Source organism: Callospermophilus lateralis, chromosome 14 (genome assembly GCF_048772815.1).
Source record: "Callospermophilus lateralis isolate mCalLat2 chromosome 14, mCalLat2.hap1, whole genome shotgun sequence".
Lineage (NCBI taxonomy): Eukaryota > Metazoa > Chordata > Mammalia > Rodentia > Sciuridae > Callospermophilus > Callospermophilus lateralis.
Window position 1 is genome coordinate 34,364,155 of NC_135318.1, and position 263,003 is coordinate 34,627,157.

At 38.0% G+C, this 263,003-nt stretch overlaps 1 protein-coding gene and 1 pseudogene across 1 annotated transcript; one reads left to right on the plus strand and one right to left on the minus strand.

The window, feature by feature from the left end:
* Window positions 1–5,091: 5,091 nt before the first annotated feature.
* Lrpprc (leucine rich pentatricopeptide repeat containing) lies at window positions 5,092–112,314 on the minus strand. The gene is made up of 38 exons (XM_076834038.2): window positions 112,125–112,314; window positions 99,141–99,340; window positions 98,032–98,154; window positions 94,253–94,374; window positions 94,097–94,155; window positions 93,330–93,416; window positions 92,605–92,731; window positions 92,185–92,329; window positions 91,590–91,735; window positions 91,241–91,346; window positions 91,051–91,158; window positions 84,224–84,342; window positions 81,554–81,647; window positions 78,532–78,598; window positions 61,300–61,327; window positions 59,638–59,695; window positions 58,455–58,561; window positions 58,167–58,244; window positions 57,794–57,838; window positions 57,328–57,441; window positions 55,973–56,103; window positions 55,214–55,299; window positions 53,583–53,790; window positions 44,705–44,829; window positions 43,972–44,078; window positions 34,836–34,904; window positions 33,981–34,071; window positions 28,085–28,227; window positions 27,851–27,962; window positions 24,776–24,902; window positions 19,185–19,273; window positions 14,980–15,181; window positions 12,950–13,089; window positions 12,714–12,829; window positions 10,208–10,282; window positions 7,751–7,835; window positions 5,979–6,121; window positions 5,092–5,251 (listed from the first exon to the last, which is right to left on the minus strand). Exons 1-38 carry the CDS (start codon window positions 112,265–112,267, stop codon window positions 5,195–5,197), a joined length of 4,182 nt encoding a protein of 1,393 aa, XP_076690153.2. The 5' UTR covers window positions 112,268–112,314; the 3' UTR covers window positions 5,092–5,194.
* LOC143380569 (golgin subfamily A member 7 pseudogene) lies at window positions 112,291–121,905 on the plus strand (annotated as a pseudogene).
* The last annotated feature ends 141,098 nt before the right edge of the window (window positions 121,906–263,003 follow it).

The window sequence follows — 263,003 nt, forward strand, 5'->3', positions numbered from 1 at the left end:
TTCCTCCCATTTCCTGTTTGTAACACTCTCTTCCAGTTGTGAGGAGGCTGGCTTCCTTCTCATGACTCCATCACTTACTAATCCCCTGTATGTCACCAATCTCCCGTCAATACCTTCCCTTGTGTGGATGTCCTCCTTACCCTGCTGAGGGTGACAGGCTGTCCCTGAATCTGCACAGCTGTCCTCTTCCGCCTGCTCTGGCCCACCGAGGCTCTCCTGCCTCTCATTGTGGTCACCTCAGGAGGAAGAGGACATCAGTAGCTTTTTAATTCCCTGGTGATTCTAGCATGGCAGCTGCTGAGGTATACCATGTTGAATTGCCACTCAGCTTGCAAATGGCTTTAACCACTTGGTGGGCTTTGCTCTGCTGGGATACAGGGGATAACAGTAAAGGTGCAAAGGCAGGAGAAATGCCCCAAACAGTGCCATTTCTTTGGGTTTTTTCTAGAGTTTCTTCCACCATGGCTGCCCAGGCTGAGGCTTTAACAAAGTCCAGCATCGACTACATCCACCTTGTTCTGATTCTTCGGGTCTGTTTCCTTTGAAACTCACAAGGGCATGTGAGGCCCAGGAAAAGGAAAACCAGGGTTCAGTGAACCCCTTCCTGCTTTGCAAGGGGTAGTATTGACTTATCCGTTATTCTCAAAAGCCTGGGTCCCAGGCTTCCCTGACAAGAGTCAGATGATAAATATTTTAGGCTTTGAGGGTCAGATAGTCATGATTGTATTATTCTGCTGTTACGGTTAGAAAGCAACCCCAGACAATAGTAAATATGGCTGGTGTGGCTGTGTTCCAATAAAATACTGCTTATAAAGACAGGCAGCTTGCTGGATTTGGCCTGAGGCTGTGGTTGGCAGACCCTTGATCAAAAGGTAAAGGTTTTGAAATTTGCATTTTAAGCTCTCCAATTTCAAGTTATGCTATTGGCAGGGGAATTTTAATTAAACCAAAAATAATTACCTGTATTGACTCAAATATTTCTTGATGTGATTTTTAAAGAACTGCTCTTGTTCCTGTAAAGATTATTTAAGGCATAATCTTGCCCAGGGTTAAGCCAGTGATAAATCTTGCATTTGCTTTTTTTTTTCCCCCTCTCCTATTTTTCAACTTTTTTTGATCTCAGATTAAACAGCTCACGGCAATGTCGTCGAAATCTATGTCAAATCCAAGTGTACCAAGACTCAAATTGGTCACTTAGCAGAGGAGCCTGGCACAGCCTCAGGTGCCATTTTCCTCTGGGCAGACTTGCCTTGAGGCCCAGAGCATCCAAGGGACTCTGAAGAAGTGAGGGAGGTGCCGGGAAAGAGATGGAGCTTTTCCCCGCTGACCTGTGCTTATTTGGAAAGTACATCCAGTGCTTAATGCCCTCATATTGCAAGTAGGCTCAACTAGATAATTCAAATCTTAAGTCACCAGTCATTTATATTTGATTGGCTCTTCAATTAAAGTGGCCTGGATAGAGGCTGAGGGCAGCTTAGAACGTGTAGGCCTATCCCTGGCACCTCGGGGTCAGCCTGGGTGTGGAGCCGTAGCCTGTGTCTGTGTCACCTGGTCCCCTGCCTGAGGCAGTTCGAACAGGGGAGGCAGGCAGGTAGATGGAGCCGTTTTCTGCTGGGAGCTGGAAACAGCAGCAGTGTGGTATTAGCAGCTAATAATTAAAACAATAATGTTAGCAGCAGGTTGAGATTTTTAAACACTAACTCAATAACACTTCTCTGCTTGCTAGGTAACGGTGCTCACATTTACTTTTATGTAAAAAAGTATTCTTGCTTTCCCAAGCTGCTAAAAAGCTTTACTGATCCTTGCTAACAGGAAGGCTCTATTTCTGTTAATTCCACCATTGCACAGAATCCTTGCACTGTGCTTGGGCTCAGAATGAGGTGCTTTGACTTTGGTCACACAGTTGAGAGGCCCCCCTCTCAAAAGGAGGGGGGCCAAGATGATTTATCAATTTATAAAAGGTTTATTTTGGTTGTTTCACATCACGATTATTTGGCCCTGTTGAAAATGTCAACATGTAGTCGACGAAAGGCGATATCTGAGTCCTTTGCGGAGACAGGCACGAGGGAGGAAGCCCTGTGATACACATAAACCACGTCTTCAGAAGCACATGACTTGGCAAAGAGAAACACGTGGCTTTGGGCACACTGATGTATTCATCAGCGCCAGGCTCTGTGGAAACTGGTAGGTCTGCAGAGCTCATGTTCTGGGAAAGAAAAATAGAACGAAGAGAATTTCAGCAAGTGCATGCCCAGAGGCCAGGTCAGGGAAGAAACTCCTGCAGAGAACTAAGGATGGATCCATCCCAGCAGTCAGCCATTGTCCAAACAAACGTGTGGGGGTAGTAGGAAGTCTGGAGTTTGTTAAACGCTTTCACTTTATGTGGATCTTTATTTCTTTTCTTTATGCAAAAAAGGAAAAGATAAGTGCCTATTTTGGATTTGCTAATGCAGCCATTTCCTTTATTTGTACTAAGGCTGCATAATGTGGGCTTTGTAAAGTCTTTGGGACTGAAAGCAGGATACATTTCTAATGGAAACACTCCTGTGCGTGATTGTACAACAGCAAAGCAATAAATTACCGTGATTTTGTACCCCCTGCTGCTATTAGGTCCACCAGACTTCAGGAATGTGGCTTTCCCTCACAGAAATTCTGCAAATATTGTTTTTTTCAGAAAGACAAATATTAAAACTGTGCTCAAAAACATGAGAAAAAGTGTGCAGCGTACACTCATTCAGACAAGAAATAAATGGAACCAGAAATAATAATTTGCAATATAAAAAAGCATAATAATTGACTGGAATCGTAAAGTTGACAATTATGCCAGGCACCGAGTATTGGGTTAAATGGAAGAAAACATCCTTACAATGCAAGATATCCAGAAACTAGGCACACTTGTATTTATGCAATAGACGTTTTGTTTTTTAATGGAATATACTTACACTTTAGATTCTAATTTGACTGTTAACTGGATTTTTAACTGAATTTAAATGGCAAGCCTTCAGTTTCTTTCCACCTCTGCCTCTGGAGTAGCAGAGACCATAGGCTTGTGTCACCATGCCTGGCTAGTAAATGTAAAAAGTACCTAGTCATGAAATTTACTGCTGAGAGTCTGCAAATTCACTTCTTTAAGCCCATTTTCTCACCATGAAAATCAGGCAAGAGGGGGCTAGGTGCTCAGTGTCATCCACATAGAGGCCACAAGTCAGTCTGTGCAAAGTCTGAGCATACAGAGCATGGGATGAAGAACCAGTTTTCAGAGAGTTCACAATCTAGAAGGGGACCTGTGTGATAACATGTTCTGCTCAAATGGCCATCAGAGCCCCAGAGAGGGAACAGTTAAAATGCTAGCTAAGGACAAGGGGCTGGAGAAGGCAGCAGAGGTGATCTTGCTAGAGACCCCAGTGGGCATTCCTGAAAAGGCTGAAGGTGCTGAAGACCCTCGGTGTGGAGTGGATCCACCATCTATGAAAATGTGAGATGCTCTACACTTCGCACAAGACTATCTCCTAAGTCTTGCCATTTTTGTTTCTCAGAGATCTCAAATGTCTGCATGCCCTTAAAAGAGACAGGCAGTGACTTTGCTGATTCTGCACAGAGCAACTACAAGCCATTCATCTAGGAAATTCTGGCCATAACAAGTCACCATACAACTTTTAATTTCAAATTTTAAGGCTGAAGTCCTCTGAAATGGTTAAACAGTTATGCAGCTATTGATAACATAAAAATAAAGCGGTTCACAGATAGTTGGAGTACCCTTTATTCAAAGCAATTCACATTTAAATTATATTAGTTTCCAATAGTTGAGCATATAATTATATACAAAATACTATACTTCCTAAAAGTTTACAATGACATGTTTACTTTTCAGAATTAGCTGTTTTCTTATAATTTGAGAGAAAATTGTGCTGCTATAATTGGCCTATTTATTTCAATGTAGCTATTAGATATTTAGAAAGCACTCATAAAACCACGAGGACATATAATTACTACACTTACATCATATCTGAATTTTACTCACTTCATACAAATGAGATTATAGTTCACATCCCCAAAGATAACTCTGAAGTCCCAAGGTTATGTCTTACTTGGAGACACAGTTTAATGCATATCAGTAACACTTAGCTCAAATACTTTGGGGGGTAGCATGACTGCAAAAAGTAACGCCTGTTTTAGTGGAGTCATCCTAGGGACAAGTGCTCAGAGTGAGGCTCTGGCCAAATCAAACAACTCTATGTGCAGAGGAAGCCCCAGGCTGGGACAGGGCACTGACCAAGACTTCTGCTTAGGTCTCACTTATGTTAGTACTGCTAAACTTTCTTGACTGCCTATCTTAAGTGTGTGTGTGTGTGTGTTTTTAAAGTAACTACTCACAATGTAGTTCTCATGTCCTCACAAGGAAGACCTGACATGGGGATAAATTTGATTACACCAAGATTTTACTTTTTCACATTATTTACAGCATATGAGCTAAATAATGAGCCTGGTGAAGGGTTCAGCTTGTACTGACAAAGTCCTGAAACCAATACAAAAACAAATGCATAGTTCTACTTCATGAAAAGTCATGTGCAAGACCCCAAATTAGGTGCTTCTATGAATAGAAGCTCATAGAAATCACTATGGGAGATGGCAAGAAAGTATGACAAGTAGCCACCAGGCACTGGCAGACAGAATCCTGATCAAGAACAATCGAGGGTCTCCGCTTCTCACTGAGCAATGGCAAATTCAAGATTTGATGACTCAACTTGACATATATATAAGCTATTGTTATATACTAGAATTTTAAGCATTAAGAGGCTCACTGAGCATCATTTTATTCAAATCTTTCAGATAAATACTAATAAACAAGACTTCAATAAAAGAATAATATTTTTATGAAAGTAATAAATTTAATAGAGCGTAGTAACTGGAGTCAAATGAGAAAAGATCCCTGAAAAAATAATTATGACTTCATACCCAAGAAGCCTTAAAAGAAAATACAGATTTATATTGTACACCGAAAATTAAAAAGGACTAGCAACAAAGTGTACTCAGTTATTGTTAATAAGGTGCTGACCATCATACACTACAATAAAAGATACATAAACAAAGTAATTTTTCATTTATTTATTTTTTTCCTGTCAAGTACATCTTAAAAATAATATTTAGACACAGGATCACAAATACACACAAAACAAAGCAGTGACTGTTCATTTCATGAAGGGGTTTCCTTTGATTCCTTTAGCTGCTTTATATAAAATTCAAAGCTTTCCTGTTATGGAGAAAAAAAGGGAAAAGAATTACTGACAAAGTCAACAGCAAGAACTGATGGTACTGAACTTGAGAGTCACAAGCACTGCCTTTGTGGTGGCCAAGACTGCCCAGCCCATGGCCATCAGGCCTATGGCCAACTGGTCTCTGAAGCTTTGGTGCATCTTCCTGTTTATAAAATGACAAGTTCAGAGTTAAAGTCAGCACCAGGAGCCTCTGCATGCACACGCCTATGTCTGCAGGTATTTATTTATACCTGGGCAGGGAGGGTTAAAGAGTTTAAAATAAATATAGTGTGGTGACTTTCAGTTCAATGATCTCACAAAATGGAATTGTGTATATGTAGAAATAGAGAAAACCAAATTTACTAAATAAAAACTTAAAAGAAACTTATAACAATGGCAATAACAGGCCTGGCTAATGAAATACTAGCCATTAAATTCTACTTTAAATACAAATGATGAGAGAACTGCCCAGGCCACATGATAAGCCCAGGCCACAGGGAAGGTCTGGGCAGATCTCTACCTAAACCTCAGAGCCAAGAGGGCTTTGCACCAACCCCCACCCCAGCCAAAGCCATTGCTCATTCCCTGGAGCCCTCCCTCAGGGGTTCTTCACAGAGAACTAATCCTCATATAATTAAGTATTCAACTTTTTTTTAACACATTCTTATGAGGCATACATAAATCTGTAGAGGTATTTTCTCCCCTTAATTAAGAAATACTCACAGGGGGCTCAGTGAAAGGGACAGGTTCTCCAGCATGCTTCAGCAAAACTGCATAACGTTTTAGAAACAGATCATTCAACTTTGTGTTCTTTGCAGTCAAACGTTCATAGAGTGCTTTAGCTGATGCAACATCTTTGTCCAAGACTAACCAAGTTCAAGGAAAAAAAAGTTATTAGTCATAGGTAAAAAGTGTTCCCTTTGCACCAGAACACTCTGCCACTGGGGATTCTGGGATCCCTCTATCAAATGAACACCTTCAGCAGGTTGCCACCTGCTATTCCCACCAACTCCAAGCTTCCTCACTGCTCTTCCCTACTCTGCCAGCAATGCTCACTGTGAAGAAGGAAAAGGACAAACATGGACCTATTTAAAGGCCTTTAGAATAACATTAATGGTATCAGGTGCTTTGGTGTTACACTATTCTGAAGACCCGAGATAATTAAAATGGCCACAGATTGTAAGTTCTCAATTATAAACAGGATGTGAAAAGTGTTTTGATCAATCCATGGCTCTCCCAAAAGAGAATGCGGATAAATGGCTTCCCAGCACTCAATTGGACCAGATCCTCTAAGTTTGGATGAAGTCAAATCCCTCCTGTGTAAATCCCCTGTTTCCTCTCCAAAGGCCTGTGTCCTTTCCCTACTGCTGACAGAGCTCCAGCTCCTCTCTAGGAAGCTGCTTAAAGAAAACTAGTGTTTTCCTTTCCTTTGCGTGTTTAGATGCGTCCATCTACAACTAAAAAAAATATATATTAATTTAGTAGTAACAAATAAAAGTGTTTCATACATTTGACACTATTTCATGTTAATTTCTGGAAATTCAAGGTTTGTGATTATAGCTCTATTTTGAAACATACCATGTTCCCTCATAAGGATGGAAAAACAAGAGAACCCAGTTTACTAATTCAGCTTGTTGGGTCGGTTGCCCTGACAAAAAGAAAGTCAACAAAGCAATTCTTTCTTTATTCCAAGTCTCCAATGAGCAAACCAGTAGGTGGCAGATGGAAAGGTAATCATGATTTAGAAATGCTAACATTTATCTTCATTAGCGAGGGAACCTTAGACTGGTTCCCGTTCACATGATTATCTGGCAACAAGGGAACAATCTGGTTAAAAGACTGAAATTTCAACCAGGACTTCAGGTAAACCTTGGGCTGCTGTTTAGCTAAGGGGTCTGTTACTTCAAAAGAACAGGTAGGCAGGTGGAGGGGTACTGAAGGAGCAAGACGACAATGCAAGAGACGGTCTCAAATTTAGACCTCCTTCATGCTCCCTTTCCAGGTATAGGGATCAGGGGAGACTGACCTATTTCTAATATGTAAGTACAAGTGAATTTCCAGGTCTCTCCAGGAACCTGGGATCTAACTCAATATATGTGGGCTGCTCTGAACTGAACATGCTGATACTCTGTTAAAATTATATGAATAGTTTCATATTCTTACAGTTTAAAAACATAGGGGCTGGGTTGTGGCTCAGTGGTAGAGCATATGCCTATCATGTGCGAGGCGCTGGATTCAATCCTCAGCACCACATAAAAATAAATAAAAATGAAGATAAAGTGTCCATCTACAACTAAAAATATATATATATCATTATTCAATAAATACATTGGTACTTTAAAAAATAATAATAATAATATATATTAAAAAAATTCCAGAGCTAGCAAATGACTTATATCATCAGTAATTACCTGATTTCTAGGAGTACTGCCTTTGAGCTGAAGACTTATTTACTATGCTACAAACATTAAAATTATATGATTAGATTTTATTACCATAGCTTTTCATGGTAGAAGAGTATGCTTCCTCCTTTTCACTTAATTCAGGAATCAATTCTAATAAAGACGTCAGAACTGGTGCCTATGAAATTAAATACAGGTAACATTATCACAAATTCAAGAGAACAGTGTAATCAGTAGGACCACTGATATATCAATACTGTATCAGAAAATCTATACAATAATTACAACAAAACTTCTGACTCAATAATGGACTATTTCCCCTTCTATCTCAACATTTGATGTTGATTTGATAATTTACAGCCAAAACAAACCATCATTTTTCAAAAGTTAATGGAATTCCATTTACACTTTTATATTTTCTAAAATATCTAAATATAATATTATCTATCTCAATGTAATATTTTTAACATCTGAAGATTGTTTATTAACCATATCAAAAAGTTATAAGTTCTCAAGTGTGGAAGAGATAACAGCTGTATTTTTAGGTACAAATATCTTTGATGAAATGTGAAGAATTTAGTCAAATCTTCTGAAGTTTTCTCCACTTCTACGTGAAGAGAACACTACTGGGGTCTCACTGGAATTTTTATTTGATCCGATAGAGGAGGATGTAGCCTCAACTAGATATTATTTATTTCCTGTAGAAAATCCAGACCTGCCCCACCCCAAAGAAAAGCCAACTACTAGCACTTCTAGATGCACTCCAATGCTGCTGACTGTCCCAATAAGGAACTGTAAGTTTATGCCCTGTTTCCACCTTACCAGAGGTTAAATTGGCTTAACGATTCTACTTCAAACACACGGACAGTGTAACTGGTTGGCATTTAGATTTTCTGATACAGTATTCCTTTTGGCATGTTTTTTTAGTTAATCCACACCTAGACCTGCATTTCTTCTGGGCTTCTTAATTTGGCCCAGTCCCACATGTGGACTAACAAGTGCTTTTTAGATTCTCACACTTTCTCTTATTGCTGTTTTGTGGTGCTGGGGATTAAACCCAGGCCCTTATGTGCGCCAAGTATGTGCTCTACTACTGAGCCACACCCTCAGCCCAAATTTTTACACTTTTTTAATAACAAAAATTAAAAGTTTGAAAGGAATTTCTTTAAAAGGAAAAGAGGGGCATAACTAAATATTTTCTATAATTTGTTTATGGTATATAAATACATGAGCCAGAGTTAAAAAGTGAAATTAAATGAACTTTTTAAAAAGTGTGTGTACTTGGGGAAAGTATGTACAAAAGAAGGAAAACTAGGGGGCTGGGGCTGTAGCTCAGGGGCAGAGCACTTGCCTAGAATGTGAGAGGCACTGGGTTCGATCCTCAGCACCACATAAGAATGAAACAAATAAAATAAAGGCATGCTGTCCATCTACTAAATAAATAAATAAATAAATAAATAAGAAGGAAAACTAGACCTCCTCGTCTAGATTTGAAACGCCAACAGATACCAAAATAAACTAAGAATGGGGCTCGTGGTACTCAACACATTAAATTAGATGCAAATTTTTAAAACTATAGACTTTTTAAAACTAGATTTTTATTTTATTTTATTTTCCCTTTAACATTAAAAATATAATTGAGGGGCTGGGGTTATGGCTCAGTAGTAGAGCATTTGCCTAGCACATGTGAGGCACTAGGTTCTATCCTCAGCATCACATAAAAATAAATTAAAATAAAGGTATTGTGTCCATTTTTTTTTTAAATAAATTTTGAGGACTGAAGTTGTGGCTCAGTGGTAGAGCGTCTGCCTAGCATGTGTGAGGCCCCGGGTTTAATCCTCAGCACCACATAAAAATAAATAAAAATAAAGGCATTGTGGCCAACTACATACATACATACATACATATATACGTACATACATAAACAAACAAATAAATAAATAAATTTTGAGCCAGGTGTGGTGGTGATCACCTCTAATCCCAGGGGCTCAGAGGCTGGGATTAGAGCCAGATATCAATCCCTGGTATCCTCCCTGCCCCCACAAAAAAGTATTTTGATTCTGTAACACTCACACACACCCCTTTCACAGTGTAAATAAGGTAACTACCAAAGGGAACATTAATTTGGGAGACCACATCAATTTTAAAGCCAATGGCGCATGGAGCTGGTAGTTTAAACCTGGAAAATGGTCAGGAGAGCCACCTGATACAGGCACTGCTGATGTCAGCCTCACTTGGCAGTGCTTCTGCATTATTAAATGTACCAAGGAGACCTAAGCAATATAATTTTTATCTTCCATTCCTAACAGTCCTTTCTTGAGCTGTCCATGCACACCTACAAGAACAAAGAATTCACTGCATGAACTTGTTTTTCATTTCCACCACAACTAGGAGTCAGGACCAACTCTGTATCGACATCCTAAAGAATTAGCAAATACAGGCAGGGAAGATATTTTTAGGTAAGATCCTGAACCAACAAACTTTTATGTTAAACCATGAGGAAGACTGTCTTACAGCATCACTGATTTGTTAACAAGTAAATCACAGTACCGTTCCTGGTTTCTGAGAACTCCTGATACAGAACAGTGACAAAATTGAGGTTTGTTCAGCAATTGCTCCACATCTCTGAAAATTAAAACATTATTCAGTAAGTGCAGGTTTTTGATAAACAAGCAGATCAAGGTGAATATTTCCAATTAAGAAAGTTCACAATAATACAGTAGTATATCATTACCACCAGGAAGGCCTCATAGTCGACCATTTTTTTTTTAAAGGTGAGAAAAAAGAAAACAAGTGCAAGTTATGCCAAGCTTTGGCAAAAGCTGTCCTTGGCATTGGAAGTATAAAGTTTGTTTAAAAAGAAAAGGGAAAAATTAAACTAATGCTTCAACAACCACAGAACAAGGTTTAGGACTGCAAAGAAAGAGGAAAAAAAGAAACACTATTCCTCTCCAATTATACTGCCAAGCATTCACAAGTGAGCTAGGGATCATAAGGTTAATTATACATTTAATAAGGTGTCAGGGAGATAACTGCTCGTTTCTTTATAAAAATTAAAATGTACAAAGCAAGTTCTCTTTAAAGTATAATTACCTACACTTACGCATACAAAAGGACTGATTTCAATCTCTCTATTTTATAAAAGGCTTTCATTGCAATAGACAGCCAGTGCTTGAGAAAGAGACAAAAGTTAAACTCAAAAAAAAAGTTTATATGACAGACCAGATAAATCAAGTGTCTATCCAATCTTAGATGCTATAGTCAAATCAAATATGGCAAGACAATATTTTAGTTTACACTCATCATAGATGTCATTCTTTTAAGTTTCTCAAAGCACATTGCTCTTCCAAAGCTTTAAAACACTGTCAATATTAAAACGAATAGTATAAAAAGAACTTTTGGGGACACATGGAACATTTACATTATAAACCGATGTTTTCGACATCTGTGAATAAAGTGTTCTTCGCTAAAGCAAGAATACTCTTTTACTGTTTGACAAGCAGGTAAAGGATGGGTAAGGGCTTATCATCTGGAACCTCAGTCTACTGAGGGGATGCCAATGAAGACGCTGCTGCCACACCAACACTCAGCCATTTCAGGAGCCCCTGCCAGGTGAGGCTGCCGAGGGTAAAGGGAACTCTGAGGGCAGCAGCCCACAGCCTGGCTGTCTCCAGCCCTGTCGACTGTGGCCTCTGTAAAGGGACATGAAGGTTATAGCTCAGAACAAGATGGCAGAGGAGGTACCAAGTGCCATTTTCTAACACAATCACAAGAATGTGTTAAGTTGAAGGAATACCATCACTTTGATTAGATATTTAAGAAGTAGGTGTTTAGATACATAAACATGAAGACAAAGCATAGAGTATATTCCTTTCAAGATAGACCTTTAAACACTAATTGCAGCACGCTAAAATAATGAGAAGATTCTTTATAAAATCCCTACCTATCATAAATTGCCTTTTCAAAAAAAAGCGGGGCGAGGGGTGGGGGGGAGAGTAAAAGAGCCAAACCAAGCTAATCAGAATTCCTCTCTGTTCAGAAACAAAAGCAAAAGCCCTAGAAGCAGCACCAATTTCATTTTTTTATTCAACTGTTAAACTGGAGAAAAAATTTTGCAGGCATTTCTTTTCAAAATGGCTTGGCTATACTGTCAGGCTAGATGAACTTTAAAGATCAAAACTGGAGCTTCAAGCAAATGGGTACAGTTTTTACCTTCTCTATCTCCAACTTAAGATATCTTGCAGCTGGTAACAATGTAAGTGAATATAATACTATTTACTATCAGAAATTGGTTCCAGGCCTCAATCTGACACAGGGAGTCTACACAAACACAGCCGCTGGCGGGATCACGGTGGCTGTTTGACTGCCACCTGCTGGGAAGGGCTCCCCAGTGGTGCCTGTTTGTGTACACTGCCAGTGGCAGCTCTGATCACCCACAGTTCTGTCGCACTTGGCGCAGCTTTATATTTAGTGCAGTTAAAGTGGCATGAATGCAGTTGTCTCCTTCCCTGAAGATTGCTAATTTAACTGAGAGTGCGAGCCACAGAGACCTGCATTTGTCATTTAATGTGTCTGTGACACACAAGTGAATAGAAAGCAAATTCAACTCTTAATAAACCTCGAATAAGGCACCGAGAATGTTTGAGTATTCAAGTGAGAAGCTGTACTTGAAAAGCAAACATTTCCTACTTTTTGTTTGCAAACTGTGTTGCCATGGTGATACACAGTATTTAGAGCATTAGAGAAATTAAAATGAGAGATCAAAGGAATGGAAGTTTTGCATCACCTATCTGCACAGAAACATTTGTCTTTAAATAATTTCAGCAAAACCCATCTTTCCCATCCCAAACCTTCTTTTATATGAATATTCCTAGTTTTCAAAACCAGCAACCTACAACCTACGATCCACCTCCTTGTCATGCAACCTTGATTCACAATGAATTCAAATGTTCTAGCAGCACCACAGTTTGTTTCCAGTATTCCTCCATACACACATCTAGTGACTTCAGTTCACTTCTCACAAGCTGCAAGCCTCACCGGCTCCATGAGTCATTACCTGTAGAAGAGCTCTGGCGTCATCCATCTTGCCCGAACCCACGAGCTGAAGGAAAAGATCGGTGACAGGTTTATAAACTGCAAACTGATTGGCCAATCTCTCTGCCATGATGCTTACTGGAAAACAGGTAAGAAAAATCTTGTTAAAACAGGGGTATGACTCATCCAAAGATATTTGGTCCAGTTTTACTGGAGAAAAAGTGCTTCTGTATTCGTTCACAAAAACAACCAACTTACACTTTTCAACTGCTGGTTCTATCTGCTCCTCAATTACCTTTCTGAATAAATATGCCAAGCCAAAGTACTGAGGTTCTATGGTTTGATTCCCTGAAGTAAGCATATTTTCAATGTTTTCTATGGCAACATCTATGTTATTGCTGTAAAAGGAAGCAAAACAAATTGAAAAGAAATATTTGTTTTTGTATTAATACTGCAGTCAGTATCAGCACAAGAACTTACTTTTAGACCAGCTCATTCAAACACTTTAGGAAACAAAAGGAAATACATTACAATTAAACAGATTTCATAAACCACATGCAAGTTTAATCCAATCATGATTTGATACCAAAGGCAATCACCGAGAGGTTCATGCTATAGTAGTTACATATTTTACTTCACAGTAGTTAAAAAATAGTTGCTTATTTTAAAATTCTGCTCTAGAGACAAGATCAAACAACTAGAGAAGAATTAATTAGGATAACTTTCTTAAATATTTGATTTTATAGCTCTTTGGCTGTATAATGAAAATTTAAGTTTAACTGCTCTAATTTTCACTTTATAACCCACAACTGATCACTACTATATGAGGTAAAGACAATATATGGCATCTCAAGATTTTTAAAGATGCTGACCATGTCTTCAAAAGGTATATTTTCATATCTATAAATTTCCTTTTCTTGGGCACTATACATAAGAAAAAAAAATTAACTATATGGTCTTATTAAGCAAATTATGAGAAAATATATGCTATTTTTGTGGTTAAGGTGGTCTACATTTGATAATGTTATGATAAGGCACTTCAAATAATCTTATGTTGAAATTAATACTTTAAAAAATAGAACTTGGGGGCTGGGGTTGTAGCTCAGTGGCAGAGCATTTGCCTCGCATGTGTGAGGCACTGGGTTTGATCCTAAGCACCATATAAAAATAAACAAATAAAGACATTCTGTTCACCTACAACTACAAAAATTTAAAAATATATATATAACTTGGGTTGGGGTATAGCTCAGTTGGTAGGGTGCTTGCCTTTCGTGCACAAGGACCCAGCACCACAAACAAACAAAAAAACACCTCACTGACTAAAAACAAATATCCTGTTACAATATATTTGTCTCATAGGTTCCAGTTAATAGTGTCTAAAAATATAATCTCTGTATTTTATAAAACTGTTTATATGGTAACTTTAAAAAATTCATCCAACTGTTCCTTGAATAATTTCCTTGATCTTCTAACTTAATAAAATACAACTGTTTTTGCTCAAAGAAATGGGGAAGGAAAAACTCCAGCAAAAACATATATTTTAACATCACACGTTATGAAATGTACATAAGGTTAACTACTAAAGAACATTTCCCCCAAAAGGCAGTAAGAATGTCAATTCCATAATTATCCCTATGAATCTTTAATTTGAACAAAGTACTTTGCTAGTTAGGTCAATTTAAAAAAAGTCCTTACATAACTCTATAGTAGTGATTCTCATCAAGGACTCTCGAGATGGTGGTAAGAGAATCATATCTAAGTACTTCCCCTTCTTGTGGGTGTGTCTTGAAGGGGTGGATGGGTGAAGAGTATGGAAATGATTTTTTTTTTCTTTTTAGTGTTGGAGATGGAACCCAAGGCCTTGTGCACACTAAGCGCCTAGTCCACCCCTGAGGTGCACCTCCAGCTCTAGAAATATATATTTCTAACAAGCTTGCTGGGTCTTGTTTCACAATATGCTAGCAGAGTATCACTCTCAAGCATTGTTGACAAATGAATGAAGTCATTTTCACTTGTGTAAAGAAGTGTTTTGACAACAAGAGGCCTGGCATGCACATCTATATAAAATTAGAAAAGTTAGCAGCTGTAGAGTAAATTTTATGAAACTGATAACTGTTGTTTATTCTTTGTTTTAATTTAAAGATAAAATACTTTTTTCAACATATTATTTATAATAGGAAATAATCAGCAACAATAATCAGCACTGAAATTTCCAACATGGTTTCCAAAGGTCTAAAAAAGTTCTTAAAGGCAGTAGAGATAATTCAAGAAAGTTTGAAAGTACTTACTTCTTTATTTGTGCCAGAGCAATGTTATTGATGAAAACCATGTTGGAGAGTCCAATTGAGTCAAGTCCATTTACCATCTTCTGAATTGCTTCTATGCTTTGTATGTCACCCTTCAAGGCAAATGCCTGGATAAGGCGGGTCACTGACAATCTAGAAGGAATCTGCTTCAAATCCAAGGCTGTTTTCAGAGTTGTTAGAGCAGCTAAAATATAAGGGTAGAGGATGCAATTTTCTTATATGATCCACATTGACTTTGTACTTTGTACTATGTACTTTGAAAATATGAGCACCAAATGGCTATATACAAAAAGCTATGAATAATTTATTCTAGATTACAGAAAGTATTAATACTTCATGAGAAATCTTAAATAATAAAAAAAAAAACTAATTTGACTACATGTAAAGTATTAGAGACCAGAGAAATTTCTTCTTTATGTCACACAACACAATTGTTACTGACAATGTGAATTTTATCCATTCAGGGATAAAATTTTGCATCTCATTCCAAGGAAATTGACAAGTTCAGAAAAGTACAAATGAGGAAAAATTTTAAAAATTAAAGAGTTTCCAAAAATATGTAACTTCTACCTAAATTCATATATTTTCAGATTTTATTAACTCAAAGATTACATTATTATCAGAAACATTTAATATCCCAAAGATGCTTCTTTGAAAATGAGTTTTTCTGTTTCAAACAAGATCAACCTCATAGGAACAGTTAAACTTTCACATTAACAGATTTCTTTTATATGATTAGACACCTGTGGATATTTTCTTACATTCAGTTTTCAAATAAAACAAAGCTCATTCAAGTCTTATGGCTACAACCAATGGTCTTTTTTTTTTTTAAATGCAGAGAATCACAATTACAAGTACTTGATGATGAATAAATATTAAATATCCTTCTAATTTACTGTGCAAGTGTTGTGAAGTTCAAGTATTAAATAAAGTGATAACTGAAAGGAGATGCAATAGCAGCATAACAACCACCCTACCAAAGAAAACTTCATGGCTTTATAGCAATTACAGCAATGCAACCTAGACAAAACCAAGCTCTCAAAGCAGCTCTCTGAATAAGAACAGCTTATCTTTCACAGAGGAATGGGAAAGGGTAATAATTAAACAGTCTATAAAAAAATACAGTAAAAGACATGATGAGTTTAGTATTTATTACTGAATATACTACTATACCAAATCTATAAATAATTTTAATCAGTGACTCTGAAATAGGGAAAGGGGAAAATAGGTAATTTAAAAATCATATGCAATATAGGAAACAAAAATGTTTTTATATTATTAAAAATATAAATTACAGAAAATAAACTTAATGTTACCTTGTTAACTGGTGGTCTACAGATAATCAAGTTCAAGTATTCTTTTTAAAAAAAAAAAAATTTATTTATTTCTTGTAGTTGTATACAATCACTTTATTTATTTATTTTTACGTGATGGCTGAGGATCAAACCAGGGACTGAACCCGGGACCTTGCATGTGCAAAGCAAGCGCTCTACCACTGAGCCACATCCCCAGCCCCTCTTTTTTTTCCTTCAGTACTGGAGATTGAACCCAGGACCTCATGCATTCTAGGCAAGCACTCTTACCACTGAGCGACATTTCCAGCCCAAGTATTCTTAGTACCTAAGTATATTGTAAGTTAGGGAGGTTCTTAACACCAGTGATCAAAATAAAAACAAAAATAAGATTAATGATAGTGACTATGGTAACTCAAAATTATTGAGCATTTATTATGATAGCTGAGCATTTACTGCATACTAGGCACAATACTAAGAAACTACACTCACAACTACCCTTATGAGGCAAGTACCAACTTTACATATGAGCTGCTGAAGCAGAAAATTGAAACATTTTCCCAAGGTCAAAGTGATATCACTTGATACCAACTTGAGTCTAACCACCCCAGATGCTGCACCTATGGATACATGAGTAGAGAGGTGAGCAGAATAGATCATTTTGTGTTTATTCAAAGGGAGCATGAGACCTCATGACCTAAACCTCATTCTCACATAGAACTGTAGAGCAAATGACTTAAAAAAGACACCAAAAATGATATCCACCCACATTCCTACCCCCAAGACTTTTCTATTAGTCAATTCCATCATTTACTCACTCACTAGTAATACTCAATATATTGTAAAGATGCCATGATATAAGTTTTTAATATTCTACAAGCATTATTAGCTTATAAAATTATAGTAGGATTTGTCTTTATTATTATTTTTTTTTTATTACTGCCTTAGATTGGGTTTATTTAAAAAAAACCTGAAAGAGAGAAAGGCAGAAGAACAGAAGGGGTCTTTAAAACTTGGGTGCTTTCACTGATAATGGAGCAAAATGTAGAGAAAGAAACAAGGCCAACATGATTCCCCATCCTTGCCAATGATCACTTTACTCCAACAAGTGGTTAGTGTATAGTCAGACTGGGAGTCAGGGCTGGGGGTGGGGGTTGCATTGGGTGAAGGATGTTCTCTTCTCAGATATCCTCCATTTGAGTTGAATAGCTGGGAAGAATAGATGAGAAATTATTCCATGCACTTTCTATAGTATTCATGGGGCACCTAACATATTAATAAAGGATAGCAGTCAAGTTAGGGGCTGTGGTGGTGGCTCAGTGGTAGAGCACTTGCCTTGCATGTGCGAGACCCTGGGTTCGATCCTCAGCACCACATAACAATAAATAAGTGAAATAAAGGTATTGTTTCCAACTACAACTAAAAAATAAATATTTCAAACAACAACAACAACAACAAAAGGATAGCAGTCAAGTTAAACTTGGGTCAGATTCAACCCCCAAATGAATCTCTGAAATTAAAATTAATAGGTGGTTTGTTTAAGGTTTGGGATGCAGCTCAGTTATAGAGCACTTGGCTTACAATATTACGTGTGAGGCCCTGTGTTTAATCCTTAGTACTGTAATACAAACACACAAAAAAAGTTTTATCCTTCATTCCTATAGAAAAGTAGCTATTTACAACAATGAGCTTATTTATATGGGGAACAATTTTCATTTTTCGATGTATTTAAGTTGTTAATCCAAAATTTTAACAATAAGCCCTACTCTACTCAATTACAATTTAAGGCTGTCCAAAAAGATTATGTTGATGGGGGCCCTGCCTGTGGAATGCTAGGGTGGAAATTTTGCAAAAGGAGAAATCACCACTTACATATTCAGTGCTAATCAACTAGGGAAATGGCTAAAGATTAGCATGTTTGTGTATTACAAGCAATGCCAACTTTCAGAGATGCAAAATATTTTATAAACATGCAAGCCATGAAGAACACTGCTATTACAGACTAGGGAAGAAACCTGTAACATTTAATAAGAACTTTTTAACCCCAATCTTAAAAGATCTCCTATGTGAGTTTTGTTCTATTAGTAAAATTGTAATATTACTGTATTGACTAAAATTCAAATGTGAAATTTAATGTGAAAAGCTACTTACCTAAATTTAAGAGAGTCATCACTGTCCCAACTTGGAAGCTCATTCATAAGCCCTCCACATCCAAATCCAGCTCAATGCAAACCATCTACCAAACCACAAGGCCCCAAGCCAACCCTCCCCAAAATCATCTCCACGTCTCTCGTGTTACCCTTTTAATATTCATTTATAAATTCTAAACTTCAAACAAATACCATATTTTATTGCTGTTGATATTATGAACTATTAAAAAAGTGTTAGATTAAGTTTTAAAAATCAATATTATAATCATTTAGTGCACAATCCCACAAATTTAACACTCAATTTAACTCATTTGCTATCTCACACACAACCAACACAATACGCAAGAAACAACTGCTGGGAATTGTTTCAGACACCCGAAAGTATGTTAATTTCCAAAGCAAAATGACTTGTGCTGTGAATTTTAACGCACTTGAAAGCCTGTACTTTCTCTCGTTCTGGAACACAAATTTTGCATGTCTGAAGAGCTGTGATTCATCTTAAGAAAACCCATCTTGTGTTAAATGGAATGGAAACTGGACTAAGTGGTCAAATGACAAGTACATTCATATTCAAGCTGTATTATAAATGCATGTACAGTAATTTACGTCTCTCAGCTACCACAAAAGGCTCTTGATAAGCAGGTAATTTGCTAAATGGACTCCTTTATCCAAGTATTCGAAGGGCGTTACAAGAAAAATCTGCAGAGGCATTAATGTGACGTAAAGGTCAAGCATTGTGACATACCTTTCAAATAATCCCGCCTAACTTGCGTTATGATGAGGAGGCTGTTGGCAGCATCGTTCAGTGCGAAGCCCTTGATGTGGGTCTCAGCGCTAAAAGAAGCAGACATTTAGAAAGGAATTACTGACATGCTTCTGATACGATAATAAATGGTTGAGCACCAAGGTGAAATTATAAAAACTACTGTTCGTATGTTAAAAATATTGCTGCAAAATATCGACCTGGAGACAGCTTTTGTGTTATCCTGTCAATGGTTATAGAAGGATAATTTTTTTTTGCATTCTGACAGATGACAAAGTTGGAAATGAGCAACAAAAGAAACAAAGTACAAGATTTTTTTTAAACAATCGGTTCAGATTCTTGAATGCTGACATATTAGATGACTAAAATAACTGCATGCCCTGCATTGTTCCGCTGTATTCTAAGCTGGATACTTTTTCCTACATTCACCATAATTATAAAATGTAAAACTATTCTTCCTGCAACAAAAATGAACATTTATTTTCAGCACTGTATATTTTAAACATAAACTACAGCATATTACTAACCAACACCATATCATTTGGTTGATTAATTTTCAAATTTCTGTCATCTAGATACATAGAGTTCTTAAAGAGCTTTTAAACATATTGCAGAACCAAAACCGTTTAAATTTAAATTAAAATTTTCACACAACAACCCTATCCCAGTTTTAGACTTCAAGCAGAACCCTAACTTTTTAAAACTCAAGAGTTAAAAACTCAATGAAACATACAGGATTAAAAAAACAAAAAGACAAACCCCCCAAAAAACAGAAATGACATCTATCTCTGGGTGTCTTTAATGCCTGGGGTTCATCACAGAATTAGGAAATCACCACAGGTCAAGGGGGCAAAAGCAATTGCTGCCATTTGCCTTACCAAGCTCAGGGGTTACCTCGCTCCCAGCCCTGCACAGAAGCCTCGAGCTGAGCAGATTGTGAGGAAAGCGGGGTCACTGCTAAATTATTCTCACCAATCTTAATAAAATCCTCCCCAAATACCAAAATACACCCATCCCCTCAGTCCCCTGAAGCCTCTGAGGTTCACCCCTATGGTCCCTGAATGCAGGATTTTCTTATCCCCCAACCAATCCTCTTAAATCCTGCCAAAGCACCCATTGCTCAGTTTGACTTTTTCCCTTTGTCCCATCTGTCAAAGCTCCTAAATCAACAACTCATGCATGAGACTATAAATTATGTGAAATAAAGGATTTACTTCCTCAATCTGTGGCATGATTAAATAAAAATTAGCTCACTCCTTATGCCAATATTATTACATATATTTTATACCATATTTCCTTAAGAATATTCCCTAAGGTTCTAAAACCATGAGGTAACAAAACTTCTTTTAAGTGATGGATGTGAAATACACTTTGAGGGTGTGAAAACCTCAAAACATGTAACATTCTTTTTTAATAATCTCTTCCTATCTTGGGAAGCTGCCTTTTCATTATAAATATGAAAGTAGAGCTAAGGATTAGAAAGAAAAATTCCCATGAGAGGAACTGACCAATTTCAACCAAAATATGTTCCAAACTGGTAAAAGGAGAAAAACTACAAAAAGTTACTGATAGAGATCTCTGCACTGCACTCATCCATACAATAAAAGAAATTTGATCATTATTCTGATTTTTCCCCCTAGAAACCAAATTTTCTGTGATGATGGGAAATATTCCTTATCTGTGCTACACAATACAGTTCGCCACTCACATGTGGCTGTACAGGACACTATGACAGAGGAACAGAAATAATAAAACCTAATTAACTTTAAATAACTTAAATTTAAACACAACTCTATATGGCTAGTGGCTACTGAACTGGACTGCACAGAATCCCGGACTTTATTTATTTTTTTTTTTAAGAACTACCACAATAAAGAGGGAGAAATTGTAGAGGGAAGAGTATCAATCTTTAAAGTTATAATCAACTGCAAAAATTAATCTATCACAGAAAGTATTTCACATTAGATATTTCAAAGCAATGAAAATGGATTGTGCTTATATATAGGACATTACTCAGTGATTGTAATTTATATTACTCTGGATAACGAAAACTGGCTAATCCAGTAAAAATCATCAGTGATAGAATAGCATTATTTCCAGAAAGAATGAAATAGGAAGCTAGCAGAGACAAGAGAAAATTAAGAGCAATTCTCAAAAGATAAAGCAGGGCTGTTGTTACATGATTCTCAAATTCCCTAAGATTACCATTTAGTGTTATCAGAGATTTAAAATAATTTATATCCCGTACTGCTCTCTGAATAAGCAGTTTTCCTTCCTTCCTTGAAACAATTCACTCTCATGAAATTTTTGAAACATGAGAAACTAAATAGAAGAAAGCTGGTTTTTAAAAAAAAATTTTCAAGGCAGCTATTACTGTTACTTTTGAGATGTTCCATTACTTGTTGGGAAGGTTAAATGACCTTGCCAATAAAACTGAAGAAATCTCATTAGAAGTCAAGTGCATCTGTAACACATTAAGAGTCAGCGAAGGAATTATCAAAACAAAGATGGCAGGAAAACTATTGCTCTTGAGATTGAACAAGTAGCATTATGTAGATAATTATCATGGATTGCTGTTCAGGAATTGAGAGCAAGACTGGCAGAATAATACTAGAGGGCACTGCCCCTTGCTACAGTAGCTCATATTGTTGCCAATATTACAATATAGTTGCCTATGAAAAAACAATTCCTTTTTACTCTGACCATTGATACTGAGCTGGAAGGGAAAGAGATGGTCCTAGTCTAGCATTGGCAATGAACTAGGACATGACTCCAGAGATGTTATATGACAGACTCTAGTAACATAATTAGCTAGAACTTGAACTTTTGCTTCTGAATCCCCAGTTCAAGGTTATTTTCAAAAGTTCTAAATGTATTTAAGTGAAGTTATAATTCAACATCAATATAACACTTTATTGGTTTAAGGTCCAAGTTGATCTGAAGCTTTAGATCTTGGACTCAGAGCTACATGGAGAAGGAAGTTATAAATAATGGTGGTGTGAAGACAGCTAAAATAAAAGTGTTTTCAATTGTACAGAAAGTCTCACTTTTATGTGGAATCTAAATAGTCAAACTCAAGAGCAAAGAATAGAATGGCAGTTGGTAGGGGCTAGAAGGAGGGGAAATGGAGAGAGGATGGCTAAAGGGTGCAAAGCTTGTAACGTGAGGTAAGTTCTGGAACTCTACACACATTGCCTACAGCTAACAATACTGTATGATAAACTTTAAATTGTTAACAGGGTAGATCATCAGTATTCTTATATACAAAAAAACCCCAATAACAATAACAACAAAGGAGGGAGGAGATGAATATACTTATGGCCTTGATGGTGATGAAGGTTTAATGAGAATATACTTATTCCCAAACACACTCAGGTATATACATTAAACATATACATCTTTTTATATGTCAATTATATTCTAATGTCTTTATGAAAACCTAGAAAGAAAGGAAGGAAAGAAGATAAGCCTGTATTTTACAGATTGTGAATATAAGGGTTATACTTATAACTATCTTATAAAAGTCAGTGTCTTTCAAACTTATTATGTCAAGATTCATAGTAGGACTAAAGAAAGAAATGATGTTTTATACTACATCGCAGTACACTGCTATACAGCATGCTATATACATGCTATATAGCTATATACATGCCCATAAAACTGAAATCAACATTTCACAAAATGCTATCTTCACTAAATGAAGTGCTTTGATATTTTCCAGTCTATTTCATTTAAAAAAGAAAAATGCTGATTCTGTCCCACTAAATTTCATGAGCCACTGATTGCAACTGCAGTCTGGAAAATATTCTAGGATCCTGAATGAGCACCCACCCTAAGAGGCAAGAATACGGGGCTAGGGATGTGGCTCAAGCGGTAGGGCGCTCGCCTGCCATGCGTGCGGCCCGGGTTCGATCCTCGGCACCACATACAAACAGAGATGTTGTGTCCGCCGAATACTCAAAAATAAATATTAAAATTCTCTCTCTCTCCCTCTCTCTTTAAAAAAAAAAAAAAAGAGGCAAGAATACGTTTAAATCTCTGTTTTCCAATCTCATGAATATGTTTTAAGTATATTCTATAATATACTTACATGTGTTATATTACTACAACTATTAAGGGTGTGTAACCAAAATGTTAGAGACACATGATTCCTGAATCACCCAGGGAGCTTAGTAAAATGCACATTCCTGTGCCTTGACACCCTAGCAGTTGCCCACCTTTGTGGTGGGATGTGGCGAATCTTTTTATGCTGCCAGAGTAAGGGCCACTGTTCCAGAACAAACCCAAAAAGAAAAAAAAAAAAAAAAATGTTTAGTTGTATTTTTAGGACCATTCTCAGCACTAAACGGTTTTGTTTTATCTCCTCACTTTAATACCTAATTCTCAACATAAAAAGCTCCTTTCTTTTTTCTATATTTCCAAATCACCACTGTTTCAGAATACCTTTGATTATGGGATAGTTTTATAGTAATTTTTTGAGAAAAGTAACTTTAAAAGATAGTCCTCCCAACCCCTTGCCTTCAGTGGTTATAGATGACAGGATACATTTTTCGAAATGTACCAAAACACAAACCCTAGGAATAGACCTACCAAGCATAACTTTAACAACAATGAAATTAACACTAGGTTTCCTAGTGACTTGAAAGAATGGCAAGCATCAATTTTCTATTCAGAATTGTATATTCCAAAAGTGCTATGACTTAAAAAATTTTGTAGGTAAAAATTGGTTGAGAGTTTACTTCAGAATCTCTAAATGGTATATTAGGGAAAAGTTCTCTTTTCCATTGAAAATAAACTACTGACCCATCAACATGCTTATGTTTCAAGGCAGGTGATTTTCAATTCCTCCCTTCTAGACTGTTTTTTTTAATTTATTAATCAAAGTTCTCAAGATAGTAACTTGGGGATAAGATAACATCAGTTAGTTACCAGATACACTAATAAGAAACCTTTCTTCTTATTTTGATTAGCAAAGTATTTTCATCTAGGGGATTAGCCCAAGAGACAAAACCACTGCTAGCACCAAAGAGATTTTTCTTTCAAAAATCCAAAACTAAACCAAAAAACCCATTACTGGTAATGGTATAGAAAATGTTTTGAGAACCTATATTTTCCCACCTCCTTCAGTTTCTCTAAGTTATTTAATGTAAAACTTATTGTCTAGAAGAAAAACCAAGGCTCAGAGACGGCTCAAGGTTTCCCCCAAATCAAGGTGCTTTCAAGTAACATTCAAACCCTCATCTTTCAAGCCCCTTGTATCTTCATTACAACAGGCTGTTCTTATTACAAAAAAAATCTATGGAATTAGTTGCTGAACAAGAAAAAAAATTACTTTCATGTACATGGATGTCTAAAATGAGCTGTGGGCATACAAAGAAAATAAAATGTACTATGTGTGGATAATAATGGTTACATTTTTTATGGGATAAAAAAACATACAATGGAGTTAGCATTTCTTACGATCTTTATGGGTAACTAAGGCTAAATAAGCAATTGCTACTAAACCATGTAAAAACAATCTTAATTGTAGTCAATATTTTTTAAAGAAAAAGGTTTAACAGAGTGATACTTACAAATCTTTAACTTGCATTGCCTGTGGAAAACTATCCTTTGACAACAGTAATTGTATTAGTTTGTTGTAAGTTTCAGTGCTAAATACAATGTTTTGCCTTTGTGCTTTCAGGAAGATATTATATGCATCTATGAGAGAAAAAAAAAATAAGATGACATTATTCTGAATTGGCAAAAAGGAAGGGGAAAAGCAAAGTCGTAAGTCCATATATTTCTTTTTAAATACTTATCTACCATTATAATTCTATAGAGATACATGCTGATGGCACAAGCAGATATCATCATTCTTCAAATCTTTTAAAGCCAAATTTCAGTTTTGGAAACACATATTGGTTTTCTTTTAAAACTATTTTTTCATACTAGCTTTCTTCAGTCAATAAATTATGTTCTTGCCAATAAAAATGAGAAATAGCTCTCCTGAATTTGCCAAAAGATGATACGAGTTTCAAAATAAACTACAAAATGTGTGTTAAAGTCCAAATAAACCAGAGATATAATTTAGATTGAGGGGAGCAAAAGATTCATTTTAAAGCAATCTTTAATCTATAAGTGGGTGGTTACAATGGTTAACATTTCAGCACAATAGCATTAAAGTGAATATAGCCTATAATTCTAAAATTAGGAGATCAAATTATTTGGCTACGACAGGACTTATACAAAAACATACAATTTTCAAATATACAGATATCTAACAAGTAAACTAGGCAACATTTGTTTGACTGATTAACAGTTTTATTTCACTTGTTCACAATAACTGTCAGTGAATGAAAAGATGTTACCAAAAGAGAAGTAACTACACTTTTCAGTCACTTACTTTTCTGAAATAAAATTGCCTGGCTATAAACAGCCAACTGAAACTACAATCCATTCCCATGTGTATATAAACACATCACAATAGAGGGAGAGCATAACTCAACTATCAGGTACAGCCTTCTATGCACATAAGGCTCAACATAAAGACACAGAGAACATGGAATCGAGGAATGGATAAGATGCTAATGCTCAGAAGAACATTCTATGCTATCTGAGGTTTCTAAACAGGCAAAAACTATACTGCTTTTATGTACAAGCCGGGAGTGTGTGCATTATTTCCTTAACTAAACTGAAGTGGCAGTGTCAAAAACTTACTTCTCTCTTCATGTTAAACTGGAAGGAAAAAAAGGGAAACCAGGGATGACAATATTTCTATGTGCATCTTAACTAAGGAGAACAATTTGGGTGAGTGAAAGTAACTGTGGTACAAGTTAATAAAATTTTAAGCAAGCCTTCCAAAGAATAACCCTTGTTGCCATTCAATTACCAACTGCTTATACTTGTATGTGCTAGGGCACTGGCAAAAGTAGAAAGCAAAAACGCACAGATAATCAAGAAGGAATTCTACTATTACCACAACTTTGCTTCTGGTATGACAATCACAATATACCCTTAAGAACTTTCAGAAAAATACTAATATGAACATTCCACTTTCAAAGCATTTATATCTTTCTAAGCATTCAAACCCTGATACTTAAAAAAAAGTATTTAGAACCTCTGAATTAATAGAATAAAATTAGTTGATGAATAACTGCATTATGTTAACTAGTTTTATATATTCACTTAAAAACATTTTTTTAAAGGCTATATATGAATGTTTCAGACTCTCATTTTAGTCAGATCAAAATTTCACCAGAATATTTACATAGTATTGACTGACAATTTTATATTTAGCTTTAATAGACACATGGTAAAAGAGTCAAGGATGCATAGACTGAGTAAGAAGCAAAGGAAAAAAATTCAAGGAATAAAAATGTTTTACTTTGGATAACAGATATTCTCTAGATGATTAGTTTATTCTTACTTCACAAAGTTTATGCCACTGTCACCAAATTTCTAGTTAAGGAAACTAAGTAGGGCTATGAATTTCTAAATTGAGTGTTTTCTACTGAATAGAGTCCCAAGCTGTCAATACTAAAATGAAACAAACAAACCCCAAATCTGCTATATTTATTTTCTTAATAGAGTATCACAAAACATACTTAAAATCCACCCCAAAATTGAAGAAATTAAAACATTCCATGGGAAGAACTTAACAAAAATAAGAGTAATATATAATTTGGAAAGGATATAAAGAAGTCTAAATGAATAGAGATGTCTTCAGGAAAGTTTACTAATAGAAAAAGGGGGGAAATAACAAGTAAAAGGACTTTAACCTTTAGAGATTGCTTGATGACTTCAACACATGCTAATATGGTAGTTAAGGCTCTAGTTATGTTTTCGTTTTCACATAAAAATCATATTTGTCCTCCCAAATTGTGACCATGTTATTTTCAAAGTGTAGTCAGGTACCACATGACAACATTTCTGTCGACAGCACTGCACAGCCTAGGAACACTGACGACATCTTTAGTTTGATTGAGTACACTCATGATGTCTGCACAAGGATGAAACCAACCAAGACCACATTTCTCAGAACATGTCCATGTTAGGGACACGTGATCATAATCATTGATAAAAATGTACATTGACAACAGTTTTTATTAAGAAAAAGTCAAACCTATAGAAAAGTATAAAGAACGGAATCATGAACTACATTACCTACATTTAATAATTATTAATGTTTGGCCAGATTTGCTTTCTTTGTTCTTTAAGGCTTAAAAACGATTACAGAAATCTTTGTGTTTTTTTTTTTTTTAAATCCCTCAATACTTCATGTGAATCTCAAGAACACTGCCTAAAAAGTATAATAAAATTATCATATCTAATAAAAATAAGAGCAATTCCTGAGTATTACCCACTACTCAATCAATACTTAAATTCTCCTAGGGCTGGGGTGTGGCTCAGTGACAGAGCTCCTGCTTACCTCGAGCAAGACCCTGGATTTGACCTTCAGCAATGCAAAAAAAAAAAAAAAAAAAAAAAGCAAAAAAATACTCCATAAAAAAACAAAAACAAAAAACAATAACAACAACAAACCTTAAGTTCTCCCAATTGTGTCCAAATGAGAAAAATAATATATAAAAGTTCTATCCCTACCTCTAGCTCACTGGGCTTAGACATCATGCTGTTAGTAGAAACAAGATTGCAGTGGTTATGTTTACCTCTGTTCCTCTTCAATCGGCAGGAGTTCAACACATCTTTCTCTATATTAGTTTCCACAGGTGAGGGTGATGAAGAATTAGTCAGGGAATGTTCATCATCTTCATACCACATCTTTAAAACAAAATGTTCATCATCTTCATACCACATCATCTTCATACCACATATTTGGTAAAACAAAAACTGTAACTACAGTGATCTTTTTGGTATAAAACCTGATGCTAAAAGCAAATTACCTCAGGAACATCAAATGGAACTTCCTGGTTACTGTTTTTAAGGATTTCTGCTAATAATCTTAATGTCTTCTCACGAGGAATAACGTTTTCTTCTTGCATTTTATTCCAGGCAGCATCAGCTCTTTGCCAGTCACCATTTGCTTCTGTAGAATTTGATTAAACAGAAAATAATAAAGATCTTAAACAGAATTCATGAAAATCTTCAGAACTTGTTCTGAATTTATTCCAAATACTGCCTTTGCGGAGACGAACCAAAAGTGATTGTGGACCAAAAGCAAGGACTTTTTTCTGTATACATTTCTGAACCTTTTGACTTACAAATCACTAAAACAATCTTACCTGTTAAAAAATAAAATATGGTAAACACATGTTCAATATCTAGTTCACAATTGTGGATCTGAAATGACTGAAAGCATTCAAATGAATGACTTTGCTTTACAAGTGACAAATCTATAAACCCTTTTTACTTAGCTGAGACAAACTGACTCCTCTTCTGTTGCCATGAAGAATCTCTGATAGTGTGTGATATGTTTTCTTAGATATCTTATTTCAATAGGTAAAGCAATCAAGACTAGATTTTTTTAAAATTTTATAATTTTATTTCATTTATTTATTTTAATGTGGTGCTGAGGATCGAACCCAGGGCCTCACACGTGCTAGGCGAGAGCTCTACCACTGAGCCACAACCCCAGCCCCAAGACTAGACAAGAAGTCTGTTGGAAAGGACATACACAAATTCTTTCACACTGAAAAACATGGTTCCTCTTAGATGATGACCCAGTTTTCACAAACAGCAAAATCAAAAGAAATACACTGTTTTAGATGTCTTTTTAAAAAGCTTTTCTGACAGGGACCAGCTCTATGAAGGGGTTTGCTCTGGAATACAAACACTTCAGAAAACATGAATATATGTGATCCGTAGTCTATTAGAGGAATTATTAAAAAACACCAAAACAAATAAAAATTTCCTAGGACCCCCCCTACCCTCGGGATAAAAAACAGAAAAACCCTAAGCTTTTTGATAACTAATGACTCCTAGAAATAAAAAATTCTGAGAAAAAGCAAAATATACTTAGATTTCATTAGAAATCAGAAATCAGCAATAAAGAAAAAGGTAAAAATGTGAGAAGGAAAATTTCCCTGGGTCATACGTAAACTGCAAACTACATTTTCCTAAATATCATTCCCCATAAAATAAAGATTCCAGGTCTGGAGATGGAAATTATGAAATAAAAGCCTGGACAGTGAAAGAACTATCAAAGACTAATGCGGTATGCATCAGACAACATAGGAACCAGTGGAAGGGGTTCCCACTGTCCCAAAATGACATAATTTGAAGACTAAAAAGAATAATGACTATACTGGGTGTGATGGAGCATACTTTAATTCTAGTAACCCTGGAGGTTAAGATAGGAAGATCACAAGTTTAAGGCTAGTCTGGGCAACTTAGAGTTGAGTGCCCCTAGGATCATTCCCCAGTACATGGGAGGCTTGAGGGAGGTAATAACGAAAACACAGATGTATATATTTTAAAAATCCATGAATTCATTAAAAAAAAATCACTTGTCAACTCTGGTTGTTTTAAGGACATCTGTACGTAAGTTAGTAATTAATAGAAGAATAAGCAAGTATTTGTCCATTCTTATGAATTTATTTCATATCATTAAGTAAAAGAAGTCTATGTTGGATATAAAAAATGTAAAGTGCAAAACAATCTCAATGTAAAATGATTAACAGATGCATATGTAAGTAAATATATGAATATAAATTAAATGTAGAGAGAGAACTGGAAGGATGGACAATTGACAAAAGTTACCTCTGAGGCAGGGAGTTTGGAGCTGCAAGTGAACACAATGGCATTTTCACTGTTAGTTAATATTATTATTATATTGTTTCAATCTTTAATACTTTCAAACATATTCATTTTACTAGTGTAATAATAGAGGGGGGAAAAGACTGCCCAGTGTGAAAATAAATGTCAATGGCTATACATATTTAAAGAAATAATATAAAAATAACTCTGAGGTAGAATAAATGCTGAGGTCATACATTTTCAAAAAACAGATTTAAAGACATTTTGGGGGGTGGTGGGGGAGTGTGTTACCAGGGATTGAACTCAGGACACTCAACCCAGCCCCATTTTGTATTTTATTTAGAGATAGGGTCTCACTGAGTTGCTTAGCACCTCATAATTGCTGAGGCTGGCTTTGAACTTGCAATCTTCTTGCCTCAGCCTCCAGAAACAGTGGAATTACAGGTATGCACCACTGCACCCAGCAGATTTAAAGAATTCTTAAAGCAAAGTGTTAAGGCAGCTGTATTTTTGAATGGAGTACTTTATGTATACAAAGAATAACTCATCTTTATTTTGTATATGCAAAGAATAAATTAAAGTACTTAGATCATAAGAAAATGTTAAAGACTGACATAGTTTCTCCAGTTGTTAGCAGTGTAAATGACTGAGCTCTATCTTTGTTTTGTGCATGTTTCTGTAATAGGTAGTAGTGCACAACAAAATCGAGTGTGTATACAAAAATAGTACAAAAGGCACTATTTAAAATAGTACATGGCTGGGGATATAGCTTAGTTGGTAGAGTGCTTGCCTCACATGCACAAGGCCCTGTTCAATCCCCAGCACCCCCTGCCAAAAAAAAAAAAAAGGTACAAAAGGCACATTTTAAAATAAAGGAAAGTTGCTTTTCAACAAATACTCCCAAGTCCCAAGGACAGGGGAAGAAGCTCAGTGGACAGTGCTTGCCTAGCATGCATGAGGCCCTAGATTTGATCTTCAATATCAGAAAAGAAAAACAAATACTTCAAGTACTTGACACAACCCCTTTCAGAGGCTAAAATCATAACATGAAAAAGAACAGCTCATAAAAAAATTTTCATAGGTCAAACAAATTATTTTTTCAGGAAAATATTAATTTTTCAAGTATAATAATACATTTTATATATTATTCCATACCATGTGTAGCTTTTCTAATATACTGTGTCCATGTAACAATATTTAGGTTGTAATCCAAGTCAGAGGGCAAAACAAATAAGGGGCTACAAAAGAGGAGTTTGCTTTTTCTTCAGAAAGAAAAGGATAAGGGCTATTACAACCAGATAATCTACTTATGGCAATACAGAAGGCGGGAAGCATAAAAACAGGGTTGAAAAGTATACTTCCCAGTAAGGTTTCCTAAAACAGATTCCCAATGAGCTCCTTTGACCACCGGCTCATATTCAGAGCAAGAAAAAACTGGAGGCATGTATCTAACAGAACAGATAGGCGGAATCAAGAAGAAAATGATTTGATAACTCAGAGACTGCCTATTCCTCGAGGGAATTTTCTTTTTTCTTTGTTTTGTTTGTTTTAGCAACAATAAAAGCTCAACTGAGTAAAAATTTGTATGTGTGGTCTGCTGCCTCTGGGCCTGCCCAGGACTCCTGCCTCACCTCACATTCTCACACCCCACTTTCCCAGGGGAGCACTAACTTTATATCTTCAGGGTTGTTACATCTGAATATAAAAATCAGTATATTGGATTTTTTTAAAAAGTTTGCATAAATTACAAATTTAAGCATAAGATAATTCTTTAAAATGAAACAGAAATGGGTGGAAAAGTGAATTAGCATCCTAAGAGTCTAAAACAAGCTTTTTATTTTACACATTCACCTATGTTACATCATATCATCATTGAAGCCAAAGTTTTAAGAATTACAATGTAAAGTGTGTGCTTCGAATTAACCAAAAATTGTAATGTTCATTTTAAAGAAAGTCATATTTTATTTAAATCATCAAGAAGTAAGATAAAGCTTCCAATGATAAAAAGGGACGGTAAAACTCCCAAATGTGTATAGTGGTATAAATATATGAGGGCAATATTTGGTAAAAGAAGTCAAAATTTTCAGAAATCACATTCACTTCTTACCCTTAAGTATATATACTAAGAATTTAGCCATACAGAAACAATTAAGGGTATAAACAACGATATAAACACATAGAGGAATAATGTGCTATTGTTTTATAACATGGAAAACTGAAATTTATTCACATGCCAAGCAAAAGGGGACTGATTAACTAAGTCCTAGCATATCTATTCAGTATATTAGTCGTTTGTAGATGATTAATAAAAATGCTTATAAAATATAACTGAGTAAAAAATATCATTTTAGGGGCTGGAGATATGGCTCAAGTAGTAGCACGCTTGCCTGGCATGCGTGAGGCACTAGGTTCGATCCTCAGCACCACATAAGAATAAAATATTGTGTCCACCTAAAAAGCTAAAAAATAAATATTTTTAAAAATATCATTTTAAAGAAACCATTGTGGCAGCTGGGCATGGTGGTGCATGCTTGTAATCTCAGTGGCTCAGAAGGCTGAGACAGGAAGATCGTGAGTTCAAAGCCAGCCTCAGCAAAAGCAGGGCGCTATGCAACTCAGATTCTGCAAAATACGCCTGGGGATGTGGCTCAGGGGCCAAGTGCCCCTGAATTCAATCCCTGGTATCCTCCCTGTCGCAAAAAAAAAAAAATTTTTTTAAATTTTTAAAAAAATTACACATTAAGTATGTAAATAGATATGCATCTTTCTGCAAAAGGATCTATACACATGAATATGTTGATGAGTACTAAAGTGAGTGACTGATACATCTACTTCAGGATTTAAATGAAAAAGAAGGATTAGTTTCATCTCAAAATGTCCCATTAAGCCAGGTATGGTGGTATACACTTGTAACCCCAGGGATTCAGAAGGCCGAGACCAGAGAATTGCAAGTTTGAGACCAGCCTCAGCAACATGGCAGATCCTGTCTCAAAATAAAAAAATTAATATAAAAAGGGCTAGGGATAGCTTAGTAGTAAAGCACCCTGGGTTTAATTCCTGGTACCAAAAAACAAAATTCTATGGTTCTAATGAAGATTTTATTTTCTCTTCTATTTCAATTTAAAGATCTTACTTGGCTTTTTTCTCTCCTGATAAAACCGGGCAAACCCTCATCGTATAAAATAGAATAAGTATTCCAATAGGCTGAGCAGAGGAGTTTAACTTTATAGACAAAAGAGGGCTGAAGGAAAAAATAAAAAGTAGAATGGGTGTTTCAAAAGTTCTTTTCTTGTAAATCTGAAGTAGAGGGGACCTTCTTATCATATGTCAGCTAAAACTGGTCTGTTTGGGGATTTGGCTATCATCTTTTTCTCAGGTCTCCTGAGTTCTGGAAAGGTTGGATTTGGTTTGTAGACCTTCAGCACGAGTAACTACATTTTGATTTGGTCTGCTGGGCCTGGTGCAAAAGGAGCTCAGTCCAAACCAATGGTCTTCTATAAATTCTATTTAAAAGGTGAAAAACACTAAAAAAGAAGTAGTATCAGTTTAAAAATCAACATTGAAGGTACCATTTAACCCTGATCACACATTCCTAGTGGTATCTTGGCTACATCATGTTTCTTGGTTCCTTTTTGTGAGGACACTCTCATTTTAAAGAATGAAAAAATACCAAAAGAAGCCCTCTTCCTTTATATACCTTAACTTCAGTCTCCCATTACATAAAGAGAGAAGGTTGGGTGGGAAGGGAATTAGGCCAGTTGGGCATGGGTGAGTTTGTAAGTCCTTAACAGCATGGAACATGAGTCACCCACAGTTCTGGGCTCTAGGAACACAAGAAGAGAACAACTGAGGATGAAGATTTTACCTTTTCATTAGTCCAGTATCAACGTCAGAAATTATAGAGATTACACAATATCCAATAATACAATGTAACATACTGTGAAAAAGCTCAACCTAGCCTCTGTTGAAAACTCCACATTTGTCAATCCCTGGAGTTTCCTCAAAGTTTGATACTCCCGCTTCCTGCCAATGCCTTCAACATACCAAATAACTGAAAACACGAGAAACAGTGAAATCACTTACTATATAGTTTTAGTAGACTGAAGTACATCTGGTCTCTATCGCACTCAAATAGCTTTTGTGTCAGCTCCACTAATTTTTCCAGAGCTTCAACCTTAAAAATAAGATTAACAGGTAGATTTATATTGGGTAAAAGATGTATTTTACAATAGACAGAGAGCAGTTGAATAATCCAAATTATCTTTACGCACGGGGCAGATTAACTTCACTTAAAAAACTTAAGGGTTTAGTACAACCACGTGAATGTACTTAATGTCACTGAATTGTACAGTTAAAAATGGTTAAAACAATGTTGTTATATTTATATTTTACCACAATTAAATTTTTTTTTTCTTTAAAGTTAAAGGGCTATTGGACCCTCTGGAGTCAAGAACACAAAATAAGAGAATTTTCATCAAGGTACATTTTGGAGAATTAAAGATGTCTGGGGCAGAGAACAGGGTATAGAGAATTCAAGCATATTGTGAGTTAATGAAAATATTCCTCTATCCACACATTACACTCCTGTGGCTTTTACTTGGTACAATGTGAACAGATACTTGCACTGCGGGGGTAAGGAAAGCAGAAATTCCATTGGGTTCTATTAGGTAACTTCTCCAATCACTAAGGACTAAAGCAGGTTAAATTGCCAGGTAAAGTCAGCCTGCTCAAAGCAACTGAGACAAAGCAAGTTAAAATCTTCAGGGCCCAGGTTAACTACAGAAACAAATGAGCTATCACTTATTTGAAGAATAACCAAGTTAATATCACTTCCACAATGCTCTATTGCTGGAAATCCCCAAACGGTCATATGACATGTAATACATATGCTTTCTTCTCAGTTTTAAGTAGTTCAGATATCAGAAATTAAAGACAAACCTGATTACTAGTAATACATCTATCACAAAACCACTGAAGTCTTGTAGGTCGAGCTCTAATGCCTGGTGTCTGAAAAATAAAATAATCATATCACACAGGTAAGCTTTAGTTAAATATTATATTTTTCCTCAAAGAGAGTATACTAAAATAAACCTATAAATGTAATTCCACAGTTATTAAAGACCTACAATAAGGATTAAAACAGAGCATAAAATGTGACCTATATTTAACTTGTATCTAAAAGATTCAGGTTATTTGAAAATGCTGGTTTGCTGGTCAATATTCATTCCATAAATCTTTAATAAAGAAAATGGTTATACTTTTCTTTAGTTCAAAAAGAATTGATGGCCAGGTGCAGTGGTGCACGCTTGTAATCCCAGTGGCTCAGGAGGCTGAGACAGGAGAATCCCAAGTTCAAAGCCAGCCTCAGCAAAAGTGAGGTGCTAAGCAACTCAGTGAGACCCTGTCTCTAAATAAAATACAAAACAGGACTGGGGATGTGGCTCAGTAGTTGAATGCCCCAGGATCTCCACCCAAAAAAAGAAGTGATGAAATAATTTACCCCGATATATATCAAATTAAACATAAATGTGCATCATGTTCTTGGTTGTCCCCCCCCCCCCCCGACTCTCCCTCTCTCCCCTCAGCACACACTTCAAAAGAGATCCCAACAAATTCAGGAGACAAAAATTATTAACCCATTGCATGGACTATTAACAATTGTCACAATAACAAACCAATAGCTTTCAGTTTTAAAAGAAACATTCTTATAAAGTTTACAGTGGTAAAAAAGTACTCTAACAATTAAAAAAAATGCTACCTAACATGTAAAACTAAATGTTTAAGGAGCAAAGTACTTAAAATTAGTTTGCAGTCTTCAAAAATTAGTTTGCAGTCTTCATTTGCTTCAAAAATTTAAACATGTGTTTACAAATTATTTAGTCAATAACTCTTGGCTTCAGGAATATATTTCACAATGTTGTATTATGATAAAAAGAAAAACTATGTCAACATAATTCCCAGGATTTGTCCTTCTGCCTCTAGTATTTTCAGCATCTCTTAGAAGGTTTCACCATTAAACACTGCATTTCCATCATAACGCTATGATAAGACAACCACAAACTCATCATCATTGGCTGCTCTACTATAGAGGAGGGACCTTTCTTGCTTTCTCTACTTGGCTTTGTTGCTGTAACCAGGTATCCCTGATCTCTTACTCGTAAGTCTCCATAATTATATTATTATTTTAAAGACAGAGATCTCGCCATGTTACCTAGGCTGCCCTTGAACTCCTAAGCTCAAGTGATTCTCCTATCTCAACCTCCTGAGTAGCTGGGACTTCACACATTTGCCAACATGACTGGCTTCCCATTATTTTTTGAAATTTTTTAGTTGTAGATGAACACTATTTATTTATTTACTTACTTGCTTATTTATTTACTTATGTATTTATATGTGGTGCTTATTTATTTATTTATATGTGGTGCTGAGGATTGAACCCAGGGCCTCACATATGCTAGGCAAGCACTCTACCACTGAGCCACAACCCCAACCTGCTTCCCATTATTTTTAATTTTACAAAATAACATTATACAATGTTAAATTAAAAACTGAGGCAGAACTAACATCTTACAGCTTTGGCAGAAAGATGGGAAAATGAATACAGTATAAGTTGGGTTAAGTGTTCTCATTCTATTGGTGCAAATATCCACATTCTGGGATATAAAAAAAAATAAATGATAAATTAACCATTGAAATATATTCTTAAATATCATTAATATCATATTCAGACACAATTTCTATTCAAGACTTTCCTCACATCTGTTTTGCTTCACATGCATTACAAAATGAAAATGAAACCAACATCAATGTATACAAAAAGCCCTTGAAAAACTAGCAAATAATCCTCTTTAGAACATGGCAAAATGCAAGGGCTACATTCACTTACAACTTTCAATATCAGTTCTGATCCAAATGCCAAAGATCTAAATAGCACAACTTGTCAAGGTAAACTTTTCCTGTTTGTGGCTGATTAATCTGCCTGTCATCAGCAGGACACTGACTTATACAGCAGATCTTCCTATGTTTCATTTTGAAATTGAGAACTGTTTTCACATATTAATCTCAATCCTCAAAAGAACATCTAGGTCAGATTAACTAAATCTCCTAGGCTGCTGTAATAGTCAACATTTCTGGCTTATCTCTTAACATCTTATTGAATTTTAAACACTCCAAGTTGAAAGCAGAAATAGAAAATGTAATAAAAACATGGAGAAGAGAAGAACAGAATTCTAATTGGGATGTGAAATATAACATCAAAAGCCAGTTAATGTTAATTAAAACAATGAACTCACTTATATAATTCTTTCTGTATTTTGCTACATAAAATTTATTTAATACATAGAGAAGATAAATAATTATTATATTAGAAAAACTGGCATGTTTGTTTGTACCTGAGTTACTGTGCTTCAAAACACATCTCTGCGTTTACTGATCAGCACAAAAAAGTAACCTATTATACTAGTTTCATTACATTATTCTGATTTAAATCTGCTGGTATCATAACAAGCTTCTACGTAGATCAGTAAAAACAGATCATCAAACAATTATTACTTTTAAAGTAAAAAGAAATGAAGAATTTTTTTCCCACTGTACTTTAATCTAAAGAAAGATCATCTTAAATGTGACTGAAAATTTTCACATACTTTGAGTTTTCTTGATCATATAATTTAAGTGAAAAATGGAAAACAATAACGTCAACAAAATTCCCACTCTAGCCTCATGTCCTGCAGAGTAAGAAGAAAAAAATCATGCACAGGTTTTCCAAGAACAAACACAAGAATCCAGCTCAACTATTTGCCATCATAGGTAAGAAAGAGCAAGGAAAGAGAGAGGTATCATAGCACTTACTATGCATTTTAGCAATTATACCTCTGTCTAAAATCTTCAGTACAGATATGAATATCATGTCTAATAAGCAGGAAAATATGGCTGATGGAGTCAAGGAAACAGTGCATCATAAACTAAACATGATTTGTTTCCCTGGGTATTACAGAGGAGATAGTAAACTAACTCATGGGATAGGGATTTGAATTTGCATGAGAACTGACACAACTTGACATTCTGAAAGTCAGGGTAGGAAAAACTAGCTCTAATCTCTACTCTGTACTCTGTACATATGGGATCCATCCTGGCCTATTAAGGAAGGCAAATTGGGATAAAAGCCCTGAATTTGGTAGAGTGAAGAACAAAGAGGAGAGTAACAAAAATTGGGAAACCACTAGAATACCAACTTTTGGTCTTCTTTTTTTTAATTTTTATTTTTTGTTGTTGATTGACCTTTATTTATTAACTTATATGTGGTACTGAGAATCGAACCCACTGCCTCACACATGCTAGGCAAGCACTCTACCAACTGAGCCACAACCTCAGCCCCCAACTTTTGGTCTTAACCCAAAAGCCATGAACAGAGAGTATTTCCTCCACTGAGAAGACTGCAAATTTACTCTGGCTACAGGGTGGAAGCGGGGAGAAATTAGATGAGACAGAAAGTTTAACTTGAAAAAGAGAAAGGTAAGTTGTTTTGATAGTTCAGATACTGAGGTATTGGGAGGTCACGGAGGTAGGGATGAAACAGGAGAAATGACAGAAAATGGGAAATCAGGGCCTGATTTCAAACTCCATGGTACTACTAATAAAGAAGCTCCACAGCCCATATTTGGTCCTTAAAGCTTTGCCCTAGTTACTTCTAAAAGTAGTTCTGTGAGGCTAATATAAAGATGTACATTAAAACTATCTGTGCAGCATAAAAGAATTACTATTAGTTATACTGTTCACCTGATAATTTAGGTTTGAGCCCCAGGGGAAGAGTTTGCATTAAGAAATGCTGGTTTCATTTAAAGCAGGATCTTTCTCATCTCTGGACTGCACTGATAACTAGCAGTGCCTGGCATATGACAGGCATTCAGTCAGAGATAAATTAAGTGACATATTTCCTTAAAGATGCCTTTGATACAGTTATTTAACATTTCATACTATTATTTAACTTTGTATCTTATGTACATCATGTATCCCTGGATTTAATGTCCAGTCTTTAAATACAAACTGAAATATTCAATAAGTGTTACTTTATCTTAAATAGCAACATTCCCTTCCTGGGAGGTGACTAAAGTACTTTAAAATACAATTAAAGTACTGAAGTTATTTTTGTTTATTTACAGAGAAATGTCATTTTATTTTACCAGAGTTTCTAGCAAAAGGAACGTTTGACTAACAACTCAAAAATTTTTTCTCCCATGAACCACAAAGGAGTCCTCACCTCCAAAGACATTAGCATTTCTGTCTTTATCTATCAGGCACTTTGAAAATGGTAGGGGCAGCTGACCCAGTCCTGAGAAATGATCTAAAGTAAATAATCTGAAAACCAAGTATAACTGTAGTTAATAAAGATATGAATCATGATTATTTCTAATTACAATAAAAATTTTCCTCAAAGAAGAAAGGGACAAATAAACATTAATTCATTTATAGTGGATGATGTGACCATTAAAAATAATGATTAGTCAGGTGCGGTGGCGCATGCCTATTAATACCAGCTGCTTGGGAGACTTAGGAAGGAGGATCACGAGTTCAAAGCCAGCCTCAGCAAAAGCGAGGCGCTAAGCAACTCAGTGAGATTCTGTGTCTAAATAAAATACAAAATAGGACTAGGATGTGGCTCAGTGGTTGAGGGTCTGGAGTTCAATCCCCATACCGTCCTCCCACCCCCCAAAAATGAGAGGAGTTATGATATTAGAGGAGTTCACTGGAGGGGAATTGAGAAGCAGTGTTGACAGGTGAAGAAAGTATTAGGTAAGATACATGATTCAACTCATTTCAACTGTATAAAAACTGTGGTGCTGGGGATTGAAACTAGGGCCTCAATCATACTAGCCAAGTGAATTATGCATTGAATAAAAGAACAGAAAAACCACAAAAAAGACTAAATGAGCAATGGCATTAACAATCAGTTTTTATACTTGACATATTTTAAATAATAAGATGTATAATTCTACTTGTTTCCATGGGGGTGTGTGTGTAAAAAATGATCATAATTGGAGAGCTATAGAATATATTTAATAAACTGTATCTGACATACTCATGTAAGTTTTAAAACTCATTTGTAAACATTTCCTCAATGGCATACATAATGAATTCCAGAATGTGCCATAAGAATGCTGGAAAGAACTAGACAGTTCCCAGAAGATGAGTCTGCAGAAGAGACAAAAGGGTTGACTTCGGGGCTGGGGCCATAGTTCAGTGGCAAAGCACTTGCCTAGCATGTGTGAGGCACTGGGTTCGATCCTTAGCATCACACAAAAATAAACCAACAAAATAAAGGTATTCTGTCCATCTACAACTACAGGAAAAAAAAAAAAAAAAAGGAAACAATGTTATATATGCCATATAGAGCTGGGTGTGGTTGTGCATGCCTGTAATCCAGGCAACTCAGGAGATTGAGGCAGGAAGATCATGTTTGAGGTCAGACTCAGCAACCTAAGCAGAACTGTAAAAGTAATAATAATAAAATTTAAAAAGAAAAATGAAGGGAATCAAACTTACATTTGTTAAGTGTTTAATAATGTACTAGACAATTCCACTAAGTGACATCCCCATCCCTTTTTATTTTTATTCTCAGACAGGATCTAATTAAGTTGCTTAGACTCTTACTAATTTGATGAGGCTGGCCTTGAATCTGAGATCCTCCTGCCTTAGCCTCCCACATTACTTGGATTTAAGGAATGTGCCACTGTACCCAGCCCGATTAATCTTGCAGTTCTCCTTCCAAAGAGCATTACCTTGGAAAAACAATAGACTGAAACAGATCTTTTCTACAACACTTTATTTTATAGCAACTATTGCTTTGTGTGTATGGTACTGGGGATTGAACCTAGGGCCTCAATCATCCTAGCCAAGGGCTCTGCCACTGAGCTCTATTCCTAGCATAAAACTACTGCCTTTTGATCAAAAGGGAGGAGGGTTTACTGGGGATTGAACCCAGGGGTACTTAATCACTGATTAAGTACCAACCCTTTATTAAATAAATATTTGAGTCAGGGTCTCCCTAGTTGGCTTGAGGCCTTGCTAAATTGCTAAGGCTGGCTTTGAACCCGGTGATCCTCCTGCCTTAGCCTCGAGACCCACTGAGATTACAGATGTGTGCCACCACACCTGGCACACACTGAATTTTATATTTTTTAAGGATGGTCTTTTAAGTAGCCAATATGACATGATCAATAATTATTTGTTAAAGTAAGGGAGGGCGAAAGAGAGGAATGAACAGAAAGAGGGAAGGAAAAAAAGAGGGAGAGAGGAAATGGTCAAACTGGGAAGCAGCTCAAATGCTAAACTGCCTTATTGTTAAAGAACTGCATTCAGGAAATTTCAAGTGAAATCTGCCAATGCCTCATCTCAATCTTCATGATAGAAGAGACTATACTGGATCTGAATCAGAGCCTAGTTTGTCTTATGCCTCTATTAATTCACCCCACCTTCTGTTCACTAAGGTGACTGTACTTCAATTACTACATATCATTTGGGATGACTAAGTAAAGAATCTTAATGAGAAGTTGTACTCCATTTGTGTAAAATATATCAAAATGCATTCCACTGTAAAAAACAAACACACAAGAATCTTAAAACCTTCTACAACCACTGTCCTAACTCAGATCTTTATTAATCTCACTGCCAAAAGCCCCTATTAATCTAGATGATAACGTTCTGATATTTGCTTTCTTCTCTTACTCTTTCCTTTTGGAAGAAAATAATAATTTTTCTAAATGTATAAGTAAATATGCTTATTGTGGAAAACTCAGAAAATACAGAATATTTTAAAATTAGCTATTTCCACTCTTCTATAATAATCTATGTGTAGAAACAAAATGTTAAATGTATTATCTATAATACATGATATGTAAATATATATATGTGTATATATGTATAGACATACACACACACACAAAAACTCATTCTGAAAACAAAACAGGTCCTATCTATCTAAACACAGAAATCATTTAATGTATGCATTTTTAGGTCTGGCTTATCTCATCACCCATAGTGTTTCAAATACAAAAAAGCTTTCGAAAATTCAACTGCACAGAAATCTACCCATTGGTAAGACCCTATTACTTTTGGAGGAATGATAAGAATGTTACTCAATACTTACAGAATTCTTTTGTATTGCTTCTACAGTCTGAGGTCATTAATTTTCATTACATTTTATATTTTCAATAATCCTTAGACAACTTTATATCTTGAATTTTAATGGCAAAAAAGCAAATTCCCACCTTAATTCATCCTCAATGAACCATTATTTAAAATCCCAGAAAAAAACCCTTCAGGATATTCTAATATATTACACATCTTGCTATCTTTTCTTTGGTTATTACAGTGGGTCTGTACAGTTATTCTTCATCCTTTAAACAATTTTGTACAATCCACTCTGAAAATTCTGTTGTCAGAAGACAGTTATTCCTAAATGATGCATACTAGCAAAGCTCTAAAGTAATTAAGAGACAGTCTTCTGACAATTTGTGTGAAAGCATGTACTTTAGGCTAAGGAAAATTATGTGGGGAAAAGAAGACAACACAATCCCCACCTTCAAGAGGCAAAGAGAATTAATATTATTGATCACTTACCATAATCCAGGAAACATGCATGCTGCTTTACATACATTATGTGATTGAATCTTAAAGACATATATTCCCTTTTACAGATGAGGAAGCTTAAAAAGGTTTAGTAACTTGTCCATTATCATGCAAGCAAATAGATGGTAAAAGGAGGACTACTCCAATGCCTGTGGCTTTTTCTATTATATCTTGCTTATTACACAGAGAAAGGAACATACTTTCCTCCTGCAGAAATCTTTCATTGCTATTGTCTGAAAACCCAAGCTCCATTTCTACTCTGATCAGTGACCTGCTAATACTAAGACCACGCATACAGTGCAGTAAATCAAGAAGCAACACAACTACTCTCATTTTTAGATTCACTGCATACTTGCAATGGAAGAATTTATGCCATTTTCTAGAAAATACAAATGAACTACTAAAGAAGTACTAAGATACTGACAGGTGGGCAGATCTGAATCATAAGACAGAGAAAGAGAAGTTCTGAATTAATTTTACAGTCTTCTTTTTCCACATTAGACTTTTCTCTTCTTCGAAAAACATTAAGAGAAACATTAAGAGAAAACTGGATTGTAAGCCTATACTCCAAGTTTCAGGATAAGGAGTCATTCATATATACAAGGAGGCCAAATACCAACTTTGTGTCCTGCCTACCATTGACATTTCTGGAAAAGGACATGGAGTAAAAGCAAAGTATGATTTCAAAGAAATGTGATTACTTTTGTAGTTGTAAGTGAACAGTTTTAATATCATGAAGTTAATTTTTCTTAAAGCAATGGGTCTACCTTCTGTAGAATGCTTTATTTTCTTACTGGACAAAGACTTGTTTAATGGTGAAATTAATCACAATTTGGATGGACTTTATAGTTGCCCTTTGCCTTATCAATTCCAGTAACAAAAATTTCAGTAAAGCCTAGATAAAATATACTAATCCTAAATAGGCCAGGTTTGTCACCTACCATTTCCCATAAGCTGCTTACCATAGCGAGGAAAGAAAAAGAAAATTTAAATTAAATGCCAAACAGTGGCAGACAGCACTTGTTTGGCTGATTAACTTGTAGACAAGCATTACAAATAAATCTGAGCATGGTCTGCAGCAAATTAAATTCTACTGCTTTTAAGAACAAAGAATTCTTTGGCAAAGAGGATTAGCAACTTTACACCCAGGAATGCCAGTTTAATTTAATTGTTCCACAATCCAAGATTTAATATGCAAATATCATTTTGATATATAATAGTGAATTTAACAAAGTGAGGAAACAAATTCAATATACAACCAGACTGCCTTTTCTGAACTGTAATTATATACAATAAGGAAGCTGGCCGATTCCCCCCCCACCCCATTATTGGCACTGAATTCTATTAACATGAATCAGAACAAGTGTAATTAAAGGTTAAAAATTTTAAATGTATTCTAATTAAGAGTCTAAATAGCTGTACAATTAGAATACTGTAGTTAAAATCACACCTCAATGATCTTCTTGGCCTCTTTGTAATTTCCTGTTTGTAGGAAAGCAAAGAAGAGATCATAGAGCATCGTCATTTCACCTTGTTCTTGGCTCACAAAGTCCATTGCTAGATAGGAGGAAAGAAAAAAATATGTATTAGAAGAAAAAAATTAAAAGACAATATCATATGAAGATCTGGATAAATTTTTAAAAACCTTTATCTTAAAAATGAGTATAAAGGGCTGGGCTATAGCTCAGTGGAAGACTGCTTGCCTCTCATGTGGAAGGCACTGGGTTCGATCCTCAGTACTACATAAAAATAAAATAAAGGTACTGTGTCCATCTACAACTTAGGGGGAAAAAAAAGAATATCAAGAATAACTTCAAGAACATAGCTTTACCAACCAATTTTCTGTCATATTCCTTATCTAAAAGTATTCATATATAACATCAAATACCTAAGACTAACTTCAAAGAGAAATGGTGAGGATAAGGTTAAAGAAAATCTTCATAAAGGCAGAGTGCCAAGAAGTCGAGCACAATAAATAATAGGGGATAATTTTTGTAAAAGAAACATTTATCGAAAATCAAGGGACATTTACAATATTTAAAATCTACCTGATACATTTCTTTTCAATTCTGAAATGCCACAAAGCATCTCTGAATGTGCTTGTCTTCTGTTAAATTTTCTCTTCACGTTCAAATTAAGCAAGCAAGCAAGAAAAAAAATCCAACTACATTTAGGAAACTTACCTTTCTGGATTAGATCTGTCTCCCCTTTCTCTATAAGTTTACATAAGACATCATGAATCCTTGGTAATATTTTATACTTTTCATAGCAGTCAATGGTAGCTTGAAGAGCAGCATACAAGTCATCCCTTGGGGGGGAAAAATTAAGATAAATAAATAAGGTATATTGAAATTCAGTGTAGCTCTCAATAAGTTTAGAGATGCACAGAGATCAATCAAAATGTAAACTAAACTTCACTATTTTCCTTTTATTATTTTTATTATTTATTTCCTTGCTTTACCTTTTATTATTATGCTTAAAGGTACTTAGGAAGAAAGAAAGGTCAAAATAGATGGAAGGCATTCTCTGATTTTATTATAAATAAAATTTGACTATATGTAAGAAGTTGTCATAAGAATATATTATTTCTCAAAACAAGGACTACTGTCAAATATTTTTCTCAACTGCTACTTAAAGGCTTTTATGGCCTTTGATAAACTGCAGATTTAGAAAACTTTATTAAGTCCCCATAGCTACCAAGGAATTTTTAAGCACTTTTCAACTTTACCATAATATTTTTCAGACTGCCATATTACCAGATGAGTAGGAAATAGCCTCAGATTCATGTATACAGGAACTTATTGCTAAAACTAGGATACACTTGTGAATCAGTGAATTCTAGAAGAACTCTAAATATTTTTTCCTTAGAGATTAAACTTTTAAAAATTATTTCCAGGGCTGGGGATGTGGCTCAAGCAGTAGCACGCTTGTCTAGCATGCGTGCAGCCCGGGTTCAATCCTTAGCACCACATACAAACAAAGATGTTGTGTCCGCCAAAAACTAAAAAATAAATATTAAAAAATCTCTCTCAAAAAAAAAAATTATTTCCAGTTATAAAGTCAAAGTATTTGTTTTACATGACAATAAATTAAAATAAAGTTATTTTCATTTCAGTCAGTTTCTTAGACAAGAATGTAGAAATATATTTTGTGGGTGCTTAAAAAGTATCGTTTTTCCTTTCAAAGAAAAATGGCAGCTTGAGAAATATGTGAGACCTTAGACGAGCTATAGATATTATAGAATCCAATTCTACTTGCCACCTTCTTTATTTTTAAAGAGATGAAGAAACTAAGGCATTTAGAGATTGACTTATTTGCCTAAAGCAACTAAGTAGACAGAGGAAAGTATTGGTGACAGGTCTTTGGATTTCTACTTTCAGTTCAAAGCATCTCATTGCACATGAAAAGCACTGCTGTCTGCATAATCTACTAAGGTGTTACAATCTGGTATAAGAAATTAAAGATTTTTTTAAAAATAGAGTATGTAATAGATTTAAAAAGAAGCATGGTCAGAAAGAGAGAGACAAAGTATAACTAGTGAAATTAACAGTATCTTTGTAAAGAATATAAATTTCTCTTACATTCACATCAGTTTTCACAAAAAAAGTCTTTTCAAATTTCCTATTATAGCCTGTCCATTATGCAAATGTTACGTTGCCCTAGATCAGATTACTATTTTATCTAGATTAAGATTTTAAGCTGTACTAAAAAAGTAAAATAGAATGAAGAAGTGTTAATTTCAGTACAATAATACTGACACAGGGAAAATGAGCCAATCCTGATGGAACTCTACCTTATCCCCTTCCTAAGCCCTGTTTACAGTGCATCTTCTGGCACCCCACAGAGTCATTTGAATTTTTGTCATTTGGGGTGAAGACTAAATTACAGGTTAATTTCAAAACTGAAAGTAGATGCTGCAGGCTAGATTACTGTCATACAAGAGAAATGCTATAGTAGCTACCACATATGATATAAAGCTTTATATAATCAGTATTTTTCCTTGTTCAGACACAGGTTCAGTTATTGCCTTTCTACAATTCCACTGAGTGGAAAACTACTAAAGCATTTTTAAGAGTACAACTAATACATATTGATGTTTGTTTTGTTTTAAACTGGCAAGATTTGCTTTTTCAGATCAATCCCCAAACTAGAATGGTATTGTCTCACTTTTATTTGCCCTAAATTAGGTCAAACCTATCAATAAATGAATGCATAATTGTTCTGTCAATCAAAGCGACATGTTAATGTCTCTGGTCTCCAAATATATCCTTCAGAAGATTACACATGCTCAGAACAATAACAGACAAAAATAGCAAAATGGAAATAATCCATACATTTGTTAGTAATTTTAAGTACCAATGTTACTGCTCTTAGGATTGCCAATAAAATCAATTAGACATCTATAGTGGACACTTCATACAAAGTGTACTGAAGACAGAAATGAAATAAATGACTAACTGGTTCTTTTCTGTCTCCATTAAACTGCATGCTGACTTGTGGGTGGATCATGCCACTTTAAAAAGATAAAAACGTACATTTCTCCCATACTTTGTCATCATTTGCCTTGCCTATAAAAGCTTGAAAACTTGGTGCTGGAAATAAAAAATGTGAAAAAAGCGGGGCTGGGGCTGCAGTTCAGTGGTAAAGCGCTTGCCTCACATGTGTGAGGCACTGGGTTTGATCCTCAGCACTACGTAAAAATAAATAAATACAGATATTGTGTCCATTTACAACTTAAAAAAAATATTTTAAAAAAATGTGAAAAGCATCTAAAATTAGCATCGCCATGAACAGAGTTGTATATTCATAGGACTTTGGATGTGGATCTCAACCCATAAGTACTACATATGGCTCAGACTCCTAGAAGTGGTGATAAAAAACAGGTTATCACAAAAATGGCTGGGTTCCCCTCCCAAGGGTCTGTGGATCTGTGTTGATTAGGATCATCTATTCACATGTTTCACACCAGCAGATAAAATCATGTGAAAATACCATTTTTATAAGACAGAATAAAATCATAAAGAGTTGCAACATAGCAAAAGGAAAAACGTAGAAACTGCTTCTCGGCCAAAATGTGGGACAACACATTTCCAATCGATATACTTCTAACTTCTGCGACTCAATGTGATTTATGATTTTCTTTGTATAACAGAAATGATTTTAAATTCTTCTCAAAAATAACAATTATCCTTGAAAACATCCTGTCGATATATTAATTCTACATTCAAAATTTGATTCTGTGCTTATTTCAATATAAACACATAATTTCTAAGTTTTATATCCATGTTTTTAAAAGTCCATTCCTGAAAAAAATTTTAGTCACTGGTTTTCACAAACCTCAAAGAATACAAAAAGAAAATTAATTCTATAACATACTGCTATCTCTAAAATAAAAATCTATATCATTTTTAAATACCACCCCCCCCCCAAATTTCAATGAACTACACAATTTTCATGAATAAAATTATATATGCAAATAAAAAACAATTATTTAGGGGCTGGGGTTGTGGCTCAGCGGTAGAGCACTCGCCTAGCACACTCGATCCTCAGCACCACATAAAAATAAAGATATTGTGTTCAACTACAACTAAAAAATAAATATTAAAAACAACAACAAAAAACCCAATCATTTAAAAAGTTATTAATGTGTATATATATATGTATGCATTTGTATTACTAGAGATTAAACCCAGAGCCTTGCACATGTTAGGCAAGCATTCTACCACTAAGCTATGTCTACAGCCCCTTTATCAATTTTATTTTGCGATACGATCTCGCCAAGTTATCCAGGCTTGCATCAAATTCATGATCCTCCTGCCACAGCCTTTGTCCACAGGCCTACACCACCACACCTGGCTTTAAAAAAAGCAGTATTTTTATTGATGCAAATTAAAAATGTAAGCTTTGTCAAAATTCTGTGAGTCTATAAAATAAAGGCAAACTTGGGGGAAAAGATAATTCTGTAATTCTAAATTTTTTAAAAATACACACATTTATGGGAAAGCGGCAGACCACTAAGTAATTGGAAAACTTAAGAGAGTTACATTATGGGGCTGAGGTTGTGGCTCAGTGGTAGAGCATTTGCCTAGCATGAGTGATGCCCTGGATTCAAACTTCAGCACCACATATAAATAAATAAATAAATAAATAAATAAATAAATAAATAAATAAATAAATAAATAAATAGAAATTTTAAAAATATTCTGTTTCTATTAAAAAAAAGAGAGTTACATTTATTATCTTGAATGGGTTTACTTGGACCATACCAAAATTCATTCTAGAACCAATTGTTCCTTTAAAAAAAATATGATTGTATATGAAACTACATTTTTACATTATTACATAAAAGAAAATACAAAAGGCAAGTTCAAAATTTATATGTCAAATCTAATATTACTTCTTATTTTAGTCTTTAAAATGAAATTAAAATATGCTATAATTATCAACAACAGAAAAGCAAATACAAGGCAGGATGCAGGCATCTAATGATTATAAAAATAGTTTCTTCAAGATAGTAGAATGAATTTGACATTATTACTGTTTGTGTATATATAACAACATGACGAGTGAAATTCTACATCATGTATAACCCCCCCACAAAAAAATGAGAAGTTATACTCCATTTATGTATGATGTATCCAAATGCATTCTACGATCATGCTTAACTAATTAGAACAAATAAAAAATAATATTTCCTTCAAGGTACCAAAAAAAAAAAGCCCTCCTAACTCAAATAAATTCTTTAATAGATACAACTGTAAAATCATCTATGTGTTCTACATGATCTTGAATTGTTAAAAGCAGAATGACCTGTGACAACTGTTTATATTCACCTATCGATAGTTCTCAACTTAGTTTCTTTACTTATACATGGGAAGTAACTTTTCAATTCAGAGCACATATTTAATTTAAACAACAAAAAAAGATGACAAATATTATTTTTAATTGGAACAAAGTGCTTCAATATTACACATAAAGTGTTATTGAAGTGGCAATTTACCTAAAGGCCTTACTGATTGAAAAGCTCTCAAATCTGAAATCAATAGAGAAAAGTGGAGCCGAGGGTGGGAAAGTTTTTAAGAAATGAAAAACAAACTCAACATCCTAAAAACAAACTATTCTATAAATCTTCAGCAGATTTTAATATGGGGAGAAACCAATTCAAGAGAAACCATCATCTTCATAAAAATTATTCTGTTAAGAGAATCTGTCCTTAAAGAGCTAAATGTTTTTTCTGTTCATCATCTATAAATGAGGAATCTTCAAGGAGACTGGTGTTGCAATTACAACTAATCCTCCCCAAAAAATTAACTGTGTTGAAGGCTTTGTAATTTCCCTAGGTACAATTTAGCTGTCACTTACTTTAAAATTTACTCAAACATGCGTTCCGAACAGCACTAACTTCACATGTCAAGTGCTTTCCAGCCAATTGAGTCTAAACTGGAAGTCGGTGTTAAACAACTGAATGATTAGACAAGATAGCTCATTTCCCTGCTCTTTTGTTCAGAATAAAATGCCACATTTACATTATCAGGCTCAACAGGATTTTCTGACAGAGGGAGAAAAAACCCTACTGCACACTGTCCGTACTAAGCACATGAAGCCTGTCATTTACCAATCATCCTTCAAAAAGCAATAGCCATGAATGTAACTTAATTACGACCCAATGATCCTTGACGAAAAATCATCTTATCACTGTCCTGTCCCCCTAGGGCAAATGAAACACTTTTTGTCCTTTGGCACTGATGATGCTAAATTCTTAATTGCAATAATGGAGTAAAAGAGTCAAACCTCCTTAATTTCCTTTCAGCACATAAAGAGTTTTACTCTAGAAGACAAGCATTCCCATAAATAATAAAAGTATCCAGTACAAATGAAGATACTAAAATTGAAGGGGAGTGTGTATGACAGAATAACTAGCATTTTAAAAAGTGCATTTCCCATTTATGTAACATATCAAAGTGTTACAATGACTTTCGAAACTTATATTGTTACAGGTTCATTTTAGTGAAAATTGTGACATTTATGAAAAACTCAAGATTGATTCGCCAAGAGGTCTGGAAGGATTAGGTATACAAAATCCATGATGCACTTAAATTAAATGCATATGTGCAGATGTAGACTATAGCACAAATCAGCACATACACCAAAAAGTCCTTAATGGAAAGCAGAAATTAAAGCTGCTTTGATCATCTGTGCTAATATAATCCAGTTAAACAGCTTCAGATATTTTTCATATGCAATGAATCCAAAATGGATCAGCTATAAAACAAGTGAATCTGAAACCGCATCATACAAATTTCTCTGCTTAAAAATCTAATGGACCAGATTTTATTAATTGTTTTTCCTTTACCGTAACATGAAGACTAATCAAAAGCTCTTTTAACCTATTATAAAGCATTTCTTTCTACTGCATATGGAGGATCCCTGTCATCTCCCTGAATCAGGCATGATTTTAATAAAAGAAATAAATTTTAAAATAAAACAGTTACAAAAGAAAATTTTAAAATAATATTCATTTGGACTACATATAGATAGTGGCCTACAGATTGTAGTGTAATATAATAGAAGCACACAAAAATTTGTTTAAAAAAATTCTTTTCTGTTTAATACAAACATAATAAAGGCCAGTTACAAACTTTTCTATCATGTTATAAATGTGTTATTGTTTTAGATTTCCCTTGCCAAATGCATAAAAACAAAATGCATTATTTCCAAGCCCACAAAGCATTATTCAAGGACACAAACTGATATGGTATCATTTCCTCTGTGCTTTACCCAGTGTTGGAAGTCGGTTCAAAATTAAGATCCACGGAGTCTGAACTTATTATCTAAGGAACTCAATCTCACAGATTTCCTTCAGAATTATAATATGAAACTAATATCCTCTTTAGAGTCTTTTGCAATGACATGCCAAAAAGATGCTTGCTTTTGAATGAAATAATGAAGGTTTTTAAATGATATTCTGAAATGTTTTTCATAATTTTATCACAAGTTTGAATAAATAAGGCTCACTACCCAGATGAGCTCATACCTGCTGGGGTCAATTACATGGTATTACTAAAGACTGAACATATTTAATCAAATCAAATACATGGGGCCTTTTTGGCAGGTTGGTGTAGTTAATCCTAGTACTTGTCATGATTCTGAATTAATTAGCTATCTTCCATCAGTTAGACAAAACAGAATTGAACAAAAGTTTCAAAGTCAGTGTTTCATTCTAGCATTTTCCCTGACAATAGTGCTACTACTCCTTTCTGAAATTTTATAAATATTAAATTTCCTTTATATCCTTTTTATTCTCATGACTCTAAAACAGCTGACATAATCTTTTTATTATGATAGATGAAACTGAAAGAACATGTCGGGGAGACTGCTTCTACAAAGTAAAGATAGCAAAAGAAAAAAGTAAAAACTCAATGTAAATAAAACTAGAAGATAATAATTTCTACAAGTTTCTGAAAGTATTAAGACACCATGAAGGAAAAGATAAAAATTTAGATTGTTGGTCCAATTAACAAAGACAGCCAAATTTGACTGAGACATACAAACACCTAACTGTTCTAAATGATCAGAAGCACAGAGCATGCTCCAGGTTACCATCTGAATTCTATGCTGTTTTCATTTTCCCTTGGATAAGCTCTCCTTGGTACATGAGCCCCATCTGCAGACCTCTTTTGGAAAACTTTCACATCTCTACTGTCTTCAAAGTATTTCTATTTCTAAGATACTTTTCTACCATGGGCTCATTTTCTTTGTTAATTATTATATTTTTGCCCAGTAGTGTAGGAGGGCCTAATTCTTCTGGGCACTGGGCCCATTTCTTTCAAATCCCTGTGCAGAGTTCCACACGCAATTTGCAGAGATGGGTCTTTTAAACAATTGAAAAAAATTCCAGTAGGAAGCATATTAATTATAGGATTTCTATATAAAGTTGGCTGTGAATATGAGAACTCAATAATGCAGTAATTGTTTGAATCACTATTTCTTTAAAAGAATGTAATGCTGAGATTGTGGAGGTTAAGATTTAGCCAATCACCCAACTTGATAACTGTTTATGACTGGCTGGCAAAAGAATTAGTTTGGATGTGTGTGCACATACATGGGTTCAAGCTTATCAATATTCATATTTCCTAATGAGCTACTTAAAACAATTTTTTATTCTTTATTTAAAATTCAATACCAAATTATTCATAACATCCAGTTAATTATACACCATATTAAATAAATAAAAACTACCACATATTTTGGGGGAAGATGAGAAATGTTAAAATATAAATTTCATTTTTTTCCTGGCATTGATAAGACATCACCAATACTAAAATCAGAAAATCCTAATCACAGAATAAGCAGATTACAAACTGTAGTAAGCCATGCAAAAGATGACAAAGAGGTAAGATCTAAGAAATTAAAAAGCAAAAGTAAAAGAAGGTAATGAGGTATGCTTAAGCATCTTATTAAAATGTTTCACTCATTATAAAAGAGTAGAATTGATTTTATGATTTGCATTGAAGATAATATTTTAAACTGGGTACAAACAAGAATATTTCAAATGTAAAATTTTCAAACTCAGTAAATCTTTCCCTATCAACAAAATTCATCTTCCCACAAGGCAGAAACATCTCCAACATTTATCAAAACTAGAATAACTGTATGTGATTAAAATACTATATGGAGACCAGGAGTACTGCATAGGTATTTCTATGTTTATCACCTGAAGGAGAGTTATGATACATGATTAAAAACCTCAGAGGACCTTTCTTTCTTATAGTTATTGATAATCAGTATTTATTAGGCTCAAAAATTTGATTCAATTTCATGTAATATTATCTATCACATGCTCCTAGGGAAAAAAAATACCAGAGACCACTTCATTGAGAAGCCACAGAGCCATAGGGCTGCTGCTGATTTTAAAGGTCACCTAAACCATCTTAGTACCCTTATTCTTTGGCAAATGACCCACATGGCTTCCACATCAACGTACTTACAAAGTATAATCTCAAAATGATTAGATTCATTCTTTTAATGCCAATATTAAAATTCAAAATTCAATTAACTTACTTTTCCAGGTGTACAGTGACCAATGGGAAACTTATGTTGGTAGATGGTTTTGCTAACCCTAGAGTGACGATGGCTTCATGTAGCTGTTTTACTGTTTCAATTTCACCTCTTAAAGCAGCACCATTTAGGATGTGGAAAAAGGACAAGACTGTTGCATCTTTGATAAGAACATCCTTCTCTTTCATCTCCTTTAGAATGTTAATAGCATCTACAATGAAGTAACACAAAAGACCCTTAGGTAATTTCATGTAGGGAAAACAAACTGCTATTAAAACAGCATTTCAAGCCCAGCAGGAATGTAAATTCTAGTGTATAATGCCGATTTCAAGTTAATTACTACTTGCATTTCTAAACGAGACTACAATTATAAATCCACAATAGCATGGTTTTATCATTTCCCTGCAACTTTGACTACAAATTATAGATAGGGACTGTGTGCCCACTCGGCACCACATAACCCTGTACAGTCTGCCCTATAGCTGTAAGATCCTCCTAAATGGATGCTTTTATCGTTCAGAGCTAACATCTGCTAAATCACACCATTGTTTCTTCAGCAGATGGCTTGTCAGGAGGCCAGATAATAAAGATGTGTTTACACTGTATATACAGCCAGACTAATGGTCTGATACCGATAGGGCCTGTTTGCTATGTCGATACTAATTAGCCAAGCAGAGCCAATGAAAGCTTTCCAAAAGACTGCATGTTAATACATTAGATTCATTAAGCTTCATTAGAAAGGCAGAAACAAACATTTTAGGATATGGAATAAGTGCATTTTTATAACGTTGTTCTTAATTATTACACAGACAAAATGTTTTGACCACTTTACAAAAAGTGATTTCAAAAAAGCAGGCTAATCTTTATAAAGAATTTTCTATGTTAGAAAGGCTTCCCAGGAAAAATTTCAATGTTCAAATCATATTTTCTCCGTGCACTGTTCCCTATGACAAAATCAAAACAATCATTTCTAAAAATAAAAGGAAGTGAGGAAGGCTAAAAAATAAGTTTCAAAATAAAGCCAAATTCAGAAAGTTAAGAAACAAGTAAATAGTAAGAACATATTACCAAGTGTCATTTAATTATATTAGATTTAGCATTACCTCAACAATGAGAAAATTAGGAGTATGCAAATCAACAATATAATTAGCTACACCTTTCTCATGAAATTCTAAACAGAAACTTCAACTGAAATAAACATTTTGCTAATATGATTAAAAGTTCAGCTAAAAACAAGGGCAAAATTCAGTTTTTTATATATCATGTTATGTTTATAGGTTTTATGTTCAGCCTTCAGATCTTCTTAAGCAAAAACAAAGCCATTAGTGCAGGCATATAAGCAAATTGTGCCATAAGTCATGATCTTCAAACTCAATCCAAACAGCAATGCTAATAAAAACTAGCTGCAGAAAAGCAAAAAGCACTGAGCTGTGCAAATGTAAATGACAAGCTTGCCAATCCATTAAAACTAATGGCCTACACTGTCCATGTGGCTCTGGTTGGATTCACATGCAAATTTGTATGCAAAGTGTTCCAGCACTTTGCAGGACATGATACACCATTAATATCAATTCACATGTTGTGCCACAGGCAAATACTTGCATCCCATCTTTCCTTTATGTGGGGAGACTTACCTTGGAGCTTGCCATGCTTTCCCAATACTTTTACAAGGCCTACATACTTGTTGGTGTCAAGGACAGCAGATGGATCTAAACGGTCACTATGAAATAAAACCAGTTATATAATGTTAGAAGACAACTAACGACAAAAAGAACTGAAATTCCTATAACTTCCAAAAGCCCATCAGGTCTAAATTCTTATTAATATTGGTGCCTATACTTCAGTTAGGATTTATTTTTGAAGCCATATATCAATTAATATGTAAATTATAGTCAGTGACTTCAGAAGTAAAAATTGTAACACTACACATACATATAGCATCACTCCACCTGCAAATGATACTACTGAAGACACTTTTGCTTTATGGTACTTTCCATAATTCTAACCTTCACTGTGAACACTGAAATACCTCAAATGACAAATCTTTATTTGCTAAATCTATCAGGATGGGGATTTAAAAATATCCCTGAGAAATGGACAGAATTTTGTTTATAGTGCAGTATAGAAAGGGAAATGTTATCAAGCCTTACAAAACAGTTACTATCACCAATAGTATAACCAATGGGAAAAAACCTTGGCTTTAAAGACTAGGCTGTGTTATTGTACTTAAGACACCTTGCTAAAACAAGAGCCTTATGCTATGAAATTTCAATACTGACAACAAAAGAATTTCTTTGAATTACTTAAGGCAGTAATAATCAATCTAGGTGACTCATCAAGGGTGGTATATCAGCATAAACGCTGATGAGTTGTTTCATTGCCAGGGTACTCACAATTCTTGCTTCAAGTTTAGTGCATCTTCTGCATTATCATGTCTACAGCACAAATTTATTAAAGCTGCATAGCCACCAACAGCCATGTCTGATTCATATTTTGCTTTCAATTCAAGGGCTTTTTGCATATTCTAAAATAAAGAATTGAAGTAAAAAAAAGAAAAAGAAATTAATATAAAAGTAAAAATGTCACATTTTTAGTTACAGTATTTAGAAAAAGTTTACAGTACTTTAAAAATGAACTGTTTCAGGGGGAATAGGGAGGACAGCAGAATACAACTGACACTAGGATTGCTGTATGTATACACATGGATGTATAACCAATGTGATCCTGCAATCTGTACATGTGGAAAAGTGAGAATTCATACCCTATGTGAATCAAATGTATGCTATGTCAAGATCATTGTATTGTCTTGAGCAACTAATAAAATTAAAAAAAAAATAGGATTTCAAAGAAATAAATAAATAAATAAAAATAAACTGTTTCATGTTATCAACTTGGCCCTGCCCCCTTGGTATTTTTATTCACCTTTTAAAAGGCAGGCAGGCCAGATGTATATGTAGGGTAATTCTAACAAATGCAAATTTGGATTTTTTATTGTAAAATAGCCCACTATTAATGCCAAATTTGATGTTTTAGCTTTTGTACTGTACTATTTAGAGAAGACTTCCAGATTAAATACTTCCTAAATCAGTCCCTAATCATAGTCCAATTTCTAGATGCAGAAACATGTACCAATAAAAAGTTTCTCACTCTAGTTTAGTACCAAAGAAATAACAGTACCATGTTATAATCTCAGTTATAATATTTTTTTCTAAAACCATAGGCTTGCTAAACTAGAACCTGAAAAAAGTCTAGTGATATCCCTCAAATTGCAGACACACACTAAAATGAACACGAAGTACAGCTGGACGCCCACTGAAAAAAAGGCAAGAGACCCTTTATCTCGGAGAGAGCTTTTTTCCAGCAGGAAAATGGAATTTCAATCCCTGCATTAACAACCTAGTAATATTTGACTTGCAAATGACTACTGCATGTATCAGTTGCTTGACAATCTAGATATAAGAGACCGGAGCCATGGCTTGAAAGGACATTTGGCATGTATGATAAACCTATCACAGCTGTTACTATCATTCACTTTGTAGATTATTGTAAACAAACTACAGCAACCTGAAAACATGCCATTCAAGGTGTAGCTGAAATTAGTTAACCTTTCATTTAATTGCATTGTTCACAAGCATGACATATAATAATCAATTGTAAAAATCATAAATATTATGTTCAGTTTTGCTTATTATGAACAATAATTTTTTTTACCCTAATAGCATATTTGAAATGTTTAAACAAATGTTACCTCTTCTGAACAAAGCATTAATATCAGTTGCTTTAGGACATCTCCTATAGGTTGATTTTTAGCTTTTAGATTTTCAAGTGTAGACTCTAAATCAGATGATGTAAGTTGCTGAGACTACAGGAGAAAAAAAAAAAGAAAGAAGGAAGAAAAATTTACTACAAAAAGAAAACTTGACCCTTGTCATCCTACCCTTTAAATTGACTTTCCTTTATGTTATAAATGCTCATAGTGATATTTACCTGGGGATCAATGGATGGACTCTAGGGGTAATGAATCTTGCAAGACTATTTGCAAATTTCCTAGGTCTGTTGATTTTTCAGAGATGACAAATAGGTTTTGCCAAATTCTTACACATATACAAAATGATGAAAATATTAAGAAACATTGGTTTTATAAGGGCGCAGTCTAGAATACTTGTTAAATGCAGTTATTATAACATGTAGAACCCACTCAAAAACCTACTTACTTTACGAGAGTCTATCTTCTTTCTTTCAACCATCATATTAACATCCTAAATTGGGATTTAAGTTAGCACAAAATTAGAAGACAAAAGGAAAATTAAAATAGCAAATGTCCAAAGAAAAATCTGAAAGTCCCACTTCATTTTAATGCTACCTGTCTACCTTTCCAACATTTTACAGCAATTCTGTTCATACTATACTGACCATTACAATTAAGGTTTTAAATGTATTCTTCAATATATAAATAGTTTTTACCAACAATCAATGAAAAAGCTTTGTTTTAATGACTGCCAATGAAACTTTTCTTTTTTGTTAAAAGCATCGTATTTTTAAAAAAATTTAACAGGTTTTTATATATAAATTAAGCATTTCACACACCTTAATCAATTCAGGAACATGGTAGCTATCCAGTAGATTTCGAATGCCTCTGTAGATACTTTCAGGAATTTTTATATTCTGTGCAAAGGAAAGGGAGGGGGGGAAACCTGAGTTTTAGACAACTAAACTGAAATTTGTCTAACAGAAATTATCTCAGTCATAATTTAAGTCTCCAACTCTTGCATGTCATTGAGAAGTGGTCTGGTTGTACTTAAAAGCAGCAATTTCAAATCTAATAGATACATGTCAGGCAGGACAGGCATTATATAGCAAAAAATGAAATGGTACCATCTCCTTCAGCTGATGGAAGTATTGTCTCAAACGCTCCTCCTTGGCCTGTACCTCTGAGTCACTCATGCTGTCAATCAAGTTATAAAGAAAATAGCCAACAGCTTCTGTGGAAAAAAACAAGAGAAAGCATTCCACTAAAATTACCGAGACTGTCATGTTATCAAGATTAATTTATAAGAAATCATTTTGGTGTGAGATGTCACCCTGATGAGAGGCTCTGAAATGGCAACAATGATCACTGAGGCATAGAGATTATGTGGTTTGGGAGCACATATCTAACTGGTGAGTGAAAGGAATATTAATTATTTTCAGACCGAGTGACAGCTTTTCAGTACTGAATCTTACTTCAATCTATTTTTTTCCACTATTCTGTGACAGAAGTGGTCCTGCCCAAGGCCTTACCCCTCTCTTGTCCAAATCACAAGTAGTAAAAATAAATAAATGTCTTTACACTTTTCTACACTAATTTTTTGTGGATAATATTTAGGGAAACACATAAAATTACAAAGGATTATACATGTTGAATATAGAAAGTTAAATAATTTTAATAAGCAGACATAGTAATCCTGTGGAGAGCTGCCTATTAGCCAATGAAAAACCAAGATTAACAAAGATGTTTTGTAACAACAGTAATTTTCCTATGCATTCAAGCATAAAATGTACAGGGCCATGTGCTAATGCCTGGGATAGGAGATTTGAACTTTTAAGAAAGGTAGCTTCTTATAGAAAAGTATATATTATAAGCTTCCTTAAATGACAAATAAAAATCATTAAATGACAAAATAATCTTTTATATAATAAATTATATTTAAGTGGAAAAAATCCACAAGACCTTTTTCCTACTTTGTTTAAAATTAGCCATACTTGCAAAACATTAAAGTCACATAAATATTAAGAATCTCTGACTTTTTAAGCCTATGCCACAGACACTGTAAGAAGCATTTCCTTGTTGCACGAAAAGAAAGTATCCCAAGCCTGCCTTCTAAAAATAATTATTATAAAACCAAACACCTCACAGATCTCAAAATGCTGTGGTTATCAATATAAAGATGTGTAACCAAATGTTTTCAAATTTCACTTTGCGAAAGAAAAGTGTTCCCTGCTATAATCCTTCTAGTCCATTATTACACAGAAGAATGAATTTGTGGATAAGTTACAATCATCGAAATTGAAACGCTACCCGTTGGTCCTGGAGGCTCCTGGCAATAACGTCCATCCTTGTACAACAATTCTGTTATCTGGTAAGACAGAATATTCGTGCATTGCAGCAAGAGACGAAAACAAGAACAAATACAATTTGAAATTGAATTCTTGAAATAATACAACGTCTCCCCAGTAAGGTATTATTCTATATTGTAGTAATCCAACACTACCCCCACCCACCAAGGAGATTGTTTTGTTTTTAAATAATAGGTTTGTCTTCTAAAAATAAAAATAAGCCCATGATGAAGGAAAGCAGCAATGTTTTATGAAATGTCACAAAGAGAGGCTATAAAGTGATTTGTTTATATATCATTTTAAATTGTTATAAACAGTAATTTATAGGAATTATGAACCAATATTCTCATCATTTTGATTTTGATGAGGACACTAACTGGGATTAGTGTCCTCCTTTTAAGTTTTATAGAAATAAAAAGTAACATATGATGGACCAGTAACTTAAATTTTTTGGTTGTTCCATGACATTTTCTCATTCATTTTAATGGCACTAAAACAAAAGAGGCCAAAAGTTTTAACTTGTTTTTTCTTAAGTATTCTTATCAATTAATTCACATATACTAAAAGACATACACACTTATTTTTCAACATTAAATCTACCAACCAAAAGAAATTTCTAATTTCAAAAATCCAAATAACATTTTATAATCAAAATTATTACACAACCTATGATGCCAACTTATAACTTTGAAAAGGGTATTTAACTATATATCCTGAGGCTGAAGACAGAAAAGAACTATATACTAGTTGTCCAAATGACATGTGTGAAGAATTCTAATGTATGTTATGCATATTCAATAGCTGAGCTTATGTGCTATTATAGCACATGTATTTTAAGTGTTTACAGGCCCAAACTGTACTTCTACTATTGTTTATTTATTAATCTGAAAAAATCAGGCAAAATGATCACATGCCTCTATACAAACCATGCTATAGTTAATGTTAATTCAAAAGGTAGTTAATGTAGGAATAAGAATTGTGTAAAAGAAAAACAAAATAATCTTCACCTACCAACTGTCCTTTAATCAACACACACACATAGAAAATAATAAATTCTACCAGAAACTTTTGCCATACTTACAGTAACATTTAATGCCAATTTGAACAAAAACACATTTAATGAATACACCAATGAAAATATCTATAGTCAAAACAGTATCGTTTCTAATTTGGCAATTCAAGTAATACCAGAAATAGAATTGGGAATTTCAATTAATAACATGCCTTCTGATTTTATTAAGCTGAAAATCCTTAATGCAATTCACTATAATTATGCTTCCTGCATAAAATCAGTTAGTTTCTTAAAAAGGCTGATGTTGGTTTGCATATCATTCGTATACAGAAACATACACAAATATACATACTTACTTAGAGAAAGAAAATTAATTATTAAACCCATAAGACCAAATACTTTTGGAAAGGTTGAAAATCTTAAGGACTCTTAGGACTAAGTCAAAGACTACTTCCATAAAAAGCTTCCTGCTGTTTTAAAACTAACATTTTCAAGATTTTAAATCCATCAATTTTAACAGTATAACAGAAATGTGAGAAGCTATTAAAATTTTTGCTCTTACAGGCTACTTATATATATCACCTTGTGATTTGAATGATTAGGCATACTTACCTTGCTCCAAAGATCTATATTCATAGACCTGCAGAGGGCAGCAAAGGATTAAAAATAAACCCAGAGGTTTAAAAAACATTTTAAGTTAAAATGCATTGCCAATTATATTATGTAATATGTAAAATCAAAACTTTATATAAACAAGTAAATAAATATTTGCAAAATCAAGTTGAATCATTAGAACAAGCAATTTGGAAAGGATGACCCTCACTCACTTTGAATCCTCAAAGTAAAAAAATTGGTTTGGGTACGAATCATTAAAAGAACCACCCCTAAATCTGGGGTGCAAGTTTAATGAAGCAGCAAATTTGTACGACCTCAAAGGGTCTGCCCAGAGACTGTCTGTAACTTATAATGAGAAAAATAGCTAACTACATAATGGAGAAATGAAACACCTTGAATGAGTGATCAATTAAAACTAACATAACTAATGAGATACTGATGGACACTGTGTGCCTTCCGATGTAATTCCCTAAAAGACAGAATATCACTACAGTTGGGAGTTACAGAATCTGAAGATAATCAAGAGGAAACACGAGGAACATTCTATAAAATAATTGGCCTAAATTCTCAAAAAATGTTAATGTCATAAAAGACAAAGGATGAACTGCTACAGATTAGAGAAAATTAAAAAGAAATGACAACGAATATCCATCCTTGAACTGAATTCTGTATAGAAAAGAAAGAAATTCTAAAAAAGACACAATGATAAAATTGAAGGGCTGGAGTATGGCTCAGTGGTAGAGTGCTTGCCTAGCATGCATGAGGTACTGGGTTTGAACCTCAGCACTATATTAAAACTAAAAAATAAATTCGAAAAAAAATTGAACATGAACAACAATAGCTAAAAATATCTCAGTAATGTTAAGGTTCCTGAATTTATTAACTATTGAGGTTGTGTAAGAGAATAGCCTTGCTCTGTAGGATTATGTACTGATATATTGAAAAGGTAAAGGGCCATGATATATATAATTTAAGCTCAAATAATTCAGGAAAAATACATTTTCCCCCCTGCAAACTGGTACACAGATGGAGGCAGTAAATAATGATAATGTGTCAAAATACTATAAGTTGGTGAATGTAGCATAGATGAGATCCCTGTGCTATGCCTGAAAATTTCAAATTATTTCAAAGAAAGTTATAAAAAATGGCTGACACAAATTTTGCCTACTTAAATGAAAAAAACATTATAAAACAACTTAACAAACACTAGTCTTACATCATTTCTAAGCTTTGCACCCTTGATGTCTGGAGTCTTTTTTATGTTTAATGCAAACTTTAAGAAAACTAATTACATGTTCATGGCAATTTTATAATATAAACACACAACAACAACAAAAAAAAGCATAGGCCTTTTTAGACTTGAAGTTGGGTGCAGTTTGGGGTGGATCTAATTTTGATATAGTGAGTTAACAGAACATACATACATACATACATACATTTATTTATTGTGCCGGGGACTGAACTGGGGGCATTTGACCACTGAGCCACATCCCAGCCTTATTTTGTATTTTATTTAGATACAGAGTGAGTTGTTTAGTGCCTACCAAGTTGCTGTGACTGGCTTTTAACTAACAATCCTCCTGCCTCAGTCTCCAGAGCCACTGGGATTACAGGCATGTGCCACTGCACCTAGCAGAACACTTATTTTTATTCTAAAAAGATATTCAGAATGAACTACTATTCTAAAAATATATTCAGAATGCAACAACTTAGATAGATTTAGGGTCACTATGCTGAGTGAAAAGACAAAGGACATACTAGAAATCCATTTAGAACAAATCAGTGGTTGCTACAGGTTATGGATGGGGGAGGATAAATGATTATTAAGGGGCAGTACCAGGGAGATATATGTGGTGATGGAATAATTCTGTATTTTACAGTGATGGTTACATAAATATACATGTGAAAAAATGCCTAACTATGTACACAAGTTGTATCAATGTCAAATTCCTAGTTTTGATAATGTTCTAGTTTTGTGGAACATAAACACTGGGGGAAAGGGGGTCGAGGGTACACAGGCATTCTAATTCCTGTCTTTGCAGGTTCCTATAATCTATATTTCAAAATATAAAATTACTTATTAACTAAACAGCTTAACAGCGCTTCTGGAATCTGCTTCCTATAATCATCTCTTCTGAAACACATTAGAAAAACTTTGAAAAAGAAAATCTAGAAGTGAAAAAAAAGAGCTTATGAAGTAAAAAAATATCAGCAGAGTTTAACATAGTATTTATTTTGATTTGGGGAACAAAAATCTTTTGAGAAATCCGTTAGGAGAAGGAATGATAAATTGACCTAAAAATCATATCTCTAGGTTATTTTGGAAAATAATCTCTCAACTGTTACAAAAGAATTTTCATCTAAGCTACCCATCAATTACAGAGCTGAATCCTCTTACTACTTATCATTTCTGTATCCAAAAAGAGTAAGTTGTTTTTTTTCCAAACAAGTGAGAAAAAAAAGTGAGGCTTCAAGATATTATGAAGATAAAATATTGTACAGCAAAGGGTAAGATATAGTAAAGGCTACAAATAGCTTGAATTCTAAGGAATTCCCTGCCCTGCATGCTAAGCAAGCACAGTACCATTGAATTATATCTCCAGCCCAAAGAATCTTAACCTAAGGATGCTTACTACAATTAACAAATAGGGGGAAAGTAGGGAAAAATCAAAGAGTTTGCTAGAGTGAGAAGCTGATGCCCCCCAAATGCATAGTATTTGTTGCAAGACTTTACCTCTGCTGTATCTTGAGCCCCTTTGAGAATCTGATGAATTCTCACATCCTGTTAATTTTGTCATGAGTGATGATAATATGAAGTTAAACTATTTAATTTAAAATAAATTGTGAAATATATTCTGGATGTATGGGTGGAATGACCAGAGTTCCAATAATTATTTTTTAAGGTCCAAGGGAAATAAAGGCAGGGAAGAAGGAAATAAATAGATAAAAGAAATTGCCAAAATCTTAACTGTTAAAGCTGAGTGATAGGTACAGAGATCTGTTTTAATGAATGTTTGAACTCCATAATAATATTACACACACACACACACACACACACACACACACACACACACACCCCATATCTAAATTTTGCACTTCTGTTCCAACTCTCAACTCTCATAAGTTGGTCTTCCTTCATCAATTATTTCATCAAAATACCAACTTATCAAATTTTAATTTAAAAGATAATAAATTACTCTCAAATCTGGATGAAGTACCTACAGAAAGCGCAGACAAACTTTCAAAATTATACATATATCTATCAGTTTCATGGTGAATAATACACTTAAAACAAAAACCGAAAACAAAAATATCCAGAATCATTCAAAATCAAGCTTTTTTAAAAGAATAATTAATCAATCTACCTAAGAACAGTAAAAACTTCCCTAATTCATGCAATCTCACTTTTGAGCCCACGATCCACTGAAACTACTCATGCTAAAATTACCAGTAATCTCAATTTAAAATTCAAAACTTTTTAGTCTTCTTTGACTTTTGAGTATGGAGACTTGTTGTTGACCACTATTTGCTAGTGCTCCTTGTTCCCCCTAGTACTACTTAATCTCCTTTAGAAATTATCCTATCTTACCTCCTTAAAAGCAAGCCTTGATTTACCTATTATCCAGCATTTCTGGGGCTGTAGCTCAGTGGCAGAGCACTTGCCTAGCGTTGTGTTAGGCACTGGTTTCTATCCTCAGCACCACATAAAAGTAAAAAAATAAAATAAAGGAATTCTGTCCATCTACAACTACAAAAAAAAAATTTTTAATTTAAAAAAGCAAGCCTCTATACCAGATTCTACATGTATTACATTTTTCATTTTTAAGATAATCTTGCATGTAGTTATTTAAACTCCTGTATAACAGAAAATGAAACAGACTTAGGCTAAGAAAAATATTTTCACTTGGAAGTTCAATAGGCACCTCAATCAATCTCACATATAGTTAATTATCTCTGAAATTGCCTATTCCCCCATTTACCCATACTTGCACCTTTCTCCCCTTCTGAATACATGTCAATCTTATCTTCATCATGTAAGCCTTTTAATGGCTTAAAGCCATGAATCAGGCTCCAAACCTTTTAATTTAGAAGGAGGTCCTTTTGAGGAATCCTAAAGCTACCATCCTAACTTTACTTCTTGTCATTATTTCATGGCTTCCTAAGTTGAGAACAGATGCACTATTCTCTCAGTCTTAATGCCTGTGCCTGAAATGCCCTTCCTATCCACTGTACAAATTCTTATTTATCTTTCAGTACTCATCTCAGCAACTTCTCAGTACATCTTGCTCTGGCCCATCCATTCCCCAACCTTCACAGAAAGAGATAGTGCCTTCTCCTCTAAACAGTCATTAATACCCAAGACTAGTTTGTAGTTGCTTTCTTTCTGGTCTCCAACTGTGAACAATCTGGGGGAAAGTGCCAGGGATTAGCATTTAGTACATACTGATACTTAATTCTATTTGTCCTTGATTTACCTATTATCCAGCATTCCTAGTCCATGGTCCACATTTATAAGCACTGATATTTTTCAGCATACACAAACTCATTAAGAACTCTTTTAAGAACTTTCTGTTTAAACTTATTTACTGTTCACAACATCTCTGTTTTAAGGGCAATTATCAGAACCCCTATAAAGATGAAGGAACTGAGGTACAAAGTACTTAGTTTTAAAATGTATCCAGGGGTTTTCTGAATTAACTGGAGATACCAGATTGGCAGTCTGCATTTAAATTTCTCCTTCCCTATGCCCCTATGCCCTACTTAGATAAAAAGAGCTTTTTTTTTTCTTTCAATGACACATAAAATAAATGGGAGATACAGATGACTAGAAATAAATATTATACATTAAAAGTAGAAACCAATTTAGCAGTAAAGAGAATGTTAATTCCCAAGACAGCAGTAAGAAAATCTGGATCGAAACCAATTTATACTATGGAATCTTCAAAAGGGTCAGGTTCTGCATTCCTAAGGCAAAAGGAAAGGATTAAAGCAAGACAACTCCTAGGTCATCTCCCTCAACTCCACATTGGGATACTGCTCCTCTCTGACCACAGCAGAAATCTAAGGATTTTTCTTCAGAGCATAAAACAAAGTCCCTGGAAAATTCCAAGTTCAGAAACAATATGCACTAAAAGCTAATCCTTGGCTCTCCCTCATACAACATCCTGAAGACATTTCATTACAATGCCCAAACCTAAGAGGAAAGATGACATGAACACTAAAATCTCAACAGTCACTCAGCTAATCCTGGAGGGAAGTCACCAAGCCCCATTAACACACTCGGCGCTTCTCATCACTTTTTACAATTCCTACTCAAATATACTAAAGACATTTGGGGGAAAAAATACAAATAAGAACTTGGAGAACATAGAAAATAAGCATGGTGAGGAAAGGCATCCAAAAAACTATCACCAATATCCTGTGAGAAAGAAAAGCTTATTATCTATGAAACAGTAAGATGCTATTTTAGGAAAGGACTTCAAAAGAGATTTCAGAAATAAAAAATGAGAGCAGAAATGAAAAATTCAATGAAAGAAGTAAAAGAAATAATCACAGAAAGTTGAAACATAAAAACCAAAGCAAACAAATCCAAACCACACCAAACCGATATTAAAACCAACACAAGCTGAGCGCAGTGGTGTACACCTGAAATCCCAGTGGCTCAGGAGGCTGAGACAGGAGGATCATGAATTCAAAGCCAGCCTCAGAAAAGGTGAGGCGCTAAGCAACTCAGAGAGACCCTGTCATTAAATTAAAAAAATACAACATAGGGCTGGGGATATGGCTCAGTAGTCAAGTACCCCTGAGTTCAATCCCTGGTACAAAGAGAAAAAAGGCAAGAAAAAGCACCAGTCCAATAGTTCCAGAAAGAGAAGATTTTAAAAAACAAAACAAAGCAAACAAACAAAAACAACCGAGAACTGAAGAATACAAATGTCTGGATTAAAAGCACCCACTGGGTATATCCAGCATAACAGATAATAATAAATAAGCACAAAATATATAAGATCACTTTTTAGTGAAATATCAGAAGATGAATGGTAGAGGGAAAAAAAGCCTTCTATAAGAGTCTAGAGAATTCCAGAGATGATTCTAGAAATTTCTAGAACAACTAATTACAAAGTGAAGAGTCCTCAAATTTCCAGAGATAAAAATTAAAAAGGATATAAATTCCTTAATTGTCAAATGTAAAAAATACTAGTACTAAGGGAAAGATTCTACAAACTTCCAGAGGAAATTCTACAAAAATAAATCTCAATACTGTAAAGACAGATGATAGTGGACCAATGCCTAAAAAACTCTAAAGGCAAATTATTTCCAACCTAGAATTCTATAAACAGGCAAATTATCAACCATGTCTGAGGCTACACTACAGACATTAACGATCTCAAAACATTTACCCTACATATGCTTTTCTCAAGGAGCTCCCAAAAGATGTCCTCCACTCAAAGGAGAGTAACCCACACCCTATTCCTCATAAAAGACAAGTCTAAGATACGGAAAGTAAAGATTCAACCTGCACCAAAACAAAGAGAATCTCCTGGGTCAAAGTGAAGGAAGCACCCAGGTAAAAAGACAACTAGATGTACAGATTGTGGGCCACTGCCACCTGTCACTGCATCTTCCTTTTAACATAAGATAACCACATTTCTTTTTAAGCCTGAGACAATGTTTTGACTATGTACTGATAAAATACTTCCTTTCCCCTTTTTGCTTTGTTGTGTACATCAGATAAAGGCATTCTTTTCTCCCAGGGAAGTGTTTTACTCTAACTTACTTCTAAAAGTTAAAAAAAGGCCACAATGAGCTTAGATATAGCACACACTTGAGGAATAAATATTTCTGCTAGATGTCTAGTATGGCCACAAACTTCCTGAACACAAGGAACCCCACACTTCTCAAGACTCATACCTTCCCCACTGTCTTCCCTGAGAGGGACTTTTGTAAACTTTTAGAGATTCTGTTCAGATTACATTCTGGAAGACTTTCTAATAATAGCAGTGTTACTTCTTATTGCCAGGTTTCTCTTTACTTCTTAGTTTCTCACAATTAATCAAATCACAATTAATCATATATTATTTGGGGATATATAATAGTGGCACAATTATACTGAAAAGCAAGAGAATGATCCTGTTATGGGCCAGGCTATATGGGCAATGACCAAACAGACTTCATTTTACTTTGAGACTCCATGTCATATAAAAAATCCTCTCCCATGGGAACACCTGGCCTCTGTACCTATTAATAGTTGCTTAGCATAACACCTTTGGCCACACAAAATGGCAAATCTTATACAATGTAAAATTGTTCTCTCTTTGGTTCCCATTTTTCTTGGACAATGTACCCTATCAGAGATTGTCTACCATTCTTTAACTCGTACCCAACAAGGATCATTTTGACCTTTTTCCCTTCTTCTTATGATTATGGAAAGTCCTGTGGGAAACACCGAATGTACCCAGAATGAAAATTTGTTTCTGGGTATTGTATTGTCTTTCTAACTGCTCAATTCAAACTCAGCTTCTGTACCCGTTTGCCTGCAGCAACGTCAACCTGGATGTGTTTTTTGCCTTTAAATACCTTGAAATGCTCAGGCTAGGGTCGGTTACTTGCAGAGACAGTTTGGGTCCTACAGGGAGCAATCACCAGCTGGCTAATAAAAAAGACTCTCCAATTTGGACAAAGCTGGGATTTGATGTGTTTTCTGAGTGGTCTGCCTCATAACAATTCCACCCAAGACAGGGCAGCAGGGATCACCAGGGAAAGCTTCATGGGACTAAGGAGTGGCACACTGAGGCTTTTAAAGTACCACTGACATTCTATTTCCTAATCTCAGTGGTGAGTAACAGGCATTTGCTTTCTTTTCCCTAATGTACATTTCAGCTTTACATACTCCTCTGAATGTACAACATAATTCACAATAAAAAAGTAAAAAGTAAGATTTCCAAGGTCTTACAACTAATAAAACAGTAGAGATGTCCTGAGCTCAGGTAATTTGGCTATGAACCTTGGCATTTATTTTGTGATAAATTAACAAATTAGATTTTGCTAGCCCCTCTGCCCACAACAAGAAGTTGATAAAAGACATGTTTTCTGTACACTTAATTTAATTTACCCCTTTCTGAAGAACAAGTCTGAAGTAAAATGTTAACAGCATTTCTGTTCAAGGCCAATTTTGGCTTTTTAGGGAGTCTTTTTAGTGGAATAACAGGATTTGAAAGAAAATCATGAAGAAACATCAACATTCTAGCCCTACCATGGACTACTACTAAAGCATCTGGGTAAATCTGATAGTACTTTTCTAACTTTCACACAATGATGCTAACATTCCCAAACAGTTCAAAAATGAGAATATTTGCAAATAACTTTTTTATAACTTTCTAAAACTATTTTAGAGACACATAAAGGAACTACTAATAAAAAAAAAAAGCATCAACAAAACATCATACAAACTAAGATATTTTTCTTTCCACTGTACAAATTGAAAACAGAGACTAGGGCTATGGGTTTGGCTCAGCCCTCTTCCTTTGGGGCTAGAACTAGCTCTCCCTGTCCCATCTCTTTGTAAAGAGAGAACATGTCAACTTATTGATTTTCTCCAAGAAACTCAGGGCCTAGACTTCTCTCACCTCAGAGTGGGCCTTCGGATGCTATGAAAGGAAGAAATTTTGTATCAGAAATGATTATTAGAAAATCTTTAATCTGAGCTAGTATAACACATTATGTAGGAAGTACCATTCATTAAAACTTGCTGGAGGATTTAAAAAAAAGAGTACCTTAAAATCTGGCAGTAAAGTTTTTTTTTTTTTTTTTTTGGGGGGGGGGGCTACCGGATATTGAACTCAGGGGCACCCAACCACTAAGCCACATCCCTAGCCAAATTTTGTATTTTATTTAGAGACAGGGTCTCACTGAGTTGCTTAGTGCCTCCCCATTGTTGAAGCTGGCTTTGAACTCTCGATCCTCCTATGCCGCTGGGATTGTAGGCATGCGCCACAGCACCTAGCTGCCAGGAAACTTGAGCACTTCAGTGGAACTAATGTCTGATCCTACAAGTTTTAGAATCAGAAATCTGGTTTTCAATCAATATACGGAAGGCAGCAGTACTTGGTACTGTCCCCCACTTAGCAAGTTCAGGCTATTGCCTTCGGGTCAGAAAATTTCTACCACACGACTCTTTTTCTATGCACTAAAGACTCATATATCCCCAGGTTAATTCTGAAATACTTCTCTTTTAGATATGTTATCTTCCCAACCAAGTTTTAAACTAGCCTCAGAGTCAATTTGTCTCTTAGAAGAGACTTAATACTTTAGCTGTTGAAAGTGCACACTTCTCCATTTGAACTTTGTTAAACTAGTGCGATTGTTAGGAAGAACAAAAAATTGTATTTATTTTAAAATTTCAAGTTCTAGCATTTGACATGACAATTCACTAACTTATCAGTCAGATCTAAATACTCTTTAAAATGCCCTGATATATAGACTGATTTTTCTGAAAAAAAGGTTTAAAAGAAAAAAATTCCCTAGTAATCTTGAATAACCTCACTCTAAGCAGTATTAAATTTGAATAGTTTTTGACTGATGACTTTGCCTATGTATGCTAAAAGATAACTTATAAAATGGAAAACTCCAGAAAGGTATTACACTCGACTGATCTTTAATTACCATTTCCTGAGCTTATCAATACACAGAAATACCAGCTTTCCACTTAAACTACTCTCAAAAGATATAAAGAAAAGCATGTTTCCATAAATATTATGGGATAGCCTAAAAAATAAACCTGAAGCAAATCAGGCTGCAGATTGCTAGACACTACTGTCCTCGTGGCACTGAACTACTAGGCAGGTCTTATTAAAAGACAGATAATACTCTAAACGTTGCATTCCAATTCTAATTACATCCATATAAGTTATGAGTAACTTTTGATTAACTTATTTTTGGCACGGAATCACTTTTGGTGAATTAATCTACCTCTCTTTTTTTAATATTTATTTTTACTTGGTGCTGAGGATCGAACCCAGTGTCTCACACATGCTAGGCAAAAGCTCTACCACTGAGCCACAACCCCAGCCCCTCTTTTGTTCAATCTCTTATGTGCTCATGAGCCTAAGAGTTACAGGTAACTTAACATGGACCCTATTGGCAATGACATAGTTGACCTGGGATTCACTGCCACTCTGTTCTCAGTTTTTTCCCAGTCACCTAGGCAATTCTTAAGTGTTACGAATATAATGGGACCCTGACAAACACAACAGGTGACTGTAACAATGACTGCACTGAATGTACTGGTGAAGGGATTTATAAAAATATATAACATTTGATTTGACATCACATGAAAGAATGGCTTGCTACATTAATTCTAAGATAAAGGATTCTAATTACATCAGTTATGTTTTGAATTTTTTGTAGTTTTGGGGTTGGGAGGGAAAGAAAGAAATCACCTCATGTCATAAATGCTTCCAATTATGTACATATTATTATGAATAATGCCAAGTCACCAAAACCTAAAATATTACTATAAGAAAAACTGCTTAACAAAATAAAGTTTTAGAGCCTACATATTTATTTCTAGAAGGGATTAATTAAACTTATTTTCACTAAGATTATGGCAAGAACAAAGAAGGATTTGCAACTGCCCAAACACTAAGCAGGCCTTTTGTTAAACATATTTAAATTTTTATTAATATGTGGCTATTTGCCAAGAATCAAGTAAGCATTTAAGATGCTAACAAATAGGGAAATAACCAAAAGAGGATTTAAATGAGGATAGAAGCAAAGCACTTAGCTTGGTGCGGTTTACAAATAAAGTAATCTATTTTCCAATATTTTCAACATATCTATTCAAATAAAAATAATCTCAAAGAACAGATAAATTCAGCAATGTAGTATTTAATTCAATGACTTTAAAGCACCAAGATTCTCACAGCTTCCAGTCTCCCCTTCTCCCCTATAATGCTACTAAAAACTCTTTTCTTGAAGATAATCAGATAAAAATCTTTTATAAAATAAAAGATAATAATCTTTTCAAAATTCTAAAGTGAACACCCTCTTTCTTTAGCCCTCTCCTACATCTCTGTAGTTTACAACACTAACTACAATTTCCTTTTGTAAAATTTCTGTAATTAAAATTTCCTTTCTTCACTGGCTCCTTCCAGTTACCCTAGATTTTATCATGGTTTTCCCACCCAACTCTCTACAACACGATTAAAAAAAAAAAACAAAACACAGAAACAAACATACAAACAAAAAACTCAAAATCACTTATTTCACCCATGATACAGGATAAACATCCCTAATACACAGTATCTTACAAACTGGTAAGAAAAAGCATATGACCTAGTAGAAAATTTAGACAAAGGATTTTTATAGTATTTCAAGAAGAGGAAATCCACATGGCCAGTAAGCAGATAACATGTTTCAACTCTGCTTAACAGTTCTGCTTAAGACAATATAAAGCATCTTATACAATAAGATATCATTTCTCATACATCAGTTAGGTCAAAATTAAAAAGCAATATAATGTTCAGTACCTCTAAGGATGCAGGGAAATGGGTACTCTCATATTCTGCAGTGAAATTGCTAATATAATCTAATACAATTTCTTTTTAAAGTAATATGTCAGTAACTATTAAAGACTATGTATACCCTTTGAAATAGAAAGTCGGTTTCTCTCTCTCTCTCTTTGGGGAGTACGGGGGATTTATCCTACTAATGTTTTACCACTGAGTTACATACTCAGGTCTTTTTATTTTTTTTGTTTTGAAACACAGTTTCAATAAGTTGCTGAGACTGGCTTCGAACTCTCAATCCTCTAGCCTCAGTCTCCCAAGTTGCTGGGATTACAGTCATACACCATCATACCTAATGAAAGTTTCTTTTTAAAATTCTAGCCATTAAGGGGGAGAAAAATATGTGCATATAGAAACACATACACAATCAGATATGTGCACTTAATATCTACAGCAGCACTTCGGGTTTTTTTTGGCAATGGTAAAAATTAAAAACAGTATGAGTCCATCAATAGGGAAATTATTGAAAAACAACAGTATAATTTTACTGGGGTATACTATGTATCTTCTGCAGGCATTAAATGAAGATTGAAGAGTAGTATATAAAGTGTAATACCACTTTTGTTTTTATAAAAAACATAAAACCTCAAATATTTTTCTCTAGATGCCTGTTTACAGAGACAAATATGGAATAATTTTTCTTTGTTTTAATTTGGTTTCTACAACAAAGGCTTTTATAGGGGCAAGGGAATACTTCAAGAACCCTTTTGGATTTCAGAATCACTGTTCCTTGGGCTGGGGATGTGGCTCAAGCGGTAGCGCTCTCTCCTGGCATGCGTGCGGCCCGAGTTCGATCCTCAGCACCACATACAAACAAAGATGTTGTGTCCGCCGAAAACTAAAAAATAAATATTAAAAATTCTCTCTCTCTTAAAAAAAAGAAAGAAAAAAGAATCACTGTTCCACCCTGTTTCCCTCAATGCCTTCAATCACTCCCTCACTGGTGATACCCAAATCCAATTCTCATCTCCACCAAATAGCATTATATAGAAAACATAAGGTTATCCCAAAACTGATACAGCCAAAGTAAGCTACTCCTCCTTCTCCATCCTGGTTAATGTTCTCCTTATCACCAACTTCTAATATTATCATGGCCTGTAAACTTAACTTCCAGTTTCTTATACATCCCCTTATTATTTCCACTGCCAAAGACCTAGTTGAGTTCTAACATCTGTGCAGAAATGACTAAATATTACAGGTTCAAGACTGCTCTCCGTAGAAAGGTCTATCTGCAGGACTGGCCTTTGGCTGACATATGGGAACTGATTCCAGAAGACTTCCCCACCATTCACTAAGTAGTAAAGAGTGGCTACTGTGCCTGACTTGTTTAGACTGAACACCTACTTTCCTTCCAGAAGTCTGGAATTTTGGTATATGCTAAGTGGAGGTACTTAATGACTGACCCAATAAAAACCTGGGATTTCTAGGCTCCGATAAGCTTTCCTCATAGACATTTCATATATGTTAAAACAACTTATTGCTGGAAGAATCAAGCATGTCCTAAGTGACTCCACTGGGAGAGGAATCTTGGAAGCTTGTATCTGGTTTCTTTTTAGTCTTTGCCCCATGTGTTTTTTCCCTTGTTGATTCTGTTTTGTGTCCTATAATAAATCTCAAAAATGAGTATGACTATAAGCTGAGTATTGGTGAATCCTGTGGGCACACCTACCCTACGGAATCACTATACATGATGGTGATCTTGGAGATTTCTGTCATGTCATCTCCACTTCTCTGCAATGATGCAATACAGCAGGGAATACATTTGTCTCCTACCTCAAACAAGTACAAAGCCAGAAACAATGGTTTCAGACATTGGACAACAGGCAGAGGAAAAAATGACATCTGAAGGAAGAGAAACATGCATGGTAAATGCCAAAACTACTCCAGCTCTTTTGTCTGGGAAGTTTCTAGGCCCCAATTCAATAAGAAAAAACACAGAATCCAATGGGTTTCCTGAGATGAGAATCCAGAAGTCTAGACAGTCAGAATTCATGGGTTAGAAAACCTCAGAGAGGTCAACCTGAACAGAGCATCCTCTGGAAATCTGGAAAAAGCTGCCTTATTCTTTAGCTGAGAACTTATATGCACATTCGTGGGAGGAAACACTCAAGCCTAGTGAACTACCTCTGACGCACTCACACACTCCCAATGAGAGCGCCAGAATGATTTCCAGAATTCACACAAAGCTCTCAGAATAGTTCACATTCCCAGTAACCTCAACATAAATAGCCCATCAGGAAGAATACCCAGGATATTGCCTCACACCAGTTTAATGGGAATAATCCTAGACCAAAAAGGCTGCTCTGATCCTGCCTAACAAAGCATAAAAGCAAGCAACAGAGAACTGTTTCCAAGCAACTTAACTAAGAACAAAGCTCAAAAAATTTTAAAGGGACATAAGAAAATCCAGCATCCATCAGTGTGAAATTAACAATGTCTGGCATCCAATAAAAAATACAAAACAGAAAAGTATCACCTGCAATCAATAATGAGGGAAAATTAATCAAATGAAATAGATCCAGAAAAGACTCAGGTACCAAAATTCATAGACAAGGACATCAAAACATTTATCATTAATATTATTAGTATATTCAAGAAAAAGCCTGAACATGTTAAGAGTCATGAAAGACATTAAAAAATCCAAATGAATGTCTAGAGATGAAAAAGACAGTGCCTGAGGTTGAAATGTCTTCTCTAAGTAGGCTCCACACCACACATTAGCCTACTTCAGCGTAAAGCGTAATCCAAATAGATGCCACAAAAATCTGTCACAAAATCTAAAAAAAAAAAAAGATATTAATGTCCTATTCAGAACCTTTAATTACTCCACCTTACAATGACTTAGGTTGCCTAATTCTCAGCATACAATGAGAAGCAGCAAAATTTTAAGTGTGCACAGGCAACTGAAGGTTAAGTATACTTCACAGGTTATCAAGGGTGACAGTACAAGCACCCACAGACACACACAATTACAGGACAGACATGATACTGTTAAACAGTAGAATAAGGGAAGATACAGCAACCAAAAATATTTACTACAAGAGCAGGTAGGTGTATGGATTTTAATGAGCAGGCCACTAAAACCTCAATGACTAACCTAGGTAAACAACAAAATATAACATTCAAATGGGTTTTGGTTTTTTGTCCATCACACTGGGTCAACTTATAATACAAGTACTTTGAGAAGTCTAAGATCTGTGAATTAAAATAAATGCCATTCAAACTGACTTAAAAGTATAAGGTTAATAAAGTTAAAAGAAATACCCACCCAGGACATAGAAGTGAAAAACTCTTTCAAGTCTTCAAGGAAAGTTGTATGAAATTTTTATTACATCTTATTTCATAATACATTATGAACTTTTTTTTAAAGAAATATGGCTCTGCTAGCATTTTTATTCACTTGATTATAATTCTATACTTTTCAAAATTTAATTTTAAAGGCACAGACCTTATCCTTTTTGTAAACATAAGACTATCACCGAAAAGAGTAGAACTGCATTGACTAAAGAAAGAGCAGCAACACAGAATCTCAACTACTTGTTTGACCTCTTGACTACTATGGAGGTCAAAAGTCATTAACATTATAAATACAGAATGAAAGACAAAATTAGAAATTCATCCTTTCAGCAACCACCAAAGCTGACAACTGATTCAATGAGGATACACTGTCCCCAAGTAATACCCCACAGATTTCTTAGTAATTACAAAGGGGATGATGTTCCTTTATGAGGAGCAGATGTGGCGATTATCACATTAACCAAGTGGTACAACCTTGAGTGCACCCCAAAGGCCACCCCGGAGTGGTGCTTCTGGGAGGTGGTAGAATCTTTAGAAGGAGGAGCTTGGTGGGAAGTCCTGAGGTCACTGGAGGAATGCCCTTAATGGAGCATGCCCTCAAAGTGCACTATAGGATTTCAGCCCCTTCCTCTTTCCCTTTTGCTTTCCGGTCATGAGGTGAGTGGTTTACTCTACCACACACTCCCATCATGATGTACTGCTTTTGCCATATGCCCAAAGCAATGGGGACAATCAATTATGGACTGCAACCTCCACAACCATAAGCCAAAATAAACCTTTTCTTTTTGAGTTAATTATCTCAGATATTTTGATATAGGGATAAAAAAACCTGACTAACACACCAAAATGATCCAACTTAGTTGATGGCATCAATGGATACCTGATATTACATTCCCTGAGGTGATACAATGAGAAGTACCCATAACCTATGCAGTCTTGATAAAAATGTTTAAACTGAGTCTCATCATGAGAAGAAAAAAATATCAAACAAAACAAATAGAAAATATGAGAGAGGGTAGCTAGCCTAGGCTCTTCAAAAATAGGTTAGTGTCATTAAAGGGGCGGGAGGGGAACAAGGGAATTATTCTGGATTTAGAGAATAAAAAAGAAACTGCAATCAAATAAAATGCATGAATGTAACTGAATTCTCAGTCTAAAAGTAAAATACCTATAAAAGCAATTTTTAAGACAGGGAAAATCCGAACATGGACCATGTATATTAGATGATGATATAGAAATGCTAATATTTTATGATATTGATATTATTGTATAGATTATACCTTATTCTTAAGGGATGTTTGCTAAGAGATCCATTAACATTGTAGTCTGGCGAAAAAGAAAAAAAATTTGTGTGTGTGTGTGTATGTGTGTAGAATAAGACCATCTGAGAGAGAAAGCAAATAAATGTGGCATAAGATCAATAATTTGTGAATCTAGATAAAAGGCATGTAGGTTATTCATTTACTGTTCTTTACAAACAACTAAATTGGAAGGTGCTATAGTTTGGATAAGGTTTGTATTTAGCCCCCAAAGGTTCATGTGTTGGAAGCTTGGTCAATAGTGTGGCAATATTAAGAGGTAAGGCTAATGAGAGGTCCTTATGTAACTAGGGACGTGCCCTCTGAAGAGATTATAGCTCTCTCTTTAGAGCTCTTGCCAGAGCAAGTTAAATGAGGGAAGCCAATAGCAGAATTGCTGTCTTCCTGTTGTGTGAAGTGCCTTCCCTCCTATACTCACTCCCATGATGACATAATCTTCCATGATGTTCACAGCCAAGAGAAGCCTCACCAAAGAGCTGAACCAAATCCAGCATTATTATGCCTCTGAATCTCCAGAACTATGAGCTAAATAAACTTTCCTTTATAAAGTTAGCCTGCTTCAGGTATCTCATTGTAATAACAGAAAACAAACCAATATGGAAGGGAAAGATCATTAACATTATTTGAATACATAGACCACACTGAATAAAAGTCACCTTGTAATTAAATAATAAACCAAATATCCATGCAAATTCGCTATAACTTCAACTTGCCTTTTCCAACTAGCATTTTCTGGAAACGGGATTTTTCACCAAAAGCTCTATTCCTTGAAAAACATGATATAAAGGGCTAAGGTTATAGCTCAGCAGTAGAGCACTAGCCTCGAAATCCTCAGCACCACATAAAAAATAAATAAAAAAAGATATTGTGTCCATCAAAAAAAAAAAAAAAACATGATAAGAGACTGCCTAAACTCAATTCAACTACTTGAAGAATAGAACAGATAGGTTGTTTAGATAGTAAGATATTTCTTCATTCAATAGATCAAAAGAACAAGAGACATAAGTACATACTCAGACAAAGAATATTTAAGTTGATCATCTTACCTCCTAAAGCCTAGAATCAGGCTACCTCTCAAAGAATTAAATGAAAAAGGCTCTGTATTTGATTCCACTGCAAAAGAAAATAATCATCAATAAATCTCAGATCAAAAAACAAAACAATAAAAATATCATGAGTTACCAACTTGTGCACGCGCGTGTGTGAGAGCTACTGGGGATTGATCCCAGGGATGTTCTACTATTGAAATCGCCAGCCCTTTTTATTTTTTATTTTGAGACGGATTCTTGCTAAGTTTCTAGGGCTGTCTTTGAACTTGCAATCTACTTGCCTTAGCCTCCTGAGTAGCTGGGATTATAATACTTTTACTTTCAATTGGGAAATTTTATTTAAAAAATTTGTAGGTGTTTTTACATCAAATTATTTAGATAATATGGTAACAAATATGTGCAATATAAACTATTTTTTAAAGCATCTTATTTCATTTTCATAAGTATGTACAATTAATGAATTTATAACTATTCCTTTGCATAAATGGTAATTACTTATGTATAAGCATTCTCAAATCACTCTGACACACATCTGAGGCTGAATGTTACTGGATACTGTCACACTATGGAAAGAGACTGAAATGACTTTTGTCCTTTAAACAGAAAAAGGTCAAGTTCTTTTCAGAGTAATGTTGGGTTCTCTTGAACCATTCATACTTCTCATTCCATTTTCTTCCATGATTAATAACTGCACTGACACAAGAGTCATAAAAAAATAGGTCTTTACCTCTATTATGTAATTGATTTATACTGATTTTCACCTTTCTGAGCATTTATTTGCTATACTACTCCATTTAGCATTTAACAGTCAATAATTCATGTCAATGCTGACATCATAAGCCTGATTTGCTTAGAATTAGGCCCTGTACTAATTCTTCATACAACTTTTGCCATAACTAGCAAGAAATCACTACTGGCTCTCCTGAATTATTTTTCCCTGCAATTATACTATCATGTTTTAAGTAACTGATTTAATAATTTTCTATAAACGTAATGTGGCTTCTGAATAATTCAAGGTTAGTGGAATGAAAGAAGAATTCAAAGTAAAGACAAATTCTGGAGATAATAAATATTATTTATGTGACTCTTAGTATTATCTGATTTAATTTTTTAAAAAACTCATGGGAAGAAACAGTAATTTTAAAAATTTATTTTGGCTCACTTACATATAAATAAAACCATCCCAGATCAACTATTATATCCCTTGAACAAAAACCCAATGGCTATGGTTTCATAGCATTTGAAAATCTAAAAATCTTTAAAATGAGCTGTACTTAGGTACTCAAGGAATTTTAAAGTGGATACAACCACAGGCCTCTCAATAACCTTTAATTTTGCTTGATCAAATTAATTTGCCATTCCTATATTCATATAGATACAAAAGGGAAGATATATCCTAGTCTCCCACAAACTTGATCAAGAAAATCCATCTATCCTACCTAATATCTGATATTCCTTGTGAAGTAGTAACTAATAGTTCATATCATAGAGCAGCCAATGAAAATTATAGAACTGTTCTTCAAAGATCTATAAATCCAAGGTGAAGGGAGGGTACTTACAAAAGTTAACTCATATATTCTTTAGCCTTCTAGTGGCTGGCATTGTTCTTTTTCAAATTTAATAAACAACCTCTTAAAAATGTTTTTTCAGACTATTCAAAATAGTATTTCATACAGTATTGTGAAATTTTTTGCCTTATAAAGGTGGTCAGAAACATCTCAGCAAGCTGGAAGGCTGCTGACACAAGGTATCTAGTTTCATTAGCAACAAAGAAAGTCTGAAAAATCAGGAGGCTGACAATAAAGTGGAAACGATGGTATGACACAAGAAAAAGGCAGCTCTCAGGTATGCACCTTATGAGCTAGATTCCTCCACTAATGTTTCTCTGTTTTTATCTTGTCAGCATAGAAAATTCTATATATTATATAGAGTGGAAGGCAAAATCAATATGCTCACATAGCAGCAAGTATTACACAACCTTTGACTCAAATAACTATTACTTTAACTATCTGATATAAAGAAATAGGCTTGTACTATTTGAAGATAATTGTAACTTTGGAAAATGAAAACATGACAACTGGACATGTTGCCTTTCCCTTATACTATTAACTACTGTTCATTAATGAACTTTTTATTTATTTTATTTTAGCAGTAATGAACTATTTTAAATGGCACATACACAGCTCATATATACCTAATAATCTGGTTTCTAAAAAGCTTCCAACTATACAATTTGAATATACATTAATCAAATCTAGCTCGTGGGAGCTAGAAATTACTGTCTGTGTGATGGTTTTAAATGATGTTATTTTCCACAAGTTCTGAAATATGTCTAGTAACATCATGGATATGTTTAAAAATGAAGAAATTAAGGTAAGTTTTTTTTTTAATTAATAAAAATAAAATATGGTATGGGGGAAAAATAGTTAAAGTCAGAAAACCTTGCTTCTGACTCAAAGCACTACTACTACCTCGGGCAATTCATGTAACCTCACTGTGCCTTTCTCCATCTATCATTTGAGGCAATTTTATTAAGAAGTGATGAGCAGTAAAGCATCCTAGCAGTACAGTAAACATCTGCAGTGTTTTTGTTAAGAAAACCTAGGACATATCTTCACATAACTTAAAGATCATGATAGATGCAAATGTGAAAAATACTTTCAGAAACTGTCTCAACTGATTTTCACAACAGCCCCCATAGAGTAGATAAGTAGTACCATCCCAATTTAAGGAAGCAAAGACAGGTTGACTTTTCTAGGTCACATACCAGCTGCTAAATTAAAAGTAGGACCTGAGTCTTAAGGGTTCCCAGACTAACTTCCACTCTAATACCATCTCCAAGCTCCTTCCAACTTTAAAAATTAATTCCAAATTATTCACAAGTTCAATCACAAACTGATTTATCAATCTGACTTTAATATAAAAGCTTTCTTGCTTGCACTGCATGAGCTACCTGCATGCCCTCAACTGTAACTGAAATTGATACCTGTCAAATTTATTGTTAATGCTGCATACTTACAAAATGATAAAATGTAGTCCAAGTTCCCATTTACAGCTTCACTTTTCAATTCAGCTTGAGAAAACGTACTATTTTCAGGTAGACATTCATTTTTCTAGGGATAAAGCATTTATCAGCAATAATATGCCTCAGTTAACAATATTTTAATACATCATTCAAATTTCCTACATTCTGAATATTGCTTTTTATCACCATATTCTGATAATATAGCTTTAAAAATGATCTTGTAGAACAATATAGAGAACAAATGAATTTTAACAAAAGTTCTGTAGTAGAGTTCCAACATTTTAAGTTGAATGCTTAACTTAAATATCAGTTACACATAGAGTCTTCTTTCTAGGAAGACTTTACTATTAAAAACTAATATTCTCTCACTCAAAAAAAAAAATTCAAGGCATAGAACTAAATGATATTTTGGGACATATCATGACATAAAGATTAAACATATTTAGCTGGGCATGATGGCATACACCTGTAAACCTAGCAGCCTGGGAGGCTGAGGAAGGAGCATCATCAAGTTCAACGCCAGCCTCAGCGATTTAGCAAGGCCCTAAACAACTTAGCAAGATACTGTCTCAAAATAAAAATTAAAAAGGGCTGAGGGTGTGGTTTAGCACTCCTGGGCTCAATCCCCAGTACCAAAAGGGGGAAAAAAAAGATCAAACATATTTAACTCCAAGTAGTTCTTCACTTGGTGCAATATTATTTATTTAACAATTTAAGTACAGGAACAAAATCAAGCTCAAATATACTTATGGAATCATTTTACAATAGCACAAGATCAAAAACCATCTGAATAATAAATAATAGACAATGAATAAAAATAATAAAAATAAATTGATATATCCATACAGGAAAATAGTATATAGGCATAAAAAATTTGTGTAATTACATATTGGTATGGAAAGGTATGAAATGGAAAAAAACAGTTTGCTGGATAATATGAATAATATAATCTAATTTTTGCTAAGAGACTTCTAAAGCATACTCATATGTAAAAGAATACATATGTCGTCTGCATGACCAATATGATTCTGCAACATCAACACTCAGAAAAATGAGAAATTATATCCCATCTGATTCAAATGTATGATATTTCAAGGTCATTGTACCGTCATGTGTAACTAATTAAAAAAAAAAAAAAAGAATACATATATCAAGCAAAAGGAACAGTGGATGAGTTGTGTAGTTTTATCAATTAATAGCATTTTATAATCAATGAGTGTGTATTATATAATTTTTTAAAAATGATATATATATTTGCTAGTGATTAACTAATGATACAATACCATCAGCAATAACAACATCATCAGCTCTACTAACCATTTAACAGAACTTATTTCTGAGCCAAAAATACTTAACACTGAAATTTCAGTAAGGAAGGAAAAAGAGTTAAAATGAGAATAAATATAAGCAAATTTAGGAGAAATTTCAAAATCATACCTCCCTAAAATACCAACAAGACACAGGCACAGTGGTACATGCCTGTAAACTTGGGAGGCTAAAGTGGAAGGGCTGCTTAAGCTCAGAAGTTCTAGACCAGCCTGGATAACATAGCAAGACCTCATCTCAAAAAAAAAAAAAAAAAAGAAAGAAAGAAAAAGAAAATGGAATCTTGGGTTATATTTCTTTCCTTCTTTCTTTTTGGTACTAGGGATCAAAATCAGGGTGCTTAACCACTGAGCCACATCCTCAGCCCCTTTTTATTTTTTATTTTGAGACAGAATCTCACTAAGTAACTGAGGGCCTCACTAAGTTGCTAAAGCTGGCTTTGACTTGTAATCCTCCTGCTTCAGCCTCTTGAGTCACTGGGATTACAGTCATGCACTACCATGCCAGGCTTGGGTTATATGTCTGCAAAGAAAGAAAACATTTAGGGAAATGTTTTAAAATTATTTTAACAGTAAAATACCTATGGCATAGGCTAAAAATACTCTGCTAAGAAATTAGGAGGAAAGGTAAAGACACTCAAGATATAAACACTAACATTTAGAGTATTGTAATTATGTAATTATTTCTAGGAAAGAAAGGAACACTGCAACATTATTAGAAAAATCAAGGCATTATGTGAATAACTGCCTAGGTAACAGATTTTTTGAACAAAATACTTTCTATTAAGTACTTGCTGCTCTGCCATGCTGTTCCTAATTGTATAGCACTTTGTTTTCAAAGTGAAAAATGCAATCCTTGCACTGTCCAAGTTAATTTCTTCATGCGCCCCTTTATCAATGCCTTGCCTATTCTGGTGGAGATAAGAAGTACACAGCAGAAAAATAATGTTTTGAAGTCAAACAAAGATTATTACAAGAAAAAAACACAAGACTGATAAATATATTATGGATGCATTTATGAAAATTCATATAGAAATGAAGATTCAAAAACTGAAAATTATAATTGCATTTTAGGCTGGGACTGAGGAGTGAATATTGTTTTATTTTAACTTTTGCTGATAATGGCATATTGTCTTTACCAAAAAACAAAAATGCTGCTTTGCCTTTCTAAGTTAAACCACTATATATACTAGCTAATGTTTTTAGAAAGCTTTAAAAAATTATTCACATGACCACTTTTAGTTCCTAGCTCAATTATGTCTTCTTTTGGTGACTATCAAATATTAAGGTGGAAAGACATTCTCCTCAATTACCCAATTAAAACTACACTTGTACTCACCTGTAAAACAGCACGTACTGACTTTATACTATCAAAGGCTGGAAACACATAATTTACATATGTCTCCTGATCGGGATTTATTCCCATTTCATGCATTCCTTTGAGGACATCAATTATACCTGAAAGATAAAATACAGAAGCACAGAGATGAACCTGGAAGAAATTAACAAAATGTCAGAAAGTTCAATCCAATTATTTTCTGAATCATAATGCAGGGAAATTACTTAGCATTTTGTTTGTCTAAAAGAGAAAGCAGAAAAGCTAGGAAACTGGGAGGTATATGATGATAAATTTTAAAAATTCTTTTTTCATCTCACTCTATTAAGTCATAGTGAGTGCTAAGAAAATATCCTTAAAATTATGAGTATTAGAAAACTTAAAACCATTAAACAACATGCCTAACATTTCTAACACCCCAACAGAATGGATCATAAAACATCATTGCTATCATGCAGGATGATGGACTCACACAATAAAACATTTGCAATGGGAAGGTCTTGGGGAGTGGAATAAGGGGACCTGTCAAACACAAAACCAGTTTCAAAAAGTGTTTTTGATTAAGCATTTAAGTAAAAAGTACTCTAATTGTTACCATCCTCTGACTTCATATTTTATAATATAAAAATAAAAAATGAATAGAGAACAAATGATCTAATGAATTATTGTCTTACTATATTTAAAACCTATTCAAAGCACTGGTTATGTAGCTTAGTTGAAGAGTACGTTCATCACATGCAAAAGCCCCTGGGTTTGAAGCCCAGCGCCACAAAAACAAAACAAAACAAGGACTAATTTAAAAATCTAGTAAAATATTCCTTTCCATTCCCCACTCACAAAAACATATTTTAATAACTTCTTAAAAGATCATTCCATATTTTCCAAGCTACAGTTAGCTTCAAATAGTACAAACTGATTTCTTTATATCAGATTCAATTAATTCTATAAAACTAATAACAGTTTAATAAAAAGGACATATTTGTTTACCTTTTTAAAATTTACTACTTTAGTTGCATTACTTTCATATTATTAAAACTTCTCCTAAAAGTTTTTGTTTCTGAAATACAATGTCCCCTACAGAAAAATTACATATCTAAAAAATTTTATTATATAATGTGCTGTAGTACAAATGATTATAAGTTCCCACTGAGTACAGAAAGATATAGGTAAGTTTAACTACATTATGAAACATCTTCACATTTGTTTAGATAAGATTCAGATCAGAGTATTTTAACTTTTGAAGAGTTTTATACTCACATAAAAAGTAGAAACAGCCCAATGAAACAAAATAGAGAGCCCAAATATAAGCTTACACATACACAGTCAACTAATTTTTGACAAAGACACCAAGAATGCATAATGAGGAAAGATAGTTTTAGAATAGTGCTGGAAAAATTGGATATCTATAGGCAAAAGGATGAAACTGGACCTTTACCTGATGGTATACACAAAAATCAATTCAAAATAGATGAAGAAATGTTAGTAACAATTACCAAACCATCAACAATGACCAATAATCAAAGATTAAAACTGTAAAACTCTTAGAAGAAAACTCTGGTCTTGGCAATAAATTTTTTCTGGATTTGACACCAAAGCACAGGCAACAAAGGTAAAACTCAATAATAAGTGAGACTGCAACAAACTAAAAAATTTCAGGATGCCAAAGAAAGCAATCGACAAAATGAAAAGATAGCTACAGAATGAGAGAAAATATTTGCAAACCACTTATCTGATAAGGGTATATATGTCAATAACTATAGCCGTATGTATGTGTATCTCTATCTATCTATCTACGTTATCTACATATTCAGGTCCTTTGCCCATTTTTCAACTGGGTTGTCTCTTTTTTTGCCATTTAGTAATATGAGATATACACACAGACATATACATTTACTACTATATATATATAGATACTACTATACATATATATGTATACTATAAATAGATCTCATACTACTGAATGGCAAAACCCAGACAACCCAATTAAAAAATGGGCAAAGGACCTGAATATAGATTTTTTTCTAAAGAAAGCATAAAATGGCCAGCAGGTTTATGAAAAAATGTTCAACATCACTGAATATCAGGAAAATACAAATCTAAACTATGATATCACCTCACACCTATGAGAATGACTATTACCAGGCTGGGGTACAGCTCAGTGATAAAGTGTCTGCCTAGCGTGTGCGAAGCCCTGAGTTTCATTTCCTACACTGAAAAAACAAAGCCAAATAAAAAAAACCAGAATGACTATTATTAAAAAGGTAAAAGATAACAAACGCTAGTAAGGATGTGCAGGAAAGGGAACCTTAGTACACTGATGGTAGGGATATAAGCTGATTTGGACATTATGGAAAACAGAATGGAAGTTCCCCAAAAGCTCAATAATAGAAGTACCACATGTCCCAGCAATCCTGCTTCTGCATAAATTTACAAAGGAAATAAAAACAGTATCTTGAAGAGATGTCTGCATGCCATGTTCACTGCAGCAATATTCACAGTAGCCAAGATGTGGGAACAATATTCTGTTGACAAATGAATGGATAAAGTACAAATAAGTACACAATCAAAGGAACTCCATATCATATACAACCATGTAATGGGATCCTAACTGGAACAAGTTACACTTTATTCTACTTATATATAGTATGTCAAAATATATATCTGGAAAGAACAAGTAAAAAAGAAAGAAAGAAAATGTGGTGTAATAGTCTGGCATAGTGGCACACTAACATACTACCAGCCACTTGAAGGATAAAGCAGGAGGATCCTGAGTTTGAGGACAACCTGGACAATTTAATAAGACCCTGTCTCAAAATAAAAATTTTAAAAAGCCTTTGGGATGTGGGTCAGTGGTAAGAGCACTTGCCTAACATGCACAAAGCCCTGGGTTCAAAATCCCCAGTATTGCAAAAAAGGAAAACTAAAATGTAATATACAAGGGACAGTAGGGTGGGACATTATGCAGCCTTAAAAAAATAAAGAAATCCCATCATTGGCAACAACATGGATAAACATGTTTATTTAGATAATCTGTGTTGCTAGCATTTTCAACTTACATAAATTTCTAACAGAAACTAAAACAGGCTTAAGATAGCCTTGGAATCACACTGAAAGCCCAGCTAAGATCACTCCCTCAGGCACCTTTCACTAACCATAGACAGATGAAAAGAAAGAAGCAGTTTTTAAAAAGAAAGGAAAAGAGATAGTGGAGTTGAGTAGTGCATGCCTGTAATCATAGCAACTTGCAAGACTGGGGCAGGAGGATCCCAAGTTCAAGGCTAGCCTCAGCAACTTGAGGCCATAACAAATAAAAACGGCTAAGGGGCTGGGGTTGTGGCTAAGTAGTAGAACACTCACCTAGCACTTGCAAAGCCCTGGGTTCAATCCTCAGCACACATAAAAATAAATAAAATAAAGGTATTGTGTCTAACTACAAATAAAAAAACAATTTTTTTAAATGACTAGGGATGTAGCTCAGTAGCAAAGTACCCCAGTTCAATCCACAGAACAAAAATAATGTAATAAAAGAGGATTGAGCTGAGCTGATATATCTATACAAATAATGTAACTCCCTCCTTAAAACAAAGAAAGATAAAAATAATCTAACATTAAGTCAGAGGATTTCTCAGAGGCTGAGGCAGAAGGATTATGAATTCAAACCCAGCCTTAGCAACTTAGCAAGGCCCTAAGCAATTCAGCGAGACCCTGTCACTAACAAAATATAAAAAGGGGTGGTGATGTGGCTCAGTGGTTAAGCACCCCTGCATTCAATCCCTGGTACCAATAAATAAATAAATAAACAAGAGGATTCCAAACCTCTAGGAACTTAGTAATTTAACCTAAGATAAATAATCTAATAAAATTATTGCAATGTACCATGAGTAAAATTTCCATTCAAGAAGTCTAATAAGAATTAAAATAGTTGAACCATTCTGGGAAAGAGGGTTCACTTGAACAACTTCTAGTGACTATAACTACCTGCTTCGTGGGATTTTTACCTCTTCCCAATGCACTCACTTTATTAGGAGGTAAAGTCTTACTTTTTTGAAAAGTAAGTTACCTGTATTCTGACACTTCACTCAACTGGCTTTAGGTTTTCTGATCACCCCTTCCTTATATATTTTTCCCTCTTCATGTTCTTATTTTTATGTTTTCCAACTACCCCAAAGGCTGTACATCCCGATTCATTCTGGGCATTTCCTCTCACCTAGGCAAGATGCTGAAAATGTTATCAATCTAAGTGGTGACTTTTCCATTTATGCCGCAATGAAAAATACTAGTAAGATGAGCCATGAGGAAGTCATTTTAAGAATCTTTCTTATGGCACACTCCTGCAATCCCAGATACTGAGGAGGCTGAGGCAGTAAGATCACAAATTCAAGTTTAAGGCCACATTTAACTCAGCAAGACTCGGTCTTAAAATAAAAACCCCCAGTAAAACACACACACACACAAAGAATCTTATGGTGACTGCTACATTCGCAACCAGAATATTTGATCAGAAATTTGATCATCCTACTATTGAAAATGCTTTCTTTGATTTCTTGAAGGGTTTTTATTTATTCATTATAAAATACTCCCACATATTCTCCATCACTAAAGCCATTATCTTCTTCTTTTATTTCTATGAGTACATATGTAAATGACTTTCACTGGACAAAGATCAAGTTCCTTACATCAATAAGAATGTTACTTTTTTTCTACAGAAACCATATCAAATACATATAGCCATTTCCCCGTTAAATGAAAGAAATAAAAGAAAACTATAGAATAGAAAACTATAGAATAGAATGATCTTCCAGGACTTCCTACAAAAAAGAAAAAAAAATGGAACTATAAAACAATTGACAACCTCTTACATTCTTTTTTTTTTTAATATTTATTTATTTATTTATTTTAGTTTTCGGTGGACACAACATCTTTGTTATGTGGTGCTGAGGATCGAACCTGGGCCGCACGCATGCCAGAAGAGCGCGCCACCGCCTGAGCCACATCCCCAGCCCCCCTCTTATATTCTTAATTTATTATCTATCAATGAAGCATAAGCATCAGTATATTTCCACATAAAATTTTTATTGAGTAAAATATGCCACCTCTTTTTAAAATGTCCTTAATAAGGGCTGAGGGTACATCTCAGTGGTAGAGTGCTTGCCTAACATGCACAAGGCCCTGGGTTCAATCCATAACATCATACACACACAAAAAGTCCTTAATGTAAAAATTGGTACCCAATTTCTAAAAGATGACAAAGAATTTTTATAAAAGAAATACATTATAATATTTACAAATGTCTAAAACGGAGGCATTATTGTATAAAAAGAATACTTAAATAAGACAGAAATCCTCCATTCTAATCCCAATATTATTGACAACTAGATGGAAAACCTAAGGTCAGTCACTGAATCCCCTCTGTGGCTCTCAGTTCCTTCCTTAATACAATATGAGCTTTCAAAAAGGCACCTTTGAAATCTAAATTCTGCAATTCTATGAAAAGATGGATTCAAGATAAAGCCCATTTTCTACTAGTTCAACTCACTGTAACTATAGAAATAAATTACCTAAATTCTTTTATGTTTACTAAGTAGCAACAATGTCATAACCAATTCAAGTCTAGATACCCTGTTATGATTAGAAAAGCAAATTTACCTGATAAACACACTTCAATGGGGTATCAAAATTATTTTCATACCTGTGTAAAGGTAAATAATACATGCCTAAAGAGTCTGATGCAATGATGTAAACTTTCTGTGGTTTAAAGATACTGGGTTAAAGGTTACCTCTTGTAACTTTCAAAACTGAAGGATAGACAAAGAGTTAATCAACTAGCATATTGTTTTCACAAAGATTTTTCTAAAAAGGATTTAGAGACTTTTATAGCCAGAAACAATTAGGGAATACTTGTTTCACTATTTCCTTTAAACCAGAAGACGGCTATATATTTAAAATAAAATTGCAATATGAAAGTCTGCTAAAAGCACTTTTTTTGTTGTTTGTGCATTTTGTTTGTCACCCAATGTCACACTAACAACTCTGCATCTCATTCCAAAGCACATTATACTGTGAGATAAAATGAAAAAGACCATTTTTTGTTTCCCCAAGGGGGAAGTACTTCTGTTAAAAGCATCTTTTTATAAGACTACTCTTTCTGAATTACCAATAATGCAAACCAAAGAATTAGATACTGTACTCTAAAATTTAATATTTGTTCAATTCTTATTCATATCCTATAGACATCCCATGTGTGAAAGGGAAAAGTATGCTAAATGCTTAAACGTACTTAAGTACCTGAAAGATTGAACATTTCTGTCCTTCAATCAGCAGGCTGTCAGGTCACAAGCACTTATTTTGCAATAAAAGTTTTCTTGCCTTTCCTATTATTGTAATCAAGCTCAGTTCAGAAGAAAAAAGACTGGTCCACAAAGAAAATGGTGCACTTCTTGTTTTCATAAACCTGATTATGTATAACTTTATAAAAGGACAGACAAACTACTTTCAAACACTAAAGACTTAAAAAAAAACTTAATGAAATGTTAAAAATCAAAATGAGATGAATTAAAACATGAAATTAAGATGAAAGAGATATTTGTTTTTTAGTTTGTTTGTTTTTGTGGTGCTGGGGATTGAACTCAGAGTCTTATGCATGTGAGGCAAGCACTCTACCAACTGAGCTATATCCCCAGCCCTATGTTTGTTTATTTTAATGCTCAGAGATTTTACTACGATTTAACACAATTCTATTTCCTCACAAGATCTAACATTGAGGAATAAGTATGCTTTCCCAAAGAACTGAATTAGATGTGGGTACAAATCAGTAAAAGACAAAATTTAACCTTGAACATTTTTCTTCTTCTGATGTCCAGCTAGCAATGGCCAGAAATAGTGAGCTCTGACAGGAAAACCTTCTTCTTTCATGGCCTTCATTAAAGCTTTTACCAAATCTGAAAGACATACCATAAAACATTACCAATCTACCTCAGCAAAACTTGCTGGTGTTGGTTTTAACTAAAAATAGTAGAATACCTGTTTTATTGGCTAGTAAAGCACAATGGAGTGTGAACTGCAAAGGAGACATATGCATCCTGGCTTCCTTTAACTTCTTGCAGTAGTTGATTAGCTTCTCTACAGGCTAGAAAAAAGTAAGTCACCACATCACTAGGTTGGCAAATAACCCACCTCTGGACATTCTGCAAATATTCTACCACTTTGAGGATGAAAAATTTGAACCTCTCATCCTCTTTCTACCCCAAAATCTTGCAAGACAAAAACAAGGTTTTTATTACATTTACAATTAGTCTAATTTTATAAACCTTCTATTTTAAAGAATATTACTACCAGTAATACATCTACAAAGTAAAAATGGACAAGATACCGTATCCATAGTCACACAGTGACGTAAAAAGAAACTGCCAAAGTCATTTGGGCTGTCTTCTCTTGATATAGGGCATGCTAATAAAATCTGAAATGCTGTATCTTCCAGCTTTTCAGTGACTAAAAGCAAAATGATGTTCATTGCATCTGGGAAGAAAACAAAGATATCTTTTGTTACTAAACTGAATGATATTTTCACCCCACAACCAGTACTAAAGACAAAATTAGGAATTCCAAACATCAAAAGGATATGTCTGCCTAATAAATAAACATTTCCAAATAAAAACATCTCCAAGTAGTCATTAACTCGTGTTTATTAACTTATTAAGCTTTTTAAAAAGTCCTATGATCACTTACCATAATCTATTGTTAGAGAATTCCCTTTCCAACATGTAAGAAATAGCAATTCATATTTATATAAAAATAATGTAGGGGGTGGGGCTGTGGTCAGTGGTAAAGTGCATGCCTACCATGTGTGAGGCACTGGGTTCAATCCTCAGCACCACATACCAATAAATAAAAATAAATAAATACAGGTATATCAACAATTAAAAAGTATTTTAAAAAAACAATGTAAATAAAAATGTTTATATTACCTGGAATATATCTTCTTTCATAGGTAATTTTTTCCAAAATTTCTGAGACATACTGAGGATATCCAGCTTTACTGAAGCTCAAGATAATTTGCAATAAATCACGGTCCATAAGGTAAACTTCAGACTTATCCACCTTCTCCAGAGTCTACAAACAGTTCCAGAAATTAGAACAAGTTAGAAATCTGAGTTTTAAATTTAAGTAAATTAAAATACCAAGATTCAATAAATTAGGAACAAAGTTTTGGGACTTCTTTAATAAAGCAGGAAATACTCTATTTGAACAATTGTTATATATATAAAATCAAGGTACCAACCTAAGAATTTTTCTTAAATACTGCTCTCTTCAAGGAGACATCTTTAAAAATAGTGCTACAACCTCCTTGCACACATGATGTTCATATTTATTTATGCGAGTCATACCTGCTTAACATGGTCAATGTCACCCTTCTCAGCATATGCATTCAGTAATGCTAGGAATGTGTCTGGACCAGGTTCAATTCCAGCATCTTTCATCACAGTGAGAATATTTTCTGCATTCTCCATATCTCTAAAAGTTAATTCAAAGAAAATAAAAGATTACTATAATATTTCCAAATATAATTATTCAACCTAAAATATATTACCTATGATTATTACAATAAGTTTAAATACTATTTGAAATTGTGATATTGAAAAAGGACAAATGCATGTTAAACTAGTTCTACATTTCTAAAATAACAAAGATCATAAACATCAAGAAATTTTTTCAGGTAATTCCTCCCTCTCAAAAACCAAATTATGTAATAATTACATAAACATTAAATAATGTAGCCTCTTATAGTTAGTATGACTTGCGTTTAATTTACCTTTTAATAATAACATTTCATAAATTACTCATAAAAATAAAAAAAAATTTTTCCAGGAGAAAAAAAAAATTCTCCAGAGCAACTACTAAACTTTACAAATTTAATTACTCCAGATTTTTAAAACTGAATATTTTCAAATAATGTTTAAAACAAATTATAAGAGCAATTTTTAAAAATGTAATAAGTACTAATTCTACAGATTTTTTCTGAAGATATAAACATGTTCTATGAATTTTCTACAATTATTTTTTTAATAATTTAAACATTGAATAAGAATGAAAATCTTGAGATGAACATTACCCGGCTCTTGCATGCCCTGTAACAAGAGCACTGAACACTGCCTCTGTGACTGGAAGATCCTTAGTTTTCATAAATCCAAGAATCTTGCTGCAATAAGAGAAATGAAGACACTCCTTGATTGCCAAAAACCACTTTTTACATGTAGAAATTAGGCGTTCAGTTATTTTCAATATAACACCACATGTTTACTTATAAAGTGAAATCTGACCCCCTTTCATGAAATCCTAATCCCTAAAGTTGAAGTACTCGTGTTATATTTTTCTGAAAATCTGATTGTTTGTTCTACATTATTAATTAACCTTTAAAATTTAATAAGACATTTATTTAAAAATAAAATTGTATTTCAATTTCTCTTCATTTCCCAAGCCTTCAATACAAAAGTGGCAAAATTTTACCTAAGCAGTAATATTTTACAACTGATTTTATATGAATCAGTGGGATTCCTAGTTTTATAAGTGAACACAATTAAAAAACTAAGAACATTTCTCTAAGGAAAAAAAAAAGTAAAGACACCTTTATATCTCAATAATTTTATACCTGTGCTCTAAAACAACATATTTGTAATTAAAACAGATTATTCATCTTGTCCTCTTCTACAATTTTACATTTTATCTAAGTCATATTACCAAAATGTGTAATATTAAAATATTTCTGAAATAACTATCCTTATTAAGAAAAGATTATAAGAGAAAATAAAATGAACATACTCCAGGTTTACAAAATTTATAAATTGGTTTATATAAACCTACATTTATAGAGATCCATACCTGGCACCTTCAATATCTCCTACATTACAATAAGCAGCAATCAGCCTCTGGTATGTCACCTGTCAATGAAATGGGCTGGTGAATTTTTTTCCCCTGGGCAAAAGAAATCAAAAAAGTTGGTATGGCCAATCAATATTTACCATAACAACTACCTACTCGATTTGGCTGAATGTTTGCTTCCTCCATTTTTGCCAAGAAATCAGTAGGTGAGAATTTATATTCATTTTGAAGATAAACTTTAAGTAAAGCATTGTAGTGACTCACATCATACACAGTGCCTACAAAGAAAATTTAAATGAAATTTTTAATTATATGACTTACCAATTTAGAAAAGCATTTAAAATCACATCCTTGTCACAATGGAAATCATGTGTACCCAAATTTAACAATAAAAAAAAAAGGTAAAATTAACACTGTAGCATTTCACTTAGATAATATTAACACTTAACCCATCCATACAGATATCTTGTGAGAACATAGCAAGCTATAAGACATAATTACTGAATTGCTATACAGTTATAAGTAACTGCCTATTCAGATATTAAAAGGTCTATTACTTATGAAGCATAGTATCATCTTCCTGTTAGAAAATGCTAACAATACCTATTTATTTATTTATTTAGATATAAAAGATTGAACCCAGGTTTACTTCTACCACTGAACCATATACCCAGCCCTTTTTATTGAGAGACAGGGTCTCCCTAAGCTAACTAGCATGGCAGTGAACTTTCAATCCTCCTGCCTCAGCCTCCCAAGTCACTGGACCTCACAGGGGCACCATCACACTTGGCCAACAATACCTCTATATTTAAAAATAACTTGAAGGGCTGGGGTTGTGGCTCAGCAGTAGAGCGCTTGCCTGGCACATGAGAGGCGCTGGGTACAATCTTCAGCACCACATAAAAATACATAAAAATAAAGGCATAAAAAGTAAATAAATAAATAAAAGTAACTCGAAACCTTTTCTATATAAAGCAGTTATTGATAGACTACAACTGTAGTTCTTTTATACAGATAAATGTACTGGCAATTTTTCTTATTTCTTTATTAGGCCACTAAAAGCCTTTGTTTGAAGGAACTACTCCATCCCTTGTTGCTGAATATCATTTTTAGTCAACTTGCCTTATTTACCTGTATTCCAGTGCCCTTCTTTGGCTTCTCTCTGTGTCTGTACTGCCTAGGACCAAGTCAATTAGGGCTACCATTCAGCCTTACCCTCTCCATTCATGACACCATAATCATCCCATCCATTTAGGCTAACATGTTTCACTAAATTTTCATGAATTAAATTTCATACCCTTATTCAACTGCTAGTGGTCTCAGTCTGTGGTCATTATCTGGTGTCAGTTCATAAGATTCTAGGCAGCTGAGACCTATTACTTTCAGAGGCAAGGGAGGATGTTGAACCTAAGGACTTTCTACCACTGAGGTATATCCCCAGCCCTTTTTGTTATTTTGAGACAGGGTCTCAGTATCTACCAAGGGAATCTAGAAATACCTAAAATTTACTAAAATCTCAAAATGTAGGGATATAAGCCTGAAATATCCTACCTTAGCAACCAAAGGTTATATATAAGAGCATTGCCTCCAATATTTTACCTCACATCCTTGTACCTTAAATAATATCTCACAACTTTGGCTCTGCTGTCCATTAAGATGTTAATGACTATCATGTAAGGGACCTTTTATATTCTAGAATATTAATCTTCAGAAATTTTAGAATAATAATAATCTTTTTGGCAAATATTTCACACTTCAGCCCATTTTTAATTACATGATTAACTGACAAACAGAAAAAAAAGAAAATTTCAGTATGTTGCTCAAACCTAGGGCTTCATTTATACTAGGCAAGCAATCTATCACTGAGCTATATACCCTAAATTTCCCTAGACAATATTTATAGCCAATTCTTTCTTTTTAGTTGTAGTTGGACACAATACCTTTATTTTATTTGATTATTTTTTATGTGGTGCCAGGATCAAACCCAGTGCCTTATACATGCTAGGCAAGCACTCTACCACTGAACCACAACCCTGGCCCTATAGCCAATTCTTTATCACTTTTCTTTTTTTTTGCAAGTCAAAACTGTAATAAGATTTTATCTCACACCAGTCAGAATGGCAATTATCAAGAACACAAATAATTATAAATGTTGATGTGGATCTGAGGAAAAAGGTACACTCATAGATGGGTTAATGGGACTGCAAATTAGTACAACTCCTCTGGAAAGCAGTATAGATTCCTTGAAAGACAAGAAATGGAATCACCATACTAACAAATCAGCTATCCCACTCCCATTTATCTAACAGAACTAAAATCAGCGGATTATCATGATATAGGTACATCAATGTTTTTAGCAGCATAATTCGCAATCACCAAGTTGTGGAATCAGTCCAGATGCCCATCAATAGATGAGTGGATTAGGAAAATGTGATATATATACACGACGAAATTTTGAAATCTGATGGTAAATGGATGGAAATGGAGAATGACGTGTTAGGTGAAATAAGCCAGATGAGAAAATTCATCACTTTTCTGCTGTTTTTTGTTTTTGTTTTGAGTACTAGGGTTTCAACCCAGGACCTTTTTCAACTTCCGGTGCTTCTGGGATTACCGATGTGCGCCACCATGCCCAGTTATTCTGTTGCTTTTATACTGACAAAAATCCTTTTCCATACTGAAATCCAACATTTATACATACTCTTTAGACTTTTAAAAAATGAACTTGTCACCAGTCTGAATTCAAGAGGAATCCAAAACTATGATGTAAGGATCTGTCTTTATTCTACAGTTTTTTTCTACATTTTGAAGACCAGTCCCAGATATTTTACATATTTGTGGTACCACTTATTTGGATCCCCTATCAATCTTATTTTGAAACTAGAAAAGTTACAGATTCTCAAACATTTACTATGTCAAATTAATTATTTTAAGGATTCCACAAAGAATCATACCATGTAAAAAACAATCATTTCTAGTAGTATTACACATTCTATTGTATTATGCATAAGAGCTGATGGTTTTAGATTCTAATATGCTTAAGAAGCATCCTTCTAGATTTAAAATTTTTAAAAAAACAGAAATGTATATTAAGTTTTAAAAGCCAGTCTTTTAAATTTGGTCTTATAAGTTATTCTTTGAATATATGCTATATTCATATGGCTTCAAATTGAAAGGATATAAGAAAGGACAGAGTAAAAATTGTATCTGATGTTTATCATCCTTCCAGAAATATTTTAATATTGTATGCACGTTCATGTAAGGAAAAAACACTATTTCAAAGTAGTATTTTATACTATATATTGTTCTGAATCTTAATTTTTATTTATAATCTGGAGAACACATCCCTCATTAGTATTCAAACACAACCTTCATTTTTTAAAGATTTGCAAAGTATTCTATCATAGACTTTCCATAATTTATTCATCCAATCCCCAGTGAACGGCATTAGCATTGATTCCAATTTCCTGCTATTACAAACTAAAATGAATACTCTTTTATACATGTAAGTACATCTGCACCAAAATTCTAACAAATGTAACTGCTTGATCAAATTGTATGTCCAGTTATAACTTTGACAGGCTAAATTTCTTTTTGTTTTGTTTTGTTTTAGTTCTCGGCGGACACAACATCTTTGTATGTGGTGCTGAGGATGGAACCCAGGCCTCATGCATGCCAGGTGGGCACGCTACCACTTGAGCCATATCCCCAGCCCCAAATTCCTATTTTATTCTTACCAAAGTTGGAATACTTGTTATGAAAAATCACTATGTTCTTAATGCCCCTAGATGTCACTATAACTCACCAAATAAAACATTACCAAAAAATCATGAATCAAGTAGGCCTTCCATAAAATTATAGCATTTATATAAAGAAACACATTTTTATTGGGGGGGGGACCTTTAACACACATCCTGTTATTCAACTAATCATACCCAATGACTGAAGTTTGTCCCATATCCTATGAGCAAATTCTGTTCTCTCTGCAAGATTCAATTCAGGCAAGAGAGAACCACAGCTGCGCAACAGAAGCAAGGCTTGATTACCACCTGGACTACCTATGGAAGAAAAATTGACAATGTTTAATAGTGCCAACATAATGTAGATAAATATCAAAATTTAAACTGAAATTTATAAATGTTTGGCTCAAAGATAATATTGTAGTAGATATTAGAAAAAGCATATCCTAATCCACAATGCTACTAAAAATCACAAGTTAAATATTTTTAATATTAGTCCACTTTAAGAAATGTAAAAAACTTAATACATTTAAGAAATCTATAAAATCTATGTAATGTGTGACTCTAAAAACACAGAACCTAAGGTTACATTTCTCAGTATCTTATGATAATGTTACAACACTCAAGAATATTAGAATATTGAACCCAATTAAAACTCAAGAATATCCAATAGTTTTACAATTGGTTAACAATAATATAAATTTCCTCCTCCCTATGTATAGAACCTTTATCTACATGTACCTGAAAGCTGACTTTAATACAAAAGACAAAAATAAACCACCTATTTTATGATTCCATTTATATGAAATATCCAAAAGAGACAAAACTACAGGGACAGAAAGTAGATTAATGGTTAACTAGGGTTGGAAGGGATTGTGGGGTGGGTGGGGACTGATGGTAAGGATTGCAGGGGTTTCTTTTAAGGGTGACAAAAATGTTCTAAAAATGACTGTAGTGGCAGTTGAACAATTCTGAATAATTTAGAAGTAACAATGATGTTTTTTTTAATATAGATGAATGTAGTTATAATTGATACTTCTCATCATAAGAGTTTATAGTTAAAAACTTTTTTTTTAATTTGATTTTATTTATTTTTGTATGTGGTGCTGAGGATCGAACCCAGTGCCTCACACATGCGAGGCAAGCGCTCTGCCTCTGAGCCACAATCCCAGCCCTATTCATTTATTTTTATGTGGTGCTGAGTATTGAACCCAGGGTCTCATACATGCTAGACAAGTGCTTTACCCTGAGTCACAACCCCACCCCAAAGGCTCAACTTTCTAAGCAGAAAAAATATGAAATACCTGAACGACATGTGCTATCAAAGACTTTTTGCAGAAGTCCCTTTGGAATGCGGCCAGTTCTTCGGACAGAATTATCCAGTCTCATTAGAGCCCAATCAAAATGATTAGCATTCCTTCTAGAAGAAGAAGTAGGCTCCTCTTGAAGATCATTCTTTTTTTCAGCTACAATGGCATAAAGCCTCACTTGGCTTAGTAGTTTTCTATAAAATGAAACATAATTAAGAATAAACTAAGTCAACTGCTATCTATATAGATCATCTTTCTGAGCAAAATTTACATAAAGTTACTAATTAGTTAATAAATACCTTAAATCACATAATAATATTCAGAGAAGTATGCATCGATAGGAAAATTTGACTTTTGTTTTAGATAAAATCTCTCTCACACACACACACACAAATTATATACACAGTGTATCTTCTGAGCAATGGAGAGTACCTTGATAACATTCAACATAAAATCATTTTGGCCAGGCACGGTAGCCCACTCCTGTAACCCCAGGGGCTCAGGAGGCTGAGGCAGGACAATCACAAGTTCAAAGCCAGCCTCAGCAAAAGTGAGACTCTAAGCAACTCAGTGTGAGATCCTGTCTCTAAATAAAATACAGAATAAGACTGGGGATATGGCTCAGTGGTCGAGTCCCCTGAGTTGAATACCTGATACTCCCCCCAAATTAATAATAATAATTTCAAATAGTTTTAAAAGGTAATAATATGGTGTGTTTTAAGTCGTGGTTAAAAAAAGGAAAGTGAATTATACTACAAAGTTCTTCTTGCCTCTAGAAGTGAGACAATATATCTAAAATATATCCAAATTCTTAAAACTACTTTCAAATGTTTTTTGGGTTATGTATTTAAAATGTAAATAGCAAGCTTATTTTATTTGGAATAAAAAGTTAATTTCTAGGCAGTTTCTTTATAGGATTATTCAGGTCAAAATCCTGTCTCAGCAGTCTAAAGAAATTTGAAACATCAATTTTTATCTGTCAAAAAGTTAGTTGTATAGTTCCCTAATTATTTGAAACAACTAACCATTAAAAAATAAACAAAAACTATGCAGGCTGGGGTTGTAGCTCAGTGGTAGAACACTTGCCTCACATGTGTGGGGTCCTGGGTTTGATCCTCAGCACCACATAAATAAATAAAAAGAAAGATAGTGTGTCCATCTACAACTAAAATAAATAAATAAATAGATGATTTTTTAAAACTATGCTTCCCATTTTAACTTCAATAATTTTAGAAAAGTCAGAAGAGAAAGAAAAATGTTTAAAAATTAGCTAAGGGGCAGGGGATGTGGCTTAAGTGATAGCACGCTCGCCTGGCATGTGTGCGGCCCGGGTTTGATCCTCAGCACCACATACAAACAAAGATGTTGTGTCTGCCGAAAACTAAAAATAAATAAATAAATATTAAAAAAAAATAAAAATAAAAATAAAAATAAATAAAAATTAGCTAAGGTCATAGTAATACACATGTATTTATAAAAAGGAAGCAATCTTTAAACAGTTCAGTATTTTAATAATACAGAGACTAACATGTAACCAAATGATCTAAAATATGAGATCAGAGGTATTTCACTCCATGGCAATATAGTCTGCACTTGATCCACAAATATCAGACTTAAGAAAATAATCCTTATGTATCCCAAAATCCTGATGTAAACACTTGAATTTAAAGGCTTTCTCTGCATTCAAATATCTATCATTTTAAACTGACAACACCTGTAATTCTTGAAAATTTATACACTTACTCCACAAATATCTTAATTATAGCAGTCAATAAGTATAACCAAGTATTACACACTAAGTATATAATTAATAAGCAAAATGTAAAAATATTTATTAATTCAGAAAATGCCTCCAGGATGATAATCACACTTTTCTAGCATGTGCACATTTCTACCATAGTCAGTGGTGAGTTTAAAAGTAAACTGCAGGCTGGGGTTGTGGCTCAGTGCAGAGTGCTTGCCTTGCACATGTGAGAAACTGGGTTTGATCCTCAGCACCACATAAAAATAAATAAAGATATACAAAAAAAAAAAAAAAACTGCAGGGGTTAGAGGTATAACTCAGTGGTATAGTACATCTGCTTTGCATACATGAGGCCCTGGGTTTGATCACCAGCACGCAAGAAAAATAAAGCTATTGCTTTCCTACCCTATGCTATTAACCTAGAAAAATCAGTCCCAAATGGAACGATTATGTAGGAGAAGTTACACTAAAGAAAACTATACCAGAGGTTCCATCGTAAGATGATATAATTCCACTTATATAAATTAATAAGTCGGAAAACAATGGGAAAAACTGGGACATCAACCAAAAAGACTACCTTTTCTTTTCCTTTATTCTTCCTTTTTTTCCTAGCAGTTCTGGGAATTGCCCATGCTAGGCAAGCACTCCAGCAAGCTACATCCCCAGCTCACAATGTCTTATCTTTATAAACTTAATGATCAGCACATTGTAGATAATTAATAGATGAATGTCTATTAAATGAGCTGAATTAACTAAGTGTGGCACTACCAACATACCATATAACATATTTGTCCCTTACTTCCCAAAGGTTTCCTTGGCCACTTATTTGTTCCTGTATCAGGTGTTACTGAACTATGCCCTTATTGGTGTCAAGCAAACAGTAACAATTATTTTAAATCCCCCATAACAATGTGTCAAGTTCAGGCAAGAGTGAAAAGCTAATTAACACAGAAATTTCAAAATGGCAGTGAAGTACTCTTGCCAGTTTTTCATACAACTCAAGTCTGATTAACTGGTAAAGGCACAAACAAGATTCAGGGATAAAACAGATGTGTAGAAACCAGTAAATCATTATGAACACTCTCAAGCTCATTTTCCTTACTAAAAAGTCAAGAGAATTATATATTTAAACAAAGAACTCTCCAGTGCTTTCTACATTAATTATACAGCCCAGAATTCACTGACTCAGTCATTTAGTAGCACTGGGGATTGAACCCAGGCCATTGAGCATACTAAGCAAGTGCTTGACCATTGCCTAGTATGTATTTTTAAATCCATTGTAATACACCCTGAGGGAAATGAGAACTTCACTGACCTGAGCAATGGGTATATTGTAATGGAAGGAAAGAAACAGGGGTTAATAAAAGTGGCTCCACACTAAGGGCATGCTTAAATTGGAGCACACTGTCTCCAGATTCTAACAACCAAAACTGATGTAACCACATAAAATTATTTTATCATCTCAACCAACTATCATAGTAATTCATTCACATTTTTGAGTTAAACACCTCAGGTTCCCTCCTGAAACTCTGGCACTCACCACTAATATTCAGGTTACACATGATTTCCTCTGGTAACATCTGGCATTTTAAATGGCTATTTTTCTGGGGGCCTGTTTTACGAAAATGATAGTGGTGGTAATGGTTTTATTTTTTTGCAGTATGGTGATTAATTAAACCCATGGCCTTGCACATTCTAGGCAAGCATTCTACCACTGAGGTACATTATCAGCCCAGTGGTTTTTACTTTTACTCTTTAATACAATACCAACTTTATATGCAAGTGTTCATATTTCAAATATATATTTCAAATATATTTATATGTACGTATGGACCAGATTATTATAGAGACTTCCACAGAATTCCCATTTTAAGCCTATACCATTTCTTAAAAGCAATATATGGTTTACATGAAACTGCAAAAAGTACAGTTCCCATATTCCTTCTTTCCTTACCAGTTTCCCCTCTAATGTCTAATGTTACTGTCCTATATTTGTTACAAACAACCAACTAATATTGGTACATTATTATTAACTAAGGTCCATAGCTTACACTAGGGTTCATTGTGTACAAACCCACAGGGTGAAAAATATATGTATCCATAATTATGCCATACACGATATTTCACTGCCCTAATGACCTGTGCTCCACCTAGTCTTGCCTTCCACCTTCCTTCTGAACCCATGGCAAGAACTGATTTTCTCATGTGTCTGTAGTTTTGTCTTTTCCAGGCTGTCATACAGTTACAAAATAAAGTACACAGCCTTTTCATACTGGCTCTTTTCTAGTAGTGTTCACTTACTGTTCCTACATATCTTTTCATGGTATCAAAGCTCATTTCTTTTTATTGTTGTCTCATATTACATTATGTGGATATATACAATTTGTACCTCCAACTACTGAAAGACCTCTTGTTGCTTCCAACTTTTGGCAATTACAAATAAAGCTAAATAAACATTTGTGTGCTGGTTTCTGTGAGGACATAAATTTTTAACTCATTTGGATAAACTAATCTGGATAAACCTATGTTTCTAAGTTTGTAAGAAACTGCCAGACTACCTGCCCTAATAGCTGTGCCACTCTGCATTCCTACCAGCAATGTATAAAAAGAGTTCCTGTTTTTCTATATCCTCACCAGCATTTGATATTTTCAGAATTTTGGATTTCAGTCATAACAGGTATAGCATCTCTATCTCATCGTCATTTTAATTTACAACTCTCTATGACACATGGTGTTGAGCATTTTCATATGATTATTTGATACCTCTGTGTCTTCTCTAATGATGCATCTATTCAGATTTTCTGGCTGTTTTGTCTGTTTTCCTTGTGGTGCGAGGATTCAAACCTAGGGTCTCACATATGCTAGGCAAGCACTCTACCACCGAGCCATATCCCCAGTTCCTCTGCCCATTTTTTTAATTGGGTCATAATTTTCTTATTAAATTTTTAGATTTCTTTGTATGTTTTTATATTGTTTATTTATTAAATAAAATTTTTAGTAAAGCATTAGCATTTCTTCAATATATACCAAATTAATCATACCAGTTCATAAGACACTGCCCTCCTTGTTTTTCTCTTCTTCATTGACATTATGAGCCATTTTAGTGTCACTCAGGAGCTCCGAGTTTAAAAGAAATGCAGATATATTTTTCATGTGTTTAACACATGCTAGATACTAGAAAATTTTTACTATAACCCTCATTTTACAGATAAGAAAACTGAAGCAACTTGCCCAAAAAGTCACAGTAATATCTCACTAATAACAGGATGACAGGGCCAGGATCTGTACTTGGGCAGTCTTCATTCTGAAATGAGCCCAATGTGGTAGAGCATTAAGGAAACTAATCTGGCTGCAAAGAAGAGTTCACACTGGAGAGTAATAAAACTTAAACCTACTCAGGGAAGGTAAGAATAGATCATGGAAAGCCTACAACGGCCGACAAGTAAGAATTTGGATTTTATGGCATGTTTGTAAAATATAAGACTTATTTCCATAGAGCAATTCTCTTGGTTTATTTTGTTGCACCATTCTATAGACAATGGAGATCTCAAATGCACATCTTATGTTCTGACCAATCCCTAATTTAACTATTCCCCTCGAGTTTTCTTTAACCTGTTAATATGGTGAATTATACCAACTGATGTTGAACCAGCCTGCATACCTGACCACTTGGTCCTAGCAGATACTTCTTTTATACACTGCTGGATACACCTGAGTTTTAACATGTCAAAAGTTCAAAAAGATGATGACTCCTCCTAAATATGGTTGATACTCCTTTGAATTCCTCCACTGCTACCAACTATACCACTACTCTGCTATTCCCTCAAATTCAAAATCTAAGGGTATGCCCTGTAATCCCAGAGTCTCAGGAGGATGAGGCTGGAGGATCAACCTTAGCAATTTAGGGAGGCCTTAAGCAACACAGTGAGACCCTATCTCTAACTAAAAAATATAAAGGGGGCTAGGGATGTGGCTCAGTGGTTAAGCACCCCTGGGTTTAATCCCTGGTATGAAAAAAAATAATAATCTAAGGATAATTATCTAACTGCTCAATCTCTCTCACCTTCTTCACATACCATTTGCTGAGTCCCTGAATATCTCTTTCTTTCTTAGGCCTTTGATGAAACCAGAACACAACAGAATTTTTGCAATAAAATCTTCCTTAGTTTCTCAGGCTTCAGCTTCTCTCCACAAAATTGCCAAATCAGTATTCCCAAAGCCGTCTTTCTTCATGTCATCCTTCAAGATCCTATAATTGTTGATTCCTTTAATCAAAATGGACCTAAGTTCCTTCATTTATTAAACAAAATATTGAGCACCTTTCTCTGTAGAAGGCACTATGCTAGGATTTCTGTTTAGCTAGTGAATATATCTGATAATAATTAAGCTTTTTATAAATATACCAATTGTGGAAAGAGCTATGAAGAAAATTAATAAGTAATAAAAGACTAACAGTGAGGCTCTACTTTAGATAAATGTTTAAGGATGGTGATATTTAAAGGTCTGGGCTCAGGATGAAAAGGAATGGCTACCCATCTAGCAGGAGATGAGTGTTCCAGATAGAGGTAGAGCAGTCAATAGGCCAAGTAAGCAAACAACAGTTGGCATCAGAGATGAGGCAGGACAGAAAAGACAGGGCTGGATCATGGATTTTGAAGGTAAGCAATTGGGATTTTATCCTAGGTAGATCTTATTCAAAGAAGTGAATCCTAGCCGATTCTGTTGAAGGTTTATAAATGGGAGTTATGATATGATCCAGTTCTGTTTTGAGGAAAAAACATTAAACTGTCTAGCTGCTGGGAGGAACCACCAGAATTATTAAATAGACACCATTTAGGGAAAAAAATGAGACTGTTGTTCCAATCCACCAAGCAATTCCAAATCCTTATGTTCTACTGGGAAAAATTGCCCCAGACACCCAATGGTATACAGTCCTTTGATAAAACAGATACTATTGCAGTAGTCTAGGTGGGAAATCAACTGAAGCTTAACCCAGAGTGGGCAGTGCAGAAGGGAAAGAAACATATTCCCAAGGCCCCTACCTGACTTAAATACAAACTCCAGGCAACAGTCTCACCAATACAACTTATTAATTCTCAATTCCCACACAATGGAAGAAAATTTCATGTAAAAGTGCCCTAAGTAGGCTTACTTAACCCTCTGTATACATCCTAATGGATTATGTACCATTTTTATGAACACTTAATAAGTATAATCTTACAAACAAGAGGCTCCGAGGCATAGTGAAAACACCACAGCTTTAAGAACACGGGCTTAAGCCCCATGTTCTGGCCTGCCTTTAGGCTCTGCTATCTGTAAAATGTGTGACTTTGACCAAGTTACTGCAATTTTCTCCACTTTGGTTTGAATGGAAGTTTACTCCTCCAAAACAGTTGATGAAATTTAATCGCCAGTGTAACAGTATTAAGAAGTGGGGGGCTGGGATTGTGGCTTAGCAGTAGAGCGCTCGCCTAGAATGTGCGGGACCCGGGTTGCATCCTCAGCACCACATAAAAATAAAGGCATTGTGTTGTGCCCATCTACCCTGAAAGAGAGAGAGAGAGAGAGAGAGAAGGAAGGAAGGAAGGAAGGAAGGAAGGAAGGAAGGAAGGAAGGGTCTTTAAGAGGTCATTCATGGGTGGTTCAATGCCTTTTGAAAGGGGACAGGCCAGCCCTTCAGTCCTGGTCTTCTCAGCCTCCAGAACTGAGAAACAAAATTCTCTTTATTGTAAATTACCCAGTATTTTGTTACAACACAAGATATTCTTTAAGCCTATAATCTAGGGGATAAAAACAGTATTTACTTTATAAGGCTATTACTTGTGAAGATTAAATGAGATGATGCCGTGCTTCCCAACATAAACATTTCTGCTAGGTAAGATGACTTTACATAGCATTGAGACTAAGTTGTCCATTGGTTTAATTATTTTTAAACATAATTTTTTAAAAATCCCTATTACATCAAGTCTTTATTTTACTATCATTTTTGCTTGAGATATAATTAAATTTTAAATATGTTAGTTTAAATCTACCTAAGGCCAACAGAAAAAACATTAAGTATAAGTAACAGTTCAAAAGTACTCAGATTTGGCAAAAAATCTGAAGGCAGTATACAAATGCCTGAAGTTTGAGCAACACTAAGAAAGTGTAAACAAAGGACCCAGCAAAGTACAAATAACAAATATTAACTAAGTGTTTATGAAAGCATTTTCTTCTTTTTTAAATGAATTAGCAGAGATCACAAGACTTATTTTAAAAGGCTTGTTCAAATCCAAGCTGTGCTATGTGACTCTGGGAAATATACTAGGTCTTTCTAAGCACAGATTCTTCATTTGAATAAAAATGTCTACCTTAGGGGTGGGGATTTAGCTTAATGGTGTAGTGCTTGCCTAGCATGTGTGAGACCCTGAGCTTAATACCCAGCATCACAAAGCAACAAAGTCTACCTTGTGAAGATCACATTAGGAAAAAAAAATAGATGTTTAAATTAACAAAGCAGTGCTCAATAAATAATAGCTCTTACATTATAACAGAAGGTACTCAATAGATTTCTATTGTCTGGGTTTTTGTTTTGCTTTTTTTTTTTTTTTTTTTTAATCTTATAAAGCTTAGTCACAATGAACTTTCTCCCTGCAGTACCAACATTGTTCCTAACTGTTCACTCCCAATGTCTAGCTATCCTGTAATCTATGTAAACTTTATCAAGACCTGTATCAAAATCCTCCAATGGGTTTTAATCCTCCAATGGTTCTAACCATCAACCAGTCAACCAACCTGTTTGGGCTTCAAGGAATCAACCGGTCTTTGTCCTATCAGCCTCCTCCATACTGCACAGAATAAAAGTACAGCTCAATATTTTCATGGGCTTCTCTACCCTTGGAATACTGCACATCCTTAATCATGTAACCCTAAAACTCAAGTAGTCCCCTACCACAAAACAAATGTGATTACTCTTTTCTTTGAAATACCACAGCACTATATTCCCCTCTTGGGGACAGCATACATCTAATAGGTATAAATGTGTTTGTCATAGTCTTCTGTAATTCACAAACATTGAGCAGAGGTGAATCTGTCAGACTTCACAAGACCAAAGGATTCAGATAGACTCTTAATACATTAAGATTTTTCCAAACTGAGAGGTAAACAAAGGAAAGTTTCTTTTTTTCCCAACTTTATAAGTAGAAATCACACCATTCTATCACAAAGTAATATGTAATTTTCACCTCTGGGTCAATCATCAGTCTAAATCCACTCCAAACAGATTTAGCTCACACTATATCTTTCCTGTGAAGCACACAAGCATTATTTTAAAATTTCTCACAAGAAAAATGTGAGAAAACAAGAGTATTTACTTCCCCCCTTCTCACAGAGAATAAGGTAAGAGCTGGAAGAAAGCATTTGTTAAAAAAAAAAAGAAAGAAAGAAAAGAAAAGGGCATCAGGTACAGTTATACCTGTAATCTCAGCAACTCAGGAGGATAAGGCAGGAGGTTCCCAAAATAGAGGTCAGCCCCAGCAACTTAGAAAGGTCATAGTAACTTAGCAAGACTGTCTCAAATAAAAAATAAAAAAAGGACTGAGGCACCCTAGGTTCAATCCACAGTACAAAAAAAAAAAAAAAAAAAAAAAGTGCTAAAGTACTAAAATAAGGAATGAAGAACAAGACCAAAGCAAAAACAGAGGTACACTCTTTCTGGTCCTTCAGTTTTGAAAACAGACTGATAAATTTTAATAATTTCACTTTTTTTTCATTTTTCTCTGTCCTTCTGAGATAGGACATACCAGAAATCAAGATTAGTATGAATTTGTGCAAGCACATGGAATAATATGAATGGGTTAAGAACCCTTTAATCTTCTTTGTATCTCACAATATTCCTTTACCAACATCTAAGATGTTCATTGTTTACTCAAAAATTCCTTGACACCTACTACAAGCCACAAAGTTAGACAGAGACAAAAGGAATCAGAACATGCCTTTGAGGAATAAGAGCCAGATCTGAAATATTGGTGGTTACACATAAAATAATGTTAATGAATGTTCTGGTTATACTCTGAGAACAGAAGTCTTCCCATATTCTAGGGACACATAAGTGGTGAGGCTCCCAGAGGCATCTCTAGCTTAGAAATACCTATGCTAGCTTCTGGATCTGATACTGGAACCACAAGATGACACAACAGGGCTTAATTATAAATAGGAAAATGACATGATCAAGCTACCTGGGACAGGGGCTGGGGTTGTGGCTCAGTGGTGGAGCACTTGCCTTGCACGCTTGAGGTACTGGGTTCAATACTCAGCACCACATAAAAATAAATAAATAAACAAAATAAAGGTAAAGTTACCAGGAACACTAGGGAATGATAATGGGGTTGGAGGAAGTAGTGATTTGTTCCAAAGTAGATCTCAGAATTTAATCATTCATGCAATAAATAAATGAAGGGGAATTAGATGAGAAGGAGAAGTCAAGAACAAAGATATCCAGGTTCTTTCGGGAAAGAGAAAAGACAACATTCACAAAAACAGGAAACACAGGAGGAAGTGATTTGGGAGGAAAGGTGAATCCAGATTCAGATGTTTTAGATTTGAAGGACTTGTCATCCAACCAGGCAGAGGAGAAACAAGGCTACCACCAGAAAGGTAGGCAAGAGCTAATAATAATAATATTTTTACCCTAAAAATAAAAAAGGTCACCCCCAGAGAAGGAAAAAGTGACAGAACATAAAGGACCAAAGGTAAAACCCTCAAGGACACAAGCATTCAATGAACATAGGAAGAAAGCAATGAGAGAAAAATCCCACAGAAAAGAGAATCAAAAGTGATATCGATGCCAGGGTAAGGCTCTCATGAAGAGAAAACTAGAAAACAGAATAGTAAATCAAAGATTAAAGACTAAAAAGTGGATTTGGTAATTAAGATGTCCTTTGCAAAAATTAAAAATAAAATGAACATACATTTTACACATACTTAAGAAAGGATATGTACTTTATCAATGGCTCTCTTTGGATGACAGAAGTAAGGGTGATTTTTGATTTATTCTCCCACCACACACCTTACAAGTGTTCCTCAAAAAACATGAGTTTTACAATTTAAAGAAGTTTCAACAAAAAAATTACTAACAACACAATGATGTCCTATGCCAGTGACTATAGTGGGTAGAAGACTGAATGAGAAGGGAGAAAAGGAAAGAGACTAGAGAATGGACAGGAAAGAGACTGGAAAGCGTCTAGAGGTATAATCCTGTGAAAAGTTTTGTTTCCAATTGGAAACAATCTGGTCTTGCTGACAAGCTCTGGAGTGCCAGACTGTATAGAAAGAATGTTCAGAATCCAGGAAACAGAAAATACTTCTCTATTGCCTGCTCTGATCTGAACATACCGGCCAAAGACAAAATCCTGCTCTCAGGCAGCTTGCCTTCTACAAAGGAAACAGAGAACAATAAATACTAACATCAGATAAGTGAAATATGCCAGGGATAAAACTAAAATAGGATAATGTAGATTTTTAGGTTGATGTCAAAGTAGGCCTTCTCTGAGAAAACATTTAAGTGAATCCAAAACAAGAAACTAGCATTGCCAGTAGTGGGGAAAGGCCTAGTTACCTCTACAGAAAAAAAAAAAAAAAACTTAGGCTCAGACATTTTAGGTAAGACATATAAGATTATACAGCAAGGAAACAGCCCAGGTCTCATGAGCACCCTGACCAAAAACCTTTCTACTACATTACCTTTTTAGTCAGCTTCCCTCAAATGCAAGGGTGAAGGTGAAAAATGACATTGACCCTCCTCTGGCCTCACAGGGATGGAAAGACTAGAGAAAAATAAGAGTAATTGGCACAAGTTTCCCAAAAGAAACTCTGAAAACGAAGAGATGTCATTCTATGAAGGCAAGGCTTGATTTCTAAAAGTTATCTGTTCAGGCCCAATACAAAAAGCACTAGTTTCCAAAGATTTATGAGTAAGTCACATGATCATAAAACAGGCCTGGGAGTATAGCTCAGTTGGTAAAGTGCTTGCCTCAAATGCATAAGGCCCTGAGTTCAATCCCCAGCACCACAAAAATAAATAAATAAATAAGCAAGGATTTCCTTCTTTTAGTTTTATGTAGAGATCAGCTGGATGGTGCAAAAAGGTCCACATAATCATTGTCATTATATAGCACTTACTATATGTCAGACCCTTTATTAAATGCTTTATATAATTCCATGCAATACTCTAACAACACTCTTACTGCTTCCATCTTACAGCTAAGAAAACTGAGGTCTGGAGATGGTAAGTGATTTGTCCAATGGCATAATGCAAATAAACTGAGGAGCCTGCAGTCCAGACTTCCTCCTCCACACCCTCCCATTCCATATCATTAGCTCTCAGTCTTTATGCTAACTCTCAAAGTACCTTTATGAACTCTTCCACCATCATTTCTCTCCAATGTTAAACTTAAACACTCCTTTCCAGGTAACTAGACTATTACTCAAATTAACACGTTCATCAACCTCCCTTATCCCCTCCCGGCAAATTGATACCAAACTTTTCTCCCTATAATCTCAATCTAGGAGAACATTTAATCACACATGTATCACCCACCGAATTTTTAACGTGCCTTTATTTCGCCGGATCCTAATAGAGTACTTTGCATGTGTTCACTCACTCATTCAATGTCAGATTCCACTGTGACAATTCCCAACCCACCTTCCTAAATATGGAAGAAAAATTCCATTTAAGAAAACGCAGGCAAAAGCCCAAAAGGATCATAATCAGATGTCCAGCTCTAAACTATCTCTGGCTCATCCTAAACTCCCAACCCATCTCCCCCGCCAAAAAAAAAAAGACTAAAGTTTTCGGGTCCTAAATACTACACGGTTACTAATCACCAACACTGAACCCACGTGGGACAGCACCCAAGCATGCCAATCCTAAAGAGGGAAACACCACCTGACCCCCACAACAGCGGTCAAAGGCCCCCTCAGCTTCACCGGCCCTGAGCAGCCAAAGGGCAGAAGAGACCCAGTCCCGAAGCAGAGAGGGCAGCAACAAGCCGGAAGCGAGACTTGCCCATGGCCATGACCTTCTGGAGACGTACGACCCCGTCACTAGAAAACCCTGGAGGAGCGAGTGGTCCAAAAGCCCCAGGAAGCTAGGTCGTGGGGCAGCTAGGAGCCTGGACCCGTTCAAGTCAGGCCCAGCTCCGGCAAGCGCAGACGACCCCGCGGAACCTGGCTGAAGGCAGAACCCGCGCACTCACCCCGCAAAAAGCCGGGCGCGAGCGGCGGGCAGACAGGGGGCGGCGTGCGGCCGACCCGGGCCTCCCGCGAGGAGACGCAGGGAGAGCGGGAGGGACGACCCGGCACCCAAGAGCCAGCGGGCAGGTCTCAAAAGGGCTGCCATGGGTCGGCAGTTCCCTCAGCAGGATGCACGTTCAGCCAGAAGGACAGGAGGAGCACGTGATGGCGGGGTCACCCGGCGCGGGAGAGACCAAAGGCCAGGCGCGCCAAGTGTAGGGGAATGAAGGGGTTGTTTTAAATTGAAAGATAGAAAAACTTGTTTCTCAGAGGTCCAGGGAGTTTCTTCCAATAGGTTGTTAAACAAAATTGCTTGATTTATTATTTAAGGCATTTTCGTCTCCATCCTACTCCACTTATCTCAGCACATTCAGTCACTCCACCCCTGCGCTTCTCAGTTGGTAGAGTCCTCAGGAGGTCGACTCCTCCCAGGTCAGCGCAAGGAATTGCGGGGGGCCAACTGGTAAGTACCCGGAGACTCTTGAGAAGAGCCGACTATGAAGATCCCAGAGTGTGGGACAATTCTGTTCCTCCAATGCGGAGGTTGTGAGTGACGCTCAGCGATTCTCCCTTAACGCCGCGGTTGCTGCCGCTCTGATAGGACCTGCCTTAGCTTCAAAAACGCGGAACAGAGAAAACGTTGAGGACCTTTGCACTGTGCTGTGGGCCCCGAAGGTTAAATATAATGTGAATTTTATTATCGAGCCCTGGGGACAATGTAAAGGAATGTGCAGATCTAACCCTAAATGTTCTACACAGTGCCGTCTTTTATGAAATGAATGGATTCTAACAAATATCATCTAGTTTTAAAGCTGGAGTTGAACTCATTTTCTTTCCCGCCTCTTCACTCTTACCCCACCTCACCTTTCCATAAATGCACCTTGTAGGAGGTGTCTGCAAGGAGGAGTCTGCGCCCCAAACCTGGAGCAAGTTAAATATGTAACTTCCTTCACAGGGCTTGTAGATTGGAAGGGTTCCCTGTGCACACCTGGGAAGCTGGAAACAGGCTTCCACTCCCTCTTCATCTACTTGCCTCCTGACCATCCACCCAGTGAAAGCTCATAGACTTCTTCCGGAATTCCCACTGTAATTTTCTATTTGACTCTCTGTCCCAACTCCTTGAGAAAAGGTACTGTGACCTCTTACTGTAGTCAAAGTACCTGCCCAATGCAAGGTGCACAGTAGGTTGCATTCAATATTTATTGAATTGATGGGTACTTGGAAATTACAGACCCTTTGAAAAATGAGGGAGCTGATATCTACCCCCAGAAAAAAAGTTAAGTAGTTAATACTTCTGAGCATTAGAATATAATTTAGTTATTCTCTCATTCAGCAGTTATTTAGTGAACACATATTCTGTGACAGGCACTGTTTGAGATCCTGGGGATACAACACAAAACAAAACAGACCAAGTCTTGATTCTAATGAAACTCATCCCAAAGTTGAGTTTGAGAAGGCAGATAAGAACTGTGATTTAAAATAAATCAGAGTGGAAGGATTGAGGGTGCATTAGATGGGAAAGATCAGGCCAAAAACCTCTTTAAAGAGTTACCATCTGAACAAAGACCTGAAGGAAGATGGGGAGAAAGCCAAAAGGATTTTCTGGAGCACAGAATTAAGAAATCTCTAGTGTTAGAGAACAGCAAAAAATCAAGTCCTGATGCAAAACAAGTGTAGTCTGCTTGAAGAGCAGAAAGGAGAACTGTGTGATGAAAGAAAGGAATGAGTAGGGGGTGAACATGGAGGTCAGAGAGGTAGCTGGGAGCCAGATCATGCTGGACTTTAAAGACAGCCTTCAGAACTTATCTTCAGAATGAAATGAACATTGTGAAGTTTGGTGTTTTCTGTGGTATGAATCCATTTGCGTTTTTTAAAGGGTTGCTCTGTTTGAGGAGGAGATTTAGGGCAGAAAGGGAAAATAAAAGTAGATCAGAGAAGAAGTTCTTTCAATAATTCAGACTAAGGATGATAGTGACTTGGATTAGGGATTGACAGGTGAGATGAGAGACCAGGTCAGAACCAAAAGAATTTACTCATGGATTGGCTATGATGTATAAATCAAGAATGACTCCAAAAGTTTTGACCTAACAATAAAAGGATGGAAACTGCACTGATTTAAGTGGGGAAGACTCAGGGAGAAGCAGATTTAAAAGATGACATCCAGGGGGCTGGGGTTGTGACTCAGGGGCAACAGTGCTTGCCTAGCATGTGTGAGGCACTGGGTTCAATTCTCAATACCACATATAAATAAATAAAACAAATGTCTAATAATAACTCAAAAAAATAGAAAAAGATGAAGTCCAGATGTGAAATTCGAGTAGGGCGTTGTCTGGAGGACAAACAAGTCTGGCATTAAGAGGGAAAGTCAGAGCTAGAGATCCATCAAGTACTATATCCTGTCTCTAAGATCTGTAGCTACAGAATTGGATGAAAGCATCTAGGAAGAAAATGTAGTCAAGAGATAAGGTTCAAGCACTGAGGTTTGTGATGTTTCGATATTAGAGGATGTATAGATAAAAATCTTACAAAGAAAACAAAGAATAGCTAGAGGAAGAGGAAAACAAAGGGCCCCCAATACTAAGATAAGGAAGTACTTCAAGTAGGGAATTAACCATGTAAAATGTTGCTATTATCTCCAGGCTTGGTGGTGCACACCTATAATCCTGGTGGCTCTGGTGGCTCTGGAGGCTGAGGCAGGAGGATCTCAAATTCAAAACCAGCCTCAGCAACTTAGCAAGACCCTGTCTCTAAATAAAATTTTTAAAAAGGGCTAGGAGTGTGGCTCAGTGATTCAATTTGCCCTTGTTTCAGTCTCTGGTACCAAAAAGTAAAAAATAAAAAATAAAATATAAAATGCTGCTATTAGGTCTGGTTAAAATGAACACTCAACATTGACACAGGGTTTGGCAACTCTGAGGTTCCCTAGTGATCATAAAAAGAACCATTTTCATGACTTGTTGAGTCAAAAAATTGTTTGAAGTAAATTTAAAACTATGTAGAAGAAGGGAAAGTGGAGACTGAATATAGACAAAACTTTTGTAGACTGTATTTTGAAGGAAGGCACACAGAAATGGGATATTATCTAAAAGGGGGACGATAACGTGAGTGACTTATTTATATTTGGTGTAAATGGGAATCATCTGCTTGTGACTATTTCATTTAAATTTTAAAAATTAAAGAAGTTCTAGAATTCAGTCCCTTAGATTAGCTACATTTTGAGAACTCAATAGTCACACTGGCTAGTAGCGACCATATTGGACTGCACCAATAGAGAACATTATCATAGAAAATTCCACTAACAGGAAGTGAAAAATTGATAATGCATGAAAGACAAAAGTAGAATACATTGAGCAGACAATGGGATGAAACTCAGTACAAAAATGAAAGGGTTGGCTTTAGAAAAGAATGTGCAATCCAGGCATTGTTGGAGGAGAGAATACAGATGCAATAAGGTACTGATGCAATAAGGTTGGTAGAAGTAGTGATGAGAATGAATGGATGTTCTCTTCTAGGTGTTTCTAGCCCCGAGAACCTTACCCCTCAGCCAACATTCTTATTTTATTTTCCATGCTGGGAATTGAACCTGGGGTCTCACACATGCTGGGCAAGCACTCTACCACTGAAACTACACCACAAGCCCCAGGCTTCCTCTCAAAGTATGAAATAACTGCTAATCAAATTTGTCTGGGCATTCATTTATTTATGATGAATTTATTCACTATCTATTGAACACTTGCAATCTGACAAGAAAAATATGGTGGGTAAAGGCAGAAGTGATCTTTACAGTTGTGGGATTTAACATTACAAAGGGCAAAGGAGATATTAATCAAATAATCACACTAAATGAGTTACACAGGGAAATACAGATTCTAAATAAAAGAGACAGGTTTCCATGAGGTAGTATACCTCACCTGGAATACAAGGATCATGACATCAAGGGTCTTCTCAGATTTCCTTAGACATATTCCAGAAGCTACATAGAGTTGAAGAGAAGAACAAGGAGATTGTCCTTAGTTTCTCTTTTAAGTTATCCTGAACTATGCAATGGACTTAAATATTGATTTTAAAAGGTAGGATCCTGTTTCTGGTGAATAAAATAGCCTCAGAGCAGAATTGTATTAGGAAGAACATCTTAGAAGCCAGACAGCCAAAATACTGAACTCCTTGGTTTCCTTCCTTGTAAAATTGGTAATAATTACCTATCCTCTCAGGCTTTTGGGGGAACACTAGATAAAATAAGTGCTTACTGTGACAGGCACATAAAAAAATATCTGAAAAAATATTGCAGCTCTTGCCAGTTGAACATCCAAAAATCCAAATTCAGAAATGCTTCAAAAACTGAAGCTTTTTGAAAACTGTCATGACTGTTTTAAATTTTGGAGTGTTTTAGAATTGGAGTTTAGGATTTTCAAGGGATGTTTAACTGATAAAGTGTATTCACATATTCTGAAAATTTTTTAAAACTCCAAAATCTGGCTGGGTGCAGTGGCGCACAAATATAATCATCGCAGTCCAGGAGGCTGAGGCAGGAGGATCACGAGTTCAAAGCCAGCCTCAGCAAAAGTGAGGCACTAAGCAATTTAGTGAGACCCTGTCTCTAAATGAAAGACAAAATAGGGCTGGGGATTGGCAGTGGTTGAGTGTCCCTGAGTTCAATCCCCAGTATCTGCTCCCCCCCCCACCTCCAAAAAAGAAAAAGAAAAAACTTCAAAATCTGAACATTTTGGATAATGAATCCTCAACCTGTATTTTTATGTTCAGGATCAGTCTAAACCTCATTAATTTGGTTTTTTTCCAGTCTTCCCTTGTCCAATTTTTGACACAAACATCCTCATGGCCTAATAACTATCGATAGCATCTTAACTCCTAATCCAGGTATTCAGTTAAGTGGTTATTTATGCAAAGTACATGACAAGTTACATTTCAGGGGAAAAAATTATGAACTTAGTTTATGGGAAAAGGTAAAACATATAAAGCACATAAGGCAGTGTAATTCAAACCAAGGGACAGCTGGTTGGGACAATAGAAAGTCTCAGAATGAGAATGGCATTTCATCTCTAAGGCTGGGGAAGATGGGAAACAGTAGAGATGGTGGTGAGAGAAGTTCTAGGCAGAGCAAACAGCAAGAACAAAGATTCAGACCTCTCCTCCCTGCACTACTTAAACGGAAGGAAATGTTTTTGAACTCAGAACTCCCAGAAGTGTCTGCCTTATCAAGGAAAGGAGAGAATCATTAACCAAGTGACTTTCAAGATTCTGTGTACACAGAGACCAACCCACATATTTACAGTTATCTCATACTAGACAAAGGCACCAAAAACATACATTGGAGAAAGGATAGCCTCTTCAACAGGTCATGCTAGAAAAACTGGAAATCCAGATGTAGAAAAATGAAATTAAACCTTTCTCTCTCACCATGTACAAAACTCAACTCAAAGTGGATCAAGGACCTAGAAATTAGACAGAGACCTTACACCTAACAGAAGAAAAAGTAGACCTGAATCTTCATCATGTGGGATTAGGCCCCGACTTCCTTAAAGTCATGAAATAAAATCAAGAATCAATAAATGGGATGGATTCAAACTAAAAAGCTTCTTCTCAGCATTGAGGTGAAAAGAAAGCCTACAGCATGGGAACAAATTTTTACCACATGTACATCAGATAGAGCACTAATCTCCAGGATATATAAAGATCTCAAGAAACTTAATACCAAAAAAACAAACAACCCAATCAATAAATGGGCTAAGGAACCGAACAGACACTTCTCAGAAGAAGATATACAAGCAATCAACAAATATATGAAAAAGTGTTCAACATCTTTAGTAATTAGAGAAATGCAAATCATAAGATTTCATCTCACCCCATTCAGAATGGCAGTTATCAAGAATACAAGCAATATCATGTGTAGCTAATTTAAAAAAAAAAAGAATACAAGCAATAATAAGTGTTGGAGAGGATGTGGAGGGAAAGGTACACTCATACATTGCTAGTTGGACTGTAAATTGGTGCAACCACTTTAGAAAGCAGTGTAGAGATTCCTCAGAAAACTTAGAATGGAACCACCATTTGACCCAGCTATCCCACTCCTTGATCTATACCCAAAGGACTTAAAATCAGCATGCTATAGTGACATAGCCACACCAATGTTTATGGCAGCTGAATTCACAATAGTGAAACTGTGGTATTTATACACAATGGAATATTACTCAACCTTAAAAGAGAATAAAATTATGGCATTTGCAGGCAAATTGATGGAGTTGGAGAATATTTTGCTAAGCAAAGTAAGCCAATCCCAAAAAACTAAAGGCTGAATGTTTTCTCTGATTAGTGGATGCTGATCTATTGTGGGGGGTGGGGGGAGAAGGGAGGAACTTTGGATTGGGTAAAGGAGAGAGTGGGGAGGGATTATGAGGATAGGAAAGACGGTGGAATGAGATGGACATCATTACCCCAGGTACATGTATGATTGCACTGTGTACAACCAGAAAATTGAATGTTGCACTCCATTTGTGTTTGATGAATTGAAATGCTTCTGCTATCACGTACAATTAAGCAGAACAAATGAAAATTTTAAACAACGACTCTGACTGTGACCAATATTAAAACCTACATGTTATAGAGGATATAAATGTACACCTGCAAAAGGAAATTTCCTGAAGCAATAATTAGCCCTACCATATGTGATGCTCTTGGATATTAACTATTTTTATCCTATTTCATTTTTTAATGTTGAGTGATCCTAATATGAACAAACCAGCTATCAGGAGACATTTTTGAGACCCTCAAGAAAATTTGATGATGGACAGGTATTACACAATACCAAGAATTACTGCTAATTTTTAAAAGGTCTGATAATGCCTTAGTAGTTACGTAAAAAATATGTATTTGTAGAGAAACATATTGGCATATGTATTAGTAAATTAACATGATGTCTGAAATTGCCTTTAAGATATTTCCCCAATAAATAAGAGAAGAAAACCATAGAATAGAAGAAAGAATGTGAAAATATCTTAACAATTGAATCCAGGTGATGGATATTTGGGGGGTCATTTTACTATTCTAACCTGTGTGTTTTTTAAAATGTTCATGAAGAAAAAGAATTTAAAATGCTGGTTGCATTTGTATTTCACTGCTCATTAATAGAGCATGATTTGAAATTTGAAAAACATCATATTCATTCATGTTGATATAAATGAAAAAATAGATAAAAGCATCAGATAGACAAATAAATATATCAGGCTGTACTCCTGGCAGTTGGTGACCTGTCCTTAGGAACAATGTGGTTGATTAACTTCTCCAAAGAATAGTTGCTCAAATATCAAAACTTTCGGTTGTTTTATAAGTCATTTTACATAAAGTTTTAAGTATCTGAGAGGATATCCTTTATTATCTGACAAAGATTTTCATTTAAGACTAAAATTAAAAAAGAAAGTAAAACTTTCATCTTCAAAATTCTGAGCTGACAGTATGGTACTATCACCTAGTGGCAAATTTACAAAGTAGTGGACATTAATCTTGTTTCTCTTTGGTCAATGATTTATTTTTTGCCTTACAATAATTTATGAGAATATAAAGAATCAGAAAATAAAACTGATCACTCATAACTGTTTCTGTTTGTGTTTTTTGGAATCCCCTCCAATTTTCACATGAACACATTCAAAATAGTGTGAGCAAAGAACCAAGTGATTGCCTTGAGTGTAAATGCCTATTTTGCTTAAAAGCTTTAACATATTTTAAGCAGCAGATTTAATGTTTAGCTGTGGTTGTGTTTTCTCTTAAGGCAACTTAACTGATAAATCAAGGGCTTCTCCCATCTGTGACCACATTTTTCATATCCAAATTTATTCATGTATGTAATTTCTAATTATTCAAAAAATATTCTGCTCAGACCCTTGTTTGCATACCGCTCTGAGATTCTCATTATAAGTGGAGATCCAATTGGTCATTGTTATACCCTTCAGCAACAGTTCTGTCAAAGGATGATTCTTTCACAAGCACACAAACCAGGAAGACAGATGCAGGGTCATTTACTATAAGAAAGTAACCCATGCTGGCAACAAGGCTTTGTTGCTGATATTTTCCCAGTGTTACCATGTGTGAAGGCTGGAAAGTTTATGTGTTTCCCATAGGGCAGATAGTGTCTGGATAAATCAATATAGAATGGTAGTCAAACATAATGGGCATTTCAACGTACACACAACTGAGTCCCTTTAAGACAGAAAATGGTTGTAATCCTTATGATAGCCAAAAACTAAACTTTATCAAGACTTTATTAAGCAATCATTGTTAATTATTAAAATGTGACATGGGTTTCTCAAATCTGCCGTTTAGTTGACGGTTTTTGTATGTTGTTTTTTTTTTTCAAGGACATAGAAAGTGTATTTAATGTTCTTTAAACATATATAATGAGGAACTTCTGTTTTAGCATGTGTCCTTCTAAGGGTTAAAAAATAATTTCCCTTGGACACTTTTATGCAACTTGCCTTCTGATAATTTCATTTTAACTGGGAGAAGAAAGACTAAAAGAATTTACGTAGGGGGTTGGTGTTTCCCGGGCCGAACCGGGATGTGGGGGGCGCGGGGCCTGGGCGGGGGCGGTGGCTGAAAGCCCGCTGCGACAGCCTGGGTGAAGGGGAGCGGAGAGGGGGAGGCCTTGGGCTTCTTTGGGTGGTGGGTGGGTCCGAAGGGCAGGCGGGCCAGAGTCCCGGGTCCAGGCCGGGGATCTGACCCATGGTGCCCCCTCCCCCACTCCCTGAACTCGCAGCGCGGCCGGTGGGGTCCTCGCCGTGAGGCCGCAGCAGGCGCCGTGTCCGGGAAGGTATTCATTCATTCAAGGAGACTACAGCAGTGGTACACGCTGCCGGTTCCAGACCAGGTTCCCCGCGGAGCTGGAGAACCTTGATAGGCAGCAGTTTGAAGAGACAGTTGGAACTCAATAACCTTTATGCAGAAGCAGAGAAGCTTGGGGGCCAATCGTACCTTGAAGGCTGTTTGGCTTGTTTAACAGCATAGACCATCTTCTTATGTATGGAAACTCATTATGAGAAGGTTCTGAAGAAAGTCTCCAAGTATATTCAAGAACAGAATGAGAAGATATGTGCTCCCCAAGGTCTCCTCCTGACAGACCCTATTGAGAGAGGACTTTGAGTTTTTAGATTGAAATTACCATTTATGAAGACAGAGGCATGAGCAGTGAAAGATAAACCATAAAATTAAAGATCCCACATCCAGCTGGGACCCTCATCTACCCACTGGCTGATCACAGAGTGTCCCTACCTCCTCTCCAGAGCATCATTCCTTTGTATCTGCTGCCAGAGCCACGGTGCCATTTACTCCAAGGACTAACTTTCTAAAATTCCACACCTGGAGTGACCTCTAGTCGCTCAGCATCCACTTTGTGTCTTTAAATTGTGTAGGATTCTGTAAACTTCTGACTCGTTTCTGAGAAAACACAATGAAGCATTTCACATTTTTTTATTCAAAGTGATTATAAAATATGCAATTGGTCAGCTCAATGCAAAGTTTTATTTATTTCTTACTTGCCACCAGTACCATGAAATCTATTCATTCCTTGGGCCAATTTTCCAGGTGGCTTTAGACTTCAATGAGTTTATATTAGTGAATGTTCAGTCTTATTCCCCCAAATTAATAAATGGCTTTTTTCCAGGTGAGGGATAGACTGTGTCTGTTATGCTGATGCATTTCCCAGATTTCAAAGAACTACCAGTTTTGCCATGATTCAAATCTTGAGATTTATTTCTGTTGTTCAGTTTTCAAACCAAAACTCATTGAAAAAATACTGTATAATGTTATTTGTTTTACTATAACAGTTATATCTAATTAAAGTAGTATTGAATGCAATTTCCAGTTATTTTATTTGGAGCCTTTTATGTTATTATTGCATTACCTTGAATGTTGGAAAGATGTGGTATGTGTTGCTTGTTCATTACACAAATAAGTGAGCACAATAAAGTGGATGCTAAACCATCAAACACATATGTCCCTGCTGTGTCCCTAAATGTGTAATAAGCAAGTATAGTAAATATTTTAATTATAGTTTTGTTATAAATATAACTTATGAGAAAAAAATTTGATAGGCATAGTACTGTATATTGCTAATTTTTAACCCTACTGGCAACTTTATGATTTATAGATTCCTCATACAGCCTCTTACAGTATTCAGTGCACAGAAATCTTATAATTGGTTTCAAATAAGTTAAGTGACTTCCAAGTTAAACTCTTAAGTCTGAATCAGTACTTCTAGCTCTTCTTTTGTCTGTATGTTCCTAGTGTTTGGGTTTCTTATGCCCCTCATTCTTTTCTGGATTTGAGAGCACTGTATTTGGGAGAAAGTTAAGAAATATATTAGGAGAGAACGAAGCAGTTAAAAGTTTTACTTTCAGAGATATTGTAGGTGCTAATACTGGATTTAACCTTTCAGATGTAATTTCTTTTCTGGATGTGGTAGTTATTCAATAAATCCCATAGGTCTATGTAATATTTTAATTGTATAAAACTTTGTTACTTTATAGCCTCTTATAGTGTGTCTGCCTTTTAAACCCATTGCAATAACTTTGCTGAAATATTAACACATTAGTAAAACTTTTCTTAAACAAAAAAAAAAAAAGAATTTACGTAGGCTTAATACAATTATGTACATACATATGAAGAGATGAGGAGGTAGCTCAGGGGTAGAGCAATTGCTTCACATGTATGAAGCCTTGGATTCCACCCTCTACCATACACACACACACACACACACACACACACACACTCACACACATTTTCCATCACATTAAATCATAAGACACTAGCATGATTATTATTTTTGGCTTCTCACCTTGCCTTCTTTTCTTCTTCTAATAGATCTGATCCATGAACCCGAGATGGGCACTTTACTAGACCAGGTCAAAGTGGTGATTCTGCAATAATCCCAGATATAAGACCCAATTTGGCCTAAAAAGAGTTTTCCTCTAAAGGAGATTGTAGGGGGAGTCTTTACTTTTAAGGTCTTGAAACTTAAAAGATATGAAGACGGTCTCTCCTCTACCATGTGAAGAGCATCCATTTTCAATGGGAGATAATAAGATCAACATTCTGATAGCTTACTGGATTCTCCAGTAAAATGAATTAATACATTTCTGTTGATTCTGTTACCCACCTTGAGTAGGATTTTTGTTATTTACACCTGAAAGAATCCTAACAAATGGAGAACTTGATATGAAGAAACGGAGTCCGTAAAATGTGCTTAGAGTATGTATACATGTATATATATATATATATATATATATATATATATACATACACACAACATATTTATTCATTTTTATTTTTATTTATTTTCTACTTACTTTGTGGTGCTGAAGATATAACCCAAGGTCTTGCACATGCTCGGTACATGCTCTGTCACTGAGCAATATCCCCAACCCTGTTTATGGTCTCCACTAGTATTCTGGAAGAAAGAAAAAACTTCCCTCCATGCTTAGTCATCTGAAAGCAGAAGAAGAATGGCATCCAGCTTTTCTGAGTAACTTCCCTCCAGTCACCCTCCCTCTCATATGTAGGCCTTGGAGAATCGCCAAGGCTGAATTCTCTACCTTTAATTTTAGTTGCTGTGAGCCAAGTCAAGGAAGTGGACATCATAAGAGGAAATAACTGGGATTCAAGAGAAGTCAGAAAAAATAGAAGCCTCAAGATTCAAGTTGTCCTCAACCCTTCTTTTCCTGTACTTCTTCCCCTGTCGAGTGATTATCTAGGATTCATATTAGAATCTTGTGACAGGTCCTTTATGCCCCCCTCCCTGATCAATCATTGACTATAGACTCCTAGGGGGGAAGCAAGGGTCTGGACCTGGTGAGGCCGAAGGCCGAAGGCAATTCCCAAAGAGTCATGGGCTTCCAACACTCTAAGCAGCTGAGCAAATCAGTGCCTTGGTCATGGAGGGGGATATCTTGGTAGTGATCTACAGCATCCACCATGCCAGTCTGTGCTGTGCTGTTACTTCACTCAGAGGGAGAAATTGTATGAAAGCTGTTGAAATATGACCAAGGGATAGAAATGGCAACACAGGGTTCAGACTCAGGGACCATAACTTAATGAGATTTTGGCATTGGTTATAGCCAATGTAACCATAAAAATCGGTCAGTTGACTAGTGTTTCAAGGAAAATGTGCTATATGAGAAATCTATGGCCTCATGAATAGGGACTTGTAATTACACAAAGCCTAAGGCTGTCCTCACGCCCTCTGAACACATGAATAAAAGTTCTTTCCAATATTGATTTCAGATATGGCCATGGAGGATAAGGGACAAGAAAGTCCTTCCATCAGGTCGAACTGTTACAGCCAGATTGCAGACTAAGAAAATCACTCCACTACTAGTGAAAGTTGTCTTTATAACCCCTGCCAACAGGAAATGGTTTGTGTTCTAGGGTGACAGTGACCACTTTTGTTTTATTTACCCCCTTTGCCTTTCCTAAGTGTGAATTTATATTGGAAATCTGATTTTCTTTCCACTACAGTGTATTGAGCGCATTGGGGGTAGGTAAATTTGTAATTTAGCCATAGGTTATTAGATCATAATGAGCCATATCCAGGGGGGAACGCAAATCACTCAAACATGGCTCACAGAGCAGGATGTAGAGATGATGTCTATCTTTGGGTTATCTCCTACTGTAGAGTGAGTGGTATTTTTTTCAATTGAGTGTGGTTCTATTGAATTTTACTAAATTAAAGCACTTTCAAAATTAATTGTGGAAAGAATGTTATATGTTTATCCCTGCATGTTTGAAGTCAAGGAAGAGATTATATCAGCATTTTACTGTTGTTCTATAATGATTCTCTATAGACATATTTCTGATTTTCAATGTCAACCCCCTGGTCACAGAGATCAGCATGTGACACAGGCCTAACCCTATGAGAGAATCTTATCCTCTTGACTGGAGTGATTATTTTGGGAACTCAAACCTAATCAATTGGAATAATTAATTAGGATTCCACTATTTGCAATTAAGAAAAAGGATGTCTGGGCTGGGGATGTGGCTCAAGCGGTAGCGTGCTCGCCTGGCATGCGTGCGGCCCAGGTTCGATCCTCAGCACCACATACAAACAAAGATGTTGTGTGCGCTGAAAACTAAAAAATAAATATTAAAAAATTCTCTCTCTCTCTCTCTCTCTCTCTCTCTCTCTCTCTCTCTCTCTTTAAAAAAAGAAAAGAAAAGAAAAGAAAAAGGATGTCTAATCTTTGAGTCCTGAGGCATGAAAATGGAAATCAGTAAGGGCTGGTGGCCACTCTCCCTACCTCTCTCCCACCCACTAAGAAACCTGTGTGTGGTAGGAGAAGAGGACAGCACAAGAGAATAAGAGCCAAAGAATGGAGACAGGCCTGATGACATCATCAGTATTTCCATATCCAGATGTAGACTTCCCAGTTACATGAGCTAATAAATCACCTTTGTACTTCAGCTAGTTTGAGAGGGTTTTTTAGGAAAAGATCTGACTTAATACAATGTTGAGTTTGTAATAGGATCAGTATTCCCTCTAGTGTTAGACTGCTTGCTTCTATACTCTGCTTCTAAACACAAATAAATGTTCATCTTTATTAGTATTAATAAAATGTCCTAACTAATCTTCTGTGTTCCCATGAAATTTTCTCATTTTGTTAAACATGACTTCATTGCATTTTTAAAAAATGATACACTGAAAATAGTGAAAGATTAAAATAGAACTGGCTTTATCCTAAACTTCTTTAAAAAATATTTTTCGGTTGTGGATTGACACAATATCTTTATTTATTTTTATGTGGTGCTGAGAATTGAACCCAGTGCCTTACATGTATGAGGTAAGCACTCTACCACTGAGCCCCAGCCCGAGCCATATTCCAACCTTTTAGCAAATAGAACAAGTCAAAAATAAGAGAATTTTTATTTTTTTAAGAAAGTGAATTTAAAAAAAAAAATCAGTTACTCTTTAAGTAAAAACTAACATACCAAAAATAATCCACAGCAAAATAGTGCAAAATGTTAAAGAAAGACACCCTAAAGCCAAGGTGAAATGGCCTGTGATGAAATGGTCTAGAAATGAGACTTTCAAAGATAAAAGTCTCAATTAAATTCTATACTATGCACTACCTCCATCTTCCCAAATATAATCACATACTCTAGAGAGCTTAGTATCTTCAGTTTCTACAGATCCCATGACATAAACTCCCCCAGTGATTCTGTTGCACACCAAATTATAAATATATTAGATATCTTCCATAAATTAACTCATTTAACTTTTTAAAAAAATATATTTTTAGTTGTATATGGCACAATGCTTTTATCTTATTTGTTTATGTGGTGCTAAGATTCTAACCCAGTGCCTCACACATGCTAGGAAAGTGCTCAACCACTGAGCCATAGCCCCAACCCCTCATTTAATTTTTATAAAAGTTCCAAAAAGTAAATTCTGTTAAAAAAATCAAACCACTATTTTATAAATGAGGAAACTGAGGCTTAGAAAGGATTGGTTGCCCAAGATTCCATAGCTAGTAAGTGGTGGAACTAGGGTTGAAATCCAGGAAGATTGGTTCTCAAGCCATTTTTTTTTTTTTTTTTTTTTTGTAGTTGTAGATGGACAGAATGCCTTTATTTTATTTGTTAATTTTTATGTGGTGCTGAAGATCAAATCCAGAGCCTTACACATGCTAGGCAAGCGCTTTGCCACTAAACTACAGCCCCAGTCCTCTCAAGCCAGTTTTAAACCACTGCTGGTAAACAAACAGTTTCAAAAAACAGCCTTAGTACAAAGACACAGCAATAATGGTAACAATGCAGGCAGGCCAGTAGCAGACATATTTAGGTTCATTTGATGTCTTTTGCTGTTCTCTTTCCCGGGAATTCTTTCATTCCAGCCAATCCTGGTTTCTCTCATTTCCAAACTTCTTGTACTTAGTAAATATAGCACTATTTAACATTTAATTGTTTCTGCTTCTGTTAGTTTTGCCTTCTCAACTATATAAGGACTTACTGAAAACTCAGGTCCAGTCTCCATTTGCTTAGGGCACCTGGAGCAGTATCCTGTTATTCCTTCCAGATTTGGAAGTGCTAATTTAGCTTTAGAAACCTATTATTGGGTGTGTGGTACACACCTATAATCCCAGAAATATGGGAGGCTGAGGCAGGAGGATTGCAAGTTCAAAGTCAGCCCTCAGCAACTTGGTGAGGCCTGATATCAAAATAAGAATTTTTAAAAGGGGGCTGAGGATGTAGCTCCAGGGTAATGTGTCCCTGGATTCAATCCCCAGGACCCAAATAAAATAAACCTTAAAAAAAAAAAAAAAATCCCTGTTACTTATGAAGTTTAGATTCATTTAAGACTGAAATTCTGAGATTTACATTGCACTTGAATTTTAGATGTTTAACCAGATCCTTCCGTCAGTCACATCAGCTATCCTTTTGCCGATCTGTATTACTCGAAATCTGCATTTGTTCTGCTGATCAAATCAGTGTGGCAATGGTCCCTTCCTGCAATTTAGAGCAGTTCTTGAAAGATTTTCCTTTTGAGAAAGCCTCCAGCAAGCTCTTTCCTGTTCGACTTTTGTTTGCTTCCCAGAAATGTCCATGCTGAGACAAAATTGCTTTACCCAGATGCCAGTGATTGAAAAACATTCGAATTATCTGTCGATGGTAAATCATAAAACTTGTTTGGAAACCCATTTATTGAGCTTGTGAGGAAAGAGTAGTTTACCTCGGACTACTAAAATAATTCTGGTATTTGGAAATGCTGAAGGCTTGATTGCATTGAATTATAAATTGAGTCATTACTAACTTAACCTCTGGGAGGTTTTCAGTGATTGTTTTATTCAGCTTTACTGACTTTGCTGCCCATGGCAACTCTGGCAATGATTCCCCTAGCGGCAGGAAGGGGCTGCCCAGCCTCGCTGCAGAAATTCATGGGCCTCCATTTGCCTGCAGAGTTTGGAAAGATCTAAAGTCTTTGGAGACTAGAAATGTGTTTTTTCCTTGTCGTAACTGGCAGTATGAGCCTCTGGCATTTCAAAGTGCAAGTCATTAGTGTCCACCAGGGTGACGTTAATCTGTCTGTGTTTCAGTCTCAGGACATTTTCCAGTTGCTTCTGCCACAACAATCTCTGCCATCTCAGTGCCTCCGATGTCCCACATGAATTCAGGAAGCTGTGCGGTTGCCGGCAGGACTTCACAAAAACCGATTGCAGACCGATCTTCTTTCTCTTTCATCTTTCAAAGTCATCCTTAATGAAGCCCTGAAGCTTGTTTAAAAGGTGGAGATTTTGTTCGGCATTTTCACATCTGAAGATAAGAAAACCCGTTGTTGTTTAAAAACAAATTTCACCCCCAGTGGAAAGGAGACTCTCTTTTATTTTGAATTAGGGTTTGTGTTGTAGAGTCTGGGGAACTTAAGCTGATATTGATCACATTCAGAAACAAGAGATAGCAGAAGAGGGAGAGGTGAGATTGCCAGAAAGCAAACAAAAATAAGACAGGTGAATGGTTGGAAGGGGCTCAGCAGAATCCAGATGACACTGGAAATGGGTGGGAGGCGTGGGAATTGTCAGGACATTCTATCCTCCCTCCATTTTCCTGGGAGCTGAACCTCCCGCAGTCTGAGCTATGCTTTGGTGGAGAGAGGGGGGACAGGAAGGGAGGGGAGGAGTGAGTGTTCTTTCATCAGATCTTTCCAGGTTCCCCCATGTGATAATATGACAGGAAGCCAAACCTAACCCAAGAGCTAGTGGGCGATTGTTAAGAGCCTTGGCCTTTTATTTAATCATCAGAAAAACCGAGGCTGGTAGATGCTGGTAAAGTGCCAGACTAATTATTCAGATACAAGTGCCTGAGATTGGACCAAGTATCGTCTCATTAGCATGCAGTGTCCATGCTGGAGTCTGGTTAAAAAAGCCACAGAGACTATAGGAAAGATCGATGGGAAGGGAACCAGAAGAAAAATAAAATCAGCTTTCCCTATACTGTGCAGTGAAGTCTCACATTAATAGATTGTCCTCCCTCTCCATATAGGGTACTCTCCAGTACTGTGCCCTGGCCCAGGCCCTGTTCTGCAATATGCAACACAATTCTTTTACCAACCTTTTGCATCTGTGCTCATAAACTTGGCCTTCTTTCCTGTTATAATCCATTGTGTCTAAGAGCAACCCTTCCATTTACATTCAGATCTTACCTCCTTCTCATACCTACTCAAGGATTTATTTGCTCCTGAAATTCTCTCTTCTTTCTCTTGCACGTTAAGTTCCCCTTCTCTGCCGAATGATCTCCATCAGCATGGATTGTCACATTACTTTCTATCTTAAAAACCTCTCTGGACTCTACTTTTCCTTCCAGCAAGGCCCCATCCTCCAAGTACTTTACAATGAAATTCCTGAGAAAATTTTTCTAAGTTTCCATTCACTGTGTGTGTGTGTGTGTGTGTGTGTGTGTGTGTGTTGCTAGGAATTGAACCCAGAGGCACTTTACCATTGAGCCACATCCCCAGCCCTTTCTTTAATTAGGTTTTTTTTTTTTTGAAACAGAGCCTTACTAAGTTACTTAGGGCCTCACTTTGTTGCTGAGGTTGGCCTCAAACTTGCAATCCTCCTGCCTCAACCTCCAAAATTGCTGGGATTACAGGTGTGTGCCATGATGCCTGGCTTCTATTCACTTTTGAATTTATTCTAACCAGGATTTTGTCCCCATCTTCCAATTACCAATAACTTTATGTAGCCAAATCCAGCAGTGAATATTAATATTCCTCCTAAATCTATTTTACTGGGTTTCCTACTTTTTCCAATCTTTAAACATTTCAGCGCTCCAGGCCTCAATCCTTGGGTTTCTTCTCTCTCTAAACTTCCTCCTTTGCCAATCTCCTCCAGCCTTCTGGCTTCATACACCATCTCTGTGATGGTGACATTGTAATCTTGGCATATTTTGCCTTTGAGGTCCAGTCTCCAATCCCCGCCTGGATGACTACCAAACCTCGCAGGTCTAAGCAGGGTTCTTCATTCCCTACTCTCCTAACTTGTGGCTCTTCCATTCTCAAAAACTGCTCCAAGCAAAAGCCTAAATCCATCATTTTTTTTCCTCCATCAACACGATGCATCCAATCCATCCATCTATCTGCTCTGTCTCAGAGAGGCATTGCACTTCCAAACACTTCTCGCTACCCCCATCATCGCCTCCACCACCATCACCTCTCACCTGGACTACAGGAAAAACTCTTCTCATTGTTAAACTGCAGTCTCTATTCTTCACAGCAGCCAATGTCATATTTTTAAAACATAAATCTTGCCATTTTATTCCCCCTGCCCCAAACTCCTTATGGCTTTTCCATCACACTTAAACAAAACTCTGTGGCTGCTGTGATTGTGGGAGATCCTGTATGATGTGTCCCCTGTTCATTTCTCCATCCCCACTCACCTACCGGATATCAGTGCTTTCCTCCCTGTAACCCTCCTGTGGTGTCTCAAGTTTGGTCTCTCAGGTGACATAGTCCCAGTACATAAGGTACTTACATTTAAAAAAATTTTTTTTGTACCAGGAATTTAACCTAGGGGCACTTTACCACTGAGTCACATTCCCAGCCCTTTTTAAATTATTATTATTGAGAGAGGGCCTCCCTAAACTACTTAGGACCTTGCCTAGTTGCTGAGCCTGGCCTCAAACTTGTGATCCTCCTGCTTTAGCCTCTGAATTTCTGGGATTATAGGAGTTTACCACCACAAGGGGCTATATATATTTTTTAGCATTAAACATGACCCCCTCAAGGTAGATAGTACTCTCTCCTCTTTACAAATGAGGTAACTGAGGTTCTTAGAGGTTAAGCAATTTCCCTAAAGTAACAGAGGTAGACAGTGGTAGAACTGGGTTTCACATCCAGGTGTTTGTAATTTTACTTTACTTTTTACTTATTTTTGCAGTACTGGGGGTTGAGCCCAGGGCCTCATACATGCTAAGCAAGTGCTCTGCACTTTGGTACATTCCTGATCCATTATTTTGAGGCAGAAATTTTTTTTTTTTCAGAATTGAAATTCAAAATGTTTATTTTGAATTTTAAAGGGTTTTGAGCACTGATTATGCAGGAATTGAGTTTCCATGTCTATAGTTGACCAGGCTGGCTTTGAACTTGTAGACCTACCTATTCAGCCTCTGGAGTAGCAAGGATCACAGGCATACACCACCAGACGTTGTTGTGATTTTAAAGCTAAATTCTTTCCATTGCATTTTAACCAGAATAACCCAGCACTGACTTAATACTTTCAGTAAAAATTTGCTTTTCATGGGTGGGTGGTTACTGGACTGAGGTCCTGGTGCTGAGGGAGTTGATCCCGTGTGGAACTCCCTGGCTCTCCGGAAGAGGATTGTGGAGGACCAGCTTTTCCTGCCTGGTGATGGAGTCTGCAGGACTGGGGAAAACAAGCCCCAGGCAGCAGCGAAGGCTCTCTTTTGTCTCCAAATGCTAATAGTTCTGGATTCAAAATCTTTTCTCTCTTTGACTGGACCCAGATATAATAAAACAAGAAACTTACAGCATATAATTTGGCATTTTACTGGTATGGTAGGCTCACAAAAATTTTGTTCTCCCTGACAAGGCTCAGCTAATTCTATCAAAATAAATCTCTGAAGGAAAAAAAAAAGCTTTCTTCTAAAGACTATGAGAAGCCTTTTCAAGAATAAAAATAACACTTAAAACTGATATTCTGTGTATCTTCTTTTTCTTCTCTTTTTCAGAAGAAATTCTGCCCTTTCTGATAATAGAAAATAAAGAATGTCAAGGAAGAAGTGTCAAAATTTGGCATGCAATGAAGAGTAGGAATTTCCTCTAACAGTGCACTTTGAATTTTTAAGGGTTTGGAGTACTGATTGTGCAGGCATCAGGTTTCCATGTCTACGTGTGTCCTTTACCAGTGTCCAGGTCCATGAATGGCTTCACAGTGTTTTGCACTCATTCATTAGCCTTGGACTAGGAACAAAAGGACTATGAGAGCCAAGTATTTCAACATCTCCAACCAGTCTCCATTATATTTGCTCTATGAGTCTTTGTGGACACTTCTCGATGCAAATTGCTTGATCAGAGATGTTTTTCTTTCAGATGGATCACACAGCAAGGTTGAGTAGACAACTTTGAATTTTATGTGCATTTCACTAAAGCCACATTTACTATGTGCTCAACATTGTGCTGGATGATGTGAAGTCTTCATTGGTGAGGAGAAAGAGAGCAAAACACACTTATTGAGAGCCTTTTGTGTGCCAGATAATTTATACTGCATCCATAATTTCACAATATAGACAGCAAACATTGTTCTTCATGGTTAGCAAAGAAATAAGGCTTTGGAAGTTAAGGTAATTCTCTCATAGGCAAGTTAGTATTAGCTAGAATTGAAAATCAGGGGTATTGGATGTTAAAACACTTTATCATTTGTACTTCATTGGACAAAGTTAAAGTTGAAATTCCCTTCCAAATGTGCTATGTTCCAAGAAACTGCCAAATTTTCCAAATGTGATTGATAGATTCTGAAAGATTTTGGAGGAGAGGAAGAACTAGAAGTGTTTGGATGACCAAGGGAAGTTTCATGAAGGAGGCAGGGTAGGATCCGCGTCTCAGAACCTGTCTAGGGAAATCACTGCATCTGAGGGCAAGTACAGTCTGGGAAGGAGAATGGCCTAAGAAATAGGGGAGGAGGACAGTGACAGATGAGGGTGAAGAGGCCCCATGGTCTCACTACTGCTGGACGTGTGTGTGCTGAAAGCAGCAGAGGACAAGGCTGTCCTGGCATTAGGACCAGTTTGTCGAGCACTTTCAAAGCCAGGCAGGGTTATAAGTAAAGACATGTGGTAATGCAGGTAATGCAGCAGAGTGACTATTTTTGTCCTCCTGTCCAGATTCAAGCATTAAAATTTAATTCTCATTGTGATGCATTTGGAAGCAGGGTTTTTGGGAGATGATTCCACCTTGAAGGTAGAGCCCCCAAAATGAGATTAGTGCCCTCATAAGAAAAGGCTGGAGAGTTAGTGTGCCTCATTCTCACCATGTGAGGGTATTATGAGAAGTCAGCAGTCTGTGGCCCAGAAAAAGTTCTTCATCAGAGTGTGACTGAGATGGCATCTTGATCTCAGACTTTTAGCTACCAGGTCTATCAGAAATACATTTCTGTTGTTTATAAACTACCCAATCTATGATATTTTGTTATAGCATCTCAACTTGACTAAGGTGGATAGGACATATGTGTTCCCAAGGAGAAAATTTTGCAATTAACTGAAACATGATAGAATTATCAGTGTGTGAATCCTCTGCACCTAATGGGATATGTCAATTAAAATATTTTTTTTGTTCTGAAATATAATAAAACATAGCCTTCAGATAGAAAATAAGATACATATAACTAACTATGACCATTTTAATGCAAGTGCTGGAGCGAGCCTTCAGTGCATGCACACCAGCATCCCAGGCTGAAGGCAGTCATGTCTAGAAAGCGGACAGTGGGCTGTCAGCACCATGGACAGCGGTGCAGGGCTGCCAAGCAGTCTCCAGGCAGAGCCATTTATATTTGATGTGGGTCTGTAACTCCAAATCAGTAGAATGGACTCATTCAGTGAATTCAAAGGCTAATTTTCCTTCAACTCTCTCTCTCTCTCTCTCTCTCTCTCTCTTTTTTTTTTTTTTTTTTTGTAGTTTCACTATGGAGGAGACTCCCTACCTGTGTTCTCTCCGGGGACTTGGTGTACAAATGCACACATGTGCACACACATGCACGTACGCACACACACACAACTCAAAACTTTCAGAAAAATAAAACTTTTTTTTTTTTTTTACAAAGATTAAGGATGCTGAGGAAGGAAATGGGGAAGATTTTCAAGTGGCGCTTTTGCCCTTCTGAACTTGACCTTCCCTGAGTAAGAATCAAGACATGGAACCAAATTGGCAATAGTGTTAAGCATCTTAAGAGCAGCCAGTTCTCCCTGTCTGAGGCCCCAAGCATACTTTTTGCCAAGCTCAAAGATGTAAAAGAAAAGAAAAAAATTTTTCAAAAGACAGGTGGCCTCATTTTGAGAGTATATTATGAGGTTTTGGGGAGTTTGGGGTTTTTGTTTGCTTTTCTTTCTTATTTCTCTTTCTCCTTTGCAAACTTTATGAAAAGGCTTAGCTTAAGTTGAAGCTAAAGAACATCTCTGCAGGGTTGGTGATCTACTCAGTGGTGGAATGCTTGCCTGGTATGCATGAGACCCTGGATTCAAATCCCAGCACCACAGGGAGAAAAAAAATTCAGAAAAAAGAAATTTTAAAAATCTCAGGGCTAGAGCCTTGGTAGAGTATGTAGTATTCTTTGCTGAAGGGAGTGAAAAGATGGGGAAAAAATGACAATGAACTTAGAATCTATTTTTTAAAAAAAAAGACCTGTAGTACATCTCTTTCTTAAAAGGGGAGATGTGACAATTTTGTCATTGAGGGCATTACAGTTTTACTGTCATCGGAGACATTAACACATCTCTAATAGGCTACTTTCTGATAAACAGCTTTCTATGGATGAGGGAGTCCTTGATTTTTCTAAGTCTCTTGCATGGCATTCTTGGGACATTTTTCTGGTCATTCTCTCCAGGCTGACCTCTTGCCCTTCAGAAATTTTCACTTCTCTCTTCTACCACTTTGTCCCAATCAAAATGTGTGGCTTCCATGCCATAGTTTTCACTGTCCCCTCTGCCCACCATGCTCCAAACACAACACACATATGTCTTTTCCTGATTTTACCCACCTTTGAAGCTTTTTGTTTCACAGACTTTTCCTAATCCTTGCACAGAATAAGGGACTTCAAGGTGCCTCCAAAGCGTAGCTTTGTATAGTTATCCTTTGTGTTTGGATTCTTTTTTTTTTTGGCACCAGGGATTCAACTCAGGGGCACTCAACCACCGAGCCACATCCCCAGTCCTATTTTGTATTTTGTTTAGAGACAGGTCTCACTGAGTTGCTTAGCACCTCGCTGTTGCTGAGACTGGCTTTGAACACACTATCCTCCTACCTCAGCCTCTGGAGATTACAGACGTGAGCCACTGCACCTGACTTGTGTTTGGATTCTTTCTCTTGCACCAGAGTATAAACTCCTTAATAGCAGTAATTGTGACGTACGTTGCATGTTGGGAAAATCCTGTGTAACATGCTACATCTGCCCACCAGTTCTCCAATGAGACCTTCAACATAGACTGTGGAAGCTGAGAACTTCTCAGAAGTAAAGGAAAAATGAACAGAACCTGAACGGATGGCCACCAGTCACCCTCTTCCCTCTGCCTCTCATGAATTCCTTTGTAGACAGAGACTATATGCTGGCTTCCTCATTTAATCCTCACTGTGTTTTCTTGAGGTTCTTAAAATTAACTTTACTCTAATGCTTTTCTAAAATGCCACTTGACAACAGTGCACAGGTATTTTACATAACTACTGTATACCGGCGTTGTCTTCAATAGAATGTAGTGATCAAACTCCAGATCATAATTATATCCCGTCAGTGTTTCCATTATAAGCTCCTCTCTGGAAAGATTTGTTACTCGTTTGTTTAATTTGTATCAGACTTCAGTCTGATATGAAAGTTCTTAGTCCCACTATAATGTAGAGAACCTTTTTTTGCCTCAAAACATACATTGTAATCAGTATAGCAATTCTGCCTGTGGAATACTGTTTCCCTGCTGGGGAAGTCAACTCGGCTCAGACTGAACACTCATATTTTATCCCTTTACCTTCTAGGAGCATCTCATGGTCAAGGCTGGGGCACTCCTTGGGAAGCCATTGTAAGGATTCGGTGTTATCCCTGAGCACAGAGGATCCAAGGGCTCTCAGCAACATGAGCCACTGTGACTATTTCTCACCCTGAATCCTTATGTTAAAGTGCTAAGCACAAGAAACCCTCTAGACATTTCCTAAGCAGAATACCTGGCCTCTCCTATTTATTACCTGCTCACCTGGGCTCCCAGATTTTCTTTCCTGTGAGAAGAAAAATAAAACTATTTTTTTTTTTACAAAATTAGTTTTGTAATTTTGAAAGACTGACTTCTTTTTGTAATTTTGAAAGACTGACTTCTAGTGAGAGGATCAGAGTCTTCAGGAAAACTAACCCTAACCCTAACCCTAACCCTAACTCCTAATCTTGTTAGGGAGGGGGAGAGGGGAGAAGAGAGAAGAAAACATTTTTTAAAAAGATAAACTTAGAGCAACAAGGGCTATATTCAGAAGATGAAGGGGCCACTGTTACACCAGCCTAAAGAGAGAGAGAGAGAGAGAGAGAGAGAGAGAGAGAGAGAGAGAATCTAAAGGTAAATATAATAAGGACACACCAGCTAAGGTGATTTCTTAGAAAAAAAATATTATCTTTGCTAAGACCAGAGGATGAGTAGGGGTTACTTGGCAAGAACTGGGAAAGAATCCAGGCTGAGTTCCTGAACTTGGTCCTTGACGGTATACTTGGTGTATTGCACACTCAGTGTGAATTCTTTTGAAATACCTCTTTTTTCAGTCAAGGGTTATATGTTTTGTCTCTTATGTGGATGCTAGAGTTACAAGGAAAAGAAAGGTAAGGGGTCTCATGAAAACTGAAGAGAGATCAGTAGAATAGAGGAAAGGAAGCTGTGGAAGGAGGAGGAGAGGGAAAGGGGGAAATAATGTAGAATGATATGGGCCAAATTATATTGTGGGCAACAAATTCAACCAGTGTGTACAACTACAATGTACCAATGAAAAAATGTTAAAAAATGTTTAAAAAATCCCCTTCTCTCTTCAACAAAATTATTTAGTAATAATCATAAGATAAAATGAAACAATGGCCCCAAAATGCAAATAATGAAAATTTGCTTTTATTTATCATATATATCATTGTGTATGTGTGTGTGTGTGTGTGTGTGTGTGTGTGTATGTGTGTGTACGGTGTCATGGGAGAACCTCAGGTGTCATGGGAGAACCTTCATTTTTTTTCCCATGAACCTTCAATTTTTCAGTTTTATAGAAAACTGTAAATATATAAATATGATTTGGAGTGCAGCTTAGTGATAAGAGTGCATGCTTAGCATGAGCAAGGCCCTGGTTTAAATTCCTGGCATTATGTACACACACACAAATTCCTGGCATTATGTACACACACACAAAATGTAAATAAAAATATATATTACAATAACACAGAAAAGTAATCAAATGACAATTTAAGTTTATAAATGTATTTTCTAAAAAAATGGTAAAAACTTGCACCTACTTATATAGGTCTGTGACTGAATACATAATTACATGACAGTTTCTCTTTTTGAGATTTAAGCTCTCCATATTCATCAATGACCAGATCAAAACTGGTTTTTCTTTGAACTCCCATTCAACACTCAGTGTAGCCAGGTTTGTCAATACATCTTCATTCAGAGGTGATCAAAGTATATTTTTATTTTGCTTAAAATTGTGTTTCTTTGACTAAAATGCCATTGGTATTTTAAACCTACTGGCAAAAGAAGTTGGTATTTGGATGCTCTCTCCTCACACTAGACTATAGAATATAACATATATCCACAGAATACACTGTGGCAGGAGTCAAAAACTTGAGAGCAAGAATGACTCTAAACTGTCACAAGATTACTCTTCTTTTTTGTACTGGGGATTGAACCCAGGCACTCTTAACCACTGAGTCCCATCCCTAGCCCTTCTTATTTTATAATTTGAGACAAGGTGTTTTAGTCAGCTTTTCTGCTGCTGGTATTAAAGGACCCAACCAGAACAATTGTAGAGGAGGAAAAGTTTATTTGGAGGGCTCACAGTTTCAGAGGACTCAGTCCATAGAGGCTGTCTCCATTCCCCGGGGCTTGAGATGAGGCTGGACATCATGGAGGAGTGTGTGGCAGAAGGTAGCAGCTCACATTATGGTGATCAAGGAGCACAGAGAGAGACTCCACTGCCCAGATACAAATATATACCAAAAGCCATGTCCCAATTCCCACCTTCTCCAGCCACACCCTGCCACCTCAGTTACCACTCAGTTAATTCCTATCAGGGGATTAAATCACTGATTGGGTTAAGACTCTTACAACCCAATCACTTCTCCTCTGAACCTTCCTGCATTGTCTCACAAGAAAGCTTTTGGGGGACACCTCACATCCAAACCATAACACAGTTTCTTGCTAAACTGCTTAGGGTCTCACTAAATTGACAGCCTGGCCATTAAATTGCAATCCTCCTGCTTCAGCCTCCCAAATTGCTGGGATTACAGGTGTGAGCCACTTGACTCAGCCAAAATTAATTTTGACATGCAGAGTAATATACAGATATTCTTCTCCTCAAATACAAGCTTTGTGTCCTTAAGCCACTTATTAAACTTCTCATTTAATATCAAGCTGTCCTCTTAAAGAAAATGAAGAGATCAATGTTTCCCACATTTCCCTAATAACAGGAATCCCATATGGCATATAATAAATTATAAATTCCAGGCCCCTCCCCAGGAGACCATGATTAGATGGGTCCAGGGTGGCTGCACTCTACTATACTGAGCTACACCCACAGACCCTCTCCTGCTTTTTTTCAGACAAGTTCTAAGTGCTGAGGCTGACCTCAAATTTGCAATCCTCCTGCTCAGCCTCCAGAATAGCTGGGATTACATTCATGCATCACTATGCCCACCCAAATAATTCTTCTGGTCTGGAAGTTTGGCAAACATTGGAGTAGATTCTTCTCTGGATGTAAATAGAGCCATGCCACTAGAGACTGGGTCTTAACATTTCTTGAGAGCCCTGAGAATTTGCATTTCTCACAAATTCCTTGAGTCAAGGAACTCCATCTAAGCTTAACTCTCAGAGTTACAGCCTACTGATTATATCCTTACTCTCTGCTTTATTTTTATACCACTCTCTGATATAATATTTGCATCTTTGTCAATACAGATATATATTATTTTTTTGTTCATTGCTGTATTACCATTAAGACCCTGGGTGCTATATAGTATAACAAATGCAGAAATAAAGTTGTTGAATCAATTAATGTTTCCCCAGTGAAGCAATATCCTCTGAGATTGACTGTTTCCCATTGTCTAGTAGATATTTCTACTTGAATGCCTCACGGGAACTTTAAACTTAATAAACCCCGGACTGAGCTCATCATGTCCCCCATGTTAGCCCAAACCCTGTCATCAGCCAGCTCTCTAACTTCTTATAAGACACTAATCCCCTTCTTGAGGGTGTCACTCAAATGACCTAATTGCTTCCCTTAAGCTCCACTTGCTAATACCATCACAATGAGATTAGAGTTTCAACCTATGAATTTTGGGTAAATGTAAACATTCAGTCCACTGCAATTAGTATGTAGTTCTAGAAGAGGACAGTGAAAAGAAAATGAAGCATCTCCTAACATCTGGGAATAGATCTGACACTGCAGGCCCCATGTTAAGACAAAAGGGTTGGAGAACTGGATACCTAGAATTAAGCCATCGTATACCCTCCTTCTTTTTTTGGGGCGGGGGGTGGGTAGTAGGGATTGAACCCAGAGTCACTTTACCATTGAAACACATCCCCATTTTTTTTCCTCCATTTTGAGACAGGGTCTCACTAAGTTGCTGAGGCTGGCCTCAAACTTGTGATCCTCCTGCCTCAGCTTCCAGCGTATCTGGAATCAGAGATGTGCACCCCTGAGATGGACAGTCCCCCTCTTTTAAATGATCTTTGCTATCTCTGGCCTCTGTTGGCAGAAATACACTTGCTGTGGGAGTGACATGGGGCTAGGAGGTAGCAGCAGCAGCAGTTTCTCCCCATCTGTGGGACTACTGGTCTTCAGAGACCTCCTTCTTAGAATGAGACCTCTCCTGTCATAGATGGAGGCCTCTTGGAAACAGATTCTGAAATGAAGTTTAGCAGGTCAGTTGATCTATCAGGGAGTGTTCTCATGGTCATTAACTAGGGAAGGGAGAAGAGGTCCGTGGGTGGAGGGAGAAGCTGAGCTGTAGTACCTTCCCAACAAAGGCCTCTGCGACACCACAGAGAACTCTGGTGCCAGGATGACCCCTCCGAGTTATTCCAAGTCTCCAAGTCGGGCCAGTGTTAATGCTCTGGGTCCATCAACAATAGGACGACACCCACCCCTCAAGGAAGCGTGGCCTTGGGGAAGCAGTTTCCCTCACTGAGGCTACCCCCTGAGGGCTAACAGCTGAGGGAGGGCCAATCCCAGCAGCTGGGGGAATAACCAACCAGTACAGCTCCCAAAGTTGTGAATGTCCAGCTGAACTTAAAACTTCAGTCCAAATGACTGGTGTCCCTTTCCATCCACTTCCCATGGTTTACTAGTTCATATTTGTGCATCTCATTTCTCTCTCTCTCTCTCTCTCTTTTTTTTTTTTAAGTAGCAAGGATTGAACCCAGGGGCACCGAGCCACATCTCCAATACTCTTTTTTTTTTTTTTTTTTTTGTAGTTGTAGATGGACAGCACACCTTTATGTCATTTGTTTATTTTCACATAGTGCTGAGGATTGAACCCAGTGCCTCATACATGCTAGACAAGCGCTCTGCCATTGAGCCACAGTCCTAGCTCCCCAATACTTTTTTAATGATTCATTTTGAGATGGTCTCGCTAAGCTTAGGGCCTTGGTAAATTGCTGAGGCTGGCTTTGAACTCGCGATCCTCCTGCCTCAGCTTCTTGAGCTGGTGGGGTTACAGGCATGCGCCACTGTGCCTGGCTGCTCGGCTCATTTTATTTCAGAATAAGGAGACTCTCTTCCACAATGATTGAAATGCAAAGAGGAGAGGTATTGTCTGGAAAGATGAGCCATCCTACTGGAGAGAAGGGTAAAAATAAGGGGACATTCTGCAAGATTGGTCCCATTGTTATGCTGGTTGGTCTGCAGTAGGGAAGACGTCCATCCAGTGGATCCAGCAGGGTTAGGAAGGGGGTAAGAGGGAGCCATATTTGTTCCAGGTCAGATTTAAAGGTCATACTTGCAGTTTCTCATCCAGCCACTACAAGACTCTTTTAGACACGTTGAGATATTATTGGGGAAAAAAAGTGCCCTTACACTTTGACCAGTCCCATTGTCCCAGATGGTTCTCAGAGTCCCACTGTTCTAACCACAAGGCCTCTGGTACAAGCTCAGAGATGAGAAAGAGAAAGAAAATATCTTTTTAAAATGATGATAATATCCCCAATCTCTGCTCACCCTAGAGGCTTATTTTGAAAATCATAGTGATTTAACTTGTTAGCAGTTTAATTCACTTTTAAAAGATTAACCAGACTAATTATTCATCAGATTTCACCATCTTTGTCAGCCTCAATAAGGATCTTTTGTTACAATGATTAATGTGTTTTAATTGCAGCTTCTCTCAGAGCAATAATTCGATCGCACAGTATTTGCCGAATCTATGGAAATCTTGGAAATGCTTTGACAGTTGAGCTATTCTTGGGAAATGAAAGTAAAGGAATATATGTAACTAACAAAAAGTGTTTTATAGCATATCATTAATATGGATTTTTCGCTCTCTGACAGATCTTGCTCTACTCCAGTCCACGAAGCTGCTTGCTGGGTAGTCAATTTCCCGTCTGGAAGCATTAGGAGGTAGAGATCAATTAATCCAGGTGACCAGACTTTCTCCAGTTGGTGTCCTCAGATGCACACTAGTCATAGTAATATTCATAGCAACTATACACAAGTCACAGGGAAAGCTAATCAATTAGCCAGGGTCCATAAATAATCATCCAATTAAGGGGCTGGATTTTGTGTTGTCCGCTCTATTTTCTATATCCTTGTTTAAATTGGTGGCTGTTGTCCAATTTGAGGATTTTTACATCAAACGGGTATTTGTAAAATACCCGTTTGATGTAAAAATAGATAGAGAGATAAAGTACATGTGGCCAACGCTGATTTCAATTTTATATTTGTTTTTATATGGTGCTGAGGATCAAACCCAGTGTCTCACACATGCTAGGAAAGTGCTCTACTACTGAGCCACAACCCCAGCCCACTGATTTCAATTTAAAATGTATTTTAATATTACTTTTTAAAGCACAGAGGTTCTAAGAGCTTTGGAGTTAGACTAATCTGAAGTTGATTCTTGGCTTTACCATTTATTAGTTATTAGACCTTGGGGGAAATTAGCAGACCATCACCTTCCTGAGCCTCATTTCCTCATCTTAAAGTAGACATAATAAAAGCCACCTCACAGTCAGTGTGAATATGAGCCTAGTTCACTGCTTGGACTATAGTAAGCATATATACATATATTTTTAAAGCGGTAGGCCTTTATAAGAAAGTTATATATACATGAGCAATATTTGATCTTCACAATAACCCCACAAATTGGTCAGGAAGGGGCACTGCCATTGGTTTGTTATTCATTTTCAGAAAAGAAAACAAGGCACAGAAAGGTGTGTAACCTTTCTAAGTATGTCCTATATGCTCATCAACCAACTACTCAGGTGCCGATTTCCAGTCTAGTGCTTTTTCTAATGCAGATTCAGAGGCCTCACAGTTCTGAATGAGTAGAGGGATTGAGAACAGAATAACTAATTCATTATTTGTTGAGAGACATTAGTACTGCTGTTGGAATATATGCATCATATATAGCTAACAAAGCCAGGCATAACCTCATTTAATGCACAAAGCAAACCCAGGAGGTAAATATTACTGTTACTCCATTTTAAAACCAAAGACACCGAGGCTCACAGATCTTAAATAAGTTGCTTTGTTTGACAGATTCAAACCCAGGTCTGCTTGACTCTAATTATCTGTGTTTTGTTTTGTTTTGTTTTCTCATTCCAGGGATTAAACCCAGGGGCGCTTAACCACTGAGCCACATTCCCCGCCTGTTTTTATATTTTATTAGAGAAAGGGTCTCGCTGAGTTGCTTAGGACCTCATTAAGTTGCTAAGGCTGGCTTTGAACTCGTGATCCTCCTGCCTCAGCCTCCCGAGCTTCTGGGATTATAGACGTGTGCCACTGCACCTGGCTTAATTTTAACCGTGTTTTAACCACATAGTATTCTGCTTCCTGACAGTTCCATGTAACAAAATTCTGTTTTTAAAAGGAGATATTATAAGACCCGTAAGTGCTATACAGTAACTAATGACCATGCTTTAAATTGCTGTCCTTATGGCTCTGAGACCATGACTCAAAAACTTCTCTAAGTTCCAAGCCAAAGGTTGAGGCTCCTGTTGGTCCTTCACTTGGGCACAAACACTGACTGATAAAAGATTTCTGTGATCAAATATCAGAATATCAACTCTTGGATATTCACATTGCATATTTGCACAGTGAAGGAACAGGTAAATACTACAGTTCAAACAAATTGTTTGTGTTAAACCTAATTCCTCAACTTGACCACACAACCCTTCTTTTTAGTTATAATCATTGAGATCCTACTGGACCAGGTGTGGTAGCTCCCACTTTTAATCCCAACCACTCGGGAGCCTGAGGCAGAAAGATCACAAGTTCAAGTACAGCCTCAACAAGAGACCCTACTTTAAAATAACATAAAAATATGTTGAAGGACTGGGGATGTAACTTAGCAGTAGAGAGCCCACCTAGCATGTACAAGGTCCTGGGTTCCATCTCCACCACTGCAAAAAAAGAAAGAAAGAAAAAAAAAGATGTTATTTTCTCTACTAAGACGGCGAAGGGCATGAACATTTTCTTTTGTTCTTTTCATTACTTACCCTTTTCTTTTTTCCTATTCAGTTTTAGGTGGAGTGGAGATTTGTGAAAAGACAAAGTCCAGGGACTCATTCATTTAACTAAACTTACCCCAACCTAAAAGCTGGAGAAAAAGCAATACCCCAAAAGGTGTAGAAGGCCCGAGCAAACTTTCAAGTACGACCAGTGCCTTCTTTTTCTTTTGATCATCTCTCCCCATAGAGTGCCTTTTTTTTTTTTTTAAAGCATACTTTTCCAAGTTGTTACATTAACAAATTTGCACTGGTTTCTTTATCCTTGTCATCTAAAGACTACCTTGTCAGTGGATGGTGAACTTTTCCTTCTTGCCAGGCCTGCTGCTCTGTCTAATGTCACAAGTGTCTGCTCACATTAGCTCCCAGAGACTGGAGAAGGTTCCGCATGGGGCCTTTCCAGCAAGTTGATTTGACAGAATGAGTCCCCATGCTAGCTCATGGCACTTATCAGTTAGTCAGCCTTCCTTAGGGACGGGAATTTAGAGTGCACCATATTCAGTTTCCAAATCAACTGCTGTCCCCTCAGGAAGCCGCATGTTGCATTATTAAAAGAGATGCCTTCAACCACAGCACCATACTTAAACATTCATCCACATTAAAAAAAAAAAAAAAAAAATGGAAGGGTTGGAGAGAAACAACACAACAGTGCCCCAAACCCTTCACTGTGTTAACTCTTTCCCCCCCAGATTTCTAGCTGGGGTTGTCCTGAAGTTTTCCTGATGTATGAACATATGAACACTTTTTAAAAAAATCTTACCTTTATTCAAAAAATGGGTGCTTTTGCATGACTTTGGATGGCTATGATACATTCTCCTAAATCGTCAGATCGTTTCACTGAGCTCCCATTGCAAAGTTAAATCCAAATATGTAGTGCCAAAAAAAAAAAAAAAAAGGCCCTAACTTTGATTTGATGAGAGATGTTACCCATCTCTCCCATGAGTTCAAACAAAGCGAAAGAATGACTTCTTCAGCGAACATGAACAGATTGGAAGTTCACACTTTCATAACTTCAGATATTCCTAATTTTTAAAAAGTAAAACATGTCCAATTTATCTTTATCCTTCCAAACGAGAAATTGACAAGATTGCTGGAGAAAAGGAGATATCCTTTTTAAAGCTGCATGTTGATATAAATATGAAAATGGATTAAACTCTGCTTCCAATTTCCGAACATGTGTACTTCAATGAATATTAAATGGTGGCCCCTATCACCATCATATGACTTATTTACTCACCAGAGTTTTTATCAAAAAGGGCCTGGAGTCGCCTGTGGAGCGTGAAAGTCTCCTGTAATTGAGTTTAGAGTGGTAAATCCACTAAACAGGCCACGGCCCCAGAGACACCCCCGAAACCCACCTGTCAGCTGGTGTTAGATCACAGCTCAAGCAAGGCATGGCTCCCTGCTCCTGCTAAACACTGCTGTGGTCAGGAACAAAAAAAAAGAGAAGTTGTTCCCTGGGGGGTCAGGGAGGACTGGGGGGCAAATCGTGGGGGTTGGGAGGGCAGGCGAAAAGCTCTCCTCTAACAGCTGCCCAATGTCAGCTGGAATCATGATCTGAAACTCAGCTTGGGAGGGGAACCGGCCAGGGCCTCCATCGGTAAGGTGTCACTTGTTTAGTTCAGCACACGCTATGTAGGAGCGTAATGGAGTGGACAAGCAGCATTTCATCACGGTTGAGACATGGAAATCAAAGCCCGGATTTTCAGCCAGGATAAAGATGTAGCAGGCTTAAGATAGGTGCCGAAACATCCACATCTGGAAATGAAGGGAAGCTTTCAAGTAGGGCTGGATCAACCAGGGGCAGGAGGAGGAACATTTTAAACCAAAGAACCATTATTCATCCAATAAACTTCATTGTTTGCTCTCCTAGATGACTCTATCCATTGCTGGTTGTATAAAGATAAACAAAACCTAGTCATTGCCCTGAGGAACTTAAAACGTAACTGGAAAAACTTGTAGGTGAGTCAATTTGACAATACAGTGCTGAGGGTCATGGGAACAAAGATACAGGCTTAAGATATCGATTAGGAAGGCTTCTCAGTTTAAGCTGGATTTGCAGAATGAGTGGGATTTTGCCAGGCAAAGGAACAAATAGGGTTTGGGGTGGGGATAATGGTAGCGATGAGGAACTCTTGCCATATGGAAGACACACTATCAAAAGGGATAGAGACCTGAATGTGGTGGCCCCGGTCTGTAATCCCAGCAACTCAGGAGACTGAGGGAGGAGAATCACAAGTCTGAGGCAAGTCTGGGCAAGTCCCTGTCTCAAAATAAAATGTTTAAAAGGACTGTGAATGTAGCTCAGTAATAGAGTGCTGCTAAGTATATATAAGACCCTGGGTTCAAGCCCCAGTACCACCCGCCCACACACATACAAAAGTATTGAGTATGGCGTCCACACAAGGTTCACAGAGAGCTTGATATGGTAGGGGCATGGGTGATGGGCATATCTTAGAGCCTGAGGCAGAGAGAGGCTAGAGACACGGAGAGATAGAAAAGCCAAATAGTCAAGACCTTTTTCAGCCTAGTAATAAGTTTGGTTTATCCTGGCAGCGGGTGGGGAAGGTAAAGGAAGGATTTTAAGTAAGCAAGGGATGTGGTCAGATTTATTTTTTAGGAAGACCAGTTTACCTGCTGTGTGTAGTTTAAATTAGAATATGTAAGGCTAGATACAGGAAGGCCAGCAGGGAGGCAGTTCCCAAAGTCTTTGAGAGACAAGAGGATGGCCTGAACCAGGGAAGACAAACTGGAGATAAGACAGATTGAGAAATAGTACAGAGAAGAATCTGCAGGATTTAGGAGGCAATTGAAAATGGGAAAAGAGAGAGAGGAATTCAGGTAGCTCCAAGGTCTCCGGCTAGGGTGCAGGGTTATTACATCTAGCAAATAAAAATAAATGCAATGTATGGAATATACAAGTATTCCTTGTTTGTTTGAAATTCAAATTTAATGGGTTATCCTTTCTTTAAACTGGTAAAAATACATGGGTGAATGTGTAGATGGAGGGCCATCTGTAAACTGGGGATTAGGAAGTATGCTTGTGAGAGAGGAGCCAAGAAGAGGTTTTTACTTTTGTTTATATCAAATTTGAGGTGTCCAAAGGACATAGCAGACTTCTGATTATGATCCCAAACCTTTTTGCCCTTGTTGCAATTACAGTTTTATCTAGCATGTAGCCACTCAGCAAAAGATTTTATTTCCCAGCCTCTTTTGCAGAAGGAGTGGCCATGTGACCAAACTCTGGCCAATAGGATGTGAGAGGAAGTGATATGTGTTTTGCTCTGAGAAGCACTGAGCACAAATGTTCTTAACTTTTCTTCTTTCCACTGGCTGAGTAAAGAGTCAGAACTAAAGCAACCACCTTGATTTCAAAGATGAAGGTGAGGATGGCAGCACCGTCTAACTTGTGCTGGCCAACCTGCTGCCAGATAGTTATATGAGAGGGAAGTAAGGTTAGCCATGTGCCCTAACTACAATAAAACAGCCAACAGGAGATCTCCAGTTGGATATGGAGATATCCATGGAGATATGGAGATATCCTGGCAGATATCCTGCAGACAGTTTGATATGCCAGTCTGCAGCTTAGAAGGGGTAGGCAAGCTAGAGAGAGAGATTAGTATAAAATATAGACACTGAGTGAGGCTTTGAGATGATAACTCCTGGAGGGAACATGTGGCATAAGAAGAATTAAGGGTTGGGTTGCTGTGGCACACGCCTGTAATTCCAGCAGCTCAGGAGGCTAAGGCAGGAGGATCACAAGTCCAAAGCCAGTCTCAGCAATTTAGAGAGGGCCTAAGCAACTTAACAATACCCTGTCTCTCTATAAAATATAAAAAGGCTGTGTGTCAGTGGTTAAGAACCCCTGGTTTCAATTTCTGGTATCAAGAAAGAAAGTGAAATGCTATCTTTCTGCTTTTTGACATTTTATTTTTCTTTTTGAGACTCAACCTTAAACTTTACCCTCAAGTTAATACAGATTTTCCAGTGGTGCTAGTATAATGTTTGAGAATTTTGTTTTCTTTTCCAAAGTCTTTCTTCCCTATAAAGTCATGCTTTAATATTCAATGTCACTAAATTCATTTGTTTTTATTTGGATTTATATTTCAGTAAGATCTGGGATGTGGGTGTGTTCCTTTTGGATATTTGCATGTGTTCTGGTGGCTGTGCTAGAGTCTGTGCAAGGGTCAGTCATATGTGTGTGCCTCTGCAGGTGCGTCACCACACAGGTACAATTGTTCCTCCGTGTTCTGGCTTGTTGGTGTGTGACCTGAAGGTGTCTTTTCATGTGTGTCTGTGAGGGATGCTGTTTTTCTGGCTTAGTTAGTCACCAGTCCAGCACCACCTCTGTGATGTCTCTCACAGAAGTTTCCTGGGTCATTTTGGAGACAATAGAGTAATTTTTAAAGATCATTTCAACTGTCTCTTCAAATTCAAAATGTTTTAAGGAGAACCTCCCAAACCTCTCCAGGAGCATTCCTGCCCTCTTCTTTATAGTCTACCTGTTTTCTCCAGGCACCAAAGTGAGGCTGAATTGCATTTGATACAATATGAACTATGAACTGTGATCTGTGCAAGGATCAAGGGCACCATGGAGTGGGAGTGTGTGTGTGTGTGTGTGTGTGTGTGTTTATTGTGGATATTTATGAACATACTCAACATTAAAGTAAAAATCTCCATATATTCATCAATAATGATCAACATTTTGCCAATCTTGTATATCCCCTCCCTTTTTCCTGCTTGTATATTTGAAAATAAATATTAACCATTTCAGATCAGTTCTTATCCCTAATAATATTTTAACTTTCTACAATATTGGCATTTACTTAACAAAAATAACAAGTCCTCAAAATGATCTAAACCCAATCCATATTCAAATTACCTAATTATCTCATACAACTTTTTTAGTTTTTTTTTTTTCCCCCCAGAATCCACCTATCCCATATGGTTTCTTCAGCCTCTTTTATTCTGAAGCAGTCTACCTCCACTGATTTAAGGAAGATCCAGGTACTTTATTCTTTATCTGTCTGATTGTTTCCTTGTGGTGGTATTATTATTATTATTACTTGGTATCAGGGATTGAACTAAGGGGCACTGAGCCAAATCCCCAGCACTATTCTATATTTTGTTTAGAGAGTCCTGAGGTCCCTAAGGGGACGTGGGTCTTACTGAGTTGCTTTGCACCTTGCTTTTGCTGAGGCTATCTTTGAAATCACGAGCCTCCTGCCTCAGCCTCCCAAGCCACTGGGATTATAGGTGTGTATCACTGTGCCTAGTGCCTTATGGTATTATTAATAAATTCTTCTATCCTCCATATTTCCTGTAAACTGGTAGTTGTTTCTATAACACAAGTTTTATTCAAGGTCAATGTATTTAGGCACCAATATTTCCTAGGGGGTGTTACTATGAGGCATGCAATATCTGGTTGTTTCACTTTTAATGATTCTAAGATCAATGGTGGCCTTAGTGATGTCAGCTCATTAAGCTCCTCACTGAACTTCGACTTTATCAGTCATTACTAATTGTTACCTAGGTCCATTATTTCATTTGGAGCATTAATGCTTTTTAAAAAATTCTTTTATACCTTCTGCACTGTTGAGCTGGGATTCTTCCAGCTCCAGAAGTTGACTGATCAAAGGGAATAGCAGAGCTGCCAGGTGCTCAGGGCCAAGTGAAGATCCTGTTTTCCTGGCCTCCCTCCATATTAAAAAAGATTAATCCACCTTCCTCAAAGTAGCCAGGCCCCAATCCCAGGCTTGTTCCAATCCAAGTAACTTTTTGGGGCTCAGATAATGTTGAAGTTGGCAGGTATGCTAAGAGAGGGGGTCTGCCTTAGGATCCAAGGAAAGGGATTCATGGGTAGGTGCCCCACAGGGAGTCTTTTTCCAGAACACCAGGAACTCAGAGCTGCTTAGGAACTGAGGTGCGACCTCTAGGGACTGACCCTGCTGGCTTGGTCTCTTCCATACCACCCCAAAGTCAGACTCGGTCTGAGGTCCTGGCTCTCCTGCTGCCTCTGGTCACCACAAATGTCTGAGTCTCCGGCCTGGGGATGTGGCTCAAGCGGTAGCGTGCTCGCCTGGCATGCGTGCGGCCCGGGTTCGATCCTCAGCACCACATACAAAGAAAGATGTTTTCTGCCGAAAACTAAAAAAAAGAAAGAAATATTAACAAATGTCTGAGTCTCCATCCTTTCACTTTCTGGTGCCTCTCTCTGTCTTCACCAGGCTGTGCACACTGTGCCATGCCTGGCCTGGGCACTAGGCCACTCACCCCCTGTAGGTGTTTTACTTGGAGGAATAAGGACAAAGTCGACCTCTTGCCCAGGGCCTTCCATTAGCCCTTTCTCAGATCTGAAGTCTGCTGATGGAAAGCCCCATGACAAACAATCCTGCAAGGAGGGTCCAATTTCTGGGTTTAATGCTCAGAACTGAGGGCCTGGGACTTTGGAGGATGCTGTGCTTTGTGGACAAGTCTGCACTCAGCTCACGAATCCAACAGGCCGCTCTTTCTCAAACAGGGTCTGCCCGTATGGAAAAGGCAACACCAAAATTCATTTCTAAGTGGAAGATGTATTTAAATTCTGTGTAAGCATGTATTTTAGTAGTGTTCCACAGTACATGGTGTTGACATGAAAACAAAACTTTTAATCCCTCCAAGGGACTCAGTTAACTCTCTTTCTTTAAAACCGTGACCTGCCTTTAAGGCTGGGGATACAGCTCAGTTGGTAGAGTGCTTGCCTCAAAAGCCCAGCACCACACACACACACACACACACACACACACACACACAACTGTGTCCTGCCTTTAGATAGTTACAAGACCCAAGGGAAAATATGTAGCTATTTCTGAATCATTCTTTGTGTCCCCACCAATAGCTGTTTAGCCTGAAATGAGTTTTAGCTTTTCTAAAAATCAAACTCACCCTGAAGTAGGGTGGTTTGTCCTCTTGGCCAGCAGAGGAATACATTTCAGCTGCAAGCCAGTGTAGCTGGGCGTAGCTGACAGTGTGTAAGGAATGCTGGCTAGCACCTGTGTGACCCAGGCTTGGGCACTAGATGGCAGGCTTACCTTCTAGATGAAAATGTCTGGTCCCTTCTAGATGGCAGCATCTGGCATTGGCAGCCCCGCTCTGCATCTAGTGTCCAAGCACTCCCAGCAGATCCCAGGGCCATCTAAGGGTGTAACCACGCCTCAGTGGCAGGCCCACAGAGGTGTCTGGTTTTGGACAGGTTTCCTGTCTTGCAACTGCAATAGGATCAAGGTTAGGACCCATAGCAGCCTCAGCCTCATGGTTTGTGGCTAAGGTGACCAAAAGACTGCTAGCCACACCTTCCTACCTACCTGGGGCTTAGAAATGTCTCCAGTTAGGTGTGGTGGTGCATGCCTATAATCCCAGCAGCTCAGGAGGATGAGGCAGGAGGATGGCAAATCTGAGGCCAGCCTCAGCAACTCAGCGAGGTTCTAAGCAATATGCAGCGACCCAGTCTCAGAATTTTAAAAAATAAATAATAAAATGAGCTGGAGCTCAATAGTTAAGCACTACTGGATTCAATCCCCAGTATGAGAGAGAGAGAGAGAGAGAGAGAGAGAGAGAGAAATTCTCCATCTTCCTTTGGGCTGGCTCAAGTTAGAAGATATTTCAGATTTCCAAATCTGAAGAGATTATACTTTAGGCAAGAATCTATCAAATAGAGTTCTGTCCTGGGGAGATATGTGCTTTCATTGACATTTAAACTTCATGACATTCTTGCCCCTTTTTCTTTTGGCTGTACCTGTTCTCATCCCACCCAGGGTTTTGTTTTGTTTTATTTGTTTGTTGGTTGGTACCAGGGATTGAACCCAGGGACTTGTAACCACTGAACCACATCCCCATGCCTACTTATATTTTATATTGAGAAAGTGTCTCGCTAAGCTGCTTAGGACTCTGCTAAATTGCTGAGATTGGTTTAACTTATGATCCTCCTGCCTCAGCCTCCGAAGCCACTAGGATTATAAGTGTGTACCACCACACCCCACTGATCCAGGGTTTAGGTATCATTATGTGCAAGTTCTCCTTGGGAGCAAGAGCCCTTTACTGCTTTGTACATGATGGAAATTCAGTACTAAGCAATCACATAAATTAACATTGAGACCAGAAAATTATTTGGTTTTGTCTCCTAATTATAGAAAGGGTCCCAAATGGATGTGAAAGTGTTATATTTTTTAGGAAGCCTGCTTTCCTCTCTACCCTCCTTCCTCAGTTCCAGTGGATACTCAACCCCGGGATCTCAATTTGGAAGCACTGAGTCCTTCCTACATTCAGCTGAAAGCCAGCACACTGCTGTATGAGTCAGCTTTCTTTTGCTTTGACTTCCATGTCAATCGGTGGTGAAATCGCGAAATGTATTGTTATGGGCTGAACTTCTCCCCTCCACATTTCATACTGGGAAATTCAAGGTACTCCCAGTACCTCAGAATGTGACTGTATTTGAAGATAGTACTTACAGTTAAAGCCGGGCGCGGTAGTGCATGCCTGTAATCCCAGTGGCTCAGGCGGCTGAGGCAGGAAGATCACAAGTTCAAAAACTCTCAGCAAAAGGGAGGCACTAAGCAACTTATTAGACCCTTACTTATTTAGACCCAGTCTCTAAATAAAATACAAAATAGGGCTGAGGATGTGGCTCAGTGGTTGAGTGAAGTTCTACTTCTGGTATCAAAAAACAAACAAACAAAACTTAAAGAGCAGCCATTGGGGTAGGTCCAGATGGATATCTGACTGGTGTCTTTGCAGAAAGAGGACATTTGGGTGCACAGAAAGAGGACATCAGGGATGCACACACAGACCACATGAAGACACAAAAGAAGGCGGCTATGTGCAAGAGAAGGAACTAGACCTGCCAACACTTGATCTGAGACTTGGATATGAAGAAATACATTTCTGTTGTTTAAGCCATCCAGTCTGTGGGTATTCTGTTATGGCAGCCCTGGTAAGCCAATGTAAGTATGACATGACACGGTTATAGTATAATGAACATGATATGACATGGGACATTTTCTCATTTGGTCAGCATGCCCAGTGCCTAGGACTATTCTCTAACTGAAATGATATTAATAGAGGTTCCCTCCCCCACCTCTGGCCCCTGATCTCGCCAGAAGGGCGAGAGGAGCAAGAAGAAAGAAACGCCTTCTAAGAAAGAAGAGATGTTTACACCTGGAGTCAACAGGAAGTCAACGGTGTGAACTGCCCTTCCAGGTTCCTTTTAGAAAACCAGGTTCAACTGTGATGGAGAGATGGTTGATACAGCCCCCAGGAGAAGAGACTCCAGAGCAGGAAAAAAAGCCAGGCTCCCCAAAGAGGTCATCAGGGCCTCAGCGGCCCAAAGGTCAACACATGGAGATAAATCAGGTTTGCCAGAGAGACAAAGTGGCAGAAGGAACTGCTTGTTGGAGATCAGATTAGACTAGGGACGACTGCAACAGATCTGCAACCTGGGGATTGCGGACATGGAATGGAAAGAGGGAGGGCATGGGGCTGGTGAGGAGGCAACAGAGAAGCTGAAATCGTGGCAAAAATAAGCTTCAGTGAACACACATCACCTCAGGGCCAGAGACTACTGAGGGACAGGCTGTGAAAAGCAAGGCCATTTCTCTCTCCTTCTAGAGTCACTTGAAGTAGGACGGGGTAGTCTTCTGAGAACTGACTAAAAGAAATGCACTCTCTATCAGTGGACATTCAGGCTCACACGGCAGGTGGAGGGAGCAAGACCCAGGGAGGAAGCAAACACAGAGTCAGCTCTTCACAGGACATTTCTGGGGCAGCCAGGCCGTCCTCTTCCTTACATTGCTAGATACCTTCTCTCTGTTTCCATAATGCCATTGTAAGGCAATACCATTGAAAAGAAGAGAGAATTTCAACAACAGGAATGAATGCAGGAGGGAGAGCCTCATCCACCAAGAATGTCACCCTTCTTGGCACAGACACACAGGAAGGGAAGTGAGGGAAAGGGGGTATGATTTAGGATTCCTCCTTTGTTCATCCTTTCTGCTATGAAATGTGGAAAATACCCACCAAAAGTCACAAAGAACTAAACAAATTTTGTAATAAAACTTAAATAGGGATTAAGGGTATAACTCAGTGGTAGAGCACTTGCCTGATGTGCAAGATCCCAGCACAACAAGGAAAGAAAGGGGGGAAATATATCAAAGCCATTTAGGTCATTTAAACACACCTCACACAGAAATCGCTCAAATATGCTCTGATTTTAAGAAGCCAGTCCTTGAAGCACTTTATAGTCCCCATCACTATTTTTTGTTAAATAAAATTCTAACGTGCATATGAAAGTAGATGGAGGCTGGAGGGTTTTCAACATGGCAGATTAGAGGAGGTCCCTTTCCTGGCCGCCCCGTAGCATGAAACCAAGAAAGTAGTTAGTTAGGCAGCTTCTCAGCAAGGTGGGTGAAAGGAGATGGAGGCTACTCCCATGCAACCACATCTGGGTGAATGTTCAAATCTGGGCTCTGGGTTTTACAAGGGACATCAACATGGTAGCTGAGAAGCTGACGCTGGTGGTGAGGAGTCGAGAAGCAACCCCATAGGAGGAACCTGGGAAATTCAGCCTGTAGAAGAAAACACTGAAGCAAGTCAGGACCAAGAGCACTTGCGGGTGAAGGCTAAAGTTGGGAAAGGCGTGGATCATGCCCAAATCACTCCTCGGGATAAAATTAAGCCCCAAACTTGCCAGAAGTCTGATTTAGATCCGAAAAAGAAAGCACATTTCAGGTTAGACTGTGACAGAAGGGAGTTTTCTTTCTTCCTCACCCCCATTGGGTAAGGAGAGAGGAAACTGGTGAGATGTTACCATATTCACAGGAGAAAGTCTTGTACATCTTTTCCTCTGAGGAACCTCAAGAACCTGAGTGCTTTCCAGGGTTAGGCTGGCGCTCTGTGTGGGAGGTAAAGAAGGAGGTGGTGGAGGAGGAGAAGAGAGGAGAAAGAAGGGGCTCCTGTGTGCATGGATGTGGGTGGTGCTGCTTAAACAGAGGGAGCCAGCCATTCAGCCTGGGCTGGGGATGTACAGGAAGTGAGTTGTCTGGGTACAATGAACTTCTGGTGCTCCCTCTGTGGGGATGTGGGAGCCATTTTGCTGGGCACATAGGAGAAGGGCCCACAATTGTATTATGTTTCCTTTGTGCACCACAAACTGCAAACACAGCAGTGGGTGTCATACATTTTTGAACAGGTTGACGGAGTAGAATGAAGAGGAACTCAGTGGCAGTAAAGGTAGGGCACTGTGGAAGAAGACCAAGTATTTGCACCCTTCCATTCTTCTACCCGTGTAGGGTACATTCCCCAAAGCAGGTTGCAGCACACAGTTGTGTAAATTGTGCACTCCCAGGAATTCACAACCTATGCAACTCCAACTGGCAGTTCTACATAAAGATATGGACCATGAGGAACTCGGGATCCAATCCCAAATCTGAAAAAGACTCAGTGCTTTGAGAAGGGCAAGTGACCTTTTTGCAAGTGTGGTATGAGATTGCCACAGTTCCAATTCTACAGCTGATGAAAGTGGAGTGGCCAATTATTTTCCAGTTATTTCCCCATTGGAGATGAACTTCAGGAAAATGACTATTAGTTGTGCTCAAGTTCTCATGCTTGATATTTTCCTTGTATTTTTCTTTTACATCACTCAGAAGCAACTTAACCAGTATAGTATGCGGATGGAAAATGTTGTATATTTGCATCCCAAAGTATAAGCCATAGGCCTAATTTTAGTCCTAATGTGATTTGAAATGGGAAACCATAGTTGCAAATAGCCCTGAGTGTGATTAAACCCCAATGGGGGTTGGGAATAATGGAGACATGACAGACCCCCTCACAATAGCTCAGTCTGCACAATAGGCTAATGAAAGTATGTACCTGACACACAGCATATTTTCTGAAAACTGAAAATGCACTTAACATCTCTGCAGTTGATATGCCAGGTATTTTTCCCCTGTGGAGAATGTTAAATTTTTAAAAATTATTTGTTATATCTTTTTAACTTGCTAGGAAAAACTCTGTGATTTGCCAGTACTACCTACCAGAGAATATATGGTTCTCCTGAAAAATATCTTCCTTCACAGATTCACAGGAAGATTTTGGAAGGAAGAATGATAAATCGGCCATGACACTGGGAAGGAGAAAGGTTGATGTGGTCAGAGCTTAAAGTAAGGAGAAACTGGCCTGGTTTTCTGGGAAACTTGGGAGGGAGATTGCCCCAACCCTTGAGAGCGCAACAGTAGACTTTATTTGGCACATTTCTGACATACTTTATCTCTGGGTGAGAGGAATACAAAGAAATTTTTTTTTTTCATTCCATGACTCCATTTCATTGGTCTGCTTCCATTTATTGCAAAACTTTCCCCAATCCAGGGCTGGGATTGTGGTTCAGCGGTAGAGCGCTCGCCTAACACCACAGGACCCGGGTTCGATCCTCAGCACCACATAAAAATAAAGGCATTGTGTTGTGTCCATCTACACCAAGAAATAAATAAATAAATAAATAAAAGAAACCACTCCAATTAAAGCTTTTACTTCCACTATACTCCACAAAAATCTTGCCTGCCAAGGTCACCAAAGGCCCATTCGTAATGAAATTTACTTGTCAGTTTTAGTCTTTAACTAAGTATATCTACCATATTGGACTCAGTGGGTCGTGTTTCCTCCTTGAAATACCTTCTTCCACCGTCTCCTAATTTTCTCTATCTTGCTTCTTGTCCTCAGTACTGACATTTCTGCTGGATGCCCAACAGGCACACTAAATGGGTCCTAAACTAGATCCTTGATATCCACCACCCAAAATTGATCTTTTTTGGGCTGGGGTTACGGCTCAGTGGTAGAGCACTTGCCAAGCATGTGTTGGATTCTCAGCACCACATATAAATAAATAAAATAAAGGCATTGTGTCCATCTTATAACCAATAAAATATTTTTTAAAAATTGGTCTTTCTGCACATCAGCTAATGCACAAGCCAAAAAAAAAAATCCCATGATCATCTTTAATTTTTTCTCACTCTCTATTATTAATTCTTGGGCAATTCCTTTTAGATCTGCCTTTGAAATATATCAGAATCTAATCTTTGCTCACCACTTCATGGCTACTCCCTTCACATCCTCCATATCCATCCCCTGGATGATTGCAACAGCCTCCAAACTGCAGTCCGCTTCCACCCCTGATCCTCACCCTGCAGCTGACTGTTCTCAACACACCCAGCCAGAATGGGTGTGCTACAGCTTAAGCCAGATCATCAGATCTAGACTTGGACTCTCTAAAATCCTGCAAGCTCCCACCTTCTAAGGAGGGCATGGTCATCTCCAGTGGGAGAACAAGGAAAGCGTTGTTGAAATGAGGAATCGAGCCAAGCCTTGAGTAACAGGTAGGATTTGATGGACAAGGGAGAACACTGCATCCTGGGAAATGCACCCCCCCCATACCATACAAGGTCCCCAAAGCAGCAAGTTTCACGATCTAAGGGGTCCAGTGGGTGGGGAACCTTCATATTAGGGAGTGCTTGGGAAGACAGATTAGGCTAGATGGTGGAAGGCCTTGCATGCCATGCTCAGGACTTTGGCTTTTATCCGGCATTTTCCAATAGGCTTGGGCATCCGGGGAGTGGGAGCAGGCCTGAAATTCACTTAGCATAGTTATCTCAGCTGCCTGCCAAGTAGTCTATTTAGTCCAATTCACAGGCAGAGCTTTGTTGAGCATTGAGAAGTCACTTGCTCCGTGTGAATCCAATCACCACGGCAGGTACTCCTCAAAGAGGGAACACACAGCCGCCTCTGAAAAGCCTGCCCCACACTCCGGCAGCTCAATTCATGAATATGCTTTTCCAACGTCTGACGCTGCTGCTTAGCAAAGATATTATGGGACAAATCCTTGATTTGACCTTTTGTATCTCTATCCATCCCACTGTGCTAAAAGCAATTATGTGCATCTTGTGTGTGGCTGTCGGAATAGGGAGTCACTTAGCGACCGGTCCTTTTCACACTCCAACTGTCCTCTCGCTCCTTCCTTTTCCTCTCTCACAACGGCCAGCACAGCAGGCCTCCGCCGCTGCTTGGCAGAGTCTAAAATGGCATTAGAAGGAGGCGAGCAGGGATGTAAACAGGTGGAAACAGTTCCTGTCATGGCGATTAGCATTCCCCTTGGGCAGGCACAGCTACGGATGAAAGAATGGGGGCTTCAAGGGGACAGCTAGGAGAAAGCTGGCTGGGGAGCAGGAGGCAGAAGAGGGATGAACTCGTTGTCAAAGGCAAGCAACTTTCCAGAAAAACTTCCTACAAATCAAAGCAATCCCAGGGGCGTCAAGGTGGGTGGTAGTGGTCTCTGATGGGGATAGATGACCTGTTAGCAGTCTTCTTTGCCTGTAGTAAGACTTATGTGTGCTCAGGTCTGTGTGACTCTGCGTGCAGGTATCAATGTCTGCATGTGTGGGAATGAGCGGTTGTGTGTGTGTGTGACTGTATGTTGACAACAATGTTCAAGTGCCTGTGTGGTTGCCTGTGTGTTTCCTATGTGTATGTATTCATGTGTATTCATGCTTCGAAGAACTCACATTGGTGTGTGTCTACATGGGTGTTAGGACCTGCGTCTGGAGCATGCATGCTTGCATATGTGACTGTGTGCATGCAATTTCTGGATGTGATGTGTTCCTCTGTTGGTATTCGTATACATGTGTGGGTGTACATAGTGGCATGTGTGAGGAAGGGCTGAGTAGAAAGCAATGCACCTATTCTTCATTTAATGGAGAAGCTCAGCCTGACTATGGGAGCCACTCCAATCCTGGCCACAGAGAGGAGCCCTGATCTTGCTAAAAAGCCCAAACGTCTGGTTCTTCAGAACATGGTACCCTTTGCTCAGTTCTCTACCTCCTCCAAACCTCAGGCCCAAGTGGAGTGGAAAGACCCTGAAGCTAGAGAAGCTGTCCAGAAAGACTACAGAGGGAGAACATCAGAATGCTGGGGCAGGACCCTGGAGGAATTGGGAGGAGAAGATGGAGCATTTTTTCTAAGTTTTTGAATATAAATAATTTACAGTGGAAAAACGAGCTGGACTCTTGGGTAGGAGGTAAATGTAGACAATGAAATAACAGTGAGTAAAGTGATCTGCTCTCAGCCCAGGCTCACCCCTGATTGAGCTGAGACTTGACTGGAGGAGGAGAGGAAGGTGGGGTGGGTTATCAGAGCTGATGGACCATCTCTGTCTGAGGAGCTGAGGAAAGAACAACCGGTCCCAGTAAACCCATCATCAGTTCTGGAAACTTGGGCAGAAAGGAGAAAATTAGCCATACTGCAGTCAGAACTATATCTTGTTTACCATAAAACTTCACAAAGAGCAGATTTTACTTCAACTGGCGGCCTCCTGCCACTCTGACTTCCAATCAGCCACCTGTGACCTAGCATCATCTTATCATCCATTTCAGATGACCTTTGGGACTCTCAGGTTATTCTCAAATTAGAGCGTGGGGGGTGATGAAACCTTAAGGTCAGGCCATTTGCTTTTAAAATCATCCAAGAGATTCACTCAGACCTTTTATGATTACTCCTTGATTGCTCATTGTATGTAAATTAATAGAAATAGAAAATAAAAATTATCCATGAGGTTACAACCTAGAAATAACCAACATTTAACATTCAATGTATATCTTCCCAGGATTTTTTCTTTCTTTTTTTTTCTATATAACCACACACACACACACACACACACACACACACACACCCTATAAACTACAAGCTATTTAATAACTTATTTTTTATTATTAATAAAAATCTACATTGTCATTGTATAGACTACCAAATATTGCATGGGCTTATCATAATTTATTTAACTAGGTTTCATTTATTAGATATTTAGGTGTTTTTTGTGGGGGTATTATTTGTTTGTTTTGCTCTGGATCTTAAATTTGAAGGCTAGGGATGTAGCTCAGTGGTAGAGCATTTGCCTGGTACACATGAGACCATTGATTCAATTTCTAGCACTGAAAAAAAATTGGGAATAAAGATAAAAAAAAATTTTTTAAAGATGTTTTATAGTCCCTTAGGTGGTTTTAGTGGCAAAAGTAACATTAAAAGCTGAGATCTTGTCCCTGGGGTCTCATCACCTTCTCTCCCACCTTAAGAATAATCTAAGGAGGCCAGAAGGGGATCTGGAATGACTGATAAGATCATGCACATCCCACAAGCATGATCTCTATCCCTGGACTTACAAAACTGACTCCAAACATTGACTCCTACATTGACTCCAAAGTTACCTTTATTACCCTCAGGACCCTGGAAATCCTGCTCATACTATTAGGGTGTTGGTAGCCTGTAGTGACATCCAGAACTTCAGAGGTGGGCACATAGACTCAATGGTACATTGGCTCCCATCACAAGAAAATGACATGTGCTCCAATTTGAACATCTAGGTTTGGGTATAGGCTTCATAGAATTGTTCATATTGAGTCCTTTGTGATCTCTAGCAAACTTTTTAGAGAGAGAATTTTTTTAATATTTATTTTTTTTAGTTTTCGGCGGACACAACATCTTTATTTGTATGTGGTGCTGAGGATCAAACCCAGGCCGCACGCATGCCAGGCGAGTGCACTACCGCTTGAGCCACATCCCCAGCCCTCTAGCAAACTTTTTAGAAGGAATACATCTGAAGTTAGGAAAAATGTGGATTTTGGATGAACTGATTCCTTAACAGCAAACCAAGGAAGTGAAATCTGTCCTCAAGACCTTAGTTTGTCCATTCAGACCGATGTCTATTGTCCTGTTTACTGATTCATTCAATATTTGTCAAGTGACTACTATATGCCTTGTAGTGTCCAGTGCAGGGATAGTGAAAAGTTAAATACGGAACCTGTGCCCTTGGGCTCACAACCAATTGGAGAATACAAGTAAATAAAAAGATCATGCATTATGTTCTACAATGAAAGAAATAAAAACCTATAGGGATACATGGCAGGGCATCAAACACATATTGACATGCTTAGGGAAGAAGCAATGTCTGAGCTGAAATTTGAAGGATAATTAGGAGTTAGGTGGCTAAAAGGGTGGACACACGTGTGTGAAGGCCAGAGGCAGAGGCGATCAGAGGATGATGAAGAGCATGAAAAATGTTGGGTATAACAGGATTATGGTATTGCTAAGGGTAAGGAGCGATAAAACTGGGAAGACTGGCAGGGGCCACATCATGATGAGCATGATGAAACACACTGAAGAGTTGGATAGTATTCTCTTACCCCATTGTCCTGTGTCCTGGTTCCCAGCTTGCTGATAAGGCCCTGTACTCACAGGGAATGTGGGGATGAGCCTAAATTCTAGAAGGAGGAATAGAAAATTTTGCCTAAGACACTCAAGCTATAATGGTGTAAAGATAGGCAGTGGGATAGGATTTTTTTTTTTTTTCCCCAGTACTCAGTGTAAAACCCAGGGCCTCATGCATGCTAGGCAAGTGTTTTACAATTGAGCTATACCACCAGACCTTTTAAAGTTTTATTTTGAGACAGGGTCTTGAACATGTGATCCTCTTGTCTCAGCCTGCCAAACAGTTGAGACTACAGAATGTGCCACCACAGTTGGCTGCAATAGGCATTTAATTTATTTTTAATCTTAATATTTTTACTGTACTGGGGATCAAAACCAGGGTCTTATGTAAGCTAGGCAAGTGCTCTACCAATGAGCTACAACCCCCAGCCCAGACTGGGCATTCTAGAAGTGGAGAATTCTGTCTATAACCTCCCCTTCAAGCAGCCACTTGTAAATAGCTGCTTGCTGCTGAAACTTGGGAAACATGTTATTTTTATTTTTGTTTTCCTTAAGAATCTAGTGAACTGACTTTTGCCCCAAGAGGACACAGAAGTCATAATCATGTGCCTTGCCTCCAGAGAGTAGCCAGTGAGTTCCAAGGAGGAACTTAAATGGACTTAAGCGAGGGACATATATGAAAGGGCCTCACATAGCAGACCCCATGTAGAACTTGCTGAACTTGATACAATTTCAACTAACAATGCTCAGATGCTCTCCTGAGTGACCTTCCTGAGTGCCAGGCATAGTGTGCAATGATGATGTAAAGGAATTCAAGACCCAGAGCATGTGGTCTAGCTCACGAGTCCAGACCTCCATTGATTGCACAATGGTACTGAGGCCTAATCCATGGATGACCCAGACAAGTAGAGCTTTAGGAACCATCTTCTATAGTGTTTCCTAAAGAGACAGGATTTGAGAAGGTTGGAAGGAGAGTATTTAACTAGGCAAAGAAGATGGGAGTCAATGATGACAAAACTTGGAGAACTCAGGGGAGGTTGGGCAGGGAGTAGGACTAGTAACAGAAGGCATGGATAGAAAATGTAGTCCCAAAGCACAGCTAGGTTCTGCAGTCAGCTGGGTCAGACTTCAAACCCTAGCATCACCCTGACCAATTGGATGAACCTCGATAAGTTACTTTACCTTCTCTGGGTCTCAGTTTTCCTCATCTTTGAATTTAGACTAATAAGAACCCAAGTAACATGGGGAGCAGTATAGCATAGACCATATGCTACAAAGGTGAAGTGCAAGAGTGTGGGGGATCAGACAACACTGGTTCCAGCTCACACTCAGCCAGCACTTGTGAATTAGGGTGATCCAATTAATCTCAGTAAACCTCACTTTCTTGTTGGTAATGGGATTGTTGTAGTAGTAGCTGTTCAGATAAATGAGGCAAAGGACACTTTGTGGTTGCTAAGGAGGGATAAATGCATCTGAAGGAAGGGAGAGGGTGCAGTCAGTATACAGTGACCTCTCAGGTCACCTTCTCAAGGCTGCAGGACCAAGTCCAGAGACCAAGTGCCCCTAGGACAGCCAGAAGAAGATATCACAGTGGGAACAAGACAGGCCCCACTTGACATCTGAATGCTACTATCTGTTTCAATAGACAAGAGGAAACTGCTGTAATAAACCAGCTAGAAAGGGGCTGGTGTACATGCCTATGTGTGGGCGTGGCTGGGCAGTGCCAAGTAAAGGAGTAGAGAAAGAAGAGGTCACATCCAGATTCATAAATGTATGCTGACCCGGACGTGAGGAGCAGTCAGTATTGGTTTCTAGTGGACAATTTTATTGTGGATCAAAATCCGAAGTGCTGGCTGGTGCCTCCCATCGTAAGACAGCTCGCTGATGCACAGGCTCAGCTCTAATTTTGTTTTGCCTCCTGGGGCACAGATTATAACAAGGAAATTTGAAAGCAGAAACATGTTCTGTTTCCTAGGGGGTTGCATTAGATCTGGCTAAGTTAGAGAGGGGTTGTTGCACAGGAAATGGAAAACACAGACAACCAGGGCCTGGGCAGCCTCAGCCTCAGCCTCCCCGTGGCTCAGCACTGCTCCCAGGGCTCCCCATTCTGGCTCCTGTATTTCTCTAGCTGCCAGTTTCTACCTCCTACCTGAAAAGAATCTCTTTCATTAACATATTTGTTTATGTTTGTTTTCACCCTAAATGGTTGTGTGCCTTCTAATGTGCAGCGTTGGATCAAGTTTTCACACCCTGCCAGATGCATACATGGAACATTTACTACAAGTGACAACTGTTTTAGTAGAAGAATGGGCATAGAGCAACACGGAGAGGAGAGGCCACAAGGAATATTCCCAAGGCATGCCAACACCCACTGCCTCTGTGTCCTGAGGCCCACGCTGGGGCCAAAGCAAGAGTCAGTACAGAGAAAATACCTCCTCCAAAAGGATATGGGGGTATCAGTACCACCAGCATTGGTGACAAGCTGGGATCAAATGTTTCAATCAGCAGGTTTATCCATGAATCCTGGCTGTGAACCTGAAGCATGCATAGCCAGATGCTAGATGTTTCCATGTCAGAAACAAGGGGAAGGACATGTGGGCTGCCCTCAAGGAGTTTACAGTCTTACCAAAGAGGTGAAAATTAAGGCAGCGAACATAGGTGGTAGGAAGGGTTTTATTCTCCTTCCCCTGTCTTCTAGGAGTTGGGGTCCTGCCAGGTGGGATGACAGAGGGAGACAGACACTCTTCCAGCATGACTCAGTACAGGGATGCTAGATGGATGGGCAGACTATGTACTGCAGTGTGAGGGGACACTATTCTCACAGATAGACAGTGGGTGACAGTGCAGGAGTCGTCCCAGGCAGTGCAGAAGGTCAAATAATTGGAGAGATATCATACTCTGAAGGCAACAATTATGAAGTTGTCTTTTCCTAACTCCATTCTTCATTTCTTACTTATCAGCTGGGGCTAACCTTGTCTGTTTTCTGTCTCCCAAGAATCACTGTCCTAGGTTATTGGACATCTAGTGTCTTGGAAAATATTGTTTAAAACACACTCATAAAAGCTAGCTGAACTGGCATATGCCTGTAATCCCAGTGACTCAGGAGCCCAAGGCAGGAGAATTGCAAGTTCAAGGCCAGCCTAGGCAACTCTGTGAGATCCTGTCTCAAAATAAAAAATAAAAAGAGGCTGGGAATGTAGCTTAGTGGTAGAATACCCCTGGGTTCAATCCACAGTGCTTCAAAAGAAAAAAAATAATAAAACACACAAATCTATTTTTATTCTTTGTTACTCCATCTTGGTCTGAAACTGACCTAAAATTCTAGGAAAGCCTTTCCAATATTAAAGTATTTTAATAAATAATTAATGAGTACCTTATTAAAAATCCATAGAGACCCGGGCACAGTGGCATATACCTGTCATCCCAGTGGCTCTGGAGGCTGAGGCAGGAAAATTGCAAGTTCAAAGCCAGTCTCAGCAACTCAGCAAGGTCCTAAGCAACTTAGCGAGACACTGTCTCAAAATAAAATATTTAAAAGGCTGGGGATGTGATTCAGTGGTTAAGTGCCCCTGGCATTAAAAAAAAAAAAATCCATAGAGAAAACCCATTCTTTGAATTAGGCATTATGTTCCTTAACCTCCTTACTTTAAAAATCATGACTAGTTAGAGGTATAACTCCGTGGTAGAGTGGAGGCTTATCATGGACAAAGCCCTGAGTTCAATCCCCAGCATCAAAAATAAAAAAGTGGTAACAATTTAGTTGACTTAGACCTCTCAGGAAGGTCTCACCTGGGAAACTTGGTGAGATTCTGTCTCAAAATAAAAATAAAAAAATAAATAAAAATAAATAAATAAATCTGAAGTCTACAATGTTCAGAGAGGAAATCAGATCAGGTTTCCCAGCATAGCTCTTTGCTCCTCATCTGATTGTGACCATCAGCTGACAAAGTTTCCTGAGCAGGGATCTACAGGAAGAGCCTTCCTGGTGGACCAGAGAAGCAAGCCAAGACACGTTGGCTTTCAACTGCGGCTCTGCCCCACACTCGTGTCTGGTCAGTCACTCATCTTTGTGTCTTTTACCTTCTAAATATCTCTTTGAGTGTGTCCCTTACTCTCCATGCATGTTGCTATTACCCTAGTCCTAATCCTATCTGAAGTATCTCAGTGGCTTCATAGTGAGAGTAACAGGAGTACTGTGTGTGTGTGTGTGTGTGTGTGTGCGTGTGTGTAAAAGGGTGTTTCTTTTCTGAGTTTTTCTACATATATCCTTTGCTCCATTTAGTCAGGAGCAAGGACAGAATTGTTAAAACAGTAAAATCATGAAAAAAGAAAGTCTATGATTGACTTTGAGCTTCCTTAATCAAAATTTTTTTTGGGGGGGGTGTCATACTGGGGATTGAACCCAGGGATGCTCTATAGCCCCAGCCCTTTTTATTTATTTATTTTTATTTTGAGACAGAATCTCACCAAGTTTCCCAGGCTGGCCTGGCACTTGGGATCCTCCTGCTTCCGCCTCCTGCATTGCTGGAATGATAGGTGTGCACCACCACGCCCAAGTCTTAATGAGATTTTTTTTTAAAGTACACAGCTGACAATAGTCTGGCAAATCAGCTTATGTTGCAAAAGAAAAGCATTTTTCTGATTTTCAGGTCTTCTCTTTACATGTTGGTACTCTTATCAGTCCAGTCCAGTCTGGCACACAGAAGTCACACTGAAATCCCATGAATGGAATTTCACCTGAGGAATCATTCCCAGCATTCAGGAGGACCAAACAGAACACAGAAGCGACCGAGATAATAACCCTAGGTAGCAGCTGTGCCCCTGGAGCTGGGGAAACAACGGAGTACATTCATGTTCTTAGAACTAGAAGCTCAAAGAGGGGGGCCTGTGGAGCTCTTAGGAATGGATGTCACTAGTGGCTGCTGGTAGCTCTGAGGGGCGCTGAGAGGTTGGTACTGAGAGTGTTGAAAGGACCTGAGAGTGGGAACCAAGTGCTACCAAAGCGCCATGTCAGGGAAATTCTTGCAGGAACAGCAATCACACAGGAAGCTCTTTTTTCTTTCTCCAATTTTCTAATCACTTCCTAGTGTTCCTGTGGACAAAATCTAATAGGAAGCCCACTGACAATAATAATAATAATAATAATTATTATTATTATTATTATTATTATTATTATTATTATTATTATTAATTGCAGGATCCCAGGCCCAGCTTCATGAAACAGAAGAACAGGCTTGGAGGCTTGGAATGGAGATGGTCAGGAACTAGCCAGCACCTAGAGCTGGGACTTGGCTAAGTTGGATCACAGGAGTCTGCTGTAAGCCATTGGTTAAAGGAAGTCCCCACCAGGGAGATGAGGAGGTAGAAGCCTGCTGCTGTGAGAGAAGCCAAGGAGACTGTACTAAAGTGAAAGATTGTTTTGAACCCTTAGAGACCAGGATCTCCATGCACCTGGTTTAGCCCTGGAATAAACTAGGGAGCACTGAGAGGGAAGAGGTATTATGAGGTACTTATACCTGCTTTCCCTTTTGATCTTAGAGGAGACTGGCAGCATCCCCCCTATCGGGTCATCAGACATGTGCTCCATCAGAAGGACACCAACATATCAACTCTCTGAACCTCTCCAGCTCCCCGGCAGCATGGAAGGGATTCAGAAGCCCATTGGGAGCAGATGAGGGGATGAAGGCTCTAGGTGGTAATTTCTCCCAGGGGGTTTATAGAGGGCTGCTGTCAGAAACAACACCTTTAAAGGAGCAAGGGGAAACACGGGGAGGGAGAGGTTGAACTGGTGAGGCCACTGCAGTCAAGATCTCCTCTGATCCCACAAGGAGCTCTGATGCTGGACTGGTCCTTCCTTCAGTTTTATTTTGTTTTGTGGGGTTGGGATTGAACCCAGGGCCTCAGGTATGCTAGGCAAACATTCTACCACTGAGCTACTTCCCCTTCAGAGTCCTTCAGAATTCTGAATAGAGGCCAGGGGGCTGAACATTATACCCTTGCTTTGAAAACTCATTAATTATAGACCTATGCCCTACCTCCCCTGCCCCATAACCTCAAACCAGGTAACTCTCTTTGGTCAAGAACTCTGCCTAACAAAAAGCTGCTAGCCATGAGCACCCAAGAGTCCTGGCAGAACTAAGAGGGAGATCTAGATGGTATACTACAGTGTCTACTATGAGGGTCACCATGGAAGAGCTACAGGGTAACCTGAAGAGAACTCCAAGCTGGGGATCAGCCAGGAGTTGCAGCCTGACCTTAGAAGATCTGCGAAACCAGTGAGAGCAGAGGTGGAGCTAAGTCTCTAGGAAGGAGGAGGCGGTGCTCCTGGGGGAACAAGGGCATGGATTTTCCAAGCCTCAGGAACAGTATGTTTTATACCAGCCACAATGTGTCAGCAGCAGAGGCGGAGAACAGAGGGCAGAGGACAAGACCTGAAGACAGGCAGTATGAGAAGCTCAGAGGGAGGAAGTCATGAACAGCAGGGCCCCTCCCCCAAGGCCAGGAGGCTCTGTCCATCCTTATAATACCCAGCTGCCATCTCAGGAGGAGGGAAGATACCCTCTCAAGAGAGAAGAAATTCAGTATTTGGAAGACTGAAAAATTTGCATTTGAAGACTAATTTCTCAACAGAATCTGGGTTAACAATTCCCCACCCTGCTCACCCTGCCAATTTTTCAAAACCAGATGGGACCTAATTACCTTTAATGGGGAAGTTTAAATTGTCACTTTACCCTGGCTGTGAGAGGAACAGAGTCTTGAGAAAAAGATAAAGTAAGTCATAGAAAAAAAGAATGAAGACATTAAAATTAATTCCCATCTGAATTCTGCTGTGTAAATTTCATCACCTTCCAGCTCCCTCTCTCTCCCAATCCTTATCCCAAATATTACTTCCAAAGTTATCTTTAGGGTAACACAGGTTTGATGGTGGAAAGCACTGTTGGCATTCCCCATTGCCTACTGAATCAAGTTAAAACTGCCAAACAACCTGGCTCAGCTTCACCCACTAGCTTCACAGACATCAACAATATTCTCTGGAATATTCTCTAGACATCCCAACTGGTGCTTCTGTTCTTCAGACACGCTGTCAGTCTGCTTAGAAGGCGTGTGCGCGCACGCACGCGCGCATATGTGTGTGTGTGTGTGTGTGTGTGTGTGTGTTGCTGGGGATTGAACCCAGGGCCTTGTGCATGCGAGGCAAGCACTTTACCAACTGAGCTATATCCCAGCCCAAGAAGGCCTTTCTGTTCTCCTGCTTCAAGACCCAGCACAGTTCTCTTATCCTTTTCTATTTTAATTCCCCTAAATTTTCTGTAGGTTTTGCTGGTCCTTCCACTGTTGTACATAACACTGTGAAGATCGATCACAAACCTGACTCACTGTATTATAATTTGCTGTGAAGATATCTATGTAGAGTCATCCTTATTCATCTTGCAAGTCCCACCTCCTCTTTGAGTTTCTGCTGCTGTTGGTTTCTCTGTCTCTCGGACCACCCTGTGTTCATTTTTGTGCTCCTCGTACCTGCCTTACCTCTCATGGCTCTTACCACACATATCAGCCCGGGGAGCTGAGCCACTCTCAATGTGATGAGATGAGGGATTTAGTGTAAGAGTTAGAATTTACACAAGGACTGGGGGAATGAAGATCCATAAAGGGAAATCAGAGGGTCAGAGAGTCACCAACCTGTCCCTCCAAGGAGCTAAGTGTGTCCAGTCATGGAGGCATCCATGGGAAGCCGATGCTTTTAGACAGTTATGCCTTGTCAATCTACAACCATGAGTTCAGTGGTGGGCAGCAGGGCCTTGCTGGTAAGAAGAGCTGAACCCAGAGGGGAAGAGTAAGAACAAGGCAGGGACTGCTGGTCACCTCTGGGTCTGTGGCATCTATTCTGACCTTTGAAAGACTCTCAGAGAGGAGTGACTTCTCTTCCATATCTCATGCAAATTCTTCTTTTGCCTAACTCTAACCCAGAACCATGCATACAAAGGAATTCTGGGAACATCACTTTAACCAAGATGACATCCCATGAACCACCATGACAGGGTATGGTAGCCATCATTTATCTCTGTCTGTCCACTCCTCTGTAAGGCTGAGAACTCCTAGTTATGAGCAAAAACTATCTCCTTTTTATTTTTTAACTTTCTTTCTTTCGTTTTTTTTTTTTTTTTGTACTGCCAGAGGCAAGGACATTATTGGCAGCCTTACAAACTAGATACTCAATGAATATTTTTTGAATAAAATTCAAAATGAAATGCATTGAATGAATAGTCAGTGACTAAGTCTTATCCTTGGGTCTATGGCTTAGAGCACAGTGCCTGGGGTTTACACTTCTCAATGGTAAATGTCAAATGGATATTTAACGTGGAATTGCCAAGAAAGATAATTTTTGAGGGGAGATGGTATATTTTGAATACAGGGTGGATCTGAGAAATGTTCTGGTTGTTTCTATGAGGATTTTTCTCACATATAAATCAACAGAAAACACTGTAGGTGGGGGAAGAGAAATAATTGTGTTCTTCTCCTTGGAAAACAGAATGTAGAGAATGGTGTCCTGTGCAGAACAGAGCTCAGGGAAGGAGGTGCCAGGCCTAGCAGAGGGAACAATGGCTGCCACCAAGACAGGTAATTGCTGCACCTGGCGATGCCAAGCCATCTTCTAAGGATTTTCTCCCTTTCTGAAAGCCCATGTTTAATTTCCTCTTGGTTGTGTTGCAGGGTCTCTGCTTCTGAAAGCACAGTAGTTTGTCCACTTGTATATATCTATGTAAAATCAGCATTGCCTTATTGATCCAAAAAATTCATTTTATCTGACCCAACGAAAATTCAGATTTTCATGAATTCCATCTTGAGTTGATGGTGCAAGCTGCTCTCTTTAGAGATGAAGAATCATGATTATGTGTTTGTCCCAACAGTTAAGACGTTCTCCTGCCATAAAAAGATCAAAAAGCCATGGTGACTTCAAGCTGACCCTAAAAACTCCTCATCTAGGCTCACTCTGGGCTTCCCCTGGCCAGCTGTGCAGCATTCTTCTTCATGGGCAGCAAGATTTGGCAGTCAAAGATGGAGAGATAGTCCTCACCCTTCATTTTTCCTGAAATCAGACCTCCTCCTCATGGGGCAACTCATGCTAAGCCTAGGAGACAAGCTCATCTCAAAATTTATCTGCAAAAGGGGAAGACAAAGAGCAAGAACAAGAGTTCAGTCCAAGTCCACTCAACCTGGAAAAAGGCCAGTCAGCACCAACCAACCAAAGCTCTGCCTGAGTTAGGAGTGCAAAACTAGATGCTTCAGCTGGACCATTGAAATCCCTTTAGTCTGATCTCTTAGTATTTCCCTCCTTCCCTCTCTCCATGTATAAGGGCATGTTGTCCACATTATTATAAGAACCAGTTGTACTTCTTTTTTTTTAAATATATATATTTTTTAGTTTTTATGTGGACACAACATCTTTATTTTATTTTTATGTGGTGCTGAGAATTGAACCCACTGCCTCATGCATGCTAGGCGAGCACTCTACCACTGAGCCACAACCCCAGCCATACTTCTTAAAAAAAGCTTCATTTGGGGCTGGGATTGTGGCTCAGGGGTAGAGCGCTCGCCTAGCATGCTATGAGGCACTGGGTTCGATTCTCAGCACCACATACAAATAAATAATTAATTTTTTTTTAAAAGACTTCATTTATTAGCTTTTCACAAACATTCTCTTGATTCATCGTCACATGAGATAGCCAAGAGTCAGAGAATAGCTCATTAAGCATCACACAGGTGTTAAGTGATAAACGTTTTGATTCTAAATCCTATGCTATTTTTTCACATCAAATGTTCTCTCTGTCTCTCTCTCTCTCTCACCCATACCCCCCCACACACACACAGCCATGACCACTTGAAAGTTGTATAATTTCAATAAGAAAAAAAGTAAAATTAAAAATTGTGTTTAGAATATCACTTTCACCTGTTCAAAATATATTTATATGTGTATACGCACATGCACAGAAAACAGGAAGGATTATACATTGAAATGGATGGGGAAGGGGTTGGGAGGTAGCTTGGTGGCAGAGCTTAGAGGCAGTACTTAGCATGTGTAAGGCCCTGGATTCAATCTCTGTACCCCTAACAGCTCTCCACCCACAGGAAAAATAAATAAAAAGAAAATAAATTTATTAGTGATTTTCCTTTTCTTTCTTTCTTTTTTTCCCTAACCTTCCGACACTGAGAATTGAAACCAGAAGCACTCCACCACTGAGTTACATCCTCAGCCCTTTTTAAAAATTTGAGATAAGATCCCACTAAGCTGCTTAGGGCCTCAGTAAATTGCTGAAGCTGGCCTGGAACTTGTAATTCTCCTGCCTCAGTCTCCCAAGTTGCTGGGATCACAGGGGTGTGCCACTGTGCCTGGATTTTTTTTTTTTCTTTTTGACTAACAGCATAACCTAGAGTAGCCCTGTCCAACAGAATCATCTCCATGATGAACATGTCACATCTGTGCTCTATGGGCACTTTAAATCTTACCAGCCCTAATTGAGTGAGCTCTAAGCATAAAAAACACACTAGGCTTGGAAGACTTAGTATGAAAACAAACATGTAAAATATCTTGGTTGTTTTTTTGTATCACTTAAATGTTGAAAAGATAATATTTTGGATATTGAAGATTTAAATGAAACATTTTCAAAATGAATTTCACTTGTTTCTTTTCACTTAAAGTGGCCACTAGAAATTTTTTAAGTTATGTTAAAATTTTAAGCTGAGTATGTGACTTAAAATATATTACTATTGAACTGCTCTGGTCTAGAGTGAAAGGCATGACATTTGATATCAAACAAAAGAATGTTACTTCCAGTCTTCACTTTTCATCTGTGAAATAATCAGTAAATTATTTAACCCCTCCCTTGCTCATTTCCAGTTGTAAAACAGGGGTAATGACTATACCTCACTCAGATTGTTATTGAGAGAATTAAATGGGTTGTTAAAGGAAAAGATGTACATCTGGGAATGCTGGCCCACACATTAACTGCTTAAGAAGCATTAATAATCATACTGATTTCTAAATTTTCTAAGGTGAATGTGAATTGATTCTGTAAGAAAGATTAAAGAGAAAATGGAAACAACTCGATTAAAAAAAATAAAAGCACTTTATTTTTCACCGTGGTCAGAAACTGAATATTGATATTGTATTCAAGCTGTGTAATAATGTTTGCTTTGTCATGTGTGTGTGTGTGTGTGTGTGTGTGTGTGTGTGTGTGTGTGTGTGTGTACAAACCCTGGATGAGAGTGGAGTGGGGGACCATTACAAGTGACCATTTATTAGGTAATCCCATTCTTGCCTTTTCTGACCCTGCTCCTCCTCCTGCCCTCCAGGGGAGGGGATGATTGCATCATGCATGGTTCTCCCTGGCATGCACAACACACCAAGTGTTCGCCTATATTTAGCCAACATGAAGTCACTGAAACTCTATGCCTGATGGGTGCAATTAGTGCTTTGTTATTTGTTGCTCACATGGTTGATATTCTGACTGCTTTGCGTAGTTTATGTCCTTAGCTGAATTTTAAAGGACTGAAAATCTTTTGTTACTGGGAAAACTATGTTTGGAGAGTAGGAACTGAAATCCCCAAACAATGAGTCGCCTGGAAAGAACCCTGAAGTGAATACTTGATGTCTCCTGCAAGCCGTGGAGAACTCAGTTATCTTCTTCTTTGCTGAAAAGGGGAAGACCAGGATGGGCAGGCTGGGGAGGGTTGAATCATCTGTGTTCTACTCAGTTGGTAAAAGCACACCCTCTGATCAGTGGCTCCCAATTATGGTCTCAACTCCAATCTCCTTCCAGCAAGTGACACATGGATGTAGAGACTCAGAGTAGCTGGGCAGCAAGGGGGTGAAGGGGACTGCCCCACAAGTGTGGTTTCCCTGGTTAAACCTGTTGGCTATTGCCTGAATTTTATCCTTGGAGTCTCCTTTGTCTAGCTTAAGGCTTGTGTGTATATATTTAGGCATTGGAAGCCCCAGCTTAGAATCTTGATTTGCAATTTTTGGTTTCTCACTTTGGATAACAGTCACAGGAGAGATTTATCAGAGAGTTCAGCTTTGTTGAACAAACTAATTAACATCAAGGGTGTGGCAAAGAAATAAAACAAACATGATTGAAAATAATTAAAGTAGGTATGTACTCATAACAGCATTTTACATGGTAAAATTCCTGAAGTCAGAGATTTCTATGCATGATTTAGAGACCAGTTGCCACAATTTTCTGCCCTTCAAACACCATTATTATCTTGTTCTCTATACCTCATTCTGTCACTTAGTTCTGCTCCTAAAAATAATTTTATGATAAAAAATAAAAATAGCTGGCTGTTGGGGGGAGGCTTCTTGAAAGGCTGAGGCAGGAGGACCTCAAGTTCAAGGCCAGTCTGGGCAAGTTGGTGAGACCCAGGGCCTCATATACTCTTTTTTTTTTTTTTTTTTTTTTTATTTTTTTAAGAGAGAGTGGGACAGAGATAGAGAGAGAGAATTTTTCAATATTTATTTTCTAGTTTTCAGCAGACACAACATCTTTGTATGTGGTGCTTAGGATCAAACCCGGGCCGCACGCATGCCAGGCGAGCGCGCTACCGCTTGAGCCACATCCCCAGCCCTCATATACTCTTATTGCTGAGCTACATCACCAATCCTTTTTAAAATTTTTATTTTGAGACAGGGTCTTTCAGGCTGGCCTTAAACTAGAGATCCTCCTGTCTCAAGCTTCTCCAGTCACTGGCTAAAGCCTCTACCATACCTGACTAAGGGTAACTTTTTAAAAGATTATTAAATTTTATTTTGAAAAATATTTTAAACTATTATTTTGGCACCAAGACTATATAAAAAGTGAGTAAATACTTCTGAAAAGCATAAAAACCTCTATTTCATTTATTAATTGCATAAAGACCAATTTTAATAAGCTTTAAATATTGATTTATTCATTCATTCAATAAACATTTATTGCATACCCAAGTATGCCTAATACTAGTTTACATTTCATTTGTGCCACCTCTTTTACCTTTCATTAAGTAATCATAATATTTATTTATTTATTTTTATTTTATTATAAATGTATATTAAAATGTATCATATATATATGATATGATATGAAGTGATGTTATGATTTATGTACACAATGTAGAATAATTAAGCAAGCTCTTTAACGTATCCATCACCTCAAATACATTTTTTGTGGTGAGGACATTTGAAATTCACCCTCAGCAATTTTTAATTAATCACAATTTTTGTATTTTTACTAAAAATCATGCTTCCAGTATTATTCTTCTTCCACTGCAACATAGATTTGGTGAACTTATTAAAAATTTATCCTTGGGCAACATTAAAATAAAAGCAACCATGTGAGCTCAACTCACAAGCTAATTTCAATTGGCCTTGTCTTTAATGGCACATCACTATATCTTCGCAGGCTATGACCTAGAGGTTACAGACAATTACCAACACACCTTTTGTCCCTGCACAAAAGAAGCACACAAATAAGGACAATTAATTTCAAGAGAAACATTGAGTTAACTCAGATTTACTAAAAAGTAGATTACTTCAAACTTCATTTTATTATTAGTAACAAGTTAATTTCCACATATCTCACGGTCTAATGAGAATGATTGTGTTGGCTGGTATCCAGTCATTAACCCCTCAGTGTGAACAAAGATCTGAGAGGAGATTCTAAGAGACAAGTGAGGTGGAGGGGAGATGGAGCAGGGTGTGGGCCACCTAGGGAGAAAATGTCTCTAGCTTTCTAATTTTGTACATGGCAGTAGTCTCAAAAAAAAAAAAAAAACTGTGATTTATGGTCAGACACAAAGGTACACACCTGTTCCCATTTGCTCTAGAGGCTGAGGCAGGAGGATCCACAAGCTGGAGGCCAGCCTGGGCAATTTAGGAGAACCTTGTCTCAAAAGGAAAAAATAAAATAAAAAGGACTGAGGATGTGACTCAGTAGTAGAGAGCCCCTGGGTAAAATCCCTAGTACCACAAAGTTAAATAAATAAAGCTGTGTTTCAGATTTCACTTCAACTAAATGCTATGATTGCCATGATAGAAAAGGGAAGTCTGCTCTTTTTGAAGTTTTTATTGTGTTATCTGTCACTATAGTGACCATTTATGAACATTGAAATTGTGGTTGTAAGATTGGGAATAAATATTGTTGCTATGGTTTTAAAATATAAATACGGGGCTGCGAGTGTAGCTCAGCGGTACAGCCCTTGCCTGTCATGCATGAGATTCTGGGTTAATCCCAAGACCTCAAAAATAAAATATAAATGCATAAAAATAATAATTCCATTAGTACAACAATTAAAATAGACAGTTTTTAGCACTATAAATATGCAACACAGTATCTTTTTTAAAGCTCATAAAATTAATATATTTCAAATCTGTGTGAAAAAGATAATTATTCATTAGATGGGAGACTCATTTGAAAAAAAGTAAACCTTTATCTCACCCCTGATGTAAAATGCATTTCAAATGATCTTAATTTAAAAATAAAACAAACGAACCCATTAAAGTTCTAGAAGATAAACTAAGTATCTTTATAATCTTGGCATAAAGAAGTTCTTTTGAAGCAGAAATCCTCAAGGAACAGATTTTCAGTTGGTCCTTTTTATTTTTCTTTTATCTATTTATTTATTTATTACCAACTATAATGTCTCCTTGGCAAAAGGCATAAGAAAGAAAGTTTTCACAATACTGGGAAAATCTTTGCAATACTTACTACAAAGGGATATAATACAGTATATACAGAATATTTACATAAAATAACCGCAATAACGTTCACATGTAAGAACAAACAACTCTTTAAAAAAAAAAAAAAAAAGCAAGGGATTTGAATAAGGAGTCAAAGAAGAAGAAAGACAAAGATCCCCCACCTTTTCAGCACAGTAGGATGTCAGAGCTGGCGACACTTTTGAGATCAGCAGTCTAAGTTCCCCATTTTACACAGGAGGAAACTGCCTCAAAGATGCTCAGAGATATGCCTCATGTCATCCAACCAGTTAATGCAGAATCAATTCCACTCTTTCCTGAAATCAGTCAGTAGAGACGATTTTGACACATCGTATATGAACAAAAGAAGTAGTATTCTTGGCCCTCCACATTCAGACCTGCATACCTGCACCTGAGGAGACCTTGGGGAGAACACCAGAGAAGAAAATGCAGATTCCCAAGGACCCAGTCATCCTCCTGGCCACAGAATAAAGAGACATGAGCTATTTTGGCCTGAGATGCTCCTGCAGTGGCTTCACAGGCTGTGAGACAAGACAATGAGTTAAGAAGACATTCTAGGTCAGCCCCCATTTGTTTGGGTGACAACCACCAGCCCCGCTTTGCTAAAGGTCACTATCTGCAGGGCAAGGCTTTGCTGATGATAGACATGGAGACCTGGCAGCCATCAGAGCTGGAACCTGATCCTGTCCGAATGGAAACAAAGAGAGGCAGGCAAAAAGCAAAATATGTCTAATTCTAATAGCTTTAGCTACTTGTCAGGTCAGGGGTTCCTTAAGTCTTCCCAGAACACAACAGAGAACCTGGGAAATAACCATTTGAGGTAGCGCACTCATTTCAAATTTCTTTGGCCTTGCGTTTATTTCAATATGTATGAAAACACAACTGGCACATCAGTCACGATTTCACATACACATCTGCCTTTTTTTAGGATGAGCCTGCTGTAAGCAGTTAGGTCCAAAGTGACTTCATTTGAAAAGCAATCCCAAGTAATTAGTGATGCAGGTGTTAATTGAATATGACAAAATTTGTGAATTAAATTTTTTCAGTTTGGGAAACAATGATAAAGTCTTTTTTTTTTTTTTTTAACCAAAGAATTTGGTATTGGGGCTTGAACCCAGAGGCATTCTTTACCACTGAGCTACATCCTCAGTTCTTTTTATATTTTTACCATGAGGCAGGGTCTTGCTAAGTTGGTGAGGTTGGCCTCAAACTTGTGATCCTCCTGCCTCAGCCTCTGGAGTTGCTGGGATTTCAGGTATGCACTGCTACACAGGGCAAGAAAGACATGTATAATGCCTGCCAACCTATACATACACAATTTACAGTTATAACAAAGCATCATTAGTAGTAGTAATAGTAATAGTACTGGGGACTTAACTTAGAGGTGCTTTACCACTGAGCTAGATCCCTAGCCCTTTTTTTTTTTTGAGATAGGGCCTCATTGAGTTGCTTAAATCCTCACTAAATTGCTTAAGGTTGTGCTAAATTGCTGAAACTGGCCTTGAACTTGTGATCCTGCTATCTCAACCTCCCCTCCCACTGGGATTACAGGAATTTGCTATCATACCCAGCAACAAAGATTGTTTACTTTTTTTTTTTTTTTTTTTTTTTTGGTACTGGGGATTGAACCCAGGAGCGCTTAACGACTGAGCCACATCTCCAGCTCTATTTTTATATTTTATCTAGACACAGGGTCTCAATTAATTGCTCAGTACCTTACTAAATTGCTGAGGCTGGCTTTCAATTCACAATCCTCCTGCTTCAGTCCCCCAAACTGCTGGGATTATAGGCATGTGCCACTGTACCTGACTGCATTATTTACTCTTGTTTGTGAGAAGCACTCTGGACCCTCAACTTCTCTTTGACTCTCCCTTTTCCCTTTCTCTTTCTCCTTCTCCTCATATTTAATTATTTCGAAGTCCTTTCTGTCAGTTCTGCTTGTGAAAGTTCTTTATTCATTCTCGTTTCCCATTTCTAAGGTTTCCATTCTGGCCTATGCCTCTGTCACCTTTCCCCTGGACTAGATCCTAATTCATCTTCTCACTTCCAATCTAACTTTTCTCCTTCAATCCACCCTCACACTATTGCCAAAAACTCTGATCTGACCCTGTCATGCCTCAGTACACAGAATAAAGTCCAAGTTACTTAGCAAGACTTGAAAGGCATTCGATTGCTGGTCCCTGCTGACCTCTCCAAACTCAAATACTGGCAGACCCAGAACTAAAAATACAGGTTTCTTGATTCTCATTCTCAGGTCTTGATTCTTTTTTTTTTTTTTTTTTTTTTTTTGGGGGGGGGGGACTGGAGATCGAACTCAGAGGCATTCAGCCACTGAGCCCATCCCCAGCCTTATTTTGAATTTTATTTAAAGACAGGGTCTCACTCAGTTGCTTAGTGCTTTGCTTTTGCTGAGGCTGGCTTTGAACTCTGGATCCTCCTGCCTCAGCCTCCCAAGCTGCTGGGATTACAGGCCTGAGTCACAGGTGTCCAGCCTCAGGTCTTGATTCTTGAGTGAGCTTCTTAATGCATCTTTCTGGCTCCACAGAGTCTCCCACCATTGTTATTGCACAGGTGGTACCTGCACAGCCCATTCCTGCCTCTCTGGAGCATTTTGAGTAAACCCTCTTATGAGATAGGCAGAATGTTCATAAAGTAGACCAAACTGGGTCAAGGGTGTTGAAAATATCCTTGAACCTACAATGTAATAGTATCATAGAATGAACAAGTGATAGAAGTGAATAAAGAGGAAATTAAAGTGTTCATTAAGCAATACTACATTCACAATGGGGAATACAGGTACTGCACAACCATGTCTAGGCCATCCTCCCTTTGAAATTATCCCACAAGAGGCAGGTGCTCCAGTGAGGACAATGACACATCAGTTAAATCCCAAGCCAGATCAATTGACAGCTGAGCTAGTCTTCTATGGGGTTCGATATGCCCCCCTCACCAAGGAAAGTCCAGAGATAGAAGAGAAAGGGATGATTCTTGACAATAGTCACTATCTTAAACTACGGAGGCACCTGTCTTTGGCATTTTGTTGTGTAAGATAATTATAACCTTATTTTTAAGTCACTTCTAATTAGATATTCTATTACTTGTAACTAGCAAAATGTCCTCACCAATTCTACCCTTCAATGACTTCCAGTTATTTTTAATAATGAAGACCAAATTCTTCTGTGGCCCACAAAGATTCATTCATTTCTCTCTCTCTCTCTCTCTCTCTCTCTCTCTGGTACTATGGATGGAACCCAGGGGCTTGAACACAAGCTATATCCCTAGTCCCCTAAGAGATGCATTTTGAGCTGTGCTCTTTTCTGCTTGTCAGCATTTGTTTTCTTTCAACTCTTCCTCCCACCATGACAAGGGTTTGTTTGGGCCTAGAGAATTGAACCCAGAGGCACTCTCCCACTGAGCTACATCCCCAACCCTTTTCTGAGTCAAGATCATGCTAAGTTGCACAGGCTGGCCTCCAACTGGTGATCTTTCTGCCTCAGGCTCCAGAATCACTGGGCTCACAGGACAGTGCCACCCAGATACAATAAGGCTTTTGTACCTCCTGCCTGGAATCAACTTTCCTTTCTTCTCCCCCTCATTCACTTCTCCTTCAGACCTTTAGCTCAGTTGTTCCTCCCTCAGAGCTCACTGTCTACCCACAGTGTTTTTGTTTGTTTGTTTTTTGTTCTGGTTTGGGGGATTGAACCCAGGGATGCTTAACCACTCAGCCAAATTCCCAGAATCCCCCCCTCCCTTTTTTAATATTTTATTTAGAGACAGGTTCTTACTGAGTTGCTTAGGGCCTCACTAAGTTGCTGTGGCTGACTTTGAACTTGAGAGCCTCCTGCCTCAGCCTCCCTAAACACTGGGATTACAGGTGTGCGCCACCGTGCCTGGCTAGCTGCAGCATTTTAAAGCTAATTACAGGATGATAACACAAGGATGGAACAGAGCACTTTGGTCACAATTGGTATGGCGATCAAGTGCTGAGGAAGTCTCCCTGAGGGAGCTGGTCAACATGTTCATGGGTACAGGAGACAGTAAGGCCCAGGAGTCACCAAAATAAAATTTCTAGAGTTGTCATGGAAGCTGGATTCAAGTGGAATTTTTCAATAATGAGCTATGTCTTAGAAATTCAGATGAATGGATTAAAATAAACACCTTCTGCATAATTTCGCACTTATTTGTTGGATTTGTTGGTGAATGTTTCTTCTCCCATCTGAACTCCCAGACACTCTACTTCAGGAGGCAGAGACAGAGGCGGTTTTGCTCACCACTGCCTTTTCAGTGGGAGGGAATGAATGCATGAACAATGGAGTCTAAATTTAAATCTGTCTTAATCTGAGGAAGAGGAGCCTAGCTTTGAGAGAGGCTGGAGAGGTAATCCTTACTAAAGAGGCTAAACAGTCTCAGGACAATAAGAAGTCATTCAAAAGTTTTAAGAGGGAAATGTCCATTTGGAGACAAGTAACTGCCTCATTTTAGATTTATACTTTAAAAGCTGGACCTCCCTTGTCAGTACTGGCCTCATGACCCACACTTGACCATCAGCTCCTCCAACCTCCGCCCATGACCCTGAGACTGCCCACAAGAAAGGAGAGAAAAAGGCAAACACCACAGCAGGGTACTGCCAACTATCAACATGTTTCCACTAACATGGAAATCCAAATCCTCCTTGAATTTTCTAGCATCCTGGCAGTGAGGTGGGCCCATCTGACTAGTTTTGAAAGGGGACCTGTGAGAAAAGGTGGCATATGTCACTTCTGGGTTGTTCAATCCACGGTTTACTCCACCCCAGGCTGCATGGTCCTAATGGAGCAGCCACAAAGATGGTGGTGTCTGAGTGCTGGAGAAAAGCAGGAGTCCCCTGTCCACCTGTGTTGGACATTTAGCGTGAACAGAAATTAATCTCTGCTGTTTTAAGCCACTGAGATTTGGGAGGACATGACCTAACTGCCAACAAATATGTACAGCAAGACAGAACAAAGTTTTCTTATGTATTCTATGAAAACAATGATGCAACTATATAATCATATAGACCACTCAAGCCTGGAAGGGAAAATGGAGATCATTTTAGAGAAATGAGATTATAAGTAAAGTTTCTTCTTTAACAAAAGCAGGGAGGGGGTTTCTTCATATTGTTATGTTGTTATTTTAATAAATTAAAGTTGCCCCCCTGCCTTTTACTCCCTGTTAATAGAGTCACACTTCCAGACTGTTTGACATGGGACTTTGCAAAAGCTTCCAACAAGTAGACACAGTATATCCCATTTCTTCCACCCGCATGGTGTTGGACTTGGCCATGTGACCTGCCTTAGCCAATATGGAATATTAACTGAGATGACACAAGTTGAATCTTCAATTGTGTTGGCCTGAACTGATTCCTGAACATTCCACCTTCTGCTATAGGAGGAGCACCCCCAGGTATCCACTGTTGCTTTGGCTTCTTTCCGTGGTGGAACCTCCTGGAATAGAACTGTATGAGGTCCCAAAGCTGCAGTCCAGCTACCTCAGACAAACCAAAGGAGCCCTATTGAGGAGACCGGGGCTGACCTGCAGGACCACTAATAGGAAAAAAAAAAAAAAAAAAAAAGTTTGTTGTCCTCAGCCATGGAAATTTAGAGGTGGTTTCTAATGCAGCAAAACCTGACTAATCCAAAAGTAAAATGGGTTTTGTCTTTGTTTTCATTAAGTTAAAAAACAACTCTCTGTTTTCCTTTTGTGGATCATCTACAGGGAGGGAAGTACAACCGTTGACCTTCTCCTCCCCAGCACATTTCTGGGGCATCTCCCAGCATGCTGGTTGTGTAATGCAGAAGGCTGGGCAGCCTCATTCTTACATTAGCCTGACAGGAAAGTAAATGAGGACTATCAGGCGCCTGCACTCCCTCCCCACTAAAGTCACAGTGAAACCCAAAAGCTAGACTGAAAACCGGGTGGGCCACTGCTTCTCCCTCCAGAGACTGGGAATTGTTTTTAACAAGGGTGCCTGGCCTTGAGGATCCTGTCCTCACACAGTTTTAGACAAAATGTTTTCTAGCGAGAGTTCACAACTCCTTTTATAAAAAGAATGTTCCCAGAAGGAAGCCAGCAGGGACATCGCCATTTGTCCAGTGACCTGGATTACTCAGACCACGTCTTCCTCTAGCTGAGGACGTGGAGGAGCTTCTTCTCTCTTTCCTCTGCGAGTGTCTACCCCTCCCCGCGTCCTCCCAGCACCAGCCAGTTTTTCCCAGTTCCCTTCCAGGAGCCAAAATCCGCTTCCCCGTAGTTCGGAGCCGCCACGCCATTGCGGACCCTGTCCTCGAGGTGGCAGCAGAGAGCCGCTCCCTGCCAGCACGCTGACGTCACCTTGTTTACCCGGCTCGGGTCATTTTTAGATCTAAGATCACAGGATGTTAATTGGGCCAATGATTTCCCATTCGTTTGGCCCCAGGCCCTCCTAGTGGGCGTCCGGACAAGTATGATGTCCTTTTTGACAAAGAAATTTTGCTGCGGGGGAGTGTTCGTAAACACTTGGCATTTCATCTTTAGGAGATGGGAAAGCTGTGCTTTGCTCGGTGCTGTGGGCTTTTGGGGTCACTTTAGTTTTGGAGCCTTAGAGTGGAATCAACTGGAGAGAGAAGGCAGGCTAAATATTACCATGGTGTCTGGGGGGCATCGCCAGAGCAAGAGTCCTCAGAAGGACTCTGCTATCTTACTTCCTCTTCTCCCTTATTTATAAAGTAACAACTCAGCAGGAAAGCATTTGGACTTTGGAACTTGGAAGGGGAGGGGAAGCAGCTGATTTGGTCTAGTTGTGCCCTGATTGACTGTGGGGAGACACCTTGAAGTTTAGGGCCTTAGGAAGCCCCTGCCTTACTTGTCCTCACCCAGGAACTGGATCTGAATGTTTCAGAGCCATAAATCACCTTCTCCTCCACTGGAACTTTTCATGGCAGAAGCAACAAAAACCTTATTTGTTACTAGTATGGTACTCAGTTACTGAGGAGGAAAAGTGAAGAAGAGCTAAATGATCTCTCTGGGGGTCTCATCTGCCGGCCTTCCCTAGCTTTAGCAAAAGCAAAAATATCAAAAGCACTATGTTTTTTGCTCTTTTAGGGCCAACTGGTGCATGGGAGACAAAAGGGGTGGGAGCTTGTCTATGGCCATCTAAGATGCAAAATAAATTAAACTCCTCAGCTACGCAACCCTTTACAAGAGTAGAAAACATGCTAAAAAGGAGGGGGAAAATCTAACATTATAAGCAGGGCATGGTGGCACATGCCAGTAATCCCAGGGACTCCGGAGGATTGCCAGTTGAAGACCACTTAGCAAGATCCTGTCTCAAAATAAAAATTTTAAAAAAGAACTGGGGATGCAGCTCACTGGTAGAGCATCACTGGGTTCAATTTTCAGTACCAAAAAAAAAAAAAAAAGAAAGAAAAAGAAAAAAGAAAGAAAGAAAAAGTTAAAAACAAATGAGCCTTAACTTTTTTCAAGTGTTTGTCCTCCCTCTTCACCCTTCAGCTCATCCTTTCTACCTGCTACTGCTGATGCCACCACCACATAAAAACCAGCTCCGGGAGAGGGCAGAGTCCTTTCCCTTAAGGAGGTTTGCTGTCCACTGGAGTGGTCACACTAGCCTGAAGAGATGGATGGCTTTCATGACGGCAGGAGAGGAAGGAAAATTCAATTTGGTTCAATTCATGGGCCATTTCTTGAGCTCCTAATCTAAGTCACCTACTCAGGTAGGCAATATGGCTTATAGAAACGTGAAAAGATGTGGTTCTGCCACTCTGGAACTTCAGGCCTACTGGGGTTTTTAGGCATGGGGAGATTTTTTGTTGCTTTTGTAAGCACAGAATGAAAGAAGGATAGAAAGAGATTATAACAGAAAGAGAACGTGGGGTAAATGGCTTGGAAAAGTGTCCCTCCACTTTGATGTCTGCTTGGGAGTGGTGTTGGGGACAGGCCCTGGAAACAATGGCAAACAAACAATGTTTGGCAGGGAACAGGAGCCCCACACTCCACACTCTCAGGAACTCCAAGGAGGCTAAGAGAGTCTGAAAGAGGAGAGAAGAAACCGCTTGCTCAAAGGTCTGATTGTCCAGTGAAGAACAGGGATTTGGAGCCAGTCAATAACAACCACAGAACTCCACAGAGAAAATACTGAAGTATAGAGAATCTCCAGGTGTCATTCAGGAAAAGCATTGAGACCATCCTGAGTTTCTTGCATCTGTGAGTAGGAGGAAATACGTTAATTGGAAGAAATAAGTGGGCTCCTGTCTGCTTATCACCAGTAAAATCACCTTTTCAAATGCCTCTTGTCAAAACCTGGCAATAATTCATTCCATCCTAAGCACAGGGAAGACCAAATGGAGAAAAAGCAAACAGTGAAAAGTTTTTATTTTTTATGGCTATATAAATTTAAAAAAATATTTATTAAAAATATGTTTAATTGCTGGGCATGGTGGCAAATGCCTGTAATTCCTGCGACTTAGGAGGCTGAGGAAGGAGGATTTCAAGTTCAAAGCCAGCCTCAGCAACTCAGTGAGACCCTGTCTCTAAATAAAATACAAAATAGGGCTGGTGTTGTGGTTCAGTGGTCAAGTGCCCATGAGAATTGAGGGGTCACCTCCAGGCTGGCTTAGGGTCACACCCCACCAAAAAAAAAAAAAAAAAAAAAAAATTTTTAATTGGACTTAGTGAGATCCTGTCTCAAAAGACAATAAAAAGGGATAGGGTTGTAGCTCAGTGGTAGAGCAGTTGCCTAGCTAGCTAGCATGCATTCAGCCCTGGGTTCAATCCCTAGTAGTAGCAAAGAAAAAAAAAAATTAAATTGGGGTTGGAGATCTAGATTAGTGGTAGTGTGTGTGTGTGTGTGTGTGTGTGCGCGCTTAGCATGCATAAGGCCCTGGGCTTGATTTCCAGCCCTGCCAAAAGGAAAGAAAAAAAAAATTTTAATTGTTAAATGCAAAACAAATATAAACCACAACATTAAACAAATGTACAGCATAACAATATATAAGACAGGACTGGGAAGATAGCTCAATGGTAGAGTGCTCATTGAGCATGCACGAACTCCTGATTTTAATCTCCAGCACCAGAAGAAAAAAGAAGTTAAAAAATAAAATATAAGACAAATGCTCTAGTAACCTTGCATGCACCCGTGAAAGAAGAACCATGCCAACAACTCCAGCAAGACCTTTTTAAACCACAGTAACTGTTGCAGACTCCAAGGATAGACTGGGTGGGTCACTTACAGGATGTTCTGAGGCCTCTAAGGAAGGAAAGGGCCCTTTAGCCATCAATCAGGCAATATTTATGGAGTGCATATGATAGTGTCCCATCAAAGTATAGGACCCCATCTAGCCTGCATTGAGTACCTACTGTATGTTAAATATTTTATCTATACTATTTATAAATTCAATAAATTAACATCAACCCTCACTACAACTCTGAGCTTAGTGTAATTATCTCCACTTCACAGATGAGGAAATGAATGCAGAGACAAGTAACTCACCCAGGGTCACATGGGAAGTAAGAGGCAGAATTGACACTTGAACCCAGGCAACCCAGCCTGGCTCCAGAGCCCCAGTCTTTCCCACCATTATAAGTAGTAAGTTGGCTATAATGCTTGATCCTTCTGTTGGCTCTTCTAGATCCATTCTTCATTTTTACCCTAATCTAGGCCACAAACTATATCAACAGACTGTGTTACTCTGACTTCTGTTTGGAGTTTAGGCTATAGGAATCCTAGGTAAAAGATCAGAAGGAGGCATATGAGGGAGAACTGAGGGGTCACCTCCAAGCTGGCTTAGGCCACCTCTGTCAGGTGGCCCAAACCTTGCATGGCACACCCTGCAAATTCTGGTGACTGGATTGCCCCTCACCCCTAAGGCCTGAGGCGGTCAAGTAGCTGTTAGTTATTGCACTGTCCCTGTGGTTTTCCCACATCCTGCCCACACCTTTGTAAATGGCCCCTTTATTCAACTCTCCTCAAATTACCCAATTTGAGTGTGCCATCTGTTTCCTGCTCAGGTCCGGTTTGATATAAATAGGAAGTCAGGAAAGCAGGAGCTCAGAGAGCTGGCTGCATGTGTGGGCAGCATTCCTGGTGGGTGCAGGACTAGTCACAGGTGAATCCAGATGACCTCTCACTTGAAGGGCTTTGGGACTTTTGTGGGGAGGGGTTCTGGTACTGCAGAATAAGGTTGCCCCTCAAACCCAGGGTATTCTGAATTAAGACAGGCTACGAGTGCTTCTATGGGCTTTAAAGGCTCCGAGGCCTTCTCCGAGAAAAGCTAAAGGGAGGAAGCAGCATACGGAGGAGGCTAAATGATGGGCTTCAGGGCCACAGAGCCCAGATTCAAATCCTTCTTCTCATTTACCACGTATATATGACCTGTTCTAGGCCAGTTAACATTTTCATGATTCAATTTTCTCATCTGTAAGGTGGGCTGATGTTGATCAATGCAATGCCTAGCCCACATTCAGGGCTATATTGAGGGAGCCCAGACCTTTTTTTTTTCTTTCCCATTTTTGCAATTAGAGGAACACATGAATCTTGGGGAATCTGGGAGCCCTTGGGAAATCAGGAAACATACCCTGGAGTAGATTGCCACAGCGTGGATCTGGGATCAGCAGCAAAAGTTAAGGGAGAATCAGAACATGGAATCCTTCCAATACTTCTTGGCCCATCCTGGATTAGGCAGCCACATGGGGGCACATAGAACAGATGTCTGCCACAAGACAAGAGCAAAGAAAATTGTGTAAAGATCTTACATAGAGGGCTGGGGACGAAACTCAGAGGTGTTCAAGGTCCTGGGCTCCATTCCCAGTACTGCAAAATTTTTTAAAAAGAGAAGCTCAAAATGGAAGAGTGAAATATTCCTCACCTCTCCCCTTACCAAAGGTTTCCTCTTTGCAAATTTTACTTCTCTCTCTGGCCTTGTTGATTTCTCCCTGTCTGTGGGAATATTCTTTTCAGCATCTAAAGTTACTCTAACATCTCTTTTCTTAAACTCTCCTTTGATTGTTCATCCACTTCCATCTCTTTGATCCCCATAATAGCTAAATTTCTTTTCTGTCTTTCTTGTGTGTGTGTGTGTGTGTGTGTGTGTGTGTGTGTGAGAGAGAGAGAGAGAGAGAGAGAGAGAGAGAGAGAGAGAGAGTGGGTGGAACCCAGGAACTCTCTACCACTGAGCTATATCCCCAGCCCCACCACACACCTTTTTTTGGAAACAGGGTCTCACTAAATTGCTTAGGCTGGCCTTGTTACTGAAAATTCAGTCCTAGTTCCCAACACAGTTCAATAACAATGACAGTATAAGGTCCTTGCTTAGCATCTGGATGGCCATATTAAGTGACAGCTACCATTTTAAGGAAAAGTTTCACTTTCCCGCCCAAGGGCATTTCAGAGCAAGGCTCACCACTCCCTCCTACCAACCCAACCCCTAACCACCCGCATTAGGACCTGCCCGGCTCTGATTCCTGAGCCTGCCCCATAAAAGTTCCAGAACTCAAGCCTATGTTGCCGCTCTCTCCTATAGAGAGATGGCCTTTATTTGTCAGCTCTGACAAATGAACTCTCGTATATATCTCTGCTGGTCTCCATCTTTCATTTCTTGCTTACCCTTCTCTTGTTCCTCACTTTCCCTTCAGACAGTGTTTTGAAAAAAGGAAAAAAGAAGGTGTATTGCTTTGCTGGCCAAAAAGAAATACAGGGGACTCCTGTTCCAGAGGCTGTGATTCTGCCCATCAAGGGGAGCAGGGAGCTTTTAAAGGGGTGATTCAAAGTCTCTATTCCACATGTTCTGTCCTGAGTTGTAATTCACTTGTTAATTTGGGAGACAGTCATTTCTGAGATCTGCTGGTGCCATCCCCAAAGTCTGAATTACTTTGTTCCTGTGGTGGGTGTGTATTCAAGGATGGATAACTCTGCCTAGGATGGGGAAGAAAGGTAATCCTGTTTCCCCTGAGATTAGGCAGGGGGAGAGATTAGGGAGGAGCAGGGAGAGAGGAAGAGAAAGAAACATGTTCACTTTAAAGATAAGTCACAGTGGCAGAGCAGCAAGGGCTATAGTCAAAGCATAAAAGTGGATCATTGTTACAGCCTCAAACTTGTATTCCCCCCAGCATCAGCCTCCCTAGTAGCTGGGATTACAAATACATGCCACTGTGCCCAGCAGAACTTCTTAAAGAACTTCTGTAGAGCCAGGCACAGTGGAGCACGCCTGTAATCCCAGCAGCTCAGGAGGCTAAAACAGGAGGAGGATCATGAGTTCAAAGCCAGCCTCAGCAATGGCAAGGCGCTGAGCAACTCAGTGAGACCCTGTCTCTAAATAAAATACAAAATAGGGCTGGGCATGTAGCTCAATAGTCGGGTGCCTCTGAGTTCAATCCCCGTAACAAAAAAAAAGGAACTTCTGTAGACACTTCTTTCCTCCTATTATCTCCTTAATTCCTTATCTTTTCACCACCACTTCCCCCCAAACAGTTCTTCTCACCATCTCTGATAAGCCCCACATTGCTTCATCTAATGGCTGCCTTTCAACCTCTTGGCGGCCCCCTTTGGAGGGCAGGACACTTCATGTTGACATATCTTCCTTCTTTGGTTTCTAGGGATCTCATGAACCCAGAATTTTGTGGATTCTCTTGGATCTCAATTCCTAGGTCTCCTACTACCGTTCCCCATTGTCATGGCAGTGAGCTCTTGGGGTATACCCTAGGCAGAGATAAGTTCAATTATCGGTTTTCACAGTGTCTCAGGAAATGTGAAGAAACTTGTGTCTGGGTGACCAGTAGATGGGTGAGGCTGGTGGGAGCTGGAGAAGGGGTGGGCGGGTGGTGCAAGGGGAAACCCTGGAGCTGGTGTTGATGGTTCTCTACTCCATCTTGCCCAGCGGCCCTGGGAGCTCACCGCAGCCAGACTCTGATGTTCATCTCTGGGCTTTCATGGTAACGGCTCCTTATTATTATTCTATTTTACAAGGGAAGAAAATAAGAGCAGGGAGCATATGGGATTTATTAATTTACTTGCTCAGGGTCACATAAGGAGAGTCAGTGTCTCTCCAAGGTTGGCACCCCCACCTACCTCACCTGTGTCTTGTAAATGCTCCAGAAAATAAAACTTGGTCTATAACACCTTCCAGCTCTAACCAGAATCAGTCCTCTCTTGAGCAAACCAGAATCAGAACAGGACCAGAATTCAGTCCCAAGAGGTTCTCTCTATTATTATTCTCTCTCTTTACTGGATGTTATGTTTTTTTTTTTTGTTTTTTTTTTGTTTTTTTTTTTTTTTTGTATTTCAGGGAAAAGTGTCTGGAACAAGGAGAGAACTGAGAAGAGACAGGCAAACAAAGGAAACAGATCTCTTTTTGATCTTGTCTACAGAGACTGTTATGAATATGAAAGTCAGGATTTCCCCCAGAATTGCTTCAGAGAAGATAGTGTTGGCCTTTGACCTTTAAAAATACTAAATGCCATGGTAAGATTCTTAGAAGCCCCACAGTCAAAATGTCTAAAGGTGCTTCCCATTTCTTCTCCTTAATGCAACATCCATGACCCATTTTTTTTTGGGGGGGGTGTTATTGGGGATTGAACCCAGAGGTGCTTGACCACTGTAAAACATCTCCAGTAATGAACTTGGCTCAGGGATTTAGCACCACCCTTTGGTTTCTTATTTCTTAGGACATTTGGGGTACATTGTCTCTGTGAGGCTCTATGAGTGAAGACCTCCAAAATTTAAGCTCTATATTTGTAGAGGTTGACATTAAACTATGATGTCAGTACCTCCAAAGCAGGCTTTTCTGTGTCTTTCTATGTCTGCTTTTTTAAGCAAGAAATTTTTTCTGAGACTCCCCAGCAGACTTCCCCTCTGATCTCATTAACCAGGATTTTATCTCATGCTTACATATGACCAAGAAGAAAAAGAAAACTGATGCAAATAATAAAATTCCCTGCATGGAGTTATTTTTGAGGATTAAAGTCAATATTTATATTTACACATGATAGGTGCTTAGTAAGCAGTACCTGTTATAACCCAGTTTCCACTAGGCTGGCCCTTCCCCTGAATCACTCCGGTGTAAAAGGAACTCATTAATTACTTTTTATCAGTTAGAATGCTTTCAGGCTATAGGAAACAGAAAATCCAGCTGAGAATGGCTAAACAATAAGAAGCATGTATCACCGATTTAGCAAGAAATCCAGAGGTAGCTTCAGGGTAACTTAACAATGCAATGCAGTGGAGGCCACATAATTTTCTCTCCCTCTGCTCTACTTCTCGGTCTGTCTACTTTGTCCTCAGAGAGTCTCCTCATAGTTTCAAGAGAGTGGTCATAGCTTTTTTATTTTGTACCAGGGATTGAACATAGGGATACTTAATCACTGAGCCACATGCTCAGTGTGGCTTTTTATATTTTTCTTTTGAGACAGGGTCTCCTAAATTGCTTAAAGATTCAATAAGTTGCTGAGGCTGGCTTTGAACTTGACATCTTTCTGCTTTAGCCTCCTGAGCCACTGAAATTACTGGAAATCTTCTGAGAACCCCCCAGCAGGCTTTCCATATGACCTCATTAATCAGGATTATCTCATATACTTATGTTTGACCAAGATGTATATAATCACTAATTTTTGTGTGTTTGTGTGTGTACCAGGGATTTAACCCAGGGCATTTAACCACTGAGTCAAATTGCCAGCCCTTTTTATTTTTTATTTTGAGACAGCTAAATTGCTGAGGCTGGTCTTGAACTCTCAATCCTCCTCTCTCAGCTATCTTAGTCACTGGGATTATAGGCATATGCCATTGCACCTGGATTTCTAAAAATTCTTTTTTAGAAATCAAATTTAATTCCTGTATCAGGAAGGACAGCATTGGATAGACAATCAACCAATGATCTGCTTCAAGGTTTAGGGACATCCAAAAAAAAAAAAAAATTTAATGTGCAACTATTCTGTGCTCAGGCTTTGGAGGTACTGACATCATAATTTAATGTCAACCACTGCACATTTAGAACTAAATACTGGAGATCTTGACTCACAGAGAGAAGATTCCCAAAATATCATCTGAAGCAAAGAGCTAAAGGGCAAGGCCAAGATGCCTGGGTCAGATTCATAAGCATTTATGGCCAGGAAGCAGCAGTCTTGCAAGCAGGGCTTGCCAAAGAGGTGAGGAGCTCCCCATGTTTCAAGCTGGCACTCAGCTCCCAATTATGATTCCAGAATTATTAGCTTTGATTCTGTGAGAAAGGAACACATCAAAGCCAGAATCCTATGAATTAAAACGTTGACTAATGGAGCTAATTATAGTTCCGTCATCTGAATTTTCACACAATGAGCAGAGTTCTCATGCAGGTCTTCTCTTGGACCGGAGGCTTTGATGATGAAGCAGCTATTTGTGTCCCAGGCCCAGTCCTCCTTGCTGTGGCCAGAGGATCTGCTCTGGAGTACCTTTTGCCCACTCAAACCCCCTATGGATTGGGCCTGGGGTTTCTTGAAAGCTAACATATCTCAGTTAAGGTGAAGATTCCCGAGATATTGGGAGCAAGATCCCCTTCCCTGGAGAAATCTCTAACACACATGTCAGGATGTCAGGATGGGATTCTCCTCATTTCAATTTTATTCCAGATTTTCAAATACTTAGGTAATTTACATAGCCTAATTATACTTTAGGGAGAACCTTCTCAACACGTCTCAGTTATCAGATGTAGAGTGGTATAATAAATTTTAATCACTGTGTAGATGTTCTTATGCTGCCGAGCTAGTAATATAACTAAGCCTAAATCTTGATGAGCTAGAATAGGTAAATTCTAGGTGTAAGGTAATACTTTCCAGAGAGAATTCATTTATTTTGAGTACCAGTTGGACACCAGGAAAAACGACTGGTTAATGAGTAGTTCTTGGCTGGGGGAAATTTTTGTGCCCTTCCCCCATCCTGCCAGGATGAGTGTCTGAGACACTAAAAAAAAAAAAAAGTTGTTAATGGACCTTTATTTTATTTATTTTTATGCAGTGCTGAAACTTGAACCCAGTGTCCCACACATGCTAGGCAAGCACTCTACCACTGGACTACAACCCCAGCCCTGAAGATATTTTGCTTTTCCCAACTGGGTGTGGGGACAGGTACCTCTGGCATCTAGTATATAGAGAATAGAGATGCTGCTAAACACCCTGCAATGTATAGTTCAGATCCCTACACATAGAGTTATCTAAACTAAAATGTTGACAGTGCCAAAGTTGTAGGGGAACTTCCCCTGTGTTAAAGAGGAAGTTTTTTTCACTCAGCACTAGCATTTAAGAAGACATCACTGGGATGGAGACCTAGCTCCAAGTAGAGTACTTGCTTCATGTGCATGTGGCCCGGGTTCAATCGCCAGTACCATAAAAAAAAAAAAAAATGAATAAAACCAACTTTATATAAGATGGGAGCACCTACCTGCTACCCAAACTACATATTTGTATGACTCCTTTACATTTAGTATTTGTAAAAAAGAGCTAGGAATAAAGAAATAGATTGAATATATGACAATCATAGTCTCAAGTCTTATGGAAAATAATGAATTCTGCTTACTCAATATGCTTGCTTTTCAGGTAACTTGTACTCACTGGATGACAATGATATTTGTTTATAGATGACCAGGTTCATCTCAAGCATTCTTCCTGTGTGGACGATTAAAGGAGTAGGTATGTAGAATACCAACTACTCAGAATGTGTCTGTCCCCAAATTACCTCTTCAGTGAAGATGTTTTCATTTCTGTTACAAAAATTCTATAAGGGCTGGAGTTGTGGCTCAGTGGTAGACCGTTTGCCTAGCATGTATGAGGCACTGGGTTTGATTCTCAGCACTGCATATAAATGAATAAAATGAAAGTTCATCAATGTCTTAAAAATATTTTTTTAATTCTATAAGAAACAAGAAGTTTTAAAATCATGGCTGACCTAGGTATGAATTAAGTCATTTTAAAATTAAATTTAGTTCATTAAACTGTGCTCAAATCAACTAAAAAAACCTTAGGCTGTATTCTTGGTTCTAATTCCTTCCCTTACTATGCCATGTATTTGGAAATTACCATTAATTTTGCTTTTTCTACACATTTTTTTTTTGTACCAGGGATTGAACTCAGGGGTGCTTGACCACTGAGCCACATCCCTAGCCCCTTTTTTATATTTTATTTAGTGACAGGGCTTGCTGAGTTGCGTAGGGCCTCACTAAGTTGCTGAAGCTGGCTTTGAATTTGCCATCTTCCTGCCTCCCAAACCTTTAGGTGTAGGTAATCACACTCAGCTTCAACACATTTTAAGCTGTAAAGACCCTCTGTTCTATCTTATCCACTTGGAGATAGATCATTTTAAAAATATTTTAATGAATGTATGCACAGAATTTTTAAAGTCTAATAATAGTATTAAAAGACTAATGAAATTCAACAGCTTCATTCATCAATCTTTTCCACTCCTTCTCAACTTTCTGTTTTTTTTTTTTTTTCTGGCATTTACATGTTGCCATATTTTAAATAATATGCATGCACTATTTCTCTCTCTCTGTCTTTCTCTCTCTTTAGCTCTAGAGATCAAACTCAGGGCCTCATGCTAGGCAAATGGATCCCCATCCTGTACTATTCTCTTCTGATCCAACAATTTAACATTACTTTTTTTTTTTTTCCTTTTCTTTTTGTGGTGCTGGGGATTGAACCTAGGGCCTTGTGCACGCGAGGCAAGCACTCTACCAACTGAGCTATATCCCCAGCCCCTTAACTATATTACTTTCTTATTATAGTAAATGAGACTTGAGCACTGTTTTCAGCTGTTCCCCCCACCCCACTTTTTCTCTCTCTAATCCTTTCTACATAATTTATAACTTTGGGTTAAATCAATATTAGGTGTTTACATGTGAACAAAATAGAGCATTGTAGTGTACTATGATTAAGTTTGTTACATTTTGTTTATTCTGAAGTTAATAATTGCTTTGTCTGTCATTAGTAACTGCTTTAAATTTCTTCCTTTGCAGTCACCTTTGATCAAAAATATTGTATTTGTGACCTGATTTCTCTTTGCAGAGGCCAAATTTAGCTGACATTCTGAGTTCTTAGCCCTTGAATGTCATCTACCTTTCGATTCACCAAGAGACTCTAGCCTAGAGGCATACAGCACATTTCCCACAATCAGTTTTATTTTCCCAAAATGGGTCATTCTTCAGTCAGAAGTTTCATCTCCATTGAGGCTCTACTCAGGTGAGCTGGTACATACTTGTAGTGGTGACTACTTAGGAAACTGAAGGAGAAGGATCATTGGAGCTCAGGAGTTTGGGGCCAGCCTGGGCAACATAGCAAGACCCTGTTGCTTATAAATCTATAAATAAATAAATAAATCATATGAATAAAAAAACCTGCACGTCTAGCAGAGCATCTCCCCACAAAAAAGCTTCTCTCCTAAAGAGTGCTGTCCTCTCAAAGTGTGAATGGCAGTATCCTAACTTCTCTGGTTTAGTTCTGGTCTGCCTGCTTTCAGATAGTGTCTGAACACATCAGCGTACAGTTGATAGTTGGTTTTAGCCGGCCAAGTGTATGTCTATTCTGGTACCTTTTCTTTTTGGTACTGGGGATTGAACCCTCTGGGCCATATCCCCAGCCCCCCCCCCTTTTTTTTCCTTGTATTTTATTTAGAGACAGGGTCTCGACGAGTTGTGTAAGGCCTCACTAAATTGCTGAGGCTGGCTTTGAACTTGCAATCCTCCTGCCTCAGCCTCCCAAACTGCTGGGATTATCGGCATGTGCCACCATACCTGGCTATTCCTTTACTTTTTTTTTTTTTAATATATTTTTTTAGTTGTAGATAAACACAATTTCTTTATTTTGTTTATTTATTTATTTTTATGTGGTGCTGAGGATCAAACCCGGTGCTTCACAAGTGCAAGGCAAGTGCTCTACCACTGAGCCCCAAACCCAGCCCTGTAGACCTTTACTTTTTATTACAGAATTTCTTCCCATCCCCAACTGAGCCGCAGAGGAAGCAATCTACCCTATAGAGTCCTGAAGCATCCAGATCCCTCACCCAAATCAGTAGCTTCTACTTCTCACAAAAAGACAGAGGCACCTGCAGGTGTTGAAACATGGCCATAGTACCTTTTCCTCTAGTTCAACCCTAACTTTCTGCCTCTGTATCTCTGCGTACTTCTCAACACAGAACAATGAGGGTTTTATATGGACAGACCACTCCAGACTCCTAGTTTATAGAATTTATTTTTAGCCAGAACTACATTTAGTAATATATGATCAACTATGCCAGTAATAATAGGAAGAAGAAGAGAAGATATGTGTGTGGATTCCTCTTCCTAGGGTCGTGTGGTTCAAGTTAATATTTAAAATGGTCTCGAATCCTCTGAGCCCACAGTGACTGTCTGATGGGGGAGGTGGTAAGAAGAGGGACAGGTGGCACTGGGAAAACTGACCTAGGATTAAAAATTAATTGTGCTCGATTTTCAAATTAGATCATTGTAAGCAGATGGCTATGAATTTTAATGTGATTTCATATTTAACATTTTTTTTGAGGAGACTTAAACTCTATTATTCACCAACTAGGCAATTTATGAACTCACATTTCAGCTTTAATTCTACCTCATCACAGTAGAATTACAGGGCTGGAAAAACTCCACCACTCATCTTCTGTTGGAAAGAACCACACCCAAAGCCAACCAAAGCAACAGGGATCCCTAACACATTTTTTTAAAGACTTCTAATTTAAGGTATTCCACAGCCAGCCTCCCTTGGGAGCAAATTCTGGTGATCCACTTTTCCATTTGGTCAGCCTCGGCCCTATTTCCTCTTCTCCTGCTCCATGCAGCTGGATAGATGGAGATACCTTCCACTTTCCATCCCAGTGCTTCATCAGCTTCAGCTTAGTTCAGACACCAGCACAGGATCTGCCATGCCGCTCCACATGAGCTGTGGAGTCAGGCAGGCTAGATGGGGCCAAAGAGGAGGGAGGGTAAACAAGGAGGGTAAACAGGGAGAGCCCTGCCTACCTAGGGTATATAATTTGGGCTGGAAGGAACTAATCCAGTTCCAGATGCTGGCCCCACAGGGGTGCTGGGTCTTGAATCCTAGTAGTGATGTGAGGTGCTCTATTTGGATGGTGGTGTGTAGCAGGGAGAGATTCTAGGCAGCAGCAACACTGCAGGAATGAGATCCAGCAGAATTGTGGTTCAGGAAGAGCTGAATATGCACAAAATGTATCTGCAAGTGGATGAGGGCATGGAAAAGAGGGTTTCTTTTTCTTTTTCTTTTTTTTTTTTTTCTTTTCTTTCTTTTTATTTTTTTAAAGAGAAGAAACTGGCAAGAGCAAGACAGAGTATCAGGGCCCTGAATTAGTAAACTGGGAGCTGGAATAGCCCTTGAGTTGGGCAGGGAAAATGGGCCCCCTACTAGAGGTGTCATGACCCTGCTTGTCCCTTCCTACCTCCTCCATGTCACTGTCCAGTCATATCAACCTTCTTGCAGCTCCCATCCTGCGACCTACTCCTTTGAACATGTCTCACATGTCCTTTGAAAGTCTCACATGTTGAAAGTGGCTTGATGACTTCCCTTTCTGGATCTCTAGATGTCCAGATGCCTACCAGCCTCCTCCATTCATATGTCCAAAGAAACTTGCTAGTTCTCCTAACCTGGCCCCTGCCTCCTTTTCCTCTCCTACATTTTCTCCTTCTCCTTTCCTTTTCAGTACTGGGGATTGGACAGAGGGAGGCTCTACCACTCAGTTCCATCTCCCGCCCTTTTTAAAATATATTTTGAGATGGGGGGTCTCACTAAGTGGCTGAGGCTGGCCTCGAACTTGTGAACCACCTGCCTCAACTTCCCAACTAGCTGAGATTATATGTGTGTACCACTATACCTTACTTATTCCTGTGTTTTGTTTGTTTTTGTTTTTAATCTCAAAGAAGGGAGTCATTCCTGGTTCTTCCTTCTATTTGTTCTTCCATCAACCTGCTATTGCCCTGAATATTCTGCCTTCCTTAAAAAAATTGATAAAAAAGAAAGAAAATTTAAAAATGGAGCAAATGGGGCTGGGGATGTGGCTCAAGCGGTAGCGCGCTGGCCTGGCATGCGTGCGGCCAGGGTTCGATCCTCAGCACCACATACAAACAAAGATGTTGTGTCTGCCGAAAACTAAAATAAATAAATAAATGTTGAAATTCTCTCTCTCTCTTCTCTCTCTCTCTCTCTCTCTCTCTCTTCTCTTCTCTTCTCTTTTAAAAAAAAATGGAGCAAAAAGAGATAAAACACTACATCAAAATCACTTTCTAATTTAGAATGCATTTTGGTATTTTTTTTCATTGTTTGCATTAATGACACTGATGTAACTGTGTCTAATGGGTTGGAAATGTATCTGTATGTGGAAAAAACAAACTTTATAAATCATAATGAAGTAAAACAAAAAAACATTCTGCCTTCTTTGCCTTTTCATTACTAGTGTCTTAGTTTGGGTCCCCACTACCCGTTACCAGAATTTGTGTTCTTAACTCTGCTCCCTCCCTCCAAGCATGTGTATCCTTTGCCAATCACTCCTCCTCCATACAACTTTGACTTGATCTCTCTTCTGCTTAACTCTTTACTGGTGCCCATAATCCCCAGAAAAAAGTGTAAAGCTTATTGGTATGACCTAAAAGCTCCCAATCTGTCCCTCCTGCCTATTCACGTTCACCTCTTGTCCCTTCCCATCTCCTCCAGTTCACTGTGCAGCCACATTAAATTTCATGCAGGACCCTGAAGATGAAGTCTTACTTTCTTTGCACAGGGGGTTCTCATCTTCATCTGAGTAACTTCTACTTACCTTGTGGGACACAGTTGAAAGTTACTTTCTTCTAGGACTCCTTTCCTGGATAGGGTCCCCTCCTAGCTGCTTCCCAGCCTCTGATCCTAGCTTTGACCTCATGCTTGTCTCCTGTGTGTGTCTTCCTGCCTAGAATGTCAACAATTTGAGCCAGAGACCACATCTTTTTACTGAGGAACAGCTCTGCTAAGGGGAGATCATGGGATTTGGAAATGTGTGTTTGGAAATCAAACTTCAAGTAAAATACCTGGGCAAGATTCTCATCTCAGGATGTCTGTCTCATAACCTGTAAAATAGTAATGCTTCCTTCTTAAGCTATTAAGATAATAACACAAAGCACTTACACTGAACCTGACACTTTCAAGATGCCCAATATCGTTGGATGAAGAAAATGCTGGAAGAGAAGCTCCAAATGGGCTTATGGGCTTGTTGTGGTCAGTCATGAGAGAGGCCTAAGTGGGTCACCACTGCCTCAGCCGGCAAGGGAGGGAGCCAGCAGAGCTGGGTGGAGTTAGGTTCAGATTCTTGGTCTAGAGAAAAAATGCTGACTCTGAGCAGGAACTATGTAGCCACCAGGGCTAATGAAGGGCAAGAGGGGAAGACTGAACGTGAATGCAGGAGGTCTCCGTAAGACTGCATGGCAACACTGGCTGTGACAGGCCCTTCCTGAAGCCTCCCTCCCTGGGACAGGGAAGGCTTGCCAAGTGCTGTAAGTGGGTATCGGGCATCAGGAGCTTTGATAACACCCTTGCCTGGTACCCATCTGCAGAGACTTGGTTCCAGGGATTCTGATGTAGACCCAGGACTGGGCATTTTGACAAACTCCTCAGAGAATTCTGATTCAGTGAAGGTGGAGACTTACTGTCACCACTCCAGAGTGAAGGCAGACAGGTACAGATGTAGGGAGGAGGTATGACACCTGGCAGGTCACGTGGGTACAAGATGAGAACACCTAGACCAATAATCCAAAATCTGAAATGCTCCAAAATCTGGAACATGTTGAATGTTGACATGACACCACAGTGGAAAATTCCACATCTGACCTCATGTGACAGGTCACAGTCAGAACACAAGTTCACTAAAAATATTTAAAACTACCTATGTGCATCAAGTGATATGTGAAGCACCAGTTAATTGTGTGTTTAGACTTGGATTCCATCCCCAAAGTATCTCATTGTGTATATGCAAATATTACAAAATCCAGGGAAAAAAAAATCTGGAATTTGAAACACTTCCTGTCCAAGAATTGTTGATTAGGGATACCCACTCTGTACTGGGCATGGCCTCAGGCCCCAGTCTGTTCTGGCTGAGCATAATTGAGGAGATGGTTGGTGGGGAGTGGTTGTACTCGCTTTCATGCTTAGCATGGGGCAGGCCCATCCACAGATCTAGTGGCAGGGAGCAAGGAAAGATGGGAGAAAAAAATGAGGCTGCGGTGGACACGTATATTTCCTGATCTCAAATTCACAGCCCCTTCCTGGAGGAGACCAGCTACTTCTTAGGAGGTGGTGGGATAGAAGGACATTTTTCCTTTCTTCACATCCACTCCAATGGCAGAGGGGAACACAAGAGAGGAGATGCTTTTTCTGTTTCTGGGAGCAAATCAGAGATAGCAATTTAGAGCCCCAGACCATTCTAAGTATTTAAGGAATTTTTTTTAGGTAAGAAATTAATCCCCAGTCGACTACAACTAATTTGAAGGGATCATAAAATAAGGATGAGAGAAAAGAATGAAATCTTATTTTAAAATTAGATGACTGGCTGAGTGCAGTGGTGTACACCTGTAATCCCACCAATTTAAGAGGCTGAGGGAGAAGGATCCTGACTTTGAGGCCAGCCTTGGCAATTTAGCAAGATCCTCTCTCAAAAAATAAAAAGGCCTGGGGATATAGTTCAGTGGTAAAGTGCCTTTTAGTTCAATGTTGAATCCCCAGTACCAAAAAAGAAAGAAAGAAACAAAGAAAAGAAAGAAGGTGTTAACAAAACAAAAAATAATATAATTAGAGGACTATAGCTGTAGTTCAGTGGTACAGTACTTGCCTAGAATTTATGAGGCCCTGGGTTCAATCCCCAAAACCATAAAAGTGATTAAATAACAAATAAAAATTAAAAATTAGAATCAGGGGCTGAGGTTGTAGCTCAGTGGTAGAGTTCTTGCCTAGATGCACAAGGTCCTGGGTTTGATACCCAGCATCAAAAAAAAAAAAAAAATCAGCTGACACTTATTTGCACACTGCCTAATTCTACTCTGTGGATTTCTACCATCTGTATATCTGTATATCAGAATGGTCATTCACAAGTAGATCCTCCAAGAAAAGGCATCATGAAGTGACTTTTAGTAAAAGCTGTCCTTTGTTTATTATCAGATCTGGCAAATGTTGGATGATCGAAAGTCATTGATCATGAAGTTTTGCAAAGCAAGCAGCCTCTTTCTCAGTCCCAGCCCAGAAGGGTATTTTTAAAAAGTCAGTAAGAAATACAAATGGCATCTCCTCCTATCAACAGTCAGTAGAGAGGCAAGAAGTCAATGCATTCCTGACCTTTAGGTGTCCCCTGTACACACCTCTTACTCCCTTACACTAAAAACAGTTCTTTACAAAAACTAAAGCCTTGTGTCAACAGAGCATTTTCCTCCCCCCTGAAACTAGGAAATTTTGGAAAGTGGTTCATGATCTTCCTGGAACTTACCTAATTGTAAAAAGACCCGAAACTAAAGGGACTTCCGTTCCCTCTGGGCAGAAGAGTGACAGAGACTATTTTAGTTCAATCATCTCTTCCTTTTTGGAAATTAACAGTTCAAGTCTCTATTGATTTAACATGCTGTCCCTGTGATACTGCCGGGTTTTCACACAAGTAATGAGGACAAGCTATTCCCTGCTTCTTTAACCCTGCTAGTTCTTTGTTTTTGTAATTTTCTCTAGATGACAGCAACTCCAATACATGGAAGAATCTGCTAGAGAGAAGGAGATCAAGATCTGCATTTCCTCTGGGGTTTCAAATGCATATTGAGATACACATAGAAATATGGAAATTTCCGTCTGTGTCTTTATCTTGTGCTTTTGAACAGCAGGTATTCTTATAAAAGAGCAGGCTCTACAATACATTAGGACAATAAACAAGCCACAAGGCAGGGAATAGAGGGAGGAATGAATATGTTGCTTCATTTTCTTGACTCTTTGTCTTAAAGTAGCCTGGAGCTGTGTGATGATATCAGTTTGCTGTGGGTAGAAATTATGACAGTGGCCTAAATTGGGTACCCTGACTTCAGTGTTGGGATAGGGAGGAGGAGGGGAAAAGGAAGGCCGGAGCTGCTGTATCTTTACAGTAAATGGAGTATCTGTCAGGACCCATCAATTACATTATATAAAATTCAATTGTCAGGGAGCATCTTCCCCACATTTAGCGGAAGGAAGATGCAAAGTTCTTTACCCCTCGTGATTTCAAGAACAAGAAGTCTTCCAAATTATGGGGGGAGGGGAGAGAAAATATAAAGGAAACCTTATTACCCAAGTCACTTAGCATGTGTTCAGCAAGCACCTACTATGTGCAGAAAACTGAACTAGCGAAGCATAAGAAGCCTGTCCCAGCTGTGAACCTGCGAGTGGCATGGGTAGAAAGGGCACATCCTAACTTGTGCCCTGCTTAGACAATGTTTCGGTCTCACTCACTGTTACAGGTCAGGGGAGTTTTTCCCTGGCAGCCTCCTCCCCACTCCTACGTTGTTTAGTGGCTCATCCCTCTGTGGTCTTTAGGTTTAGCCTCACTACCTCTCAACCCTGACCCTTCCCTTTCATTTTCTCTTCCCCAAGTTTACGTGGGTTCCTTCTCTCACTTAGACTCTGGGTGGCTGGAAGAGCACTAGTCTGCCCTCACTAGCTAAAATTCAGCAGGTCATTTCACTTCTTTGAATCTCAATAATATCTCTAGTGTGAGGATTCGATGAAATAATGAATGCAAAACTCACGATGGCTAATCTTTCTTTCTTTTTTTTTTTTGTACCAGAGATTGAACTCAGAGGCACTTAACTGCTGAGCCACATCCCCAGTCCTTTTTATTTTTTATTTGGAAACAGGGGCTCGCTAAGTTGCTTAGAGACTTGTTAAATTGCTACGGCTGGCTTTGAACTTGTGGTCCTCCTGCCTCAGTCCCCCAAGCAGCTGGGGTTACAGGCATGCACCTCTGTGCCCGGCATGACAGCTGATTCTGATTGACAATGAAGCACATGTAGACATCACCATGGATGGTTCCATCCTCCTTTTATCCCTCCAACACCATAATACAGGCATTCTCCTGCCCATTGACAGTGAAGAAACAAAGGCTAAGAGAGGCTCGCTTGCTCCAGTCACAGGCACAGTTCACGGGAAGTATCAGGACTTGGATTGGGTTCTTCACAATCCTTGCTGACAATCCCCATACCACACTGCCTCTACAAATGGCCCTGTAAAATGTTATGTCAACAGAAAAGAATTTTATTAGACCCACAGTTCAGGCACAGAACCATTCATTATTAAACTGATTTCAGTGTGCCAAAGATCATGTCATTTACTGATTTTTTAAAAAAGGACAATTAATTCACACAGAACCATAGGTCATTACAGGTGAAAGGGACCTTTGAAATGATCTCGGCTTTAAAACTCTGCTCCCAGAGGCCCCACACCAAGCTCTGCTCTGATGTGTTTTAATTGTTATTATTTTTAGGTACTTTATTGTCTGAAGAATGACTCTGAAGCTTTCTCTTTTCTAATGCATTCACTATCTTGATACAGTGTTCTTCTTTGGTGACATTTTACTGATGTTTTCAGACAAAGAGACTCAAGATTTCCTGACTTCTGATCCAGGGCTCTCTCTGCCTCTTAGTCCTATCTCTTGGCACAATATATCCAATGTAATAAAGGATGAATCTTAAAAACTAATAACAAGTTGAGTGCAGCTCCGCATGTCTGTAATTCTTACCACTCAGGAGGCTGATGCCAGAGGATTGCAAGTTTGAGGCCAGCAATTTAGTGGGACCTTGTCTCAGAACAAAAAATTAAAAAGAACCAGAATTTCCTCTCCTTTTTCTTCTCTTTTTTCTTTTTCTTTTCTTTTCTGATGAAGCAAAGATGAGCCATCCAGAAAGACCCCTTCACCATAAGCCACAAACTGATTAAAACCCCTGCCACATTGACTTGGGGCTGCTGTTAACTACAAGTTCTGCTTTCAGTGACTATAAATAATTTCTTAAGGTCATTTCTTCTCATAGAGATAAAAACGGCTATTCCTCAGAATCAAAGCTGGGTGGCATTTTCACTTAGGTGTGCCGGCCTTTGGATGACTTCTAAATAAGTGTCTGCTAGAGTAGCCACACGACGTATGTATTGGATGTTTGAAAGAATATGAAAAATGAACTGTCCTGATTATGAGAGACTAAGTTGCTGAAATTGGTGGACTCTAAAGTACAATCACTCAAACCCAATAAAAATTTACTGCTCATAAAACAGGGTGAATATTCCAAATCAGCAGCAGTGCTTCCCCTGTGGAGAATCAGGGCCCCAAGCTCCTGAATCTGAGATTCTGCTTCCCTTGGCTTTGATGTCTCGGACACTTTTCTTTTCTTTCTTTTTTTGGTACATGGGATTGAACCCAGGGGCACTTAACCCCTGAGACACATCCCTAGCCTATTTTTTGTTTTTCATTTTGGGACAAGTTCTCGCTAAGTTGCTTAAGGCCTCGCTAAGTTGCTACAGCTGGTCTTGAACTTGCAATTCTCTTACTGCAGCCTCCAATGTTGCTGGGTTATAGACATGCACCACCACCACATGGGGAAGTTCGGACGCTTTCTCTCCGATGTAACTCAGGATTGGCTCACACTATTTCCCCTTATATTTTGTTGTCAAAAATTAGTCACCTGGCCACATATGGTTCAGGGAATGATGGGAAGTTGTTCCAGGCTGGGCAACTGCTTCTAGGCACAAGAAGATTTTAGTGAGCAACTACTATCTTTATCACATAAAGTGAAAGAGAGAAAATGGATAAAATGGATATTTCACAGTTTTAAAAGTTGCTCATAAAAATGCCTTGATGCTCCAAAACATTCTATAATTATTTTCTTGGTAAAATCAATACTTTCCCAGATAGATCCTTCTTTCAATCTTGAGATAGAAACCTACATAAATGGGCCACAAGCAGGTAATTATATACTGCTTGTTTATTAAAACTCTGATTAATTTTTTTAAATAAAGAAATCTGACAAGAAGATAGATGGCATTGATAGCAGTAAATCGGGGAAGGAGTCAGATTTTTCCAATCAGAGCAATTTAATTACATAAATATTTTTCAATGTCTTTCCTGTTCTAAATACTTGGAGCATATATTCTCATTTAAACACACACACACACACACACACACACACACACACACACACACAATGAAGACTGAACAAAGCCAAGAGCAATGGCACTTGCCCATAATCCCAGCTACTCAGGAGGCTGAGGCAGGACAATCTCAAGTTTGAGGCTAGCCTGGACAATTAAGTAAGACTCCATCTCAAAACAAACAATAAAAAGTCTGGGGAGTCTGGGGACATAGCTCAGTGGTAGAGCACTCTGGGGTTCAATTTCCAGTAATACACACATGTACAAAGACTGAAATAGAAGAAATACAGCCCAATGGTACTACTGATTGCCAAATGGATTCCAAAGGAAAAAATATAAGAATGGTCAGAAGGCATGGAGAAAAAAAAGATCTGAGCAAAGTCCTGAAATGTGGATGAAATGTCGCGATAGGTATAATGCATGGGAAGACACCACATGTATGAAACTTCCAGAAGCAGAAGAGAACAAAGTGTGATTGAGAGACAAAGGGGAGCTCACCAGGGATAACAGTTACCTATTCCAGCAGGATTCTCTACGGAGGGGACGAGAGTGGGGGGAATGGGTATAGCCTTCTGTTCTCCAGGTGGGAATGAGGCAAAAAGCAGTGTGGATAGATTTTTAAAAAAGCCCATGAATAAATTCCGTTACACGTCTTTATTGAAACATTTTGAAACAGCAATTTAAATATGCTATATTTAATCATGTATTGAAAGGACTTATTTTTTTGAAGCCTGGGATAGATTTTAAGTTTTTAATTAATTTATTTTTTATTGATGCATTTTTAATTTTACATGATAGTGGGAATCAACAGCTGCATGTGGTGACACATGCCTGGAATCCCAGTGCTGGGGAGGCCAAGCAGGAGGATCTCAAATTCAAAGCCAGCCTCAGCAATTTAGCAAGGCCCTAAGCACCTCAGTGAGACCCTGTCTCTAAATAAAATTTAAAAAAAGAACTGGGGATGTGGGCTCGGTGGTTAAGTGCTCCTGGGTTCAATCCCCGGTAACCCTCCCCCTCAAAAAAAGAGTGGAAATCATTGTGCTATATTTGTACATGCAGATAACATGATCAATCTCATTCCCCTGACCTTTGCTCTCCCTCCTCTCCTCCCTCCCCCAATCAGCTTGTTCTACTCTATTAAACCTTCAGACTTTGAGGGTTTTTGTTTGTTTTTGTACCAGGGATTGAACCCAGGGGCCCTTAACCATTGGGCCTAATTTCCAGCCCTTTTTTATTTAAAGACAGGGTTTCCTTAAGTTGCTTAGGGCCTCGCTAGAGTGCTAAGGCTGGCTTTGAACTCCAGATCCTCCTGCCTCAGCCTCCCAAGCAGCTGGGATTACAGGCATGGGCTACCATGCCTAGCCAGACTTTAAATTTTGAGCCCCCTGAAACATCTTTCAAACTAAGAATAAGATTCCATTTAGCATGACTATGGCTGGTAGGATGTACCCAGTAAATGACCAAGAGATAATTATTGTTTAATTGATAAACTGCTTGACAAAAACAGTAAGTCAGGTTTACAGAACAACAATATGGTAGGCAGAATTCTCAAGAGAACCACCAAGATTCCTGTTTTCAATCTAACATTAATCCAGGCAATGCCATGAAGAGATTCTGCAGATGTGATTATAGTCCCAAATCAGATTAAGAGTGGACTGCCTTTGAAAAGCAGGGAGTCTTCTCTGGCTTGCAGCCAAGGAGGATGACAGATCTGAAGTGTGAGGAAGCCTCAGTGCACTATAGCCAGCGTTAAAGAGGAGGAGACTGCGTGATAGAGAATGTAGGTGGCTTCTAGGAACAGAGAGGCTCCCATCCAGCCAATGGGACATCAGCTTCGAGAAACCAGATTCTTCCAAAAACCTGAATAAAGCTGGAAGCACGTTTGGAGACCTTCCAAATTCATACCCAGTCTGGCCCACACATTGATTTAGACCTGAAACTCTGAGCAGAGTCCAGTCAAGCCTGCCCTACAGAACTATGAGCCATAAGGGGGCCTGGGTTGTGGCTTAGTGGCAGAGCACTTGCCTAGCATGCATGGGGTGCTGGGTTCGACCCTCAGAACCACATGAAATAAAGATACTGTGCCCACCTAAAACTAAAAAAATCAGTTAATTAAAAAGAAACAGAATTGAGCCATAAATGTTGTTCTGAGCTATAAAATTTATGAAAATTTGTTCAGTGGTATTTGAAAATAGATATAAACAGATACCTGAATTCAGTTTAAGCAAAGGTTGTACAATTCGAGTTCTAGTCTAGTTTTCCATGAAGACTTTTCTGATCCCCCCGCCCAACGATCCCTTCCTGCTCTCTACAAGACTTAGTTTTTTAAAATTCTGGAGTCATGAGCTCAGAGGTAGAGCACTTGCTTAGCATTTGAGAAGCCCTGGGTCTAATCCCCAGAACTGCCAAAAAAAAAAAAAAAAATCTTAAAAATAAATAAAATAAAATTCTAAAGTCAGGCTGTTGGGGATGCAAATCAAGTCAAGATGGCGCCTGGCAGTTTGCCAGGAGGAGTGGTTTGTGAAGCAACGCCAGCGAGCCATTAAGATGATGAGGATTCCTTATTGGCTGACTGCTGTATCTAGATGCTGTTAATTGAGTCAAGCTGTGTGTAATTAGTTAAGTATATATACCTCTGCTGTCCGGCAGAGAAGCGGCTCCCTCTACCTTGGGTGCCCACTACTTTGAGTTCTCACTCAGTTCCTGCTGAGTTCACTTGCAATAAAGTAGTTCCCGTTTCAACCTTCAAGTTGCTTGTCACCTCCCGGTTATTTGCCCAGTCAGACTGCGGCATCAGACATCACATATCACCACACTTCTCATATATAACTTGTTTTCTGGATTGGTAAGCTCCTGACGGCAAGAATCAAGTCTGAATAGTTTCTGCTTCTAAGAGTTCGAGAGTTTAGGAGGAGGCAGTGTGACATCTGATTTTCAAGAATTTTCTATCAACAAACACCAATAATTGTTCTTGAGGAAGAGCAAATGGCTGTCATTTCCCCTCCATAAATGAAAATCTGGGCTAACATTCAGTTGCAAAGATCAAAGTTAAAGATCTGTGAGTACCAGGCCAAGCAGGGTACATTCACTGCACATGAGCAAACCAGAATGACTAGTTTGACTCACAAAGGTATAATTGAGACCCTTCCAGTTATAAGTCTGTTTTATTCTTAGTGCCAGTTCTTACTCCATAACTATCATTTCTCCCTATCCCTCTTTGCTGTTGAGGTTGTGACCTTGGCAGGGTGTGAAGGTCTAGTTTACAAATTCAGTGTTTCTTTCTCATATTATCATTAGAAAACAGTCTTACCACCCTCCAGATGCAATATCCTTTATTCCTGAGAAATTCCTTAATATGCTTTGGTGGGGCAGGGGTGGGGTGGGATGGGCACTGGGGCACTTAACCACTGAGCTGCATCCCTAGCCCTTTTTGATTTTATATTTTGAGACAGGGTCCCATTAAATTGTTTAGGACCTTGCTAAATTGCTGTGGCTGGCTTCAAACTTGCAATCCTCCTGCCTCCATCTCCTGAGCCACTGGGATTATAGGCATGCTCCATCACGCTTGGCTTTCTATTTCTAATATAAGTAAATTGTATCCATTTACCTTTATGTGCTGGGTGTAGTGGCACACACCTATAATCCCAATGGCTTGGGAGGTTGAGGCAGGAGGATCACAAGTTTGAGATCAGTCTAGCCACTTAGTGAGCCCCTTAGCATTTTAGTAAGATCCTATCTCAAAATAAAAAAATAAAAAGAGTGGGAGATGTGGCTCAGTGGTAAAGCACCCCAAGTTAAATTTCCAGTACCTCCCTCCCAAAAGCTCAAAACAAAACAAACAAAAACCATTTACCTTAATGTGTGAATCACTGATGCAAATAAATTGAATGTTAAAAGTGATCAGTGCATGCTATAAATTTGTAGACTGATTCTGTAGTATACTGGCAAACCTCCCTTATAGTTCTGGAAGGAGTCTGAGGACCTTCAGGACAAGGAAGTCATTTCTTTCTTCCCCCTGGTGTAGCAAAGAAAGACTTTTCCCTTTTTGTTGCAACCTGATCAGGCAATCGCTGAAAACAAAGGAGTTTTGCTGGGGACCAATGTTTTACCAGAGATTAAAAAGCCTGGTTTTAGGTAATTGTTGTGACATTCAGCAGTGACATGACTTACTAAGTTTCAAAAGCTAAATCAAATGTGTTTCTTTTCTTTTTTTTTGGGGGGGTGGAGTCTGTTTAAAAATACTTAAAATTTGAGCCTGGCATGCCTATAATCCCAGAGGCTCAGGAGGCTGAGACGGGGATCGAAGCCAGTCTCAGCAATGGTGAGGTGCTAAGCAACTCAGTGAGATCCTGTCTCTAAATAAAATACAAAATAGGGTTGGAGATGTGGCTCAGTGGTCAAGTGCCCCTGAGTTCAATCCCCGGTAGCCCCCACCCCCAAAATAAAAACAGGGCTGGGGATGTGGCTTACTGGTTAAACACTGTTGGGTTCAATCTCCAGTATTAAAAAAAATAAAAAAGACTTTTCTAAAACATTTACCTAATCATGTCATTTACTGTTTTGATTAAAACCCTACTTTTCTTTTTTGCTGTACTGAGAATCAGATTCAGGGCTTTGCAGATGCTAGGCAAGCATTCTACCACTAAGCTATATCTCAGCCCTTTTCATTTTATTTTGAGACAGGGTCTTGCTCAGTTTCCCAGACTGGACTCCAACTTGCAATCCTCCTGCCTCAGCCTCCTGAGTTGCTGGGATCACAGGTGTACACCACCACACCTGGAAATTTTCTCCTTTTCTCCACTATCATGGTGTGTATTTGACTCTTCCTCACCATGTCTTCTCACAAGACTTCCAGAAGTGAGTTCAGCCAAGAAACAAAAGCAAAATTTCATCAAGGGATCTGGATGAAATCAAGTATGACTCCAAGAGGAGACATTGGAGAAAAAGCTAAAAGGGTCTATAAAGAATTGCTCATGAAACAGCACAAGTATTTATGCGTATCTTGCTTGAAAATGTCATCACCATCTAGATGGTTAGACATTTTTTAATGTGATTTTTCTCTGTCTCTATGTTCTACACTGGTAGGATGATATATAATAAACATGTGAAGTCTTTGGAAAAGCTAGGTGCGGTGGCACACGCCTGGAATCCCAGTGGTGTGGGAAGCTGAGGCAGGAGGATTGCAAGTTCAAAGCTAGCCTCAGCAACTTAGCGAGGCCCTAAGTAACTCAGTGAGACCCTGTCTCAAAATAAAATATAAAAAAGGGCTGGGGATGTGGCTCAATGGTTATGCCCCGGTGTTCAATGCCCAGTACCAAAAAAAAAAAAAAAAAAAGAACTCTTGGGGAAAAAAATCCTTCCTATCATTGTGATCAGGATATGTAGTACTTCAAACTCCTGAGCTGGGCTGACTGTGCCCATCACTACTTTGCCAACTTATCTTCTACCTTCACTAACTTTTTGTACTTCTTCAGTGTTTTCCCAAGTGTGAAGGCCTTGGACCATCCCCAAGAAAATCATGATGAAAATTACAGATTCTCAGGCACTGTTGACATCTAGAGGGTCAGAAAAGACAGGGGGAGGAGCTAGAAATCTGTGTCACTGATGAGGTCTGGGGTGATTCTCAGACCACACGGTAGTCTGATGGCTCTCAGTAGCCCTTCCCAACTAAGTAGGGGAGCGAACCACCTTCTTTCTTCTTCATGCTTTTGAAGGCATTCAGGACATGTTACCCCAAAATACGACCCCCTTGGCATTTGAGGAAACGGCAGAAGTAGAACACAGAAACTAGAAAGAAGAGGTGGGGATGCAGTGATGTGGTTGAACATGTGCTTGGCATGCATCAGGCCCTGGATTCACCCCTTCTGCCCTGAAGCAAGTCATTAAATCTAGTTGATATCCCCTAAAAATGGGTTATAGGGCCTCATTCCAGAGGGGTCCCCTCCAAAACCCATAGAAAAAGAAGGCCCTCAGCCGCTGATATGGAAACACCCAGAACAACATGATCAAATAGACCTTGAACTTTGTGATGGGTGAGGAAAAGACACCACTTCTCACCACACTTTTTTTCTTTTGGTGGGGAGGGGGTACTGGGCATTGAACTCAGGGCCACTCAATCACTGAGCCACATCCCCAGCCCTATTTTGTATTTTATTTAGAGACAGAGTCTCATTGAGTTGCCAGATGCCTCACTTATGCTGAGGCTGGCTTTGAACTGGTGATCCTCCTGTCTCAGCCTCCCAAGCCGCTGGGATTATCACCTACAATTTTTGTATGTGCTGTGTGCCCTGCACACAAACACTTCTTTTTTGGCTGAATTTGGGCTATGCTTCTAGCATAGTCTAAATCCTCCTTAAGGCTCACCTACAGCAAGCCTTTTCTAACTCCCTAGGCTGGCCTAGGAATCAGTCCTTGCTTTGCCTTCCTTGCTTAGTCTTGCTATTTGTTATTGTTGTTGCTATTTACCTGTCTGTTTCAGCACCAGGTGAACAGCTTACAAATGGGGGCTGTTTCTTTCATCTTTGTCCCCAGATCCTGGTAGAGAGCTAGGAATGTAGTAGTCCCCTAAGTATTTGTGAATGTATAGATAAACAACAGCATAATTTTCAGATCTTTGTCAGAAAACAATTTGATACAAGAGAAAAATACTTAAAAGAGATCTTAAACTCAGGGAACTTTGCTTTTCTCTGGTATAGTTATTGGTGGCAACTGATAGGATCAAAAATTCCAAATAGCTAGCTGAGCTTGGTAGTGCACGCCTGTAATCCCAGTGACTTGGGAGGCTAAGGCACGAGGATCTCAAGTTCAAGACCAGCCACAGTAATTTAGCAAGTCCCTAAGCAATTTAGTGAAACAGTGTGTTAAAATAAAAAATTTTAACAAAAGACTGGAGATGAGGGCCAGTAGTTAAGCCCCTCTGGGTGCAATCTCTAGTAACTCTCCTCAACCTGAAAATTCCAATAACTATCACTGACGGATTTCACTTTTTGTAGATGAAAATATGTTTCTCTGAAGTTCTCACTTCTTCCTAATGATGTCCTGATCTCTGATGAACTATGTCACAGGAAAGACAGATGAATCAATAGTCCTGGGTTCAAATCTTGGCTCTTCCAAATGCCAGCCCTGTGACTCTGAGCAAGTTTTAAAAACTTCTGAGTCTACTTCCTAATTATGGGAGTAGAAGACTTTCTATGAAGAGAATAATAATATGAATTCATAGAGGGAAAATGGGGGTTTCGGATGTGGCTCAGTGGTAGATCACCTGCCTGGCATGTGTGAGGCCCTGGGTTCAATCCTCAGTACTACTAAAAAAAGAGGGGTGGGGAATGGTGGGTAATAAAATAAAGTGTGTAAGATATAGCAGGTACTGTAAAAACAATCCTGTTCTTTCTCCTTTGTAGTATAAAGGAATGTAAACTGGGTGTGGTGACACATGCCTGTAATCCCAGATACTCAGGAGGCTGAGGCAGGGGGATTATAAATTGGAGGCCAGCCTGGGCAATTTAGTGAGTCTCTGTCTGAAAAATCAAACTTAAAAAATAAGGGCTGGGGATATGGCTTAGGGGGTAGAACATTTGCCTGGCATATGCAAGGCCCTGGATTCAATCCCCAGTGCTGGAAAAAAAAAAAAAAGTAACACTGCTCTGAGTTTCTGTTGTATGCCATGCATTTCGTTAGATATTGGGAATGGAAGTAGAATGTGTGTATATATATATATGTGTGTGTGTGTGTGTGTGTGTGTGTGTGTGTATTTTTAATTCTAGAGATAGTATTTTAAAAGAGCTTTTAAGGTACTGAGCATGGTAAACAAACTAATGAACCAGCTTTATTAATTTTTATTTTTTAAAATGTTACAGTCAGACACAATGGTGAATCCCTGTAATCCCACCACTTGGGAGACTGAGGCAGGAGGATCACTTGAGCTCAGTAGTTGCAGACCAGCCTGGATCACAAAGCAAGACCAAGATAAAAACAAAGTAACCAAGAAAACTAAACAACAACAATAAAAAAAAAAAAAAAACCAACAACAAGCTACATGGAGATTGATATTTGTCTTCCAGAACCCATTTCCTCCTTATTCTATAGTAGAACCTTAATTCAAAAATCAAGTATGTGACCACCTGTAATTAAGTTTACATTTCCAGGGGCTGGGGTTGTGGCTCAGTGGAAGAGTCCTCGCCTAGTATGCATGAGGCATACTAGATTCCATCCTCAGCACCACATAAATATATGTGTCCACCTAAAACTAGAAAAATAAATATTTTTTAAAAGTTTATATTTTCAGCCTCTTTAACAGATCCAGATAATGTTGTCACATTATCTCCATACACCTTAGCTCTGGCTAATGGGATATGGAGATGATGTGACAACATTCCAGGATGTATCTGCAAAGGAAATGGTGCCCTTCTCCTGCTTTCTCCCTCCTGCTGGTAGGTTGTGGAATCCATCACTGGAGTGAGAAGTCATTTGGGGCCATAGAGACTGGATGCTGAGGATGCTGAAGCAGCAAAATTCAAGGGGCTTTGTCCCTTATGGTTCCATGATACCCTCATAAAAGCCCTGAGTGGCTTATGTTTATTTGATAGACAAACAAACTTTACTGTTGCTCTGGGCTTTGAATCATTCACAGCTGAAGTTCATCTTTACTAATACAAACTATTACTAACTTACAAAACTTTCAGCTGTCTTAGAGTTTTGAAAGAAGAGAGATTTACGTCAAAAGAAATGAAAACAAGGCAGGAGATAAAACCTGTGTATGCAAAACTGCATAGAAGATATTTAGGAAGGAAACATATCAAGGCATTAACTTGTCGGTTCAGGATAGAGTAACAGGTAGGTTTTTTCAATTTTCTTAATTTTTGTTTCTTCTCACCCCTGCCCTCTCACCAGTATTGGGATTAAACCCAGGACCTCACATATGCTACACTGAGCCACATCCCTAGCCCATTTCTTCCCCATTGTTAATGGGAAAAATATATTTTTTCAATCCTTTGAGTAGATATTTAAACTCAGTTGGTACTAATCATTGTACAAATTTGGTGCTTTTTATTATCTAGTTCTTTAAACTTCCATTATTTCCTATGTCTGTAGGAGATAACAACAAAGCAGTTGAGAGTGTGTCTAATGAGTCACCCTGTCCTGGTTCAGTCATACTTTCTGGCTGTTTAAATTTAGACAGATTGCTTCTCTGAACCCCAGGGTCTTCATCTGTAAACCGAGCAGGATAATTAATTTTGCTTATTGTATAATTTTGCTTATTGTTTTGGACTAAGTAAGGTAATAAATATAAAGATCACTTAGCACCACATACGTAGTGAAGTGATCAATAAATACTTCTAATACTATGATTATGTCCGTTTCTCTGTGTTGATAATATCTACTTTCTGGCATTTTCCTTTTTTCAGGACCCAGGGCTTCACACATCCTAGACAAGCATTTTAGCACCCTTTTTATATTAAGACAGGGTCTCAATTACTGAGGCCGGCCTTGAACTTGGTAGTTTCATTAACCACATAATGTCAGTATTTGATAGCTTGCTTAGCTATACCTTTACTACTAGAAATGTATGTTGTTTTCAAATTTTTTTGTCGGGGGGGGGGGGGATACTGGGGCATTCAACCACTGAGCTACATTCCCAGTCCCATTTTGTATTCTATTTAGAACCAGGGTTCTCACTGATTTGCTCAGCATCTCACTGTTGCTGAGGCTGCCTCACGATCCTCTTGTCTCAGCTTCCCGATTACAGGTGTTCACCACCGTGCCAGCTGTTTTCAATATTTCATTAATAGATGGGGTAGACTCAAATTATCCAAGACAAAAGGATCTCAAAAGTAGAGAGTCAGCTGGGCACAGTGGCGCATGCCTGTAAGCCCAGCCGCTCTGGAGGCTGAGGCAGGAGGATCAAGAGTTCAAAGCCAGCCCCATCAAAAGTGAGGCACTAAGAAACTCAATGAGACCCTGTCTCTAAATAAAATACAAAATAGGGGTGGGGATGGGGCTCAGTGGTCAAATGCCACTGAGTTCAATCCCCAGTACAAAAAAAAAAAAAAAAAAGAAAAAGAAAAAGTGACTATTCATCTAACAATTTTTAAAAATATAGCATTTAAAAGCAGAGCTGGCAAGGTGGCACATGTTTGTAATCCCAGCAATTTGGGAGAATGAGAAAGGAGCATCACAGGTTTGAGGCTAGCCTCAGCAATTTAGTGAGGCTCTAAGCAACTTAGCAAAATCCTGTCTCAAAGTAAAAAATACAAAGGGCTGAGGATGTAGCTCAGTGGTCCCCCTGGATTCAGTCCCCAGTACCCCCCTCCCAAAATGAAAATATAAAAGCAGAACTGTTTTGGAAAATCTGGAACATTATTACTGATAACAATTTAACTAGTGGTTGAAAATAAATGGCATAGTGTTCCAAATAAATGTTTATTAATTTGTTTTAAATCAAAAAACAGTTTTAGTTGGAGCCAAATCCCAGATAAGTAAGGTGATAAGCTGGTGTGTGTGTGTGTGTGTGTGTGTGTGTGTGTGTGTGTGTGTGTGAGATGCAAAACAGTTATTGAGGGAGGGAGCGATAATCTAAAGAGCTGGAATTAGATACAGAAAGTATTCTGGAAAAAAAACATAAATTCAGGCAGTGTGTTTCCCAAGTTTTTTCCCCTAATATTCCCCCTTGGTGGTCAAAGGTTTATTTTAATTGGAAATTATGTTAATAGAGTTTAAGCTTATACATGCTCAATGATGAGAGTAAAAACATCAAAGAGATCTCAAGAGGACTAAAGAAATCAATATATTTTTTTGACAATGGAAAAAAATTCTCATTTGTTCTTTTTTTTTTTTTTTTTTTTTTTTTTAATGGTGCTGGAGATTGAACCCAGGGTCTAGAGCATGCAAGGCAAACACTCTACCCACTGAGCTATATCCCCAGCCCCAGCCCCTCATTTGTTCTTAAATACTAATAAAACACTACTTTCCACCAAGAGATAATTAGGTCTGTTACTATCCTTTTTTTTAGACACAACCTGAATAATTGGGGAACTACATTCTCTTGTTTTAACCAGATCCAAAAATAACTTCACTTTTTTGACAGAGACAGTAGTGTTTACCAGATATCCCATCTGCTTCCCTAGACTCCCACCTCTGTTAGAGGCTAGAGCCTTGACCAGTCCTTTCTAGTCTGCATTCCCAGGATGCTGTGGGCATAGCAAGTGTCCCACCTGGTCTCAGACTGGGACTCAGAAGCACTTACGGAGATGGTGGAGTCACAAGAGATAGAGCCTAGAGTCCTGAATAACTAAATGAAGAAGAGTGTCACCAACCCTCCATAGACTGAGGAAGAAATAAAGTTTGGCTGTGTTAAGTCAGTATATTGTTTTACTAGGGCTGTCAAACAAAATAACACAAACTGGGTGGCTTAAACAATGGCCTCACATGAACAAGGCTCTGGGTTCAATCCCCAGTACCACAGGGAAAAAAAAAAAAAAGTAGAAGAGAAGTCCAAGATCCAGGTGTCTGGCAGATCTGGTTTCCCTTCAGGCTTCTCTATGACTTTTCACAACTTGCTGGGTTTAATTCTCCCCCCAGCCCCCACCACCCCATCCTGTACTGGGGATTGAATCAAGGGGATAGTGAGCTGTGTTCCTGTCCCTTTTTATTTGAGATAGGGTTTTGCTAAGTTGCCCAAGCTGATTTGAATGTGCAATCTTCCTGCCTCAACCTCCCACCTAGCTGAGATGACAGGCGTGCACTAGGTACCCGCCTTGCTTGCTCTCACATTGCCTTTTCTCTGCATCTACAATCCTGTCGTCCCCTTCTCTTTTTAGAAACACCAGTCATATTGGATGAGGGGCCACCCTACTGACCTCATTTTAAATCATGTATCCTTTCAAAAAAGTTATCTTCTAATTCAGGTGCATTCTGAGGTACTGGAGTTTGGGAACTACACATGGGAATTTAAGAGGTGGAGATATAATTCAGTCTATGACAGTCACTGAAACTTTGGGATTTTTTTTTGTTACCACAGCTTGGCATAGTTTATTTCATCATACAATTTTCATGGGAACAGAAATCAAGATATGTTTGTTTTAAATATATAAATTGTGTTTATATGTATGGGTGTATTTCTGTATGTGTGGATACATGTACACATGTGTGAAAAAAACACATGTCAGAATATCACTCCCTGTGAATGAGTTGCAAAATGCCAGGCTATTCTTCTACTTGGGACAGGTGGATAGGACCTGGATGATGAGAGCTGTCAGTCTATTTAATCAAAGCGATGAACATAACCCCCATTCACCCATTGTGCTATACAATGGTTATTTTCTATGTATGCGATGGCTTAAAAAAATGTTAAGACTTTTATTCACTGTGAATACTTTCATCATATATATTATATATGTGTGTGTGGTGTGTGTGTGTGTGTGTGTGTATATATATATGAATTTCCTCTATTTTATAGAATGAAAGGAAAAGACCATGAGAACTGAAGCGCCGAACACTGTTATAAATATGTAAAACTCCAAGTTACATGTGTTAAACTCCCCCCACCTTTTTTTTTTTTTTTTTTTAGTACTTGGGATTAAACTCAAGGGTGCTCTACTACTACATCTCCAGCCCTTTTCTTTCATTTTTTTGTTTTATTTTTTTGGTATTGGTGATTGAACCCAGGAATGCTTTTACAATGAGCCACACCTCCAGCCCCCACACCCCCCTTTTTTAAAAAAATAATCTTTTAGTTGTAGGTGGACACAATACCTTTATTCTATTTGTTTATTTTTATGCAGTGCTGAGGATCGAACCCAGTGCTCACTCATGCGAGACAAGCATTCTACCATTGAGCCACAACCCCAGCCCCTCCTGCCCTTTTATTCCTTATTTTGACACAGGGTCTCACTAAGTTGCTTAGGGCCTCACTAAATTGCTGAGACTGGCCTTGAACTTGAGATCCTCTTGTCTCAGCCTCTTGTCAATGGATTTAAAAGCATGTGCCACTATACATGGCCCTCCCAGCCCTTTTATAATAATTTTAGTTTGAGACAGTTAAAACATTATGCTGAGGGAAGCCAGTCACAAAAGGCCACATACTGTACAATATCCCTCATAGGAAAGTCCAGAATAGAGAACACTATAAAGATAGAAAGTGGCCAGGTATGGTGGTGCACACCTCCAATCCCAGAGACACCAAAGGCACAGGAGGATCACATGTTCAAGACCAGCCTTGGCCACTGAGCAAGACCTGTCTCAAAATTGAAAAAAATAAGAAAGACTGGGCATGCGGCTCAGTGGTAGAGTGCTTGATTAGTGTGTGCAAGTACTGACGGGGGGAATAAAGTAGTTGAAGCTTTCTTAGGGATGAGCCCCAAAGGGAAAAGGGAGGGATAGCTAAGGGTTAAGAAATTTCTTTTTCTTTCTGTTTTTGTTAGTTCATTTGGTTCTAGTGTTATGAATTGAACCCAGGGCCTCACACACACATGCTTAACAAATAGTCTACCACTGAGCTACATCTCCAGAACCCAAGACCTAGGAATTTCTTTTTGAGATGATTAAAATATTCTAAAATTGACAGTGGTGACAGCTGTACATATATGAGAAAAATAATTTAAAACTTTGACTTGTATACTTTAAACAGGTAAATTTATGGTTATGTGACTTAAGTCTGTATACAGCTGTCAAAATGAATGACATTATAAACAAAAGATTTAAATTACAATTTTTTAAATAATTTACATTATAATTTTTTTATATTTTACATTATAAAAAAGATTAATCATGAAATATTTTGAGGTCTGGGATGATTTTGAGAAATCATTTTATAGATAGTGAGACTAACACCCCAGAGAGACAAGGGGACTGACTTAAAGTCACACAAAGCTGGGACAAAAACCCAGGTTTCTGGTTCCTGCAGTAGAGTTCATTTCATCCCCCAGAAAGGTAATACAATGTCCCTTTCTCTTGGGAGGAGAAAATTCCAATGATCATACCAAATGCATTCAAACTGGAGTCATCCTAGAAGGTGAAAAGAAAGTATCTAAAAGAGAAGAACTCTATCTACAATTCTCCTCCGAACAATGTCACTCTTTGTGGAAAGAAATGGGAAACTACAGAACAGCTGAGCAGAGAGGAGAAAGAGACTTTACCTTCTTGCTTTAAACACTACACCCGTTTATGGGCAGGCTTGTAAATGTTGTCACGCCAGTTACACAGGCTTTTGACAAAATGCAGCACCAACATTTTGTTAGGTCTACAAGGCTAGTCAGTATCCTTCTCAATCAGGGTCAAACATAGAGGAGTACTCAGGATGCTGCTTTTCTCACAAATGCTTTGGTGCCGATGCTGGTCAGTGCCAGACAGAGCTATAGTAATACCCTTGATTTACATCATACATTGAGTGCCAACCTGCTTTTACATAGTATCACGTCGGACACTCAAAACATCCCTGTGAAATCAATAGGGCAGGTATTATTAGCCCCATTTTGCAGATCGGAAACTATTTTTAGGGAAGTAGAACAAGGTATTATTACCATCCTCATTTTATGAATGAGGAGACTTATTTTACACAAGCAGTGTGATATAAATAGATAGAAGAGAGAACTTAAGCCTCTAGCTGATGCATGAAATTTTGGAAACTATTTAAATCAGAAGAACAAGAGAATAGAATGTGCCACTGTGATATTCATGGAAATAACAGGTTTATTGCGGCATGATATTTATCACACTTTTTATAAACTGCTTTTAGGCAGAACAAACTCTGGATCTCCAAACCTTAGTATGCTAGAGAATGATTGGCAGGGTTGTCCCTTGCACAACCCCAGACAACGCCATTCACATGGTGGTGACGCCATCCCCCTAGCATTCTTTATGAGTGGCAGGTGTTCCTTGGAGTTGACAAAGCAATCTTGACTCTAAATCAGAGAAGCACGTAGATATCACAGACATGAATCAGACCAATCTCAAGACCCATCTCAAGTTGCACATTTTCCATGTAATCGTCTCCCTTTCTCCTGTTTCAATAGTTCCTTCTCTGCATCATATATTTTGGTATTTGTTTATATCTTATTTTAACTGTAATTTATCTTTTCACTTTATTCTTCTTTGCTTCACTTTTAAGTTTGTCTTTTGATGTATAGAAGTTTTGTCTCCTTGCTAACTCTTTGAGATACCATATTACTTCTTTATGCTTTGAACTTTCTTTTTCTTCTTCTTTTTTTAATTTTTTTTTTATTTTTTATTTTTTTTAAACAAGTAGTTTTTGGAGGCTTGGCAACTCCTTATTTTTATTTATTTATTTATTTATTTATTTTTTAAAGAGAGAGTGAGAGAGGAGAGAGAGAGAGAGAATTTTTTAATATTTTTTTTTTTTTTTTTTACTTATCGGCGGACACAACATCTTTGTTTGTACGTGGTGCTGAGAATCGAACCCGGGCCGCACGCATGCCAGGCGAGCGTGCTACCACTTGAGCCACATCCCCAGTCTTCTTCTTTTTTTTAAAGACTTTTTAGTTGTCAATGGACCTTTATTTTACTTATTTATATGTGGTGCTGAGAATCGAACCCAGTGCCTCATGCATGCTAGACAAATGCTCTACCACTTAGCTACAACCCCAGGCCTGCTTTGAACTTTCTTATGCATAATTGTAGGTACAGCAGTTAAAATTTAATTAGTCAGTTTGCTTTCAACAACTGAAATCAATTGGTATAATTACAGTAAAAAAAATTAAATCTAGAAATATATCAGTTATTCCATGAATAATATTTCCCTTTGAATTTACTTATTTACTTGTACTTCATGTATATAGCTTTCTAATTGTTCAGATTATTGCTTGAATCTTTGTGCCCTTATTTGATGAAGCACATGGACAAACCAATTTGAATTCTGTTTACTAAGGTTATTAAGTATCACGAGGCAACTACTGGCAGAACAAATATCAGTAATTCAAAGCAGTACCCCGATTGCTTTTTCTTTTCTTTTTTAAAATTTTTTATTGATTTTATTATTATTTTTTAAATACATGACAACAGTGGAATGCATTACAATTCTTATTACACATACAGAGCACAATTTTTCGTATCTCTGTATATAAAGTATGTTCACGCCAATTTATGCCATTATACATGTACTTTTTTTTGCATTACAATTCTTTTTTTTTTTTTAAAGAAAGAGTGCGAGAGAGGAGAGAGAGGGAGAGAGAATTTTAATATTTATATTTTAGTATTTGGCGGACACAACATCTTTGTCTGTATGTGGTGCTGAGGATCGAACCCGGGCCGCACACATTCCAGGCGAGCGCGCTACCGCTTGAGCCACAACCGTAGCCCCTGCATTACAATTCTTAATACACATATATACCACAATTTTTCATATCTCTGTTTGTATATAAGGTATGTTGACACTCAATTCAAGTCTTCATACACGTACTTTGTATAATGATGACCATCACATTCCACCATCCTTGCTAATCCCCTTTCCCCTCCCTTCCCCTCCCACCCCTCTTCCCTATCTAGAATTATCTAACCCTCCCAAGCTCTCCCTTCCTACCCGACTATGAGTCACCCCCCTTATATCAGAGAAAACATTCAGCATTTGTTTTTTTTGAGATTGGCTAACTTCATTTAGCTTTATCTTCTCCAATGCCATCCATTTATCTGTAAATGCCATGATTTTGTTCTTTTTTAATGCTGAGTAAAATTCCATTGTGTATATATGCCACATTTTTTTTATCCATTCATCCACTGAAGAATACCTAGGTTGGCTCCACAGTTTAGCTATTGTGAATTGTGCTGCTAAAAACATTGATGTGGGCTGGGGATGTGGCTCAAGCGGTAGCACGCTCGCCTGGCATGCGTGCGGCCCGGGTTCTATCCTCAGCACCACGTACAAACAAAGACGTTGTGTCCACCGATAACTAAAAAAATAAATATTAAAATTCTTTAAAAAAAAAAAAAAAAAAAAAAAAACATTGATGTGGCTGTGTCCCTGTAGTATGCTGTTTTTAAGTCTTTGGGTATAGTCTGAAAAGAGGAATAGCTGGGTCAAATGGTGGTTCCATTCCCAGATTTCCAAGGAATCTCCATACTGCTTTCCAAATTGGTTGCACCAATTTGCAGTCCCACCAGCAATGTTTGAGTGTACCTTTTCCCCCACATCCTCGCCAATACTTGTTGTTGCTTGTCTTCATAATTGCTGCCATTCTGACTGGAGTGAGATGATATCTTAAAGTAGTTTTGATTTGCATTTCTCTGATTACTAGAGATGAGGAACATTTTTTCATATATTTGTTGATTGATTGTATATTCTTCTGAGAAGTGTCTGTTGAGGTCCTTGGCCCATTCATTGATTGTTTTTTTTGTTTGTTTGTTTTTCTGTTGTTGTTCTTTATATACCCTAGAGTGATGTGTGAGGGGTAAAAATTTGTTCCCAGGATGTAGGCTCTCTCTCTGTTCACCTCACAGATTGTTTCTTTTGCTGAGAAAAAACTTTTTAGTTTGAATCCATCCAATTTATTGATTCTTGGTTTTAATTCTTGTACTATAGGAGTCTTATTAAGGAAGTTGGGGCCTACTGGATTGCATTTTCTAAGGGAGAAGGAATTAAATAGTTTATAGTTCCCAATAGTTTATCTAAAAATCAGGACTTAAAGGGAAAATCCAAGTTCATTTAAAATAAACAACTATTTTTTAAAGAATGTATCAGAGGCAGTGAAGAATGATTTTAATTCCAGAGATCTGGTGGGGCTAAGGCAGAAAGATCCCAAGTTCAAGGCCAGCCTCAGCAATTTAGTGAGGCCCTCAGCAATTTAGCAATACTCTGTTTCAAAATAAAAAAAATTAAAAGGGCTGGGGGTGGCTGGGGATGTAGCTCAGTGGCACAGCACTTGCTTAACATGTGCAAAGACCCCAGGTTCAGTCTGTACCCCTCCCACCCTCACCCAGCACAGAGAAAGAAAAAAAACCAAAAGTGCTATAAAAGGGCTGGGGGTGGAACTCAGTAGCAAATTGCCTCTGGGTTTAATCCCCAGTATTAAAAAATAATAATAATTAATTAATTTTTAAAAACTGTATCAGAGAGACTTTAGCTGCATGTAATAGAAACTTGACTATAGCAGTAGCTTAACAAATAGGGTTTTTTGTTTGTTTGTTTGTTTGTTTTTGTATTTCTTTTGTGGTGCTACAGATTGAACCCAGGTTTGGAGCAAACAAGGCAAACATCCTACCATAAATGACATCCCAGCCCCCCTATAGGATTTTTATATATATTTTTTTCAGTACCAGGGGTTGGATTCAGGGGCATTAACCACTGAGCCACATCCCCAGCCCTATTTTGTATTTTATTTAGAGACAGGGTCTCAGTGAGTTGCTTAGGGCATGTGCCACTGCGCCCGACCCAAGTAAGGTTTTAAGATCTCAGATGTTAAGAAGTCTAGCCTGATGCAGTCAGTAATGCACACCTTTAATACTGAGAAGCCAGCCTCAACCTCAGAGCAAAGCCTGTCCAAGGAAGAGAGTGTGACCCTTGTCCTGGAAAGACCCACAGAGCACTCCTAGGTACATACCCGCCCTGCTGAGTTGTTTATCTACAAATAACTGGAGAGATCTGAGATGCCAGGTGTCCCTGACTCAGTCAGGCTAGGTGAGGACCCATAGCATCCCCCTAGCAACCACCAATCAGCATGAGACAGGGAAAATACCTGGGATGCCAGATGACCCTCCCAGTAGTTTATGGTGGTTGATAACATGTTGGGAAACCATGTAGTTCAGCACGTACTCCCCTCATGGCCTAAACCAATCAGTTCAAACGAATCCCCCTCTTGTACTAATCAATCACCCCTACCCAACTTGTTCCCACCAGTGAATGTGCTAATCATGTTTTAGAGTTGTTTTATGTGTGTGATGATTTGCTAAGAGATGCTATGATGTATGTGAAGTCCCTGCCTTCCCCAAAGAGTGTATAAAACTGCTGCAAACCCTGGGCTCGGGGCCTTTCAGCGTCACCAGTTGCTGTGTGTGTGCGCGGAGGACCGAGCTAGCTGGCAATAAACACCTCTTTGCTGCTTACATCGATCTTGGTTTCTCTGGTGGTCTTTTGGGGGTCCTGAATTTGAGCATACTCAGGAGGCTGAGGCAGGAGGATCACAAGTCAAGGCCAGTCTGAGCAACTTAAAGAAACCCTGTCTCAAAAACTTTTTTTTTTTTTTTTTTTTTTAAAGAGGTGGGGATGTAGCTCAGTGTGGGTTCAAAATCTAGTACTACAAAAATAAAGTCTGGAGCGGGGCTCCGTGTCACATGCCTGTAACCCCAGCAGCTCAGGAGGCTGAAGCAGGAAGATCTGAGTTTAAAGCCAGGGCGAGGCACTCAGCAACTCAATGAGACCCTGACTCTAATAAAATACAAAATTGGGCTGGGATGTGGCTCAGTGGTTGAGTGCCCCTGAGTTCAATCCCTGGTACACCACCCCCCCAAAAAAAAAAAAAAGTCCGGAAGCAGATAGAGTTGCCTGATTTAATAAATAAATATATAGGATACCTAGTTAAATTTTAGTTTCACATAAACTATGGATAATTTTTTAGCCTAATATGTCCTATGTATACATTTAACTGAGCAACCTGCATTTTATCTGTCAATCACAGAAGCACCGGGGGCTGATACAGCCTCTCACAAGTATGTCTGCATGCTCCTTCTTCCATCCCATCCAGCTAAGCTTTCTTTGCGGCTTTTGCTTGTGTGGTTGCAGGAAGCTCTACCTTAAGGCATCAAACCCATGTTTTAGGTGGGATGAATGGGAAAGCAAAATAGGAAGGGCAATAGTCCTAACCCAGTGTCATCTGACCCAAGAAACAATAGCTCCTCTGGACACTTCTTTCAATAGACTTCCACTTACATTTTAAATGCCACAACTGGATTACATAGTCACCCTTGGCTGCAAAGGTGACCAAGCAAGTGAGTGTTTTTAATTGGGTACTCTGACACTCTGAGCAAATCGTGTTTCCATCAAGAAAAAGAGAAGAGTAGACATGGGGTAGGCAAATATCCACAAAGAGAGGAAATGTAATTTTCAACATTCATTTTGAATTTCATGTTGACCACACAAATGTGCACTGTGAATCTAGAAGGCAAAAGAAACCCAAAGATAGAATTCTACATCCTTATAGGTAGTCTTGACTCCCTCGGGGACCTCTAACTTCCTGAGAAATGATTGGCTTTAGTTTTAAGAATATCATAGATCCTAGAAAGTTTGTGGGGAGACTCTAAAGATTTTGGTGATAATTATGACTGGGAAGTGGAAATGAGGTCTCTAGTACCATAATCTAAAGGTTGTTGCCAAGAGGTTTCTATTAGATCAAAGATGCATGATTCTTAATTTTCTGAAGTCTGTAAATTCAACTAAAATATGAATTAGTTTGAATCTAATCTTCCATAGCCAAAATCTCATAGATCTGATAAAACAAAAGTCTCATCCTATATAAATGTATAGTATGGTTTTGTCCCTGATCTATAAGTGTTACGTGTATGATTTTCTTACCAAGAAACAATTAACAGAAGACATCAGCCGCCTCTGTCAAAGGCTTCAAACAATTAGCATCAAATTATTTCTTTTCTTCTGAAAATTAAAAAGGAAATCACTAGCAAATGGTGTCCAATTACAAGATTTTTTTTTTTTCCATTTAATAGTGGTTTTACAAACACTACCGGTTCTTCTTTTCTGGTTAAACCAGCAGGAGTTTCACAATTTTAATTTCAATGGGAGATTTTCCAACAAAACAAAACCATTTGTTCATCTAATTTGACATTATCAAATTAGTGTCATGTGGTAACCTTAGCCTGTTTTCATTTTTCTGTACTGAAAAAGAACTATGCATAAAATAAGAGCATGGTTTTCATCATGAATAATGAATACATTTACAGTATTGTTGCTATAAAGACAAATACTCAAAAGAAAATTAGAAATTCAGTTTTAAAGGAGCTTTTCTTCATGTTGTTTTGTTTTTATTGTTTGGTTACCTTGTCTGTCTTTATTAAGGTAATATTTATTTGATCTTCAGTTAAAATAAAAGTGGTATATCTAACTAACTAAATAAAAGGGGTATATCTAATTGTCAGAGTAATAAATATAAACATTTCCTCCATTTTCTGGAGGGGTGTAGTTTTTATAAGCTCTGCAGAAGAGATCATTCAGATAAGGTCGCACCAAATAGAAGTTTCACTCATTGGATTAAAAATAGATCAGCTCCGTGACTCAGCACGCAGCTTATTGCAGTTGCCCACAGAGAACATCCTAATTCTTCCTCGTGCTGCATCACAGCGGAGTACTCATGTGGCTTTATGGGGATTAGCTTATTTAGCTATTAGAAATAAGATCACAGTATATCTAGGACATTCTGTGAGATACAACGACACAGAGTATTATGGGTCAAAGTCTAGATAAGTATAGGTGAGCATGTATTCCACATACCTTGTAAGTTCCTTGTACTGAGAGTATTACAGGTCAAATTCTGGCTAAGTATAAGTAAACCACATTCAAAATAATGACTTAAGTTTCTTCTAATACATTTACAATAATATTATGGCTAAACTGAAAGTGAATGGTGGAATTAGGTTACAGAGAGTGCTTGACTGAGCCCTGATTTCAAGAGCAACCTGCTTTATTGTTCCTACCTAACGCTCCCTTCTGTATGGGAAAGCTCATTGGAAGAGGGAGGCTTTAATATCTCTGTTTTTCAATACCAAGGAAAAGGGCAGACTGTGCTACCCCCAAACATGTCACTCTGGAGTGACAAATTAAGGACTACTTTGAATTTAACCCAATTGAGAAACAACAAAAACAGGAGGAGCTCTTGGCCCTGCCTAAAAATAGGACATAGGGTTTGGGCTTGTGGCTCATTGGTAGAGCGCTTGTCTGGCGCATGTGAGGCACTGGGTTCCGTCCTCAGCACCACATAAAAATAAATAAATAAAATAAAGATATTGTGTCCATCTACAATTAAAAAAAAGATTTAAAAAACAAAACAAAACAGGACATAAATTTCTTTTGGGAGGGAAGGAAGTTATTTGGGATTGAACCCAGGAGCACTTATCACTGAGCTACATCCACAGACCTTTTTTTTTTTTTTTTTTTCTTTTTTTAATTTTTAATTATGAGACAAGGTCTCACTAAATTGACCTGGAACGTGAGATCCTCCTGACTAAGCCTCCTAAGTAACTGAGATTATAGGCAAGCACTACCCATGCCTAGCATGACATAACTTTCCATTTGTAAAAGTGTCTAGCTCCTCAATACCAGAAAAAAGAGAATGACTACAGGTAACTCTTACCAGAAACAACTTGAGATGCATAAGAAAACTTCCTGAACAACCTATCTACCATACTTTTCCTAGTGGCCTTCCCACAATTTACCTATAATCCTTACCACATTTTCCTTTGTCTAGTCACTACTCTCCAATTTATCACCCTTTGTTAAAGTGGTATATAAGTCTCGGGTCTAATCACTTCTTTGGCTTTTGGCCTCTTTTGTTTTGCTTTTTGTCTTTGTTTTTGGAAGATAGAACCCAGGGACACTTTGCCACTTCTATACCACCATCCTTTTAAATTTATTATTACTATTATTTTATTTTTTGGCACTGGGCATTGAACCCAAGGGCACTCAACCACTGAGCCACATCTCTAGCCCTTTTTATTTTTTATTTTGAGACAGAGTCTGGTTAAGTTGCTTAGGGCCTGGCTAAGTTGCTGAGGCTGGCCTTAAATCCTTGCAGTCCTCTTGCCTAGCCTCCCAAATTGGTGGGATTTCAGGTGTTTTCCACTGCCCCCAGCTTGACTTCTTTTCTGTGAAGCCTTTGCTCATAAAATAAAATCTATATGCTTTTTCTCCTTTTAATCTGTCTTTTATCAATTTAATTTGCATGAGAACTAAAAGAATTTTCTTCTCTACATTCACATCAGGTAATGACTAAGAAAAGTCATCTGTAGCTCCAGAATGATCAGGAATGATCTTACTCATAAATGGAATTTATAATTTTACTTAAAGGAGACATGAGGAATAGAAGGTGTTGTAGCTTGAATGTATCCCCCACATGTCATGTATTGGAAACTTAATCCTCCATTCAACAGTATTTGGAGGTAGGGAGTAATGAGATGGTCAGGTCATAAGGGATATGCCCTCACCAGTGGTTAATGTCATTATCATAGGAATATTTGTACCATTGTAAAAATGGATTTATTATAAAAGTAAGTTTGGCGTATCAAAATCTCTGCGACACTATGAAGGCAGTTCTAAGAGGAAAGTTCATTGTACTGAGCTCATTTATTAAAATAATAGAAAAGAGAAAAAAAATAACCTAACATTATGTCTCAAAGCCCTAGAAAAAGATGAACAGATCAATACCAAAAGCAGTACAAGACAGGAAATAATTCAAATCAGAGCTGAAATCAATGAAATTGAAACAAAAGAACAATTCAAAAAATTAACAAAACAAAAAGAAGCTGGTTCTTTGAAAAAACAAACAAAATTGATAAACCCTAAATGAACAGAGAGAAAATTCAAATTACTAAAATGTGTGATGAAAAAGGAAATATCATGATGTACACTACTAAATTCAGACAATAATCAGAAACTATTTTGAAAATTTATACTCCAATAAAATAGAAAATCTTGAAGATATTAACAAATTTCTAGAGACATAGGACCTACCTAAACTGAATCAGGAGGACATGCACAATTTAAAGAGATCAATGTCAAGCACTGAAATAGACACCATCAAAAGCATTTCAACAACAAAAAAAAAAAAAGCCCAGGATCAGAGGGATTCTCAGTCACATTCTACATGACCTTCAAAGAAGAATTAACACCAATATTCCTCAAATTATTCCATGAAATAGAAAAGAATGGAACCCTTCCAAATTCATTCTATGAAGCTAACATCACACTGAAACCAAAATCAAAGACACATCAAGGAAAGAAAACTTCAGACCAATATCCATGATGAACATAGATACAAAAATTCTCAATAAAATTCTGGCAAATCACATATAAAACATATTTAAAAGGTAGTGCACCACAATCAAATGAGGTTCTTTCCAGGGATACAAGTTTGGTTCAACATACAGAAATCAATAATTGTAATTCATCACATCAACACTTAAAGACAAGACTCATATGATTATCTCAATATATGCAGAAAAAGCATTTGACAAAATACAACATCTCTGCATGTTCAAAACACTAAAAAAAAACTAGGGGTAGTAAAAAATATACCTCAATATTATAAAAGCCAAAGGCCAACATCATTCTAAATGGAGAAAAATAAAGCATTCCCTGTAAAAACAGGGACAAGTATGCCCTCTTCCACCATTTCTATTTAACATAGTCCTTGAAATTCTAGCCAGACAGAAGAAAGAAATTAAAGGGAAAGAAGAACTCAAACAATCCCTATTTGCCTATGACATGATTCTATATTTAGAAGACCCAAAAAACTCCACCAGAAAACTTCTAGAACTCGTAAATGAATTTAGCAAAGTAGCAAGATAGACAATTAACACTCATAAATAAAATGCATTCCTACACATCAGTGATGAATCTACATGACCTTCAAAGAAGAATTAACCTTCAATGAAGAGAAATTAGGAAAACTAATCCATTCATAATAGCCTTAACAAATATTTGGGAATCAATCTAATGTAAGAGGTGAAAGACTTCTATGATGAAAACTACAGAACACTAAAAAAAGAAATTGAAGAAGACCTTAGAAGATGGAAAGATCTCCTATGCTCTTGGATAGGCAGAATTAACATTGTCAAAATGTCCATACTACCATAAGTGCTATACTGATTAATTCAAATCCTATTAAAATCCCAATGACATTATTCATAGAAATAGAAAAAGCAGTCATGTGATTCATTTGGAAAAATAAGAGATCCAGAATAGTCAAAGCAATCCTTATCAAGAAAAGTGAAGGAGGAAGTATCACAATACCAGACCTTAAATTATACTACATAGCTATAGTAACAAAAATGGCATGATATTGGCACCAAAACAAACATGTAGACCAATGGTACAAAATAGAAGACACAGAAACAAACCCACATAAATACAGTTACCTCAGACTAGACAAACATGCCATAAACATACATTGTAGAAAAGATAGCCTCTTCAACAAAGAAAACTGGAAATCTATATGTAGCAAAATGAAATTAAACCCCTCTCTCTCACTCTGAACAAAACTCAAAGTAGATCAAGGACTTGGGTATTAGAACAAAGACCCTGCACCTAATAGAAGAAAAAGTGGGCCCAAATTTTTATCATGTTATCTTAGGAACTGACTTCCTTAACAAGACTCCTAAAGCGCAAGAAATAAAATCAAGAATCAATAAATGGGATGGAATCAAACTAAAAAGCTTCTTCACAATAAAGGAAATAATCAAAAAATGTGAAGAGAGAGCTTAAGGAAGGAAGAAAATCTTTGCCACCTGCACCTCACATAAACCATTAATCTCCAGGATATAGGAAGAAGTCAAAAAATGTAACACCACAAAAACAAATAACCCAATAGCCAATAGCCAACAAATAACCCAAATAACCCGACAGCCCATTTGTTAATGGGCTAATTAACTGAACAGACACTTCACAGAAGAAGAAATATGATCTGTAAACAAATATATGAAAAAATGTTCACCATCACTAGCAATTAGAGAAATGCAAATTAAAACTATACTGATATTTCATCTCACTTCAATCACAATGATAATTATCAAGAATAAAAGCAACAATAAATGTTGGTGAGGATGTGGGGGAAAAGGTACATTCAGGCATTGCTGGCGGAACTGCAAATTGGTGCAAACACTCTGGAAAGCAGTATCCTCAGAAAACTTGGAATCGAACCACCCTTTGACCAGCTATCCCTTTCCTCAGTTTATACCCAAAGGACTTAAAATCAGCGTACTACAGTGATACAGCCACATCAATTTTTATAGCAGCTCAGCTCGCAATAGCTAAACTATGGAATCAACCCAGGTGTCCTTCAACAGATGAATGGACAAAGAAAATGTGGTCTATATACACAGCAGAATATTATTCAGCCACAAAAAAAAAAAAAGAATTAAATTATGGCATTTTCCAGTAAATAAAGGGAACTGGGGAATATCATGATAAGTGAAATAAATCAATCCCAAAAAATCAAAGGCCGAATGTTTTCTCTGATATGCTGATGCTAATTTCACAATAAGTGGAGGGAGGTTAGGGAAAAATAGAAGTACTTTGGATTAGAAAAGGGGGAATGAAAGGAAGGGAGGGGGAATGGGAATAGAAAATATAGTAGAATGAATCGGACAGTACTATTCTACATGCATATATGATTATACGACCAATTATAATTCTATATCATGTACAACCAGACGGATGAGAAGTTATACCCCTTATGTGTATAATATGTCAAAATACATTTCTATTGTCATGTATACCTAATTAGAACAAATGAAAATAATCTTTTTTTAAAAAAAGTTGGTTTGGCTCTTTTGCTTACTCTACCTTGCCCCTTCTACCTTCCATCATGGAATGATACAGCACAAAGACCCTTACAAAATGCCAGCTTGATGCTCTTGGACCATGAACTGCATAAGCTTCTTTTCTTTATAAATTACCGAGCTTGTGGTATTATGTTACTACAACACAAAACAGACTTAAGACGGAAGCCTATCTTCTCTCCAAAGCATCTCCCTCCAAATTATTGGTTATCAATAGGGAAATGCTTTAAGCTTACTATCTTCTAGGAACACCTTACTATAACAATATCCACGTAAAAAAATCACTCTTTTATGGCCACCATATGTTAGGTGCTGAAGATACAAAGATGAATGAAACTGGGTGGCTTTATAAAAGTTTTATTTAGCTCCTGACTCATCAGATCCCATTGGTGCTGTGAGGAAAAGGGCAAGTAGGCGGTTGAGGAGGTGGGAGGAGGCAGGTTCTCTACAGCCCTATAAGGCAGAGTCAGCTCTGGTCAGCCAGGGAGCAGGTCTGGGAGAAGGAGCAACTTGAAGGAGAAAAGCTCTGCAGGCTTTGAAGAGAGGGACTCTGAGAGTTGGGGCTCTGAGAGTTGCAGAAAATATCTTCATTCTCATAAAATGTGGCCGAGGGCCCCCTTGGAAGTGCTGCTTCTTACTTTGGGTCTTTAACAAAATAGAAAGCTGGGCATAGTGGTGCACACTTGTGATCCCAGCAACTCTAGAGGCTAAGGCAGGAGGCTGGCAAGGTCAAGGTCAACCTGGGCAACTTAGTAAACCCTGTCTCAATATAAAAAAATAAAAAGGGTTGGGGATATAGCTCAGTGATAGAGCACAAAGACCAAGGTTTTGGTAACAGGAGGACCAAGTGAACAAAAGAGAGGCAGCTGAAATTTGTCTTGGGCAGGCAGTCTCTGTTTTCCTTTAAGGTGATTTTATTTCCTTCAGAATTGCTGGATTTACTTCAAGTTCCCCTACTTCTTGTCATATGTGGACTCTTCATCCCTGCTAATGTTTTTGATTGATAGCAAAAAGTTAAGGAAGACTTCATAGACAAGTGCTTAAAGTGAATTCCCAGCTAGTAATATTTGCATTTTGACACAGGACGCTGGGAAGCTCTTGAAATTGCTCAAATGCTAAAACCGCACATTCTCAAACCAGCTTCTGTGTAGAAGATACAATACAGTGGCAGAGTGCTTGCCTGTTATACACAAGGCTCTGGGTTTCATCCCCATTACCACAAGAAAAGAAAAATAGGCTCAAACCAACCTCTGAGGGTAATGTATAAGATTTTTCTTACTATCTCAAGTCTCCATCCTAGACCTCTGCTAAGGTTTGAATTTGTCTCCCACGGGGTTCATGCGTTAGAGTTTGGTCCTCAGTGGTAATGTTTGAAAGTGGTGAGACCTTTGAGAAGTGGGACTACGTACAGAGCCCTCATGACCTAGTTTTACCTTTTAAAGGCTCCTCCCAACATTGCATTGGGGTTGAACTTCCAAAACATTTGAAATATATATATCATACATACATATTCTGTGTGTGTGTGTGTGTGTGTATGAATGCATATGTGCCTGGAATGAAACCCAGGGCCTTGAACACACCAGGCAAGCATTCTACCACTGAGCTTCACCCCTAGCATTAACATTAAATATAAATAAATGGAGGGGGAAATAATGTACAAAATAGTTCTGAGACTATTGAAACCGCTGTTGACCAGTGACGAGTTCTTGCTTCCCCAATGTTGAAGAATAACACCAGAAAGCACACGCCTAGGCAAGGTCAGAGTAGAAATTAGAAATTTATTAAAGGACAGCAGAAAAGACTTCTCCCGGAGGAAGAAGGGGACCCAAGAGGTGGGAATCGTGGAAGTGTGGTTGTTTCCCCTTTTTATAGTTTTGGTGATGGAATGTAGGTTGGAAGAGGGGTGGGACACAGGTGGGCCAAAGAAGTAATCTGGTCAGGAAGGACTTCTGAGTCAGCACCTTTTGGGATGGGCTATCTCCAAGTCTGTTGGGGCTGTTTTCCGGGGCTCCATTAACATTTCTTTGAGGTGGACTTTGGCCTAGGGCCTTTTCAGGACTTCATTAACATTCCATGAGTTGTCCTGCGTTTTCCCTGAGTCATTCCCAGCATGGCCTCCATTTTAGATTTCACTCGATATTAGACCCGATTTACCTAACTACACTGACTACCTAACTTTAAATCTGGCTTCACTATTGGCTGATATTTAATGCTAGAATAGTGGTAAGGGTAAAAAAAGACTTTCTCCGTATTGAAAATAAGGGAAGAAACTTTCCATTTCTGCCCCATTTCCTTCAGGATTTCTTTCTCTGTCCTTTTCAAAAGGATATAAATCTTTTTAATGCCTAAATAAACCTCTGGTCAGTCTCACAACTCAGGAATGTTTCCCCAAGGACCCGGGAGCCATCTATTTGAAATGTAATCATTAAGAAAGATAAAACTTCACCCTGCCCCACCCTTCTCTCCCTTTGCCTGGGAGTTGATGGGGCCTGTCTGCTTTGTCACCTGACTCCAAATTGCAAAACCTAGTTCAGTTTGCTTGGTTGTAGCCACGTAGCTATAAAAAAGGTCAGATTCTTTTCTTTCTTTGCAAACCCTTTATTGGGTCATCTATATTGTGCATCACATTCTGATTTCATGCTTATTCAATTAAAGAATTGTATTTCCTCTCCTACCTATGTGGAGAAGTTTTCTGGGTTGGAAGGAGATTTTGTTTTCTTAGGTTGATAGTAAGATTGAACTCAGGGATACTCTATCACTGAGCTATATCCCCAGCCTTTTTTATTATATTTTGAGACTGGGTCTTGCTAAATTGCCCAAGCTGGCCTTGAACTTGTGATCCATCTGCCTCAGCTTCCCAAATTGCTGGGATTATAGACATGCACCACTGTGCCATGTTTCTTTGATTCTTTTTGTGTAAAAATATTTTCAAATGTTTTTGGGATGTTTGTACTTATTCATGATATGCCTTTGTCTTCTGCTTTCCTCTCCTCTGTGATTTATCTATTTCTTATTCATTTGTAGGATTCTTTTCTTTTCTTTTAGAGAGAGAGAGAGAGAGGGAGAGAGAGAGAGGGAGAGAGAGAATTTTATTATTTATTTTTTAGTTTTTGGCGGACACAACATCTTTATTTGTATGTGGTGCTGAGGATTGAATCCAGGCTGCAAGCATGCCAGGCAAGCACACTACCACTTGAGCCACATCTCCAGCCCTCATTTGTAGGATTATTGATATAGAACATCACTGTTGTTTGCTCTGTGCTTTAGCTCTGTTTATGAGAATCATTAGTGTCTCAGTTTGTACTTGCTCTCATCTCCATAACTTTGCAATCTGCTTCTGGTTTCTATTCAGCTCTGTCCTCCAGTCTGGTTTTCTGACCTTCCTTAGGACTATCTGGGGCACTCCTTATGTGAATTTCTACTTTGTTGTTGTTGTTAGTGCTGGTGATTAAAGTCAGGGGTGCTCTACCTCTGAGCTACATCATCAGCCCTTTTATTTTTTATTTTGAGACAAAGTCTTGCCAAGTTTCCCAGGATGGCTTCAAAATTGTCTCAGCCTTCAAAATTGCTGGGATTATAGGCTTGCACAACTGCATCCAGTATACCTTCTTTTTTAAAAATCTAGGACCTCCAACTAGAACTCTACCTCTGAACTATACCACCCCCACCTGCCAAGACAAATAAAAATCTTTTTATTTTTAATTTGTTCTTTTTAGTTATACATGATAGTAGAATGTGTTATGCTCAAATTCGGGACCCCCAAAAGACCACCAGAGACCAAGATCAATGTAAGCAGCAAAGAGGTGTTTATTGCGAGCTAGCTCGGTCCTCAGCACGTGCACACAGCAACTGGTGACACTGAGAGGCCCCCATCCCAGGGTTTGCAGCAGTTTTATACACTCTTTGGAGAAGGCAGGGACTTCACATACATCATAGCATCTCTTAGCAAATCATCACACACCGTGGGAAAATCATAAAACAACTTTAAAACATGATTAGCACATTCACTGGCGGGAATAAGTTGGGTAGGGGTGATTGATTAGTACAAGAGGGGGATTCGTTTGAACTGATTGGTTTAGGCCATGAGGGGAGTACGTGCTGAACTACATGGTTTCCCAACACATTATCAACTACCATAAACTACTGGGAGGGTCATCTGGCATCCCAGGTATTTTCCCTGTCTCATGCTGATTGGTGGTTGCTAGGGGGTTGCTATGGGTCCTCACCTAGCCTGACTGAGTCAGGGATACCTGGCTTCTCAGATCTCTCCTGTTATTTGTAGATAAACTACTCAGCAGGGTGGGTATGTGCCTAGGAGTGCTCTGTGGGTCTTTCCAAGGACAAGGGTCACGCCCCCTTCCTTGGACAGGCTTTGCTCTGAGGTAGAGGCTGGTTTCTCAAATGCATTTTTTTAAATGTTTATTTTATTTTTTTAATTTTAGGTGGACACAATATCTTTATTTTATTTTTATGTAGTGCTGAGGATCGAACCCGGTGCCTCATGCATGCCAGGCAAGCATGCCACCACTTGAGCCACACCCCGAGCCCCTCAAATGCATTTTGACATCTTATACATACATGGAATATAACTTCCCATCCTTGTCACTATGACAGCCTTTTTTTCCTGTTTTTAAAATTTGTTCTAATTATATATGACAGTAGAATGCACTTTGATACATCATACATAAAATGGGGTATCATTTTCTCATTCTTCTGATTGTACATGAAATTAGAATCATACTCATTGTGTAGACATATATGTAAATAAACATCTTAACTGAAAAATACCACAACAGAGTGCTAGCGTAAGAAGATGAGAGAAATGTGGAAAAGCCATTCATTTATTAATTTGACAAATATGTATTGAGACTCAGCTCAAAAAAGATGCTGAGGAATTAAGAAACTACTTTCTCAGGTCCAGAATCATACCTCATCAATAATATGGGGAACTGAGATCCAGAAGCTGATGATCTCACGAACACAGCACCTATGATTTAGAACATCAGAAAGCTGCCTTCAGAGCCTGAAATAGATTCTGGGTCCATATTCAATGAATAAAATAGATGAAGATCTTACGGAACTTAATTTGTAACGAAGGAGCAAGACAGATACTAAACAGAAAAGAAAAAGTTTGTACTCGTTTGCTAGGCCCACCATTATAATGTACTATGAACTGGGTAGCTTAAACAGAAACGTTGTGTCACAGTTTTTGCAGTATAGGAATCCAAAATCAAGGTTATAACAGGGCTGGTTCCTTCTGAGGAGTGTGAGGGAAGGATCTGCTTTAGGCTGTCTCCTTGACTTTTAGATACTGTCTTCTCCCTTTACCCTTGAGCTACATCCCTAGTCCATTTTTTACTTTTTATTTTTTGAGACAGGGTCTTGCTAAGTGGTTGAGATACCTATTAAATTGCTGAGATGACCTCTAATTCAGAATCCTTCTTTCTTGGCCACTGGAGTCACCTTGATTATAGGCACGCACTACCACACCCAGCAAATTTCTCCTCTTTTTTTTTTTTTTTTTGGTACTGGGGATTTAACCCAGGGGCACTTAACCAGTGAGCTACATTCCCCAGCCCTTTTAAAAATATTTTTATTAGAGACAGGGCTTTGCTAAATTGCTGAGGCTGGCTTTGAACTTGCAATCCTTCTGCCTCAGCCTTCTGAGCCACTGGGATTGCAGGAGTGTGCCACCACTGACTGCAAATTTCCCCTTCTTATAAGGCACCATTTTATTAGAGTTGGGCGTACTCTATGAAGTTGTCTTAACTACCTCTGTAAAGATTCTATCTCAAAATAAGATCATATTCTGAGGTATTTGGAATATAGGGAGTAACAGGAGGAAGTATGACTGATATATGGGTTAGGGCCTATAGTGGGAAGGCTTAAATGCTACATGGAGGGATTTGTGCATGGCTCCATAATGAACCACTAAAAATTTATGATATATGCAAGTAACATGATCAGAAAAAAAAAATCAAGAAGACTAAATCAATAGAGTGTCTGGATTTGTTGTAGGACCCCTTATAGACATAAAGCTCTTTCTAAAAGAAAGTCATTTAGCTGAGGGTGTAGCTCAGTGGTAGAGCACTTGACTACCCTGGGTTCTATCCCAGAACAACAAACTGTGGTAATCATTTGAGTTAGAGCTGTAGTTCTCAACTGGGGATCATTTTGCTTCTCAGGGGACATTTGGTAATGTCTGGAGACATACTTGATTTTCACAACAGTGGAGGTGTCACTAAATAGTAAGTATGGGACAGGGATGCTGCTCAAAATCATCCAGTGAACAGGACAGCCCCACTCCCAAAGGATTATTCTGCCCAAAATGATAATGTAATTTACTTTAGCAACCCTGGGTTAGAGATAATTAGAATAAATAAAAAACTGGGCTGGTGGTGCATACCTATAATCCCAGCAGCTCAGGAGGCTAAGGCAGGAGGATTTCAAAGCCAGCTTCAGCAACTCAGGGAGGCCCTAAGCAACTTAGCGAGACCCTGTCTCTAAATAAAATATAGAAGGGCTGGGAATGTGGCTCAGTGGTTAAGCACCCCTGGGTTAATCTCTGGTACAAAAAAAAAAAAAAAAAAAAAGGAGAAGGGGAAGAACAAGAAGAAATAACAAGAAAGGGAAAAATCAGCAGACCTGAGCTCCACTGAGAAAGTAGAATACATGGAATTGTGAAAACATAAAGGCAAAGTGTTACCGCTGTTGACTGGTGACGAGTCCTTGCTTCCCCAATGTTGAAGTATAACACCAGAGAAGCACACAAGGTCAGAGTGGAAAATAGAAGTTTATTAAAGGACAGCAGAAAAGACTTCTCCCAAAGGAAGAAGGGGATCCAAGAGATGGAATCCATGGAAGTGCGGTTGTTTCCCATTTTTATAGTTCCTTCAGTGATGGAATGTAGGTGGAAGGCCCAAAGGGTGGGGCACAGGTGGGCCAAAGAAGTAATCTTCACTAACATTTTTTTGGGATGGGCTCTGGGCCTTGGGGACATTAACATTCCAAGAGTTGTTCAGCTTTTCCCCGGAATTCATTCTCAACATGGCCTCCATTTTGGATCTTACTCGGTATTAGACCCGATTTACCTAACTACACTGACTACTAACTTTAACTCAGGAGTCCAACAGAGCCATTCGGAGGGGGAGAGCAGATGCTGGGGAAGACAGTGGTGTTAATGAATTCATTCTGAATGTGAGATGTCAATTGGATCCCTTAGTGCAGTTCCAGAGGCATCTGAAAAAAAAAAAATGTTTGTGGAAACTCACAAGAGAAATACCCCAGAAGCATTTCATTGGTTAAAAAAGGAGCAGCAGAAGAGAGTGCAGTAAGAGCAGAGAGGGAAGAAGAAGTTTGAGAGCCTGGGAGAGAAATGCAAAGGTCTACTTAGAAAAACATATATTATTATTTTTCAGAATATTTCTCCAATTTAGCAATCCACCAATTAATTAGACTACCTGGAAGTGAGTCTTTTCTAAACTCTAATTAAATCCATGTCAATGAGCCTCTTGTTTTTAAATCATTGTTTTATTCAATCCTCAAATCCTCTTACAAATCTCCAACACATTCTCAAGCTTCCTTAGCACAGTGTTTGTAAACATTCTTTTTCTCTCATTCTGTGGCTGTCTTCAGCATTTAAGAACTATCTAGAAATTGTTGTCAAGGTCAGCCTTCTGCAAAATCAGGAAGTAGGTTATTTGATTTCAGAGCATCTTAAGCCTGCGGCATTTCTCCTCTCCACAGAGGAAAGGAGGGTGTGCAAAGGAGTTTTGATCTTGGCTCTATCACTACTAAGCCGTGTGACCTTTGGTAATTTTCTTTCCCTTGTTTTTAAAACTTTTTATTGGATTTGGGCTGAGTGTTTAGCCCAGTGATAGAGTGTTTGCCTAATATGTGTAAGGCCCTGGGTTCCATCTCTAGCAGCACACACACAAACTGTATTATGCCACGCCTACAAAAACTATAGTCAGAGACTAAATAAACATTTAACATGCTATTTAACATTTAATAGGTCTGTGCTTGCCCACCAAAAAAATTGTAATTGCAGAATAATTCATAATCCACACATGCAGTAAAAATTCCTAGGCACGATTCAGAAGCATTAGAGATTTTTAAAAAATTTTTTTTTTCTAAGTTTCTTTCTTTTCTTTATTTCTTTGGTTTGTTGATGTTTGTTTGTGGTACTGTAGACGAACTCAGGGCTTGTGCATGCCAGGCAAATGCTCTATAACTCAGTTACATCCCCGGGCTCAGTATTTCCTAAAGTCTTTATTTTGAAAAATATAAAACCTTATATAAATTTTGGGAAAAAAACAATACAATGAAACACATACCCTTCACCTAGACTTACCTGTTGTTTTAAATAGCTTTTTCACTGCTGGGACCAAAAGATCTAACAAGAACAATTTTAAGGAGGAAAAGTTTGTTTGGGGGCTCACAGTTTCAGAGGTCTCAGTCCATAAACAGCCAGCTCCATTCCTCAGGGCTTGAGGTGAGGCAGAACTTAATGAAGGAAGAGTGTAGCAGAGAGAAGCAGCTCATAGGATGATCAGAGAGCAGAGACTAAGCTCAGCTCACCACATACAAGGCACACCCACCAATACCCACCTTCTCCAGCCATACCCTACCTGCCTTCAGTTATCACTCTGTTCATTCATATCAGTAGATTAATGCATTGATTAGGTTCAGGTTTTGTAACAAGTCTTCTAAACCTTTTTGCATTGTCTCACACATGAGCTTTTTGGGGACACTTATATCCAAACCATAACCTGGATCTCAAAGAAACCCCATAGATAAAATGCCAAAGCCAATGATTCAGCTCACAGTATTAAAAAAAAAAAAAAAAAAATCTAACAACACACGGAAATAAGGCACTCAGGGCAAGAACTAGCAGAAACAAAACAATGGAATCAGATCTTCAAAGATTTCAGATATTGCAATTGTCAGACCCAACTATAAAATTACTTTGTTTAGGGCTAGAGATATAGCTCAGCAGAACAGCTACATGCTAGCATATGCAAGACCCTCAGTTTGATCTCCAACACCTGAAAAACAAACAAAAAATTCCAAACTGTACCTATACTCTGTGTGCACATGTGTATGGACATTATTGGGAATTGAACCAGATCCCGAATTCGAGCTTAACATTTTGCCTAGGGGAACTACCAACTTGGGACTACTTTGAATTATATGATCATTTGAGGCTTCAAACCTCACAAGGAGCATGCTTTTGTAGAGAATATCAACCTGGAGGCTAGTTTGTAGTAACATGCTCCGGGGAGATTTTTCCATTTTATTCTCCTTACTCAGTTTCAAGTTCAAGACAGAAAGATTTCTTGCTGTCCAATTTTGAGTGATAAGTTTATTTCTCTTTGGATCTTTGGCATTGGAGGGGGAGGTTCCAACTTTATAGGGCTCCTCTAGTACACTTTCTGCTTGGGTAGGCCCTAAGTATTGTTTCCTGTTCCCCAAACTCTTGTAACCACTGAAGTGGAAAATTAATGTTGCCAAGAGATCTTCAGAAATCTTAGGGCTAAGCCATCTCTGGTGCTCATTTTACCTCTCAGGAGTCCTGTTTTCACTTCATTTTAGACCTCAGTAGTTTTCCTTGGAACATACCAGTCAGTAAGACATTTCAAAACTTTTTTTTATAACCTTGAATATGAAGGGGCTGGGGGTATAGTTCAGTGGAAGAGCACTTGCCTAACATGTGTGATGCCCAGGGTTGAAGTCCCAGCTCCGAAACGAAAACAGAAAACATGGCAGTGAAACCCCCAGTGAGAGTTTACTAGACCTCTTGCAACTTTTTGGCTACTCATCAAACCTGTATCACTTTCCTCCAAGGTGCATTTGTTCAGGAAATCTGGACTAGAGCCCTTCTTATTTGAAAGAATCCAGGGGACTTTTGGTTATCTGGGAGTAATTGGATATAAGGTCTGAGTTTTCACATGAGCAGGGAGGTTTACCTGAAACTGCTGATGACGAATAAGGTTACTTTCATACTTGCATATTGCTGAGCTCACCTTCTTCAACAAGCTGTAACATTTGAAAAGGAGCATTACATAAGTAGTGGGAATGTGGGGATGCTTCTTTTTTTAATTATTATTTATTTATTTGTTTGTTTGTTTATTTATTTTTGGAGTGTTAGGAATCAAACCCAGGGTGTTGCACATGCTAGACAAGGGTTCTACTGCTGAACCGCACCTCAAGCTGCCAAGAACACTTCTAAGTTATTGAAGTAATCCTGCAGAGGTGTGTGGGCCACTGTGAACTGTAGCACTCCTCAACATACACTCAGTACGAGTGAATGTTTGCAGAGTGGGACCAACGCAGCCAAAGACAACAGAGAACCTTAGGCTGGGGGTGTTGAGTGACCGCAGCTTCGCTACCATCTAGTCACTCAGGGCACTCAGGGTATAAACAGGTGGCCCCAAATGGGCTTTATCAAACCTCTTACAGCCTCTGAGGGAGAGAATGATTGGCTACTCGGCAAAGCTGTGTCACTTTGTTCCCAGGCCTTATTTCCTAGCCTGCCTTACAGATAAGGGGTGGTTCTGGCATGTGGAATGTGGGCCTAAGTGACAGGCAGGACTTTCAGCCTGGCTCATAAAAAACTTCCTTCAAGATTCTGTATCTGTTTAGTATATGTAAGTATTTAACCTGAAAGTAATCAGAGAGAAACTCTCAGACAAATCTAGGTAGTAGGACATTCTACAATATAATGTAAACTTCCAAAATATTAGTGTTGTCAAAAACAAAAAACAAAACAAAACAAACAACAACAACAACAAAGAGGGGGGCATTTCTAAATGAAAGATTAGAAAGACACAAACTTTGATTAAAACCTAGATTGGGGCAAGGGAACAGTTTTAAAGATCATTTGAGGAATAATACCAAAAAAAAAACCATATCAGATAATACTACTTTCTCAATGTTAAATTTCTTGTGTGAGATGGTAATATTTGGTTATATAGTGGAATGTCTTTTTTAAATTTTGAGACAGAATCTCACTCAATTGCCCAGGTTGGTCAGGAACTTGCTGTCCTCCTGCCTCAGCCTCCTGAGTAGCTGGGATTACAGGTGTGTGTCACTGCAATTCTGTATATTTAATATACTTAGAGAAATGAAAAACAGCTTTGAAAATGTGAGCAATGAATGAAAGACTATAAAGAAGATTTAAAATATAACAAAGAGCCAAACATTATTTCTAGAGATTAAAAAACAATTTTAATGATTAGAATTGAAAACTCAATAGATGGATCAAGCATCATAACAGAACAGCAGAGGAGAGAATTTGTAGAGGGGTCCAGTCCAGGCTTATAATCACATTACTCCAGTCTTGTAGAAATTCCAAATGCTTGCAAAGCTAAGGCTTCTCTCTTCCCAGCCCAGGCCTGCTTCAGGCCTTGGAGCCTGAGCTGGGGGAGGCATCCTCCTCCTGCACATTCCTCCCCCAGGCCTCCCACTAGGTCTCCCACTAGGCCTCCCCCTAGGCCTCCTGCTTGCTGAGAGCTGTTTCCGACCTCTCCACCCTGTGCCAGGGGGAAAGGAGGATTAGGGAGAAAGAGAAACTGTCTTGAATGCCTGGTACAGCGTCATCTGGCATCGGTGCCCTCTGGGTATGGAGAATGTCCAAAGCTGTTTTTTTTTTTTTTTCTCCCTAGATCTTTTTCTCCTGAGTTTTCCTTCTCCTTTATACCCTTACTGCAGCTCCCCATATAGACAACACTTATGCTTGTCAGCTTTTTATGATTCTTATCCCAGCTTCTGGTGGTTCTTTTTAGATAATCTTAGGCCAGTACTTTGTGTGGACTCCCCTTTGTTCCCTGGGACATAGTCTCCTTTGCCCACTGTAAGTGAAAGTTCATTTGATTCCAAGATGACTGACTTCCACACCAGAAACTTCTGCCATATACACTTGGAGACAATCAGAACTTAGTCCTTCCTAATTCAGCTCTAGGGGTCAAATTTGGGGGGGACGGGTATTGGTTTTCCTTCCCCCATGTGAATGTTAGGGGGAGAAAAAAAGCACTTTCCAGAGAAATCTTCAGTCTCTCAGTCTTTTCTGCTGCAACATCCTTTTACTTTCAAGGTCAATGTTGGTTTATTTTATTTTATTTTATTATTATTATTTTTTTTCCAGTGCTGGGCATTGAACCCAGGGCTTTGGACATGCTAGGCAAGCACTCTAGCATGGCGCTATATACCCAGTCCTAATTTGGGGTTCTTGAAAGCCAAAAGTGTTTACATGCTCTTAGCAGGTCTGGAATGATTGGGAATACCTGTTGTATTGTATTGGTTTCAGATATTTATTTATTTATTTATTTATTTATTTATTTATTTATTTGTACCAGGGACCAAACCCAGGGGCACTTTACCACTTAGTCACATCCCCAGCCTTTTTAAATTTTTATTTTGAGATAAGGTCTTGCTAAATTACTGAGGTTGATCTTGAAAGTGTGATCTTCAGCCCCCCAGAGTTACTGGGATCACAGACATGTGCCTCTGCATCCAAGTTGGTTTCAGTTTTTGAGGTCAAAACAGACTAGTGCCATCTGAGTATCTTGTTTCATTGATTTTATCCTAAATAATTGAAATAACTGTCTTTAAAAGAAGCAGAAAGAACCGACATGGTGGTACACACCTGTAATCCCAGCGACTGGAGAGGCTAAGGCAGTAGAATCACAAGTTTGAGGCCTGCCCCAGCAATTTACCGACACCCTTAGCAATTTAGCAGACCTTGACTCAAAAGAAAAAATAAATAGAGCTGGGATGTTGCTCTGTAGTTAAGTGCTCCTGGGTTCAATTTCCGGTACAAAAAAAAAAAAAAAAAGAAGAAGCAGTAGCAGCAGTAGCAGCAGAAGCAGAAAGTCCAGGGGAATGGCATATGCTTCTAATCCCAGCCACTTTGGAGGCTGAGGCAAATTCCAGGTCAGCCTGGGCAGCTTAGTGAGACCTTCAGCAACTTAGCAAGATCCTGTCTCAAAAATAAAAGTAAATTAAAAGAATTGGGGGGGCTGGGGTTGTAGCTTAGTGGCATAATGCTTGCCTAGCATGTGTGAGGCACTGGGTTCAATCCTCAGCACCACATTAAAATTCTGTACATCTACAACTACAAAAAAAAAAAAAAAACAAAAAACAAAAAACTGGGAATGCAGCTTAGATGTAGAACGTCCCTAGGTTTAATCCCTAGTACCCAGCCCTCCCCCAAAAATAAAAGAAGCAGAAAAATGCAAAACAAGTTATTACCGTTTCTTTCATGTCAAAAATTCAAGGCTGAAAATGGAAAATGTAAACCACACAGGGGAAGAAGATACAATGCATATTATAAAGGGTTTATGTTTGGGCTGAGGCTGTAGCTCAATAGTAGAGCGCTTGCTCTGCACATGTTAGGCACTGGGTTCGATCCTCAGCACCACATAAAAATAAATAAATAAATATATTGTGTCCATTTAAAAAATAAAGAAGAAATAAATAAATAAAGGGCTTATGTTCAGAATACATGGGAATTCCTACAAACCAACAGAAAAATGGCCAAAATCTTGAACAGGCTTCTCATAAAAGAAGAAAAATTATAATTGGGCTGGGGATGTAGCTCAATGATAGAGCACTTGCCTAACGTGTGCAAGGCCCTGGGTTCTACCGCCAGCCCCCCAGCACCACAAAAAATAAAATAAAATAGTGTTCAGTTGAAGCTCATTAGTTATCAGGGAAAAGCAAATTAAAACCACAATACGATATCTATTACATACTCACCAGAATAGCTAAAATTATAAACAGAAAGCACCAAATGCTGATGGAATTATGGAGCAGCTGGAGTTTTCTATATCAATGGAGTAACCATGTTGGAAAACTGCCTAGCAGTGGCCATTAAATTTGAACTTTTGAGCTGGGAGCATATGTCAGTGGCAGAACACTTGCTTAGCATGTGCAAGACTCTGGGTTCCATCCCCAGCACTGCAAAAGCAACAAATATACAACAAAACAAAACAAAAATCCCCTGAACTTTTGACCCAGCAGTTTCATTCCTGGGGTATTTATTCAGTAGAATGTATTTGTGGTACACTAAAAGATATATTCATGAATGCACATAGAAATATCATTTGTTGTAGTCCCAAACAGAAAATAATCCAAATATCTATACATAATAGCCTGGAGACACAAATTATGGTATATTCATAAAAAGGAATGGTGTGTTTAAGAGATATGAATGTACTACTGTTATACACAACAATGGGGAGGAATCTTATATGAATAAAAGAATTTGAACACGACATGTCCACATTGTTTGATTCTAATCATAAAGTTTGAAAATAGAGAACCGGGGATGTAGTTTAGTGGTAAAGCACTTGCCCAGCATGTGAGAGGCCCTGGGTTCAATCTTCAGCACTGAGGGAAAAAAAAAAAAAGTCTGATAACAGGCAAATCTATGGTATTAAACGTTTAAAAAGTACTTTCCTTTGGGTAAGAGTCAGGGAATGACACTAAATAAATCACTGGATCTCTTTGAGCCTCAGTTTCTTCATCTATGAAACAGAAATGATGTTACAATACTTCTTTAGAGAATTATTATAAAGGTCATATGAAAGAATATGTATAAACGTGCTTTGAAAAGAGTAACAAACATCCATTATAATAAATAAATATATTAAATGGCAAAAAATTCCAAAGCCATATTTCTTTTATGAAATTGTTGTCTTTCAAGAAATTATCCACCTTCCAACTGAGAGGCAGGCAATGGAGGACTCTCATACTATTTAATGCTAGTGAGTCATCAACAGATGTACTGTATAGTCACATAGACATGAGTCTACAAGACAAATTTAGAAATTTTCATGGCAATGAAATATTGGCATCTTAATGTGACTTGTTTCAATGGGCAAGTATAGGAAGGCTCTCTTACTTTTAATCTGCCCGTTTCAGTTACAACTATTTTGGTTGCAAATAGAAACCAACTCCAGTTAATTTAAGCAAAAAAAGAATGTGGAGATATCTCACAGAACTCAAGAGCAGTAAACTGCTGGGCTTCTGGAACCAGAAACTACTCAGTGGTCAAGAACCAGAGTGTGCTTTCTTTTTATTCTTGCTACTCTCAGAATTTCTGCTTCATTCTTCTCTCACAACAGATTGGCTCTCTCTCCTTCCCTGGGCACAGCATGGGGAACCTGGCCCTGAGACAGTTCTGAGTTTTGACAGTCTTTTCTCTCTAAAGACCAGTCCAGCCTGCTGGGCATTTTCTTGGCCTAAAATCAAATTTCCCAGTTTGGCCTCACTTGGGAAGAATGACCACTCTGGCTCTGTAAAATGTTCAGAAGAACAGTGTCATTTATTACCAATGTCTGTTGGAGGCACATCCCACTCGGTAAGCAGCAAATTTCTTAGAGAAAGTTGTTTCTGAGTTGAGAAAACATCCATATAAGCTTGTATTAAAATTTTCTAGATTTAAATATCATTGTTTTTACTTGTTTGCTGTTTTGTTTTGGTTTGTTGTTGTTTTAAATGGGTCTTTGTTGCCCAGGTTGACCTTGAACTCCTAGGCTTAAGCCATTCTCCTGCCTCAGCCTCCAGAGTAGTTGGGATTTCAGGGAATGTGATGCCTCATCGGGCTTATTTCTGTAGGTTTTTTTTTTTTTTGTCATGGTGCTGGGGATGGAACCCAGGGCTTCATGCAAGGCAAGTACTCTACCACTGAGACATATCCCCAGCCCTTCCTATAGATTTTAAACTGCATCATTGCACCAATCAAGTTGCTTTTGCCTTCTGTGTCTTTTCTTTGAGAGTTGTTCACACAACTGTGTTCAGAATCTATGTCAAACCACATGATCCTTGATGTCCAGGTGACAGCTGATTGGGCCAGGGATCAATACCTAATCCATTAGAGTTCTATCATGTTTCTTCTGCCAGAAATTTGGAAATGGGATGTGAAGGCTGGGTCAAGTACCTGTGGGGTCCTAGGCCATGGAAGGGTGATGCTAGAGTAGCTTCACACAGACAAGAGAAACTTCCCTACATCTGCACAGTGAGATAGAAGCAGCTGAACAGAGAAATGGAGAAAAGAGAGACCATGACAGCTTTTAGAAAAAGAGAGAGTGGACTGGTTTCTGACTTTCCAATTCCCAGTTTCATTCCCACGAAGTCTTAATCACCAACCTGTGTTTGGATTCCATGAAATCCTCCTGTTTGCCTATTATAGATACCTAATTAGCTAAACCTGCTTAAGTAGATTTATGTTCACTGTGACCCGATGATCAGAACAAACTTCAAAACAGCAGTGCCCACTGAGAATCCTTTCTACTCCATATAGTCACGAAGTCATTTGCTTTGAGTTCTGACCACAGTTGTGCAAAATCAGTTGCTTCTTTTGAACTTTGTTGTAAATAAGCAACAAGACCTGACAGTGCTTACAATGTTTAGCAGAAAAGCAATAATGAAATATGACATACAATTCTAACCTCTAGGATTACAATCTAGTTGAGTAGAGAATACATAACATGCCTAAAACAAGTAGATGTTAGCATAAAACAGTGTAAAATTAAGCGTTAAATTGCTTAGCACAGAAATCACGCTGTAGTTTGGGAGAGAGCAACCTCCTTGAGGTTGCAAAGGGCCCTTTCGCCAGAGAAAGGGGATTCCACATTGAGCAATCCAGCAGTCTGGAGAAAAAGATTTGAGTTCCTAATTAGTAGGCAGTTTGCTTCAAAATGGTTCTCTTATTTCTGATTACTGTTCTAGTTGGAATTGAGTTCTGTTGTAATGTTGGGAAATAATAAAAGCACACTGCTTTAATTGAAGTTATTCTCTATAATCTAATAGCATTTTCAGTGCAGTCTGCTTTCACTGAGGTCAGATTGATATTGGGGGATTCGGGTTCCCTGGAGCCTGCTGGGAGCCATCAGCCAAGTAGGTATGACAATTTCCTTGCCAGCGTACCCCCATGTTTCTTTAGTGGAAGGACTCGTGGAAATAGGACATTTTGCAGCGACATTGCATGTAAGGTGACCTTGCTCAAGGACCAGGGCGGATCCGTGTTTAGGGTGTTCCCGGTTTAGCGTAATATATCCTGCTGCCTGAGTTCCTCTTGAGTTCTTAGGGTCAGACAATATATTTGGGAGACAGAAGCCCAGTGGAGGTGTGGATTTGGGCTGAGAACGTGGATTTCCCCAGAATGTGTTTGTAGAAGGCCGGTGTGAGATCGGGAATAAAGAATTGCTGCTTGAATCTACAAGCTATGTGGAGGCTTGTGATTTGTGCCCAGTCAGAGACTGCGGCATTTGGCGGTCCGTACGGGGAACATCTGAAAAGAAGGTAAGTGAAATTGTTCGCCCCTGAGGAAGTGTGAAAGAATGGGTGAGCATTTCAAAAAACAATGCGTTCTTGTTTTGATTTATTTTGTTTTTATTTCAAGTTGCCTGTTCCTAGAACTTTCTCAGGCAAACTGGGGAAAATGGTTGACTCAAGGTTTTAAGTTGTTTGCCTCCGAGGAAGAGAAATTGTTAGAGAAAAAAGGCACCCCAGTAAGACCAAGAACAGCTAGGGCATATGTTGATACAATACAAAAATGCAGCCCATGGCTTTTAAACGAGAAGTTGTTAAATATATCAATGGGACCATCATGGTATCCTGTAGAAGGATTTTTCTTCAACAAGAAAGAGATGGCTAATTCTGTTTACTACATTTGTCTAAGATCTTGGTTTTTACAGACATCTGATTAATTTACAAAGCTAAAGTGTTAAAATATCAACCACTAAATATAAAATCAAGTACTCTTTACTTATTAAGTTCCATAAGGTAATATATTTAAACATTATGTGTGTTTTCATAAATTGGTAAATGGAAAAAAGTTTAATATTGCTTTGGTCTGTATCTTTGCTGAAACAAGGTTACTAAGTGTTAAGATTCTATCAGGTGTAATTTATATACAAAGAGTATAAGAAGTTTCAGTTGGGTTTCAATTACAGTATTATAGTACCATAAAAAACATGAAAGTATATCATCCTATTAAGTGGAGTAATTTGTCTAAATCAGAAATTTTATAAGAGTTGTTTCAGAATGTAAATTTATAAAAAGGGTTAACGGTTAGAAAAGAGATATTAAAAGATTGAAGATGTGAAAATATATTTTAATATGGAAGGTTAAAAGAAAAAGAAATTTTTCTAGATGAGATAATCTCTGTTTTAAAGTAAAAAGTTGTAAAATGCCATTTAAAAAGATTTTGAGGAAACTAGACTTACCTTAAAAGCTTAAGAAAGGAAGTAAGAAGAAAAAGGTATTTGTACATGGCAGATTGAGACAAAGCTTCTTAATGGAGTAAAAAAGGTCTTTGGTTGAAGGGCAGCCATGTAAACTAACATTAAAGTGATTTAAACAGAATCTAAGACTCATTTAAAAGGGTGAAAAAGTACATTTAAAAGTACAGTATAGATGATAATTGTAAGACTTTAAAAGGTTAAATTGAAGGTGGTTAAGATGCCTTCATGAAGGAGGAAAGATTGTGTCATTCGAAGCCTAGTTAATCTTAAAGGCATTACTTAAAAAAAATAAATAAATAAAAAACACGAAAATGGGAAGATAATAGGATAAAAGATATTTAGATAAAGAAGATTAAAAATTTGAAGTGAAAAACTTTAAAGACAGAAGTATAGAAAGTTAAAAAGAAAAAAGTTAGAAAAGATGTAGGAAGACAAAAATTAGAAAATGGTTAAAAATGTCAAATAAAGGTATTTCAGATAAAAAATACAAAAAGCTAAGACAACTATTAGATACAGATATTCAATATAGAATTAAAATGTACTTATTAAAGCAAAAGAGGGAATTGGAAAGGGGTATATATCCCCCAAAGATAAACTTAAAATAACCTTTTTTTACTCTAAACTTTTTAAATTTGGATTCATCAGGACTTAGTGCTGCGGAAAGACATATGTATCCAAAAAATGTTCATAAGCCTAAGGTACTTTGGAAAGATATTCTAACAGGACAATGGAAAGGTCCTGACCCAGTGATTATCTGGAGTCGGGGTTCTGTTTTTGTTTTCCACAGGAAGAACAGCAGCCGATTTGGGTTCCAGAAAGACTAAAGCAATTTCTACAGATCGAAAAGAAGATGATTTGACTCAAACCCATAACAGCTGATATCCAGAACTCCAGCTTGGCCATTCTTACATCTGCGACAGTGATTAACCAGGGTGCTTTTTTCAATATCTATTTTATTATTGCATTTTTCCACATCATAAGGTTCTATTTTTATTTTTTGAGCTCATACAAACCTAGGTTAATGTTTTTCTGATCAGTTTTATTTTTTGACTGGAGTTTTTAAACATTGCCAATGGAGATTCCACCTAGGTAAAGCTACAAGGCCTTTATTATTATCTTATGTGTTGTACGTTTGTTTGCACATTTGTGTTTTGTGTTGTATGTGTGTGCGTATGTCCATATTTCATACATGAGGAGCGCTCATGAAAAATGGATCCAAATTATTATTTTTTTTTATTCACGTGATTTAAATGGCTTAATTTAAATTAGGTAAACAGCTGTTAAGGATTGTTTTTAAAGGTGGTTAACAGATCTGTTTGTTTACTAATTTAAATCAGGTAAACAGCTGTTAAGGATTATTTTTAAAGGAAGTTAACAGATCTGTTTGTTTACTTTCACCTTTCCTTTTCATTACATTTAATAATTCTTTTCAGGATAATGTCTCTTTAGCATCATTGCCAGAATTCCTATCTTCATCCCAGTGCCAGTGAAGACAAAGATAAAACCAAACTACAGCTTCTATGATAGCTATCACAATAAACTGTATAAACTGATGCATCAATGAATATAACTCAACAAGTAATGCTCAATCAAGGAGTCAACTTACTTTGGGAGGAAAACGGACTTTGGGAGGAGACAGACATTGATAGATTCCTCCACTTTGAACTGCTTACAGAACTTGCCTGGACTATGTAACTATCCTTTGGTGCAGAGAATTGTGGTAATGCTGGCATATCTTTGCTGATGGTGTCACCAGTGATGCAATTTTTCCAAAGGAGCTGTCAATTGGCTTGGTGTCATGGCATTTCTGTATCCTCCTCCCTTCTGCTAGTGATGGTCTAAAATTTGGGGGCCAATGGCTATATGCTGGACCGGTAGTCAGTGACGGGTATGATCCAATTGCAGTGGTATCAACCTAAGACAGGAGGCTGACGCCTAAAGGTCAGTTTTCCGATGACGGGTAAGAACCATATGTTGAATTGGACAACCTACCAGGCACGGTCCTTAAGCCACATTAACCTCACTCCCCCACTGGCACCAAGGCCAAATTTGGGGGCCAACAGAGGTGAGGCAAAGAACCTCATCCCCCCACTGGTGCATAGACCTATCCACAAGTATGGCTGTATGCTGGACCGGTAGTCAGTGTCGGGTATGATCCAGTTGCAGTGGTATCAACCTAAGACAGGAGGCTGACGCCTAAAGGTCAGTTTTCCCATGACAGGTAAGAACCATATGTTGAATTGGACAACCTACCAGGCACGGTCCTTAAGCCACATTACTTGTTGTTTAATTAATCAGAAGGGGGGAGATGCTGGGAGCCATCAGCCAAGTAGGTATGACAATTTCCTTGCCAGCGTACCCCCATGTTTCTTTAATGGCAGGACTCGTGGAAATAGGACATTTTGCAGCGACATTGCATGTAAGGTGACCTTGCTCAAGGACCAGGGCGGATCCGTGTTTAGGGTGTTCCCGGTTTAGCGTAATATATCCTGCTGCCTGAGTTCCTCTTGAGTTCTTAGGGTCAGACAATATATTTGGGAGACAGAAGCCCAGTGGAGGTGTGGATTTGGGCAGAGAACGTGGATTTCCCCAGAATGTGTTTGTAGACGGCCGGTGTGAGATCGGGAATAAAGAATTGCTGTTTGAATCTACAAAGCAGGAGCCAATCAGCTACTTGTTCTACTTAAAGTATTTTGAAACAAACATTAATAATCATGTCTAATATCTCATGTTGGTTATTCTACATTGCCCTGCATAATGGTGATTAATAATGCAGTTGTACAAATATGGACAAACATGCATATTTGCAAAGCAATTGAAATTCACAAAAGTGCTTAACTTTATGATATAATCACCTTATTCTAAATAAATAAAAATAATGCTATAAAGTTACAGCAAAAGAAAGCTATTAGTGTAGTTATATATAATCTTCTAAAACACACAAAACTATAACTAGGAGAAAGAAACAAAATAAATCCATACTTTTTTATCATTTATTATTATGAAGTTATTATAATTCAAGAATTGACCTATGTAATTATGAACAATGACCTTTATTTAGTGTTATCTTGCCACAGAATATATGAATTTAGTGATAACAAAAATCACCAAAATGACTATGCTTTGTGGATATATGACTTGGATGAAATAATTTGAAAGTTATTTTATTACTGATAAGCAATTGTATAACAAAATAATACAATGAAAAGTCTACTTTAAAAGATAGCTATCCCCACCCCCCCACACAAACACTCTGTAGTCATTTAGTATGTCATATTTAACCTTAAAGTTTAGTGATGGAATAAAAGAGAAATCTAAGTAGAGAATTTTCACAACCCATCTAATCCATTTTGCATGCTTTTTAAAATTATGTTCTGGAAAGGATAATTTTCTTTTAATCTTTAGTGTCTTATTTGATCTTTTCACTTCAGAGATAATCAATTAGCTTTTAATTATTTTTCAGAAAATTAGAATGTTATGTATATGTATCTCTTTAATTTCTTTTTAGAATTAATACACATCAAAGACTTATTTATTCATTAACAAGAGAACGAGCAAGACAGTACAGCTTGTCCAAAGTGCATCTCTTTAATTTTTAAAAGTAGTTTCATTAGGGCTGGGGATGTAGCTTAGGGATAAAGCAATGTGTGAAGCCATAGGTTTGATCCTCAGCACCATAAGGAAAAAAAAAAAAAAGCAGTTCTGTTAGAACTGACCATACTTTTATTCTTTTTTAAATGCCATATTTTGAAGACTTAATACTAAATGTGCTTTGTATGCACAAGGTCCTGGGTTCAATTCCCATTTTAAAAAAATTAATACTGGCAGAAATATAATCATAGAAAACCTGAAATATTTAGATTGAATTAATTAAACTCTTTTTTTTTTTTTTGGTACTGGGGATTAAAACCAAGGGTGCTTAACCACTGAGCCACATCCCCAGCCCTTTTAATTTTATTTTTATTTTGAGACAGGTTTTGCTAAGTTGTTTAGGTCCTAGACAAGTTGCTGAGGCTGGCATTAAATTTGCAATCCTCCTACCTCAGCCTTTTAAATGTCTCTGGGATTACAGGTGTGTATCTCTGCACCTGGCTTTTTTTTTTCTTTTTTTTTTTTTTTTTTTGAGGGTTGCTAGGGATTGAACCCAGGGGTTCACACATGCTTCACACATGCTAGACTCTACCACTGAGCTATAAGCCCCCCAGCTCTTAAATTATTTTTAGAAGTGCTTTTCTGAAGTCATTTTAACGTAATACACTCAAACTGAAAATACACAGAAACTACTTTTAAAACACAACTTCAAACCAAAGCAAGATAAAAAGTAATGTGGAACTGCAGTGTGGATTTTATCATGTTTCATAATTGAGTAAAAGACAACAAAATATTCAAAGAAAGCATCAAATTTAAAGAGTTTACCAGTCTTTCCTAGACAAAAGAAAATTGGGACCTAGGGGAAAGAAACCAGCATTTATTAGTTTTCTACTTTATGTAAGGCATTCATATATGACTATTTCCAAGTTATCCTATTTACTCCACAAAGTATGTAAAGTCTCTCTACAATGTAGCAGAAAATAGCCTCATTGCAGCTAAATAACTTGCCTGGGGAATTGTAGCTAATGAGCTCTGGGACACACTTATCATCCTATAAATTCAAATTTCTCTTTCTACTCTTCAGTGAGGATTTTATTTGGAATCATATCATCTGATGATTAGGCTGAATTTCAATATCTCATAGAATCTCAGAACAAGAACTTCTTTCTGGGTGAAAAGGCAAATTGAAAAACGTCTTTCCAATAGAGCTATTTAACAACACCATTAAAACTGCTTCTACAGTCAGGCATAGTGACCCATGCCTTTAATCCCAGCTTTTCTGGAGACTGAGGCAGGAGGATCGCAAGTTCAAGTCCAGCCTGGGCAATTTAGCAAGACCCATCCTAGAAGAAAAAAAAAAAAAAAGAAAGTCTGGGGTTGTAGCTCTGTGGTAGAATGTTCACCTAGCATGTATAAGAACCTGGGTTTAACCCTCAGTTACCACAAAACGAAACAAAAACTTCGTTCTGCAATTTTCTGTTTCTTTATGATTATTTATTTAATTTGCAGAACTGGGGATCAAATCCAGTACATTAGATAAGTATTCTACAACTGAGCTAAACTCATAGGTGTACCCCTGCTTTAAAAAAAAAAAATACTAGCTGGGCTCAGTGGCAGTGATCTATGCCTGTAATTCAACCACTTGGGATGCTGAAGCAGGAGGATTGCAAATTTGAAGGCAGCTTCAGCAATTTAGGGAGGCCCTCAGGTATTTAGCGAGACTCTGTCTCAAAAAATAAAAAGGGCTAGGGATGCAGCTCAGTGGTAAAGTGCCCCTGGTTCAATTCCCAGACCACCCCTCCCCTTTCCAAATATTGGAGGAGATAAGGAGTGTAGCTCAATGGTATATATGAGGATATAGATACACACAATGGAATACTAGTTAACCACCTCTCCCAGGCATGCTAAGCACACAATCTATCACTGAGCTACACACACATGCACACCCTGTCTCTTGATTTTTTTTTTTTTTTTTGTAATATTCACTTGTTTCACCGATTCACTTCCTGGCCTCTATAGACAAATGAGTGTGGGATTTCTGAGATACTTACAGAGGCCCTGGCACAATTATGGAATGTTATATCCTGCATCATCATGTACAATCATTGTCACGCCACAGTCCTATAGAAAGGAAGGAAAGATAGACCAAGTTTCAGAACACTGCCCCTATGTTTTAAAGAAATTCCAACTAAGGTGATTTCTGTTCAAGTATAATTTCATTTGTTAAGTAATGGCATCACACTCATTTAAAGATACATTGCTTTAGTGTGTCTCCAGCTGTCCTCTGGAATAGGATACTCATCCTCTACAGAGATGAGTAGAGAGTAAGTTCCCCTCTTGTCAATTAAACTTGTGTGGTATTGAATACCAGAGCCCCCTCTCTGCTTTTCTTTAATGCAGAGGACTGAACCCAGGGCCTCACCCATACTAATCAAGTGCTCACCCCAAGTCCTCTGATTTTTTTTTTTTTTTTTTTTTTTGATGGTGGTGTTGGGAATTGAACCCTTATGTATGCCAGGCAAGCACTCTACCAGTGAGGTACATACCCAGCCCCCTGATTCTTAACACACAGAAGCATACTGAAGGTTCTGAAAAGTCCTGAATAAACGGTTCAATGATTCATCAAATTAGACAACTACATGGTAGAAGAAGATTTCTTTCTCTGAAAAGTTTTTCTCTGAAAAATCATTTGGAAAATGACTCATCCTTCCATCCATCCATCCATCCATTCATTTAACAAATTTGTTCTGAATGCCCACTATGTGCTAGGCTTTGTGAAAGAAGAAGAGGTGGCCATGATCAATATTTTCAAGTTATATGAACCCCTGTGTCTCAAGTGGACAATTTCAGGGTATTGACTACACTGTTTTTGTTTAGCCACCAGTGGTAATTTTATTAATAGAAAGAAAAATTTAGAAGGAAACATTGGTAAAACTGACTAGAGAAAGGAAATATAGAGGAGGCTAAATAGGGACATTGCAATGTCTTGACAGAGGCAATAAACTTGAGTAACCTTTGAGGAGAAGAACTTTGGTTTGGGTCATGTGTTTCAATTTGGATGCTTTTGGGGTTGCAAGAAATTGAAAATTCAACCCAAAGAGACACAAAATCTGGGGCTGGGTTTGTGGCTCAGTGGTAGAGTGCTTGCCTGTGAGGCACTGGGTTCGATCCTCAGCATCACATAAAAATAAATAAATAAAGGTATCTGTGTCCATCTGCACAAAAGAAAATTATTATTTCACTTAATGAGAAATTCAGGAGGAGGGTAGTTCCTGAGTTGTTTAAATCAACAGCTTGATAACATGTGATTAAGGTCTTTTCCATATTTCCACTCTGTTATGAATAGTAACTTTGTCTTTGACCTCAAAGCTCATCTCTTCGTGGTCACTAGATGGCTGCCATAGCTACAATCAACACATCTTTACACAATAGTAATATTGACAGCTAAAAACTTGCATAGCACTTCTTTTTAAAGTTATACTTGGACACAATACCTTTTTAAATTTTTATTTATTTTTATATGGTGCTGAGGATCAAACTCAGGGCCTCACATGTGCTAGGCACTGCCACTCTACCACTGAGCCACAATCCCAGCACTTGCATGCACTTCTGTTATACCAAACACTATTTTAAGCATTTTACATATGTTAATCTCTTTGGACCTTGTAGCAATCCTATAAGTTGATTAAATTATCCCCATTTTACAGATGAGGAAACTGAGGTACAGAGAATTTAGGTAACTTGTCCAGAGTCACTGACTAGTAAGTGGCATAACTGACATACCACTTCAGGAATCTGGCTCCAAGAGTGGAAACCTTTTACCTGTTCCTTTTTTATAAGAGCAAGGAAACTTTGTCAGAATCCTACACTTGCAGCATATTTCCTATCAAGTGTCATTAGTCTGACTTGCATCACCTGCATATTCCCAAAGCAATCATCCAAAAGGGGGATGAAATGATCAGGGATAGATTAGGCTAATCAAGATTATCTCTGCGACTAGGGAGCAGCTCAGTTTACCCCAAAGCATATGCCCTTCCATATCTAGATTTATAGCCAGTCACGGTGATGCACACCTGTAATCCCATAGGCTCAGAGGCTGAGGCAGGAGGATCTTGAATTCAACACCAGTCCCAACAACTTAGTGAGGCCCTGAGCAACTCAGCAAGATCCTGTCTCCAAATAAGATATTAAAAAGGGCTGGGGATGTGGCTCAATGGTTAAGCGCCTTTGGGTTCAATTTTCAGTTAAAAAAAAAAAATACCTTGATTTAACTGATATTCTATAATAAGACACAAACTAAAGGTAGAGAAGCTTCCAAGGAGGTAACCAATGATGTCTGCTATAGAATGAAATGCCATGGAATATTAAGATGGACAAATCCAGGAGGCAGCTGAGGACACACCAAGAAGATGGGGCTGGTGCTGGATGCATGAGCCACAGATGGACTGAGGCAGTAGTTGGAGTCATGAGTAGGGACAGCACATTTTCAAGAAAGATGACTTAGAAAAAAAAAAAAAGAAAAAGAAAAAAGAAAGATGACTTAGAAATCAGAGGGCTAAAAGTGGAACCTAAGGAGCAGTGGCACATGCCTGTAATCCCAGCTGCTGGAAAACCTGAGGGAGCCTTGGAAGTTCAAGGCCAACCTGTGCATTTAGTGAGACCCTGTCTCAAAATAAAAAATAAAAGGGCCTGGGGTAGAGTGGTGGAGTGCTTGGCTATCCTCAGTGAGGTCCTGGGTTCAATCCCTATTATCGCAAAGAAAAAGAAAAAAAATTGGTGTTGATTGAACCATCATCAATCATTATGGTCCTTTCCACACTTCCCCTCAATCACGAATAATAACTTGGTCTTTGTCCTTGAGTTTATCTCTTCATGGTGACAAGATGGCTGTCATAGCTACAAGCATCACTATATAGTTGTATTTCCCAAAAAAAGGTTGAGAATTGTTTAAAGTCTGTGATGGGTTTCTTACATAATTTCATTTTTTGAGTATTTGAAACTTTTCCTAATTAAAGTTTGAGCTGCATGTAGTAGTGCAAGCCTGTGGTTCCATCTACTTGGGAGGCTGAGGCAGGAGGACCATTTGAGTCCAGGAATTTGAGTCCAGCCTGGGCAACATAGCAAGACACTCCCCTCCCTACACCCTGCCCCCGCTCCCCCCCCAAAAATGTTTGAAACAAAACAAAAATAAAAACCAACCCTGGAGCCTTTAGAAACTCTCACTATCCAGGAGCTCCCTCTCTCCTACGTAGCCTTCAAACTTAATTCTTATGTAAAGTTTGAATCCACTCCCATACTTTGACAAGTGCTGGTTTCAGACAGGGAGGATGTGAGAAGCCCAAACAGCTCCCTCTTATTGACTCATTTTCTAGCCTTTCTTTCTTTCTAAGTGCATTTAATTAGCAGTTCACCCTAGCAGTAGGGTGTGTGTGTGTGTGTGTGTGTGTGTGTGTGTATGGAGGGCTGGTTCTGGGGACTGAATCCAGGTTTTTGTGCATGCTAGGCAAGCCCTCTGTCACTGAGCTACATCCCCAACCTTTTTCAGCCTTTCTGCTACTGGTATTATTTGGCTGATCTGCTGGTTTCTCAGGTTTCTGTCCCCATCACCATTTCTGCTTGGCCTCAAAGCCTGAATTTTTCAACGTAATCTCCAGTATTCCAGTGGCCAGAGCCTAAGAAGATTCCTGCCTCCAGACCAGTGATCTAACTGCTGAATCTCCAGTATTTCCCAGAAAACTTAGGCATTTATCTAAAGGACATTGACTGTGAACCTAATAATGAAACCCTTTTAAACTAATAGCACTCAAGTCCTGCATTTCCCTTTCACCATAAATTTTTCATTTGTTACTTTTCTTACAACCACTTTCCTGTATGCTTGTTTTTAGAAATAATCAAACTGTGATTTTTCTTCTGTGTTCATCTCCTTGATGTCTGCTCCATTCTTGAAGGGTGCTTAGATTCTTAAGATGAGTGCTCAAGCCCAGCTTCAATGGCAGAAGAAAAAGAGCTTTCAGACAAGTAAACAGGAAAAGAGTGCTTGCATATGTGGAAGGAAAATAAGGGAAAAATAATAAAATATTTCTTTTAGGTTTTTGAAGCTTGAGCAAACCACCTTATTGCAAGAGCAAGTGGCAGTGCTAAGAAGCAAGGATGAAGACTTGGCTGAAATGTATAGTTTATTGTAAAAGGGAAACAGCACATAACAAAGTGAGTGAATAATGTAAATGAACTTGGGCACAAATGTTAGATTGTTTACATAAATGGCTGTTGTTAAGAGTTTTCCACTGCCTAGCATATTTAAACATTTTGTAGTTTGCAGCATTTAGAGTTGGGCCCATGTGAATAGTTTTTCTGATACCACCCATGGTGTTGTAATCATAATCTCAATCATCTCATGTGCATAACACTCACTTGTAAAAACACATAGGAATATCTGGCTCCAGGGCAGAAGTTTTGGGCTCCCTGGGTGAGTGGATTACATGAGGATGATAATAAATTGATCAACTTCCTGTCTTAGGAGGAAGTGGGGTTGGGAGGCAGACCCAGCCTTCAGTGGTGGCACAGAGGAAAGAGAAAACATTCAACAGACTGCTTGAAATCCTCCAAATGAAATTCACTAAACACATATTGAGCATTTATTGTGTACCATACACCATCTTGCGCAGCACAGAATTATGCTTTTAAAATACGTAAAATAAAATCATAAAATTACAAAGGAAACCAATTACTATCTATTTAAATAGTTATCAAACCATTAAGCAAACAAGCTTGTGATACAGTAATATATATGCTTCTTTATTAATACCTTAAGTAACAAGATCTAGTGGTGGATCTAATAAATCCCATAATTTCAAAATAGTGATAAGTTTAAGTGATAGTTCTAAAGATCTATAACAACTCTGACATAATATGAAAATATCAGTAACTTCTCTTGGCAATAATGTCACAGGTACTGCTAGTGCTGATATGATTTGTTGTCTATATTGATAATTGAAAGAAAGGCTAAATGACAATTAAAGGTTAATAAAAATAAATATGCAATTTTCTTTACCATCCAAGTTCTCAAACCCCTGAGTCCATTTCATAGATCTCCTTGAACTTTGAATCTCAGTGCACACGTGTGTGTTCAGGTGTGTATATGCATGTGTGCTCATACGTGCCAATCAAAGAAGCTTGGGGCAATAAAATTACCTACTATTTAATATATGATGGGGCTGAGGGTGTAGCTCAGGGGTAAAGCACTTGCCTAGCATTCTAAAGGCTCTGGGTTGGATCTCAAGCCCTGCATAAATAAATAAATAAGATGTAGCATAGGATAAAGGTTCTAGGAATGGAACAATAAAGTACTTACAGAAATTCAAGGAGGGCAAGGAGAGGAAATCAGAAAAAGAAATTAAAATGAGGTAAAGAGGAAGAAAACAGATTAGGAATAGGAAAGGAAGGCATCATACCTATAGGAAATTCTTTCCCACCTGCCACCCCTCTTTCTGCCTTGTTAAACTGACTAAAAAGCTGGCTTATCTTTGGAGTTAGTCTTGTGTGGTGTATAATTTTGAAAAGTTCTCAGTTTGCTATCTGAATCTCTTTGCTACTGGGGATGACTCAGGGCCTCATGTGTGCTAGGCAAGTGCTCTATCACTAAGCTACATATACCCCAGACCTCCTTTTACATCTTACACTTTACTGAAGAAGTCATGGAGATTTTGTTTATGTGGATTATACTTATAAATATTTATTGTATTAAAATTAAGAAATACTTATTAGTTCATAATAGTAATAATAAATCTATGAGGGTCCACATAAACACATTTTTTTTTTTTTTTTTTTTGGTGAAACATACTGATATTACAGTTAAAGCTTCGTCTCAGGGTTTCATAAACTGACTTCCAGACCACTCATGTATAATCGAATCAAGCCTGTATTGAAGCACCAGGTGGCAGCTGACCAGAACATAAAGCTGTTCCCCTGAACAGCCCCGAACAATTGCAAGGGCACTCCTTATAAGCCTGAAAACTGCAAAAGGGATGTTCGGGGGTCTAGCCAATGCAAGCAAGCCAGGTTACAGAAGAGGGACAGTGCAGTCAAGCGGAGGGAAGCCTAACCAACCACAGCCCAGTCACCCCAGTTACAGAAACAGAGCCCCATTACCCTAGTTACAGAAACAATACCCCATTAGGTAGTTCCTTGTTCTTAAAGGTTTCTATAGCAAAAGGAAAAGAACATCTTGCCCCAGTCATGACCCTTCTACTTGGCAGGGTTGTTTTACAGGATGAAGTCATAAAACAAAATGGAGTCACATTTGCTCCTACTATCACAATACAAATATTTAAAGAATAAATGGTGAGAAAAAAGTACATTGTTTTCAGTTTTTGCAAATCTCCTTGATATTTGGCATAACAGTTATGGACACTTGGATTCTCATATCTGCTTTTGCATTCCTTATGTTTCACTAATGTGTTAGTTGCATTCCACACTGTACTTGTGAGAGAGTGAGAGTGAAACAGTCAAATATTATTTTAGTATTATTATTAGGTTTTGAGCTTCTGGAACCTCAGGGGTCCCCAGACAATATTTTGGGAACTATTGATTTAACGTTTTCTTGTAAACATTTGTCTCCTTTGCTGTTAAAATTTGACTTTTTTAAATACAGATAAGACCAATTCTATAGGCTTAAAATTCAAACACGTATGTATCGAATCTCTCTTGTCCCTACCAATATCCAGCTGCCCTTCCATCTTTCTTCATCTGGCTCTGTGACCTACCCGTATGCAGACTATCAGGAGGTTCCTCGGTCTTCTGAATCATTCCTTGATTCTGAGAAGCCCCGTCTAGAATTGGAGGTTCTAGAATTGGGAGTATGATTTTGTCTCACACAGCACCAGTATAATATTTTTCACATAAATAAGAAAAATGAAAATAGAATTCCTCTTCCTTGTATTAGGTACTATTGTGCATTATATTCCATTAAATCTTTGAATTAATTGTGTGGAGTTGATAGCACTGGATTTCCTGTGGTCAGGTAAGGTCTTGGGACCAGCAAAAGTGGTTGGAGAAAGTAGTTAATCTCTGGTGTCTTATTTTGAAAACAGCTGTACTGTAGTCAATATGGGAAAAATCAGAACCTTTTTCTACATTTAGTATTATTTCAATTTTAGATTATATCTGGGTAGTGCTTTGCTTACTATAAGCATCTAAAGCTCTTAATCTGGCTCTAGAGAAAGATGTTATGATTCCCATTTTACAGAACAATCCAGGGCTCAGAGAACTTAGTTACTAGTTCAGGTCACAAAGCTAGTTGCAAAGCTCATTATGATGGTACTCAATGTATATGACACATAAATAATTATGATGATATATATCAGTTTCCCTTTTAAAGTTGTAGGTCTTGGGTTTTCTTTGATAGTGTACTGTCTTAATTTCAAATAAAGCATACAACAAAGTTAACCTAACCATGTTTTGGTGTCTGTTGTATTCTTAGTATCTAGAACAGTATTCAATACTTTTAAAAAAGTGATTGAAAAGTTAATGAGATCCATCAGCCCAACTTAGTGATTGGACTTTAGTTTTGAGGTTAACCAGGAGAAAACAGAAGAAATCCAGGGCAAGATAACTGTTTTGGTGCCTAGATTCTCACAACACGGATCTACAGGTTTGGAAGCTGAGATCCCAGACTCCCTTCCCTTTATAAAAGATGTGTCAAGCAAAGGAATGCGATTTAAGGAAATATATTATAAGTCATTAAATAATACTTTCTGAGAGCTGGATGATCTTATACTGACGATAAAGAGGACAAAAGAAAGGTGAGATTTAAACGAGCATATGTCCTCTTCTTTATGCTGCCCCCTCCTCCAACTTGCAGAAATGGGAAAAGGGAATTTTAGTTTATGGCTGTTTCCATTACAGCGATTGGCAAATAGCATTAACTGTGGAATGAACGAGTGAATGTCAGAGCTTAGGCCGGGAGTTTTAAAATACAATACCGACTGAAAAACAAAACACCGAAACGCCAAAGGCGGAATGCCCGGCACTGGGGGCAAAGAAGAATAAAAATAATCCCCAACAGCACAGAACTCTCCTGCAGGGGGAACTTGTTCCATTTTCTGAACTCGGTTTCCCGCCTTTCCGGAAACCCGAATTTCTCGCCGTCTCTCTCCCCTAGCGGAGACAGGTCAGGCAGGTATCCCAGTTCAGCGGCTCTGATTGGCCCGTGATGATTTCATTGTTAGGGAACATCCGGGCCTTTCCCCTCCCAGCAACACCTCCCCAGAGTCCTGTACGCCCAGGTTCCTACTCCCGCGTGCGCCCCACCCTTGGCTGAAGCAAAACAACCGCCTCTCGCCAGCCCGCTTCTTGTCCTTGTCCGCGCTATCCCTTCGCGTCTCTACGCCAGAGAGAGGCGTATATTTTCTCCAATGAATGCGTAGGGGGGGACTTTGCTAGCCAATCAGTAGCCAATCCCCTGCAATTCCGGGTGGGACTAGGCCTCCACACCTATAACTGGACAGCCCGTTGGTTCCTTTATGGCGCTTGTTTTACGCGAGGCTTAGGGGTCAACAATAAGGGAGTACGGTCCTCGTTGAAGGGGAAGGATCAGCACAAATTTTTTGGGTTTGATCGTTTTTGAAGACTAGCCAGTCGCTTTTCGGATACTTCCC

Excerpts from the sequence above, each read along its gene's own strand:
- Lrpprc (XM_076834038.2), bottom strand. The coding sequence starts at position 112,267 with ATGGCAGCCCTTTTGAGACCTGCCCGCTGGCTCTTGGGTGCCGGGTCG. Across the intron at positions 84,343-91,050 it reads GAAGAAGAAAAATGTTCAAG|GTATAATTGATGTCCTCAAA; the intron begins GTTAAATTTTGT and ends TTTATCTTTCAG. Across the intron at positions 24,903-27,850 it reads CCGATTGAAGAGGAACAGAG|ATGCATATAATATCTTCCTG; the intron begins GTAAACATAACC and ends TTTCTCTCATAG.